The sequence below is a fragment of the Castor canadensis genome, chromosome 14 (genome assembly GCF_047511655.1).
Source record: "Castor canadensis chromosome 14, mCasCan1.hap1v2, whole genome shotgun sequence".
NCBI classification, from domain to species: domain Eukaryota; kingdom Metazoa; phylum Chordata; class Mammalia; order Rodentia; family Castoridae; genus Castor; species Castor canadensis.
The window spans coordinates 76,607,911-76,896,268 of NC_133399.1; the positions used below are offsets into that span (position 1 = coordinate 76,607,911).

Sequence of the window (288,358 nt, forward strand, 5' to 3'; positions counted from 1 at the left end):
GCACACAGACAGAATCATCAGGACAAAAGAATCTGTCCAATAATATGAAAAGACAGAACTAGTCATAGAGCTAGATCTTATAAAACGCACATTTTTCACCTCTGTAAATCATAATTTCAGTGTTTGCAGCATTTTGAGTGCAGACACCACAGGCAGTAATAACTGGCTTAAATGCCTTCACGGTACAGCTGTTTGCAACAATACCTCCATTCATAACTCTCAAAAAATGAAATGACAGCTACAAGTGCCTTGAAAGAATATATGCTCCTCTTTACATTGTCCTGCAGGTTAACTCTCCGGGTGCTCCCACCTCCATAGCAGTAACTGCAAATGAAAGCATTATGCCCAAAATTATTACACAAAGCCATGGTAACTACAAACACCTCATTGTTTTCTCAGTGGGGAATCTATGTTTGAATTAAAGTGTGAAATCGCTCCTTGTGTTCTGGTGAATTTGTCATATTAGCATAAAAAATTTAAGTATCTTATCTAGTTATTGGTGACTATATCTTTAAGTATGGATGCGTCTAGGAGTAAACAACATGCTCAGAGCTGTTTTTCTCTACCCAAGCTTTCAGCTGTGCTTAGCCCACTTGCTATATTACAACACAACCTCTTTCTAAGTTTTTGTGCCACACAGGATGACCTCAACCATCCCCAGATGCACATTTGCCCTGATTAACATTCAGTGGAATTAAACATCCATATTCAATGTTGTATCAGTCTATTGGGAAAGACAATAATTTACTTTTCTTGATTTATATGCATGTTCCTGAATCAATATTTGGCACTCCAATAGCTAGGTTTGGTTATATACTCACCCATGAAGGCTGGGAATACAATGTAGTGGTAGAGTGCTTGCCTAGCATGTGTCAGGCCCTGGGTTCAACCTCCAGCACTACAAAAAAACAACAATAAAATGTTACTCCATGGTCACCCATGAGTTGGGACAAGACACTCAGATTAACATCACCATGTGGACCACTCAGAATGAGGGAGTAGTAAAAGGAGGATGGGAAATGATGCTGAGCAGACAAAAACAACAACTCCCACCAACTATTACAGACCACCTGCTCTTCTAGTAATGAGCATCCCAATAAAGGGAATGGATCTTATGGGTTCTTTATAAGTTTTCACTTATTTGGGGAAACTTCTAACAATTAGTCAGTACAGAAAGATCATTTACACTCCAGCCAACATGTGACTGGCCATTTGTGTATCATGTTTTATATATAGATGGGTAACTTTTGACATTTATTGAAAATTCTGCAGTCCTGTACATAATAAGAAGTCATGAATTTGTAAAAAAGAATACTTAAGTAGAAAAGAAATTAGGTGAATCTTGATACTTTATACCCCAAGCTTAAGAGGGAAAGTCACTTAAATTTTATAATGTGCAACATAAACTACTCGCCAATGAAATTTTCTTACTTGCATGTAAATTCACACTAAAGGATTTCACATTATTTTACTTCATCAATTTAAAAAGTCTTTCCATTTAATAATGGGACTTACAAAACACAACTTTTCAATATTAATAGTCCCTGTATCTCTTATCTTTAATAAACACTTTAGGTTCATAGCTAAATGTCATTCCTATTAGTAAAGGTTGTTGGCTATTCTTTTAGTGTTTAAGCTTTTTTGGATAGAAAATTATTTCTTTATGTGTTTTCCAAATTCATATAAAAATGGACTTTGGGAAACCAGTGTGGAACTGCTGGGACTAATTCAATTCCAACTGAGTGGCAATGATGAAGGAAACGGCTATTCTTCATGCTCATTCTATAAATGCAAACAAAATTATAGATCTAGAATTTACTCACATGTTTGAGCATTCACACTAAATAGTTCTTCTAGCAAAACAGGATTTCTTATTTTTGGGAGGGGAGAAAAAAAAGAAACTTCTGAACTTAAGAATAGTAATTTCTGCTTAGCAAGCAAAGGTTGGAATCAGGGTATTTTGCCTGCCATGTGACCAGTATGTAATTGTGGAGAACTTGCCAAGAGGGGAAAAGCTGGTTAGAAACCAGAAAATAACTATAAAAAACATTTAAAAAACAAAACATTTATTATAAATGTAAGGTTGTTATTATCACACATGCTGTATGAGAGAGAAAACCATAGATGGGCTAAAAAAAAAAAGACAGACTAGAATTTAGTAAGTTTACTGAACCCAAAGGCTCAAAAATAGGTAGGAGCTTTTGCTAAACTCACAATGTGGCCAGAATTATCAGTTTGTTAGGAAAGGCATTTCTTCACTAGGGTCCCAACCAATAAGGCATGGATTATTTCAGTCTTTCAAATTCACTTCATGAGATCCTCATAGCTTCTTTTATTATTTCTGAAAAATACAGAAAACCCTGTCTTAGAATGTTAGTTCTGTTTTCAATGCACAAGATAAAGGGATCCACACAACTGTTTTCAAGCCTTTGTTACTTTACTAAACCCCAACTGAAATTACAAGGCAGTCATTTCTCTTTTGACTAAAGCTTATTCCCCCAACCTCTTATAAATCCTATCTTGGTAATTGGTATTAGCAATTCACTGAACTTTTCTTACTTCACAGCATAAAATTTTTCTTCTCAACTCTCCCAGGTAGAGAAGCTGTAAATAACTGTATTTTAGTGCTATTTTCAGAATACGATTTACCTAGCATTGCCCTATAAACAGGTTTTTAATATATATTTTCACTTAAGTAGAAACAGAAACCTAGAATTCTATTATAGTTAATTTGATATGTCCCCCATAAGCTCGTGTGGTGAATGCTTGATATCCAACAGGTGGCACAATTTGGAGGTGGTAGAAACTTCAGGAGTGAGGCCTCATTGGGGGAGTAGGTCACTTGGCAGCACAGTTTTGAAGGTTATACCTAGTCCCCAGTCCTTTCCTCTCTCTCTGCATCCTGTTCACCATGAAGTAAGTAGCCTCTGACACATGCTCACAGTGCCAGGAAGTTCTGCCTCTCCAGGGGCCCAGAATCAATGGATGAAGAACTATACAATGAAATCTTGGGACGATGGCAACTAGGGTGCAGAAGCAGACAGCGTGAGCTCCATGAATCAAAAATCTTGCTGGGACGCTGGAGCCACACTTGGCAGAAATAAAACACATAGGAGAATCAAAACTTCAACATCCTGAACCCCTAGCCCATAGAAAGCTTCTCCATGCCACGTTACACTGAGAAACAGGAGGGCTTCCACAGACGCCAGACACCAGCTCCAAACCTACTTGGGAGAAATTAGGCATACCAAATAGGTGAGAGCCAAACATCACACGGTATTCCCCCAGCCACCCCTGAGATAAACCAGCACAGCTCCCTGGGCAGACTGACACCTCCCCACCCCCTGCAAAAAAAAAAAAAAAAAAAAAAGAATAGACAACAAACTGAAAACTAGCACACAGCAGAGGGGGCAGGAATGCTGGAAGCACACCAGAGAAGGGAAGAGGAGAAAGGAGCTGATCTCCACATGAACTTTCAGTAAACAAAGGCTGGAAAAGCAGAGGGCCCACAGCAGGCTGGTGATAAGTCACTGCCTGATATAGGGCAGGTAGAGGTCAACAAAGCTCATCTCCTGAGCAAATGAGCAACATCCAAAGTCAAACAGCTCTGCAAAATTGAAAAACAATCAGCAAACCATCACCACATGCTGACAGCAGGGGGCCAGCCAACAGTTCACTGACCTTGCCCCAGAGAAAGGGGGGAGGCAAAGAAACAAGCCCCCAGTAAACCAACACAACAAAAACCCAACTCCAAAGCCAGACAGCTGGTAGGCTACAGAGCAGATCTCCAGAACCTGAGGACAACATACAAACTTAAACTGCCACACCCCACTGAGGGAGGAGCTGACCAAGCAGCTGCCACTGAAAGACAGAAAACAAACAAACAAAAAAAAACCACTACCCTATCATCTGGCAAGACTATGACAGAGTTTCTGCTTAAATACCAACAACACGACTGGATGCTGGAGGAGTAACACCAAAAGTTAAACTTTAAGACTGAAATTCCTGAACCTGGAGGGGTTTTTTTTGGGGGGGTTGTTTATTTGTTTGTTTGTTTCTTTTTTTCTTGTTTGTTTGTGTTTGTTCATCTCTCCCCATTGATTTCTTTGTTTTTGTTTTTGCTTTTTGTTGGTTTTGTTAGTTTTACTATTGTGAGTTAGTTAATACTAAATTACACCCAGACGAGGGACAGAATTAGCACACACACATGAAGCCAAAATTAAACCAAGGGAAAGAAACCACCAACTAGCCTATCAAGAACATAGTTACACAGTACCAAGTAGAGTGAAGGGAAGATGAAAAAGGGATGGAAACCATTGTCTCCCCAAAAATAATTTAATACAGGAATCAAAGGGAAATGAAGAACATGGATACCAAATTCTGGACTCCAACAAAATGATAAATGATGCCAAGAAACCCAACGATGCCCACAAGAACAGCCTCAAAGAAGAAATCCTGCAAGTAATCACTGAGAATTTCATGGAGATGTTACTAGACATGATTAACCAAAATAGAGGGCCGAAATTAATGAAATAGAAACCAAAAAAAATGCAAAGAATCCATGAAAAAAAAAAGCTGGTTCTTTGAAAAAAATAAACAAGATTGACAGACCCCTGACAAACCTGACTAAAATGAGGAGAGAAAAAACCCAAATCAATAAAATCAGAAATGCAAAAGGGGAGATAACAATAAACACCATGGAAATCCCCAGGTAATCATCAGAGACTACTTTGAGAACTTTTATTCTAATAAATTTGAAAATCTTGAAGAAATGGACACATTTCTAGATACTTATGATCATCCAAAATTGAACCAAGAGGATATTAATCACCTGAATAGATCTATTACACAAAATGAAATTGAAGCAGCAATAGTCTCTCAAAAAAAGAAAGTCCAGGACCTGATAGATTCACTGCTGAATTCTATCAGACTTTTAAAGAAGAACTGATACCAACTCTCCTTAAACTGTTCCATGAAATAGAAAGGGAAGGAAAACTGCCTAACTCATTTTATGAAGCCAGTATTATACTCATCCCAAAACCAGACAAAGACACCTCCAAAAGGGAGAACTATAGGCCAATTTCCTTAATGAACATGGATGCAAAAATCTTCAATAAAATAATGGCAAACAGAATCCAACAACATATCAGAAAGATCATTTACCATGACCAAGTTGACTTCATCCCAGGGATGCAGGGGTGGTTCAACATATGCAAATCTATAAATGTAATATAGCACACTAATAGAAGCAAAGACAAAAACAGCTTGATCATCCCAGTAGATGCAGAAAAAGCCTTTGATAAGATTCAACACCACTTCATGATAAAAGCTCTAAGAAAACTAGGAACAGAAGGAATATACCTCAACATTGTAAAGGCTATATATGACAAACCTACAGCCAACATCATACTTAATGGAGAAAAACTTAAGCCATTTCCCTAAGATTGGGAATGAGACAAGGGTACCCACTATCCCCACTCCTATTTGACATAGTACTGGAATTTCTAGCCAGAGCAATTAGGCAAGAAGAAGAACTAAAAGGAATACAAATAGGTAAAGAAACTGTCAAAATATCCCTATTTGCAGATGGTATGATCCTGTACCTTAAAGACCCAAAAAACTCTACTCAAAAACTCCTAGACACCATAAACAGCTTCAGCAAGGTGGCAGGAAACAAAATCAACTTACAAAAATCATTAGCTTTTCTATACACCAACAACAAACAAATTGAGAAAGAATATACAGAAACAATTACATTTACAATAGCCTCAAAAAAAAAAATCAAATACCTAGGAGTAAACTTAACAAAGGATGTGAATGACCTCTACAAGGAGAACAACAAACCCCTGAAGAAAGAGATTGAGGAAGACTACAGAAGGTGAAAATATCTCCCATGCTCATGGATTGGTAGAATCGACATAGTAAAAATGGCTATACTACCAAAAGCAATCTACATGTTTAATGGAATTACCATCAAAATCCCAATGACATTCATTGCAGAGATTGAAAAATCTACCCTAAAGCTCATTTGGAAACACAAGAGACTGCAAATAACCAAGGCAATACTCAGCAAAAAGAGCAATGCTGGAGGTATCACAATACCCAACTTCAAACTGTATTACAAAACAATAGCAATAAAAACAGCACAGTACTGGCACAAAAACAGATATGAAGACCAGTGGAATAGAATAGAGGACCTGGATGTGAATCCACACAGTTATGCCCACCTTATTTTTAACAAAGTTTCCAGAAACATATGATGGATAAAAGACAGCCTCTTCAACAAACATTGCTGGGAAAAGTGGTTATCTGTCTGCAAAAAACTGAAACTAGATCCATGTTTATCACCCTGTACTAGTATCAACTCAAAATGGATCAAGGACCTTAATATCAGATCCGAAACTCTGAAGTTAGTACAGGAAAGAGCAGGGAATACTCTGGAAGTAATAGGTATAGCCAAGGACTTCCTCAGTAGAACTGCAGCAGCTAGTGACTAAGAGAAAGGATGGACAAATGGGACTTCATAAGATTAAAAAGCTTCTGCACAACAAAAAAAAATGGTCTCTAAACTGAAGAGACCACCCACAGAGTGGGTGAAAATATTTGCTAGCTATACATCCATCCAAGCACTGATAACCAGAATATACAGGGAGCTCAAAAAACTAAACTCTCCCAAAATCAATAAACCAATAAAGAAATGGGCACTTGAACTAAACAGAACTTTCTCAAAAGAAGAAATTCAAATGGCCAAAAAACACATAAGAAAATGCTCACCATCTCTGGCCATAAAGGAAATGCAAATCAAAACCACACTAAGATTCCACCTCACCCCTGATAGAATAGCTATCATCAAAAACACCACCAAAAGCAGGTGTTGGTGAGGATGTGGGGAAAAAGGAACCCTTGTACACTGCTGGTGGGAATGCAAGCTAGTGCAACCACTCTGGAAAACAATATGGAGGCTTGTTAAAAAACTAAACATTGATCTAACATTTGATCCAGCAATCCCACTCTTGGGGATATACCCAAAGAAATGTGACACAGGTTACTCCAGAGACACCTGCACACCCATGTTTATTGCAGCACTATTCACAATAGCCAAGTTATGGAAACAACCAAAATGTCCCACTACTGACAAATAGATTAAGAAAATGTGATATTTATACACAATGGAGTTTTACTCAGCCATGAGGAAGTATGAGTAAGTGAGTAGTAAGTGGATGGAACTTACTACTTACATATGAGTAGTAAGTGGATGGAACTGGAGAACATCATCCTGAGTGAGGTTAGCCAGGCTCAGAAGACTAAAAATCATATTTTCTCCCTCATATGTGGACTTTGATCTAGGGCAAATGCAGCAATGTTGTTGGACGTGGGTCACACGCTAAGGGGAGAGCACATACGGGAGGAATGGGGATAGGTAGGAAACCCAAAACTTGAAAGTGTTTGATGTTCCCACTGCAGAGGAGCTAATACAGTAACCTTAAAACGACAGAGGTCAATTGGGAAGGTGACTGGGAAGTAGTAAAGAAGTCAGGTAGAGATGAATCAATTCAGATTGTAATACACTAGTGCATAGAAGCAATGCTAGGAATCTCTCTGTATAGCTATCCTTATCTCAACTAGCAAAAATACTATGTCTTTCTTACTATTGCTTATGTCTTCTCTTTAACAAAATTGGAAAAAAGGGCAGAACAGGTTCTGCCTGGAAGTGGGGGAGTGGGATGAGAGGGAGGGGGCAGGGGGGAGAAATGACACAAACAATGTATGCACATATGAATAAATGAAAAAAAAAATCTCTGAATCTATAAGCAAAATAGATCACTCCTTTTAAATTATGTCAGGCATTCTGTCACAGCAATGAGAAAAATAATAATACAGATTCCATTTGCCATATAATCTAGTCAGTATTCTAGGAAACACATCTTCTAACCAAATTTGATTCAAAACGATTAAATTTTTTATTTAATTAATAGCTGTTAATGTCTTTATTCTTAGAGGTCTCATCTAACCAAGTAAGTATTCTTTCACTTACAAGCTTATTTACCAGCAAAACAAAATTAAACTAAAACAAGATATAAAATTTTATAAGGGCTAGCAATTACCAAAGTTGTTCTTTAACTGCAAAATATTTTGATCTTTGATTTCAACTTATCAAGAGATGTGTTTTTGAAGTCGTTGGACCATGTCATAAAAAAGTATGGTATAAAAGATACTATGACTCAGTTTTACTATATAGTAGTAGACCAATTTTACCTATGTCATTTACAAGCTAATTCTGTGCTGCCTAAGTGAAAAATTATCTTCCATGCCTGAACTGTAAGAGATTCCAATCTGTCTGGGCATGTCTGAGAAACTGAAAAGTCTAGGCCTGAAGATTCCAAAGCCTTTTGGAAAAGCTACATCACTTTGGAGCACATCTGACTAGTATGACCCAAACTGGAAAGAGTAATTTGTCTTCTTGGATTTTTACCTTCAAACACCACCCAGTAAAGATATTGGTTATAAAGCAAAGAGGAGAGGCTGCCTAGACCTATGGTGCTATCCAAGGAATAGAAAAGACTACAGTGCCTCTAGGAATGACTGCTGAGAAAAATCCTAGTCTGGCCTCACTGCCAAAAGCTGCTTTTCTCCAAAGCAACTGAGAATCATTTTTCTTCTGGCCTCTGTGACCATGTAATTGCTTAGATTTGCCTCTTCTCATTGGCTGTTAGAAAACTTCAAGCCAACTTCTGTTTTTGGCGTTATTGTAGAGCAGGTATTCTCAAAAACTCTGCCAATAAAAATGACCAAAATGTTGAATTAAGGAAAAAATAGATCTTTAATTGCATTACGGGGCTGGCACAAAAGAAAGGAATCCACAGAGACCAAAAGTAAAGCGAAACCAGAAACACAGAGGTTTAGTAACTGCCAGTGCCAGCTTTCCCCTCTAAGGCCTTGTGCTAATCTCTGAAGACCCTGATTGTCCACCAGGACAGCTGCAACAGGCATGGAGGACAGGAGATAAATACATGCCTAAGGTCAGAAAGTAAATGGGAAGATTTCCCATATGATTCTAGGACATCAAAGATCTACATATACTTCCCTTTAGGACAAATGAAAATTAAGTCAAACTCACATAAGTAGTGAGCACAAAACTTTTTTCTGTCTCAACTTTGAAGTAAGGTAGAAAAAATCTTGAGACTTTATACCACTAAAGTCCAAATCCACCTACTTATGTAATTTAGAAAATGTAAAGCAGAGAATTTTATTTCAAATGGTCCAGCTAAAGAGTTTGTGTACCTATAATTGAAAGAAACAAATGCAAACTCTTTGGAATAAACATATTGCTTCAATCAAGATGTTGATGAATTTCCATAGTTAAAAAGAATGTAAATTCACACTAAAATAGAAAATAAATTTACACTAAAAATGTCACCAACCATCCAAGGAAACAATGAAACATTAAGACAGAATTTTTAGATGCAGAAAATAACAGAATTATGTTTTCAACCTTAAAGAAATAAAAGAGGGTCTCGAAAATAGGTGTCAGGAACATGACACTATAAAAAAACTGTTTTTTAAAGAATCAAATAGGAGCTTTAGAAATTATAAGCTCAATGAACAGATTAAATAAAATAGATACTGTTAAAGAAATAATTAGTAAGCTAGAAAACAGACACAAAGAAAGTGCCCTGAATTCTGTTAATGGAGTGAAAGAGAAAAATATCAAAAAGAGTTTAAGAAACATGAAAAATATAAATAGGTCTACCATATTTTCAACTAGAACTCCAAAATGTAAGGCCTAGTTGAAGAGTCTGTATTAAAGAGATAATGACAGTCTCTTCTAAATGGTGAGCCCCATGGGCAGAGTGCACTATGACATCTTAGTTCTTGAATCCTTCAGAAAGCACCAGAATGATGAAGGTCCAAACTCCTTAGAACTCGTAATAATTCAGTGACCAGACTGGTCTCAGAGGACCTACCAGGAACCCCAACAGAGCAGCAGGTATGGATGCCATGAGTCAAAAAACTTGAAGTCTAGCAGCTTCAAAGATCACACTTATGACATACAGAAGACTCAGAAAAACCCCTGGGGTAAGTGTGTCCTCAAAAGGGTTATAAGGAGACTGAATGTCTGCAATTTTACTACTAGGAGGTTAGGACTCCAAGCACAAACATAATAATCTAAAATCCTTTGATTATACCTCTCCCAATACACCAGAAAAGTAGAAAGTTGACAGATAACCAACATCCTCTCTTCTTTATTTTCTTTTTGCTATCCCTTGTCCCCAAAACTCTCCTCTGAGTTTTCCCTGATAAATACTCTTTCTCAAGTGACCCTTCCTTCTATTCCCAGAGTACTGCTTGGCCACCACAGTATTACCTTCTATACAGAATTTTAAACTGTTTAATGTACAGTCCCTCCACACACAAAATATGGACCTGATAATTAGTTTCTCTCTCTCCCTCCCTTGTCCCTCTCTCTCTCACACTCTCACATACGAGATAGATACATACATACAAAGGTTCAGCGATAGATAGACAGATACATATTGCTAATTGTTAAAACTTTATGGGCCAAGGCCAAGAGTGAAAGGATCAAGGTTCCAGGCCAACCTGGACAAAAATAAAGTTTGTGAGACCCCATCTCAACAGAAAAAGCTGGGTGGGGTGGTGCATACCTGTCATCCTAGCTATGGAAGGAAGCATAAACAGGAGGATCACAGTCCAGGTCAGCCCAAGGGAAAATGTGAGACACCATCTCAAAACTAACCAAAGCAAATGGGCTGGAGGTGTGGCTCAAGTGGTAAACCACCTGCCTAGTGAGTGCAAGGTCCTGAGTTCAAACCTCAGTATTGCAAAAAAAAAAAAAAAAACCTAATGAGTCAAATTTTGAATCATACACAAAATATGATGAAAACTGTATTCAATTCAAAGTAAAAGTTAGAAAAGGCTAAAGAATAACTTAAAAGACTGAAGCTAAAAGAATTCAGTAAATTTTAACACTTCCTATACTTGTATTCCTATTCTGATTTCAATGATTTCACTAAGAATTCACTTTGCTTCCAAAATTATTTTAGAATGATTAGTACCCTTTTTTTCCCCAGACTGCATGAAACTTATAAAACTTTCTTTTCTTACACTTTTCTCCCCTGGGCCTCCAAGACCTCCACAGCTGGAATCTTCTGCCTGCATGGAATCATCTCATATTAATGCCCCTGTCAGCTGGTGCTTTCATTCAACCCACACATTTTTAGTCAAACGTAACTCTGCACCAGATCCCTCATGAATGATAGCAGGATGTATTAGAAGAGCTGGGGTTCTTATGATACATGATTCGGAACCAAGAATTGCCAGAAAAAAGAAATGAACATAAAGATATAGAGATTATTATGCCTTACAACATTAAGTCCTAAATTATGCCTTAAGAGAAAGACACAAATAATATAATGAAATAAGTGTATACTTACTTATTTTAGTAATTTTATTTTGATATCACAAACTTACAAAAAGTTGCAAAAATATTATGAAATGTAATGTACACCACACAGCTTTATTATTTGTTAACGTTTACCTGCTCTCCATGAGTCTCCCTCTCTCTCTCTTTTTCTCTATGTTTCTCATTCTCTCTCTTTCTAGATATATTGATAGATTTCCAAGTCATGCAAGATGAAATTCCAGGCATCTTACCCTTAGCCTTAAATACTTCAGCTTTTATTTCCTAAGCAGAAGGATGTTATCATGTACAACCATACTGTGTAAGTGCTAAAATCTCTAAATTTAACCTTGACACTATTATTCATATTCAGATTTTGCCAGTTGTCCCAATAATATTGTTTGTAACTTTTTCCCCCAAGTCCAGGATCTAAGCTGAGGTCACACATTGTAGATGATGGTCATGTCTCTTTAACCTGGAATAGTTAGTGGGCCTTTGTGTATCACCTTGTTATTTTTTAAGAATAAAGGCCAGTTATTTTGTAGAATGTTCCTCAAATCTCATTAGTCTGATGTTTCTTCATAATTACATTCAGGTTATGCATTTTGACAGAAATGCTGCAAAAGGGATGCACATCTTCTTGGGTGGTAGCTGATATCAATTTGTCCCATTAACATTGGTGATGTTTAATCAATTTAACCATATCATTAAATCAAGAGGTGAGTAATACAGATAGATTTTTATGAGCTTACAAAACATGAAACACATATGAGAACACTGGCAGGCAGAGAGACACTCATGCAAGCCCCTTTTGACAAATAGCAAGAAAATAAGTGAAACATTAAAAATAGAACAAAAGGGAAAGTTTTCTGGGGAAATTTGGGGAATTGGAACATTAACACACTAAGGAAAAACAAGTTGCTAATGGCTTCAGGGAGTTGATAATAAATCAGGAGTCATCTTTAAAAAAAAACAAATTTGCATTCTCCTAAATTCTCTTTCTAGGACATCACTGGGTAATTATGTTAATAAATCATAACTGGTTTGTGACAATGGGAAATTTGGTCTGTCTCTGGCAAAAAAATAAAAGCAATTTCATTTTAAATTTCTTTTGACTCAATAACGTTTAATTTTAAAAGGGTTTTATGAATATGTCCTTATGACAGCATCTAGTAACAAAATAATAATACATGCAAGAAAACATGAGCATAAAATAACTAGATTTATATGTGTGTTTAATAGTATAAATATACATATTTTTAAAGTGTACACATCTTTAAAAACAGAAAGTGTGTCCCCTTCCAATAATAAAAGTCACCATCCACAAAACATTAACTTTGCTGCCACCTTTGCTTGCCTTTCCATTCACAGAGCTTCCACGTGTAGCAGGCAGCATTTTGGTTTAAGAATGAGACTCTGAAATCTCCTGTGGTAATTTTATTCCATCCCTGCAATTGGATAGAGTACAATGCTATTTAGAGTAAAGTAGAAGGGAATTTCAATGCATTACAATGTGCAAACTATAATTTCAGTCTCATTTTCAGAAATTGTTCCTTTTGAAACAAATAACTTCCCTGGAAGGTTCAGCCCTGTACTATTTTTGTGCAACTCTCTAGGCATGTAAACTTAAAAGACCAGGGTTGCACAGAGAAATGAGTTTCTGTTTTGTTTTGTTAAGGATTCAGTTTCCTTCCACTCAAGGGGAGAATGAAGAGATCCCCTCCTGCCTGTTTGGAGTTGATGCTAGGATGTCAGCTCAGGGAGCTATACTTTCTGCCCTTCATCCCTTCCCATTACCCAGGACTAAGGGTAACTATTAGGTAGGCACCATTTTAAATTACCATCTAGCATTTTAAGAAGGCATCCCATCACTGGAGTTACTTTACAGCTATTTCACAATCATAAGATTTTGAAATATAATAAATACAAATGATTTTTGGATAATGTTGACAATATTATAATAATTTGCAAAAGACTGTGAAGTTAAATGACTTCTCCCTCACAGATATACAAAAAACAGCAGGGTAATTGGATCAAAGGCCTTAATGTGAGACCTGAAATACTATGGGAAAACATTTCAAGATACAGTTTCTGAATAAGTCTCTGATAGCTCAGAAATAATACCAAGACTTGACAAATGGGGTTGTATCAAATTAAAAGGCTTCTGCCTTTTGGTTCTGGTAACCAATTACCAGAACGAAGAGAGAGCCTACAGAACGGGAGAGAAACTTTGCCAGCTATTCATCTGACAAGGAAATAATATCCAGACATGTAAAGAACTCAAAAAATTAAACATCAAAAGAACAAAGTAATTAGTCAATAAATGGGCAAATGAACTGAACAGATAGTTCTCAAAAAAAGAAGTATAAATAAGCAATAACTACATGAAAAAAAGTTCAACATCTTTAAGCCATAAAGGAAATGCAAATCAAAATGACACTGAGATTCCATCTCACCCCAGTCAGAATGGCTATCATCAAGAAAATAAAAAACAACAAATGCTGGTGAGGATATGGGGAAAAGGAATCTCTATACACTGTTGGAGGGAATGTAAATTAGTGCCACCACTATGGAAATCAGCATGGAGGTTCCTCAGAAAACTAAAAATAGAACTGCTATATGATTCGTAAACCCAAAGAAATCAAAGTTAGCATACAATAGAGACACCTGCACACCAATGTTTATAGCAGCACTATTCACAGTAGCCAAAGTATAGAATCAGTCTAGGTGCCCATTTACAGACAAATAGATAAAGAAAATATACTATATATAACACAATAGAGTATTATTCAGCCATAAAGAAGAACTAAATTAGGTTATTTGCAGGAAAATGGATAGAAATGGAGATGATCAGGTTAAGTGAAATAAACCTGACTCAGAAAGACAAATATTGCATATTTTCTCTCATCTGCAGAATCTAAATTTAAAAAGAAAAAGACATAAAAGTAGAAAGGAACTATTTAGGAAGAGAAAGGGAGCCAGGCAGAGGGCAAAGGGAGACAAGAAAGGGTAAACGGGGGTGAATGAGATCAATGTACATGATGTGCATGTATGAAAATGTCACAATGAGCCTATCATTTTGATAATTAGTGTATGCCAACAAAAAAGGAAAATACCCCAGAGTAGTAGAAGAGGGGCTGGGGAAATGTCATTAAAAGGGCATTATGAGTGTCCCTAGACTAATCTTCCCAGACTTTTAATTCTCGAGAAAAAAGAAAATACAGTAGTTCTTTCCTAGACATCTTTGAACAACCTCGCTACCCTTTTAAGCTTCTGCCATGGGATCTAAAGAATGACGTTGTTCAAAGGTAAGGAAACAGTTCATGACAAATGAAGAAAACTTCTAAGGCATTCCTGTTCTTTTCGAATAGGACTTCTTGTGTGAACTTACATTCACTCCACAGCCTACACCATTCGGCACTTTCTCTTTCCGTCATCTTTCAACATTTGACCTTCCAAAGTGTTCCCTTACAAAGGATTTATGGAAGAATAGTTCAAAGTAGATTTGGCTGTGGCCCTGACTTTATAGCTTCTGGCTCCTAAGAAGATAAGAAAATCTTGCCACTTCTCCTTCATGTCAAATAACTATCAGATAGAAGAAATGAGTGAGTTGCTCAAAGGCACTTAGTGAATCATTGGCAGAGGAAGCAATAACTGACTTTTGAACACTCTTGCCCTTCATGTGTGGCCCTTCATTTTACATCCATGAGAGCCCATAGGGAATGCAAAAGCACCAGCAAGTCCAGCCACAGCTCATCCCAATCTACAGAAGGTTCCACGGGAGCCTTTAAAAATAACTCTGTTTATATGGGAGGCCTTGCAAGACAGTTGATCATTTTTACTCTTTTATTTTTATCTCTATGGAAAAAGCAGGAAGTTGTTTGTTTGGGGATTGCTCCTGTTGCCATGGGAGAAATGCAGTGTGGAGTGAGGGAAGAATGTAACACATTAAGGAATAACATGAGGCTTAAATTTATTTGAAAGAACAGAAAATAGATAGTAGTTCTCCCACTTTGCTCTCACGTTTTAATAAAGAAGTGCTCAAATTTCTATAGATGGAAAGGGAGAGTTTTTTAAAGCAATTTTTTTAAGCTTTTCCTCTGGCTATGAACTTTGACCAATTCTCATACAAGTAGCAGAGACTAATTTGAAAGAAAATTAAATTGCATTCTGCTCCAAATTAGATGAAATAGCTAAGTCCAGAGGCTGGGAGTATCGGTCAGTTGTAAAGCACATGCCTAGCAAGTATGAGTCCATCCTCAGCATTTCCTCTCCTCTAAAAATAGATTAAGTCCACATAGTTTGAGAATTAAAATGCATTATTCTGAAAGTCAGTTATGTTCCTACAAACTGGAAATTCTTAGGAAGTGTTCTCTCTGTGAGAGCATGAAATCACATTCACCCTAAAGTACCACATGAGCATCACTATTCAATCCATAGCAAAGAGCATGGTGTGGTTTTGAATCTGATGTGCATCTTATAGCTGATGTATGATATATATTCACCTCACTTTTCCAATCAAAAATGAAAGTAAAACTAGGAAAGTAGTCAAAAATGTCAACTGGCTGAACTTCTGGACTGACCTAACACCAAGGGGGAAAAAAAAGAAAAAACAAAACCCTAGACAATGAGGGATTGATTGGCTTTGAAGTAGTTGTTTCTTTATTAACTGAAGGGCAAGCCTGAATCTCTAGCATATTTTAACTAATCCAGGTTATTACAAAATTTTGGATGTGATTCGGATGTGGCAAACTCCCTAAGCTTAAAATTTCCACAGCTGGCATGATTTGCTGGATGGTGAATTAGACATTAGAAATGTCTGCAGGATAAACTCCACGCTGGTGTGATACAAAAACCAATCACTCTTCTTTTCTCTTCCCACGCTTCTCAGAAAACGGACTTGTAATAAAGAGACTGATTCAACCTCCCATTGTGAATTTAACCTCAAAGTCAGATTTTGACTAAAAGTAAAGCAAGCAAAACTAAAAGTGCGGTGACAGAATCTAGCATTTCCTATCATTTCTCTTTCAGTAACCCCTTCCTTGCTGGTTAGGTTACACCAAGAAAAAGTTAAAGACAATGATATTTCCTGTCTTTGAGAGTTTGTTGCATATGTTATGGAATAATGAGCCAACTGAAAACTATTCAACAGTTAAAGGTAAGTAGGTAAATTATATGTGTCAACAGGAAAAAATAATCAAGACGTATCATTACGACAAACAAGCAAGTTTCAGATTAGTAGGGAAAGAGAGTCCACTTGTGTACAAAATATTGTGGGAAAAAATATTTTTTTTAACTTTTTGGAAGAATATGAAAAACTTAGCGGTTACTCTGGGCCAGGATTCCCCTCCAGAGGCACTGATAACACTTTGGTTCCTTCCTGATGAGGATTGTCCTGGGCACCCATGGACCTTTCCACTAGGTGCCAGTAGCAAGTTTTCCACCCTCACTCGAAATGTCTCTGGACATTGCCTAACATCCCCTGGGAGGCAAAATTGTCCCCATTTCAGACCCACTGCTCTGGTGAGTGAGGCTAGAAGGGGGATTTTACTTTCCATTGCTATTCCTCTGAACCTTTTGATTTATTTTTGTTTCCTTGTTTGATTTTACAATGAATATGTGCTATTTCTATAAGGGGAAAAAAAATTAGTTTGTGGGTTTTTTTTTAAGAAAAGGGAAAAAAAGTTTAGAGATCCACCTCAGAACTCATATATTTCCTGGAGGAAAACGAACTGTAATGAACTGTATAAAACCGCAAAAATTCTCTATAAAGTTGTGCTGCCATTCAGATTGATTTAGTAGCTTCTTGGAGCAAACGTGCTCTGTTTAAAAAATAATAATCAGAAAACACATTCTAAAATTTTTATTGCCAAAAAATGACAGCAATAGAACCAATGGGAAAACTGGCCACCAAACTCAAGCTACTTAATGAATACAATTGGCATCCAACCCAGGGTTCAGAATGTCTTTTCCCCCTGGCAAAATCAACCCTCAGCAGAACCGCAAGGAATGTGAAATACATCTTCAGTCCCCCTCTTCCCTCCTGTCATTGCCCTCATTACCAACCCACTTGTTTATTTGCTCAGCTATGGACCCTGGATTCTTTGGGAATTGAAGAGTACCAACAGCTATGGGATATATTAATTTATGATTCTGTCCTTTCCTGTGACCTGTGCACTTTAACATACTATTCACAGACAGAAGAGCTCTCACAGGGCAACTTCAGAGAAAACTCTCCCGGCATGAGCTACACAGGAACAGGGTTACCCACCATATTACACCACTGAGGCTGCTGTCTGGTGAGATCAGGGACAAAGCCAGGGTACCTCTGAGCCAGGGATGCAGGAGATGACAGCCATGTTTTTTTCACTCAGGAAAAAGAAAACCCAAAATGGGAAATTTAAAACCTTCTTGAAAACGAAAGTGTGTGACAAGCAACACAGAGGAGGAATGAGGGGAGGTGAAGAGGGGAGGGACAAAGGGAGGAGGGAAAGTGGAGAAGAGGAGGGAGAGGAAGAGGGGAGGGGAAAGCAAGACCAAAAGAGAACTGTACAATGAGGAAGAACCTTGGAAAAAGAAGAATTAAATGAAAAGTACCTGCTTGGCAAGGGAGCAGGGGGTAAGAAATTTAGAACACAGACTTGGTAGAGAGAGAAGGAGCTTCAAGGCGAAGGGTTTACTTTAAGCACAGAGCTTAGTGGTGAGTTTTAAGGATGGGTTTGACAAAGGCCAGAGACAAGAATAAGTAGGTTCTACTTTTTTAAGAAAAAGTAGTATTTGTCCTCCTCAAGTCACCATCTTTTAATGTCATGGTGTTTATCCGTGCTCAGTCTCTACTTTCATCTGTCTTCAGCAAGACTTGACTTGGTTTCGGTCTGTGGGTAAGTGAGGAGAATAAGGTTTTTCTATAGCTGGGCCGTGTTTCTTGCACCCCTCCCTTTCTGAAAGCACGAGCTCCCTTGCTTGTTCCATAAAAGATACTGTCATATGTGCATACTCTGTGTGTGGCCCTGGAGCTCCTCCAGCCAGATAATAACAGCAGCAGCCAGAAAAGGCAGAAAATGGATTATAAAGTCAGTGTTAGTGTTAGGACTAGCACTGGCTGCAGCACGGGGCCGTTTCCTTCTGAAGCAAGGACAGAAAGAATGGGTGTTCTAGAATTTATAAGAAATGAGTCATCGTTTGCCGAAACTTTACTTCTTTGAACCACAAATCAGTTGTAGTGCTGACTTTTGAAAATATCATTTTTCTTACATCTGTAAAATCATAAACTCAAGAATTTGCCATTAAAAAGTACACAAGACTCCCCCATTTTTCTAATCTTACGAATGGCAATCTTAAGTGACTGCCCCCAAATTGAAATGTTAAGAATTAGGAGGTTGCAAACTGGAGGCTTTCTGCTTAGAGCATCAGGTCCTAATCTGAAAGAAATGGAGCTCCTTAAGCCATTTTCATGAGTTGCATAGAAATTGGAAATCCACTTTCAATATAGTTACATGGGCTAACTGAAATGTCAAGCCCTTTGATTCTGCCTGGAATTATATTAATGTAATATGGCTACACTAGTTATCTCTTGCTTATCAGGATTTCTATTACAGAGAAAAGGGAAGGGAAAGAATTGAAAGCAGGGAGGAAATGAAGAGGGAACAGAATTTAAATTTAGCTCTAGATTTGAATCAGTCTTCTTAAATGAAACAACTTTTTATCTTAACATGTCTTGGTTTTCTTATCTGTAAATTGGGCACAATGCTGGCTTTATTATGCTCCTATGAGTACTGGAATAGGCTAAGCAAACACTCAGGGTACGTAGTGTGGAATACTGAACATTTCCTGAGTGTTTGCTGTGTCATAGAAAATGTTCTAGGTGCTTTTCATGGATTTATTTTTTAAATTGTCACAATTTTTATTCCCTTGTGTAGGATGAGGAAATCAAGGCACAGAACAGTGACTGTCAAGGCCACAGAGCTGGTGAACTGGGTTCTAATCAGGACAAGCTAGTTAAGATCTCATGACTCTTAATTAATTACAAGTCCATGCCCTTAACCATTCTGCTCTGTTACCTTCACAAGTAATATGAACCTGAGTTGTGATCGCTTCTGCAAATAATTTCATATCATTTTTATTAAAAATGAGAAAAACAAATTGCTACCAAATGTATTTATCGTGTTTACTTAGTAGAAAAACTTTTTCAAACCTTAGGATATGCAACGGTGATAATGTGATTAGTAACTGTTGTTCTGTAATGGAGAATTTCACATTTTATGATTGTTCAATAATGTAGTCATTAGGATGACTCTGCTAGATATGGCCTTTCCATCATTCACTCACTTTTCCAATCACTATTCACCAGGTATATGCCAGGCACTATGCTATATGAGGCTATTTTAACAAATTCCCACGCCATCAACTAAATACTGTATTAGTCTGAGGCCAAGGTACACTTATAAAATATAAAACATATTTTTAGATTCCTATGTAGATGCTCTTCAATTTAACAACTTTCCTACTTTGTAATTACTAATTTTTCATTTATTTATGTTACCAATTTTTCATTTTAGTTACTTATTACCAAAAACGCATTTTCCCAAACATAAAAAAGGTCTCATGTTTCCTCTGATAAGATTTAATCCAAATTGAATGACTGAATGAAATACAATTAAAGGAAAAACTAATCCCCAAATAATTACTATGTAGTATGGATTTCATACCATACATATATATATATGTATATATATATATATATATATATATATATATATATATATACACACACACACACACACACATGCATATATGTAAAATAATACTTTTTCCTTGTGCTAATAGCTAGTTCTATCCTGATGTATCCAAGCTACATGGAAGGCTGAGATGGGAAGAAGCATGGCTACAGGCCAACCTAGGCAAGACCCCATCTCCAAAATAACCAGAGCTAAATAGATTGAATGTGTGGCTCAAATGGTAGAAGGCCTAAGTGCAAAGCCTTGAGTTCAAACCCCAGCATCACCAATAATAATAATAATAGATACTTCTAACAACCATCAATTAGAATGCAGCTAGCTGCAGTGCAGGGGCCATTTGCAATTGCCTAACAGCAAGTTATTCTTCTTATGGACTGAGTATAGTCTGTTCTACCCCTTCTTGTGCTATACTTCCCTGCTTCTCTTCCTTTAGCCTTGTGCCTACTCATTAACACGTGAAGAGAAGAGGCTCATAGACTTTTGAGATAGAATTCTGTGAAGCACATTGGCTCCACATTAATAGTCCTCACGGGGCTTTACTCAGATAAAAGAGAAAGCTCACTGAGTTACTTTAGGTTGTACATGCCAAAATGAAACATTCTCCTTTCAAAAGTTAGGTTGGCTGAATTCGAAATTATTCCAGATGGAAACATTCCTTAGACATCATGACTTCCTACCTGCATATTTAACATATGAAAGAACTGGAGTCCAGACAAGGTAGGTACCTTACTGAAGGTCACCAAGATAGAGCAAGATGCTAATGCCTCAATTGTTCTTTCCACATCTCCATTGACATTTTTATCCAGACACATGATTTTCACATACAGTTTATTTTTTTCTTTCTTTCTTTGGCAGTACCAAGGTTTGAACTTGGCCTCAAGCTTGCTAGGCAGGCACTCTACCACTTGAGCCACCCCACCAGCCTTACTACTGTTTATTTCTTCATTGTGTCATTGTAGTGAAAAATTGAGTGACTTCACATAAAACAATTATAGTAATAATTGTTCAAAAATTAATTCATTTGAACAACAATTTTTATTGTTTTTCCCCATTGGTGGGGTAAACCATTGGACATAAGGCCTTTCCAATGTTCTTAACAAATAATAGAGATCCAACAGAACAGATATCAAGAGTTTGCTATTTTCAAGAGCTCCTATTACACAATCTTTTTTGGAAGGAGGCAGGAGATAGGAATAGGAAGGTAGGGAAAAAAGCATAAGAGAGAAGAAGCAGAGAGATGCTTAATTTTATTATGAGGATTGAATTCTTACTTCAAGGACATAACATTTTCTTAGTATCATCAGGAATTACTTTTATTATTGCTTGTTAGTGATTCTCAGAAACCCTACAATACCTAGTGGGAGGGGGGAGGATATAAGAAAATGGTGTAGGAGGAGAATGTATTGAAAATATTAAGTACTCATATATGAAAATGGAAAAATGAGACCTGTTGAAACTATTCCAGGGATGAGGGGAGGGGAGTTAAAAGAGAATGATTGAGGGGGTGAATTTAACTATGATATATTTGATATATTGCAAGAGCTTTTGTAAATGCCACAGTACACCCCCAATATCACAATAATATAATAATAAATAAATAAAAGGGAAACAAAACCCCACACTATATAACAATGAATTCCTTGTTTAAATTTAATGAAAACTTGTTTGTTAATAAATTACAAAGACTGATAGCCTAAACTGATATGCTTATAACAATTATTTATATGAATCTTCAATTCCAGAACAAAATTAGCTTACCAAAGTCAGGTCATTGATTTATTTCTGCTTTAGGGGGGTAGATATAAATAACTCAATATGAAAATTGCCTGCAAAATTCAAAGAAGATAAATAATTAAGATAATCTAAGGTAGTTTATGTTTAGAATTATATAATTAAATATATACCACATTCATATATTATCTAGAGTTATGCAGTAATATTCATTTAATATATTTTGGTTCATTTGTCTTTGGACTACTTGTATTTGTTCATTTTAAAAGTTTGGTAATTCAATTCTATAATTTCTCTAAAACTGTACATATAAAATCTCTAAATTTGTCTTTGGTTGCCAATTTAATCTACAAACAATGCCTCTGAGAATATGTGGCAATTAACTCTTGCTATATATATTTAAAACATGAATTAAAATTAAAACAAAGATATACTTTATTTCCTATAAGTAATGTTAAATTAATTAAATTTTCTAAAATAATACCTAATAAGAAGCCAATATTTAGTTCCTTTAAAAAAAACCTTTTTTCCATTTGGTATTTTTTATATAATTGCTTTTTTAAGAGATGCAAAATTTTGTTATGCAAATTTGGTTTTCTTCATTTCCTCAGGTACCTTAAAATATGCATGTATTCTTGTCATTTTGAATAAAAAATAAAAAAGGTTTGGGGATGTATCTTAGTGGTAGAATACTTGCCTAGCATGCAAGAGACCCTGGGTTTGATCCCCAACACCTCAAAAAAAAAAAAGAAAGAAAAATGTTTCTTATAAGAGTCTAGTGTGGTGGCACATGACTGTTATCCCAGCACTCTCAAGGCTGAGGTAGAAAGATTCAAAGTTCAAGTCTAGCCTGGTTATACGGCAAGATTGTCTTGAAGAAGAAGGGGGAAGAAAAGGAGGAGGAGGAGGAAGAGGAAGAAGAAGAAGAAGAAAAGGAGGAGGAGGAAGAAGAGGAAGGGAGGAAGGAAAGAAGAGAAAGAGAGAGAGAAGGAAGGAAAAGAAGAAGAAGAAAAGGAGAAAAAATAAGTGGAGGAATGATTATGGTTGCACCATGCTTCTGCTTCTAAAAATGTATTAAGTGCCTAAACATTTGAATTTAGTCTCCGTTGACATGATTTTAAAGTCTAACTATAGACTGCTGACACAATTTTAAAGACACAGTTTATTAAGTTATGTTTCTGGAGACATTTATATTACCACTTATGTGGGAATTGTTTTTCTTGAGTTCATCTGTGATATGTATAAGTGGGGTAGTTTTTTAAAGTAGTTACCATGTCCATCTGCCATTGAGGACTTCTGATGTACTACCTGTTTATTTCCACAATTCTATGAGGCAGCCCTTTGTGTTACCCTCATGTTACAGCAGAAGAAACTGAGGTTTATAACTAAACAACTTGCCCCATAGTTAACACTTAATGAGTGACTGAGCTAGGATTTGAAGGAAGTTCTGGCTCTCAGTTTTTTCTACCGATAATAGTATAGAACCAAAGGGAACTTCTCTTCTCCTTTCTGAAGATTCTGTAATTAACACCACTAAAATAGACCGACAATAAACAGGTTAACTGGAGAAAGGGCACACAAATTTATTGCATGCCCAGGAGTGTCACAGGAGCACAAGCACCAATAACCCAGTGAGATTTAAAAGCTTATAAACCTTCCTCATAAGTGAGGGAGAAGTGGGGTGTAGACAGTTTTGGAGGGATAGTAAATGATTTTTAGGGGAGGGTATAGGTCCGAAGAATGGGTGATAACTTGTCACAAACTCTATTCAGGTTCTAGGTATAATGTCAACTTGAGCCTTCCTTCCTGTGATATGAATCGATCACCTCCCATTAGTGAGACTTTTGGGGAAGGGATTCACAGCAATTGAATATTTTCTGGAGGATCTAACAATCCAGGTATACAGGAGAACTTCAGAGAAATATCCTCCCTACATTTGTTGCTTTCTAAGTGTTTTCAGTCTGAAGTAACCAGACTTCAAAAGCAACATACATTGTGGTATCATTTTCTGAGCCTCAATAATAGATACTGTACTTCAACAATATACACAGGTTTACTTACAGAAAAACTTTATAAAATCAATCTAAAGATCACTATTCTTCAGACTTTGTGTACTCAAGCAAGACAATGGAAATGATCGTTCTCCATCCAGGGTCTGAAGGAAAAACTTTTTTTGCCTAAATTGACTAGATTAGATGATAAGAATTTTCATATTATTAACTTTATTATTATCTTTGCCACATAATCTTTGAAATGAAGAAGTGAATTGGATAATAGGATTTTATAAGCATGATATTAAGATAAATTGGTTAAATTGGTTAATTCAGTGAAGTAATTCTGACTTTTCAAATTAAGTTGAATATTTGAAATTAAATGGTCAAAGAAGAGGGAGACTCAATTACATCAAATGCTAGATATAGGTCAAGTAAGATGGGAACTCAGAATTGAACATTTGGATTTAGCAACATGGAAATCACTGATGATTCTTTTAAGTAAATTTTAAGTATACTGGTGGAGGACCAAGGTCTGATTAGAGTGGGAAGAAAAAACTGCAAAGAAAGGAAGTGGAAACACAAGTACTGAAGTTCTTTCAAGGAGTTTTAGTAGTCAAGGAAAGAAAGCAAAAACCAGAGAACACAGTTTAGAGAGATTTTCCTGCTTATGTGATAATTAGGAACATAAAGGTGTGGTTCCCAGAGTGGTGCTATTGGGAGGTGCTGAAGCCTTTAAGAGGTGGGGCTTAATCTCACACCCGTAATCCTAGCTACTTGGGAGGCAGAGATCAGGAGGATCATGGTTCAAAGTCAACCAGTGCAAATAGTTCTTCAGCCCCTAACTCAAAACTACCCAACACAAAGCGAAGTAGCTCAGGTGGTAGTAAACCTGCCTAGCAAGTGTAAAGGAACAGAGATCAAACCTCACTACTACCAAAAAAAAAAAAAAAAAGGTGGGGCCTAATGAAAGGCTTTTAGGTTATTGAGGGCATGCTCGTAAAGAGGATTATGGGAGCTTGGTCTCTTCCTCTTTTTATTTTTGCTTCCCACCAAAGAGGTAAGTGATTTTCCTCTACCATGTACCGTTGCCTCATGTTCCTGCCATGATATGCTATCTCCTCAAAATCCCAAAGCAATGGAGCCAAGAGATCATGGACTAGGATCTTTAAAACTATGACATAAAATAATCATTTTCTCTTTATAAGTTAATTATCTCAGGTATTTTGTTACAGTGGTAGAAAGCTAACTGAGTTTCAAATGTAGGAAATGATATTATTTTATATGCTAATAAGAATGATCCAGTAGAGAAGGACAGCTGATGATGCAAAAGAAGAGGGGAGAATTAGTAAAGTTCTGCAACCTTGAGTAGATAGCAAATGCTATCTGTATTAGTTTTCTATAGCTAGCATAACAAATTACTACAAGCTTGGGGGTTTAAAATAACACAATTCGATTCTCTCCAGGTTTCTGCAGGTCTATGAGGCTGAAAGGGTTTGGCTGGTTCCTCTGCTCAAGGTGCCACTAAGCCAAAGTCAAGGTGTTGGCCAGTCTGGGCTCTTATCTAAAGGTTCTGGGAAACAAATCACTTCCAATCTCACTCAGACTTTTGGCAGTCTTCGATTTCTTGCAGCTGTAGGACTGGGGTCCCCGCTTCCTTTCTGGCTGACAGCCAAGAGACTCACTCAGCTCCTTATCACGCTGCCCCTTTATGTTAACAAGCAATAGTTCTTCAAGTACTTCGCAGGCACCAAATCTTGCTGATATCTCTTGCATCTCTCTGTCTTCCAGCAGAGCAAGTTCTCTGCTCTAAGGGTTCAAGTGATGAGATTGAGCCCACCTGGATAGTCCAAGATTAGTCTCTATTTTAAAGTCTGTAACCTTAATTACATCTGTCAAAAAAAAAAAACACTTTTTGCCACATAATGTATTCACAGGTTCCAGGGATTTGTCATGCATGCATATATTTTAAGAGGGGCCACTCTGCCTACCACAGGAGCAACTGTATTGGTTTTTAGATAGGAATTATCTAAAATAACCATGCCAGGTTTTAGACAGTGGAATAAGCAGATATAGCACACAGATGATAAATGGAGCAGCATAGGATGGGAGCTAGAGAAGTACTCTTGTTTTCCCAGTGTTGTAGTGTCTTAGTCTATTCTGGTAGCCATAACAAAATAGCATAAATGGGTGACTTATATACAACGGAAATTTATTTATCACAATTCTGGAGGCTGGAAAGTCCAAGATCAAGGAACCAGAAGATTTCGAGTCTGGTGTGAGCTGCTCTCTGCTTCATACATGGCACTTCTGTGCTGTATCCTCACATGTAGAAGGGGAAAAAGAGCTCCCTTGGACCTCTTTTAAAAGTGTACTACACCTATTTATGAGGGCTCTGCTCTTGTAACCTAGTTAATTCCTAAAGACCTCTCTTCATAATACTAGTATGTTGGAGATCAGGTTTTGTATGAAGGGTTTGGGAGAGACACAAACTCTCAGCTATAGCATGTGGGAAGCAAGGCTATCAGATAAATGTAAAACTATGGGAGAGGTGCGGAAGGTTTGAGAGAGGAGAAGATATGAAACAAGAGAGTTGGGAAGTGAGTAAACTAACTGTAGTGTCATACTTAGGCAGGATATGACAGGTTTAACTAATGCTCATAGCCAGGAATTTAAAGAGAAATCAGTTATCCAGGAGATATTAAGCCTGTTAGCAGTAGGAATAGAAAAGAGAGGCCATGATGAGAAGAGATATTACAAGTTTAGTGACTGAAGGGATGTGTAAAGAGAGGAAAAGCAAGAAATCTTGTCTTGGATATGGGTAAAATTAAGGCACATCTCATAGAAATAAAGATGTCGAGGGCAGAGGGGAAATAATTTTGTAGGGCTTGGGGTGGTTCTAAGGTCATGCTGTGTTTGATGGAATGATGGGGCACCTGTCAGCCAAGCAGAAATGTGAGCATAGATATCAGGTGAGCTAACAGGGCCCAGAGATGCAAACTGGGAAGAGTTTGAGATATTGGAAGTGGGAGCTATGGGAAAGAATGCATTTTCTAATCATCTAATAGTATTACCATAAGGATTTTAGATAACAGACCACAGGTACTTGATAATAACCATAGATAATGAACACCATGTGCATGGTACCTTGTATTCAGGAACCATTAACTCTTAGTCATTTTATTATAATTATTAAGTGAAAGTGCTGGAATTCAAACCCTGGTTCTTTCTAACTCCAAATGCTGTTTCTTATCTATGCAACAGTTAGAATAAAGATAAATAAGCCATAAAACATTTCACATTTCTACTATTCCTCTTCTGTATCTATTTAAAAACAAAATTCCCACTGGTAAAGCAATATGATTTCAGAATATTACCAACAAATATCACAGGAGCTTATTGAAATTCTGTGTGCTCAATCAGTAGTAGATAAAATAACATATGAACAAGTTGAAATAATCAACTATCATTATGAACACAAGTGTATTTCATACTCTGATTCCAGATAGTCCTTTTTGGCAGGAAAATAGAAATGTTGATATGACATAATCAAGGCTTCCAGGTCTCTCTTCTACCAGTCATTGAACATTTTCTAGGTAACTAGTAAGGCATATTAATAGGCAAATACATTGGCGGGAGGGCACATAAAATTGTGCTTTCTGTGGCCACCTTAAGAAGCATCACAGGCAGAAAAATGTTTTTTATTTTGAATTCCTCTGTCTGGGCACTAACCACTGAGTGATTATTCATAAAAGGCATGAAATTTGGAATTTGTGATACCCTAGCCAACTGTGAATCATAATTTAAACCATCCTGAGGATGGACAGCTTTAACTCATTCCTCACCAAATGCACCAGCTGGCTTTCATCACACAACCAGCACCCTCCTCCATGATTTCTGGCCATTCCCCTCCCTGGTCCTTCTCTGCTTCTGCAGAGATATCTGCCAGTCAAGACTTTGTAAACAATCTCATCAGCTTCTGTGCTCATGTGTCTTTTGCCCCCAACCCCATCACAGGCAGATACTTGTCTGACATACCTTTTGGTTTAACATAAAGGTATTTTTTCAGACTTGCTAATGTATGGGAAACACATGGAGTTCAATACATTTGCCAAACAGATTATAGCTTGCTTCATTTTGGTGTGTGTGTATATAATTTTTTCAACTACTAACCCACATGCCTTCAATGACTTCCTATGCCTGCCTTAGTTTTTATGATAATCTTATGACTATTTTACTATTCATACACAAGCATGTCAGAGTCCATGAGTGCACACAGTTTTTTCATTGCCAGGTAATGGGCAAAGACCTACCTAGGCTCCTGGAGGAAAAAAAGGCCTCTATAGCACCTCCCTCCATAAGCAAGTCCCAGGAGCCATGGTCACTCCTGTGGACACACTTTAGAAACTTCCTTTACCCTGCAAGATCAAGAATATACACCATTGTTGTAGGAGTCTATCCTATCATTTCTATCTGTGAATAATGAGAAAGAGGAGCACGTAGTAAAAATGAAGAGAACCAGTTTCTAAGTGACCAACCCAAACTAAACATCACATATACTATGAATTTTTTTCCTAAGTGATAAAGTTTTCATTTCTCTAGATGGGGTATGTGTGCTTGTGTGTGTATGTGTGTGTGTGTGTGTGTGTGTGTGTGTGTGTGTGATCCTAAACTCTACTCTTCCAATAGTCTAACATTATTTCCTAATCATAAAACCTAATGTCTGGATAAAACCAATACCATGGGATTAAGGTGAAAATGAAACTTAGAATCCACAGTACCCTACCAAATGCGTGATTGTAGCAAGTACTTACACTGCTTTATGGATTACAAGGCAATAATGTGTATCACCATGCTTATGGCTAATAGTCATCTTCCACTTTTACGATGGACAAAACTGCGGCCCATGAAGTAAAGACACTTGCCCAGCATCACACAGATAGTATGGAATAGAACCATATGTAATTAACACTATCTAATCCTTTTTGAGCTGTAATTACATAGGGTTCAAGTTAATAAGTGATAGCTAGGACCCCAGTCAAGGATCTTCCTCTCATTCTTCCATCCTTGGATTCTTAGTATAAGTAATTTTTAATGCAATACTAAAGACAATGATCATATTGCTGCTATAAAGCAATTAAAATAGTATTTTTGACAACTTCTTACTTGCCTCACCCTTAAAATGAACTTAATTACATAGTTAACTATAACTTAATCTTTACATACTCACCGAGATAAACAGCAAGAAAAAAGGATGTAAAGCAAATATCATAACAGTATATAGGCTTCATAAAGCAGTCGAATTTCTGAGTTTAGGTATGAAGGAAACAGAAATTCCATGTCTCACTCTCCTATAGAAATAGCAGCTAAACCATGAAATCTAAGTCCCTAGAACTATGAGTGGAGTGTTTGTACTGTGTGGGAGAGAAAGGTGTTACTGAGTTGCTAAAACATTGAGTTTACTAATTCCTTTTATGTGGTTCTTCCAGTATTTGCTATTTATACCGTCAGTAGTAAAATAAAAGTTATTTTTACCTAAATTACTAAGATATTCCACTGCTTTATGATTGCATTACTGTAGTTCTTGTTTATTATTATTCATATATCAACTTGGAAAATGGATACACATGCACACTAAAAAAGGGTATAAAAATTTGTAAATGAGGAACATAAATATGGTAATACACACAAAGTATGCTATCAACACAGCCTGGGCTACAGTGATAAAGGTTAAATTCCAACTCAAACTAAATTACCACCATTTCTGGAAGACAATAACAATATATTTTTATAGACACTTCAAGGTAATAGTTTTAATCAAAGTGCCACATCATAGTAACAGACTATATTATTTTACATGAATAAAAAGGACTTATTAATAACTCTTAAATTAAATTGTCAATTGAATAAACAACAAAGAAAAATAAAATTCAATGAAATCCTAAGATTGTTTCTTAATTACCTTGTTAATTTTTAAATTGAAGACAATATTAGAAGATAGCAAGTCTATTCCCACCCTCATTTTCTAAATGAGATAGCACAGCTCACCATTAAAACCTAATCAGGAGGATCTTACCACATCCTCTGAACCAAACTCTTACCTGTTAGCTCTTCGCTGTATCAGCCTCTACTATCACCAAAACTTGCTCCAACTGAGCAGAGTGATAACAAACTGAGAAGTTAGGACTCACTTTTTTCTTCCCTTCTTTGCCCTATGGAGAAAACCTCTGGAAGAAGACTTCTAAAGTTCCCAGTATTATATTGAGAAGTCTAAAACAATCCATGATGAAACACACAAGCTAGCTAATATATTAATATTAATATAGCTCTTATAAATAGATGACTGAGTGTGGGGAGGGAAAATGAAGATAAGATTAAAAAAAAAAAAGACTAAGTTAAAAACAAGAGTCCCTGGAGGTAAAGGAGCAATTAAGCCAACTGTGGACCTGGGCACATCTACTAATTTCAGGTGACTTTGAACTTTGGTTCATGTCTGAATAGGGTCTGAGATTCCTGCATGCAGCCAGTACTCAGGAAGGCTGGAGTATCGATGAAAGGGGGAGTGGTGGACAGAAAGCCTCTTTGCACAGGCAGACTATGGTTCACAGTGGAACAGAAAGAAGGATTATGCTGCAAGAGATTGGCCAGAGAATTCATGTGGATTTAAAACCCAAAGTATTATTAATTTTAAATCCCCAAAGACTACAAGTCAATTTCATTTTTTTACTTTTGAGACAGTACGAAAGTTTGAACCCAGGGCCCTATACTTACTAGGCAGGTACTCTACTTGAGCCACACCCACAGTGTTTTTTGCTTTAGTTTGTTTTTCAAATAAGGTCTCTGTAATTTTCCAGGGCCAGCTTCTAATTGTGATCCTCCTATATATGTCTCCTGAGTAGCTGGGATGACAGATATGCACCAACATGCCCAGTTTATTCTGTTTAACTTTTTGCCCAGGTTGCTCTTGAACCTTGATCCTCCTATCTCCACCTCCCCAGTAACTGGAACTACAAGCATGACCATCACATCTGGTCAATTACATGTTTGGTTAAATAGTGCACACATACAAAGGGGGGGCAACTAATAAATGGGCTGATGGACTTTTACATACTGAACTTACCAGTATCCAAAAACAGCATTAGCAGGAAGTCCCTTTTAACCACTGTACCCCTCAAAGGGAAGCAAATATTATTTTTGCTAGTTTTCAAACTGTGTATCAGCTGGGCACTGGTGGCTGATGCCTATAATCCTAGCTACTTAGGAGGCAGAGATCAGGAGGATCACAGTTCAAAACCAGCCTGGGCAAACAGTTTGCAAAACCCTTTCTCAAAAAACTCATCGCAAAAAAGGGGGCTGGTAGAGTGGGTTCAAGGTATAGACCATGAGTTTAAACCCCAGTACTGAAAAAAAAAACTGTATATCAGTGGAGTCATACAGTATTTACTCTCTTATATATCTGTCTTCTTTCTCTATATTATTTTTATTTAATTCATCCAAATTGCTGTACTTTCGCTCATTGCTTTGCAGTTTTCCTTCGAGTAAATGTACCATCATTTCTCTGGTCATTTTACTGTTGATGGATTTTTCTTAGTTTCCAGATTGGTCTTGTCATGATCAGTGCTGCCATGCTTTTTGTGACTGTATGTGTACCTTTCTCTTCTACCTATAAGAGGAACTGCTGGCTCATACACAGCAAGTGCATAAGTAGCTTTGCAAGTTAGTGGTCATACCAACTTATTCTCACACTACCAAGATCCAATGGGTCTGACTGCTCTACATCCTTACCAACACCAGGTATTTCCCATGTGTTTTATGTTAGCTATTCTGGTAATGAGCTGATATTTTCAATTTAGACTAATCCTGCTTGATTGTGCATCCAGATATCTGGCAGAAGCAAATCAAATACTCCCTGGAGAAACATGCTCTCAACTCAAGCAAATAACCAGAAGAAACCTCAAGGAACTGTTTTAATATCAGATGAAGTATTTCAAAAGGCACAAAGCATTTTCAGAGGGAAAAAAATCCCTGTACTACAGTGGAACTAGTGATGGTTTAGTAAACTGGCACTTTGAGGAGAGAGGGCACAGCCTTGCTTTGTGGCATTTGCCCACTTACATGCTGTAAATATTACCACCATGGTTAATTTTAAGCTGCCTGTGTGAAGTCACTGAACACAGTCCAGCTCTTGAGAACCAATCTAAGATAATTGCACAGCATAGCTGATAGGAACCTCAGTTTATCAGAAGCATTTAGCAATTCCAGTCTTCAAGACACTTAATAGTTTAGCTTGAGAAAAACTACACTAAACTGGCAAATTCGTCATCATATTAGGAGATTTTTAACATACCATTCTCGGTGAGAGTAAAAACAAAGTATCAGTAAGTATACAGATGATATCTAAAGGACATATATGGACTCTTCCATCAAATGACCAAAGAAAACAAATTTATTTCAGACATATTTACAAAATATGGTCCATAAACAAATTACAATCAACCATTACAACCAAACTAAATATAGAGAATATTCTAATCAAGATTCAGAAAGGACAGAAGCCAATAACAATAAGAAAAGATACAAATGGAGAGGGTGAAGGTGTTCAAGGCACACTGTACACATGCACGGGATTCTCACAATGAAATTCCCTAAAATTATTAGTGTATGATAAATCAAAAGCAAATTTTTAAAAAGATTGATATACACAGACATTTAGAAATTGAGAACCAATACAATTTCTTCTTAATGACTCTTCACACTTCATGATAACAAAGTTTACTAAATATCTCATCCAAAAAAATTGGAAGGGGCAGTCCTAGGATATGAATTCAGGGCCTCATGCTCGCTAGGCAGGTGCTCTACACTTAAGCCAATCTGCCAGCCCCAAAAACTTTTTAAATACATTATTATAAACATGATAAATTCTTTTTTTTTACACAACCCAGGGCCTTGTGTATGTTAGGCAAGTGTTCTACCATTGTACAACATCACTGATTTGTCTATAAATCTATAATGAGGGTATAAGTGACCTAAGGAAAATACTGGGTCTTCCTGCAATTTCTGTATGTTTTAATGGTTCTTGATGTGGGGATCAAGTATTTTCCAACACAAAAGACAAATTAACATTTTGAGCTAGGAGCCTTGGCACTGTTTTTAGAAGACGGTAAGAACAAGCATGTAGCATTAAATAAAGGAAGTTATTGTATCTCAATCATACATACTTTCTACCCTACCACCCTTTCCTTTATTGAAATATTCCCCAAGTTCTTCATAAAAGTAGTTCTATTTTCTCTGTGTACTCTATAAATTGCTTTAACACCATAGACTGTCTTGAATACTTACGTAATTAAGTTCATGATCTTCGTCTATAAACACTTTAAAAAACAAAATAGAAGTTTACTATTTTCTCTAAACATACAACCATTTTCTTTTTTTTAATTTCTTTTATTCATTTATTCATATGTGCATACAATGATTGGGTCTTTACTCCCCCCTTCCCCCCACCCCTCCCTTTTTCCCCACCCTCTCCCTCACGCCCCCCACTCCCTTGCTTCCAAGCAGGAACTGCTTCATTTCAGTAGTTATTCAATCACCCCACCCAGCAAGGTCCCTTGTTTTCATTCATTTGTTTACTTCACAAATATTTAAATGATATAAACTATGTGTTGGTGCCTCCAGTCATTAAAGACACAATGGTAAAAAAGACATGCATAATTGTAACTATCACATAGCTTACTTTGTAGCAAAGAAACTATGTGTAAAATGTGCTAAATAAATATTTACCTAATGAACTGAACATGATATATCTGTTCATACAATTAACTTCTTTCCATGAAAAAATATAATATAGAAAAAATGACACAAACATAATATTCAAGCTTATTTAAAATCTGTGTTTACAAAGAACTAACAAATTGCCTTTGTGTGGCAATAACTGATAGCCTTTTGGTTTCATAATATGCAATAACACAGAACAAAGTTGGAAACTTTCACTTGCTTAGCACAAGTGAAGAAAAGGTTTCCTTTAAATAACATACATTACTACAGGCTTTTGAAATACAATCAGCTAACTTTATAACTAAAAATGAAGTGCCCAGAGAAACAAATGATCCATTCTACTCAAAAATGTACTGTGGCCTTGTGACAGCTGTTACATGGTGGTATAATCCCTCTACAGAAAACTATGAGGGTTGCTCTTTCCCCCAAAAGAGAAAAATCAATTTGCACATAGTGGTTATTCAACTATGACCTATTTGTATAGCATAATTCCCAAGACATTCAACTCACAAATGGGGCCACTTGTTGGATCTGCTGGTTGGAGCCAGTCTTTTAAAAGTTGAAGAGGAAAATCCTCTGGGGGTTTATGTAAAAGGGAGAGAGACAGAATCTAATCCTTCATAGCACACTGGCTGCCTGCCAAAGTGCTCTAGAGGAATTCAGAAGCACAGACCCTGGAATGCAGCCCTATCCGGGGAGGCTGTCTGATGATGAGAAAGGATCGGGGGCATTGCTGCTGCCACTCCATCTTAGACTCCCAGTAACACAAGCGTGGGGTGGATGGCAGGTACCACTTCCCCATTTTGACTTTAAGACATCCTGCTTTAGTCACTGGGAGGGAGAGAGAGATGAAAAATGGTGACTCTTTTGCACAGCAACATAAGCAAATGATTTATCTTAATTATTTTTAGATTGCAATATGTTGCCTCATATGTCAAATGTACATTAAAAAGCAATTAGCTAAAATGTCACCATTAAATGATTCACTACTTAGCAACTCAAATGCAGAAGCAAAAAAAGAATGAAAGCTAGTGTCACTGTACACCAATTTGAGAAGTTTTTGCTCTTTTTGCTGCTTCGAATTGGACAATAAGGGTGTCTCAAATCTTGTATAGGAGATAGTAGCACACACACACATTTGCAGGCATAGTCACAGTCATCTCTAAGTTAAGGCCCATGATCCAAATATGACCTGCCACCCGGTTTGTGCATAAAGTTTTATTGGAACACAGCCTAGGTTACTCATTCACACACTGTAAATGCATTCAAGCTGTAGTTGCAAAGTTGAATATTTACAACAAAGTCCATATGGTCTACACAGCCTAAAATAGTTACCCTTTACATAAAAAGTAAAGAGTAGAAAAAGGTTGTGAGCACCTGGTTTATAAACTGTATATCATCCTACAAGGTGCATCATTTGCACAAATGCTCAAGTAATGCACACATGGAGAGATAACTATTGAGATCTGTAGAGAATCTCACTGAAGACTCAGTAAACTGCTGATCAGTGATCAAATTACCCAAGGGAGGGGGACACTAGATCATTATAGAGAATAATGCCAAGCTCTCAGAGAATCAGGAATATTTCCTGTCACTATGAGCCAAACTAGACAGTATCATAAATACAAGATACAGGTTAAAATCCTAGAAGGGTATTGAGTAAGTGGGGGAGAGGAATACACTGAATAGGACCAACTGCAGTCTGGACATCACAGAAGGAAAGATTAGAAAACTTCAAGGCAAAGAAGCACGAACCCTCTTACACTGTTGGTGGGAATGTAAACTAGTACAACCACCCTGGAAAAAAATTTGGAGGCTACTTAAAAAGCTAGACATTGATCTACCATTTGATCCAGCAATACCACTCTTGGGGATATACCTAAAAGACTGTGACACAGGTTACTCCAGAGGCACCTGCACACCCATGTTTATTGCGGCACTATTCACAATAGCCAAGTTACGGAAACTGCCAAGATGCCCCACCACTGACGAATGGATTAAGAAAATGTGGTGTCTATACACAATGGAATTTTATGCAGCCATGAAGAAGAACTAAATGTTATCATTCACTGGTAAATGGATGGAATTGGAGAACATCATTCTGAGTGAGGTTAGCCTGGCCCAAAAGACCAAAAATCGTATGTTCTCCCTCACATGTGGACATTAGATCAAGGGCAAACACAACAATGGGATTGAACTTTGAGCACATGATAAAAGCTAGAGCACACAAGGGAGGGGTGAGGATAGGTAAGACACCTAAAAAACTAGCTAGCACTTGTTGCCCTTAATGCGGAGAAACTAAAGCAGATACCTTAAAAGCAACTGAGGCCAATAGGAAAAGGGGACCAGGAACTAGAGAAAAGGTAAGATCAAAAGGAATTAACCTAGAAGGTAACACACACACACAGGAAATCAATGCAAGTCAACTCCCTGTATAGCTATCCTTATCTCAACCAGCAAAAACCCTTGTTCCTTCCTATTATTGCTTATACTCTCTCTACAACAAAATTAGAAATAAGGGCAAATAGTTTCTGCTGGGTATTGAGGGGGTGGGGGGAGAGGGAGGGGCGGAGTGGGTGGTAAGGGAGGGGGTGGGGGCAGGGGGGAGAAATGACCCAAGCCTTGTATGCACATATGAATAATAAAAGAATAAATAAATAAATAAATACAAGATACAGGTTAAAATCCTAGAAGGGTATTGAGTAAGTGGGGGGAGAGGAATACACTGAATAGGACCAACTGCAGTCTGGACATCACAGAAGGAAAGATTAGAAAACTTCAAGGCAAAGAAGCACGAACTATTGAAATAAAATTCAGAGAGAAACTTTAGGTTAAGTGAAACAGTGTCAATGAACTCTAAGACAGCCTAAAAGGGCCTAATGTATGTTTTACTGAATCCTTGAGGGAAAGGAGAGTGAAGAGAGAAGCAAAGAAAATTGGAGAAATGATGGCCAAAACATTGCCAAATTTAATTAAATTATAAAGCCACAGGTTGGAGAAGCTCAACAACACCAAGTCCAAGAAACATAAGGAAAACTATACCAAAGTTTTCTCACCATTTCTGCTCAACATTGCACCAGAAAGACCAGCCAGAGCAATAATGAAAAGAAAAAAATAATAGCAATAAAATGTATCCAACTTGGAAAGGAAGAAATAAAACCGTCTTTATTCACAGATGACAAAATAGTCTATGTGGAAGAGTCAATGAAATTATCAAAAAGCTGCTGGAAATAAAAAGGTTTTAGCAAGGCACAGGATATAAGATCATTATACCAAAACCAGTTGTGTTTCTATATGCCAATGATGAACAATTTGAAACTGAAATTCAACCAACAATGCTACTAACCATAAAATAACACAAAATACTCAGAGATAAATACCTGTATGCTGAAAATGACAAAACACTACTGACAGAAATCTCAAGACTTTTTAGAAAATACATTGTCAAGGCAGAATGCTATTGGCATCATGATAGATAAGTGAAATAACAGAACAGAATCCAATGCAAAAATGGAACCCATACATAGACAACTAATTTTTGAGAAAAGTGCAAAGGCAATTCAGTGAAGAAAAGATGGTCTTTTTTTTTTCTTTTCTTTTCTTTTTTAAGATGGTTTTTTCAATGAATGGTGCTGGGACCATCAGGATATTTGTATGTAACAAAATAAACCAGTTGAAACATTGCATCATGTATAAAAATTAGCTCAAAATAAAATATAGATGTAAGTGTAAAGCCTAAAACTATAAAAATTCTAGAAGAAACATAAGAGAAAATTTTTTGTGGCTTTAGGCTAGGCAAAAAATTCATAGAAGCAGCACCAGAAAACACACACGCACACACACACACACAAATTGACCAAAGTAACCATATCAAAATGAAAATCTTCTGCTTTTTGACTGATAGCACTAAGAGGATATAAAGACAAGCTGTAAAATAGTAAAAACATTTGAAAGCCTGTATCTGATAGAAAACTCATATCCAGAATATTTAAAGAATTCTCAAAACTCAAAAAGAAACCAAGCAACCAAGTAAAATTTGAGAAAAAAATTTCAACAGACCTTTCACCAAAGATGTACAAATGACAACTGAGCACATATTAGCAATTAGGAAAGTGCATTTTAAAACCACAGTGATATTCCTACACATCAATTAAGAAGATCGACTGTAGTAAAAGATGGTGAGGTTATAGTGGAACTGAAACTCATATATAATTGATGGGAATAAGAAAGTTCAACTGCTTGGGAAGGTACTTTCGCAGCTTCTTAAAAAGTTCAAAAGCTTCTTTAAAAGTTAAATAATCCTGCAAGGCATTGGTGACTCATGCCTGTAATCCTAGCTTCTCAGGAGGCAGAGATCAGGAGATTCCCGGTTTGAAGCCAATCCAGGCAAATAGTTCACGAGGCACTTGAAAAAACTCATCATAAGAAAAGGGCTGGTGGAGTGACTTGAGTCCCTGAGTTCAAACCCTAGTACTACAAAGAAAAAAAAAAAGTTAAAATGATCCAGTCATTTCACAACTGGGTATTTACCCAAAAGAAATAAAAGCATATTTTCGTATAAAGCACCTTTATTTTTAATACCCCAAAATGGAAATAAAGCAAATGTAGACCAAATGGTCAAAAGATAAATGATGGTATTTCTATATAGTGGAATATAACACAGCAATAAAAATGGATGAACTACTGATATACTCCACAAGAATGCACTTCCCCATCATTGTACTAAGTGAAAAACGCTAAAGGAAAAAGAATACATCTGCATAATTTCATTTACACAAAACTCCAGAAAAGGCAAAGATATGGTGAAGATCACACAGCAGTGACTGCCTAGAGAAAAGAGTCAGGAAATAGAGGGGTGACTGACTTTAGGGACAAGAGGACATTTTTTGTGGGTTTTTGATATGTTCACTATCTTTGTGGGTAATAAATATGTACACCATTATGTGGTAATGCTTCTATAACTCTTTATATATGTCACGATGCAGCAAATTGTACACTTTAAGCATGTGCCATTTAAGGATGTCAGTATGTATATAAAAGAAATTATACCTTGATGAGGCTGCTTTAAAAAAGAATGCCTGAAGCTCTACATCATGAAAATGAATTTAATTTGGAGCCAAGTCAACTGTAATATGTATTAATATTGACTGAGCTCAGCTCTGACAGTTTTGTATACCTATCTCATTTGACTGTTATAACATAGAATATGAGGCAGGTATTACTCTCCTCACCTGACAGATGACAAAACAAGGTTTGAGTGTTTGGGCACTTCCTCAGTATCATGCAGTGTGGTAGCATCTTGCTTTTGAATTCAAAATCCCAAGTACACTTTCTCAATGCACTTTGCCTTACCAACATTCTCCCTTTAAGAAACAATTAGTAAGCCAGCTGCCAGTGGCTCATACCTGTAATCCTAACTAGCTGGGAGCCTGAGATGGGGAGGATTGTGGTTCAAGGCCAGTCCAGGAAGGGAGTTCATAAGATTCCCCCACCTCAACCAATAGCTGGGCTCAGTGACACACACCTGTCAGCACAGAGACAGTGGGAAGTGTAAAATAGCAGGATCATGGTCCAGGTTGGCCTGGACAAAAATCGAGATGGTATCTCCAAAACAACCAGAGCACAAAAGCTGGAGACATGACTCAAGTGGTATAGCATCTGCTTCACAACCATGAAGCCCCGAGTTCAAGCCCCAGTACTGCCAAAAAATAATTAGTAATAATTTTTAACTTACTACATATCCTAACATGTCCTTGCCTCTCAACTGATAGAAGGCAAATATAAATTCCATCATTTATAAGTCAACCTACTTCTCAGAAGTAGTTATCATTATATAAAAGTCTTAAGTGTAGCACTTTAAGAAAGGAATGTATTTCTTATAGGCAAAAGTTAGTTTCTTTTCCATTTAATATTAAGTAGTAAAACACAGCTAGATATCCACATGTGAAAGAATGAAGTTAGACTCCTGCCTCATGCCGTATATAAAAATTCATTCCAAATTGACCAAACCTAACTGTAAAAGCCAGACTATAAAACTCTTAGAAGAAAACAGAGGGGCAAATCTTCGTGACCTTAAATTTGGTAATGGATTTTTAGATGTGATACTGGCTTAACCCGAATTTACAGGAATGTTTTTACAACTTGCTACAAGTTCCTACTTGTAGCAAGGTGTTAGAATGGAATTTGTTAATATTGATAGTTAATTAGAAAGAAAAAGAATTGCCGTCTCATAAGGCAACAAATTAGTTTTTTCCCTTTTCAGGTACTTTCCCTGTAAGAAATTGGTTAACAACTCATAATTTTATACTGTATTCTATAATCTTTGAATTACTAGCAATTTCAAACTAGAGTTTGAAATTAAGAACAATCTCTTTCTACTTATTCCTTCTCTATTTTAATCTGTCACATCAGTCATAGAAAAACAAACTAATGAAAATTTAAGTCAAGTGAGTAGTGGCTTCCAAATTAAAAAGAAGTTTATAAGCCACTCCGTGTGCTAGCATATGATTTTATTTAAAGAAATGAGATTTTCTAAAAACTCAGGTAGTCTCTCCTTTATATTTTTCCAAACATTTCATTACTTGAAGATTTTACAAAGGAACAAAAATTGTTTTGTTTCTCTATTTCACAAGAAAATAAGAAATGAAAACAAAACCTTTAATTTCTACTCTTTACTTCTTTTCTTCAGTGTATACAAAATCTCTTGAAAGAAGGCTTCATGTACATTCAACTTTATGTTTACAATGTTCTTCCAGACCTCCAGCAATATTTTACTCACATTACCACAACTTCCTGGAATACAGAGCTTCTGACCACTCTCCACAAAGGTCCAAATGCTAGAAAACATTCCATAGAGCTGTCTTGTCAGCTCACAGATTAAATCAAAGATGTCTAACAGGATATCCAGGATTTTTATTCTTAGTCTATTGCAAAACTTTGTCTTTTAGTTGTTTTTTTCTTTAGTTAATTAATTTGTTTTGCAGTACTGGGGGTTGAAGTCAGGGCCACATGCTTGTTAGGCAGGTGCTCTATTTCTTGAGCTATTCCCCTAGGCTTGTCTTTTAGTTTGACAATCTCATTGATTATGGCAATTATTGTGTTGTGGTCTACTGCTATAACCTCAACAGCATCTAAAATTACTTATAGTAAATAAATACTAATACATACTGAATAATACTAATAAATAATGCTAACAAATTACATTACTCACAATAAACATTATATTAAACAAACACAATTGGACAAACAGGTTTGTATATTTTGTGACACATGGAAATAGACACAGAGCTAAAGTTGTACAGGTCTAGTTTTAAAACAGAGATGAATGAAGAAAGCTAAACACAGCTATGAATACCAATAAGACCCCAGAGATTCTAATCAATATCTACATGTTTCTTAAATCAGAAGGGTATGTGGAGATCTCAAAGTCAACCTTCTGTCAAATGTAAGAAATCCCTCTTCAGTATCCCTAATTAAAATTTCCTTGAGCACTTCTAATATCAGAGCTTAGAGCTTACATTAGTTCAAAATTATCTGTTCCTTTCTGGAACAACTAAAGTTTATAGGAAATTAATCGGTATAGTTAGGTTGAAACCTGTTTCAGGTTTTCTACCCATTGGCCTTAGATCTATCATCTGAAGCAAAATGTCTGTTCTTTTATGGGTGAAGGAAGGAAGGGGCAATCTGGTGGAAAGGAAACTATAAAAACAAGAGCATGTATGCAGTAAAGTAACCAGTGGGTAGAATAATTATTAATAGGTTGTAACTAATTTGAGGAGGTACTTTCAGAGAATAAGGACAAGAAGGATATGCTTCATTAAGCTGGCTGTGCCACATTCTGGAGATCCCATCTATAAAAATATAATGATTTAACTAGTCAAAGGTTGCAAGCTGCAAGCAATGCTTTCAATGAACAAAAGATAAGAGAAAGTATTGGAGCCTGAGTCAAACTGAATACATTCATATTCAACTTAAAAACCATCCTACTGAGAGCCAAACACACACAGCCACACAATCTGGCCCTCAAATTGAGTTTTCTCTCTTGAGCTGGACAACATTTCAACCTGTCAGTTTCCTTCACATAAAACATCTACAAATCGTGGTCTACTGACCCCTCATGTAGTTCCCTAAGCAGCCTACTTTTGGCAACTCACCTGCACTTTTGTTTGTATTCTGAGTCATGGCAAAATCTGTACATTAACCATTGTTTTTGCTTTTATGTACTTCATTTCTCTAGCTTACTTCTTAGGATTTTTCCATCCCATAGAAATTTCATTCTTATCTTAATATAAAAAAAAAAAAAAAACTGGTTTTCCAGGACTATATGGTTCTCACAAGAATGTCAAGAGGACACCATTTGATTCAAAGTCATAAAGCCAAAAGATGACATTCCAGGCATGCCCTAAGACTGCAGCATGGGGTACTATTTAGGGGTAGCATTGCAGTTTTTAGTGCTCTGAGGAGCCCTGTCATGTATGTGGCTTTTCTAAGTTTTTTTATTTACTGTTATCACACTCAAAAACAAAACATACATTTTTTTCTGTTGCTCTCAAGCTTATGATTGATATGTAAATGTCTGACAATTTTTGTCAATTAAAAAATATTTAAAGGCCATGTAGTACGCAGCAAGTAACACCGAACTTGAGGGAATTAAATAATTCAAGGTCCTTCTCTGCACCTGAACAGACCAATCTTTTGTAAGAGACTTAATTATTGGACCCAATATTTCTAATCTAGAAAACTTGACACTCATTGTGCTTAATTCATAGAATTGCTATGAGAACACAAATTGAGATTACATTTACTTTCTAAAATATAAAGTTATATACCACAACATATAATTAAAATTTTATTGACTTAACCTCCACTTCTGAGAGGATGAAGTAGATTGTAAGAGGGCAATGCTTCCACTGCAAAAATAGAAAAAGATAAATGTAAGAATGATATGCTTTTAAAGACATCAGAAAGCTTTAAAAATAACAGAGTAAACCAGCTAAAATTCTAGGGGATCTAGTTGTAGTCAGCCATTTTGTTTCCCTAAGGGCATTTCTTGATGTGACTCAGGCCAAATATAGAGTATGTCCCAATCTGAGATCATTATCATGGCAAAGAGAAACCAGAAAAACATTTAACTATTACACAGAACTAGAGGACAAATTGCAAGCTTGAGAAACCACAAATACACTGCTGTTTCATCTTCTGGGATATTTAAGTTTGTAGGTTATACAGGATGCCATCAAACTAAGCCTAAAAATCAAAGTGAAATCCATTGTAGCTCCATATTGTCTAGGACATGCATATGCCAAGAGAGAGAACTTCTTTAAGCACATGACTGAGACTTTTCTAGTCTTCTTTAAGATTTTTGCTATTTCTTGAAACTGCATAGGAAAGATGCTTTAAAAGCTGGACTGGAAACATTCAAAGCATTGATCTGGGAGCTCTTACATTCTTTAAGAACTGAAAAAAACAAGAATAATTAACAGATTTTCAGTCAAAATACCGTGAGAACCACTGCTGTGGTTTGTATATGAAGTGGTCCCAAAAGGCTCGTGTGTTGAAGGCTAGGTTCACAGTTGGTGGTGCTATTGCCAGGTGATTGGATCATGAGGACACTAACTCATGGATTAATCCACTGATGGGTTCGTAGCTGAACAGGCTATCAGGAGGTGGGAACTGATTGGAAGAAGTGTGTCACTGGCGGCATCCCTTCGAAGAGTATTTCTTGTCTCTAGCACCTTCCTGCTTGTTTCTGTTTCCTGTGGCCATGAAATGAGCAGCCTCCTCTGCCACAAGTTCCCACTGCTATGATGTTTCTCCCTTGCTCAAGTCAGCAACCTCTGAAATTGTGAGTCAAAATAAATCCTTCCTCCCTTAAATTGTTTATCTCAGGTATTTTGTTAACAATGACAAAGACCAATAAATAAATAACACAACCACATTCAAAGATCCAGAACAATGGCTGAGGGCACAGCTCAAGTGTTAAATCACTTGCCCAGCAACATGAGGCCCTGCGTTCAAAGCCCAGGACCATCAAAGAATAGGAAAAAGTAAGATGTAGATTGAATTTTACTAATTGCAACCCAGTTCCATCTTTGATTAAAGTGTTGGTCCCCTTCCTCTGTATCAATCTTCCTGCCCTTTGGTGGAAGATAAGTCACCTGGAACTTCTGTGATTCTTCTGGTCACAATGTACAACATAAAATGAAAACCTACTGAGCACAAAAGAGCCAAGAAAATATGATCAATAATCAAGAGGGGAAAACAGTAAGATGATAGATGTAGTTCCACTGGTAGTTTCAATCCAAGAATTAACAAATACTTTCATAAGAATCATAACAAATGCTTTTTAAAAGGCAGAAATATAATAATAGAAATGTACAGATACACTTACCAAAAAACATGTTACACTTCTCTCTGTTGCATTGCCATTCATAATCATTAAAATTGGAAACTACCCAAGAAATTATAAGAAAGATAAATAAGTTGATATAGTCCCATAACAAAACGCATACAGCAGTGAAAATTAACACTCTAAAGCCATTCCTAATAAAATGAATTTATTAAGCACAATGTGGAGGAAAACAGGCAGATTTAAAGGACTATATTCTCATGAATCAATTTATATAAGATAAAAATTGATCAAAATTCATGTATAATTTGGACTGCAGATGCAGTTCAGGGGTAGAGTTGCTTGCCTAGTATGTGCAAGGCCCTGAATTAAATCCCTAGTTCCACAAAGACAAAAACAATCTATAATCTTGGAATAAGAAAGTAGGTACTATACACTAAGAGTGGCAGAAATGTCTGGAAAGAAACAGATGCAAAGTTTTTCAGATGCTGGTAGCTATGCTTCTTGACGTGGGGCGATGGATAGTACAGTGAAAATTCATCAAGCTACATACATTTAGAATATGTGCCCATTTTCTATGTAATTAGATGAAGAATTTTTAAACTTAAAAAAATAATTTAACCTGATAAACTGTACAAATATTTCCAAACTAACTGTATGTAAGTATGGTGACAGATTAATTAGTCAGAGAATGTACTTACAACCTCAGGATTCTGTGGGAAAATTCATCAGAAACAACTTTCCAAAGGCAACATCAGAGATTTTAATCTAACAAAGCCGGTCAGTCATTTCTCCAAATCTCAGTGTCCTGCCTCCTTCTTAGTTCTTTATTATTTGATAAAAATCGCCCATAGTACTTCCTTTCCCAAAAATGTCTTGTGCCAGAGCATTCCTTCTGTGCAAATCAATACTCCTTTAGAACTCTTACAATTTTAAAAGAAATCCTAACCCATAGCCAAATCTGTTATATAGTATCTAGAAGGAAAATAGCAACACAGAGGTGACTTTTTCTCCAAAGTATTTTAACTTCATAATTTTAGTTGGCTGAATCCTCAACTGTAATCCTCAACTCATAGCCTGTAAGTGAAAGTCATTCATCCGTAATATCATGAAAGGATCCTGCTACCTGTTGTAGCTGGTTGGCTCTGGATCTGCAAGAACTTGTTGACACTGTGTCAGAGATTCCTTCTATGGGGATATATAACCCTTTGCAGGGTCAAAATTTCACTTACTCATTTATATATAACGATATAGTTAAATCAGAAATGTTTGCCCACTGCAGCCATGTTAAAAGATTTTTATACACACACATCACATACACATACACATACTAAAAAAAAAAAAAAAACTACAAAACATAGTAGACAGATTGTATCTTTAATTTAAAATATTAACAGACATACTTCCAGAGAAACAGCACAAGAATATTTTAACAACATGTAACAAGTTAGTTCTCATTACACTGCTTACAAAGTCAAAATTTTAGAGTAAAATAAATATAAAGAAATGTAATACCACATGTATTGTGGAATCTGCATTCTGTTAGCAGAGCCATTACCAGAATTTTTTGTAATTAAAACTATGACCCACCTCTTTTTGTTCCAAAGTTGATGAAGACCATTTACAAGGCCATGAATTTAAAGATCATCAGAATTAAGAGTGTACAAATGAGCAGAGGACAGCCACAAATTCCCCCAAAACAAGTACTGCTGTGCTGAGATCAGAACACAAGTGAGAAAATGGACCTAGACATTTTGCATATTTGTAGTTTCACCATTAAATTTTTTTTTACATCCAAATTGAATTTTGTGCCAAAGTGGTTTAAGGACATCTTTGTGATATGTAAATATAATTAACAAATGCAGTTGTCCATCACTGCGTAATCTATGTTGCTTTTTTTTCCATTGCAAAAGCTGTAGTTCAGGAACCAAATGCCAAAATCAGAGCTTCACTGTGGTTGCTACAGGGATAAATCTGTGGCAAAAACAGTCCTTAATCTGTCTCCCATTAGCGGGATCATTAGCAGATTTTATAAACAACAGTTATAAACTTGTTTACCAATTCCTTCTCTGCCTTCTGTATATAAAAGGATCATTTATCTGTGTAGTCAATCTTAAAGTTTTCAAATGTCAACCTTAAAAAGTCAAACCTCATTTGAAAGAAAAGACACACATTGTAAAATCTTTCCTTACCTTTCAAAAGTTTAATTTTCCCTTGAGCCAGAACAAAATGCCTTGGGACTGTTGTGCTATATTCAACACTTGACACTTGATAGAACTTGGGAAAATGCAAGCTGCTAGGGTTAGATAATTTGTTGAATGTTTGCAAGTTATCTTTGTAACCATAGAAAAACAACTTGGACAACATTCTAGAAAATGTCCTTTGGAAACAAGTCTAAGCTTAAATTTCTTAAGATTAAAGAAATATTTTTGCTGCCCAGTAAAGAAGGCAGTAACTTTACTCTAAAAACTAGAGTTCCTATAAATCTTCCTCAGATAGTCACAACTGATCACAATTTAAAATGCTCTTTCTTCAGGTGTTGGAGAGGATGTGGGGAAAAAGGAACCCTTGTACATTGCTGGTGGGAACGCAAACTAGTGCAATCACTCTGGAAAAAAAATTTGAAGGCTTCTTAAAAATCTAAACATTGATCTGCCATATGATCCAGCATATACCAGAAGGAATGCAACTCAGGTTACTCCAGAGGCACCTGCACACCCACGTTTATTGCAGCACTATTCACAATAGCCAAGTTATGGAAACAGCCAAGATGGCCCATTACTGACGAATGGATCAAGAAAATGTGGTATTTATACACAATGGAATTTTATGCAGCCATGAAGAAGAATGAAATCTTATCATTTTCAAGTGAATGGATGGAACTGGAGAACATCATTCTGAACAGGGTTAGCCAGGCTCAGAAGACCAAAAATCATACATTCTCCCTCATATACAGACTTTAGATCTAGGGCAAATGCAGCAATGTTGTTGGACTCGGGTCACATGACAAAGGAAGAGCACATATGGGAGGTATGGGGATAGGTAGAAAACCCAAAACATGAAAGCGTTTGATGTCCCCACTCCAGAGGAACTAATAAAGAAACCTTAAAGCGACAGAGGTCAACATGAGAAGGGGATCAGGAACCAGTGTAAAGATCAGTTAGAGATGATTCAACATGGGTTGTAACACATTTGTACATGAAAGCAATGCTAGGAACCTCTCAGTATAGCTATCCTTAACTTGACTAGCAAAAACGCTTTGTCTTTTTTATTATGCTTGTGTCTTCTCTTCAACAAAATTAGAGATAAGGGCAGAACAGGATCTGTCTGGAAGCAAAGAGAAGGAGAGAGTGGGGACTTGGGTTTGGGGGCGAAATGGCCCAAACAATGTGTGCACATGTGAATAAATGAGTAAGAAAAAAATTCTCCAGAGTCCCACATAACAGGAAAATAAATAAATAATAAAATGCTCTTCCTTTGTCCACCACTGAGTTTGCATTATATTCTTTTTTTTTTTTTTGTGGTACTAGGGCTTGAACTCAGGGCCTACACCTTGAGCCACTCCACCAGCCCTATTTTTGTGAAGGGTCTTGGGAACTAATTGCTCAGGGCTGGCTTTGAACCCGGATCCACCTGATCTCTGCCTCTGAGTAGCTAGGAGCACAAGCATGAGCCACCAGCGCCAGGTGCATTACACTTCTTTGTAAATTTAAAAGTTCAATAAAAATCCACCTTGATTTAGGAGTCTAATACATCTGGTGACAAAAGTTAATCTTTGAAAATGCAAGACAAATTTTAGGTGTGTGTTTTCTGAAATGTGAGGCTGAGATTATATTTTCTCTTTGGAATACACACATGTGGGTTTATAAATTATATGAAAAGTATAGTATTTAAAAATTCTTAAGATTGTGGGGTCACCTCTGCAAGGAATAAGAATTATTTTATATAATTGAGTAATCTGTGTTATTACAAAAATTAATTGCAAATGAATTTGAGATATATTGAACATATTTTTATTTCAGAAAATGGAATAATTTACACAGCTTCTTCAATGTTAGTGGCTGACTTTAAATGACTTGTGAGTTTTTTGCTGTTGTTATTTGAAGCTACAGGAATATAAAGTTCATGTTTAAGGTTACAATTAATGATTAATTTCTAACCCTGACAAAAATCACTTTCTCTCTCTCTCTCTCTCTTTCTCTTTCTCTTGTATCTCTTTAAAGTGATTGTTTTATAAAACCAAGTAAACATGCACAAGGCCTCATTCAAGCATTAAACTTCCTCCTGGAAGATTTCTTTTGTTCTACATAGAACAATCCATCCTTATCCCACACCCGTTCTAATAAATTCAGACAAGTTGCTGGCTTTCTCAAAGGACTTGCTTTAATATATAACAAAACCTGTGTCTACACATATCAAATGCAGTGGAGAATTAAGCTACCTTCTATTGGACTCAAATTAGTATGAGCTGCCAACACCAATTATTTAGAAGACAGAAAAAAAACTTAGTTTAACAGTCAATAAGATTTGGCTTGAATTATCCAGGTCAGCAAACTATGACTCACAGGCTAAGTCTAGTCCACTGTCTGTTTCTATAAAGTTATATTGGAACACAGTCACACTTATTCACTTACATATTTTCTAAGGCTGCCTTCTTACTATAATATACTTGAGTAGCTATGACAGAGACCAAGTGCCCTACAAAGGCCAAAACAATTACTATGTGGACTTTTACAAAAAATTTGCCAATTCTTCGCTTTATTTTTGCCTCCATAGAAATGACAACATGAAAATTAAAAAATAAAAATAAATCATTAGACAGCTTAAACTGTTTTTCTTATTTTTCTAGTAGTTTTTATTTTAAAGAAGATGCAGAAGCAAAATATTTCAATAGGGACTTATTTTAACATGCAGGTATATGAATCTATTTGACTCCAGTTTTGCTACAGCCTCAAAGGACATAGGAAAATTCCCTCCCTGAAAATTACATCTTACTCAGTTAAAGGGATTTGTTGGTTTGATATGTGTGGCTTTCTCTTTAATTGCTGCAGGGATTTGAATTGCAGGTGAATCAAAATTCAAAATTCTGAGTATTTTGCAAAGTCGTCATTATGCATGCTATAGGCAAGTTAGTAGAGGAGTTAGTTATGCCAATGATTGCAAAAAGATACATTATTGCTGCATTATAATGCATAAACAGGTTTTATGTTCTTCTGCATAATATTAGAAACTCAAATTTATGGAGTCACAGAGCTGTTATCATCATCCAGTTTTTAAATAAGGTAGCACTTGGTGATTTATATCACACATAAACAAGGTTCCTTGTCAAGGTGCTTGCTGATCCATGGCATATAATTTGGATAAGTGATATGAGTCTTTGATGGGGTCATTAGGAATTATTTACATACATGGTTTTTTAAAAAGTGGTTTGTGGTAGTTGTTAATTTCAGTCAACACTCACCTATTCTTCCTCAACAAATTTTGGTTGTTCAGACTATCCATTCAAATAGTTTTTACATCATAACTTTTAATAGTATAGCACATATATGAGGATGTAGACATTGTGCGGCAACAGCTGTTAACTTTATAACAAAACAACACACTAGAGGCTACAAGTATCCTAGTTAACATACCTGCACCTATGAAGAAGTCTTGCTCAAAAAAAATTTTTTTTGAACCTGGAGTTGATCTGATCTGATCTGACCTAATCCCTAGATACAACTACTAAATTATAGGCAATACAGAGAACAAAGTACCGCGTTAAATTACACATCAGAGCTGCAACTTCCCAAATCCAGATTGCTGGAAAGGACCATTCAGTACATAATCACCCCATTACCAAACTTAATGAATTTCAAGTGAAAAAGTAAAGTGGAATTATAGATTTATAAAGACAAACATGTTGGTCAATTATAATGTACCTTACTTGGGTTCAGATTCAAACAAAGAGTTAAAAATGTGTTCATGACATTTAAGAGATAACTAGAAATTTGAGCCTTGGCTAGATATATACTGAAATAATTTTTTTAAATTTGTAAATGCTATAAAGACTAGAGATACACTCTAAGAAATTTTGCAAATTTTTAAGTGTTATATAGGCACCGTGGCTATAAGCATATGGTTGTGGTTATGTTTTGTTTTAAGTAAGTCTTTATCTTTATAGACACATGCCAAAATTTTACGGAAGAAATGATAAGATGCTTAAGTTTTGCTTCAAAATCCTAAAGGAAGCCAGGCATAAGGGTACATGACTGTATTACCAGCTACTCCAGAGGCTAAGGCAGTAGGCGTGCAAGTTTGAGGCCAGCCTAAGCAACACAGTGAGATCCCGTCTCAAAAAAAAAAGGGAGAAAAAATAATTTTAGAATTAAAATTAAAAAATAATAAGGGAAGATAGAATGAAACTAGATGGTCATAAAATAATAAATGTTGAGACTAAATGATGGGTACATTGGAGTTTATTATGTTAAATCTGTTTCTGTGTATTTAAATTTTTCCATAAAAAGAAGTTAAAAATGTAGTACAGGGATATTAGATACCTCTTTATTATTATTAATTTCACAAGTAATTGGTAATAAAAGGAAGAGCTATAAGTAATTTTTAGATATAACATTAACTCTACTTTCTTAAATAAAAATTTTCACTACATGCTTAACATTAACAACAAGGATTTTTTAAAACTATAAGTAACTATATTTAAAGCTCAAGAACTTTTTATCTGTTCATTGCCAGTATGACTTAGTGTTTTGTCCTTAAAACTCAAAATCCAAAAAAATTTAAGCTGTGCTTATTCAGGCTCTCCTATGTGAAAGGCAGGTTAGCTTGAATTCAGGTGGACTGAGCTGCATGTCTTCCTTCTCCAGCTCTTCGGCAGCAGAGGGAAGATGTCTCTGCCAAAGACTCATACCAAAGCCAGCAACAAAGTACACTTAGTGCTCCATCTCCCTCCCTGACATATTTCTTTTCGAGACTATGAAACTTTTATGCTAACCCTTTTTGAGGGTGCTCCTTAACACTTACCTACTATGTAAGCTCATCTCCCTTCATACTTTGCAGGGTGAAATAAATCTGTAATGAACCATACACACACACATCAATAACAAAATATGTAATGCAATTTGTATCCAATAAAGTCACTTAGACTAAAGAGGAAGATTTTCTAGTTTTCTCAGAAAAATTGTATTTCACAGATGGACACATGAAGAGAGGAACAAGAAGCCTTTTCTCCCTGCTCCAAAACTGAATTAGCAAGAATTCAGTTTTATCATACCCTTCTTTTTCCAGTTATGTTTCTACTCCATAACTTTTGGGCTTCTCTACCAATCACTTTTGCCATAACGTTTATTAAGTTGTAAATGTTTTTTAGAAAGAATCTATACAAGTTAATTCAGGTGCAAATCTGAGCAGTGAGCAGCTGGGTGGCCATCTGCTCCCCTCCACCTCCTCTGACACCAGCTGAGTCCCAGCCCTTGTTATCTCCCGGCTGGACTTTTGCAGTGGCTTTCAGAACTCTCATCTTCCCACTCTGTAATCTCTTACCGCTACACCATTTTCCACAGAGCTACTAGAGTGACTGGAACTTTCCCTGTTTAAAACTTGTCATTGTCTCCTGTCACTCACCGTTTTGCCTGGGCCCACAGCTTCTCGGTCTCATGGTTGCTTAAACCCTCTCCTCTACCAGTAGCCATGCTGAGGCAAGCTAGAGTTAGGGAAAGTCTGGGACTTGTAGAAAACATATGACTTAATATTGCATTTCAGATTGACCAGGTCCTGGCTCAGGAGCAGTTCAGACCACCCTCACCTGGTCCAGGGACCACCCATGCCCCTCTCCACTCATTGATTATTGTTTGGGAATCACCACATTCTTCCCTTCCCATAGATGAAGTTTTAAAAGCTCCTGTAGAACAAAAGCACACTCTGTCTGCTTCCAGATTCCACCTGTGCCCACCATGCTTCCCTTTTGTGTTTCCCTTCCCTAACTTTTAATAAACTTCATTTATACCCACACACCCTGCCATGGATTCTTCCATGAAGGACACAAAGAATTTGGAAGTCTTCTGATCACAGACTGCACAGGTGCCATTAACAATTTGTTTCTCAAATCTGTGAAAGCTCAGATCATTCCTCTATGGAGTGCCACACACACATATGCAAATGAACACTTCACACATATGCACACACACATTTCATGTGCAAGCCACCCAACTCTGGAAACTCGTTACCATCATGTCCCACTCTATTGCTACAACACATGACATGATAATTTATTGGCTAAATGTCAGCCTGCTATTTTATGGCCTCCTTAATTCCAGCAGCTGTATTTACCTTTATGTCTCTAGCCCCCCAATCCCAGAACATGGAACACAGTAAACCTTCAGCAGCTGTTTGTTGGCCAAATACATGAATAATTGAACATTGCAGTTTAGTAAATCCCTGGCTAATAGTTTCTGTAAAGGTTCAATCAATTACTTAATAAATGTTTTTGAGCATTCTTTGTAAGACAGCATGAACAAAGTGTTTTAATGTACCCCTGCTTTGAGAGAGAAGATAATATGAACAAGTTACAGTATTCAAAATACAAAGTTCAAAGCCTTATGTGCTCCATAGAAGATGGAAATAGGTGTTTCACAAATTACAGGAGAAACAGAGCAAACTCCATGGAAGGGAGGTCAGACTCTTTAGTCAGATGGAAAGAATTTAACCCAAGGAGTTGCTTTAAAGCTGTTGAACAAAGTCCACGTTTTCAGTGAAACTTCCCCTACTTGTGTTGGTCACCTTTCTCTCACTGTAACAAAATACCTGTGACAATCACAGTTCCAGAGCTTCTAGTCCATTGTCAGTTGGCCCTGTTGCTTTAGGCCTGTGGCAAGGCTGAATATCGGAGCAGGGAGAACCAAAGCCACAGCCAGGAAACAAAATCGAGCCAGGGAGGGGCTGGGTCCCCCATATCCTCTCAAGGGCACAACTCCAACGCCTGAACTTCTTCCCACCAGGCCCACCTCCTAAAGGTCCCAACGTCTCCCAATATTGCCGCAAACTCAGCACCAAACCTTTAACACATGGGCCTTTGGGGGGCCCTTATCCAAACCCTAGCACTACTTTTTACTACTCTTTTAGCTAATGTTCAAACATCTCTTTCTTAGAGCTTAGAAATATAAAGCTGAGAAAATACTAAAGATAGTGTATTCTGACTGCCTTATTTTATAAAGGAAAACTGAAATGGAGCTTAAAACTCTTCTCCAATTCTGTAACTCTTTCCACAATGATATTCCATTTCAGATTTTAAAAGTTAATTCTACATATTGCTATAGGATTTGTGGTAACTTTAGACAGTGACCCTAAAATGTGCACAGAAAAAAAGAAATTGAAAGACAAAATCTCGCCTGGATCTAGGACCACATAGAATTTTTGTAAATTCACTTCAAATCTTGCTATTCCACATTGCTATCTTTTAAGTGTTATTTATTGTTGAAAATCAAAATAAACACCAAACTAGGTATTCCTCAACTGTGACAGCAAAATTACTTCAAAACTACTTGAAGAATGAATAACACATAACATTTTGTTTGTGTCTGTATAGACTTTTAAGCATTTGGCAAATTATAGGTTCATACTGACAGAAAATAGGGTACGATTTTATATAATACAACTTTGTATAAGGTTTGCATTAGTAAATGAAAGTGATACAAACAGAATTTATCCACAGTCATTTGAAGATATTTAAAACCTTCCTTTTATAAAGCACAGTGGTCTATCAACAAAATACTTTTACTACCTACGTGAAAACAAAGATTAGAGAGCAGCATCTGTCTGCCTGGCACAATTAGGAGTTACATTGTATATTTGCAAATAACATTCTTACCTCAGACTATAAATTCACTACTTTTTTCATATCAGAAGAGTCCTCCTCTCTAACTAGCAGTTACAGAGCTATGCATCTTATCTGTCCATTGCACAGCACACTGACTAGCTAGATGGAGCAAAGATCTAATATCACCATAATGAAACATCTTGGACTCAAAATTCCCATTTGTCTTTCTGCAGATAGTTGGATTTATCCAGTGATCTAACGTTGATGAAAACCAGAGAGAAAAATGTATCTTAAACTCGTCATAAACTGCAACTCCACACTAACCCTCCTGATGTAACCCCCACCTCTGATTTATTCCTGTGCAGATGATTATTTAAAACTTGGAAGAGATGTCCTAAACTTCTTTTATGACTGTGGCTGAGTTACTACCAGGCTCAAGCAACATCACTTGTAAGTCACACCTTGAGAAGAGATGAGAGCAACAAGACAAAACAAATCTAACAGCCTTCTTTCTTGGGGTTTGACCCAAGTGGTGACTGTCTTCAGAGTAAAAGTAGGATGCATTACCAGCATACCAAGGGTAAATATTGAATAAAAGATAACAGCCAGGAGGAAAATTGGCAGGTGGTGACTTCTCATCTATTTGAGGTGAAAAATTATCTGTTATATCCTTGAAAACATTTCTAGTCTCTGTTGGTAAATGTGTTCTCTGGAAGTAAATATTACAACTCACTTATAGGTTTTGACTTGAATTTCAAATATCAATAAAATTTTCAGTGCAAAAAGAATTAATGTAGACTCAATGGCCTTTAAATATTTTGTCAATTTCTAAAAAGGAAAAAATCATGATAGCAGCAATCATATTTTTAAAAAGAAAGTTCAAACACCAAGATAAGGAAAGAACAAATACCAGAATAAAGAAAAATCTTTCAAGTTGAAAAAAAATTATTTGAAATCTACCATGTTATCCTAACTTTTCTCACTTCAGGATAGACTGCTGAAGTCTTTAACACATTAAGCAGCTAGGAAGAGAGGAAAGGACAAAAGAATTCAAGGAAAATATAGTAGGATCTGAAAAGGGCAGAGAATATCTTAATTTTTAACAAGCTCATTCCCTAGAACTAAGAATTAGATCTTATGCTGTGCTGTGATTGGAAGCTGGTGAAACCTAACCCTGTATCTCCCTAGCACCAACAGTTCATTACTGGCTAATTGGGCATTTGTAGCCTCTTTATAGACCATAACCACCTCAAATAGTGGGAGTCAAGTGAAGGTGGCTTTGAAGCTCAGCTCCAGCACCGGCCCACTTGTGCCATTCTGGGAAACCTTCTTATCTCCTTTGTGTTTTATTTTCACTGGTGCAAAATGGAAGTATCAAGAGGACACATCACCCTGGCTTTGGTGAGAGAAAACTGCAATGTACTCAGCACAGCCACTTGTACAAAGTAAATGCTTAGTAAATAAGAGATGGTGGCTTTTTTAAAGTGTTAGTTTCTTATTTATACGTCTCTTCATTGATATGAGGATTGATAGCTGGAGCAACCAATTTCTTGAACTCTAATGAGACCCTCATATTAAGCTTAAAATTTTTTAAGAATTGCAGAAATTTATGAGCATTTATTCTAACAAGTTGTTCGTGTTCTTGGAAAATAACAAGACAGGACCTAAGATATTTGGGACTTAATGATGCTATTGCTTTCTTTAAAAGACTCCTAAGAAAGACTTTAAATGGCTTTGCCAAGACATACTGAGAAGAAAACTGTGGACTGTACCTACACCTGACTCGAGAGTATCAGTAATCTTGTCCTCGGATGAAACCAGGTTTATCTAGATGACAATCTTTCAGTATGTACAATGCCACATGAGAAAAAATTGCCAGGTCAATACCAAGACCTGGCACTGCAAGTAGCTTAAAGTCATATCTACACACCAAAATAATAGAGGTTCCGAAGGTTTATTTAAAGCACTAGTATGACTATTCCTTAAAAATGCTACAAAAAAAATCCGAAAAGTATCCTTGGAATCTAAGTTCCAAATCAACTTTAATGTTGGTTATTACTACAATTGTCCTAACCTTATTAGGTAGTAATAACAATAATAGCAAGTGTTGCCCTATATAGAAAACAACATGACAAAAGGAAAAAAGACAGCAAGTTGATGGTACAGTAAGATTTTAAAACATTTGAAAAAAGATAAGGAAAAACAAAGAAAATGTTTAGATAAGAAAGGAAAATATGTTGGAATATGGAGATAAGATTCTTCTTTGAATGCCTCTCTCTCACACAAGGGTAGTACTTAGCAATGCACATATATATAGTCACATATGTGCACGTGTGCATAGCAAATTATATGTACCATTGTCAAAAATTGTGGCTATATAATTCAGTTGATAATTCTTGAATTTTAGAGAACTATCATAATATAAATGTTAAGAATGTGTTAGTGAGAAATCTGCCTTCACTTCAAAGCACTTCAAAGTTAATGACAGCGGTTACTACATTCCATATATACTGTGATTGCCTCAAGAACACATTGGCAGAAATAGCACCATTTAACTTAGCACACTTTTTGTCCTTCACACATCCACTGTTAAGAAATAAATTATTGTTCTCAAGAAAGGAGTTGTTGATATTAAATTAACAGATATAAGCTAAGCCCTTCAGTTAGAAATGCCACCTTTGGAGTTATATGCTTTATAAATTGTTATCAGAAGTTCTGAAAAATCAATTTTAACCGCATACAATACAAAATAATCATGAATTGTATAGAGAGAGAAAGGAACCATAAGCCAAAGAAGAGAAAAATGTAAACTTTACAGGTTGAAAACAATCAATCCTAGCTGCATTGATCCAATTTCCATAATAAATCAGCTTTTGATTTTTTATACTTATGTACTTTTCTACCATTATTAAAATAATACATAACATCCAAGAAGAAGAGCAAAATTTGTGCCTTAAAACTCAATTTTATTAAAAAGAAATAAAATTTTATTATTTTGGAAATGCAGGCAACTATTTGGCTCATTTGAGCATACCATATTTCATTTTTAATGCTAGTAATTCCCTTAGGCTTCAGAGGAGAATTTTGTTGTTTTATAAGAGAAATTGAGGAAGGAGGAAAGGAAGGAAGGGAGGAAGGAAGGAAGGAAGGAAGGAAGGAAGAAAGAAAGAAAGGAAGGAAATGTCCATGGACAGTATTCAGCAGGATCAGGAGGAGTAGCAGCAGTAACAAAAGTTGCAACTTCAAGTACACAAATCAGAACAAGTGGAAGTTCCTGAATTAAATATTTCATGGCACAAGGCATTATAATCTCATTCATCATTCTCACAAGTAGTATGGTATTGCCAATGAGATCAAATACTCTGTGCAGAAAAACATCCTGCAACTCATCCTCATTAGAGATGTTCTTGTTACTAAGATAAGAAAATATGAAGTCTTTTGACAAAGGCTCTTTTCTGTCCAAGCATGACTAGTTGGCTCTTTCAATTGCTATCCTTGGTATTCTTTCCTTACATATGTTAACACCCTCAAAGCAGTGACAGTCTCCTTGTCGCACAAACCCAAAGGTAATTTCCCTGTATCCCTATGATATGAAAGGATTGATTAAGGAGTTATCTAATACATGGATTTTCTAAAGGGCAATCTTTTTCTCTCCACTTCAAATGATGGGGCTCAGAACACACCAACCTGAAAATTGGCCCCTTGGCTTTTGAGAAAACAGCAGGATCAGGAAAGTCTTTCCCACCTTCTCCCCTGAAACAGAACCCAAAAATATTCTCTACCAGGCATGCTTGTTCATACCTATAATCGTTGCACTTGGAAGGCAGAAGCAGGAGGATCATGAGTTCGAGCCCAGTCTGGACTACATAGGGAGAACTTGTCTCAAAAAAGAGAGAAAGACAAAAAAGAATAGAAGAAAAAAAGAAAAAAACAAACAAAAAGGATTTCTCTGACCTTCCTCTAAACAAGGTCATAGCCCCTCATGAGACAGATACTGGAAGAAAGGAATATCCTTATCTCTGCAGACACAGGAACACAAAAAGAATCTGAACAAACATTCCCTCCAGTTTATTATCCAGTCATACCTCTGCACAAAGTCCATTGTTCATCAAAGTTAAGTGAAAAAATATGTTTCCTTGTTTCTTTGGGTCTTCATTTTTAAAGGCTCTGATTTCACATAAAATTTATATTAAATAAATTTGTACAATTTTCTCTTGTTGATCTGTCTTTTCTAATAGGGGCCTCAGCCATGACTCCTGCAATGAGTGAGAATGATATTAGTATTTTTCTCCTACATGCATTTTGAAGGAAACACCACATAAAACACAAAAAACTATCAAACAAGAATATATGCAAAATGCATATTCACGTAGTTGATTTAAATGTCATACGAATGCCAGTTTAAGCCTGAGTTGTGTTGAACCTAGGATTTCACATGTTTGGGCATATGTGGAAGAGGAATTGAGTCAGTTATATACGGTTCTAACTACATGGCAGAGGAGAAGTTTCCTTAAAGCATGTTCATCTCAAGGAAAGACAGACTTAAATGTAGGTTTTTGATTAAAAGATGGCATAGTGGGTTATAGAGATATTCTGAGGACTAGGTCGTTTCTGTCACTCACACGTTCTTCAAGTACAAACCCATGGACCCAGCCTTAAGTCCTAGAGAAAAGAGCTGCAATAAAACAGTGCCCAAAACCCAAAGCGCTGTTTATTACCAATCCATTAAGAACAAAAGCACTTCTAGACAGCACTGCTTTATCATTTCTACAAGAATGTAGCTCAAATTAAGTGCCAGAATTATGGATGCAGTAGACTGAGGGAAGAACCTGGAGGAACACCTGCCAGGAAGTCCGTTAGGCAGGCAGAGCACCTCAGGTAGTGCCACTAGGCAAGGCTCCCTTGTCAGAGTTAATCAGAACAAAGAGAAAGAACCATCCAGAAAAAAATTGAAACCCCTCAAGGGCTTTGCCCATAAAACATCTCTTAAGAGAATCTGAAAGAGTTTGAGCTGGCAGGTATTTCCACAGAGAGCACATGTTAGGGAACCAGTGAAACACTTTTGATTCTGCTGTGATAATCCTAGTTTTTTCTCCAGGCAGTTGTGAAAGAGTCAAATTGGATTAAATTAAGTCATTACTTCAGATACTTTCAGCCACTAAGCTCACCATTTCAAAAATCATTCCCCTATCTTTTATAATAATCGTTAGCCTGGGCCTGGAATGTGGCTCAGTGGAAGCAAACTTGCCCGTCCCATGCAAGGCCCTGGGTTTCATTCCCAGCACTGCAAAAAATACTAATTAATTAATTTTAGGAAATAGAGATGAATCTTCTTATTCTTTGTGTCAGGGAGAAACAGTTTATAGTACAATCAAAATAAAACAAGTTGAAGGATTAGAACACGTTTCATTCTTTCAAATTACTATTCTGCAGATATTATTAAATCAGGAAGTAGTTGTACGGAACATGGTCACTGGAAATAAAATAAAATTTGGTTGGGTTCAAATGCCAACCAAACCTCTTATAGCTGCATAACCCTAAACAAATTCTTTAACTTCCTGAATCACTGGCTTTATTTGTAAATGAAGATAATAAGTGTAGTCACGACGTGGTGATATGAGAATTAAAAGGATTCACACAAAGGTAGGTATAGTGGCTTGTGCTTTGTAATCCCAGCTACTCTGGAGGTGGAGATCTCAGGAGGCTCTGTCTGGTCAGAGGCCCTGGGCAAGCAAAAACTCAAGACTCCTCCTTTCTAAAAAATAACTGCAGGAAAAAAGGGCTGGGGAACATGACTCAATAAGAGAGTACTTGCCTGACAAGCATGAGACTCTGAGTTCAAAGCCCCTTATCACCAAAAAAAAAAAAAAAAAAGTTAATACATTGAATGGACTTAGAACAATGCCAGATATCTACCAAAGTTTAGCCTAGTAAAAGTTTTAAAAAAGATTAACTATATATTTATCCCACAAGTATTTATGGAGTATACTTGTATGATGATAGTAGGGATATGGGAGAGAACAAAACGCAGAAGATTATCTTCTCATGGAATCTATATTCTAAACATTCTTTAAGCCATAATCAATAGCCAATTATTCTTGGGTACATAGCTATATACTTCCTTACTGTTGTGTACTTAGGATTCATAGTTTGTCACTGTTACAAATACCATCATTAGTGATCAAAATTTTTGTCCAGATTTTGAATACATTTTTAGAATGGATATTCAAAAGTTGAAATATTGGATAAAAAGTTTTCAACACTATATTTTAAGGAATACATGCCTGCTTCTTCAAAATCATTTAGTTAACACCTGTGAAATGTAAATATATATAAGTATATTGCAGCATGTACTAAAATAAAGTCTAATGGCTAATTCATTTTGAAAATTAGAGTGATAATGCCTACCATTCCGATTTTGACCAATAATAAATTTAATCTTTTAAAATGTGAATAACCTCAGGTCTAAGCTAATATAATATAGTTTGCCCTCAAAGAACAACTGCACAACACAATCTTGTTTTGGAACATAGATTTCATGTAGAAGTTAAGATGCTTGTTGTGATTACAGAAAATTCTGAGAATTTCCAAAACTCAGATGTACTTCAAAATTTCAAGAAATAATAAATTTCAAAGCATGAATGGCCTGTATTAAGACAATTTTCAGTATCTTACTCAACCACAGACAACTAGATTCATGGCATAGAAGACTGATAGTATAAATCATGCAGAAATTGAGTAACTTAGGCAATCATTTCCCACTAGATGGATATCATCTCAGATTCTTAAAATTTATAAAACAACTTTTAAAAATAGTTTTATTACAAAGCATATTTAGCATCCAATATGAAAAATATTCATTTAAAAATTATTTCTGGGCTGAGGATTTGGCTCAGTGGTAGAGTGCTAGCCTACCATGCATAAAACCCTGGGTTCAAGCCCCAGCACTGCCAAAAAAAAAAAAAACCCAACTTTCTCTGTCTGAAACCCTGAAGTCTGAAAGCACTGTCTTTTATTTCACTTGGCATCTCTCCTAAAGCCCTACAATACATCATCAGGATTTTGCTCTCCACAAGAATTCACATGTTTTCATTTGGGGAAAACAATGAAAACGATAGAACTTTGTGTTTGCTTTGTCAAGAACTTGAAGCTAAATTTAGAATTTAGTTGATATAAAATAAGTCCTATACCACATATCTATTCTTTTCTCTCTCTCTCTCTCTTTTTCTCTCTCTCTCTTTAGCTAAATTCATTTGCTTCTCTTGTTTTCTTTTAAATTATCGTGGTTATTATATATTTGGATGTCCAAAGCAGTATCAAATTCCTCTGGAAGAAACTGAGCTCAGAATTCAGACATAAATAGATCACATTATGGCCAATTAAAATTCTTCACCCAGGGCTGGGGATGTAGCTCAGAGCTAGAGTGCTTGCCTAGTATGCATGAGGCCCTGGGCTTAACCCCCAGTACCAAAAAAACACACATTATTTCCCAAGATCATATAGCTGATGTCTCACCATGGCACCTAGTTCCACTCAACATGGCTGCAGAAAGGCCTGAGAACCATTTGAATCACTGAGTATATAGACTGCAATTTGCTCAACTGCATGGTGGAAGACCTTTGGGGAAGGATTTTATCTCTGTTCTCTGTATAGGTATAAAATGGGAGCTATGTAACAAGTACTAGAATAGTCAAACAAATAGTTCATTCATTAAACAAGTGATTGTTCCCACGGAACTAGTAATTTTAAAAGAAAAGTAGTATCCTGGGTTGGTTAGGTTGTAAGAAGACAGGAATTCTCATATACTTATAGTGAAAGTGTCAAGTAAAACAGCCTTTAAAAAAGGAAGCATAAAATCAAAACCACACTAAGATTCCACCTCACTCCTGTTAGATTCAAGAATGCCACCAACAACAAATGTTAGCGAGGATGCGGGAAAAAAGGAACCCGCATACACTGCTGGTGGGAATGTAAGCTAGTACAACCACTGTGGAAAACAATATGAAGGCTTCTTAAAAAATTAAACATAGATCTGCCACATGATCCAGCAATACCACTCCTAAGGATCTACTGGAAGGAATGTGACTCAGGTTACTACAAAGGCACCTGCACACCCATGTTTATTGCATCACTATTCACAATACCCAAGTTATGGAAACATCCAAAATGCCCCACTACCAACAAATGGATTAAGAAAATGTGGTATTTATACACAATGGAATTTTATTCAGCCACAAAGAAGAATGAAATTTTGTCATTCTCAAGTAATTGGATGGAACTGGAGAACATCATCTTAAGTGACGTTAGCCAGGCTCAGAAGACCAAGAATCGCATGTTCTCCCTCATATGCAGATTACAGACCCAAAACAAGTGCAGTAATATTATTGGACACAGGTCACACCCTAAGGCGAGAATGCCCATGGGAGAAATAAGGAAAGGAAAGGAAACCTAAAACTTGAATGTGGTTGATGTGCTCACAGCAGAGGAGAGAATAAAGTAATCTTAAACTGGCAGAGGCCACTATGGGAAGAAAACCAGAAAGTAGTGAAAAGGTCTGATAGAGATGAACCAATGTGGGTTGTAATACACATCTGCATGGAAGCAATGCTCGGAATCTCTCTGTGTAGCTATCTTTATCTCAAACTAACAAAATGCTATGTCTTTCTTAATATCGCTTATGTTTTCTCTTCAACAAAATGGGAGATTAAGAGGGGGAACAAGTGCTGCCCTGAAGTAGGGGGAAAGGAGGTGCAGCAAGAGGTGGAGGGGGTGTTCCAAACAATGTATACATGTAAGTAAATGTAAAAATGATAAAAGAAAGGAAAAAAATAAAAAAGGAAGCACATTCCAGTGGTTAGCCACAAGGATTTGTCATCAGGAGGTTGACCCCCACTTTTGCTTTTCTCACATATTGGTTGCATATCTTTGGCCAATGTTTCAAGTCCACTGAGCCTCCTTTTGTCATTTTTTAAATGGATATAATGAAAACGCTGTTTGTATTGTTATTAAGAGTCTAGCATACTATAAGCACTTACATGCTTGATTTTTTATGATTATTAACTGGGGTGGGAGGAGTTTTTTGAGACGAGGTCTCACAGTGTAGCTCAAATTCTCAATTCTCCTGCCTCAGCCTCTTGAGTGTTGAGATTACAGATGTATGCCACCACACCAAGCTTGATTATTACTTTTAGTATTATGACTTGCCAATATAAACAAAAGCCCTTAAATTAAACATTAGCTTCTGACCCAGTAATTCCACTTTTAGGAATTCAGCCTAAGGAAATAACTAAGGACCCTCACAACTCTTTAACTGCCAGCACACTGCAGAATTCCAGTGTCATAATTCAGAACATAAGTTGTATGTTTTAACTCCTGGAGCCAGAGCGAGAAGTTGCAAACAGACGTCATAATGTAGCTTCTATCTGCTGTGCCTTGATTGGCCTTTCTCTTATTCTTTCTAACTGAAATGAAGAAGTTAAAGTTTCATGATGAGAATCTGATGATTTTGATTATGAGAATGATACTGTCTGGAATGGTAGAAATATCTGAGATTTAAAAAGAAATATATTTTTTACAATCTTGAATTTGAAAGCTTTACGGAATTTGTAAATTTGAGGGGTTTTTCTCATCTCCAGTGAAGAAATGCTTTGGACTGACACAATGAATTAATAGCAAGATTAGTCCCAGGGCAGTGTTTACTTGGTGTGATTCCCTAAACCCTGTGAATTAAAACTCACTGGTTTGTTTGATAAACACACAGATTCCTATGTCTGTACTGGGCCTGCTAAATCAGAATTCTGGACAGGGGCTTGGAAGACTGCACTTTTCTTAAAGCGCCCAGAGGTCAGGCAGACTGAAACTTGACGTTCATTTTCACAGAGGTGAGAAGCACCAGTCTACCCAAGACAGCATTTACAAGTCTTCTCAAGGCTTCAAAGGTTCAAGATCATGGCTTGTCCTGGCATTATTTGAAAAGAAAAGCAGAGAAATAAATGAGGTTTTTTTTTTTTTAAGGAAAATGGAAAATTAGCTTTTTTAAATGTATTTTTATGTCTTGCAAGGAATATATTGGATCATTTTAAATAGTGCCATTTCTGCTACATCTGTCTCTGTACAAGCACATTTACAGGATTCTATCTGTGGCTTTTTCCTAAAGAGTTTCATCTGTAAAGAATGTACATGTAAGCATTCCATTCTGTTAGGGGCACTTCCTTATAAACTCTTATATCTCTAGCAAAAATAGAACAGCTGTCCAGCCTAGCTCTGGCAAAGGGTCTCATTTTTCTCTCTCTACTCTCTGCGTTGGGAGTAAGCCTTAAATTTGTTCTCATGGATGAAAACAGTTGAAAGACTGGATTTCAACTGACAAATATGGCCCACTCTAGGGCAGCTATTCTATACAGCAGAGAAATCCTTTATACATTCTATCTACATTATCAATTGTTTCTCATTTTAGCTGTTTGAGATGACAATAAAGATTTCATTAATTTACCTTTAACTTTATCAATTTGTCAAGCAATGAAATTTCAAATATAAGGTGAGAGAACAGCATTTTAACCCAGATACCATGATTATGGACCTAGTAACAGGAAGCAACCTTTGCTTTGGTGTGTTCCATAGATAATGCCTTGGAAATCTGGTGCTTAAACATGACGGTGACTCAAGGTAATTGTGGATGGATGGCAAAGAAGGAGACAGCAGTTCTAGCTAATACATAGCTTCTAAATTGGCCAAAGATCTAGATATGTGTGTGATAGGCAATTCACATACATTAATATAGGCATATATCTTTACACAGTAGGATGTGCATATATACATAATTAACATATAGGCTGAGTTCACATTAATGACAAAAATTAATCAAAAATATTCTAATAACCAAAATCTGTACTTTTTATTCATCCTGGTTAATCTGGCACCAATTTTTCTATCTATCCACGCACAAATTCCCCACATGTAAACAGGCAAAGTCTTCTGATGAAATTTCTTAGCAATGGAATTTCCTCTTTCCCCTATAAGTGGTTATATCCAGATGCTCCAAGGCTGAGATTCTTTGCGCTTTATAAAGCACATTAAGTTTCCATCCAGTGTTTACTCCTCTCTCCCCCAATCCAGGCGACAGGCCAGTCTTTTAACCTGGAAGGGTGAGAAATCCTGGCCAGGAGTGGAGAAAGTAGAGGAAAGGGAACAACCCCAGGAGAATATTGAAGGAGCGAGGTGGTCTGGGAGAGGGGAAGATGGAGAGAGCTAGAGTGGAAGAACAAGGATTGGATACATGTAGGTTTGGTTTGAAAACAAAGCTGGCCAGATGTGTCCAAAGCGCTGATCATTAGCCCCTGGCACCTGCTTGCAGAGCGCTTTAGCCAGGTGGGGAGACTAGAAAGGAACATTTACCATGTTCTTTTCCCATCTCTTGAGCAATTTTTGAAAGATATACTGTTTGCAAAGACCTTATTGACCCAGTAACTTGCAGTACTTATTTACAAATTTAAAATAAAATGAATTTTAGTATTCAAGGAGAAATTTAAGAGTTTTTTAAAACTATAAAAAGTAACATTGACATAAACACATTTTCTACAGAGAGTAAATAATTGTAATTAGAGCCTGTCTCATTTTAATTGATAAGAAATTCTGTAGCTAAACATAAAAAGAGCTGAACTAGAAGCACAGAAGGTAAGGAAATAGGAAGGGCAAGCCAAACATGACACAACCTTCACTTGACCAGTTCACAGTTTTAGCAAGGACCTGCCTATCTGGTGGAAACTGAATGTATTAAACACTTTGGGTGTTTAACAGTTTGCATAGCTGAGAATGAAATGTCTTGGCCTGAATTTTGTCCAACAATGCTGAGACATGAGTAATACCTCTACCTTGCTGGGTCTTCATATACAGCAAAACACTCATATCGTTCATTTGGAAACGCTTTCTTACATGTTTGTCCCCCTTTTGTAGCTGTCTTTTCAACTTACCTCTGTTCCTCATCAGTCATAAGAGTTCTGTCCTGGGCTTCTCACTTTACTCACTTTTCCAGGACAATGCCGTTCATTCCCATGCTTCATTTATGATCTTTATATTAAAAAGTCCTAAACTGAATTTCTTGTCACTCTATCTTGAGTTCTAGACCTTAATATTCAACAGTGCACTGCCAACTTCCCTCACTTATCTAGCAGTTGACTCAAATACCAGTGTCAAAGATGAAATCACCACTATTCACCATCCCTCAAAGGCCATGTTCTACAGCTCAGGATATGACAATGCTATCACATGCCCCTGGGTCAGAAACCTGGGTTCACCCTGGACTTTTCATTTTCATTCACATGCTTTTTCTCTTTCCTGAGCACACCCATCAAAATAATCACTTAGTCTTGTCATCCAAAAGGTTTTGTAACTCTCGAGCTCATTGCTTATAGCTTCCTCCAGGCAAAAGTCTTCTCTCTCCTCTAATGAAGCTTCTAACTGGTGTTTCTATGTTCCCTTCTGCCCTCTTTAGATCTTGCCTCCACTGGAAAGATCTAGAATGTTCCTGCTAAAAGTGCAAAACTCACCAAGCCCATACCCCCACTAGAGTATAGTCTTTAAAACAAAAAGACAGGAAATCTCATCTTGCCATTTGCAACAACATGGATAAATGTGGAGGACATTGTGCTAAGTGAAATAAACCAGACACAGAAAGATAAATACTATATGATGTCACAAATATATGATATTTAAAAAAATTAAAATTTATAGAAACAGAAAGTAGAATGGTATTTACCAGGGGTTGAGGAGAAGATGGAAGTGAGGGGGAGTAGGGAGACAGTGATCAAAAAGTACCAAGTTTCAGTTAGAAAGTAGAAATAAGTCCTGGAGATCTGCAAAATGTGGTGTACATAATGTATTGTGTTAATAATACATTGTTAATAATAATGTATTGTGACCTTGAAAATTTCTAAGAGAAAATATTTTAAGTGTTCTTGCCACAAAAAAAAAAAATATGGTGATGGATATAAGCTTAGTTTAACATTTCACTATATATTTGGGAGTTAAAAAATCTCCCCACCACATACCAAGTGCTAGAAACTGAACCCAGGGCCTTGCATACACTGGGCAATTGCTCTACTACTGAGCTAATTCCTAGCCAAAAAAATTTTTGGAGCAGTACTGGTCTTTGAAATCAAGGCCTTGTACTTGCTAGGCAGGTGTTCTACCACCTGAGCTATACCCTCAACCTTTTTTGCTTTGGTGATTTTTAGAATTGGGTCTCACATTTATTCCTGGGCCAGCTTGTACTGCAATCCTCCTATTTATGATTTTCACATAACTGAGACTACCTGCCTGTGCCACTATGTGGATGCTGACCTCCAACCGTGATCCTCCTGATCTGTTTTCTGAGTAGCTAGAATTATAGGCCTGAGTCACCCAAAAAAATGTATTTTTAAGGAAGAACCTCAATTGGCATGTCTTCAGTCCTTTACCTTCTGTTCTTTGTCTCCTGTGTTTGCTTTTTATCTCTGATAGCTCATGAGTGATGTATGGATATATGGTAAAACCAACATTTTGGGACTGTGAGAAAACTCACATTATGAAAGTGGAACTGAACTTGGACCTTGATCTGTTAGGATCCAAAGGTGAAGAACCTCTTACCCTTTAAAGCTTACTATCTTATTCATTACTATGTGCCTCATAGAGTTCTAGACACAAAGTAGAAACAAAAATTATGGGATGGATGGGTAAAGGAAAGAAGGAAAGGAGGAGAGGGAAGGGGAGGAGAGGGAAAAGGTAATATGGCAGACCATAGCAACAATGAAATGAGCATCTTTCAAAGCTAATTTGTTCATTCTTTTCAAGGTTCAAAGTTTTAAGCTGGGTGTGGTGGTGCACACTCTAATCCCAGCTACTTAGAAGGTAGAGGCAGGAGAATTTCGAGTTGTTGGCCACCTGGGCAAAAGGTAGTTAGAACATGTCTCAAAAGTAAAATAAAAATAAAAGGGCTAGGGGTGTAGCTTAGGTTATAGAGTGCTTGCCTAGCAAGTGTGAGGCTCTGGTGCAATATTCAATACTGAAAAAAGAAAGTTTAAAGTTTTAAAGTTTCTGTGCACATGTAAGGATAAATACTAGGATATGAGTATCTACAATTCTCTCATTGATCATTCATCTGATCTGAAGTCGTAAAACTTTGATTAAAAATGCAGTTTTTGCATGAATAAAGGGAACTAATTGACCCATTAATATTAATGCTCAAATTAGTTTACTGGATAATCTATTCATAATGTGCAATTTAGTACCATGGGAGAATAGGACGAAGACTGCAGACAAATGTTCATGGGGAACAGGAAACAAATCGGAAAGAATGGGAAGAGAAGGTGAAGACCATCAAGAAGATATGAAGTGTTCCTGAAGCAATGTCGATGTTGGCATCAACAGTGACACCACCTTAGTCCACACAGGACAGCTGTCTAAGGATCTCAAGGTATAATTTTTGATTTCTTTTACATTTGAAACATTTCCAATACTGGCATAGCCACCAAAAGAACAATATCATTTTTATTAACTGAAAATATAGCTTTATGACTACATTAAAAACTGCTAAGAGACAGTGATTCAGGTTGTGGCTAAAGTGTTGGTGGAAATGGAAGTATTCTTTTTCTACAGCTGTCAGCCTTGGATCTCATTCATGGGAATACAATGACTGACTACCGTGTATCAGCCGCATGTATCACTATACTTACTGTGTACAATGTGTTTCAGTCTGCTTAGGCTGCTATAAAGATTACCATAGACTGGGTGGCTTGTAAACAACAGCAATTTATTTCTCAAATTTCTGGAAGCTGGAGGTCTGAGATCAGGGTGCCTGCATGGTAAGGTTTTGGGAAAATCTAGTTTCTTGGTTCATAGACAGCTGTCATCCCCTCCTCTAGGATCCATACTTGGAATTGAACCCAGGGCCTCATGCTTGCTAGACAATTGCTTTAACACTTGAGCTAGACCTCTTAGCCTGACAGCTGTCTTCTCACTATGTCCTCACATGGTGAAAAAAAGGGGAAAGAGAGCTCTTGAGCTTCTCATCTATGAGAGCTCCACTCTCATGCATGACCTAATAACCTGCCAAATGTTCCACCTCCTAATATCATCACAGGGAGAGAAGGCTAGGATTTAACATATGAACTGGGGGTGTTGGGGAATACATAAACATTTAATCTATAACCATAAGTATGGGGAGGAGGCAAAAATAATAAAACATTGTCTTCTGAGAGATACTACATGTTGCATGAAGGGAAGACCAGAATTAATTGTCATGAAGTTAATCCTGAGTTTCTGAGAAAAGAAACTGGATGCTAATTGAACACATACTCCTGCCTATAATCCCAGAATTCAGGAGTTTGAGGCAGTAAGATCTAGAGTTTGAAGTCAGCTAGGCTACATATCGATTGTCTCAAAAAACCAAACAACAAAAACAAAAAACAAAGACAAGAAAACCAACATGAAACTGGAAAGGTAGATAAATAATAAGGAGAGACAATACAGAGAGAAAAGATATAGGTATAAAATTTTCTAGTCCTTGGATGCTAAGCCTACATTTTTGAAAAATAAAAACATATGAAAGTAAAGAATATCTTGATATAATGGTTAAAAATTACCAATAGGGCAAACAATAAATCAGAAAGTTGACAGCTGACACACTATCACTTTAGGTATCACACATGAGCCTAAGTAAATGAAATATAAATTAATTGGGATTATAAGGTTTTTGAATGCAGTTCTTTAACAAATTAAAAACTTCTCAATTTAAACAACTAAATTAAAAGGTTATGCTGTTTCTTTTCATTTGTTCTTCTTAATGAAAGGAATTCCACTAGCTTTCTTCATTTCCTGAATGGTTGCAGCAGTTATACAATTTTAAATACAGTGACTTGTGACTCAAAAGAGACATGTAGAAACATAAACCTGTCTGTAACAATTGCAAGTACTGTTAATAGGAAAAGGGACAGGTTCAAACGAGACAAGCTAGGGGCGGCATGTCTGTGGATTCTGGAAGAAAATAAACAATTTGGATTGGTTGGGGACCGACATTGAAGATATACTGAAAGACAAATGGAAGACCAAATAAGAATAGATAAACACTGTTCTTTGCAAGGAAAGACAAATTTCACATTTTCCACAAGGAAACACACAGATCAAATCCAGCCCCAACAAGCCACAACAAGGTGTCAGAGATTGCCAAAAGGCAAACTCCTGGAAAACACTTTCCTGTGCTTTGTCCCTGAATGTGCTTGAAGAGAGTGCCTGGCTCCCACATGTGTGGCCATTAGGAGAACTACAGAGAAGACAGTCTTTCTAAAGGTTGGTTGTGAAATGATACTTCTATTTTCCTCTCCTGAACATGCATTGTTTATATTGACTTCAAAGAAGGATTTCTACAGATAAAGATGATACTTACTGATGGAGTCACTCCTGATTTAGCAATTGACAAATTATCTTCATATGCACTGTGATGTCTTAGGTCCAGCGTAAGATTTATCTGGATGGGCACAATATTTTGAAAAGACTAATTCAGGAAACATCACAGTCTAAGAAATGTGGGGTTTCTGTTTAAGAGAAACCCTAAGGAAAGATGGATGATGGATATATTGCCAGCTTCTAATTCTAGCAAGAGCATAAGCCATCCTGTTCTCACAGTCTCCTAAAGATAAGCATTTTGCACATAACGAGGCACTAAAGGAAGTAAAAAGGATTTACCAGACAAAAACATGCTGCCAGGGAGAAAGGTCTCTGTCCATAAGTTCTCTGACACTTACTAGGCAGTGGAAAAATTTTGCTTTTAGTGATTTGCAATCTGAAACAATATATTTAACGGAGAAAAAATTTCAAAATAGAAAATCAAGAACGGTCCGGTCACAGTTTTGTCCCCAAGTATTGGAATATATTAGGCTCAAAGTTAGAAAACAAAGAAACTTGTACTACAAATTTATGGAATACCCCAAGAGCATGCAACACTCCATAAGTTGAAATAAAACAATGTATTTTCATGATTGTCTCCTCTTCTCCACTTCCTCAAACTTCCCCAGCTCTACTCAGCACCTATTGAGCCAGAGGTGTCATCTCCAGTTGCCTCCCCATGCATGAACTTTCCCTTCTGCAGTAAGCATGACACAGAAACAAAAAACTTAGGTGGAGCTGAAGGGGCTGAAGCAATTTCTACTTCACTTCTCCAAGGAAAGCCGCAGGCAATAAAAAGAATAGGTCCTATGGTATTAGATTGGGCATGAATCTGAAACAATGGTGCAAAGTACAGCAGGATCATCATCATAATTATTATGCTCATCTATGAGGCATTTCCTGTTCCTTGAGCCATAGTTGGCCATTCCTTGGTAATTACACCTCAGGATTTTATATCTACTTTTATTGCAACACTTAATGAGTTGAAGTAAAATGATTTATTTACATGTCTGTCTCTTCTCTTTCATGGCCTCTTAAGTTATGATTCCTCCACAGCATAACTAATGTCTTTTAGCTCATGTCTTCCCTCCCCTAACTTAGCAGCTTTGTCTCCAAACCTGTAAATGCCTATCACTTGTCTGGCACTTACTAGGCAATAATGATTTGCAACCTGAACAAAGATATTTAATGGGAAAAAGTTTCCAAATAGAGAATCAAGAATCAAAATCCCAAGTATTGGGATACATTAACCTCACAGTTAGAAAATAAAGGGACTTGTATGAAAACTATATAGACCATTTCGAGGCTATGGGAATGCACGTGTGAGCATTTTCCTTTCAGTACAGTATCATTTGAATCCAAATATGGTTCTGAACAAAATGAAATACTGCATTCATGAAAAAATTTTCCACTGAATATTTGACCAGACAAAAACACTGCAAAATGTGTACGTAAAGAGAGGCCCAGACCAAGAGCAAACACTGAATCTGAGATCCAGGACACAAGCAAGTACTGCCAGACAGCAAGCAAAAGACACACACAAAACAATCACAAAAAAGGCCTGGCCTCAAGGAAGCCTAAAAAGGGAAAGAGAGGCCCAGGAGTTGTTTAAGTCAAATCATACTCCTCCAGAAAGTGAGCTCTGCTCTGTCACTTCACTTGGAACATGGGAGAATTATTCTCAGCATTGCTCCAAAAAAAAATAGGCACCCTCACCTTAGCCTTTCTCACAGTAAGGTAAAACTGCACAGCTTGGGAGTCAGAGTCTAGAGAAACAGAAAGTAAGGTCTCATTGCACAGAGGATAAGGCCAAATCTAGCACCAGGAGCAAGTAAGGAGGGGCCAGCAGAGGGCGGGGTTTGATGTACCCTGGGAGGGGTGGGGTGGCCTATGCTGTAGTATGGGAAAGTAAGCTGATGAGAAGACAACACCCAAATCTACCTTCTGCATTGATTTCAGACTCTTGTTTTCACATTACTTCTTTAACCTCCTTTCATTTTAGTTTTAACAACAGTTTTGTCAACACGTGACCTTAAGAATCTGTTGCAATTGGAGCCTCTTTTGCAACCACTGGGGAAGAGAAGCACCTATCTATTTATCTGCTGTTTCTCAGTTGTGCTTTAGTATTGCTGACCTGAAGAATAAAGCAGAGCACAGCAGAGGAAGATAATGGAGAGGCCTTCCTGATAGCAACAATTCACAGAGAAGATTCTGGATAATTGAAAGCATGGTACAGAAAACCCAAGAAAGCTCATGAGGTAGAGGTGACCCTGCACATGAAGCAACAGTGCTCAGGCCCAAGGAGCACATGGGATTTATAAAATTTATAGTTTGCTGGCAGTATGAAAGAGAGTCCAAACTTGTGCCCATCAGAGAAGAAAGACTGGGATTGCGGGATGGGAGGCTCCATATGGGAGAAATCTTTTCCCATTGCCATTCTAGAATCTTGACTGAATCAGTAGTCATCCTTCTAGCCCAAGCTTCAAGAGTTAACCACAGTTCATTTTGTTAGAAAAATAATCAGATAAAATTCTAAGTTTCTTAATCTATGTACATTGGACAAAAATACACTGCTGTTCATTTTAAGAGATAGGGATCTATAAATTGTTTTGTATGAAATAAACCTACTACTAAAATAATTTTAGATAAAGCACTCAGTCTTTGACAAGATGGTTCTGACATTTAATTCTGAAGCCTCTCAGCAGAGTTCAGAGCCCTTGTTTCTACTAGTTTTTCTAACTCTTATTCATCCCTGGAGAATGCTAATGACTATATTTTTACATGTCAATTTGCCTCCTGCTGAAGATTGCCTTCCAATCCTCTTTAAAAATTCTCTTATTCTAATCAAACTCCAGAGGAATTTATTGTCTGAACAGAGGTGTACTTGTTTTGATTTCTACAAATCACGATGCGACATCAACAAGTGCTTGGCTGATGATCTCACTTGCACAAATTTGCCTGGAAATAATGAATGCCATCCACCTAATGTTCCAAAAGAATTGACATTTTTGTTGTGGCACTTCCACCTGCATTTAATCTTTGTTATTTTTCAAGGATGAGGAAAATCATTTCCTTCTATGTATCAAATATTTTAGGTAGTTTAATACTTGAAAGATAGGATGCTTAGGTCCATTTGTTTTCCTTCTTTCTGCAGACTAAAATGTGTAGTCATTAGGAATATTAAGCAAAATAAAATAACATGCACAATCAAATAAAAAATAAGAGGTTTTGTATAGCACTATTTTATTACAATCAGGTGTTTAGTACCAGGTGGGTAAACCATTTGAATATTTCGCCTTAAGTTTTGATTATCATGCTAATTCTGTTTATTTTTGTTGTTGGTTAACAAATATTTATTAATCAAATTCTATTAACATTCTGTCAGTAATCATTACAGCAAACAGGAAAAAAATAAATACACTATTCTTGCTTCTAAGAAGCTTAAAATATATTAAAAGAAGGTACTAATAATGAATAATAACAAGCAATATTTGTAAAATGCTTAATAATTTACCAAACTCTGCCACATACCTAATTTAATATTATCTTTTCAGAAACACTGAAATGGAATAGATATTATCTCCATTTTATAGATGGGGAAATGAAGCCCCAGTAAGTGAAATAAGCTTTTCATCTAGTCATAGAAACAAGATTAGAGCCAGAGTTAAACTTCAAATGCTGGTTGCTTATCATTGTATAGCAATCAGGATGGTACAATTCTTCAGAAAGATACCATTGGATTCATGGTTAGTAAGAAAGAAAAGAATTTCTGTGTAAGGATGGAGTAGGCAAATAAATCATATAAATTGAAACAGGAAGTTTTCTTTTAAGAATTTTGAGGAAGTTAAAATGAGATAAAAGAGGAGAAAGAGAAGGAAAGGGAAAAATAAGGTGGTGACTGGACATGGAAGTATAACTTCACAGTATATGGGAAAGCTGAAGACATTTCAGGGCAAATAGAAATAGGAAAAGTTGATTTTGTATCCTGTCACCTTACTGTAGCTGTTTATGGTGTCTAAGAGTTTTTAGGTAGAGTTTTTTGGGTCTTTAAGGTATAGGATCATATTGTCTGCAAATAAGGATATTTTGACAGTTTACTCCTAGGTATTTGATTTTTTTGGGGGGGGCTATTGTAAATGGAATTGTTTCCATATATTCTTTCTCAATTTGTTTGTTGTTGGTGTATAGAAAAGCTAATGATTTTTGTAAGTTGATTTTGTATCCTGCCACCTTGCTGAAGATGTTTATTGGTGTCTAGGAGTTTTTGGGTAGAGTTTTTTGGGTCTTTAAGGTATAGGATCATATCGTCTGCAAATAGGGATATTTTGACAGTTTCTTTACCTGTTTGTATTCCTTTTAGTTCTTCTTGCCTAATTGCTCTGGCTAGAAATTCCAGTACTATGTCAAATAGGAGTGGGGATAGTGGGTACCCTTGTCTCATTCCCGATCTTAGGGAAATGGCTTAAGTTTTTCTCCATTAAGTATGATGTTGGCTGTAGGTTTGTCATATATAGCCTTTACAATGTTGAGGTACATTCCTTCTATCCCTAGTTTTCTTAGACCTGCTATCATGAAGTGGTGTTGGATCTTGTCGAAGGCTTTTTCTGCATCTATTAAGATAATCAAGTGTTTTTTGTCTTTGCTTCTATTGATGTACTGTATTACATTTATAGACTTGGGTATGTTGAACCAGGGGATCAGGAACCAAGGTAAAGATCAGTTAGAGTTGAATCAACATGGGTCGTAACACATGGGTACACGAAAGCAATAGTAGGAATTTCTCTGTATAGCTATCCTTAACTCAACTAGCAAAAACGCTTTGTCTTTCTTATTATACTTATGTCTTTTCTTCAACAAAATTAGAGATAAGGGCAGAACAGGACCTTCCTGGAACTGAGGGGGGGAGGGGGGGAAGGATTGGGAAAGAGGACAGGGGGGAGAAATGACCCAAACAATGTATGCACATGTGAATAAATGAACGACAACAACAACAAAAAATATCGTATGCACGTGTAGAAATGTCACAATAAAACCCATTATTTTGTATTTTAAAAAAGGAAAAGAAATAGGAAAAGACCAAGAAAGAGAATATAATATCCAAGAAAGAGGAGGAAAAAAAAAACACAATGGAGCCAGTTGCTGATGCGCCATAAAGGTCTTGAGTGAGAAGAATCTAGAAAGAGAGAATATATTTTGGCAGAAATTTTGAGGTGGAGAGAATTTAAGGATCTTTAAAGAAAGGCCCCAATTTTTATTCTTCTTCCCCCCAACACAATCTTACACTGAACAAAGAGTGTGGTACGTCAGCAAGATCCAATTCTGTAGCCAAATTTCACCTACTTTGCATAAGCAGAATTAGATTGATTAGATGTTATAAAATATATCCAGAATTAGAAAAGAATTAAAACCCCTATTTGATACAATTTAATTTCTTCACCAGTATATTAACAAGCTAAACTACCATGGTAAAGCTCCCAAATATTAAAGAAAAACGTTTATTTCTCCTTTAACTTTATAGTCTGAGGTGAGTCCTCTTTGTCCACAAACTATTTTAGGGGCTCAGGGTGACAACAGTTCCTTCATCTCTAACACATGGCTTTCAAAGTTGTCCTGGGTATCACCTGTGGCCCAGGGCCCCACCATTTCCTCCGAACACCTCCCTGGTGCTCACGTTCCTTTGATGTGCCTTACAGACAGACTTCATGGCTAAGGATTTAAGACTCCAGTCCCTTTCTGGGCCATCACATGCCAGCTACAGTTCCATTTGTAAGGAAAAAGAGGAGAACAGATGTTGGTGGCAAACAAAAATCTTTGCCACAAGCATCTTTAAAAAGAAATGCTTAATTGTGGCATGTGCTCTAGAACACAGTCTCCTAAATTAGATTACAGAAATGGCTTTGCGCTTGAAGAACTCCCTCCAAGAAATGCCAGAGAAGAGATTTAAATGACAAGTCTATTTCTACTGGCTGAACAGTAGATAACTTTCCCCTCCTTGGAAGAACAGATAAAAGCCTAATAGATCATAGATGCTTATTAATTATTTACATAAGTAACACTTACATCCCTCACTTACATGATCTGAATCTTGCCTGGGTGCAATTAATTAGAAATGAGATCAAAGCTACATACTTCTTTTGATGTCCTATTTATGTAACTTATTTCTGTCAGAAGAAAATAATCATAATGTCATGTGCCATATGAATATGAGTTCTTTCAAACATTGTTGTTTTGAATTTCTTAGCTTTTTCTCACAAAGGATATGTTCTGTGATGTGACATCTCGTCTGTTTTCAGTGCATCCTTTTCTATACACACACTTGGTGGTCTCTCTAACTATGTAAGTCTTCTGGCTTATTTTGATTTTATTGACGTCACTTTCTGGGCTTCTCATGGTTCACTTATTGCTCCTGGGCCCAGAGTCTTTTTTTAGGTAAATAGCCCAGTTAAGGATATGTTGGTACTGCTTGCTAATGTGCTTAAATTGTAATTCTAATGATTGTTACTTATATTCACTGCCTCTATCATGCCTTGGAATTTTTATAGGAATGAGGTTACACATTTAAAAACTATTTAGACATATTTTTGGTTATTTGGGAAGCCAGTTATTTCTAATTCAAACAGTTACCAGTTAAAAACATATGAAATGTTCCAAAAATAACCAGTTGTGGGTTGTCAACAAACGTATGCTCTTTTAGTACATTTGCATAAAATTGGTTTTTGGTTTGGCCCTGCTAAAGAAATAATTATTTCATTTGATTCAAGTCTCTTACACTTTCTAGATTTCTGGTACATCCTCCCTAATCAAATCAACATAGCATCTTCCTATGCTAACTTTTCTAGGTATATTAAAAGGCAAAATCATCAGTGTCATTATTTTAATTCCTTAAATGATTTCAATTTACTGATAAACCCAAAGAGCAGCAAGAATTAACAGAATTACAGCAAAAGAATCACACAAATAACCACTGAAAAAATTCTCATATTACTGTAAGGATTAGGAAAATTATATTAAAGATTTTCTTTTTTTTTTTTTAAGGCAGAGAAAAGTACGTTTAAACATTAGTAAGAAATGGGATTTGCCCAGGCACTGGTGGCTTATGCCAAATACTTTGTGAGATTCCCATCTCCAAAATAACCACAGCAAAATGGATTGGAGTTGTGGCTCAAGCAGTAGAGTGCCTGCTTTGCAAGTGGGAAGCCCTGAATTCAAACCCCAGTCCCAAAAAAAGGAAGAAAGAAAAAAGAAATGGGATTTATTGAGGAAAGGTAAAAGACATATTTTCCTAAACTATCACTGATTTGAGTTTGGTCTCCTTTTCATAAAAGTCAAATTGACTTTGAAATGTGATTCTGCATATAGAAGAGGATCTAAGGGTAACATTCATTAATTGGGTTAGTTAAGTACAGAATGGATTGCTGTAACAGAGTCTGAATGCAGTAGTTTAGATGAAATAGATGTTTATTTCTCACACACATAATGGTCCAGAGATGTACCGGCAGTCCAGCCTGACAAGACCAGTGAACTGATTCATGCTTCTTTGATCTTGATGCTCTGGGTGTAGTCTAGTCTCTGCTATAACAAAGTACCTGAGCTTGGGCACTTTAGAAAGCAATCTGTTTGACTCATATTGCAGTGGCCAAAAGATAAAAACACCATGGTGCTGGTGAGGACCCCCTGCCTATATCATAACATGGTGAATAAACAGAAAGAAAGATGGCCACATGCAGAAGGGGTCAAGGGTGTGAGGTGGCCTCACCTCACAATGACCATTCTTAAATGAACTAATGCAGTACCACCAGACTTGACCTACTCCTGAAAGGCAGCATTAATCCATTCATGAGGATAGAGCTCCCATGACCTATTTACCTTCCACTAGACTCCACCTCTTCAACTTTCTACCACCTCACACCACCACAGAAGGGACCAAGTATCCAACACATTAACCTTTAGGGGACAAACCGTATCCAGGCCACAGTGCTCTGTCTTCCCCCTACATATATACCCCATCCAATCCAGGGAAGCAATTCTCTAACTTTTGATCTCAGAATTACATTACACTTTTTTTTTTGTTGTTGACACTGGGGTTTGAACTCAGGGCCTTTACACTTGCTTGGCAGGTTCTCTTACTCCTTGAGTCCCTCTGCAAGCCCTACTTTACACTTTTAAAAATTATAGAGAACTCCAGTGAGCTTTTGTTTATATGTTTAAAACTTGTTTATATGTTTTGAGTGTTTATTACCTTCAAAACAAAAACTGAGAATTTTTAAGTATTTGCTTAATTCTTTAAAAAAAAATCACATTACGTTAATTTCCTTCTTTCTTTTTTCCAGCAGTACTAAGGTTTGAACTCAAGACTTTACACTGGCTAGGGAGCACTCTACAACTTGAGCCACGGCTTCAATCCTTTTTGCTCTGGTTATTTTGGAGATAGTGTTTCTCTTTCTGCTCAGGCCAGCCTGGACTGCAATTCTCTTATTTTTTGGCTTCTAGCCTGCTCTGGGATAGCAGGCATGCATCACCAAGCCCAGCCATTTTCCATTGAGACAGGGTCTAGCAAAATTTTTTTGCCTGGGTTGGCCTGGAACCTTGATCTTTCTGATCTCAGCCACTCACATATCTTGGGATGAGAAGGGTGCACCCCTGTGCCCAGCTATTGGTTGAGATGGGGTCTTGCAAAATGTTTTTGCCCAGGCTGGCCTTAAACCACGATCTGACCCTCCCAATATCAACCTATCAAGTATCTAGAATTATAGGCTTGAGCCACTGGTGCCTGGTTTATTTTCCCATTTTTGATGCAACAAGTTAACACAGCATCAGGGGCTTAAAACAACACAGTGCACACAAGGGAGGGGTGAGGATAGGTAAGACACCTAAAAAACTAGCTAGCATTTGTTGCCCTTAACGCAGAGAAACTAAAGCAGATACCTTAAAGCAACTGAGGCCAATAGGAAAAGGGGACCAGGAACTAGAGAAAAGGTTAGATCAAAAAGAATTAACCTAGAAGGTAACACCCACACACAGGAAATCAATGTGAGTCAATGCCCTGTATAGCTATCCTTATCTCAACCAGCAAAACCCCTTGTTCCTTCCTATTATTGCTTATACTCTCTCTACAACAAAATTAGAGATAAGGGCAAAATAGTTTCTGCTGGGTATTGAGGGGGGGAGCGGGAGGGGGTGGAGTGGGTGGTAAGGGAGGGGGTGGGGGCAGGGGGGAGAAATGAACCAAGCCTTGTATGCACATATGAATAATAAAAGAAAAATGAAAAATAAAATAAAATAAAATAAAATAAAAAAAAAAAAAAAAAAAAAAACAACACAGTGCTGTTTGTTTACACTTCTGAAAATCAGAAGTCTAAAATCAAGGCATTGACATGGCTGTATTCCTTATGAGGACTCCATGGGAGGTCTGTTTCCTTGCTTTTTATAGATTCCAGAGGCCAATCCAATTACTTGGATTCTGACCCCCATCCTCAGTCTTCAAAACTCATCACAGTCTCCCATTCCTTCCTTGCTTTCCCTTTCTCCGCTTCTGACATTCCTGTCTCCCTCTCATGAGAATGTTGTCAATTACATTGGGCCTACCCCAATAACCCAGAATACCTTCCTATCTCATGTCAAAATCCCTTTTGTCAAATAACGTTTCATATTTATAGACTCCAGTGAGTAAAATGTGGACATCCTTACAGCCATTGCTCAGCTTACCGCAAACATTAATGAAACTACTAATATTAACATAAGTAAAACAGTTGTTATGAGAAAATCTATATTTTCTAAAACAGATGCTAAAGTTTAGTGGGAAGAGTGACATTGTTTTATATTCTGCAAATTTTTTTGATGACTGGATTAATAAAAGATAGCTGTATTGTCACACCTGTTTCTGCATTCAATCTGTCATGTTATTTTGTTTGAAGACAATCTGTCTTCATATGGTCACACATTTGTAAAAATAAAAAAGGAAAGGAGTATTTAAAATATTTTTCAGATAGTTGTGGCTATTCTTACTTAATGCTGCCCCAAAATTTGATAAGGGTGGTTACAGTACAGAATATTATCAATGAACTTCTCATATATCAGTCACGTGAAAATTCACTGTCAATGTTATAATTTGAATGTGTGTTTTCCATATGAATGACTTTACAACATCATATGTTCATCACTTGGAAAGTAGTGATTTACCAAATTGTGCATATCTTCCAGATTTTAGAAATTTATTAAACAATATTTTTTAAAATTCATTAATATCACCACCAAGCTCATTAGAAAAATCTTTAGCTATTGGTACACTATTGCGTCCATTGCAGTAGAATCAAGGTTTCTACTTCTAATATTCTTTATAGCACTGGAGTTTTATCTCTGGCAGCAAACTCAGTTGTTTTCCTTAAAGCAACTGGCTTACAACATTTATTTTGAAGAAAATCTCTACAGTGTACCCAGTCTGAATAATCATGGTGTGTCTGTCACTTGTTTTTTTTAAGTAAAAATGGTGTTACATTTAAAAACTAAGTGAATGTTTCCATTCTCAGCTTAGATAGCTTCTCAAGTGCTTCTCTTTGAGACAATTGTTATAGTTCTGCAAGCAGTATCTTATATAGACTTATTTCTTTATGTACATTATCAAAAAGCCATGTACTCGAAGTTCCAGATTTAGTAATACTGGTCATTGCTAAAGTTTCTTCAAGAACAATGCAAAGTGATCCTGGCGTTTTCCTTCGAGTGTAGCAGTGAAGACTGCAGGGATAACTTGGTGCTATCACCTTGACTTACACTGAGGCACCAGCATTGTTACTCACTGTTGCTTTGGTTTTAGCAGTCAGGATGTGAACTCGGAAAAAAAGTGAATAATATCTTAATATTGTTATTGATAAAACAAGTAGTACTTGAACTAGTTTCGACAATTTAGAGCCACAGGCACTGTCTCAGGCATCCTTAAAGGTCCCAGGACATAAATAGAGAACTGCTGCCTTTGAACATCACCTTTGCCCTCTGAATCAATGCCACATCCATGGTCCCACTTTCAGGAAGGAAGGAAAATAGGGAATGGAAGGCAAGCAATTTCCTTTAGACAAGTGATGGAGCAGTTATGCCCATTACTTCCCCATATTCCCTTAGAGAGAACTAGTCACGTGACCAAACCTAGCTGCTGGGGATGAGGGCAGTGTGGCCTTTGGCCACTGAAGATGCTGGAAATGTGTCAGATTGTTGCAGTTAGCTGGGCAGGCCTGTATTTTGCTAAGACTGGATTACAGACTATGAACAAAAGGGAGCACATACATTTAGGAACTCAGGAATTTTCTGCTACATTGATTCCATCAAATTCTGTTGTTTAAGCTGCCACATAATTAGTTTCTGACATTGTTTTAGCACATGTACATCTTTAAAGGGACCATAGGTTATCTATGTAATTCATTTTAAGAGTTGAATTCCACTGACAAATATCCATTAAAACAGTGTAAATATGAGATTGCAAGTAGGAATATTAATAAAGTGGAGACATCCTTATAGCTAAGACCAGTTCTGAGCAGGAATTCTGGCATATAAAGAAGAGAATGTGGGCAGAAAATCACATTGTTTAATAGATGAAACCAAACTAACCTGAACATATGGGTTGTTTTAAAGAAAAAATAAAGTCACAATGTATTTTTGCCTTATTCTCTTCCCTCATTCAAGACAAGAGCCTAATATATTCAAAGGAATGTACATCAGCACACAGTAGAAACACCTACCAAAGTATGGAATCAGCCCAGGTGATGATTAAGCAATGAATGGATACAGGAAACATGGTATATATACACCATGGAGTATTATTCAGTCATAAAGAAGAATGAAATTGTGTTAATTGCAGGAAAATGGATGGAAATGGAGATCATCATGTTAAGTGAAAAAGCCAGTCTCAGAAAAACAGATACATGTTTTCTCTAATATACAGAATCCAGACCTGAAAAAAACATATATGACATGAGTGTAAAAAGGTGGCTGTTTGGGGGAGGAAACAAGTGGGAGGGGAGGTGGGTAGGAGGAAAGGAAAAGGTGATTGTGAATATGGTCAAAGTACATTACATGAAGTACTATGAAACCCCTTTGTACAATTAATACACACTAATAAAAAAAGACAAGAGTCTTCACAGTAGTGGAAGGAACAAACAGAATGTTGTCGTCATCACTGTTTAGCACATGTTAATTGTACAAAGTTCTAGGCTTCATTGTGACATTCTCATACATTCATATAACATACCTGGATAGTAGTCCCCTCCCCTTACCCTCAATTACACCACCCTGGTCCCCTTCCTTCCCCTGGTAGTGCTTCTTCTACTCTCATGTTGTCTTTTTTTTTTCCCTAGGTTTCATATATAAGAGAAAAAACATGGAACTTGTCTTTCTGTGTCTGGCTTACTTTTAACATGATGATCTCCAGTTCCCATCCATTCTCCTGTACATAAGAGAAGGTTAAACTCTTTCTCCATGTTTCTCATTTGCAAATGGTGATAAATAAGATCCACCCTATAACAGTATTATGGTAGATTAACTTAAACAACCTGTGTGATATGCTTACCACAGGCTACTTGACAAAAATATCAAAACTGATGCAAATGACTAGGCAAACAAGTGAGTTTGCTGGTTAGGAACCAAAGCAAAAGCTAATGAATTATGTCTGTTTTTTTTATTTCGAACACTCAGTGATTAAGTCGGTGCACAATAAGAATTAGCTTTTCAAATATCCCTAAATAATTAAATGAACAACAGAGGACTTCCCAAGACCAAAATATCCTGTACCATAGAGTAGGCAGACCTCATCAGCCATTTGTCTGAATTTCTGCACCTTTGTAGACATATAGATTGGTCTCTCCCCACCTAGGTACATAGATCCCTTTTATATCATATCAATTAACTGGCCCAGCAACCTCTCCCCATTGGGTGAGGGATGATAATCAAGACAGTGGCAGTTGAGAAAAACAAAGAAGATGGAATTGTGCCAAGAGCTCCCTAATATGATCTGGTCTCAGAAGGTAAATGTTAGTGTCCCCAAAACATTTGCCTATCAGAGGTCTGTCTGATTGTCAGCTTCTCTGGCTGCCAGCAAGGTGGTCTGGGGCAGCCTTACTTAACAGATCCTTATCAACCCCTTTTGTTAGTGTAAACAGAGAAATTATCTATCACCTGTCCAACAACTCCAAACACTGGAAACCTTGGGGACAAAGATGATTTTCTCCTCAATTGCTTGGTAAATCTCTGGATTAATCAATGACACACTGAACGCTTTGATGAAGTAAGAGGAAAGAGGCTTTTAATGAACCTGGATGCAAGGGTTTGAGGCCATTTGCCCTGTGGACTCCTGGCAGGGGCAGAGTGCAAGGGCACGCAGAGGGCGCCAATGAAAGCCTGTCATTCTGCTGCTTGCAGGGAGAATACAAGAAAGGCACAACCAATCCTGGAGCCTCACAGCATGCCAGACATATACCCTAGCACATCAAAAAGAAGACAGAACTCGAAGGAGACAAAGGGCCAACCAGGCCACTGTGATGACACTGCAGAAAACAAACACGGTCAGACCAGTTCAGAATAAATAAACAGCCCATGGAGTTTTGACAATTCATACTGATGATTAAAAACAGGAAAAATTACTGCTTCTGATGGATTGCATAAAAAAAAATGTGCACCAGCTACACAAAAGCACAAAAATATTTGTTCTTTCTAAAAAGAAAACAAACTTGCAAGAGTAGAAAATGGCTGTTCCTCCTGATTTACATGGGATGAGTTCAAATGTACCACAAACTACATAAAAATGCTAACATCCACTGCATTTTTTTTTTTCAGTCTCCCTTCCTGGATGCTCTGGCCCCGTTTGTGTGCATGATTAAAGGTTTGAGGCAGAGCTGGGGCCAGACCAACCACACACATATTAAGGAAGTTTGCAGATGCAGCTACTGCTACCAGCCACTGCAAAGAACTGCTTAGGAACCCACATGTGCTGGCAGCTGGGCACACTCAGCATTGCTGAAGTGCTAGGGAATAACAAGACATTAAACACTTAATGTCTGTATCCACTGAGCCTTTTTCCCCTTTCTTAAAAATGTTGAAGTATGCCAACAATAACCAAACGATAGCTTATTATAGTATGTCACTTGTGCAATAATATTTAGTCATTATTCCATAATTCAGTAAATAAAAACAAACAGGTTGTAAAATTAAATCAAAGTTTACAAATGCAGAAATGGAAAGTCAGAGCACATTAGAAAGTATAAATAATTTAGGAGTGTTTACTACTTCTTGTATTTTTCTGCATAGTTTTAAGGGAGAGTCATATTTCATAATAATTACAGATCTCAAGATTGATTTCTCTTTTTCTAATATCACCTTTTCTCCTTCTATTTTATTTAGAGAATGCATTTAACTTGTTTTTAAATATTGCAACCAAATGAAGAACCCTTGCCCTCTACTTGGGTTAAAAAATATGCAAACGTTTCTCTTTTTTCCATTATTTGCTTCAAAAAGAAAACTCAACCAAATCATAAGCTAAAGACAAGATTTAAAAATAATTTTGAGTCTACCAGACAAACATTGACTTGCAGTTATTATCTTTGATTTTTTTACCCCTACACAGTAACATTCTCTGGGAATGTGAATCCTACCTTTCTTTCCATTCTCCTGCTCGCAGGTGTTCATTTCTTTGATTAGATATCAGAATACTTATTTTGTTCAGCTCATTTCTGTCAAATTATTGGTATGCAGAAGCTTATAATTCACAGCTCATGCAGAGAGAGTGAGGAAAGTACTTCATTTTTATCATACCTAAAATGGAAACCACAGTTCAAATGAAATTTTCATCAAGATTACTCATTAAGTCAACATGTAATTATTTTGGATTTCAAAACTTTTTCTTTTCTTTTGAAACCCTTTACAGTCTATAACTATCCTATGAAAATTTGTGAAGCAATTGAAATTACAGACAACCTGCTTCTCATTGACAAGCTAGGAGTCAACTGACTCCATATTATTTTCTGATCTTCCACACTTAGAGGAAGTCTCCACCAAGGCCAGGTCCACAGACTTTGCCACTGCTACACCCCTACCTGGAACACAGTAAGCACCCTATTAATGCCAGTCATTACTATTATGATCATGATTATTAGAATTAAAATATTGACTCTGTCCCATTTCTTCAAGGCCCAAAGGTAGGATGTTTGCTTAACTAATAGTCAAAACCCAGTCTAACATGTCATTGGATTATATCAAGATAAGAACTTCATACCATAGTGCTATTCTTTCTTTCTTTCTTTCTTTCTTTCTTCCTTCCTTCCTTTCTTCTTTCCTTCCTTCCTTTCTTTCCTTCCTTCCTTCCTTTCTTTCTTTGTGGGACTGAGGTTTGAACTCAAAGCATTTTGCTTGCAAAGCAGGAGTTCTACCACCATGTTCCTGGGCTAGCCTCAAACTGCCATCATCCTGATCTCAGCTCCCAAGTAGCTAGAATTACAGGCGTAAGCCACCAGCACCCAACTTATATTGCTATTCTTAAGTAGACCCTGTTATCTCTATAATAAAACAGTGGGAATTTCAAGTTCACCCACAAGTAGAAATTGTACCTTGCCAAATGCTCCAAATATCAGGAAGTAATCAAAAAGGGAATATATTAGTAATCCACTGATCTTTTGGTTTCAGGCAACATTTGGTAGCCCTCTGTTTGATAGAGATGTGCAAACACCTATCTCAAAGCATTGCTCAGTTCATAAGAAACAAAGCATACATTCCTTTTGTTTTCATGGACTAGAACATATGACTTCTATGTGTTTCATATTCTCTGCATGATGAAAAATTTTGCCTCAGGATAATATTTGTCTGCTAGGCAGAATACATCAAACATTTTTAACCTCTCTCTTTGACATACACCATATACTTCGTGAATAATTAAGTAATGATTCAGAATTGGCCGGTTTTTCTTCAATCCTTTTTGCTTCACTGACTTCAAAGGACTGTTGTATAGGTAGAAGGTGAGGCTGATAGTAGAGATCAATCATAATTATCTTATCACTTGATATCTGTTTTGGGGAAGGGGAAATTCATTCTTCAGCCATGATGAGAAAAAAACAAATTTTTAGCTTCAAAGTCTTTATCAAATCCTTGTCACTTCAGCGCATAATTCTGAATTCCACCTGTACCTGCTCACTCAGCTGAGGCTGAGCTGTGTGCAGTCACTTAAATCCATATCCTTCACTGGCAACATTGCCTCCTCCTACTGAGCAATGTTGTACAAGCAGGTATCAGGATTGCCCAAGGGGAAAACACATAGCTCATCCAATAGCAGCACAGTGTACAAGTGTGTGCCAAAATTGAGTCGATTTGGCTTTTACAATAAAATCTGTAGTACATGCTCTTTACTAAATATTTTGTTGGATGACTTGGTTTACTATAGCAAAAAAAAAAAAAAGAAAAGAAGGGAAAATGATCATTAGAACAAGTCCTGGGCACATCCATTCCCTTCTTTTTTCATATTTTTATTAGCCCATGTTAATTGTACGAGGGGGTTTTCATTCTGATATTTACATTCATACGTATCATAAATTTTGATCATCTTCACTCCATCTATTACTCTTTCTTATTCCCCTTCCCCCGCCCTCTGTGCCCTTCTTATTTAAAAAATGTTAAGCAAAGTACTGACTTGAATCAACTACAGTGGATACTAAAATGAAGCATGCTTTAAAAAAGTGTTGCAGATATTTGTTTAGTATTAATTATGACATACTTAGCCTTTAACAGTCATGCTCAGTCTTTATGTTATGAAGCTTATGGATCTGATTTAATTTCCTTTGCTTTCTTACTTTAATCTATTGTTCTTAAAAAAAAGAACAGATGTCTTTGGCTTCCATGAACAGGATTAAATGAGGTTTCCTGTAAATCTATTCTGGCCTCTGGCCCCTGGGTCACACTTTGGTAAGGGTTCCTGTAGGGACAGACATTGGCACTTGGTTTCCAGAACATTGACACTTTTCTTGGTCTAGAGCAAAGCTCCAGCACATATTCTGGCTTCAGGGCATGTGCTTTTGAGTAGACTATTAGTACCTTCCATCTAGGCTTGTCCTGCAGATTAAATGCTGCTGGAACTCAGAAAGTAACACCCTAAAATGTAACATTTTCATGCTGAGTACTTTTAACTAAAGGAGATTGGAAGACTTCAGAAGCAACGTCTTTCTCTGATCTTATCCTGCCCTTCTATCTCCCATCTTTCTTTCTCCCTTAAAGTGAGTCACAGAAACCAGAATTCCTCTTCCCCAAGGCAAGTCCTAGACACCAGAATCCTTCCCCAAAGCAGGCCATAAAACCAAGAAGGGTCACTCTATCCCCCTTTTTCTTCTCCTAGAAGACTCTCATTCCAAAGGGGTCTTGCTCCATACTTAGGAGGAAGGAATGCTTCACAGAGGCAAGAAGACTACGAACAGACAAACTTTCTGGATTTCCCCCTTAGTTTGCCCAATTGCTTTCTTCATCTAGTCAAAGCATAAATATGGATATAGTAGTCCACTGGCTTCTGGATCATTGTCTTAGATATGTGCCAACAGAAATTCCAACACAGGAATCCAAATCAAACAAAACGAAACTTTATTGACTTGCACAAATCAAGAACCTGAACTGGACTGAAAGTGTCAAGTTCTCCAAGAGAAAAAAAGATTGTTGGCTTCTATGGTGACTTGAGTTGGGGTGGGGGAGTGCCCTGACAACTCCCGAGGGTACAAATAAGAGACATGCCATGGGTATCGTGTATTTGTGTGGTTTAGGAAACACATGTCCCTTGTTCTGCTGGAAGTAGAGATTTTGGTATTATTATTTTCAGGGTGTGCCGAACATCTGAAGTCATTGATCTTTTTGCTGTACTGCACATGCTCTTTATTCTGGTTTCAACTTGATATGGGCCTATAATCAGTGCCCTTTGTTTTAATGTCCTATTGAACCTATGTTTGCTAGGGTAAGCAAACTAATCCCACTGTAAGAGGTTAGTGAAGTGAGAATTACAAGATTACGAGAACTAGATGTGCTGACCTTAAGTTGTTGGGGTTCCTCCACCCCTCTGAACAGTTTTTCCTGGGTCTTTGGGTCTTCATATCTGAAGGCTCCTGTGTTAGATAAATCTTTGATTAAATAAATTTGTTATTTGTCTTTTAATATGTCTTTTGTTATAGGTGCATGAGCCATGACCCTTACTATGGTTAAGGAAAGGTATCACATGTTTTCTGATTCTGCAATGCCATTCAAATTAAATGAGTTCACTCATATTAAAGTACCTAGGAAAGTGTCTGGGAAGCATTTAACAAATGAAAGCTATTATTTGGTTAATGTCGTTATTGCCTCAGTTTATGAAAGGCCAATTCCAGAAGTAAATCTCTATATATCCTTGGCACTTGCTGAAACTAAGGCCTTGTATGGCATGGGCATACCCAAGGGAAATAAATTTAAATACAATAGTTGATATTTTTACAGAAATCACATGTTCAGATCTCAAAGAAATTATTTTCATTCTTTTCTTTTTGGTGTACTGCTGTTTGAACTCAAGGCCTCACACTTGCTGGGCAGGCCCTTTACCACTTGAGCCACACCCAGCCCAAAAGTCTTTTCTTATAACATATAGTATGTGATGGATATTATGTATTGGATAGATGACTAAAGACAGTACATATAAAGAAACTGTAAGAAATTCAAAGTGGACTTTTTTCTTTACAACCAAGAAAAAGCATTTCAGTCCTGGTGTTATTTCTGTTCAGATAAACATGTAGTCAAAGCTGTTGGAATAGGCAGTTATAGAGAAAGAAAGATGGGGGAAAAGAAAACTGATGCCAATTTAGGGAGAAATGATCTGATAATCTGCAGCAGCATCATTTGGAATGATGATAGGACAAAACTGAGTGTATCATATTTCAGCACCGTTCTTTTCGCACTTTCCAAGAAAGTCAATCCTAAATTCTAAATTTGATTCTGCTGCCCTCTCTTAACAATTCAGTTCATCAGACCATGCTTTCTAATGTTTGCTAAATCTGTGTTCAGTCATTTCATTAGTCCTGTGATCCAATTTTCCCACCACTCTTGTCCATCACCCCAGTATGAAATATGTCTTCATGCCAGCTTACTAGCACCTAACACTCTATCGACAGATACACGACCCCTCCATTTCACAACAGTCCCACATATGTACTAATTGAGTCCCCCTGGTCCTCTTTGACTTTAATTTTCAAATTGAATTTTAAATCGTTGAATTGAGAGTATTTCTAGGAGCCAGTGTTTAATAGAAATGGAAAGCCCAGACCTACTGGTGCTAAGAGTGATGCAGTGGGAGTAATGTATTACAAAAAATAATAATAATGTGTTAAAAAAACAATAATAAAGGATAGGGAGACAAAGACCAGTTTGTAGCCTTCAAATTTGTTCAAGTATTAGACCTAGACAAGAGTGTTGGTTAAACAGGAATGAAGTGTTGAGGTATAAAACTAGGTGACCATTATTTTTATAAAGCTTAGTTTTTATTAAGTATAGAATTTTAATTAGTAGTCTATCCTCTAGGGACACAAGGGATCGAAAAGGCATCAGATCTATTAACTCTCTACTGGTACTATGCAGTTTTGTACCAATTGCAGATCTTGCTGGTAATCGGTCCACAAGAGCCAACAGAAATGAAGGATTTCATTCCATTACCTTAAAGTAGGCTCCTGAGCCAATCCAAAAGCTTCTCCTCCATGGGCAACTAATGAACAAGAGGGAAGTGATTCTCTTCCTAGACAAGGATAGACTCAGGCTTTGAAAGACCAGGTAGGATTTGCTGCAGCTTGCTCTTCTCTATTTGGTTAGTAAGAACAAAGTCTTTACTTAAATGTTTTTTTCCCCTGTACTGTACTAAATTCCTCATTAACTAAAGCAAAATGCATTTAGCAACTCATGAAGGTTGGAATCACTCAGCAGATAATCCAACATTAGTATACTACTCCATGAAGTGCTTCTTTGGTCATGTTTTAAAGTTCCAATTAGGATCAATGTAATGTTCAATTAATACTTTGGTATTATTCCCAAGACTGTCTTTGATTTGTAGTATCTTTGGGTTTTCTTCATAGCTAGTTTTTTCACTCCCATAAAAAATTTGGTATCAGTGTTAGGCAAGGAGATTTTATCTACATGTAAGTAAATGAAATTTAAATCTTAGTTGTTGGTATGTCACTTCCTTCAAAAAAGAAAATAAAAATAATGATATACATCTAAACTACCCATACAACAAGTAATAATTACCCCCACCCCAACACATACCCTAAAGAATCAGAGCTGAAACAGAACTGGAAAACCAATGCCACTCCAATGAAGTCCCAGGAAAGAGGAAGTGAAGTAAGTGACCTATTAAGTCCTAAGGCCAAAATGCAGGGCCTACAAAACAGAAAAAAATTGAATCAATATCACATAGAGGTATCAGTTACCAAGCAATAATACCTTACACTCAAATTTCTATTCTCGGCTCTGTAGTTATATATATATAAGTACACAGGCTCAAGAGAAGAAGTACTTTACCCAAAGTCACAAGGCTATTAAGTACAGAAAACAGATTTGAACTTCAGTATGCCTGGTTGAAAAGTTATGCTTGTTCCACATACCATGTTACTGAAGATTGTATAGTGGTTTCTCTGATGGCTATGAGACAAATGAGAGGAACCACCTCTCCCTGGGATGTTGAGCTGGATTAAGATTATTAATGAACTGTTAATTACTGTTAAAGCACTATTAATGATAATAAGCTTTTATTGTAAGCACCTCTTTCAATGTTAATTTTTCCTTTAAATAAGCTAAAATGTTGGGGGTTAGAGCTATTTGACTCCCTGATGACAGCTGTTAGACCCTTCCCTGGTATTTCAGCTGCCTTGAATGAAGGACTTTCAGCCAAATATCCAGTCAGACTGCCCTGATGGCAGTCATGGCTGCTTTGAACACTCCACAGACACTTTAAGAAAGCTACATGGCAACCACAGCTGCTTGCTGCCAGAGCACAACTCCAGCTCCTGATGGCACTGTCCCAGACACAATTGTTTCAAACAGCTTGTGCTGGACTTTCCGCCATCAGCAAATTCTAGATCACCCTGCAGCCATTTCCACACAGGCCAGAGGAAAGGCATAACAGAAAGGCCTATGATTAGTGTAAACACAGTATGAAGGAATTCTGGGATTGGTGCAAGCACAGTACTTCATTTGCATGAGGGATTGTACCATGATTGGTACAAATGCAATCTTTTGTTTGCATGAAGATCTGTCATGATTGGTGTAGACACTCTTGCCATACCCTGTTTCTGGCTATATAAACAGGATCTTCAGCTTACCTGTGCTGCTCCCTGGTGTTACAATATTGGGCCCAATAAAAGGCTTCTCTTAAATTGCCTTTTCTTACCTACTTTTTATTTTTAATATTAGTGCTGCAGGCTGAGCTAGCAACATGAAGAGAGGATGTCAGAAGTGGCAACAGAGCCATAGCAGTAAGGGTGGTTGCAGAGATAGCAGCAACCTCCACCCTGACAATAGTAACAGTGGTAGTATCCATGAGAGGGCGGTTGAAGAATTCCAGAGAACAGCCAGGGCAGAAACAACAGGGAGCAGAGGTGAGAGAGACAACAAAGGCTATGAAGAGCTGAAAACAAAAACCTTTGGGCCCTGATTACTTGAAAAGTTCTAGAGAACTGACAAACCTTGATTCAAGGTCTCAAACACCCTAGGCTCAAGAGCTGTAACTATAGTTATTGTCAAGGGCTAAGGATCCCAACACCCTAGGCCTGACAGCTATAACTCTTGTCCTTATAGGGCTGACAATCCCAGAAACCAAGGCCTAACAAGAGCTGTAACACTAGAAAGTGCCACCTGCTGATGTCTGCTGCTGGAAGCTAAGGATTGCAAAAGTTGCCAAGTGTTGGAACCACTGGTGATTAAAGCTCAGAGCAAAAATACTCTAATCTGAAGACTGAGAACCTAAGTCTCTGGCTTCTATACCTGGAGCAGGATTTGGGACTGCAAGCCTCTGGGTTTGCCAGTTGGCCCCTAGGCCATAGGCATTTAAGGGGCTGGGACTGCCAGCATTGGAAGTTACTTCTCACCTACTCATGATTTCTATCAGTGTAGAGCAAAAGGAACCCAGCCAGCTGACTGGTAACAACTAAACTCAGCTTTTTGGGTCACAGATATTACATTCAGATGCTCATCAGCCCAAATTTGCCTACATTCATCGAACTTAGTAAAAAATTGCACAGGGATGGAGAAAAAATGTTTCTTTTAAGAGATTGTAAATAAAATGGGTCTGTACTGCTTATCTTATTGTTTGTTGACAGACTATAGGTAGATGATCATTGATTTGCAGGTTTGATGCCATGCTCAAGAAGCAACATGAAAATAAGATAGTTCTTTAGTTTTACAAACTTTTGTCTTCATCCCTTTTTCTAAGTATTCTCCCAGTACACATCAAGTGAGAGTTAAAATCATGATAGTAAGCCAAGCAGAGGGATGTTTTCCATGACAAATGAATTTAGTTGTGACTTCTTAACACTCCTCCCAGTGGCTCCAAGAACAGAACTAGGCTGGGATAGGAAGAACAGGAAAGGCCCACTAGGTTTTTCAAACAAAGAAGACACAAGACTACTTTACATAGAGAGCTTCCAGGGGCCCAGGGACTTCTTTCTTTCTCTCTTTCTTTTTTTTCTTTTTTATTTTTTAATAGTATGCCCATCTGTTGGCCTTATGCACAGGCAGCTGCACTTGGGTCTGAATATCAACATTCTTAATGTCAGGGGGTTGTGAAATTTTGCTTTTGTGACAAGAAGTCTTCAGGGCCATAATTACCAGAGTAGGGAATTTCAACCCAAATATTATAACTTCTTTCAAACTATGCCCATCTGTTAGCCTTATGTCCTCAATTGAGCTGAGTCCTGAAAGCAGCAGGAGAAAAGAAAATCACAAAACTTAATTTTTATTTCAGTACATTTTGGGGAGGAGGAGGAAATGTTAGCAAGGGTAGTAAGGAAGGAGGATGGGCATTTATAGAGGAAGCGGAACTATTAAGATTGAAATTCCTTTCTGCTTTTTAAAAATTTTTGTCAGAAGAAATAGGGTTATAAATTTGGAGAGCTCAGGTTTAAGGTTATACAATCAGGTTATACAATTATAAAGGTTATACTTTTTGTTGTCCCTTTCTCCCCTTCCAGACTTCCCCCAAATTTAAAAACCAACTTTATTTTGCTCAGGTAACATGGTAGCATGGAAAGTCTCACACTGATTCTTTTTGAGGCCAAAGTAGGAGGAAACATCAATAAAATGTCAGAAGCATAGACTTACCCAAGTTTTTTTATATCTGTATATCTAATTTTTTCCAGAATTGAGATTACACTAGAAGCATTTATTGATCACCTAAGCCAGGGACTAAGGCTGTAAAGATGAATAGAGCATAGTTTTGCCCTAGTGACAAACCACACAATGGTTAAACAGATCATTTCAATTCACAGTAGAATGCTAAAATTAGGGAGGACCTAGAGTAACAAAAGCAAAGGGCTGGTGAACTCAGGATGAGCAAGGCAGACACTTCCTGGAAGAGGTGTCCCCTGAACTGAAGGATGAGGACAAGCCCATCCCATGGGAGCAGAATAGTAATAGCTGTTCAGAACTGTTAGATTATGGAATTCCAATTTTGATTTTCCAAGGTTGAACAGAGGACAAGTGAGGGAGGACCTAGAAAACTGTTGTACAGACTTAGATTTTATCCTTTAGAAAACTGAAACATTTTAACAGGCATTAAGTTGCCACTTATATAGATGATTCTGGAAGAAGCAGAAGTCTGGATTTGACAGAGAATAAATACAGCACTGTTTGGAGGACCAGGTATCAGGCTAGAATTGGTCCAGTGAAGCAGAAAATGCAGAGGAAGGATGAAATCCAAACTATTTAGTGGTTAAGTTAACTGGACTTTGAGACTCTTGGTCACATTAGGAGTTGCAGGAGAAAAAGTTACCTACTTTACCACCATGAACCAGGTGATAACAACCAATTCATTTAGATGTGAAAGGAAGTGGAGCTTGTTCTGTTGCAGTGAGATGAGGCAAAAGCCTCCTCAGTTCTCCAGATTTTGTATTTATGGTGTATTACACACATGATCAGTAGAGATGCAACTGAAGTTCAGAGATTGAGGGAAAGAGATGCAAATATACAGTTATTTGCATCTAAGTAAAAACCACGAGAGTGAATAAAATGAACCAAACATCATATTCCAAGTGTGAAGACTTGCCAGAAATGAATTTAGGCTTCATGCTCCAACTGTCCACTGTGTCTAACACTGTAGTAAACACATGGAAGGGCCTTAAACCCCTGGTGTGAGGTCAAGATTATGAATCCCCTGGGAGTCTCCTTGCTGCTCTCAGCTTCTCTCTCCACCTATCCCCTTCCATCTTCTCAATATCCATCAACTACAGAGTCAATGGCCTCCCCAAATGAGGCCTGTAGGACTCTGTTCAGCTTTAGGACTGATGTCAGTTCTGATTGGTTGGTGTGCCAGCCTTATCAGTTGTTAAATTTTTGAAATATTTTATAAATATTTATAAAATATGGTTATCTTTTCAGTGAGTTGATCTGAATCATCTCAATGATGACTTTGACTGAAATTATTTCCTTTAAGAAAGATAAAACCTTCCACTATGTAATACACATCACCCTAAAAATGAAGATTTGATACATCAAGCTCTTTGTAAAGAGTTGAAAAAATATAAATCAGTAATAAATAATAATACATGACAAAGATAATAACTTGATTATTGCTAACATAAAGGAAAGTCTGGAAGAACTCTGAGAAGTTTTAAAAAATGATATGGACTTACTTTATTCAAAAGTATATTAAAGTTTACAGACTGAAACAATTCTCAAAACGATATTTTTAATATAGCAGGTGACAATAGTAAAATAACTTTCCTTAAACAGTTGTTTAGCCAATAATTTTCCACCCTTAAACTTTTATACACATCTTATAAAATGTGAGGTACTAATACCACTTGGTTAAGCTGTATAGTATTTTTAAAACTTTAATATAAACACTTGTAAAAATGAAATATTCCAAGAAATTATATAGCAAAGGAAGTCTGCTTTGAATATGTTGTTTCATTCAGAACATCTTCACATATTGGCATGGTTAGTTACTAAAGATAAACATAAAATATTAATCAGCCACCTACAGTGTTGCTTTCTGTTCCATGCTACTGGGAATTATACAGCTGAATTATGCTTCTTAAAATGCACCGTCAATTAGAAAAACGGTTTTGTAAAAGCTTATAATTTTCATGGTCAAACATGTCTTTTAATTTAACAGGCTTCAAAGTTCCCCTTCATTTCACCAGAACATGCAGACCTAAATAGGTAGCATTAGTAGAAAAGAAGTTTTCCCAAAGGGTGTCTTTTTAACTAACAATGTTATTATTAAAACCATAGACTCTAGAAAAAGTGGAAAACTGAGTTCTGCCTCCAAAATATGTTTTTATTTCTTTTCTTATTTGTAAAAGCAAACATGTTTGGCAGACAGACATTATCACAAAAGGGCTTGTTTCCATCTTTCAAATAATGTTTAAGCCAGTGTTGATATGAAAATGAAATGAGTTAACAAAATCAAAGTGCTTAAAAAAGTATAAAATGAGGGTAGCTTAGTGGTAGAGTTCTTGCATAGGATGTGTGAGGTCCAACACTGCAAAAAAGAAAAAGAAAAAATATAAAAGGAAAACAAGTACTGTTACTCTGGTTGTCTCTGAGGAAGCTGGGCCTTATAAAAGCAGCAGTCGGGTTGGGCACAGGGGGAACCACAAGGAACCATACATTTTTGCCCTTATAAGATTAGTAAGATTTTTACCACTTGAAATCTCACCTGCTGAAATGGCCTTAAACTTGTCTACTTTTTCCCAAAGGAGCATATTTTCATGTTAACTTTAACTCAAAATTTACTCACTAAATACCTGTATTGTATGTAAGATTTGGTATCATACCCCATACATAGTTTGTCACTTTAAATTTCCTCATGGATGCCTGGATGTTGATTACAAGGCCCAAATGAATTCTGTGTGTTCTAGCGGGGCCATGGTCTTAGATCACTTAGGAATAGGCTCTGTCCAGGGCTTCTAAATGAGAATAGACCCTATCCCATTTAGCTAGTTCTTGAACTGCACTAAAGATTAAAATTCACTTGGGTCAACGAGATCTACATTGGATGCTCACTAAATATTTGTTGGATGAATCAACTTTACCTTTTAAAATGTATAAATCTTACATTTATTTTGCTTGTTATACTTAAGATATGATATTTTTTATAGAATTCCCTTAAAATTTTAGGAAAGTGACTTTTATATACACACATGCATATCTACACACACACACAAACCTAGTTGCAAAGGATCCATTTTTCAGAAATACTCATATTCTATAAAAGATGGCAATATTAAGATGCAAACTTCCTAGTGTTTAGTGAAACCAAACTTCTAATGTTTCGGAGTTTCAATAGACTTCAAACATCTAAATGCTTTGAGCCCTAATGACTATGACAGCACACATGAAAAGTCATGGTGGAAAGTGGGCATCACCTAAGCTCCTTGTTCAACATCTATTGAGAATCTCCATCCAATCACTCATTCACTCTGATTCTCCATTTCTGCTTCTATCAATATGAGAAATTAAATTACTTGTGTCACAAGGTTGTTGTTAGACATAAATTATAAACTGCACACAAAGGAGTAAGCATACTTTCATTCACAGGTGGAATATTAAAGTTGGAAGAATCTCAGAAATCTAATTTCTCTTCTGTTTAAAAATGGGAAGATTAAGCCCCAGAGAAGGTAATTTACAGAAAGTCTCACAGCTTGTCCATGGCAGATCCCAAACCAAAACCTGGGTCTCAGGACATCCAGTTCAGTGCTATATCCATAGTGACTTACAAGGGTACAAGCCAAACTAACTTTGAAATAATTAACAGTAAATTTTTGTCATAAAATATACCACAAAGTTCCATCCTCAAGCTAGCAACTCATCAAAACAAAAAAAAAAAAATCTTATTTTGGACTCTAATGCAAACCCTCAACAGTGACTAACTTGATTAATTTTCTGGATTAGAATAGATGCTTTAAAAATGTTTTTCCACAGGCTTTCTCATAGAAACAGAGACTAAATATTAATACTCATTAATCTTTTTCTTATATCTAAAGAGGAATTTTAATAGAATTACAGGCTGTAATATCAATCTGGTTTGTCCTCTGTCCTGAATTATTCTACAAGGTCAGTTGACTACTGAGACTATGAGCCCTTGAGAATGACCTGAAAGTAATAAGGCAACTCCAGGAGAGAGAAAGCAATGACAGCAGTGGGGATTGAAATTCAGGGCAGAGGATAGTCCCAGCATCTCTACACTTGCCTCTCCTTCATTCCACAGGCACTTCTACCTTGATGATTGCACCGCAAAGCTTATTTGTTCATGTATTTTAGTTTTCAACCTTTGTATTAGTCAGCTTTTCAGCACTTTAATGAAATACCTTGGGCAATTAACTTATCAAGAGAAAAGGTTTATTTTGGCTTATGGTAGTGGACGCTCTAGTTCAAAATTGAGCGGCTCCATTCTTTGTGTTTCTAGCAATAGTAGCCCAGCATGGAGGAAGTTTGTGGCAGAGCTAATGCATCCTTAATTCATGAGTCAGGAAAAAATGGAGAAAATAGGACGAGACCAGGGTCCTACAGTTCCCTTCATGGGTATACCCCTTGGTGGTCTGACACCTAAAGGTCTGCAGCACCTCCCAAAGATTTAAATTTTGGGAGCTATTCAACATCAAACTACCATGCCTTTTATTATGGAAATGTTCAAACATCACAAAAAGTGGAGAGTACAGTACAACAAAAGGCCTATCTTCCCACCCAAAACAATCAGCACTTTTTCCTTATTTTCTAGTCCATTCCTCCCCATTTTTTTTCCCCCCTTTTCAGGGTTATTCTTGATGGTACTGGCACTTGAACTCAGGGCCTTGTGCTTGTTAGGCAGGTGCTCTAGCCCTCAGCCCTCCTGTCCTGGATTTTTAAAAGTAAATCTCAGTAATCATATCATTTTGTCCATAAATTCTTCAGTATGCATATCTAACAGACAAAGGCTTAAAAAGCATAATTATAATGTAATTGTCACACTTGACAAAATGAGCAACAAATGCTTAATATCAGCCAATCTGTGTTTAGTTTTCCTAGATTTTCTTTAAACAGTTTGCCTTTTGAAGTGGTAACAGGAATCAAAGCCTGGGCCTACTACATGCTAAGCTAGTGCTCTGTCACTCAGCCCAACCCCAGCCCCAGCCCTTAATGTGTATTTTTAAATTGGTTTGTTTGCATCAATACCCAAACTGTGTTTGGTTGATATTTTCTGAGTATCTTTAAATAACTTCTTCCCTGTATCTATTTTCATTTTTTCCCTATGCAGTCCACTTGTTGAAAACTGAGTTATTTTTTTCTTTCAGGATTTTCTTTACTTGGCACATTACATCGTCAGTACATAATTAATATGTTCCTCTGTCACTCATATTTCCAATAAACTGGTAGATCAAAGTGCTTAATTAAGCCAGGCACTGGTGTAATTCTTGGTACTTGGGAGGCTGAGATCAGGAAGATTGTGATTCGAAACAAGCCAGGGGAAATAAATGGCAACACCTTGTCTCAAAAGTACTCAACACAAAAAAGGGCTGGTGTAGTAGCTCAAGTGGTAGAGTGCCTACCTAGTATGCATGAGGCCCTGAGTTCAAATCCCAGTGCTGCCAAGAAAAAAAGAGATAAAAAGATGCTTAATTAGATTCAGAATCAATTTTCAAACACTTGTACTTAACAGGAAGTATTTAATATCTGACTCTCTACCCCACTTTAGTGATAAGATTAATCAGTGAGTTCAAGTTACCAGACTTCTATTCTTTATGAAGATTTCCCTTAATCTTTTACCATACAGTCTTAAGAGACTTTGATTATCCATCCATTACTTTACTGAAGCTTGCAAAAATGAACACCCTCCAATTCTATCATTTCTTCTGCCTTCATAAACTGGAGTACTGCTAAAAGAAAGGGACTGAGGTGTGGCTCGAGCAATTGAGCACCTGCCCAACAAGCACAAGGCTCTGAGTTCAAACACTAGTACTATCAAACAATATTTCAAAATGTAATAAATGAGAGAATTCTGCTATCAATTGAGAGAAAGTCAATACAGAAAAGAGAAGATAGACACTACACAAAGTTCCATTTTCAATTAAGTTTTAGAGTATCACTGTAAACCTATGAGTTTTTATTTTATATATTTGATCTGTAACAATCCTCTGCACTCATGCTTTTTGTTCCTAAAAACATGCCTATCTGGTCAGCAAGAGTTCTTGAGTTAGCATTGTGTGCTCTTGGCAAGATCTGAGATTAGCAGTCTTCTTATTTTTTGGCACAAGAAGATGACCCAGGATCATGTCATGTATGCTGTACACTGCAGGCTTGGTGTATCAGACCCAGTTTTCATGCTTCCCTGGATTTGCTTGGCCAGTTTTTTGCCCAGTGCTATTGAAGACCCATCAAGAAGGCCAACTGGCACCAATCACAGCCACAGAGAACTTTGGTTAAGAGAAGCTCATTAAGTTTCATCACCACCTTAGAGATGGAGGCCAACTGTTTGTGGTACACATTCCTACTTGGCCGGCCAGGCTCATGGGAGCAGCTGCTTCCATTTGTCTATGTTGACCCCACCCACAGTACCTCAACTGTCCGCCTCTCTCCTTCCTCCTGCAGTTTTCAAGTCATTACTAAATTGCACCTGCTCACCTAGCTGCCTCCAGGCCAAAGCTACAAGGAAGGGTGCCATAACTTGCACCTGCTCACCAAGTTTTCATGCTCGGTGTGGCTCTATTACTCATACTGCCTGAAGCACCTCAGGAAAAGAACCAGGAAGTGAGGCCAACTGTGACCGATGAGAGAAGGGAGAAGAGTGAATTCTTTACCTTTCCCTCCTTTGACATTGTTTCAAAATAGAATACACTGCAATGCATTGTTCCTCTCAGATAGGATCTTTCGTGAGCAGGAAGCCAGCTATGTTTCCTAGAACTGCAGTTAGTTGGTGATACACTAACTTGTAGTTCTTTCCTTCCTTCCTGCCTCTTTGATCCTCATTCTTTCTTCGCTAGAGTTGCATCACACATAGGTACATACACACCAATAAAAGGTTAGTATATAGGTTTTAATGAGAAAAGTATATTAATAGTGCAAAAACATTTTGATTGTCAATTAAGATCAATAGAGGAATTAGGGGAATAGCTCAGTGGTAGAGGTTCTGAGCTGACCTTGAACAATGATTCTCTGACCTCTACCTCTTGAGTAGTTGGGATTACAAGCATGCACCACCACACCCAGTCCCTAGCACACAGATACCTTTAAAGGAAATCTATTAAAAAAAAAATTGAAGAACATCAGCTGACAAAATGCTCTCTTAGGCTTTACATTCCCATATCCTATACCTTGCTAGAAGAGTTATGGACACACCTTTGATGGAAGGCTTACACACCCAGGAACACAGGAACTCTTAAAGTAGCAATAAGGAAATCTTTTTCATATGCCAACTTATAAATGAAATTCAAAATCAAAGGCTCATAAGGTAACTCTATAATTGGGCTTCTCACCTTTAAAAGAATCATATAAGTTTAGAACACTTGCATTAATCAACGTATAGGTAATGGAATTGCTTTTAGTATTTCTTGGCTTGCCTTGTTTTTAATATCTCCTTACAGTATTACATAGCAGATGAAAAGGAAAATAGGTGCAGGGGGTGGCAAATTAAGGAGAGCACTCCCAGTTGGTGGGGATTTGGGGACTTGTTATCCCTTGGAGTTAACAGCAAATGCAGGAACTCTCTAAAATTAAGATTTTTCTTCTTCCTATTTGGGAAATTCAGTTTTAGTAGGATCTGAGGTGGAGCCTGCAACATCCTACTTTTCTAAAACTATCTAGATTATTCTGATGTATGTCAGATTTCAGAATCAATGCTTGATATCCTGTTCTTCCTGAAGATAAAGGAAGTGGATGAAGTTTTGAAATAATCAGCATTCTCTTTCAAACACTAGCTGTCATGTGGAAGTTCTCAAAACATATTCAAGCATTTTTACAAAACCAAATCAAATTTCCCAATCAAGTAAGTAAATCAAGAAAAAGGACATAATGGGTTCTGAATGCTTATTATCACCACACAACTTGTTTTTTGTGTCCACATTTGACACAGGGATAAGGCTGATCTGCAATTTTTTTTTAGGCTCTTATTGCTATTTTTTCGATGGTGTTAGAGTTTGAACTAAGGGCCTTATAGTTGCTAGGCAAGTGCTCCACCATTTGAGCCACTTCTGCAGCCTTTTTTGCTTTAGGTTATTTTTCAGATAGTGTCTTGGGGTTTTTGTCTTTTTTTTTTTTTTAAACTGAGATGGTCTTGGACAACAATCACCCTACCTTTGCATCCTGCATAGCTGGGGTTACAGTTGTGTTTTTTGAAGTGGGGTGCCACTAACTTTTTGCCAGGGCCTCACCATATCTGCCTCCCCAGTAGCTTGGATTACAGACATGAGCCATCACAACCAGTTTATTGTTTTGTGTTTTTAACATGTGAGACTCAAAATGCCAGGCTCATTCCTCTGACCACACCTAAAGCTGCTGCATTTACCAAGTTGTCAGTTGTCAGGAAGCATGACTAAAGGAAGCTCTTTCTTTTCAAAGGCACTTTTTGTTTTGGTTTGGTTTTTTTGCTGGGGCTTGAACTCAGGGTCTACACCTTGAGCCACTGCACCAGCCATTTTTGTGAAGGGTTTTTTGAGATAGGGTCTTGCGGAACTATTTGCCTGTGCTGGCTTCAAACCATGATCCTCCTGATCTCTGCCTCCTGAGTAAGCCACCAGTGCCCAACTCAAAGGTACATTTCTTCATGCTATGAATTACCCCATCCCTATGACAGGTACACACAGTAGCCCACACTCATGAACCCACTAACCAGCTGCCACATCTCGACATCTCTTCCACATGTTAAGATACAAAACTTTATAGATACAGGAGAGGCTGTTACCCACTCCTCAGCATTGTTTTTGAAATTTATAAGTTGATTTATATATTTTATACATAAAAATATACATATACTTATATACATAGAGAGAGAGAGAGAGAGAGAGAGAGCCTTTGCTCTTTAATTTAACCACTTCCTTTTATTCCTCTGTCTGAACTTTTCACAATGTATGTATTCATTCTTTTTCATAGATATTTAGGTCATTTCCAAATGTCACTATTTAAGCAGTTCTGTCATCAACTGTGTGTATTAGTTAGTTATATCTCAGAGGCTTACAATGAAAACATTTATTTTTCTCTCAGTATGATAGTGGTTTGGTGACAGCTCTACCCTGAGACAGGGGGGTGGAAGGGAGGAGGAAACAATGAAAAAGAAGAGAAAAATAACAGGAGAATTCATGCCTTTTTATTTTCTTTCAGCGCTGGGGTTTGAACTCAGAACCTCCTTTGGGCTGGGCAAATGCTGTACCACCGAGCTATACCCTCAACCCTACGCATTCCTTTTTTACTCCACAAGTCAGAACTAGAGTGCTGTCCTAGAGTCTCTCTGTGCTCTTACTTCTGGGTTGGCCAGGATAGCAGAGGAAGAAAGAAAAAAAAAAAAGGAGAGAGAGGGAGAGGTAAGGTAAACTCATAACAGCTCAATGTTACTTGAAATCTGGTCTTCTGTGGTCTGCCTGGTACCTCAGTATTTACATTTCGAAGTCCTCATATAGCTGCTCCACGCATTTTGTCTTGGTTTTATAACTCTGTTGGTGGGAGAGAGTGGGTAGAATGTACCTGTTCCACCTTGGTTGGTACTAGAGCCTCTTTTATAAATTTTAAAAACATCTTGTTAATTAGCACTTTCTAAAGAAAATAATCAATGGATTATTAATAGTTATATTTTTTGAGTCTTATTTTGTGACCTAGTTTACTTCAGTTATTATGAATGTTTGTGTGTTGAAGAATATGTTTATTTCACCTCTTCCTCTCATTTGCTTTTTTAGCACCACACCTCCAACCAGTGTGTGCTAAACTAGCCACTACCAGCTGATCAGAGCTAACTACACCCAACTCTTCCCAACTCCCTGTTCAGTGATGGCATGTTGAGAGTTTGAAATCAGCCATGGTGGGAGGATTTGCACCATGGATGTTGCAGCTCTCTTTGTCCCTGAACCAACTCCAGAAAAGCTGGTCTATAGCAATGCCCAGCACACCATCCTTCCTCCACAAACACTTTTTCTTCCATCTCAACTAAGACATGGCAATTTGCCAATGATTATGTACTAGTCAGGGTTCTCCAGGGACAGAACTAATAGGATATGTGGTATAAAAATATGACAGGAGATTTATTAGAGGAATAACCCACATGATTATGAAGACTGAGAAGTCCCATGACATTTTCTCTGTCTGCAATCAGAGAAAGCAAAAGTTTGGCTCAGGCCAAGGTGGAAGACCTGGGGACAAAGGGAGCCTGAGAGTACCAAGAGGCCACTGGTATAAGTCCCAGAATGGTTTTCAATACCACTCAAATAGTGGTTTTCTCTGAAAAGAGAAGTTTAGCTTCTGCACCAGCAGCATCAATGTCACTTGGGAACATGTTTGAAATGCGAATTTTCAGGCCTCATCCCCACTCCTAATGCAGAAACTCTGATGGAAGAGGATCTAGTGCTCATGTTTCTAAAGCAGTTAGGAGGTTCTAGTTCTGATAATGTTTGATAACCACCAACATAAAAGAATAAAGGATTAAGTTATTAACTTCCTAAGATAAGTAAATGAAGACATAAGTGCTCTTTAATTTCTTTCAGATAGGTAAATGGATAGATATTAAACAGTAAGATTCTTTCTACATTGCAACGGGTTTTATTATAAGGTATCTGCAAATTGTATAAACTACTAAACATGAAAAAACCAAGAGATACTATTTATTGATGTATTCATAAATAACTCTTATTGATGTAATAACTGGGTACATTGCTACTGATTTATAGAAAGATCCTACTTTGATTTATGTTTTTGTTTTATTACTAATGACCTTTGCGTGATCTTATTTTGTGAGGAGGTTCTTTGGCTTACAGTACTACAATATTGGTCTCTAAATGAGCCCTTCTATTGGAGTTCATTTTCTGCCTAATTTGCATCTAAATGGCTCTATCTGAAACACTGATAACAGGACTAAAGATAGTTTAAAGACCCACATCTATGGAAGAAAGCTTATTAGAGTTCAGCTTGAGAAGTTGTATTATGCCAGAAGATCAAATTTCCTATATAACAATTTTCTAATCTATGCCTTTCAAAAATATAAAACAGACTTTTAGGTTATTGCTCAAATAAGTAGAATTTGAATCTATCTTATAATAGCTCATAGGTAAATATATAAAGAAGGGAGAAAGTTAAAGCATTTATTTGACTACTTGCTAAAATATTTTGGTCTTTGGGAGGTGCCTACACATGTTATTTCAATAACCTATTAGGTAAAAATTATTCTATACATTCTTTGATAAGAAAACTAAGCCTCAGAACTGTTAATTCATTTGCCTCAAATCATAAGTTGCAGCCTAACCTAGGTCTGACCAACTACAAAGCCCCTGTTCTTGTCACTCTCACTTGTATACTGTACTTCAGAAAAACAATCTTTCCATAGTTTCTACAATTAAAAGAGAATCTCAGCACATAGAAAATGCAACATAAACTTGCCCAAGTGAGGGTCAGCTCTGTGTCTAAAGTAATGTTAATTGGTAGGCATTTTCTTAAAATGCATAAAAATATTTGCCATAGATTATTGAGACTTTTTAAAGTCAGTATTTTAGATTAGCTTCCTACATTTGGCTATCTAATCTTGTCCAAAAATGAATTTGTGCAGCGTGTCAACATAATGGTCACAGTGTCACAATTAGTTATGAAAATGCTGCTCCATGAATGTAGAAGATAGTCATGGCCACTCTCTTGCACCCCAGGTTTGCCTTGTTCCTTCCCAAGAAACATTAGAATCAGAGTCACCATGTCCTGTGTACTGCAGTATTATAGGATAAATGTTTAAAATAAAGTGCAATACCAAATAGATGTTGCTCATAGAGTGGGAATTCAAAAGCTATTTCAAAAGAATATTAAACTTAATGAAGACTAGTACATCCTGCATATGTTCAGAAATGGTTTTACTTGAATTGGCAGACTAAAGTCTACCAAAAAGGTATCCCTCTTAGCAGAATCATGTACTCTACTTAAAACACACACTAAAAAAAAACCACTATTCAAAAATAACTATTCTACAGGAAATATTTGAACCTAAAGGGAATCTAGAATGTTCCCCCAGCTAAACCTGTTCAAAACTCATATATACACTTTAAATGAATATTATATGGTTTTTTACTTAAATAGAACATCTCCAGACTAGAATATTTCTAGGAAAAATGGGTACCCTTTAAAAAATCTCTCTACCTTTGTCTATCTGTCTATCTAATCTTTATTTCACTTTCTAAAAGAGACTTACTTAGAGCATGACCTCATCATTTCCTTGTCACATTGAAAATAAATAGACACAGGTGACAAATATATAAGTTCAAAAAAGAAAAATAAAAAAATGGCAGCTATAAGTCAGTTAAGGTTTCTGCAAAGTACTCAATTCACTTCCAGAACTTTCATTTCATATACAAGCATTATGATATGAGGAAATCAGTGTCAAATGAAGCCCATATGAGCACATCTTATGACTGACTATTAATCAAAATGTGCTTTAGCTTAGAGAGTCTTTAAGAGACATGATTAAGAAGACTTTCCAAAAAAAAAAATCAAGTCATGCTAAAAGTGAATAAACAGTAACTAAAGATTGAGCAATAGAAAGGCAAACAAACAAAAAAGTCCCAAAAAGAAGATTAAAAAAAGAAGAAAAGAAAAAACCCACAAAAACCACTACCACCAACAAAAAGATTGAACAATCAGATCTTGATAGGTGATCTGCACAGGTGCTATGCCCATGCAGTACACATGTAAAAAAAATGAGCCCTAAGAAGGCCTTTATTCTGGAAACTGGCCAGGGGTAGTGATGACCATCTGGGAATGTTATGCTCTAAATAATTTAGAGGTCCTGACAAAACTGTATGTTGTCATAGGATCATTTTCAGCCATTGTCTGATATGTAGAGGACTTCAGAGAACTGTACTAGAGTTCTTATTACATCTCCCAAGCAATGATGTCACTTGCTGACCCTGTTGGCTTACCACTTCTCTACAAGGCCCTGAAAAGCAGTAGGAGTAGCTGAGATACCCAAGGCATCTCCTTAAGTGGTAAATCCTAGCAGAAGATAAAAGCATTCCCCTTCTTATTGCCACAGTTTTTAAGTAGTAGGCAATAACCCATCCACAAAATTAACATCTTGAACTCTTCTCTCCTCCATGCACCATCAGTCTTTCTAGAATTGAGCTACTAGTCCTTGGCATTTTGCTCTGTTGCTTTCTCTTGAGTAATTATCACAAGCTGAGCTTGTTTTAGTTATTTTTTGTTTTTTTTTTCCTCCTCATTACCAAATTTGAGGAGGGTATGGACTACGGAGTTAGGTGATGATTCCATTAACACAACTCTCTTCAAAAGAATCTTTCAGTTCATTACTCTCCAATAAAGTAATCTATTTAGGATATTGTTGAAATAGCCTTGAGTCACTTAACTTGATGGCATAATGATCTCCTGAGACTCACCCCATCTTAAATTTGTGTAGAGGAAACTTTTTTCCCCTGGCCTTTAGGCTTCCCTCCTAATTTCTTCCACTTCTACAGTATTGGAGAATTCCATAGATCTCAGTTATCTGTTTCAGATGGTACAATTTCTAACACGATGTCAGAAAATGGACCAAGTGGGCTGGGGATGTGGTTCAAGTGGTAGAGCACCTCCTTAGCAAGTGCTCTGGTTTCAAACCTGCCTGCCTCTAGGACCCTCAGTTCACATTCAACTTTCAATTTTTGCGGTGAGTGTTGCTAACTAAAAGACACAGAATGGCAGGTATCTAATAGTTCTCACTTCCTTTTCTACCTTCTACCTTTCTGTACTCTGCTCTGTTCTTCACAGATTGAGCTGCATGGACTGTATAAATGGGCTTCCTTAGCTTAAATGGAGACCCTAGATGGGAAATGGGGAGGGAGGTGGAGGTGGATTCCTTCCCTGTGAAGATACATAGCACTGGCTGACTGACTATATCCTACAGTGGCATATGCTGTCTCAAGGTGGTTGAATCTGACTCTTTTTTTCTCCTTGGTTTTAGGAACCCCTCCCTTCACTCCTCCCTTCAGGCTGTGTTTAGCTGCTATTAGCAATAAGATGCTGATGGCATCACCCCCATGCTTCACATATACTAATGCTTCTCAGGTTCTAACACTTATCAGAGTCACTGGAAAAGCTTATTATAACAAGTTGCTGGCCTCTACTCCCAAAGTCTCAGTAGGTCTTGGGTGGAGTTTGCACATCTGCATTTCTAACAAGTTCTCAGGAAATGCTGATGATGTTGGTCTGAGTTGCATTTGAGAATCCATTTGAGAATCACTGCTCTAAGCAGATACCTTTGTTTACAAGGAATATAGTCAAACAGTGGATGGCTACCACTGCCAGGAAACCACTCCCACAATTGCCAACAGCTGGTTTGAAAGAGATAATTAATAGGCCTGCTTGTATCAGTTAGGGTCCCAGCTGGAAACAGATGGCACACTTCAAATAGCTTAAGTCCCCACAGCCAATCAGTGAATGTGCAAACCTCCATAAGCCCTGGGTTTTGTACAAAGACGTAAGCACATAGGTAAGAAATTGAATTCCACCCATCTCCATGTGTACTCACTTAAAATGAGGGACAGATTGTAAGGTTACTTCCAACTGGACACTAAAAGACCCAAGTAGGAATCCTTAGCTGACACTCTGCAACTTTTGGTTTTTCTCCCCAAGAAGACTTGGTGGCCTTGCCTTCTCCATCACAATAATTCATCTTTACTTAAAGCATGACTCTCATGAGTTTAAGTATCTAGGAAAGCTTTTTTGTGATGGATCAGACTTTTATCTTAGCAGCCCTATTTTCTTCCTCTGATCTATGGTCCATTTCTGAAGACCTGCTATAACAGGTATTTTCATTTCAACACAAGTGCAGTGTTTTTCCTTCCCATTTCTATATGTGAGGTTATATCCATTGTTGTATATTACATTTCTTCAAGTCCTTGTTTCACACATTGATAGTTATCAGGTTACAGATTATACATACATATATATATATATACACACACATATCCACACATTTACATATACATGAACTTGTTTAATTATCAACATTCTTTTTCTTAGTTTTTCCTTCGCTTGGTGATAGTAACATATTATGGTGAACATAGAAAATATTTTAAGTTGATAAGCCCAAAGAGAATACAATCCACTAGGAATCCATTTTCTATATCAGGACTGGAATGAGTCGTCCTCATTCTATGCACCCATGAGTAATCACTGGACTTTTTAAAGAGGAATATCCTAAACCATATGCATATTTTCTTAAATGACATATTATTTAGTTTTGCTGGTTTTGAGCAAATTCTCCGCCATTAGTATTTCTTACCCATATTATATTACTAAGAACCATTCATATTGTTTTGCATACATTCATGGTATAAGTTTCACAGTGTGAAAATGGTATAATTTATGTTCTCACTCTGTTGCTGGACATTTGTGTGTTTTGCTATGAATTTCCTTAGAGCTGTTTCTTGGCATACATGTTAGAGTTCCTCCCAGGTACACTAAATCTAGCAGTCACATTGTAGATTATAGGATATGTGCTGATTTGTCTTTACATGCTAATATTCAATTGTCTTCCAAAGTAGTTGTGCCAACTTCCATTCCCACCAGCACTGTATAAGAGTTTCTGCTGATCCATGTCTTCACTGCCTCTGGTATATTCAGCATCTTAATTTTGGCTAATACTGTTGTGTAAAAGGATATTATATTAATGTTTTAACTTTCATTTCTCTGATGTCTAATGAAATTTCCTCATATATACTGTATTAGTTTCATAACAAATTACCTAGACTAGGGTGCCTTAAAAACAATGAGAAATGTATTTTCTCAAAGAAAATCCAAAATCAAAGTGCTGGAAAGGCTGTGCTCCCTCTGAAGGTCTCAGGAAGCCTCCTTCCTTGCATCTTCCTTGCAGCTTTTTGTGGCTCCATAATTCAATGTCTGCCTTGCCCTCACGTGGCCTCTCCCTCCATTCAGTGTTCTTATGAGGACACATGACACAAGATTTAAGACTCACTTAGAGAGGGGAGAGGGAGGGGGTGGAGTGGGTGGTAAGGGAGGGGGTGGGGGCAGGGGGGAGAAATGACCCAAGCCTTGTATGCACATATGAATAATAAAAAAAAAAACAACCCAGGGCTTCACCTATGCTGGGCAAGTACTCCTCCACTGAGCTACATCTCCAGCCCCCCTACCAATTTCTTCTTTGTTATGAGTTATTAAGAAGTATGTTGTTCATTTTCCAAATATTTGGAGGGTTTTTCTAGGTATCTTATTGTTGTTGATTACCAATTTAATTCCATTGTGACCAGGAAACATACTCTGTAAGATTTTAATCTTTGAAATTTACTGAGATTTACATTATGACCCCAAATATGGTTTATTTTGATGGACTTTCCATGTGTACTTGAAAATATATGTATTTTGAAGATGTACAATGAGATGTTCAAAAATGTCAATTAGATCAAGATTATTGATAGTGTTGTTCAAATCTTTTATATCCTTAATTGTTGTTTGTTTCCTTGTATAAATTACTGAGATGGAGGTGTTAAAAAAAAAAAAAAGACTCACTTAGATAATCCAGGACAGCTTTAATTATATCTGCAAATACTCTTATTCCAAAAAGGTGGCATCCATTAGAGATTAGGACACGGACATATACTTTGGGGGAATCACCAAATATTTGTCATCACTATTCGTATTTTCCCTTCTTGAAATATGGGTTCATCATTTTCCTCATTTCTCTATTGAAGCTTATTTTTCTACTTAGACTTTTCAAAATTTATTTTAAGACTTCTTATGTTAAATATGTCATTTTAAATCAATTATATTTATGGATATTTCCCAGTCTGTGTAATTTTGTTTTTAACATGGTTTCATTTGCTAAATGGAGAGGTTCATTATTTTCATGTAACTGAACTTGTCAATCTTTTCTTTCATGTTTAGAACACTTTATGTCATACATAGCAAATTCATAGTCCCAAATAAATTATTTTCTTACATTCTGTTCTAAATAGTTTAACAACTGGACTTGTAGCTTTACCTTTTAATCCATTAAGAGAAAAATTTGGGGTATAGTTTGGGGAAAGAGTGTAATTTTCCTTTCTTCCTTTCATCCTGCCTTGATCAATGTCTGGAGCAGCTGCAATTATTTTGTAAAAAGGTGACTGCAAGTTTGAGGATGAAAGGCATGATTTGACCTGACAAAGGGACTTAGAGATCAAGTCAACATTTACTTGACAATTACCTTTATTACAGATCATAATTCAACATATATCATTTAGAATGAAAAAGAAAATCCAGATTAGCCTCCCTACTCTACTAACAGCCTGAAATACATGATATACTACAAGTCCTAACATACAATTTTATGTACAGCACACTAAAGTCTATCTTTAGGCAGGTTTAACTCTAACTACACTAGCTGAGTGCAATTCAGGTTGCATTTTGAGTTGCCTGCTCACCACATGACATTATTGAAGAAAGTGGTGCCAAGAAACACAGATTTTTAACTCTCTCTTATGCACCAGGTAGATGAATCAGCATTGTGTGGTTAAGGAAACCATGGATATAATTGGTTCACTTCCTGCCTCTTCAATCAATTATGCAAATTAGCCCTTTGTGTGAGATAGTCAGTTGAATCTACAGTTTCACATTTGATAAACTGCACATGTAGACCCTAAAAGAAATCTATCTGAGGTCTCAGAAAACCTATTTTGCAAAATGCATTGTTCTTTATTACACAAGAATAGAAAAAATTTCTTAATTCATCATTTCTGGACCTCATAAATAATGCAAGTCTTCCTTTAGAAGAGTAATGATTGGAATCCAGGCAGGGTGGCAAACACCTGTAATCCCACTACTTGGGAAGATGGAGGCAAGTGGAGTTTGAGTTGAGGGCAGTCCACCAAAGTTAGGGAGACCCTATCTCAAAACTAAAAGGGCTTGGGAAGTTGCTTAGTGATAGAGTGCTTAAGCACAATGCACAGGGTTCAATTTGCAGAACTGCCAAAAATAAATAAATAAATAGTCACATGCCCATATTTTTATGTACTCTACTGTCTTCGACTTGCTTTTGGAATGGCCATTTGTTCATTCAGAAAGTCTCTAGAACTGCATTGTCCAAAATGTTAGCCATTAGCCACATGTAACTATTTAAATTTAAATGAATTAAAATAAATAAAAAATTTGACTTGTCATTTTGCATCAGCCACGTGTCAGATCCTGAATGTCAACATACAGGACAGCAGAGACAGAACATCTCCACTGACACAGATGGAGCATTTAATCATCAAGTTCTTCTGGATGGTGTTAGTCTAGGTATTTCCTTCCCATCGATTTACATGTTAACTCATGCTGTTCTTTATGACTTACCAAATATTTTCTCATCCATGCTTTTCCAATTCCTTATAACAATATTTTCGTAGAAAGTCTTTATCCTAACTCTCTTTATTGATTGCTGAGTAACAAATCCCCCCAAATTTGGCAACTTAAAACAAAAAATATTTGTTAGCTCCCAGAGTTTCTGAAGGTCAGGAGTTTGGGAGCAGCTTAGCTGGATGCTCTAGCCCAGGGTCTCTCATGAGGTCGCAGTTAAGGTGTCTGCTAGGATTTCTCTTCTCTCACATTGCCACATAATATGGTAAGGAACTTGCCATGCTGCAAAGCCATGAACTGTCAGCAGCAGGACTCCAACCTAAACCCTCTGACTTTGCACTCCTTTCACCTACAGCATTTTCTCTTCATTCATCTAGCTACTGCCCCAGACTTTTTAACTAAAACGACCTTCTTATAAACCAGTGACACAAGCGAACAATGTTAACTTGCAAATATTTCAGCTAAAATTCAAAGGGTCTCAGAAGCTTGGTTAATAACAGTTAATGACAAATGTTCCTCTTCTTTTCTTTGGCTTTTCAGAAAAGAATAGTTAAGGAGAATAGAAAGAATAGAAGGAACTAGCTGCTGACAATGTTTCTCTCCTTGATTAAGCTCTAATCAGGTTCCTCTAAGCCCTGTAGAGACCTTGGTATCTGCCCTTGTCAGATCTACATTGCCCAATTGTAGCAATAATCCTGTCAAATTTGTTTAGCTAGAATCTCCCATCCTCAATATCTGATCAAATTTCCTACTGTCTCCCCAACCATCCCCCAGATAATGTTGGATCATCCTGGTCTGCCTTCAGCAAGAATCCTGTACATGGGTATAGCTAGGATCCTCTCTCATTCTTAACTTTAATAATTTCCCATTCTCTCACCCCTACCCTGCTCCTTGGCTATAAGTCCTGTTTTCCTTGTTTTATCTGCAAGTTGATAAAACAAGTTCAATCTCTCTTCTCTACTGCAAAAACCCATTGGAGTAGTTTGCACAGCTATCTCAAAGGTCCAGAATAAAGTCTGCCTTGCCATTTCAACAAGTGTTGAATCATTTTTCCTTTAAGTCTACTCTCAAGCAAACATCAAGCAGAGAGGAAAAATAAGGGAAAGATGACTTGTTCTTTGTTTTTCAGACACCTGCCCAGAAAGGAGAAGACACTTTTACAAAGTGATGCATAGAAAAAGGGTAAGCAGGGGTTCTGTTCTGTTTCCTTCCTAAACATACAAAACCACAGAGCCCACTTACAGAGAGTCCTATCTTCAACCACAGCACAAGTCTTAACTTTTAAAATAAATGATTCTGTTTCAAATGAAGAGCAAAGTGTGGACAAAGTAAACCATAGTGAACATAAGCTGCTTTCACTTTTTGGATTGGCATTTGGTATTGGCAATTGGAGGTGCAAATAAATTCAAATTCCAAATGTCATGGATTTTCCTGATAGTGGGTGCTTCTTGATCAGTTTATCCTCTGGTAATTATTGGATATCCAGGTTTGGTTAACATTCCCCAAAACTACTTTTGAGAGATCCTTAAAAAAAAATTGAAAAATATGTTGGGGAGTATCTGGAAACTTGAAAGAACAGTAGGAGTAGAAAAATATTTCTGTTTGAACCAATGAAATTTCATGGTCTTATTTTTATTTACTATTATGGTAGAAAAAGAGATAGCAATACTGAATCATTTTGTATCTAAAACCTTTTGTTATGAGTGGAATTGTGCCACCCTCCCTCATCATAAGTTGAAATCTTAGTGCCCAAAGATAGGATAGAGATAGGGCCCTTAAAAGGGCTGGAGGTGTAAATTAAGTACACTTGCCTGCAAATGCAAAGCTGCAAAGCTCTGAATTCGACATCCTAGTCCCACCCCCCCAAAAAAAAAAAAAAGTGAATCAAATGAGTACATAAGGATAGGACACTAATCCAATAGGACTGATGTCTTTATAAGAAGAACAAGGGAAGAAATTCATGAGAAGACAAAGCAAGGACATGCCCTCTGCAAACCAGGAAGATAGGCCTTATAGGAAAGAACACTGGCACCTTGCTCTTGGACTTCTGGCTTTCAGAGTGTGAGAAAAGAAATTTCTGCTGTTTAAGTCATCCAGTCTAGGGTATTATGTTAGGGGACCCAAGCAGAATAATGTACTCACTTGCTAATCCTTCAATTTTATCATTACAATTGGTACCAATTGCTATTGACCAATCAGTAGAAGAAGTATATTAATTTATTTTTTATTTTAAATAATTCAAAGTGCACTGAAAAGGGATTACTTGGTTGCAATGGCTCATGCCAGCTGCAAATCCTATCACAACCCAGCTTAAATAATACAGAAACTTATGCTCTCCCATAAGAAGTCTTGACTTGGGGGAGAGTTGATTCAATTCATCCACACCCTCATCTACCTTCTCTGGTTTAGGCCTCATCTTTAGAAAGCAAGGTGACTCTTGCATGATATCTTGACCTGACAATGTACTTGACCTGACAAGTAATGTCTTGTATATCTTTATTAGGAGGAGGGATAATTTTTTTTTTTCAGGAGCCTCTTGCATACTTCCTCTAGCATCTCATTGTCTATAAAAGATCCACATGCCCATGACAAGGGGTATAGAACTATGATGGGTTTAGAGATACAGTCTATTAGAGAACAGCTGTTGGGGGACCATCACAATACCTAATTTCTCAAATGGGAGCCTCTGGGTTTCTATTTGAGATTGGCTTTTGAGACAACAAAATGCTATGAGGAAGAAAGTACAGCTGAAAGGAATTTTCCAATGGTAAAACTACTTGCCATACATTTGTAAAGGCGTAAATGAAGGTGCAAAAGGAGAATTAGAGGGAAAAATACCAATGGTTCCAGATCTGGAAAGGGAAAAAGCAAGGTTTAAATTGAAATGCTGATCATGAAATCCTGTGAGATAGTCTTTGTCAGAATTCATTGAGAATCATTGGTGTGTATTTTTTTGCTGTTCAGCCTAAATAAGTTAAAAGCCAAACTCTGATTTTGAATTCAAAAGAAATGTGCTTAAGTATATTTATATCTACCTAGGAAAATAAGTAATTCAAACAAATAATAGATGTACTACATATATATTGCTAAACGCAATCAGTGATGCTTGCATTCTGTGATTAAAGGAACTAGTTTTAAAGAATTATTTATCCACATTCAATGTAGCTGCTAGAAAGGCGCATTTCCCTCTGGCCATCACTTGATAGCTTTTTGCTGTCTTCCTAGGCCAATTCTTAAACCACAATACTGCCGATCTTTAATGTAAAACAGCCATGATTTATAAAGAGTGCAGATGAGGTACAAGCTATTAGGAGCTAGGATATTATAGTAGACAAGAATGTTGGCTTTGCAGCTGCTACGGGTTGTAGCCCAAAAGGTGGCCCAGTGTGAGTTATTTACCTTAAACCTGCTTCTCATTGATAAAATGGGGGTAGGGAATTAATTGTTAATACTTCTTAGGATTTTATAAGAATCAATGAGATAATACATATAAAGAACTTGGAACACAGTGGAACTGAACTTGCTCTGGAGTAAATAAATGGTACTTAACACCTTTGTTCTACAAAGCTTCATACCTGATATGGGAGTGGCAGAGTGACAGAGAGTGGGTAAACTTCAGGAGAATGATGATATTGTCACAGTCATCGTTCTCTACTCATATCTCTCATAATCAATCAGATTGATCATCATTGTTCATTTTCGATATCCATCTTTACAGGGGAAAGTGAGATTCCCAAATTTCTGTAAAGTCATGTAAATTTCGATTTTATTTGTCAAAGACAAAATTCAAACCAGGTCTTCTGACTTCAGGTCAGATGCTATCTCTACTACTTTTACTAAGAAAGAATTTTAACAGTTTCTGGATGATTCCTTGCTCACTGTTTAAAAAGGAAGTCTTGTAATCCTTCAATCATTGAGCTGGGAAAATGTTACAAGAATTATAATTATCTTGCAAAGATCTGTTCCCAAACCATTTGGAGAACATGAGAAAATATATTTGTAGGGAAAATCTACTACTACCCTATTCTGCTATGTACTTATCCCTAAAATGAAGGTATGCTTGGTACTGTTTTCATTTGTTGGTTTGTTTGTTTTTTAATGGCTAGCCATCAGTACATGATTTGTAATGCCTCCAAATATTTTCCTGAATGAAATTTGGGGATTTCACCATTACAATACAATTTTATCATTAAGGCATAGTTTTAAGGAAGTCCTTATTTTACTGACTGGGAAGAGAGGAGGAATATCAACATATTCACAGGCATAGTAAACCTCTACCCATTCTAACAGACTAAGTTTTCTGTCCTAATGACCCCCTTGCAGAGCACAAGCAAAGGAGAGCTGAATTACAATGCAAAGGGTAAAATAATTCCAGAGTTTGGGGAAGTACAGAGAGCTGAAACTTCCTTCTTCCTTCCACTTCCAGGAAGTGTAGGCAGCAGGGAGAATATAGCAGATGAGAAAGGAACAGAGGGTGGGATGTCAGAAGTCAGTCAAGACTTCTTTGAATTATTTAGATGCAGAACTATTCCTAAAAATGACTTAGGATTTTTGTTTTAAATTATGATTTTCCCTGGTTTTTGTGCTCAGCAAAGATATGAGGCCATGTTAGTATTTCATAATCACTAAACACACCTAGCTCATTAAAATTTGAATCCTACATAATTTCACCTAATATCGCTAGTACTTGACAAATATTTGCTGAGTGAGTAAATCCTTCCATGATTCTGTCCTCCCATACTTTAGAAGTGACTCAGTGTTGGAGACATCACAATTTTAATATTTGATGCAGCATTTTAAGACACAGTAGCAAAGCAGGTACGGTGGTATACACGTGTAATCTCAGGAACTTGGAAGGCAGAGACAAGAGGATAGTGATTGGATGCCAGCCCATTTAGCTTAAGATGCTAACTGAAGAAAGAAGAGATGTCTCCCCTCTTCAAAATCAAAGTTTTTAAAAGTCTATAGCAAGGTTTTCCAACAGAACTCAGTCATGATGACTCAAATAGTACTAGAAACCAAATATGGATATTGAATATGTGAAAGATAGTTAGACTAAAGACTGCATCTTAATGTAATTTCATTTCTTTCCTTTTTTTTTGGTGGCAACACTAGTGTTTGAACTCAGGGCCTACAGACTTGCTAGGCAGGCGCTCTTACCCTTGAGCCACTCTACCAGTCCTTTTTTATAATAGCTTTTTTTGAGATGGCTCCTGAATTATTTGCCAAGAGCTGGCTTCGAACAGATCTTCCTAATCTCTGCCTCCTGAGTAGTTAGCATTACAGGCCTGAGCCATGGGCACCTAGCCTCTAATTTCATTTTAATGAAAGTAGCTGCTCGTGGCTAGTCGCTACAGCGATCAGCACAGTTAAAGGTTTGGTTAAAAGTAATCTGCCCTCTTACTTTTAAGATTAGTTATCTAATTAATACCATCAATAGTTGTACATAAGTTCTCTTGTTTGTGTTCTTTTTTAAAAGTAGAAATAACTCGGTTTATTTGGAAGACTAGTATAGCAAACCAAATTGAGTTGCAAAGCAGCATCTCTAGAATTAATGTGTATCATTTTGAGGACCTGTAATATAATTTCTAATTTCAACTCTTTTATATCAACGCTTGACATAAAAGGAGTGAGCCTGTACAGTTGAATTCCTGAAGCCTGAGAAACTGGCTGAGCACCGACAGGCAGGCCTTTGAGCCCGGCTTCCTTTAGATAGCCTCCTCCCTCCTCAGGAATGTGGCGCCTTCCGGCTGCCTCCTGGGTCTGCTGGGGCCTCTAAGGTCCTTTCCCATCTCCTAGTTTTCTAGAGCCCTCCCCTCCCCAAAAAACCAAGACACACTCTGTGTGTGTGTGTGTGTGTGTGCGCTCGCGCGCGCAAGTGAACTAAGATTAAGTACCTACTGTGTGCTTGCTTGCACGTTCTATGATATTCAGTAAAAGTGTATTGCTTGCACGAATGAACGTTATCTCCCTGGGAAATGGGTTCAATAATTTTTTTAATGAATAAATACATTTCACCATGGGTAGCAGACATTTTTCCCCTTATCACAGATGAGAACGCTGAAACTTTGAGCAGTTACATGACTTCCTCTCAACCTAACTACACAAATACTCCAGGTATTTACTGCTTTCTCCCCCTACCGTTTTAACCCCTTGCCTGGTTGCCTGTGTCCTCGGGGGTTGTTCAGAACGCACGACCAGCGAAACCGACCAATAGAGTTACACAGACGGATGCAAATACGTGGATAGAACCCGCCTTTAACCCTCCCCCTTTTCCAGGACTCTTCACATTTTAATGTCAGTTTTTTGGTGACAGTGTCGATTTACAGAAATGGCTCCCTCAGAATTTCATGCTGTTTAGGGAATACATTTTGGTACTTTACTGGCATTAAAAATATTCCACAGCAGGTATTTTCCCGGAGCCTAGACGCTTTACATAAAAGCGACGCATTCATTTATAAATTAAACTTCGACAGGGTTTGTATTTATGTAAATCTGATTTGTGTATTAGTCACTACGACTAGGGATCACTGTAAGACCCATTAAAAATCGGCTCCTCCCCTACTCTTCCTCTCACCCCTCAGATCCTTCGTGCTTCAGACTAGGTCTAAAAACGTAGGAGCATTTTAAAAGGATTTGAAAATTAAAACCCGGCACAGTGATTTTCAACACAAAGACCACAAACAGCGCTAGAGCACAAGAACTATTTTAAACCTATCACATCCAGAAGTTGGAGCACTACAAAGTACAAGTCGTCCAGTCCAGTCTGCAGAGACGGTTCACGCTTCCGCTCTGCGAAAATCCGGCAGGCGACACGTCGCGACGAGTTTCAGCTGCAGAAGAGGAAGAGCATCACCTGCAGTCCGAGGCGTGGGAAACGCTGCCCGAGGGGGTTGGGAAACCCGAGAGGTGCGCGCAGCCGGCCCCTGGGCCGCTCGGGTACTGGGTGCGAGAAAGGCCAGCGCTTGGCTGAACCCCGAAGACTCGGCAGGGAGGAGAACAGCCCTGGGGACGCTGCGGCCATCTACACCGCAGCCGTAGGGGGGCCTGCGGCAGCCTTGGCGTCTGCAGCCGCAACTGCCCGGGAGGCCGACCCACTGGAGAACCCCGTCTGCGCCGGGGAGCCGGGGGCGAGGCGGGGCACTGACGTCACCTCCCCTCCCCCAGCTGCTCCCAAGAGGGCAGGAGTGGGGAAAAGAGGCAGCGATCCGCCGCAGCTCCCGGCCGCAACTCCTCAACTCGGCTGCTAGCTGCCTGGACATGTCCTGACAAACTTGGCTTCTCACCGGCCCTCTCTCTCTCGCCCTTGCGCGCTCTTTTCTTCCTCTTTTGGTGCTCAACTTTCCCCCGGTCGGAAGCCTCTGGAGATGCGGCCACCTGGGTCCCGGCAGTGCCGACTGATCGCACTCTGGTTGGGGATATGCTGAAGATCGGAGGGACACAAAGTTGGCACTTCAAACACTGCTCTTAACAAATATCCAAGCCGCGTGGGGATTTCCGAACTACTGGGGACTGTGCAGAGGAGCACCGAGGGCCAGGCTACCGTGGTGAGTTCTTTTGTTAGTGCATGCCTTTTTGTATTTAAGTTGGAACGTAAATGAATAGCGTGGTGTGTTTGGTTCTTAGCGAGTGCTGGGTGCGTGTGCATCTTACAGGCTCTGCGCTCAGGGAACCGCACACCACCCCTCTGGCTGTGTACGGCTCGGGAATGAAAGATCTGTATGCCTAACCTTTATAATTCATAAAATACCTGCCGGGCACGGTTCAAAAGAACTTCAGATACCGTTTGTGCGTTATTTGGAATGTAACTTATTATAGAAATGGTGCCCAGGAAGGGCGCATTGGGGACCGCGTGATCTGCAGGGGCGCAGCGCCCTCTAGTCCGGGCCTCCGGCAAGGCGCGCTGCTTGCCGGATTCCGCTCGGACCGCGAACTTGGACCTGCGGGGCGTTCCAGGGACGTGGACGCCAACTTGGTCGCTATCACCCCAGGCTTCATTTACCCACCCGGATGATACGTTACACGACTTCTATAAAACAGCTTGGCTGGACTGGATGCAGAAGCGGTCTTGTGGAAAGCGATTTTGTTTTGGGAACCGTCTCCCTTCCACCTAATTTCCATGAGCCTCTGGGGACAGGGTTAGGGAAGGCTGACTATTTAAAGGACATATGTGGAGCTTGAGCCACATTTCTCTCCTTTATGTGAAGCAAGTCCTCTCCATTTCATTCGGTTGGGGCCACAGGATCGTGGCAGCACCGTAGTCTACATTTTTGGCTCTCAGCGGTTCCTGTGGTGACAAAGTGCAACTTCTTCCAGGCAACTAGGTTTCTCAGTGAGACGGGAAAATCGGGATTCTCAAACAGATGTTTTTGTACGTGGTAATATTTATTAATAATAGTAATTTTCTCCAGGAATTGTTTTGTGCCATTTAGAAAATTCTGTGATTTTTATGTTACGAAGTGGCATCTTTGTACTTTTAAAAATTGTTTTTCCTTTCCCCTTTTAGCACTACCCCAAGTCTTCTGTTTCCCCACCCCCCAACAGCTGCGTGGTTCTTGAGTGGTTGTGTTTTGCCAAGAGTTAAAATTCAGCAAGGGGCGCCAAACGGGCTGAACTTGGAGATCAGGTCAACCACTTTCGACGTGTTCCACGTATGAAATTGACCTGTAACTCCAGGAGCATTTGGCGTTAATGGTAGCCGTGATCAAATAAGTCTTTGAATGATGTATTTACATTTGCTGAGTGTGGGCATTTGTGTGTATTCTGAATTGTGAGCAGGGAATACAGTATAGTGCTACGTACGAATCAGCACACTCTGCGGGCCTGACTTTTTCTTCCCAGTCATAATCTGCTAGACACCATTATATTTTTCAATCACCTTCTTTAAGATGGCTTAAAAAAATGACTACTTTAACACTGAACCAAGGAACTACACGCTTTGCCTCTCTCGCCCCCCTGTGCCTTGCTGTTTCTCCTGCAGCCTCCTCCCCTGGTCCCAGGGAAATCAGATCTCTTAGTCCTCGCGGTGTTAAAATGTTTGAGCTCCACAAACTTTACGAGGTCATGCCCGCCCAGTTCTCCGGGCTGCATCCCAATTCTCCGAAGCACTCTGGGCTTCGGCTGAGTCTCAACTGCGCTAAGCCAGGTCTGGAGCTTTGCCCGCGCTTGCGATGGGTTCTCAGTCCCGGGATGCGCAGACTGGGCGCTCGGGAGTGGGGCTTCTGATCGTAGGAGAAACTTGAAGTTGTTAGACTGGGTTCACAGTATGTGGGCTTGTTGGGGAGGAATATAGGGCTGAGAACGTACACGAGGCGGCTCGCCTGCCTTTTGTCCCTCAGACCCCGGAGCTGGGGGTACCCGCAGGGGAGCAGCCGGCGTTGGGGCTCGCTATCTGGTGGGCCGGGAGGTTCTGGGTTCTGACTATGTCTGCACAAAGAGGTCGCCGAGGAAACATTTGCCTATTCCCGGACTTAGTGTTGATTTCTGGAGGAAGTAGATTCCGATCTAACTGCATTCCTTTGCAGCCTTCAGTAGTATTTTACGCCACCAAACAGTTGCAGGCCCAGAAAAGAGACATTCAAATGCAAATTGAGGGATTTCCTGGAGGTTGTAAAACTCTAAAGGGATTCCCGGGGAGCTTTTTCCTTTGGCCCTCGCTGTTTTTTTTTTTTTTTTTTTTTTTTTTGAGTTCGCGGTTTCCCCTTTCCTAGCAGAGACAGAACATTCCTTGTTAATTCCTTCCACCACTATCCGTGCGCTGGCCATAACTAAAAAGCCCCAAATCGTTCCTGCCTTATCGCAATATCACCCAATATGGGCAAAATGGGCGCTTGCTGTTCTCTCCACACGTAGTTAGCCTTTGTGGAGACGGGAGCTTTTTTGACCCCGTGCGGGGCGTGGCCGCCCGGGACCCGCGGGCACTCAGTCCCCGAGCCTCGGAGACTCGGAGACTCGGCCGGAGTTTCCGCGCTGGAGAAACGAGCGCCGGCGCAAGCGGGCGTGGCCGCGGGCGGAGGAATCTCCAACGTGCCGGGAGCGAGCGGCGCCGGGGCCAAGCCGACGCCGGGGACCGGGCACTCCGGCGGCACGGGGCGGCTCGGGGCCGCTCGGAGAGGGGCGAGCGAGTGGCGGGGCGGCCACCAGCACCATGCGGACGTGCGGGCCCAGTGAGGTCCCCGGCAGACCGGTGCCCAGCTCGGGGGCGCGCTAAGGCGACAAGGTGCCCGCCGCCGCCACCTCTAATCAACTTTGCAGTAAGTTTGATGGCAGTGAAGTTGGGGCTCGAAGGGAAAAGGGCTAGGGCGCGGCGCCGCGGCTGCTGTCTGTGCTGTCCAGCTCAGAACTCGGTATTCCCGAGGAAAGAGAAGAGCGAGCCCCCTGGAAGGTGGTGGGAACTCAAGTCCTCCTTCCCCCTTGGAGAGCCCGGGGAGGATGCGATGCGCAGGGAGGGGGATAATTGGCGACGTGAAGGGAATGGTAATTACCGAGAGGAGCGGGCCCCGGAGCCATTGCTGGGAGCCACAGCGGCGCCGCGCGGGGCTCCCGGTGGCCGTGGCCCGGGGCGCGCGGAAACGTCCCGCGCGCGCCCCGCCTGCGCCCCGCAGCCCTCCGGCCAGCTCCTAGTGACCTACTCTGCCGGTTTCACCAGCGTTTTCCTTGCAGGTGAGATGAAAAGAAAGCCGGTCCTTGAGAGCGGGTCTTTGAAATGGAGTCGCAGACTTCTGTAGATGTTTTTGTGCCCGAGGTTTTAACGCTGCTGGCTGAGTGCGGCGACTTTGCGGGGCTAAATGTTCAGTGCTTTCCATGTTCTCTGGGAGACAAACTCCTATTTAAACCTTTATTAAAGAAACAGATTCTGGTTTTTCTGTGCCTTAGTTTACTCAGCGCGCTCTGTGCTCTTTTCTTTTAGGAAGCTAACTTTCTCTTGTCTGCAACACGCCCCCCCCCACCACCATGTGAATTGCAGGCCTTTGGAAACAAGGACGCAATTGTATGTGTTAGGAAAGTAAACTCATAAATATTTTCTGTGCAGTTAATTTTTTTTGCGTATGTCTGAACTATGGTTTTATTAAGTGGGTTTTGTTTAGGAACTCCCTGGTGCCTGGTAGAGGAGATGCTTGTTTTTTATACTGAATCTTTACAGTGACTCTTAAAACAGGAAAAGATTTAAAAGGCACATAACCTGCAATTGCTTATTTAACTTTTTCAAAAGCAGATTCGTAAGGCTCATATTCAGTGTCTTAACAGTCTTAGAAGATATTTGCTTGTGTTAAAACTAGGCATTAGTAGTGTTTTTCATTGAGACTCTTACAGAGTCAATTTTGTGTTCCCAACACATCTACTTTTTCAGGTACTCATGAAAAGGTTTCCATTTATATTGGTTATTTCTGGTATTCGTCTTAGAAGGACAGCTCTGATCTCAAAATTAGAACTATCCATCCTGTTTTGTATTTAAATTTTAAGATGTACAAAATACTTAAAACATAATTTTGTAAGTTACAATTGACATAAACTCAAACCTGGCATTTAACAAAGCTCAGTCAGTGTAAGTTTTGATTATAAGTTTGCATTTGTGCATCCATTGCTTGAAAAATTATCATCTTAAATAAGCCAATTTTTTTTGTCACTGTGAAAGGAAGAAAGGTTGTTAGAGAGCATCATAAAATCATTTGGGCCAGCTGTACATATTCCTTTATATCTTAATTAGTTTCTAGAAATATCTTTTGGGCTCTCATCATCCTCATGCATTATTTAAGTTGAGTTAAAAATGTGTGTGCAAACTAATACCGTCTTCATTTTCTTGACTCCCTGTCTCTGTAGCGTCTGTGGTTACGTAGCTGTTGGGCCACCTCTGAAGTAGTCATTTCTTTAAATGTTAGAAGTAGGAGGGATCTTGGCGGTGATGTTTTAGCTCTTGTCAAGTCTACTGTTGGCCATTGTGGTGCAGTACTTGAAGCTAAAGCAGGAGGCCAGCCTGGGCTACATAGTAAGAACCTGTCTCAAAAAAAAAAAAAAAAAGCCTATTATTACCTGATTTCCACCCAAGTTTGGCTGATTTTACATAAACTCAATAAACCACATCAGATGAAAACACTGTTGTTGCATTAAATGTGTCTCTGGCTACTTTGTGGCCTGAAGAACCTGATGAGGAGAGGAAGCCATAGGGCTTTGGGTGCATTTTATATTTATGAGTGGGAATTTACAGTAGGAAAATGTGATTTTTTTTCTTTGAGCAGTTATATATAGATGGTGAAACCAAGGTCTATCTCTTGATCTCACTTGGTTGTTCAGTTTGCAGTGTCACTTTATCCTTAGACTCTGGAAAGGAATTTTTAAAATAGGTGATGTGTCACTTAAGATCTGAAAATTGCCATTTTCTCCTCTCATACTGAGAGGAACATTTTACTTAACAAATATGTTCAGCCAGATTAGGAGATTAGGAATCTGTATATTGCACAATTGAAAATTAAAAAAAATTTTTTTTAAACTCATCTTTTCTGAAAAGCTCCAGCTTTAAATATTGCCTGAATTCTTGCTTAATCCCCAGGGTTCATTGTACATGTGGAGATAAGTGTATGAATTACTTAAGTGTCTTCTGTAAGCCATTTAAGAAATTTAGTCATTATTTAATCTTTATCCTTCATAGACTATTAAAGTATAGAGCTTTGTGACCAGGTCTGCAGGACAGACACAGACCTGGCTTCACCCAGAGCCAGATTTGAAGCATTTTGAAGTGGCTGGTGACCTTGTTTTGGGTCTTCTGGAAACTAAGAGCTGTTTAGGGCTGCCATTTGTAGTGTTGTCACTGGCCTGGAGGTTGTGCCTGCTTTCTGCTAAATTGAGAGGGATGGAAGTATTAATTTTCTTACATTATTCCTCCATTGAATCTCCCTGCCCATAGTCAGTCTTGCCTCTCATTCTCCATTCTTAATTCTTCATCTATCTGTCCACTCACCCATCCAACAACTGTGAATCCCACCTGTGCCAAACATTGGGTTTAACACATTAATATACAGAGGTGAATAAACTGGGTTTCATATCTTTAAGGAGCTTACAGTCCAGTGTGTAATAAGGGACTCTTACGAGGGTCAAGATAGTCCATCATGGCACCTGAGCTAGCTAGGGGTCTAGATGGCAGGTCTGAGAGGAGAGAGGATCAGGAAGGAATAACTTAAGGGGAGGAAATAATGTGCCAACCAGGTTGTTGGTAGCCTAGTGTGCTGTGAGGTTTGGTGAATGAGAGAAAAGAAACTGGGGGCCAAAGTGTATCATGTCATCTGTGGGAAGAAGTTTAGATAGTTTATCTTCAATGCTTCTTTAGTTCTATTTTCACTTGAGTTATGAGTCAATCTTTTTTCCTTTGTCAAGTTAAAACACAGAAAAATATGTGATAGTGACTCAAGTTGGCTAAAAAGACATGCTGGATAATTTTTATGGGGCAGGGTTTAAGAACAGGACAAGAAGGAGATGTTGAAAGATAAAGATAACTGAGTTGTATAGGAGAAGTGGAGGACAGGAAAAATAAAATAGTTATGTTTACATTGCCTTTCAGAAGGGAAGAAGTGTAGGTACTGAATTAGATGGCAGTCCCAGCCAGCAGTGGTGTCATTAGCTCAAGGCAGTTGGTTGCTTGATTAGGCACCAAGTCCATGGGAAGTATACCTTTTTGGTATGAAACAGGAAGTAATAGTGGGATTAGATTAGAAAAATAGAGGTCAGATTATCAGAATCCTTTAATACAAGGCTAAGAGGAATACACTTAGTCAGCAGGCCAAGAGGAAATGAAATTTTCAAACTTGGTAGTAGTATCACAAAGAAGTTTGACTAGATTGCATGGGGGCCGGAAAACAGGAATACCAAATGACTGAAACACTGTGTCTGTGAGCTGGGTAGTAGCACCCGAGATGAAAAGGAACAGTTTTGAGAAAATGAGAAAGAAAAAAATGTCAAGTCCAGATAACTTTTTAGAAATGGAAGTTTGGCAGGTAGGAATAAAAGGTAATAGCAACCCTGAAATTGAGGGAAGAGGGAAAGTATAAAAGTTTTAGTCCCGCTTGTGGTTTCTCAGATGGGAGCCACAGGACACAGTAACTTGAGTTCACAGGGTTGATTAGCTAGGGCTGGATACCAAGTTGTAGGTCTTCCAATCCCTTCCTTTCTGTTTAATTTCTTAGGTTGCAAACATGGGGGAATTAGTTAAAGTGGAAGAGCTGTTATTCTGCCGTGGGGAATGATCAAAAGACTATAAATTTGGTCTGTAGGTATTTCACCAAGAGTTCCAAGGCACCAGAGAGTTTGGGGCTTGAGTGTGGGATTCAGTGGTAATCTTTTATGATTGGAGTGGAGTGGATCAGATAGCTCTTCAGTGGTGGAGACATAGGTATGTAGAGCAAGCATGGGAAGCCAGAAACTTTCAGGTGAAAGAGGTAGCATAAAGATGAGCATTGGAGAGAATCAGGAAAGGGTGGCACCTTTTGTTTTTTTTTACCTGTTATAGATCGCCTCTTTGTTTCAGGCAGTCTGACAGTATGGAGGACACCAGGGTGTTGGGGAGAAGGGTAAGTAACATTAGATGTGACATCTGATCAGGGAAGATGAGCACTGAAGAAAGGTCATTTGATTTTTGACATTTGTTTTTGATGCCACAAGAAGCTGCTGCTGTTGCCAGGATGGATTTGAAGGGTTTTGCAGATAATGGTAATGTTTTTAGGGGAGAAGGAGTGTGAAGGAAGTCAAGGTGGTGCTGAGAATTTTTGTTTGTTTTTTGAGATCTTTGTCAGAAGAAGAAGTAAAGGTGTGAATTTAAAGGAAGTGCCGGTTTGAGAGAAATTTGAGTTTTTTGGTGGTACTGGGGCTTGAACTCAGGGCTTCTAGCTCTACCACTTGAGCCATACCCCAGTCCTTTTTTGCTTTAGTTATTTTTCAGATTAGGGTCTTGTTTTTACCTGAGCCTTCTACATAGAGTCTGCCTTGTGCCACCATGCCTGACTTATTTGTTAAGATGGGAGTGTCACTGCCTTTTTTCCTAGCCCCGGTCTTCACCTCTGAAGTAGCTGAGTGAGTCACCAGAACAGTAGAAGTTATTTTAAAGCAGGGAAGAATCTGTGTTTGTAGGCTCAGCAAAAGGTTGCTGTGGTGAAGGAATTGTTACTGCTTGAGTTCCATAGATAATTTAGGGGAAGAAGAGTTGCAGGAGAGGCAGAATTGTCTGGCATCGGGATGTCGTTCTACAGGCAGGGTGGGGCCCATCTCTTCTGAGGGGTGAGCAGAAGGGAGAATGGGCCAAGAAAATATTTTAAGGAGTGGAAGGAAGGTAAAGGACTTTCTCTGGATGACTTCCACTTTCTTACTATACATAGGGCATTTGTTGAATGCCTATATGTGTACCTAAGTACGCAGGGAACATAATTTGACCCATAATTAAACCTTACTAATCTGGGAGTGGAAGAAGTAGCCAGTGTGAACAACTGGCTACCCTACCACAACGTGATGTAAATGATTTCTGTTTGCAGAGAAAAATATGTGAGGTGAGATGATCTTAAATCATCTGTTTAATGAGCCTCTGTGGATGAAGCTTGTCCTGGAAGGAGGATGCAGTAGTTGGGGGTGAATAATGCACACTGGTCGTGTTTGCGACTGAGAGAAAGACTGCTTCCCTCAGCCAAAAATGTACCTGTCTTGACTTTATGTCACAATGGCATAGAACAACTAGGAACAGAGTCGCGTTTGTACTACTAATAGACATGTTCTCTAGATTCATGTAATAGTAGGTGGATTAGACTTCTACAGAGGCTCCTGAAAAACGTGTTTTCCTTCCGTGGGGTGAGAGCACCTTTAACATTTTATTTTGGCTTGATTATGTTGTGTAAATGCTGAAGTTATACATCCTGCGGGAGATTTGTGGTTCTGCATTGTTGGGTCAGTAGTTTGAAGACTACTCTCAGTTAAATTGGAATAAGTTTATTATTTAGAGGTACTATTTGAATTAAGACTTGCAGGAGTAGTTAGACTTATTGTAGCTCTAATCAAAACTGAAACATACATGTGGAGTTACCAAAATACTACAACCAAGCGTAAAGCTGCTTCTCAGTCTAGGTTCATAGCTCTCTCATCTTTACTGAAAATTCTGTTAAGATGGATTAAAACAAATTAGGGGCCAGGTGCACCTTACCTCCAGCTATTTGGGAGGTGGAGAGTAGGAGGACCTGGCTTCTAGGCATCCTAGGCAAAAAAGTTATCTCAAAAAACAAGCCAGATGTGGTGATGTACATCTGTAATTCCAGCTGATTCTTGGGAAAAAGCTGGAGACCTTACCTGAAAAGTTTAACTAAATCAGAAAGCCCTGGACACATGGCTCAAGTGCACTTGCCTACTAATTATGAGGTCCTGAGTTCAGTCCTAGTGCTGTCAAAAAAAACATGCACCCAGAAAATAAGCAGATCTACTCACTAGTTTTTAAGTATAAGAATGAAAGCTCTTAAAAGTATTGTATGGCTATTATAATTTATTAGAAAAATGGAGGGTTCCCCCCTTGTTATGTTTCTGGAAGCTGTGAATTGATTATAGCAGAGTAACTGGCTTTTTTTCATAAGATACTAATTTTTAACTTCTATTAAATGATTTTAGAAATTATCTTTTTAATATATGGTATTTTTAAACAAGACTCATTTTTATTTTGTATTGTCTTTTGAACAGCTTTGTGATATTGCTTTGAAAATGTGTTTAGCTTCCTTGTACCTCTGAGGGCTTTAGGAAAGACTTTGCTGGGCGCTGGCAGTTCACATCTGTAATCCTAGATACTTGGGAGGCTGAGATGGGGAGGAGCACAGTTTGAGGCCAGTCTGAGCAAATAGTTCAAGAGACTCCATCTCCAAAATAACCAGAACAACATGGACTGGAGGCATGGTTCAAGTGGTAGAGCTCCTGCTTTGCAAGGGGAAAGCCCTGAGTTCCTCTGCGGGGGGGGGGGGGGGGGGGTGGGGTGTAAGCTCAGTGGTATAGCATTTGCTTAGCATGTGCACGGCCTTTGGTTCAATTTCTCGCACCCCCTGCCCCCAAACAAGTGACCCTAAAATAAGCATTAAGGTAAAGTTCAGGAACGAGTTGCAGAGATGCTCTGTCGATTCAGAATGAGGTCATGGGAGGAGGCAGTGAGGGAGAACATAACATCTTTGTGTATTTTGTTTTATGTGGAATGAAAAGTTTAATGGTATTTTCCTAATGTGTGGAGGACTGAGACTGTGTATATAAGAATGGCAACCTCTCTATAGGTATACTAACGATTAACAGAATTTGTGCATTGTGTATTACCATCTGGTCCCTGTGCCTACGAAGCACTTCTAAATCTTAAGCGTTAGCTCTAGATATGTGAATAGGTGCAGTTAATATTCTCAGCACAGAGGCTGGGCTCTGTTCTGTGGAGAATGTGCGTTCGCTCTAATAGATTGGAGCATTTTACATGAACGTCTCCCTAATAAAGAATTATGAGGATATTAATATCATATTTTTACCAGAAAAATTACTTTTCTTCCTGGATTTATGGATTTTCAGAAATCTATACTAAAGATATTTAAGCTTTAAACCCAAGGCTCTTTTCCCTAAAGTCTGAACTAAGTAAACATTCTTTGTTTTCACTTTGGAAAATGTATTTTATTGTAAGTTCAAGTCATGTGATCACCTTCTAAATATCAAAGTGTAGCCCTGGGCTTCAGTGGTTTTTTGGAGTTTAATTTTCATAAGCATGCTATCTAGGTAATAACATTCTTTTCAGGTGAAATAGTGTTAAGTATCTTTTTTTTTCCTCTTAGCTTTACCGTTAGTTTTGCGTGGAGCAACACCATAGTTTGATCATGGCATTTTATAGTAAAACCCAAGTTTACAGTTCTTATTTACATTACCATAGGGTTAATTATATCTCCTGAAAAGTAGATTTCTTTTTGATCAAAGGATTACATTTAATAACTTATTCTCATCAGTGGCATTCTGTTAGTCAAAAGTGCATATGGTCCATAAAGTTACTGCAGCTGTTCTGTGTCCTGCAAGAACTGTGGTGGGCAGGTTGTGGAAGGTGATGGGGGGTTTGGGGTGCTGTTGGGAGATGGCAGGGGTAGTGATTAGACTGAGTGGGAACACAGGGAGACATGACAGCTGCTGCAATTTTGTATGTTGGGCATTTTCCTTATGACTTTGGGGGCTTGGGGGGAAGGTCCAGTGCCTTTAAGCAGTGGTGGTGAGGACAGTGTAGCATCAGGGAGTATTTATGAGTCATTTCCAAGTTACGGTGTTAGGCTTCAAATGCTCTAAAAGGTTTATAAGCTATTGTTTCTTGACACATCACTCTTCCTTTTTCTTTTTTTGGTTTCCTTACCTATCTTAGTGGCTACTGTCTGTTCTCTCTGCTGTTTCTTCCTCCTTCTCTGCTGCTCCAGTCTTGGGGAGCATCATGGCTCCATCCTTGGTTTCTTCTTTTTCCTTCTGTCTGTGTTCTCTTCAGTTTATAATCTCTGTCAGTTTTATGGTTTTAAGTGCCATCTTCTACATTATGACACTCAAAGTCTTTACCTCCAGGCCTAGCCTCTCTACATACCTGTCTGTCCATTAGAAGTTTTTACTTGGTAACCAGTAGGCTGTCTTGTGTTATTCAGATTTCTGTTGCTGTGACCAAATACCTGAGATAATCAATTTAGATGGAGGAAAGGTTTATTTTGGTTCACAGTTTCAGAGGTTCCTATCTGTGGTCACTTGGTCCTGTTGTTTTGGGCCTGTGGCAGCATAGTACATCATTGTGTGAGCTCATGACGGAGGAGGTCTGTTCACCTCATGGTGGCAGGGGAAATAAAGAGAGGAAGGGACTGGGGTCCCCTATCACCTTCAAGGACACACCTCCAGTGACCTAACTTCCTTCCACTAGGCCCTGCCTTTTAAAGGTTCTGCCATCTCCCAGTACACCACAGGCTGGCAACCAGTCCTTCAGGCACTAGCCTTTGGAGGCCACTTCCAAACTATAGAAACTTCTAACATCTTGTCCAAAACTGAACTCCCTAAAACTTACTCATTCTTCAGTCTTCCCTTTCTTTTTCTTTCTCTTCTCCCTTTTCCCCTCTAGTTCGTCAGCAAATCCTGAAGTTGGTCCAGAATTTGGCTACGTTTCCTCACTTTTGTCACTACCGTTTTGGGGCAAGCCACCCTGGTCTCTCACCTCCTTCCAGCCTTTTCCCCTTGTCCTGTATTTCTCAACACAAATACCACTGAAACCTGTTTTTACTTTCAGTTCCATGATGCACTTCCCTCTGGTGGTTTCTCATTGTATTTGTAGTAAAATCTGAAGTCCTAAAAAATGATTGAATAAATATACATATATAGGGTGGAATAGACAGACAGACTTTATAGATGAGTTCTAAGTAATTTGGATAGCATAATTCTGTACAGCTTGCTTGAGTGTGACTTCCTTCCAAAGAATACAATACAAGAAGTGGGGCGGGAGGAGGAGGAATATCTTGACTATGGAGAAACCTGGCAGACAGCATCTCAGTCAAAGGAGGTCAGTGTCAACGTTGCTAAGTCATGTTGATATGATGTGAGGAAAATGACTTGACACTTCCTGTGATCCTCTCCACAACCAAGCCCAGTCTAATTATGGGAGAAACATCAGACAAATTCCAGTTGAGGGACGTTTTGCCTGAGGAATCCTTCCTTCCTTCTTAGGTACTTGGGTTTGAACTCAGAGCCTTGCACTTGCTAGGCAGGTCCTCTGCCACATCCCTTACCCCCCTTTTTTTTTATTTTCAGGTAGGGTCTCCCCTTTTTTTCCTTTGGGACCATCAGACTGTGATCCTCCTGCCCGTGGCTCCTGCTTAGCTGGGTTAATTGGTAGAGATGGGGTCTTGCTAACTTTTGGCCCTGGCTGTCTTTAGCCACAATCCTCTCCATCTCTGCTTCCCTGTCTCCTCAGTAGCTGTAATAACAGACATAAGTGAGCCACCATGCCTGGACTGCCTGAGAAACTTTCTGCAAAATGCCTGAGTACTTCTCAAAACTGTCAAGGTTGTTAGAAACAAGGAAAGTGAGAAACCTGCAGTCCAGAGAAGTCCAAAGAGACATGGCAACCAAATGTGCTGTGGTGTTTTGTATGGGATCCTGGACTGGAGAAAGGACAGTAGGTACAATCTAAGGAAATCTGAATTAAGTAGGGACTTTAGGTAATATAAAGATAATGATGTAGCAATATTGGTTTATTAGTTCTGACAAATATGCTGACATGAGATGTCAAAGGGAAACTATCTTTGCTTTCTGTGAATCTAAAAAAAAGAAAGTTAATAAAACTGTCTCCACCTCCATGATCTGTTCTCCCCCTGCCCCTCCCTCAGTGCCCTCAGCCACGGTGGTTCTTGGTGGTGTTTTTAAACTGCTGTTCTATTAGGGGTGAGTGAGTGCCTGAGGACATTTGGCAAGGTGCAGAGATAACTGCTAGTTGTCACAACTAGGGACAAATGCCAAGGGTTTTTTTTCTGGGGGGAGATGAGCAGTAATGCTTACCATCGCACAGTGTCACAGAGGATCTGGCATTATCTGCTATGTGTCAAAAGTACCAAGGCCCTTTTGAATTTAGGGTTTTCTCTTTTCTTTCGGGTTCCTGGCCAGATGTCTTTTGCCCTGTTTTGTTTCCTCCATAGCCCCCTCATCATCTGATGTACTCTTGCTTGTCTAGTCTTCCCCCCAGGAAATGTATCTTCCATCAGGTCTTGGTCATTTGGTTCACTTTTAAATCCCTAGCATCAAGAGCTATACATGACTCATTAAATATTTGCTCATTATAAATATTAGTTGAAGGAATTCAATAATTAAAGGAGTGAACAGTTGGTAAAGATGTAAGCATATGCTAAAAGATAGTGAAAGGATAGTAGACAGAGCACACATTCCTCTGTCTATTCCTTCTTCCTATCCCCAGAAGTTAAGGTTTTTTTTGTCTAGAATTTTCCTCCATTTTCAAACACACACATGAATATGTGCATGTGCACACACACTTTATCTGCCTTTCTTATTTTTTTAAAAAAACAAGCATAACTGTGTTCAGCTTAATTTTTCCAGTTAATGAATCTTAATATCTTTACATATCAGTGTATGAAATTCTATCTTAATGCTTTTTGACGGCTGCATAATATTTTATTTGTAAAGTTAAGCAAAAAATATTTGCAGTGCTTACAATAGAATCCCGGTGTAATACTTCGTTGTAAAAGTGGATAAGAGCAATAATGTCTCCTAAAGTATAATGTGCTTCCTCAAACAAACAAGAATGCTTATTTAATATCATGCTCTTCAATGCAGTTTCTTATGTTTTACTCCATGTAAAACATGAGCGTGGTGGTATCTGTAGTAACACCTGTAGATTCTATTAGTTTCATTGGCATTACAGGATTACTTCCCAAGTATTTGAATCACTGACCTGATTGAGATATTTATAGAGCCAGTTTGGGGAGAAACTTTGTTACTTTCTTTATATAGTAATTGCTCTCTAAGGTCAAAGATCTATCTAATTTCCCCGGCTCTTATCTGCTGAGTAGAGGCGTGATAGCTAAAGAACAAGTTATGGTGTTCAACTTGACTGTGATTCAGGATCAATTAAACTTTTAATTGCTTCCAGCATACCAGGTTTTTCCTTCTCCCAGTGAAATGACTAATGGGGCAAAGTTGGCAGTAGCTGAGTGAAGATGCTGTAAATTAATGTTGCCATACTAATTTCAAGCTGGCTGACAAAACCCAGCCCTCCAGTCTGCTATTTCTTTCACCTTGGTTGCATTCACAGTTTGTGAATATTAACTTCAGAGTTAGGTTGCAAGGGAACAGTGCTGTCCTCTGCTGACAGTGCTGGGCATTTTGTGAAACTACATTGATTTACAAGATGAATTGTCATCATAAAGAACAGTTGGTCTAAAATAACTGTCCTGCTCCTCTGACCAGACCTCAGCCCAGTGGACTTGACCTATCTTCCCACTTATTAAAAGTGACCAGCCCTTTGTTCAGTTTCCCTCTTTCCTCCTGGAGTCTCTCTCTGACCCTCTTGCAGTTCTGCCACTTTGAGACACTGGTTTCATCCTTTACTTATATTAGTTTTGATGACTTACTTTTGTGTGTGTGTATCTTACCCATCAATGGAGTCCTCCTGGGTAACAGGTTATTCAGAGTCTCAGATAGTAGATACTCTATGAAAACTGCTTATTGACAGCAGTGGTGATAAACATTGATACTGTTGGTGAGATTTGCTTCACTGACTTAGACAGGAAAAACAATTTGATGTCAAGCAAGTGAATTTTGGTTTTCATATTGTAAACTGATCTTTTTTTCTGTTTCAACAATACTTGAGTATCAAGTATTTATATAATATGTAGTTACATAGCTTGAAATGAGATTATAAGCTTGTATGACCTTATACAAGATCATATAAAATCACGGTTGAGGATTTTTTTCCCAAATTAATTATTAGAAGTTTTGCATTCTCACAATATTGTGGTAGCGTTAAGTTTACAAGCTTTTGGAGCATTTACTTTATGTAACTAAATATATGCTGCTTTTGTTATCTACCTTTCCAATAACTGCTTATGTTTACCAGAAAAAAATTTAGTTGTTACAGTTGGCAGTTTTTAATGTTTATAATGATTTTTGAGTTATAAAATACGAAATATTAAAAAATCACTTTCAAATTTAGTAATTATAGAATTCCTGGAAGAGTGTTAATATTTATATTGGAAAAAAAAGGGAAAAAAACCCCAAATGGTGGTATTCATTCATATTCTAACAGGTGGAAAATACTTTTTAAAAATGCAAGCTTTAAAATAATGTATACTTGTTTGGCTTATTTTATTTCTTCAGAGTAATGATTCTTATTTCTTCTGTTTCAGGTTCCTGAGAGTTAAACAATGGGGAGAGATTTGGCCTTGATTCTGCTCCTCCTCTTCCAACATTATGGAGACAGCGATGGAAGCCAAAGACTTGAACATACTCCGTCTATACAGTTTACACATTTCCAGTACAATGTCACTGTGCATGAGAACTCTGCAGCTAAAACCTATGTTGGGCATCCTGTAAAGATGGGTATTTACATTACAAATCCTGTGTGGGATTTAAGGTACAAAATTGTCTCAGGAGACAATGAAAATCTGTTCAAAGCTGAAGAGTACATTCTTGGGGACTTTTGCTTTCTAAGAATAAGGACCAAAGGAGGAAATACAGCTATTCTCAATAGAGAAGTGAAAGACCACTACACATTGATAGTCAAAGCAGTTGAAAAAAACAGTAATGCTGAAGCACGAACAGAGGTCAGGGTGCAAGTGCTGGACACAAATGACTTACGACCACTGTTCTCACCCACCTCATACAGCGTTTCCTTACCCGAAAACACAGCTGTAAGGACCAGTATTGCAAGAGTTAGTGCCACAGATGCAGATATAGGAACCAATGGAGAGTTTTATTACAGTTTTAAAGACCGAACAGACATGTTTGCTATTCACCCAACCAGCGGTGTGGTAGTTTTAACTGGTAGACTTGATTACATAGAGACCCAGCTCTATGAGCTGGAAATCCTTGCTGTGGACCGTGGAATGAAATTGTATGGTAGCAGTGGTATCAGCAGTATGGCCAAGCTAACAGTTCATGTGGAACAGGCCAATGAATGTGCTCCTGTGATAACAGCAGTGACATTATCACCATCAGAACTGGACAAGGACCCAACATTCGCAATTGTCACCGTAGATGACTGTGATCAGGGTGCCAATGGGGAAATAGCTTCTTTAACTATTGTAGCAGGTGACCTTCTTCAACAGTTTAGAACAGTTAGGTCCTTTCCAGGGAGTAAAGAATACAAACTCAAAGCCATTAGTGGTATTGATTGGGACAGTCATCCTTTTGGCTACAATCTGACACTACAGGCTAAAGATAAAGGAACTCCTCCCCAGTTCTCTCCAGTAAAAGTAATTCGTGTGATTTCTCCCCAGTTCAAAGCTGGGCCTGTCAAGTTTGAAAAGGATGTTTACAGAGTAGAAATAAGCGAATTTGCTCCTCCCAACACACCTGTGGTCATGGTAAAAGCCACTCCTAGTTATTCCCATTTGAGGTATGTTTTTAAAAGTACACCTGGAAAAGCCAAGTTCAGTTTAAATCACAACACTGGTCTCATTTCCATTTTAGAACCAATTAAAAGACAGCAGGCATCTCATTTTGAACTTGAAGTGACAACAAATGACAGAAAAGCCTCCACTAAAGTCTTGGTTAAAATCTTAGGTACAAATAGCAATCCACCTGAATTTATTCAGACAGCATACAAAGCATCCTTTGATGAGAATGTGCCCATTGGTACTACAGTCATGACAGTGAGTGCTATAGATCCTGACGAGGGTGAGAATGGATATGTGACCTACAGTATTGCAAATTTAAATCATGTTCCATTTGTGATCGACCATTTCAGTGGTGCTGTGAGTACTTCAGAAAACTTGGACTATGAACTGATGCCTCGGGTTTACACTGTAAGGATTCGGGCATCAGACTGGGGCTTGCCATACCGCCGGGAAGTTGAAGCTCTTCATACAATTACTCTCAATAACTTAAATGACAACACACCCTTATTTGAGAAAGTAAACTGTGAAGGAACAGTTCCCAGAGATCTAGGTGTGGGGGAGCAAATAACTACTGTTTCTGCTATTGATGCCGATGAGCTTCAGTTGGTGCGATATCAGATTGAAGCTGGAAATGAACTAGATTTATTTACCTTAAACCCCAATTCTGGGGTATTGTCATTAAAGCAGTCTCTAATGGATGGCTTGGGTGCAAAGGTATCTTTTCACAGTCTGAGAATCACAGCTACCGATGGAGAAAATTTTGCCACTCCAATATACATCAACATAACTGTGGCTGCCAGCCGCAAGCCAGTAAATTTACAGTGTGAAGAAACTGGTGTTGCCAAAATGCTGGCAGAAAAACTCTTGCAGGCAAATAAGTTACACAGTCAGGATGAGGTCAAGGACATTTTCTTTGATTCTCACTCTGTCAATGCTCATGCCCCACAGTTTAGGAGTACTCTTCCAGTTGGTATTGAGGTAAAGGAAAACCATCCTGTGGGTTCTAGTATGATTTTCATGAATGCTACTGATCTTGACTCTGGCTTCAATGGAAAACTGGTCTATGCTATTTCTGGAGGAAATGAGGATAGTTGCTTCATTATTGACATAGAAACAGGAATGCTAAAAATTTTATCTCCACTTGACCGTGAAACAGCGGACAGATATACCCTAAATATTACTGTGTATGACCTTGGCATACCACAGAAGGCAGCATGGCGTCTTCTAGATATCACAGTTCTGGATACCAATGATAACCCACCTGAGTTTTTACAGGAGCACTATTTTGTTGAAGTGAGTGAAGACAAGGATATCAATAGTGAAATCATCCAGGTTGAAGCCACTGATAAAGATCTAGGTTCCAATGGACATGTGACATACTCTATTCTTACAGACACAGATAAGTTTGCAATTGACAGCATGACTGGTGTTGTTAAAATTGTGCAACCTCTGGATCGTGAATTACAGCCTGTGCATTACCTCAAGATTGAAGCCAGGGACCAAGCCAAAGAAGAACCCCAGTTGTTTTCCACTGTACTTTTGAAAATATCACTAGAAGATGTTAATGACAACCCACCTAGGTTTGTTCCACCTAATTACCGTGTGAAAGTTCGAGAGGATCTGCCAGAAGGAACCATAATCATGTGGTTAGAAGCCTATGATCCTGATTTAGGTCAGTCTAGTCAAGTGAGATACAGTCTTATGGACCATGGAGAAGGAAACTTTGACGTGGATAAACTCAGTGGAGCAGTTAGGATTGTACACCAGTTGGACTTTGAGAAGAAGCAAATATATAATCTTACAGTGAGGGCCAAAGACAAAGGGAAGCCAGTTTCTCTGTCTTCCACTTGCTATGTGGAAGTTGAGGTAATTGATGTGAATGAGAACTTACATGCACCAGTGTTTGCTAGCTTTGTGGAAAAAGGTATAGTGAAAGAAGATGTTCCAATTGGTTCATCAGTAATGACAGTGTCAGCTCATGATGAAGACACTGGAAGAGACGGGGAGATCCGATATTCCATTAGAGATGGATCTGGTGTTGGTGTTTTTAGGATAGATGAAGAAACAGGTAAGCATGTTTTATTGCTTGTTTGATATTCCCTATCTCTATTGTTTTCACTCTGACTTATAGGAGGGACTTCCTTCAAAAGTGAGTACCAGTTGATCTGTGTTAGGGCTCAGTATAGAAGTGCATGTGTATGTGTTTTTTGTCCTATTGCTGTTATGTAAATATGCTTATGCATAGTAAGTCATGAAGATGGAACCATAGGAGCCCAAATGATTAAGTGGGCATAAGATTAGTGAAAGAAAATTGAAATTGTTACTGATATTGATCTCTAAGTTTATACTCTATTATCAAAAACTTCACAGTGGTTTTATTAACTTTCAGAACCCCTCTGAAGTGTTTCAAGCTAGTAAGCTTGCAGGCTCATACTTAGATCAGCCAGCACCATTTGGCATGCCATCCAGAAGTTACTGCACACCTGCAAAATTATACAGTGCACCCAGAGAAGATGATGTGCTAAAACTTCTATAATATGCTCTGCTTCACCTATATTACAGGTTTTGTTTGAGAGGCTGAGGTAGGGTTGAGGAATTTTGACCTGGAAAAGCTTCACTGGCTCAGAACCCTGCTTCTTTCAGTTGTTAACTTAGGGTCTTGGACAAGTGAAACACTTCTTGAAACTAACTGTTTTCATCTACAAGAAGGAGACACTCAAAATTACTACAAGATTTATGTGAGGATATGGAGAAGTAACACGGGAACTCTCCTAGCATGTGTAAGATTTATTGCTGTGTGTTTGCAAATGGTAGCAATGCTTTATTATGATACTCTTTTTACCTGGAATAAGTTTCTAAAACTGAAATTTCCAAGATAGTCAATTCTTGTGAGTGTGTAGTGTTGTGTACTTTCTGTATCCCTTACTCTAGCTGCACAGGTGTTTTACTTGTATGTCAGTCTCCCTAATGGGGTGTGATCACCCTTAAATGCAGACTTTTAGGTAATGCATTTTCTATCTTCAGCATGCAGCAAAAAGAGCCTGAAACATCAAAGCTGGCTCAGTAATACAACAACAAAAAAATTCTTTAGTCACATCCACCTAGTTCCTACATCTGTTGGTTTAGATGTTTATAAAAATACATAACACATGAAAAGTTATATTTTTAACTTGTCTTAGAAACAGTTATTTGGAGGCTATAGGTTTTTGTGGTGTGTTTATTAATTTAAGAAACTCCTTTTTAAATTATATGCTATTATATCTATATGTTAGATAGAATATATTCTTATTCACTTAATTCAGGAGAAAATAGCATAATCAATAGCATTTGGTTATCACTCATCTGAAGAGTAGAATATCTTTGGTCATATTGTCCAATATAAATTAGAATTTGCAGTATCAACATAGAAAAATTCCAAAAAGCTAAAGCTGAAACTATGATGTGTTATTGTAACATTCCTAAGAACAGTTATCTTCTCAAAGTACGTTTCAAAGCCTATAAAGACTGTTATGTTAAAATTGAGTCAGAAAATAGAATCTGAATCTTAATTTATATTCTTTTTGTGACTTAAATTATATGAACCCTGCCATTAACTTTTTTCCTTTCAAGTGAAAAGAATATTTTTATTGTTGCTTTTTAAAGAATCATTTAGAAACTAGTATTTTTCACCTGTAAATGTAAGGAATTGGGTTACTCTTATTACAAAGAAAAAAAAACCAGAACAAAAAAGGAAACCAGCAGGCAAGCCAGGCGACCTCCTGGAATAGATCTACAGTAGCTTTGAGAGTTGAAAGGCTATGCCAGACGTTTCCAGTGGTGATTCAGTGGGAGGGTGGAGGAGGTGTTGAGATTTTGGGTACTGTGGTTGGTAAGTTATAAGAGGCTTTACGCATTTGTATAAATAGTGATTATTAAAGCTGAGAGAGAAGCTGGAAATTTCCAGATCATTTTTTCTGTGGCCTTTGCTTTACAGAGCAAAATGCTGAGTATATAATACATTTAGGTTTATATATATGCTTTTTAAAAGTGAATAAGTGATAAAATACTTACATTCTAGACTGATATGCATTACAAATGTGTTTTCGGCAGGACAATTGGTATCATAGAATTTCTTTAGGAAAAATCAGTATTAGTTTTATGCATATAAATGCTAAAACTAGGCAAGCTATAATTTTTAGGGCAGTGTGGAAATGTGGAGCAAGAACTGTCCAATGAAGAAAAGTAGGGTGTTTTGGGAATGCCAGTGGAAACTAATTGCACAAAAGGCAGCACTAAAAACTTAACATGATTTGGCATTGGCCTAGCATTAGCACTTTCTTGGAACTTACCTTTCTGCTTGTTGCCCATTTCCACTGGGGTCTTACTTTCTCTAATGGTGATTCATTTAATGGGCTAACTCATTTGGGCCTCTGCAGCACCACTTTGGCCCTAGAGACCAAGAACCCATCCACGGAACTACTTGCTTCTTGCCTTTGGCTTTAAGCTACTTGTGTTGTTGTGGTGGTATAACTTTCAGCATCTTCAAATACATGTATTTTTTTATGTACTTTTCACAGACCAGAGAACATATTTTTAAGATTCTTCCTCCTCTTCTATTTAAATTGGCTTAAATTTGAAACATTACCAAAAGTAGTTTTTTTTGTTTTTTTTTTTAATTCTGTGAATTATCTAAAATTTGTCACCAAATGTAAAGTCCTATTAGCCCTGGATTTTATACTTATTTTGGTGATTGACTCTGCAGGGAGGTATGATGTAATTGTATTGTGGGGATCACCATTATTTGCTCATCTGACAATCTCTCGCTGCCGTGCTTTTTGGGAAAGTTTTCTGGGTATTAGTGAACTTCTGTGAGAAATCCACGCCTACATTATGGCTCATCCATTTGAGGTTTGGGAGCTCATGGTATTATGTGAAAAATTATTTGGAAAGTCAGTCTTGTTTGAGTACCAAACTCCAGAGCTCTAATTAAGCTTCCTTAAATTTCTCTTCTTAAATTCTACGGTGAGGATTCTAAAGTAGATTTAACAGCAGTGTTGAGTGGAGTATCTTTGAAGCACGTATCACATTTAAGTTTTGGCTGGCTGGTACTATACTTCTTAGCATACTTTGTTTTTTACTGAAGTATGTTCTTGGTAGCTTCATTGTAAGCCTCAAAAGTAAGCAGGAAAGAATATTGAGCATCCCTTCTATACATTTGTAGAATAAGTTCTGTCTGGTCTTCCTGGCTGATGGGTGCCCATCACAACTTGAGGACCAAGAATTTGCTTCTTTTTGTTAGTTTTAAAAACTAAGGTAGCATCTGGAAAAATATTTAGTTGAAAGATTGTTTTTCTGATTGTTAATGGACACTTGTGTTGAAGCGCTATTTAGTTGAGTCTCTTCCCCCGTGTGTGGTAATGGCATGACCATAGGTATGTTTTCCCTCAATCTGAAGTAGTTTGGTTCAGTGTTCGTTAGTTTAATTCAACCCAGTGAGACATTTCCCTCTGACCCTTACTACTTGGGGAGGCCATGTTTTTCATTAAGATAAGAGCAAATTTTAAAACTTATTAATGCTTTATTACTCTTAGAAACCAAGTTATTGTTTCAGGATTTGAATTTACCTACTGTATGTTTCCCTGGAAAGATGTAGAACGAGTTGTCATGGAAGTACTGCTGTTGTGACCAGATAAATCACCATTCATGGAGGGAAAATGAGGACTGCATTTTTCTTAACAGATAATGGCTGCATTCTTTTTATGGGGATGATTTAGTGGCCTTTCTTAGGTGGATGCTGAGTGAGTGTATTTGTGTAGTGGAAACAGAAGGGAATTAATTCCAGTCCAAACAGCTTCAGTCTGCAGAATGCTGAATATTTTAATATTTTTTTAGTTATTCATTTGAGTTTTAACAACTGTACTTTCCTAACTTAAAGTAGGATATTCTGCATACATTCTAAGACTTATGTTTTTTTTCCTACAGCCTGTTCCCTCATGACAGGAAATAGAATGTAGAGGGTAGTAATGGGCCATGTTTCATCACTGTAGCTCTTAGGACTGTGGCCACCGTGGTGGGAGCAGTTCCCTCTATTGGAACTGGGTCTAGAATTCCTGGCAGCCTGAACTTAGATACTGGTGGGAGGCCTGTCAGGGAGTTGAGAAATTTGCTGGTGAAAGGGCTTTTGTACGGCTGTCTCCTCCCTTAAGTGGCAGCAGCTGCTGTCCTCCTCTCTTTTTGTTCTTCGAGGAAAGTTTGCGAGAAAAGAAACTCACTTCCTACCCACAGTGAGATTGAAAGTCAGGCTCTGGCAGAAATGATTTTACGAAACTGTGCTGTTGCTGTGTTGGGGAGCAAAAGTCCACTCTTGGTGTATGTGATTGTGAGTCAGGCAGGGCATGGCAATGATGTGTGCCAGGGAAAGGATCCTTCACTGAAGCAGGAGGAGTTTTAAGGTGAAAGTAGAATCTAGTTAGAAATCCTAAGGGAATTCCATTTTGTTTTGAAAGAAAACAAGATCATCTTTTCTTTAGTTATTTACATGGTATTTTGCTTTAAAGTTGATGCTTTAATTACTGAGTGAATATAAATGTTTTCTGGAGTGGGGTTGGAGTATAAAACTGAGTTGTTACTCAAGACCATATTATGTTGGAAAGCAGAACACTGGTGGTGTTGTGAAGTGCTCTTCCATAATTCCAAATGTGTAGGAGCCAGGTCTTGGAGGGTAGGGTAGAATCAGTTAAGTTAAAACAGGGTCCTTGGCCCATGCTTTTGGTAGTAAAGACAATAATGATGGTGAGCAGCAGTACAACAGTAAACTCCAGACACTTGAGATATCGCCATCAGGGACTGTTGAATTATATACTGCATCAACTTACTTTAGTTATCACAGCTTCCAGATAAATACTGTTATTTTTGTTTCATACAAGGAAACTTAAATTTTATTACTAAGTAGTAGAACTACTTTTTATTGCCTCTCACTCTTTCACGAATAATGTAGAGATGCTCTAAGAAAGCCCTTTTGAAAACTCCTAGATGAGTGGGACTCTGGGTTAGGCTGGTTGGATGCTTGAATTGTGTATTTAAGGCTTGGTCCTAAAGGAGTCTTGAACCTAAGAACTGTCTTTTGACATTTTATCTTAGTAGGGCATAGTGTTATTTTAGGAGAACAGGACGTTAGAATTCATAGTGGTGGTATTAAACAATTCAGGATTATTCCAGTGAAGTGATTAGTAATGGCTTCCCTGTGTTTTAGCTGAGAGTATCATCATCAGTAAAATGCCTCTCTGAATGCATAGGATATTAACTGTCTGGAGCCTTTTCTTCTCAAAAGAATGTTTTAGGTGGTTGTTAGGGTCCCAACTAATCTTCAAAACTGTTTAATCCCTGATAAGGAAGCTAAGCTAATTTCTACTTCCCTTTTGAATTGAGTTAACTTGTAGTCAATTGTTCTCTTGTATTGTCTTCCTTGATACCTTGGCTTCTGCAGCTGTCCCATCCAGCCATCTGGCACATGTGAGAAAGCCAGAGTGAATACAGATCTCATTCTCATCCTTCTTGGCAGGAAACCATTTTTATGTTCTAAGAATGCTTAAGGATTGGATGTTCATAATTTGATGAGTGGCCTGTGTGTGTAAAAATTTAATAATATTCAGTTAATATCTGGTCTATTCTCTCCATATTGCCTACCTTGCACAATTATGAAAGTTGGCTAGGTTTTAAAACTTCAGGTGTTTGTTTGTGTTGCATTTATTCTTCACCATTTAGTTGCTATTGTTCTGACTGGATTATTTCAGGTCACGAGTCTGGGTTTGTCAAGGTTGTATTCCTTATTAGTTTATATTTTCTGTGTTATAGTTTGCAGTTACCTTATAGCATTCAAAAAAAATAAACCGTGTTGGTTATAAATATTACCTGCTCACCATATCTGACTTAGTGTCTCGAGGCACAGTCTGTCATGCCTTTGTTATGAGGTTTGAATGGACTTGGGAAGAGTGCTATTCAAGGGCACATGCCTGTGCTTGTTGAGTTGGCAGTTCTCCAGTTCAACAGCAGTGATAGAAAGTCTAGGAAACTGTTCATATCAGTACTTCAAGGGCCAGTCTTATCAACTAGCTTGCCTTCCTGGTTAAAGGATACCTTATCTCCTTGGAGTATCTGATCCTGCGTTGAACCAGTTTCATTGCTAGGTCTCCACATGGCTGAGTGGACTAACCTGATGAATGGGATTCTTTAGAATTGTATATTTTATGCAGGGGAGAATCTGCTAAATACAGTCTTTTTAGTTATAGACTAATGGATTTTTTAAAATATAAAAGCAACCTGGTTAATACAGTAGTATCTTAAAACTTCTTTTTAGTTTGTGATAATTTACCCATATTCTTATCTCTGATAATCTTTTCTTCCCCTTAATCATCATCACCAGTTTGCTATTATAGTAAATATTTATTGAATACTTACTGGGTGCCACCCCTGTAAAAAGCTTTTCGGATAGGCTGTGTCTGATGGCCACAGTAATTCATGAGTCAAATTGGATGGTATTAGTACTTTGTTCATGTTATACAGGTCTATATTAAATGGCAAAGATACGACAAGTAGTGGGGGTTATGATGCACACTGACTTAAGCTACTGGGTATAAAAATACTCTGTTCTTTAAAAATTAAGTAGGGTAATAGATGAAATCTGTGTGGTTTAAAGGGTGATACATTTGAGGTATTCGTGTAATAGACAATTCTTGAATAATTCGAGAGATGTTCCAGTATTTATGGAATCCTCCTTCAACCTTCTCAGGTCTCCTGTTGCATAAAGTCCATGCTTGTAATACCTGATAAACTTGCCTCCCAAATTACTCTGCCATCATTGGCTTCCATTTTCTCCCTTTGCTTTAGCTCTGTGGAGCCAGCCCCTGGCCTGTGCAGCCCTCAGTCCTCTATCCCATTGTTTCCCCACCTTTCTGTACACTTCCTACACTCCATCAGCTCTTATTATCCGTCATGATTCTGCTTAATAAAGCTTTTTTGACAAGCCTTTTTCTTCACATGGAGCTAATTGTGCTTTTTATGTACCCCCTCCTCCCCCTATAGATTGTCAGCTCATTGTGGGTACATTCTAAATCTTTCCTGCTGGATTCATACAATAGTAATTTGTTAGGTTGCCCTGCTAAGCCATTGTTGCTTCTACTGAGAAATCTTTCCTTAGAACCAATTTGGCTCTGCTTCTTTTTGTTCTAGGAGATAGTGTATGACTCAGGGTTATCTGGCTCTTCCATGCCTGTCTCCCTGAAACTCAAGGACAGAGTCCAGCCTTAATTATGTTTCTCCTGTCTTCTAAGCTCAGTGGCTAACACAGAAGCACACAGTCATTTGTTCAGCTAGCAAACCAATTGTAGCATCTCATAATTGTAGTTGTAAAGTTTGAGCAAAGCTTCTGCTCCGCCATCATGATACTATTTTTGGACCTCCAAAACAGTGGTTCTTAATGTTTTTAGTGTCATAGAAACTTGAGAATCTGTTGAAAGCTATATATTCATTCTTCAGAGCCATGCCAGTTTGGTTACCACATACCATAGGTGCACCGTGGGCTCTTTAGTGTCCTTGGATCCCTGGTTTTAAATCCCTCTGTTCTAGAGGTTCTAAACTTGCCAGTCCTGACAGGTTCTCCCAGAAGGTAAGGATAATGGTGATGGTAATGATGACAATGATAAACATTTATCATTTATCCTGGAAGCCTTATAGCCTGCATGTATTTGTCCATATAATATTAGTATGCTTTTAATACAATAGCTTTTAGTTTTACTTTATAAATGAGCTAGATAAACCTTTACAATGGAAAAAATCACTTCTTTGTATAAGTTCTGTATGTGTGTCTAGAATTATTCAACAGAAATTCATTCAGGGCTATCTCAAGTAAAATAGTAAGGTACAGTTCTTTAGACAACTGTTTTATCAGACTGCCATGTCTCCCCATAGAGATGTAGGAGAATGCACAGTTGCAATAAAATAAATGTTACAAATAATTTATTTTTATTTTAAGTTAATAAACAACTCTCTGGGCCAGGATTTGATTTTTTAGTTTGTGCACCTTTCCATGGATATCCTCTGTTGCTCCATGAATTTATATTCCTTTATTTATTAGTGTTACTAATCTGCCAGAAAACTCAGACTTCCAACAATTTTCTTGACAAACTAAAGTTAAATGGACTTAAAAATCAAGGTACTTAGGATTTAGTGAACCATGTTGGGTTTATGAATATCTCCCGTATTCAGTACAAAAGAAAAAAAATTGAATAAATAATGCATTTATTTTGAAAGCCGGTTCATTACAGGAGGAACTACCTTGTCTAACAATCTTAGGAGAGAAGGGTGAAGTTTGTGTGTGTGGAAAACATTCTAATCTGTGGGTTAGAGGCATCGGTGCTCATGCCACTTCCTGGCGATAATGTGTTTTGACCCCTGTGGAAAAATAACTTCCCCATAAGTTCTTAGTTAAAAGGTTCTCCAAAGTCTGTTTTTGACTGCAGGTTTACTTTTAGTTCTCTCTTAATTTTTTTCTTTTTTGAGACAGTCTGCTGTGTTGCCGATGCTGATCTCTGCCTCCTGAGTGCTCAACCAGTTTTTCCACTTGCCTTTTTTAGTCCTAAAGCTGCGTAACATTAGGCTGCCTCAAACATCTGCACTTCTCTTATCATGGTCCTTGGCACATAGTTTGTGTTCAATAAATATTTAGTGATGATCATCTTTTTGATAAACCCAGTAAATGTTTGTTACATGATGTATTTTTTTTTCTCAGATTTGCTGCCCAACTGAAGGTCTTTACATATTTAAAGGAAAACAAAAAGACAAATTTGCCATGTAAATGCTGAGTTAGTTTGTTGTTTTAGTCAACAGAGTGGAAATGAATTGTTTTTAAAGAACCTAAAAACTCTTTAAAAGAAGTGTTTCTTCTCAATAGTGTGATAACTTCCTAAAGAAGAAGGGAGCTGATTTGGAAAGCATGAACATGAAGAATCTCCATGCTTGGTTTTAATTAGCTGATTGTTGTTGGCATCAGAAAGTCAAACCACGCATATCTACAGATACTGTTATCATTCAAGGCTGGTGGTTTTTAAAATATGTTTTACTTACAGCACATAATCAAGAATTATTATTTTTTGATTTTTTTCCTTTATTGTTGTGTTGGGTAGGGGTACACTGCAGCATTTACAAAGATTCTTACAATGTATCAAATATATGTACTTGAATTTGAATTCACCCTCTCCACCACTCCCTTTTATACCCCCTCCCCCAATTCATGGAGCAGTTTCAGCAGGTACCATTTTTGCATTTACATACACCTATACACATTTTTTGCACTGTATTCACCCTCCTACCCCTTTCCCGACCAATCCCTTCTACTGGTGCCAGCCCTCTCCCCTGGGTAGGACCTGTTTAGCCCTCCTGTTCTCCGATTTTGCAGAAAAGAAAAGATAAAAAGAATGCATGACATTTTTGTTTGTTTGAGATTAAAGGAAGCTGTACAGGGAGTTTCCTGTGGTATTTCCATGTAAGAATTTAACATATTTTTAAAATTTGCCTTTGTCCTTTTACTTCAAGAAGATTCGTGAGGACAGAGATTGTTCTGTGCATCTCTGTATCACTTGCTTAGAGCCATGCCTGGCAGAAGGCACCCAGCAAACACATGATCAATGTGTAACAATTTGAAATAGAAATAGGTTATTATAAAATACTAAAGGAAAGCACCTATCTAAGTAATTATGACTAGGAAAGACCTATTAAGTTTGTTTTGTAGGTTTGTATGTTCTTTTAATATAGTTACAATTTTTCTTTTACTTAAAATAGTTTCTTTCACAGATGCTCCAAAATAGCAAGAATTAGCACAACAAATGTAGTTTGGTAGCAATCCCTATTCCTTTTTGTTTATATTTTTCCCTTTTCTAGAAACAGCTTAATTTGTCAGACTGAGTTCTGAAGCCTAGAATTAGGAATCTTAAATTCTGAGGCTCCCAGGTGATGAATATACCTGAATTAGGCATTAAGTGGTGACCATCTTATACTTCTGGATTAAATAATATTTTTTCTGTTTTCCACATAAAAAGTATCCATTTCCATTGTAAATTTGAGTTCTTAACAGACTCAGATTAGTAGAGTCTGTTTTTATTTGCTTATTATTATTAATTCTTAAAACTTAAATAATTCTAAAGTTGACAGTGTATTTTTGAAACTGTTTGCTAGGTTAAATTGAGCACATTTGTGTTTTAAATCTCTTGGTTATTTCTGTTGATGGGTGCTATTAACTTGTTAACCCCCCTTCTTTTAAACAGTGATTGTCCCCTTCTTGAGCAATGATAGGAAATTTAGTGATCAGACTATTTTAAGGAGAATAATACATGTGAAACTAAAAACATTTCCTTCATTTCTGTGTTCCATGTAAATAAACATTTTTTTAAAACAAATTTGTTCTTTGTCTACTTTTTTTTCTGCTTAGGGCCTCCAATTCCAAATCTTTCACTCCTATGAAAAAAAAATTAGAGCCATACCCTTCGTATGGTTAAAGGAAGGACAAAAGACCTTTGTGTAAGCTTTGCTCTGTGTTCAGGAATCAGTTCAGAAAAGACAAGCTTAGGGTTTGATAAAGGTTGGAAAGTAGAGATGCTGAGTACCTTAAGGCAGGTTAGAAGAGAGGTTAGAGGATTTAAGTGGAATAAGTGTAGTCAAGTCCAAAGCCAAATTAAAATGCTTATTGGCACACACACTTATTCTTTGATTGGGGAACAAACCATCCTAAAACTTAGTGTCTTAAAACAACCTCTATTTATATCTATATCTAATTCTATATCTATATCTATATCTATCTCCATATATATATAATATATATGGTTCTGTCCTGCACAGTTTGGGCTGAATCTGCCTGGTGTTTGCTTGTTTCGGCCGGGCTCCCTTGAACGTTTGATCAGTTGCTATTTAGCTTTGGTGGCTCTGTGTCTGGAGATGACTGGATATTGCTGTGACCAGGGGTATCACCAGTCAGGCTGTCATCCGGGCAGCAGCATATCCTGGACTTAATCATGGGATGAACTCAGATGGTCAAGAAAAGAGGCAGACTTTCTTTTGAGGCTAGCCTCAGGACTCAACACTGTCATGTTTCTTGCTTTGTGTTGGCTTAGTAAGTTGATTCAGAAACAGGTAGCAAAAAATAGACTACCTCTTGGTGGGAGAAGTTGGAAGATTTCGTGTTCATTTTTCAGTCATCCGTAGGCACTTATTTCTTCTAGGAAGTGTAATGTGCTTAAGAAGTTACAGGCTTTTGAGAATGTTCTGTGAAAGTAACTGGTATCTTAAAAGCTTTCTACCTTATATAGCTTACTTCAGGTTTTTAATACCATTAAACCATATGACAGCATTAAAGTATATCTTCAAGTTATTTTAATACATTTCCATTTAAGCCAGAACCTAATGCATGCTTTTGGTATCTGCTTAAGTTTCAGCCTCAGTAGAAATGTATTAAAAATAACTTGAAGATGTATTTTAATACATATTGGTATTATAATGAAGAATTTAGTTTGTCCTAGAGTTGTTATGAAACATACTAGGCAACAGGAAATAGGAAGAGTGCTCTGTGGTGATTTGAAACAGAACTCTCAGAATATCAAACAGAAGCATCACTAAGCTTCCTGATATTATTTCTTTCTGGATATTTTGGGAGTGGGTATCTTTGAGTACAATGACTTGGCAAAGGAAACTTGTGACCATCGTGAACAGAGTGTTTTAGAGACGTTGATTGAACTCTGGTTGCTATTCTTCCCTTCAAAGAGATGAGGAAAAATCCCAGTAAAAAATAATCATTAGAGATAAAAAATAATGACTGAACAAAGCCTAAATGTTTATTCATTGTTTATTGCTTGATGAAAAGTTCAGTAGTCATTAAATATCAAAATAAATACTGTTTCTAATTCTTTCATAGGGTGAAATTTTTTCTGTAACAGAAATTTAGTAGATAGACTTTATAAGAAATCTAGTCTAGAAGTGCTGACCTTAAATTTTGTGTTTTCATAAATAATGAATATTGAATGTATTACTATACATAAGATCATTTTACCTGAGAGAATAACAATTTTAAATTCTCCTTTGGGATTGCAAGATGATCATAGGTTTTCTAGCATTACAAGCTCCCAATCAGTATAAACTGAAACAGATTCATGTTTCAGGTACCCATACAAAACAAGTGAACTGTTTGTCACAATTTATATTAACAATTATATAAAATCAAAGTAGTTTAATAAGTTAAGGCAGTACTCTTCAGTAGTACTGAACAATACATTATTTGAAATATTTTAAGAGTCACAATAAAAAGGAATATAGCCAGGTACTGGTGGCTCACATCTGTAATCCTAGCTATTTGGTAGGCTGAGATGGGGAGGATCGAAATTTGAGGCCACCCCAGGCAAATAGTTTGCAAAAACCCCATGGCCAAAATAACCAGAGTAAAATAGATTGGAGGTGTGGCTTAAGTGGTAGAATGCCTGCTTTGCAAGTTCAAAGCCCACCAAAAGAAAAAAGAAAGAACAAGTGAAATTAACTTAATATTATTTTAGCATGTAATCAAATTGGTATAGTTCTGTTTCAAATGCCCGTTAAGCTATAGCACAGTTTCACACATCTTCCTAAAATTCAGTTATCTTAAAGATGGGCATTTTAAGTTTGAGTTGTACTTTACTGGATTTTCTTAGGAATACCATTCATGAAATATTTGACCTAGAGCTACATCTTGACCAAGTCCTTCCCTTAAGTTAATCCAGCAAATAACCTTTGCTGAATTCTTTTGGGGTGAGGGAGGTGATTTGATTTTTGGTTATTTATACTGTGATTGCCTTAAAGTTGCTAGCATTCTAAAGAATAGTAATAGAGAAGTGACTAGTTACATAACTACTGAGAATAATTTATTTCTGTAGTCTCAGGTATTTGTCCTCCTTTTAAAAAATTGCTTTTTAGAGAAAAGAAATAGGCTTTGAATGCTCTTTTTATTGCTACTGTTTGTTTTGATTTTGAGATGGAGGTCTCACTGTGTTGCCCAGGCTTGTCCTCAGCTCCTGGGCTTGAGTGATCCTCCTGCCACAGCCTTCTAGGAGCTGGAACTGCATGTATGTGCTACTGTACCTGGTTTATCATCTGTAGTATGACCAGTGTTTCTTCTTATATATAATCTCCATCCTGTAGATTAACAGAGTTTTCCCTTTGAGAAAATTCTTTTTGGATGTTAAATGTGCTAATATAGTAATTTCTATCCTAGAGAGTAAGGAGAAATACAACTAAATCTGAAAAAGTAACTGGCAAGGAAAACTGCTCTTTCCCTTCATTTTCTGTGGGAGGTGCTAGAGGGCTCCAGATGAGACCTTCTAATGAAAGAAAGTTAGGTGCTGTTTTAGTTTTCTTGTAATTTCCTATGGACATTAAGAAATGGCCACCAGCAAAGCAACCCAGTCACTCTATGATTGGTTGGCACATCTTTAGGGCAGGAAGGAGTAGAGTTTGGATAGAAAGAGGATAGCCTTGTATGGGTGCCAGGTACCTTTTCTCATGGCATTTGGGAGGAGATTAAAAGCCCATTGTGCTGGTGTTGCAGAAAATTTGTCAAAATGCTGATGGCTTGGGTCCTGGTATGGCTTTAAAAATATTACAATGAAGTAATTCTTGTGGTAAACTAGTGCCAAAGCTAGGTGGAAACTCATTTTATAATTACTTGACTTGTGCTCTCTTGCTTTGTATTGGTGGATGTGGGAAACAACTCAGCAGTTAATTTCAAATCTGAACTTTGTTTTTAATTAAAAACCATCTAGTGATAGCTTTTTAAAAATTCTGAGTAAGTCAGGATGATTTATCAGGATAAACATCAGTTATTTTATTTAAGTTGTTCCATTCAAATGGCTCTTTGGGCGTATTTGGGGTTGGTGGTGTAATTCTAATTTTAATTGACCTATGAGACATAAATATTCCTTATGTGAAAGCATGTAATGGCTTAAAAGAATATTTTATAGAATAATTTTCCAAAAGATTTATTTAGGCCAGGGCCACCATTTTAAAATGAAGCAAAACCTTAAGTAATTAGCTAACAAGGTCCTGTATGGCTACTTTGTATAATTAATTAAAACCCCACATTTTTAAAATACTTCTTTTGGAAATAAGAGTCATTAATGAATAAAAAGTAGTTCCTGTTGTATAAAGTCAATCTTCATGTTATAATGGTCTGTTTATTTTCAGAGTTGTTATAAAAGCTACATTTTTCAGGTTTATAGAATATTGTGGGTACATTTTGGGATGTGCACACTAGGATGACTTTTCTATTGCATTTATTCTTTTCATGATGCTTTTGCTGTCAGTGGGTTTAAATGAACACAGAGAATTAAAACCTGCTATGCCATACTGTCACTGCTACCCTTGTGTCTCACATCTACTTATTTCTAGTTGGGCTTCAGTTTCACATCAAAAGTTGTGAATGAAGTTTAAGTAAATATATTTATTTTGTGCTGGCTGCTGACCAGGAAATCTGCAGAAGCAGAAAGTTTTTTTTGTTATTTTTTTTAAAGCTCCTGCTGGGCAAACCATCACTGTGACAGGTAAATAGCTTTCCTCAATAAAGCTTGAACTCTCTCCCACTTCATTTCTTTGGCGGCTGGTGAATGTGGGGATTGTCTTTCTGGGAACCCTATTGATTAGGTCACTGCCTGGTCTGCTGCAAACAGAACTGCCCAGGGGCATGTCACTGCAGGGGATTTGCCAAAGTCCTTGTGAAAGGACCCCATGGGGGTCTTACAATTACCCTATGAACAGGAATCAGCTCAGGCAGCAGAGTAAATATTAAGGATCTATTAACTTCTACAGGCTTCTCTTTGAGTTGAAAAGCTCTTGGGAGCAAAGGAATAATAAAAGGAAATTATTGCCAAAGCCACTGAAGGTGCATCTTGCCTTATCTCTGTGGGTGCATCTGTTGAACTGCAAATGTATTTTCTTCTGGGGCCTCTGCCTGGCTTTAGAAGTCCCTTTTAAAGGTCTTAAAAGGGTAGTTTGAAAATGATTATATAATGTTGATTCCTTTCCTGAAGAGTTAATTCTCTATAGATGGGACAAAGTTAGCAAAGCACCATCCATAGTTTTTAAATGACCCTTATTTTCTAAAAGAAGGAAGGAAGGAAAACAAAAAGTAAGTAATGGCCATTGGAGAAGTCTGGGAAAAGAGAGTATTACATAAAAATTTAAAAACTCCCTGCTTAGAGCAGTGGATTTCCTAACTCGTGTACAGGCTCATGCATAAACATCTCTCCAGCACTGTGTTAGATTTTTAAAAAGTGAAGACATACCACACACTTGTCTACTGTCTCTTTAATGCGTACAAGTCTTTTCTGATTGGTAAGTATTCTTACAGAATGTGATGTTGGGTAATATGGTGTGCCATCTTAGAGGTAACCTATAACATGTATAATGTGATTTTTGTGCACTTAAGCTGTTTTCTTGTTTGTGTATATCTGTCTTGCCTTAGCATAAAGTATGGGAAGCTAAATTACTGGTAAATGAGTGTAAACATTTAAAAAACATTTATTACAAATTGCTACACTTCTGACAAGAAATAGAAGTCCCATTGGCAATTTACTGATTTCTCTGCATTCTTGCTGCCACTGAGTGTTTGGATTTAAAAAGCCAAAAATGGTGCCAATTTTGTAGGTGAAAAATGCTCCCTCAGTTACGAAACTGTCATAATTAAGACGGTGCTTGTTAATTTTGTGGCTGTGGTTTTGGTTGTGTGTTTGAAAAATCGGATTTTTATAAATCTTTGGGGTACTAACTGATTAGCTTTTCTTTTTCAGATTTTTGCCTCAGTGCCATCTGAGGGCTTATTTCTTTATATTAGTTAATTATTACCATCGTTTTTTAAAAGTCAGTGTTTCCCATGTACCAGATGAAGGGGTGTGTGTGTGTGTGTGTGTGTATAAAGTTTTACTTTTCATTAACTACTACTTATGCTATAAAATCACCTTTAAGACTGATTTACAGTTTTAACTGCTATGAGGCTTTTCAAATAAAAAAATGTGACTTTTGAAAAAAGAATAAAAGTTCTATCTTCTTTTCCTTGTAAATTAATTCACTGTCCTATGTCTGCAGTTAATATGCACTCCGCAGTATAGTGATTGAACAGAACAAATTATCTCCTTCATGGAATGATTGGAGAACAAATTTCAGACAATATGCAAATCCTTGGCAGCTGTTAACTCATATTAAGAGTTTAGAAAACAACATGAAGCACGTAATAGACACAGGGTTCTGTTTAAAACATAATTGTGTAAAGAACCACTGTTGAAAAAACCCCAAAGAACAAAGCGATAGACACGTTTTAAGTTGGTGATATAATTTACACAATAGGTTGAAGAATTAAATATTAATATAATATTTGTAATTGACACAGTGATGCCATTTGGGCAAATCAGGCCCAGATGTTATGAGGTTACTAGAATAGACTTAAATGAGTCCTTACAAAAGAAGAACACTCATTGAGAAATTCACAAATATTTCATTCTTCCTTAGCTTCATATTACATTTTTATGTAATTCTGTTAACTAGTAAAAACTTCATTATGTAGTCTAATTTACCAATAAAATGTTAAAAGGTGGGAGGAAGTATTCAGGAAAGAAAAGATCCCTACATGTTTTCTTCAGAATTTGGATGGAGAAGAAAATTCACAAGTAATTATGGTACACAGACTTTGTGCCTTCCTGCTTCATGGGGGACCCGTTCAGAAGCCACAGGACTCAATAGATGCATCTTTAATCATCTGGAAGTAAGAAATCCATTATTTTTTTAAAGCCAGACAGTGGTTTTAAATGGAACAGTTGTCTGTTTTAATGGAACAGTTGGTTGATTAGAGGTCTTCAGGGCTTTATTTCCAAATGCTTACTTCCATAGATATTTGAGTTCTAGCTTTAGAGATGGTCCTAAGTGAGTCAGAGTCAAAAAATTTGGAGTAGGACTCTGAGGTTGATGACTCTATGGTGTTAGCATTTTTTTTTTTTTGGTAACATTACAATCAGTTTAACTATAGACAAATAGATTTCCTTACAGCAAATTCCCATAACCTGATACTTAAGAAATTTTGGATGCTTAGAAACTGACCCTTCCCTACAGAAGCATAGGTAAATCTTTGCTGTGTTATGGTGTAACCTAACAAATACAACTCAGAGTTCGTGATCTGCCAGCATTTCTTTCTTCAGTTGAGAGAACAGTGGTGCTTACCTCAGTGGAGGGGAATGGTCTCCCAGGGAAGTTAACAAAAAGTCTTAGAGTAACTATGTCAGCTTAATAGAAATCAGTTAGATTTTAATTCCATAATCCCATGTGTAGGAAGGAGTCCCAAGGCACAACTAACTGTTCATTATATAATCCACTGTGATTTTAAGAAATTCTTACTAAAGGTTTTTATTTGAAGTAGGTATTTTTAGTCCTTCATGTATTTTATGAATCTCGCTTAAATTCCTCTCTCCCTGTAGTGGTCATTTAATGTTCTCTGATTGTAGTTCCAACACTGTCAGGTATTTGAAATTTTATTTAAGGACACAGGCAAAAATGCTTCATTTCAGTTTATTTACTCATGAAATTTAGGACTTGTTCTCTCTTCCCTGTGAGAAGGGCTTCCTTTGCCCTTTTGGAATGCTTTGATTGATCTGAGTATAGTGTCCTTGGAGTGCGCTTCCTGTAATAAAAGAAAGGTGAGGTGAATCAAAGGCATACCTGATAAGAATGTTCTTAGGTAACCTCTATCACTTTGGCTCTGAGACTGTAGCTGTATACTTCACCTTTCCAGCAGGAGAGGGATTTAGGAAGGGCACGGAATGACTTTTTTTCTTTTAGATTTAGTGTTTCATGCACAAATGGGACTTGCCTGTATAATCCTGAATACATGATTTGATTTTGGACTTAAAAGTTATTGCCAGAGTGATAAGAAATTGACCTTTCCAGTTAGTCAAAGTGAACACAAAACATTGAATGAAAACCACACCTTCTTTGTTTCATGTGACCTTATAATGAGGTCACTATTTCATGCAAAGTTGTTAAATTTTTGTTTCATTTTGTTTATTTACCTAAAAGTGACTCATTGAGCTGCTGTTAATACTGGTGGGTCCTCTCCTCCCCCAACTTTACCTCAAAGTTAATGATTAACATATGGACACTTAAGGGAGGAATGTTGATTGCTTTGGAAAATACTTTGTAATTATTTAAAGTTTCCTAAAGAAGTTTGGTAGCTGTTTCTGCTGAAAACCAGCCAAATGTCAATTCTATTATTGTGCTTTGAATGTTCAGGTGTGGAAGGTAAGGTCCATTTTTCTAGGGTGGAAGCACAGTTCACAGTAGCTTGTGAGTCTTGTGTGAGAGCCAACAGGAAATTCCGAAAAAGCACTTTTCTCCCTCTCATGGCTGCAGCTTTGGCCCTTCTCCACCATGGTGTCAAGCATGGGAGCACTCATAAGTACTGTCCGATGTAGTTTCATTTGGAAAGGAGGTTCAGTTTAGGTTACACAGTTAATAATAATAAAAAAAGACAATGCAGCTTATTATTACCAAATGACACAATTGAATGGATAGGAAAGGTTCCTACGTAGTAAGTTTCAGATAGATTAAATACATTCTTTCATATAATAAACTTGACAAATTCTGGTTTATTTCCTTAAGGAAGTAAGCATATGTTTATAGTTACATCCAGGCTATTAATTTGTTTGTTCAGTTATTTGCATAAGTGAATTATGGAATGTCCACATGTGTTGGCTCAGGGGAATTAATGAAGTAGCAGTCTTACTGTGTTGTAACTCTTAAGCAACTAGAAAACTCGGTTTTATTTATACTTTGTGATTTTCTTTTCCAGAGAAGATTTTGAGAGTGTTATTGAGGGAATTACACCATTTTCAGAGTTTTCATGATGACTTCTGATCCACAAAAATATTAATAACTTCAGAGTGTAAGTAGAAAGAGTGAAGAACCAAGCTATAAAGGCTGATGGATGGGAGACCTTAAGAAGGACCCTCTCCATCTACTGAGTTAGCCCAGAGCTCTGGGAGGAAGTTGTGGGTGACTGACATTGGGGAGAAGAAAGAGGTAGGAAGTAGAAGTGCTCACAGGGGCTGCACATCTACAGTTCCACTCTGGGTCCCTGAAGAAAGAGAAATCTCCAGGGGTCTTTAAAAGTGAAGAGCTGGGAGAATTTCAAAGGGGCAAGAATTTGTATGAAAGAAGGCTTGACCCGCCTGCTTTCGTTGGAGGAGTAATTAGCATTTATTGACTGCCTCCTCTGTCAGAACCTGTTCTGGGTGCTCAGGATTTTAGTACAGTGCCATGGTCTCCATGCATGAAGGCTTGCTTTCTGGAGAGAGGAGACAGCTAATAAGCAGGTAGATCTCTCTCTTTCACACACACACACACACACACACACACTCAGCTTAGAGTCACAGAGAAAAGAAACACAGGAATGTGGTAGTGGTTTTTGCAGAGTATCTGGCTCCCTTTTTGATTGGTCAGGAAAGGACTTGTGGGGAGGAAATATGAACTGGACTTGGATGAATGATCTCAATAAAGAGCCAATCATTGAAGGCAGCTTTTAACCAGAGGAAATAGTAGCTCCACAATACAAGCAAGTTTGTATGGCTGGAAGTCTGGCATGGGGGGTACACAGCTAGGTCATGAGGCTACGATCTGAGACTAAAGCTGAGCAGTAGGAATACCATGGCAGTCCTTGTCAGGGTAGAGAGGCCCCCTATGTGGGGTAGTTCTGCCTTTCCAGAGTCAAGATACCCCACTATCAACAAATGGATTAAGAAAGTTGTGGTCTTTATACACAGTGAAATTTTCACAGCCACATAGAAGAATGAAATTTTGTCATTCGCAGGTAAATGGATGGAACTAGAGAACGTCATCTCAAGCCAAGTTAATCAGGCTCAGAAGGCCAAAGGCCACATGTTCTCCCTCACGCAGATTATAGACCTAAAAAATTCAGCAATATTATGGGTCACACTAAGGGGAAGCCATGCATGGGAGGGATAGGGCAAGGGAAGAAAACTAAAAACTTGAATGTGGTTGATAGGATCTCTGTACAGTAATTAATATAAAAATCTTAAAACTGGCTGAGGCCACTATGGGAAGGGGTAGTAGTGAAGAGGACTGGTAGAAATGAACCAGTTGGAGTTGTAATATATATATATGTATGGAAACAACAAAAGGAATCTCCCTGTATAGCTATCTTTATCTCAAACTAGCAAAACCGTCATGTTTCTCGTATCTTCTATGTTTTTCTTCTACAAAATCGGAGAACAGGAGGGTGGACAGGTTCCGTGGGAAGTTTGGGGGTGTTTGGCACCAGTGGGAAGGGGGAGGTGGTGGAGGAAGGGATAGGAAGATGAATACAGTGCAAATAATGTGTATACGTGTATGTAAATGCAAAAATGACACCTGCTGAAACTGTTCCAGGAATTATGGGAGGGGGGATGAAAGAGCAGTGGATGGGGTGAATTCAAGAATGATATATTTGATACATTGTAAGAACCTTTGTAAATGGCACAGCATACCCCAACCCCGCACAACAGTAAAGGAAAAAAAGTCTTTCTAAATCTTAATTTTGCTGAAAATAGACTTAGAAGTAGTTATCTTTATTTTTATACTGATTGCTTAATCATTTTTGATTCACCGTTCTGTGCCTAAGAAAACGGAGGCATAGAGAGGGGAATGGATTAGCAAAGTCCCACATTTATTAAAATGCAGAATTGAGACAGTTAATAGGCCTGCTGTAAGAATGATTGATTATATTGCATGAAGACTAGGATTTTTAAGTAGTTGACGTGGAGAACAAAACTAACATTTTCTCATTGTTTCCTGCTCCAGTTCTGAAATAATTGAATTTTTAGTTAGTTTTGATTATCATTTCATATTTTGAATGTCGTAGAAAACAGCTTTGCTTTTTATTAAGGGTTAGGAAGAGTGTTTATGACATATTTTAGCAGTTTTGTTGTCAATTGAAGTAACTTTTTATTCTGAGTTGGAGTATGTGATTATGTCAGTTATTGACACCATGAGAAGGTAGTACCAGGAAGATTTTTTAAGGTTTCTTAGAATTTGGTTGGCAAGTCATTCACTCTGAGATTGTGTCACTGATTCTTGCTTTTCTTGATACCAGTCATTTCCCTCAGAAATCAGAAATACCATGTTTCACTCCTACTAGAATTTGGGTCAGTGCAGCTGGTCCTTCTCTACCCAGTGCCACACTTGGACCTTACATAGGTTGGGGTTTCAAGGTACTTGAGTTCCAGGTCAAACTATGCAAACTAATGTAAACTATTAACTACTCATTTACCCTTTGGATTTTTGTCACCTCATCTTTAAGATTTAGAGAATTGGACTCCATGGTTTTTATTGCTCTTAGACCTTTTCTTTTTATTTTGTTCTCCTGCTGCTTTGGTTTGGTCATTTAAGATAGCCAGATGTCATGCTTTAGAACTTATCTTGGACTTGGAAGTAGTGTTCACAAGGAGGTCATGTGCCTACGTGTGCATCTGTCAAGGTGTCTGGGAGAGTGGGTCCTCTTGTGTTTTCTTCTAGAGGGGCACGGAGGAGGGGTGGTTAAGGAGGAGGAGGTTACAGAAATTGTTACATGTAGTGGAACCCTACTCAGTGTTTGCATGGTGTTAACAACTGTAAATGTAAATGCAGTCATACTGATATTTTCATGGTTATGTTACTATTTGTTTTATACTATTTGAGTATTAGAATTCACTATTACTTTGTTAGAGCACACCAGTTCTATTAAAAATACCTAGCCTTTGCTAGGTATTATGAGTTACCTGTCTGCACATTTCTTTTGAACAGATTAGCTTAGTCTGTCAAATTGTATTTCCTTTGTATGCATGCCAGCATTATTTTAAAATAGCCTTATAAAGTGGAGGTCTTTAAAGTTCCTTCTATATTTGGTTAAATTAATTGATGCTACAGATTTACAATCACAGTGTTTTCTCATTTTGTACTGGGATTATTTGGGAAGTATTTTTGTACTCCACATACAATATTTGTATATTGTATTTTACTGGTTTTTGAGAATTTTCTGAATAACAGTTACCTTTTAAGTGGTACCCTTTTTAAAATTAAATAATTTTTGGCAGTACGGGGGGCCATGCTGGTAGGCAGACACTTTACCACTTGAGCCTTGTCACCAGCAGTACCCTGGTAACAAAAAAAAAAAGTCAAATTTTTGAATTTCAGATTTTTAATAAACAGCTTGTTAGAGCAAACCAACTGAAGTGCTAGAATTGAAAAAAAAATGCATGGTTGCTTTAGCACCTCTTTCTTTAATAAATGATTGAGTGGAAAGTCAAGTCCATCCAGGACTTTAGAATTAAGTCAGTTTTTAGAAACTTTTTTTGAAATAATAGACTTGATAACAAATCATTTGTAAATCTGGTATATGCTTATGTGCTAGAAATATCTGAGCGTCCCTGGAAATGCAAACAGTGCTTTGTTAAAGTATCATGCTGTTTGTTGTAGTGAACTCTTGTGCACTTTTGAATGTTTCTTCTAGTGATTATAACTTGATTTTACACTCTTACTATCTGATGGCCTTGTGATGTTTACTTTCATATTCTTTATTATCACTTTACTAATGGTTATGAGTATTAAGGAAGAAAAGATGTCACATCTTAGTTAAAGAACAATTTTATTAAACACCTTTGTCTCAATAGCAGGAATTATAAACAAGGTAATAATATGTTATTTTGTATTTTCAGTTCTTTTCAAATATCAGTTCTCTTACTTTTTGACATGTGACAGTTATTTGAGACTTATCAGTCTGTTCTTTCATTATCTCTTCATTCTTCATGTCTTAAGTAAAAACTGTCTTCAGTGTCTAAACATGTTGAGTCAGCAACAATCTGCCTCCATCTACTTTTTAGCTCAGTGTTTCAAATTACAATAAGCCTGTCTTGTTCATAGATTTATTACAAATGGTTTTGACCAAGCTTGGTCAAAAAATACTAGATTAAAACAAAAAAAGAAATTTCAACACCGCCCCCCCCCAAGTTTTAAATTCCTTCCTGTGCTCAGTGGACATACAGAAGCTCTCAGTCAGTCCTGAGCTATCATCAGATGTATTTAAATCCTGTGATCTGCTGAGTGTTTCTCTGCCCTTTGTTTTGTGAAAATGCAGTATGCCTCCTTAAAAGCAAATGGTACCCACAAGCAAGGTAAAAATTATGGTAATCCTCCGAAGCCCCAAAGGGCAGGTAATGTGCTTAATTAAAGTGATAGAGTGCAAGTTTGTGATTTACTGAAAGGTAGGTTGCATGTCTTTGGCGCAAGATGGGTGGCAGTATGGGAAACATGAATCAAGCACCTGCAGTTTTGAAAATAAAGAGTATGAAATACAACCTAGTTTTTGGTGGGCAGTGTCGATGTGACAGCAATGTAGCCTCCTCCATGTGGTTTCAAGTTTTCGATCGAAAACCTTGTGAAGATACAGTATTGGTGAATGTGAGTAGTTTTATAGCACTGATCTCTATATCCTAAGCATTTTTGTTTTTTCCTAATGGCAGTCTCTGTGGAACCAGACACCTGTGATACCAAGGGTCTGCTTCCTGTACTTCATGAGCTTTCTTTCCTGTTTATTTAAAATAATGTAGATTAGGTAATTTATGTCTGTGCATCATAGTTGCCACTGAAAAATCTTGGCGTGATTGTCAAGTGTGTAAGTGCATACTGAATATTGTTAGAGATTTGTTAACTCTCGATTGTTTATTTTTTAATTTTAGAATACACTGGTAGGTGCTGTTTTATGATTTCAAAGTTTATCAGATTTGAAATCCTCAGCCATACAAATATGTCATACTTTCCTTCATAAGAATATCTCAAATTAGAAAACAAATAAATTAGGAGGTTGTATATATTTACAAATTGATAATTTTCTTTACCAGAGATTCTTACTAAGGTCTATATAATCAAATCTTGGAATGCATTTAGATCAGTATTTAGGGCTGTTTGATTTAATTTGCAGTGTGTGTTAGCATAAAAAGCAATACGTGAAGTTTCTGCTAAGTTATCAGTGTCCATGAGACAAGTCATCATCACTGTTAGCTTGACCTGAATTGAGTTTCTGAGCTCTTACAGATTGGGGATGTGGCAGCAAACTAAATAGTAAAAGTAGGTGAATATTGCCTATAAATTATTTTTCAGTCAGCAGAATATTTTGTTTTTTAAACATTGCTTTGTGGCCCAAGTATAATTTAATTGAAACACAAGGTTTTTAAAAAAATGTTTTTTTAAAAACATTAAAAATACAGGCTCAAGTAAAGGAAAATGCCATTTGGGACTGGATGGGAAAGTGGGGAGTTGATATTAGTATTACCACAGGCGCCAAGAGTAAATAGGACTTCTATTTGCTTCAGTTGGTGTTCAGTTCATGGAGAACACACCTTCCTTTTGCATAACTGAAGAGCATATCTTAGACTTTATTTTTAGGAAAAGCAGTAATTGCATTTTCTGCAATTTAAAATTTGTTTCATAGTTGCTGAATCCAACCTGAGAAAACGGAAAGCCTGCTCCTCCTCCGGCCTGTGCGTTCCAGGGCTCTGAAAACAACCAGCTCCTTGGGAAAGAGCTCTGTGTTCACTGCCCTGGGCAATGCTTGGGGTGGCAGGAGGAGGCTCATTCCATTCCTTCTTTAGAAGGGAGTTCTTACAGAGGTTGGTACAGGCTTAGTTACTTCAGCTGACATTTTCATCACTGAATGCTGCCTTGTCTTCATACTTTAATGGTACAAATGCTTTAAGCAGTTGGTACTCAGCTTATGAAAACCTGTAAGTCACTTGTAACTTTTAAAGGTTGCTTTTACATTGCTGATATTGCTGAAAGTTCTGTTGATCACACTTTCAATTAACCCTTTATAAATATTGTTTTTAAAATATTTTATAAAATTCACATATATATTTAGGTATTTCTTCTGGAAAAAAGTTAGAAAATATTAACAGAAGAAAATTAAATTAACTCATTTCTGTAACTCACCAGTTCTAGTGCATTTTCTCATCTCTTTTACGAAATGGAATTGTGTTGTGATTTATTAAAACCATGCTGTAAGTGCTGCATCATGACATTGAGGAAGGAACTTATAACCTCAGAAAAGATTAGTTGACTTTTTACATGAAATGTTTAAAAATAAATACAAGATAACTAGAGTACCATGTTGTACTTTTCAACAAATGCCTCTTTTTTTCAACCCTTCTGTTCTGCTGAATAAATGAACTCTTCTTTAATTATCTTCCCCACAAAACCCTGTTTTCTGTTCTTGGTTTCTTGAGTACTTTGTACCATACCTGGCACATGGTAGCAACTTTTGTGTTTGTTGAGTGAATTAAAGCAGGTATAAATCAATAATGCCAGACTCCAGGTTGTTTCTAGCAAGAAGACACCATAAGCAGCATTAAATCCTTGTTGATGAAGAAAATATCATAGGGTACAGTTTTTAAAAATCTGTTATGTTGGTGTTGAGGGCTAGGTTTTAAAAAATCAGATCTTTTCCTAAAGAGGGGATCTCCTTAAAACAGTTGTTTTGACCTGCCACAAAACTTTTACAACTGAGTTAGGATTTAGAGCTCTGGATCTGACACGGGCCACTTAGAATTTTAAAGTTAATTAGCAATAACTTGGTCCACAACTTGGTTTTGGTCTTCCCACAGTGATACTCAGTGTTAGTAGTATAGTGCCTTATGTTTCATTTACTATAAATTTAGTCTGTGCCTTATAAAGAGACAATGTAATAGATACAATAACCTTCTAAATATGGAACAGTATTGAAATCTTTTTTGAATATTGTTATTTTTTTTCCTTTGTATCGTAAGTGGACTTAGTCACATGGATTCTTTAATTCATGGAGATAATTTTGTTATCTGTTGGCTTTATAATTTCAGTTACGACACTCCTCCTACAGTAGTCAGGTGCAGGCAAGGTTTGGTTGATGGATTGGTGAAGATCTCCTACACAGGCTTGTGGGAAGGAGCTGGTCTTGAGAACGAGCAGCTTTGCCCCACATGGGAACATCTCCCCCCTGTTGGTGATAAGCCTGTGCTCTGGAGCTAGTCAGCCAGGACTCAGATTCCTATGTTTGGTTAACACAAGACAACTCAACTGACTTTTGAGGTTTGAGTAAGTTACTAGCTAAAAAGTGTTTAGATGACTTAGTTAAATTTATAGTTAAATTTATTGCTGCAGCCCCAGGTCTCTGCTTCTAACTTTGAAAAATGGGGAAAGGCCATCAAGGTTACAGAATAATTGTTAATAAACAGTATGGCATATACAGAGTGTTAAGTGTGAGAAAAAATATATAAGTGAATATAGGGTGAGAAAAAATATTCATCATTGAAACTGTTGATCTTCTAAAATTTAAAACTTATAGAAACATTGCTATTAGTTTGTAAAATATGTTCTTTGTGTTTCAGTGCCTCTAAAGGCTGATTAATGTGTGTAGTTAACCAATTAATAGATATTCAGATGATAACTTTTAATTCTCAAGGATGATCCTCTTTAAAAAGAGAGCTTATCCATCAAAGCCCTTGTTAACAGTATTAATGATTCTAACATGGAAGTCAGACCTTGGAATCATTTCTCAACAACGCATGAAAACATGGTTTAGCAGTGCTTACCCTGGGAGTGTCTGCAAAGCTAAAGAAATCCCTGGGCTTAAAACATGATACTTAAAAGCAGATTATGAACTTAATTAATACAAGTTTTAGTCAGTTTATAAGTCAAAAAGCTTCCTCAGCTAATTTTAAAAACTTACTGCAACAGTTTTCGTTGAAAGACTGGATAGATACATACTTTTTAATCAAAATGATTTAGAAATCAATCTAAATAATGAAAAAATAGATTGATAGTTGCTACCTAAAAAACTATCCCCTTAGTCATTAACTTAAGACCTACCTGTGGGCAGTATAATTGTGGAATTTCTCTTGTTAGAAGTTTCACATATAAGCACTTCAGTGTTGAAGCTGTTGGAATATATCATGGTTGACATGCACTCAGATGAAATGAAAGAAATAAGTGGAAGGGCTGTTTATGTTCCTTTTCCTATATTAGAATAGGTAATAAAATTGTATTGTTTTGAAGATTCATATGATTAGATTTTAGCTGCTTTTGCTATGAAAACAACAAAAAAATTGAGACTACAGATAATTTTACTTCACTATAGTTCCCTTTATACTATATATGCATCCTGTAATGACATTTTGTATGCTTTAATATACACAATAAAATACATTTTAAATAAGGTAGAGGGAAAAATAAGACAAGAATATTCTACTAACAAAACTTTTAAGGGACTGCTAGTTACTTAGGTTTTATTTATCTTTTAATTGTACATTTTCAATACAATTTTTAAGTCATAGAAATTAACAGATTTTCAAAAATTACCTTATTATTGTAGACCTTTTCTCTCTGCACATAACATTTTGTGTGTGATTTTTAAAAAAAAGTTCTGAACATAACTAAGCAGATCTAAAATAACTTATGCACTTACAGGCAGGTTTATACTTTCCATTCAGTTTGGGTATACTGACATGCTTGAGCCCCCTTTTCTACAGCTGTATGATTTGCATTGTCACATACTAAACTAGCCCCCTTTTTCTCATGATGATAGGGAATATGCTGCTTTACCCAAATTCCCAAGTGTTGGAAGGACAGCAAAACCAATTTACCACCCCTTCCCCCCCAAAAAAAATTTCTGGCCATTATGGTTTTGCAGTCCACTGACAGCAGAAATTCTCTGGTTGAAATTTGCAGGCTGTGTTCAGTTGCCTCTTAAGTGTCCTCCCAGTAAAAGTCTGCCAGAGACTTGCAGACATTTAGCAGAATTATCTACAGTTACAATTTTTGACATTGAATCCCATTTCCACCACTGAAGACCTGTGTGACTTTGGGCAAGTTCACACCATCTCAGTTTCCTCATCTGTGAAATAGGAGTGATCATAGTACCTACCTCTGAGGGTTGTCATAGGAGTAAATAAGTTGCTATATCAAGAGCTGTAAAATAGCATATAGGACCTCAGGGTACTGTAGATGTATATGCTATTGCATCAATATCATCACCATCCACCATTGTTGGTTTTCTGAGTTTGCTCTGTTCCACAGATATAAATGGCTTCTCACAAAATGACACCTCTGGCAAGATACTGGCTTCAAAAGATTGAGTGATGGTAATCAGTAATATATCTTCAGTTAAATTGGAGAGGTTAAAATTATATATGTTGACTGTTTTTAACTACAAGAGGACAGAGATTTCTTCAGCATAGTAGTGTGCCTAGCAGTTTGATTGGCCCATAACAAATGTTCTTAGTTGACTTATTATCTTTTACTTATTTTGACTTTATTTTTAATGACCAAAAGCCTATGATGTTTACCTTATTCATGTAGTCTCAAGAAATTAAAAATTTAATTATTCATGTTTCTAGACATTTATAGAACATTCTATTTTTAAAATCAGAATTTATTTTTGTTCTTTCTCAGTAAAATAAACCATTAAACATCAATCTCTACATTTTCCTCATTGTTTTGTGATTACCATGCCAATGGAGTCCATAGTTGTACCAAACATATTTCAGGTGAAAGTATAGTTTTTATTTTAATACTGAAAGTATTTGTCCTGTATCATTCCCTGACAGTGTAGACTGAATGGCCATTTTAGAGTCTTAAGTGCCTTTAACTTATAAGATGCTTGCCATTTCATTTCTTCCTTCTTTTGATCACAAGCAACACAGCGTTGCCAACTAATGAAAGAAACAGGCAAGAACATTAAATGTATATCCACATAGACAGATAGACACACAGACACATATACTGTACTGTTCTAAAAGGATTCAAGGGCTTTGACATACTGGATAATATTGTGTGTGAAATTAGAGTCAAATTTCAGAAATTCTGCTTTTTGTATCAAACTAATTTAATACTTTTTTTTTTTTGCAAATTATTATTATCAAGGCAAATAACTATTCTTTTCTTCATTGACAGTATATTCACAAGTGAAAATGAAGACAGATGTATACTTTTTGAATTAGATTATTTAAATATTTAGCCCCAACATATGAAGTTTCTTATGTACACATTAGCTGCTGTTAAGATTTCAAGATGTGGAAATATTAACAACATTATCAGTTTAAACCTACTATTTAATGAAAGTGAGTTAAAAGCAAATAAGATCAAAGAAGTTTTTTCTGTTAAGGAAGGAAGGAAAGCAATGTACATATTATAAGTTCTGATATACATCTTTTTTGTGTGTGTCACTCTGGGGTTTGAACACAGCCTGTGCTTGCTAGGCAGGTGATCTACCACTTACACTATGCTCCCATCCCTTTTTATTTTCAGGTTATTTTTCAGGTAAGGTCTTGCTTTTTGCCTGGAGCTGGCCTTAGACAGGATCTTCCTACCTATAACTTCTTGCATAGCAGGGATGACAGACCCAAGCCACCACACCTGGCTTGTTGAGATGGGGGTTTTGCTAACTCTTTTGCCTGGGCACTCTTCCCAAGTAACAGGAATTACAGGCATGAGTCACCCTGAGAGATGAGTTACCACTGTGCCTGGCACATCTTTTTTTCTTTTTTATTAATTGTGCTGGGTGGGGACACATTGTGGCAATTATAAAAGTTCTTATATCAAATATATCACAATTGAATTTACCCCCTTCACCATTCTTCTTCATCCCCTCCCTTTTAAAATAAACTTAACAAAAAATTGAGCAGAAAGTAGAGTTCCCATAGGTTATCACCACCTCTCACCAATACAATGTCCAGTTTCTCCTCTTGTTCACATCTTACATATACGACACATTTGTTGCTACTAAAGAATCAATATTGAATAAATTTTATTAACTGAAATCTGTAGTTTATTCAGATTTCCTTTGTTTTTACCTAATGTACCTTCTGGTTTAGGGTACACATAATGTTTAGTCATTGTATCACCTTAGACTCCCTTGGCTGTGACAATTTCTCAGTTTTCTTGTTTTTAACAAAAATCCTTTTTCATTATTAAGTACTTACACTTTATAAGGGCTTGAACAAAACAGGGAGCATCTTTGCCCCAAAAGAGTTTGCATTCACATAGGGAGCTTAGAGTAGACTTTATAATTCAGTTTTAAGGAAAAATGATGTTTTTTCGCAGACTAATATTTAATATGACAATCCTGGGACTAATGATTTTTCCATAATTGGCAGAAAAAATTGGGTAACCATTTATAGATCAATTATACAAACACAGATATTGTATCTGTAACATGTCGATGTAGCGTCTCTTTTCAAGGGACTATTGCCCTTTATATTTGACAAAACACTTATTTTCTGAAGTTACTCTGCTTATGATGATTTGGAGGAAAGAGTAGTCCATTGTTGCCTGTAGAAAAACTATCAAAACTTATGTTTTGCCTTTAATTTTGTTTTGTGTTTGGGATTGACATAAGTAGATTTCAGTACAATTGCTGCTCTGAGCTTGGTTCCAGAATGCTGTGGTTTGGATGTGTCTCCTATGGGCCATGTACTAAAGGCTTAATCACCAGCTTGTGTGTACTATTGGGAGCTGGTGGAACGTTGTGGGAGGAAGTTAGGTCCTTGGAGATGTCCCTTTGAAGGGGATAATGGGACCCGAACCCTCCCCTTCTTTTTTGTTGTCTGGCCACCATTAGGTGAGCAGCCTATTCCACTACAAACCCCCACCATGATTTCCGCGTATACGGACAATAATAAATCTTTTCAAAGGAAACCAAGCTTTTTCAGAAATTACATGTTGTTTTTTCTTTCTTCAGTATGTTTAGCTGTATGCATATTTAAAATCAACCGTGGACTGTAACCTATAAAACTGTAATCCAAGATAAACTTTTCCTTTTTTTTTTTTGGTGGTACTATTGAACTCAGACTTCCCAGTTGCCAAACATGCCTCCAGCCCCTTTTGCTATGATTATTTTGGAGATAAGTTTGCCCAGGCTGACCTGGAACTTACATCCCTCTGATCTCAGCTTCCCACGGAGGCACACCATTGTACCCAGCTATTGGTTGACGTGGGGTCTCACTAACTTTTTGCGTAGGCTGGCCTCAAACCACAGTCTTCCCAGTCTCAGCTTCCCACGTAGCTGAGATTACATGAGCCACTTTTTAAAAGTTGATTATCTCAGGTATTTTGTTACAGTAATAAAGCTGGCTAATGCAATTTTGGGGAGGGAGGGGGCTTCTGGGGTTAGAATCCAGGGTCTTGTGCATACTAGACAAGCACTCTACCACAGGGCTTCATTCCCAGGCCCCCCGCCCCGCCCCCCAATTAAAAAGCGTGTGGCATGGTAATATCAGAAAAAAAACCGTAAGGTTAATAGTCCCAGAAATTACCAGGGTTTGCAAATTTATGTTTTTAGATTGTTGCCAACTACAAGTTATTTTGAGTTGAATTAGTTGAAGAATGAGAAATAACAAGGTTTTATCCAAAGCTTTTGCATTCGGGCTTGTTAGGGTCCAAGGTTTGTTAAATAAGTGGACAAGTTGCAGGAAGAAAGGTATTCTGTGGCCATGGAAATTTGAGTCAGTTAAATTACTTTTGGTAGGTAGAGTGGCTAATCTACCTTTATCTTTGCTTTTAAAATTACTGTGTTGAAGGCATCTTGCTCCTCCTGTGTCAGTTGCTGAAAATGCTGGCCGCCTCACCCAGGGACAATACATGAATTCATAGTGTCAGCCATCGGTGGTGGGTAATAGAAATTAGTTATTCGTGGAAACTTTTATTTACTTTTTGGCCATTTACTTGAGCAACTGGTAATGTACTTATAAACTTTGAATAATCAGGCTATGGGAAGGCAGCCTCAACACCCATTTAGTTAAATAGATGGACATTAATGAATCCTTTGAAAGGAAACTTTGCTGTGAGCTTTATTTTAACTTCATTGGTCAAGGCTTTTTAGAAATTACATGTGGGTTGTTTTTTTTTTTTTTCCCTGTCTTCATTAAGGTTATTTTGCTGTATGTGTATTTAAAATCAGTTTCCATGGTGACATCTGGTGGTGGTTTTGAAATCCTAGAGACTATGTTAGGAATGATAAGTATTTTTACTTAGTAGTTCCAGATTTCTGGCTACTTTCAAATTTTTCAGCTTATTAACAACTTTTTTGAAAATGCCCTCATTGGGTTCTTGAAGTTAGAAAGGCAGACATTATTACTTCTGCAGTGCTTCCTGATAACACTGCATATAACAAGTGTGTATGAACTTGTCTTCTGTGCGCAAAATGTACCTCATAGCATCTCTTCCTACTCTCACTGCCTGTGTACTACTCGCCTTGTGAGAGGAATGGTGTTCCTGCTGTCCTTCCCCTTGACTTTGATCCCCTTTGCATCCTTTTTGAATTCTGTGGAAGGCCTTACTCATCCTCAGGCTGCATATGATTATTGCTATCAGAAGGAAAAAGAGCAAAGAGAGGAGAGGAGCAGAGGCAGCTGAGAAAGAAGAAAGTGGAATGGAGAGATACTTGAAGACAGGAGGGAAACTCTAGGAGAGAGTTCATAGGTGGATGTTTTTATATGTGCCTCAAAAGATGAAGTATTGTTTTGAGTATGTGTTTAAGAAAAAAATACCTGTAAAGACTGTAGTTATTATTCCTTACTTTTTTCCAGGAAGAGAGAGTTCAAAAAAGTAATTATTGAAAGTTGGTTGGGAAATTGATGTCTGATTGGTAGACAATTAAAGGAAATACAGAAGTAGTTTTGAGAATGAACACAGCTATCTATTTCACACCCAGTGATGGCTAGGAGACTTCAGTTTAACTTCTGTTTTTATTTTTCCCTGGGTCAAAGGTTCTAATTAGAAGTCTTCATAATGGAAACTTGACAGTTTGTTTCTCTGTTGAATTAAAATTACTGCTGAAGTTAGAGAAGAAATCCATCTAGGGTATATATATGCTATTTGTGGTTTTAGGAAGGACTGGTAAAACGAGGAAAAGTGTAGGAATGGGGACTTACCGTGACTTACAGAATAAACAACTGCTTCTAGTCAGACTTCTGGATGGCTGGCATGTGGATCATCTCAGAAACCAGGACTCCTGAAAAGAGTGTTTGGACTCTGATGAGCCCCTGATTGAAGAGGCACACCAGTCTGGATTCCATGCACAGTCCGTGCGTTCACCAAACAGGAATAATTAACTCTGAGTTGCTAGTCGCTGTGATCCTGCTTTCCTCCCGTATTTGAGTAGAACCACTTTGTTGTCTCATTTTTAACCTTCAGAGATTAAAGGTTAAAAGAGATTACCTGGGACTCTTGTGTGCCTTTCTGGACTCGGCTAGGGAATCATATGCAAAAGAAGGTGGCTGCTGGCCCAGTTGCCCAGTTGATTGGGAGGCAGTGCCCAGCAGAAGGCTTCTACAGTATGGACACTCGGAGACCAGATTAGAACTAGAGCACAATGGAAAATAAATACCTGCTTTTATCTGTTATTGTAAACCTCCTAATAGAATTGCATCGTGTATGTCTTGTTTTTGCTGGTGAGGAAGTCACAGACGTGTAGTATATAAACGTGAGCTGTGGCACTCTGTGACCCTGGGAAAGTTCCTCGTCTCTGATTTTCATAATGAAATGGAGATACTAGCTCCATGTGTAGGCAGGTCAGAAACAGATTAATAAGGTGGTGCGTGTAAGAACCTTAGCCAGCACGCCTGGCCTGTGGTAAACATTGAGTGACTTGTTGCTAGTTATTGTTTTTAAATGTCCTTAACCACATGTAGAGGAACACAATTTTAAGAAATGGGAGCAGTACGAAGTATTTGAGGATTAGAACTAAAAAGCAGTGAGTAAAGTCACCATGTGTGAAATTTTCTAACACCTCACTTGTCAAAGGAATTGAATTGCATTTTAATGAAGAGGCAGAACACACGAGGACCGCGTGTGCGTGCGCGCGTGCGTGTGTGCGTGCGTCTGTGTGTGTGTACGTGTCCGTGTGCGTGCGCGCGTGTGTGCGTGCGTCTGTGTGTGTGTACGTGTCCGTGTGCGTGCGCGCGTGTGTGCGTGCGTCTGTGTGTGTGTCCGTGCGTGTGCGTGCGTGCGTCTGTGTGTGTGTGTGTGCGCGCATGTGCGTGTGTACACGCATTCCTTTTGTTAATATATAATCCTAGTAGCAAGAACATCCTGACTTTGTTTGTGACAGCTGATGGGCATGATGAACAAGAGAAATTAGGAAAGATGATTTTTTTCAGACTACAAACATTGTTTCATTAATTCAGAGAACTGATTAAGTATTCCGAGATTGTGTTTAGGTCAGAGAAAAATGGGAAACATTTGAGTTAATTTTAGATGCTTACCAACTAGATGAGCTAGCTTCTTTTTCTTTATTTCTGAGTCTTCATTCCATTCTTTTGCAAGTGTCAGATCCTTTTTGAGGGTTCAGTGAGACTAATCGAACAGTAATAAACAATTACTGTGCTTCAAGTGTCATAAACACTCAGCTTATTGTAGTTTATGTCACATTTAGTTATTTAGTTATATTTCTGCATTCACTATGATGAGTTTTTCTGATATTAACCTTAAATAAGCAAATACTTTAATAATCATAAATACAAGTATAACATACTGACTATAGCTAATAACTGTGTACTCTTGAAATTTGCTGACATTGGTTATTAAATGTCACCATGAAAAATGTGAGGTAATACATACAACAGTTAGCTTGACTGAGCTGTTCTACACGTATACATATATCAAAATGTGTGCAATTTTAATAAATTCAAAATACAGGGTTTTTTTTTTTTGTAAGACTGGGGTTTGAACTCAGGGGTTTGCACTTGCAAAGCATGCAGTCTATGCACACCTCTAGTCCATTTTTCCTCTTGTTATTTTGGAGACGAGAGTCTCATGAACTATTTACCCAGGCTGACCTCAAACTGTTATCTTCCCAATCTCAGCCTCCCAAGTGGCTGGGATTATAGGTGTGAACCATCAGTGCCTGGCCAAAATACAGGTTCTTTTTTTTTATTGAGATCAGTGCTGTTTAATAGCTAAACACAGACAAAATTAATATTTGTTATTTTTCTGGTAGTATTTGTATTGAATAGGAAAAGTTAGTGATTCTAGACTTGGGGTTTCTAAAGTCCAACCTAGACTATGGTGTTGAGCACTAAAAATATCATTAGTTCAGAATAAGAAAAAAAATGCAGTGATATATTTTGTGAGCCAAAGGGTAAGATTACACCATTGAACAAAAAAGTGGGATTTGCCTGTGAGAAATTGATAGTTCTATTTTTAATCATTTTGTGAGGAGTTTAACTCTGGGATTACAGTAAGGTGTTTTTTGTTTGTTTTGGTGGTACTGATGTTTGAACTCATGACCTCACCTCACACTTGCTAAGCAGGAGCTTTGTCACTTGAGCCACTCTTCCAGCCCCCTAAAGTAAGGTTTGATGGGCTTCAATGACTGAGCCAAAATGAGGTAGACACTCTAACCCTCTTCCTAGTAATCTCTTTCTTTTGGAGAAGGTGGTACTGGGACTTGAATTCAGTGATGGCTAGGCAGTTGCTCTACTACCTGAGCCATGTCCCTCCAGCTCTGACTCCATCTCTTACTAGGTGACTCAGTAAGAAATGGGTCCTACTTTGGGTCTCAGTTGAGGACTTCATATAGCAACTCCACTTAAAATATGTATGCATTAAAAAAAATTCATTGAATAAAGTGATTAAAACACATGTAAGAAATTCAGTTCTCAGGACCTGAGCAATCCCTTATTCTGGACTTTGCGAGTTTATATTTTGTTTTCTTAGCCACTTAAAAAAAAGCATAACCAAACTAAGATGTCTAGAGGGGCATTGCTCTCAGCCTCTTTCCTTGGACAGTGCCAGTGGTCAAATGAATGTAGTGTGGGGATCAGGAAACACTAGACTGTGGGGCCATGGATCTGAGCCATGGCTCTGGTTTTATTTCCGGCTTCCTGATGAACCTCCAAGATAGTCAGCACATCTCAACCAACCATAAATTTCATCTTTGGAGAAGACCATTTCGGGGGCATTGTTTTGAGACTTCGTATTTTTTGAAGTGCTCATTATAGTGCCTGACCTAATTCTAATAATAAATACACATTTATGGTATGCATTATGTGCCACAAATTGCTTAAATTGTTATGCATTAGTTCACTTAATCAGCCTATAGGAAGATACTACCGTCATTCTATAGAAAAGGAAACTGAGGCATAGGCTAGATAACTTACTCAAGAACATGCAACTAGGAAGTGGCACATAATCCCTCAGTGGGTGAATTAGTTACCGTTAGGTTGACATGTTCTGAAAGCGAGACTTTGTTATTGTTGACGTGATACTTTATGTTTTTCTTCTTTCTCTCTAGGTATTATAGAGACTTCAGATCGACTGGACCGTGAATCAACCCCCCATTACTGGCTAACAGTCTATGCAACAGATCAGGGTGTCGTGCCTCTTTCATCATACATAGAGATCTACATAGAGGTTGAGGATGTCAATGACAATGCACCACAGACATCAGAACCCGTTTATTATCCAGAAGTAATGGAAAACTCACCCAAGGAGGTGTCTGTGGTTCAAATTGAGGCATTTGATCCAGATTCTAGCTCTAATGATAAGCTCACATTCAAAATTACAAGCGGAAATCCACAAGGATTCTTTTCAATACATCCTAAAACAGGTATGTGTTAATACTATTATATGGGGAAAAATAAAAATTAGCATTTCTCTGTTGTTTAATTGTCTTTGGTTTTGGTGAATCATTTTCCTTTTCAGTTGTTCAGTAAGCCTTCAGTACAAACGTGGTTTCCTTTTTTTTGAGTTTGCTTTTGTAAAGCTATTTTATGGTTTTCCTTTCAATAAAGTTTCACTTTCAGGTTAAAAAGCAAATATTGTTATATCAGTAGTAGCTCTTAAATGAGCAATAAGTTTTAAAATTACAGCAAATTCTGCTACTAAGTATTTGAATTTTTATAACTTTTTTTGTAATGAATACTAGAAGTGCTTATTTTACAATTCACTACATTTTAAATATTGTTTTAAGTTAATCCCCATAGAGTAATGCTATAAGTCTGTAAGCATAAGAGGGTCAGGATTAAGCAGCTTTTCAAATTGGAAGTGGTTAATGTCTTGAATGGATATCCCAAGCCTTTTCCTTCCTTTTTCCCTCTCATCTGTAACACCCTACTTCTCAGAAAATAGATCCAGGGCCGACCCCAAATCCTTTTCCAGAATCCTTATACCCTTGACAATGTATCTTATTTTTCTTACTTCTTAGGTACCTTTTGTGCTGTTTCACAAAAGGATGTTTAAAGGTAGATTTGGGTAGTAAAAACTTAGTTCTCATTTGTGCAGGGAAACTTCACATGGGCAGTGCAGAGCATTTGGTTTTATTAATCAGTTAAAATAATAACCACTATATGAGGTTGAGAGGACAGTTTATTTCTAGGAAAATAAATCTGCTAATCCCATTGATTACTGTCCTTAAAGACATTGTGCTGTTAGGCAACACTTGCTGGTAGTCTAGTTAACAGAAGATTCTGAAGCATGAGATTTATTTAGTAATTCATATACCTTTATGTTGTCTTTGCTTCTTATGTTTTTCCTTATTCTTGGGTAATTAACCTTTTCAGTTACTGTGTTGTATGTTTGATAGCTTAGGGAAATAGTACACAAAAATCCTGTGCTTCCTAGCTGTTCTTTGTTATCACGTTTTTAAAATCCCATTCCTATTTCCTAATTTCTTCTATTGAAGTTAAAAGGAAGCAATTCCTAAGGTAGAAAGAAGCCCAAGTTCTATTTAGAGAATGCCCATAGAAAGATCCGATACCTCATAGAGATCATGGAAGAATATTTTGTCTTTTAAGAAATACATTTAAGGACTGGGGATATGACTCAATGAGAGCATTTGCCTAGTAGGTGTGAGGCCATGGGTTCAATCCCTAGCTCTGCCTAAAAAATAAAATAAAATAAATAAATAAATAAATACCTTAAAAGTATATTTACAATGTTAATTTGTAAAGCTCTTGTCAGCATATTTCAAGTTGGCATTTAAAAAGACTAATTTCTTGGTTGTTGAAAGTAAAGGTAAGTTCAAGATTTATTTTGAATGCTTTCTCATATACTTTTTACTTTCAGACAGTTATACTTTAGCCCTTTGGGCACATTCTAATGTTTCACTGACAGAGTTTGAATTCTTTGAAAACTAGTAATTAAAACTAATTGATCCTTACAAAAATTTAATTATATAGGAGAGAAATTTACAAGGTCTAAGAGTTTTCAAGACCATTATGGATAGAGTGGAAAGGACTCTAAGCCCATGAGAAAGGGCTGGAGTCAAGATAAGAATATGTTAAACTTGGAACAGGCTCTACAAATGATTAATAAAAGGCTTGGTTTAGTGGTGTGGTCATATACTGTTTTTACTGCACAGGTGGTAATTAAGGTCTACCTTCTTTTTTGTGGAATATGGTGAAAGAGATCTGAGAGCCAGAAATGAGAAGGCATTGTCATAGAAAAGAAGAAATTTAGAAGTTTATAAGAATTTTGGAATCAGATAACATGCCTGAGAAGGAGGAGGGGTGGTCATAGCCTTGAGAGGGAGGAAAAAAAGTCTAGAAGTAAAAGCCTTGAGGTGGTAATTCAAGAATGTGCAACTAACTGTATTTTAAATTGGTCAACGAATTAGACTTAAAAACTGTTTCCATCTTTCTTATGTCTTCAGTCTTTAGATTAAGTACCCCGTGTGTCTTTCTTTCTGTCTGTCTGAGCAAATACTGTGCATAATTTATAGAGAAAGAAGCTTAAGGAAATTATGTGGATTAGCACTCTGAAATAGTGATATCACTACCATGGTGTTGTATCTTAAGAGAATTCTGATTGATAAGGCATTGCCATTCCCTTTTAAATCTCTCCATTTTGACAAGCTTAAGAAACATGTCTATGGAGACTTCCATACGCTTTCTTTTCTTCTGCAAGAATAAATCTCCTCCAGGAGTTCACAGTCAGCTCCCATCCCCTGGGTGAGAAGCACATGCATCCCGCTGGGAGGATAGCAGGAGAAAATACATCAGTTTGCTTTTTTATTACTTGAAGGCAAATAATAGTGGAAAATAACTACAGTTAGTACACAGGAGTATTTGTCGTGAAGTACATTACAAACTATAGTTTATAGTTGGTAAGGAGCATTCCATAAATCATCTAGTTTATAAAGATCAAAAATAACCATTATCTTAGCAAAGGCTTTATTAAAGAATATAGTAAATATGGCCTCATGAGGTTTTTCCCTAGATGATTCCATACCCCACACCTCGGCATAAAATGTAAGTGTGATCTCCTGGGTCTGACGTGTAGATGGTCATCTTCCTATTTTTAGTAGGTAGTCAGTAAGATGGCAGTTAGGTGATGGGAGCTGATGAAAGATAGTCTGGTAGAAGGAAGTTCTTGTGATTTACTGGCCCATAACACCACCTGGAAACCCTTAATCATCTTACTTAATAATTAAAGATTGAGCGAGAAAGTCAGTGGGCTGGAAACCAAGAGATCTGGGCGGAAGCTAGGCTTTCCCTCTGGGGTCTTGGAGGAAACAGGCCACCTGATCCTTACATTTTGTGATGAGTGATGAATGTTGTATATTCCTGCTAAGGGTTGTGGTTGTGGAAAAGGTACCCAGCCCCTTCCTCTTGCATATGTTACAGTTGTTCTTTTGAAATATTTGTGATGAAATATTTGTCTGTACATTGATAGATTTCTGCATTTCCTTTGGGTAAGCAAATTTGATAAAATAAAATGTATCCACTTCTTAATGTTAAAGATAAATTTGGGACCTTAGTGATTATGATATTCATATATCAGTAGACTAGAGAAAATCTAAATTCCTCATTGTCATTCAAAGCATTTGTTTGCACATCAAGTGTTTACTGATCTTCTGTTGCAAATACAGTACCTTGAGAGATGCTTTGAAAGTGAAGGAGCAAAAGAAATGGGTGGGTGCATGGTAGTGTGGCACCAGCTGCCATGACATGTTTGGTAAAAGTAGGAACAGATTGACCCATGGGGAATATTAGGAAAATGAGGCTCCCTGTTAAATAGCTTTTAGCTATTGGGCTAATTTTGAAAGTTTGGAAAGGTAGATTGATGGAGAGGAGCTAGAGAGTGTTTGTCATGTGGGGGAAATTTGAAGGAGTGTTAAGTATTAGAGAGCAAGAGATAAAGTTAGATGAGTGTATGGGCGTATGGCTATACTTAAATACCAGAATAAGGGCTAAAGATAGTATTTACGTTACTTTTATGAATAACAACTTATTTTTAAGAGTCCATGGGCAGACTCTTCAAATGCTTTGTTTAAATTTAAATGATCTCATTAAAAGTTACTTTGGAAAGGAGGAAGGACATCTCAGTCTTTTTATCATTTGTAATATGTGACAAAACTTTTTTATGAATTGTGTTCAATAATTTGCTGAATTCTATCAGTGATAAGCTTGAAATTTCTAATTTTTTTTTTAAATCTATAGTCAAAGTTTTTGTGCTTCATTTGTGCCTGGTGCTGCCCTTCTACATCTCAGACAGTTCTTACTATGTTGTTTGGAAAGTAGGGTGATAATGGGTTTTCTTTTTTAGAAAATATAGGTAAAAAACTGAATCCATTTTCCTTTTCAGATTCCTATCTGTTGACAATGTAAGTTTATATAACATTTTTCTGTTTGGTCATGTCCTGTACCAGTTGGTAAATTTGCTTCTTTTAACATAAATTGTGCTTTTGATCAAGGCAGGAGAGAGACAAGAGCATAGATGTTACATTGTTTGGAGCCTGACTGCCCCAGCTCCTGCAATCAAAAGCAGCACAGCTTTGTGGTATGTCAAGGACAGAGAAGAAAGGGAGTTCCAAACAAAAGGGACTAGTGTGAGCTTTGCCGGTTTCATGATCCACAAGTGACCTCAGGAAACTGACACCACCTTTGCAAAGTGTCTTTCTAGTTAAAGTTATCAGTCCACACTTTGAGGAGTGATATGCAACTTACAATTGCCAGATAATTCTGAAGGTTACTTTTTATACATGTACATGCTTCACAGAGGACCACAGTCTTACTCTCTTATGGCTGTATTTGATATTTTCCAAGTTTTTGATACAAAAAACCTTCTTTTTAAAAAGTTCTGAGTGTAACTGATAAAATAAATTGCATATATTTAAAGTCTGCAATTTAATAAATGTTGACATTTGTCTACACTGGGAAATGATCACCACAATCAAGCAGTGAACATATGCATCACTCCAAAAAAGCGACCTCATGCTTCTTTGTATTTCCTCCCTCCCTGCCCCTATCTCTAGGCAACCATGATCTGCCTTCTCTCCATTAGTTGTATATTACTTCACATTCCCTAGAGTTTTATATGCACGGATTGATAGAGTACATACCTTTTTTTCTGTACGGTTTCTCACATTTATCGTATTTATTTTGAGGTTTATGCATGGTATCGTGTACATATCAGCATTACATCCCAGAGCCAGGTTTTAGATACTAAGGATAGTCTCAGCATCCCAAGCTTGTTGAAATTATCCACATTAGTCAATTCTAAACCTTTTATGCTACCTTGTGCTGTCTTTTGTATGGAAACCACAGTAAAGGCTCTTGCCTATGCTTTCCCTCATTCTTTCTACCTCTTGACTTACCCTGAGCTTCCCCTTGTGACCCTGCAAGTAGCAAACTGACAATAGGATCGTGAGCAAAGTACCTTTTCAGTGACAGTGGTCTCTTGATCTGATGGGCTGCCATACCTGAATAAGAATACAGCATATTTTGAGAGATAGGTTTCTAATGTTTGCATTTTCTTTCACTCATATACAAGCAAGTAAGAATATGTGTTATTTTTTTTCTCATCTTTTTGTACAGGTGATAGCATCCTGTACCCACTGATAGGTGTCTTTGGTTTTTCTGTTAACAGTGTTAGGTTATTAGGTGCTATTCCTTAGAAATTACCTTTGTTGTCATTACTGATGGGCTTGGTGAATTATTACAGGACCATATGTATTTATCCATCTACCTTGTACTATCCATCTCCCTAGTCTACTGACTAAACTTATCTAGTAAATGTGTTGCTTTTTTTCTTCTCGTTTATTCACATCCCCCTTCCTGTTTGGAAGCAAATGAATTGAGAGAGAGTTTTATTTTATGAGTAAAACTAAATTATTGGAAATCTATAGTAAATAAAAAGTAGGGGCATTTTTTTGAATATTTGTGCGTTGTCTGCATGTACATCTTAGAAGGGTTTGCTCTCTTTGACTGCTGCTGCATCTGTTTTTGTCCACTTGAGATTTTAAGTGGTTTAAAAATTATTTTGAATTTGTTTCAGCTTAATGACTTTGTAACCTTGCCTTTAAAATTTCTGTGTTTTGGATTGTGATCATTACTCTAAGTCTTTTCTCGTTCGTTATTGGATCTAGAACTCAGTACACATTTAGGCTGTTGTAAGTCTTGCTTATTTTCTCTTTTTGGACTGGTTTCTATCAGATAGTCTCATGTTGTCTGTGGGAGTCGAGTTTATCGGAGACGGCCAGAGAGACCAGCAAATACTGGTTTTCCTTGTTGCTACCTTTCTGTCTGTCCACCTAGCTTTCTTGTACTTCTCTTCCATCCTTCTATCATCCCTTGGCCTCACTTTAAACTTTCCTTGGAGTCAGGGGCACTGACAAGTTCATCTTATGTATGCTTTGTACTTTTTTTTTACAAGCAACTTTCACATATTTAATCTTTATAAGAACCCCATGAGAAGGGTAGAGTCTACAGGTACTAGGAGTATCTTGTATCATTATTTGTGTCCGTGATCCCTCCCCCCTCCCCCGCCATTTTACAAATACTTACGTGACTTTAGAGAACTTAAGGCCACCCAGAGACCCAAGGCAGACAGACCTGCCCAAGTGCCCCTTCCTGGTAGACAGTGCTTTGATGTGTGAGTGTGGTTTTGGAGCTAGTTTTTCTGCATCTCATTGCTAAGCAATGCTGTATCATATAATAGCTGCTTTTAGGCTAAAGTATCTATATGGAACTCTCAGACCAACACTATCATTAACCTTGAACTTCAGGAGCCACTGAACTTTTCCTGTAAAAGGCCACATAGTATTTTCAGCTCTGCAGGCATCTGGTGCCTCACAAGTATTCAGCTCTGTCCTTGCAGCAAGCGTGCTGCCATACAGAAACGAATGAGCACATTCAACAAAACTTTACTTGGATACACTGATATCGGAATTTTGTATATTTTTCAAGTGTTACGAAATTGCATTTAAGAATGTAAAGCCCTTCTTAGTTTGCTGGCTGATATGTTAATTTACTAGAGGAACTAGTTAAATTACTGATTTTTTTTTCTTTGTGATGGGTAGTTACTTGAAGTAAACTATTTTTGAAATAAAAATTGAATTTCCCCCCCATTGCTGTAAATAAGAATGCATAGAAAAGATGACCTGAGTTTGCTCCTACAGGTTGTTAAATTTCTTCCTTTGAAGAACAGTAATTAGGATAGTCATTACCAAGATTAAAATCTCAAGTTTAACAAGCTGATGATAGGCTCTTGGAAGTTGATGGTTAGACTACTGGTCAGATTGCTTCTACTTTAAGAAATAATTATTTCTCATTAAAAGATAAAATATTCCTAAATTTTGAGACTTTCGCACCTGTTTTTGATGCTGTTGTGCCTTGTTAAAAATAATTCAGAGCTACAAATACCATTTCCTATGTTCTGTAGAAGACAGCAATATACAGTTGACTGTTTTTCATTTGTCTACATATAAGATCATGTATTTCCTATTGAATAGGAACTGTGATTGCTCAATATAAGAAATGTGATGATTCCAGATAGGTCTGTTAAAAATACATGGTTTACATGTGGTAATCTATCAAGTATTGCAAAATCACAAAATGCAATGAAAGACAGGACTGTAAAACAGGTACAGTGTATGTGGGGGGGGGATACTTGTGAGAGAGAAGGAGATTAGGGTGAGTATATGGTTGATGGTCTTCATATACTTATATGAAATAGAACAAAGAAGCCTCTTGAGATTGCTTTAAGTAGGGTGGGAAGGAGGTTGAGAGGGAGAGACTATTGGGTGATCTAACCAGTCAGTGTACAATATAAGTCTACTTAGAAGTGTCACAATGAATCCCCCCTGTACAACGAATATATCCTAATAAAAGTTAATGAAAAAAATCACAAAATGCTGTAATAACTAGTAGATATACTGGGTACTCATCCACGTCCAGGTTCTAGTGCTGTATTACTTTACAGCTGTTTTTTCTGAACCATAGTGAGTGATGTTTTATTGTGGCTGGAAGAGAGGCTGAATGAAGTGCAATAGGAAGTAGCTACAGCTGTAAATGACTTCCGATGGTTTCCGGTAACATTTGATAGCTGCAAAGAAAGGAAATGAAAGGCCAGTCACACCCCAGTGGCAGGAATTCATGTGAAAGAAAAAAAGTTTACCTATTTCTAGCTGTTACCAAGATACATGTTTAAAGAAAGTATCTTTAGATTTTTTTCTTACCTCATGCTAATTTTTTTATGGTGAAGTGTAATATTCCTGATGTTTAAAAGAAGTCAGATTTTTTTCTGTGCATTTTCTCTGTACAGGATGCTGACATGTTTTTCCTCTTAAAATCTGTGTTCGGTGAATCTTTGGGATAAATTACATAGAGAAAAGATTTTGTATTTAAGTGCCTATGTGCGATTTTATATCAGCATGATGTTAGCCTTTTAATGAGTTGGGTACCTTCCCCTCTCTTTCCCTTGTATAGGTGGCATTTATAGGAATGCTGAAGGCAGTTTCCTGTAAATCAAGTTTGGCTTTTGATCTTGTATTTTAGTACCATCAATTTTCAACAAGAAAACAGTAGTAAAACAGAATACAAACCAGAAGAGAAGCCAGAGATACTAGTGTGCAGGCCCCTTCTCAGCCACTCCCTGTGTGACTTTCGACTGGCTGTTTGATTAATTTTATTAGTGTTTTCTATGGGGCTGGGAAAGTTTGAACTAAATGAATTCTGAGCTGGTTGCCAGCCCTGACAGTCTATGAATAGAATTCCATTTCTGGCTCCTAGCCTAATCCCGCCGGCACCAGTACTGCAGTGACAAACAATAGCTGCTCAGATGACTGCAGCTGCCAAAAGAGCTCTCCGCAGGCTGCAGTTAAATGTGGCCTTAGAGCACCACCTAAATAAGGACAGTGGGGAGCCATGCAGGATGTCTGCGCACACAGAGCCATGTCCGTAGAAGTTGAACCTCCACTCATGGCCTACCTAGAAGGCAACGTGTATTTTTAGAGTGGGGAGTGGGGAGAAGTGACATCCTGCCTCCTGTCAGTCGTCTCAAGTCAGCTCTGACTTCTCAGTGTTGGTTCTAATCTTGCCTGTGTTCCTTGAGGATGGGATCCTGGCTCAAGTCTAGAAGGGCCAGGACCTTTCCTTACTTGTTTATCATATCCCCTAGAGCCAAGCGTAATACTTATTTTCCAGATGACTGGTAAAAGATTCCAAAAATCAACAAACTCCAATGATTTTCCTTTCCACCTGTTGAAAGAGTTAAAAGTTTGGGCAGATAAACACTGTCCTTGGTTTAGCTTCTGTTCATCTCTGTCTGTGATGTCCTCTACCGACCGTACCTGCTCAGGATGCCAGCTGTGCTCTCCATAGTTTGCAGCAAACGGCTTTATTGTGAGGCTATTTTCATTTTACTAAAACTGATGAGTTACAGATCTGCATGTGAGAAAGTTCCACAGAAAATATGTTTATGAATGGTCATGTCCTACCTTGGGATTCTGTAGTTGTTTCCTGTGTGTCTGTGTCTTATAGTACTTTGTTTTACTTAAGGACATCCTTTTAAATTTAATTACTAAGTCTTTTGTCTGCTTTATTTTCCTCTGTGTTTGGATAGTCCCTGTTCTTTAATAGCTTAACTAATTCAGAGCAGGCTGTATTTAAATACTACACTTCAGAAATTTAAAGACAAATCAGGAGCCCACAGCTTACAGTGCATTTCACATAAGGTTCAAAAGCACTTTCATTTAAATTCTTAACTGCTATATTTATTTTAGTAATTGATACTAATTTTTTCTAGTAATAGGCATTTTACTGCTGTTTCTGAGTTTCTGTATAGGAGGAGCAAGAGATGACTAAAACAGAAAGGATATTTTTTGCAAATGTGAGGTGAGCACACTAAAGAATATTTCACTGGGTAAATTATTTTTGGAAACAATTGATTAATCTCATTGTACTCTGCATGTTGCTTGTTAAGTGAATTCCTTTGGGAACAGAGAGAAATTATTTTGATTTATTCAGGGTAAAAAGATCTTTTCTGTCTTGGTACTTAGTTGAAGCAACTTTATAATTGAGACTTTTATTTTACAGACATTTAGCTGGTAGTTGGAATTACTGTTAATAGGGTTACTGAAAAATATTTAGGCAATTCTTTATTAAGGAGGAAAGAATACAAGAACTAATATATTCAAAGACAGAACTGATAAACAATTTATGGCATTCTTTATATAATAGTTTAAAAACTCATTCAATTTGACAAATTCAGACTCATAAAATTGAATACATTAAGTGTGTTGTAGTTTTCTGTATATCAGTTATACCTCAATATAAAACTTTTTTTTTCTTTAAAGTATTTTTAGTTTCCTAAGGCTACTATAACAAATTATCACAAACTGGGTGAAGTCTAAAATTAAGCAGGGCCATTCTCCTTAAGTCCAAACTCCAGGTGTCCCATGATTTGTGGCATGTCACTCCAGTCTGAGGTTCTGTCTTTGCATGACCTTTTTCTCTGTGCCCCTCAGTCTCAAATCTCTTTCCTTTCTCCTAAAAGGACACTTGCCATTGGGTTTTAGAGCCCACTGAAGATGAGGTTCTTAACTTGGTTACATCTTCCAAGATTCTTGTTCCATAGAAGGTCACATTAACATGTTCCAGGTTGAACACATCTTTGGTTTGGGGTTACCATTCAACCCACAACAAAAGGTAGTTCCAAAATGATGGAAAATAGGCTGTTAAATGGAAATTTATGTGGCCATTTAGATTATTGCTTTTTACATTGGGAAGACTACATTTCTAGCCATTTTAAAGCATTTCTTAATTACGATTCTTAAGTACTATTTATCTTTCACATATCTGTGTTCCTGCTAAATCTTTCTGTATTTTGAATGACGAGAACACCAGGAAACCTTTATGAGATTGTATAAACTGAGCCTCATGCATGCATATTGTGATTTGTGGGTTCTGATGATATCCCATGATTCTGATGCACACTTCTAGATGAAAAGTACTAGAATAAAGAGACTTCTGAACACTTTTCTTGTAAGAGCTCAACTCTGTTTACCGCTCTACTGCTAACTGTGACCCTCAAGAATTAATTTAACTTCCCTGGACCTCATTTCCTCTGTTTTAACATCCAAGATTTGGGCTAGAGGATTTTAAAAGACCCTCTGGCTCTAGTAACCTATATTTTTATAGTAAAAGGATACATTCGAATATATGATACATTTTATTAAAAGTTTGTTTCAAAAGTTATAAAAGATATACCACTGTAATATTTGTAAGTTTTAATTTTTATATACATGGCCATATGTTTTACAATTAAAAATCATTTATTTGAAACTTTTCAGCCTAAGACTGGTTTTCACCCAATGAATAGTACTTCTATATCTTTTTACTCTTAGCTTTAAAATATTTTAATGCTTAAATTTCTTTAAGTAATATACTCATAAAAAATTAAAGATTACTGCCAGGCACCAGTGGTTCACACCTGTAATCTGAGCTATTTGGAAGCCTGTGCAGGATCAAGGCCAGTCTGAAAAGAGTTCGTGAGATCCCATCTCCAAAATAACGATCCAGAAGTGTGCATCAGATTAGAGGTGTAATTCAAGAGGTAGAGTATCTGCTTTACAAGCACAAAGCCCTGAGTTCAAACGCCAGTACCCCGCTCCCACACACAAAAATAAAGATTACAACCATAAAGAGGTGTATAAAGTAAAAATTGAAGTGCATTCTCCTCTTCCCGTTCTTTCTTCCCCTTGGCCAGTTCTTCCCTTTCCCAGGTAATAATTGGGAGTCTAGCCTGTCAAAACTTCTGTACACACTTTGTGTATACACATTGTGTACATGTGTACATATGTATATACGAGTAACTCACACCAACACCTTGTCTTTTTAGTTTTTGTAGTTCTCCTTGTTTAAAAGTTCAGGCATTATAAATTGCATAGTCTACTTAATGGCTTATTACAGGTGATTTGTTTGTAATTTTCTTAATGTTCTTGGTTCTTAAAGTGCGTGGTGCAGAGCTACTTTCTTAGAAGCACACAATTAGTGTGCTGAAAAGTGCACTGTGAAGCCAGATGTTTTGGCACACATTTGTGATCCCATCACTCAAAACGCTGAGGCAGGAGGATGGTTCAAGACCAGCCTAGGTTATATAGGGAGACTGACACAAAACCAACAATACTAAGAAAGTTGACTATGAGATAATAGTTTAATACTACTTACAGCTCCCTTTTAGGTTTTATTAGTTTTTCTTTAAGTAAATTCTGTATCTTTCTCAAAAATAGCTTGCTGGCTGGGGTTTTTTTTGCTCCACCCAGATAGAAATTGTGGATAGGGAAAGTGTCAGCTCTCAGTGTTGGTGGAATTGAGTTCCAGAGGCGAACAGGCTGTCCATCCAAACCCAGGTTTCTCAGCTCTTAAGTCCTGAGAACCAGAGGCTTGTGGCTCCATGCTTTCAATGCTTAAATTTATTGCTGCAGGCACTCAGTCTCAAGCTTTTTGCCGAGTCCTTAGGGGATGTGCTCTTCTTCCTGGCTTGAGACTGCTGTTAGAGACCTCTTGAGCAGTTAGGGGTGAGCAGCTTCAAGCCAGGCCTTCTGGAGATCACCAAGGCTCCTTTATCTGGGAGTGAAGTGTAGTCTTCAAAAGCAGTACTGGTTGCCTGGAGGTGTTGTGACTAGAGCAAGGCCTCCTGGAACACATGTTTGTGGCTTCAGCAGCACTGTGGTTGTGGTGCTCTTGCAATTTCCTTAGGTGTCTGCACAGATGAGATGCCGTGATGGCACTCCTGCATATTGCCCAAAGGGGCTGCTTGGTTTGCAGCTGTCTGCTTAAGGCAGCCAGGCTCATGGGAGGGGTCTGACAGCTGTCCATGGAAGGGTCAAATCAGACTTCAGTCCTTCACAGCTTAGCTCATTTGAAGGAGAGTAAATGTTAAAGGCTGCTTACTGTGAAGACTGCATGAGCATTCCTAACATTTAACTGCCTTAATGCCTAGCCAGATACCCTAGGGAGAGTGGAGTCCCCTGATCTGTCCGTCGTAGCTTTTATGTTGCTTTCGGTGATAGATTTGGGAAAGACATTTTGGAAAATAAGTAACAATACAGACTGAATGAACAAGTGGGTGACTTTCAGTTGGTAAATATTAGGGCAACATCAATGCTGTTTCTGAACGCATGTTTAATTTATTAATGTTTAGTCCTTAGCAGAAGACCATCAGAGCAAGAAAATATATAAATTGATAGAATAATGACTTCAGAAGTCATGGCTCTTAGGTGTTAGATGAAGCTGTAAAGTAGTAACACCATGTTTCTTCGTCTCTGGCTGAGCACGGTGGGTGGACCCTAGTGAAGCAAGGGGGAATGTGAGGGCTGGAGCCCGCAGAGCAACATCAGCACATCATGGTTTTGGAAGACTTTTTACCATTTAGGATTAAGACATGTTATAGAATTTGAAGTTTGATAACAAATATATTTTCTATTGAATTGTTCCTTTAAATTTTAGCCACTTAAAAAGATACTAGATTATTATAGATGTTAAAAATCCTCAGCTGTGACCTGTACAGTTTGAAATCAGAGATACTCTAAAGGCACAGAAATGATTAAGGCCTGTTTAAACTGAATAAAAATCCAGTTCTTCAGTTATTCTAGTTATGTTTCAGTTGCTTACTGGCCACATGTGGCTGAGTGTTACATTTTGGGCAGTGCTAACTACAGGGCATTTCAATCATAGGGAAGTTTCTTTTGGGCTGTGCTTTTCTAGGATGCAGATTACTGTTTATGCATTATTGTAAAGTAAAAGGGTAGAAAAGTTGAAGTGGTTGTAGAGGGCTAGGGAAAATAATGAGAGTAATAGCAAATAAATTAGGGTGAGTAAAATTTTTTTCTTGATTTTTTTTTTTTCCCTGCCTCTTTCCCCTGCTTATTTGCAAATAGAGTAGGAAAATAATTCAAAGTAAATTTCCTGGGAAGCAAGGTAAACACTTTTACACTTTTGTTTCTTAAATTACTACTTGTACTGATCACCAGTACTTTCTCACTGCAGTTGGACCTTTGTTGTGCTCAGGAATTTTTTTTCTTCTCTAGCCGCTCTCCTGTTGTATCTGCAGTGCTGTTCAAACCATTTTTTACAAAACCTTCAGTTCCTCCTTGGTTCCTCTCACTTTCACTATGGACTTCAGACCCTGATGGTTTGGGTTTATTGAATCCAAACTTGCTAAGTGATTCTGAGTAAGGGAGTTGCCTTGTAGACTAGTGAGACCGTGTATTTAAAGATTAAGAACAATACCAAGCCATTTACTAAGGCCAGTAGCAATTAAAATGAGGTTACTTGATATATTAGTTAGTGTTGCTTTATAGCAAACAGTCCCAAAACCTGAGTGGCTTAAAACAACAACTGTGATTTACTTTAGGATTCATCTAGGCAAGTCTGGCTTTATTCAGGCTTGGCTGACCTCATACAGTGGTGGCTGGTTGGCCCGGGGTTGGCTGACCCTGGTAGCCTCATGTTCTGTTGGTTGGTTGTCTGTAGAAGCAACAGGAATGACTAGGGTACATCTGTCTCATCATTCAGCTAAGTTCAGTTGTTGTTGGAATTTAAGGCCCTCAGCAAGAGCCTCTGTTTTCTTCTCCCTGTTTTTAATGTTTTCACTTTCAGTGTTTCTTAAACGTAGTCTGCCAAATTCTAGCCTTCATCCTTGAATTTTGAAAACAAGACAGTGTCTTAGTCATTTCTACATTCTCAGTGGATAGTCTAAATAGTTAAATAAACGCATAAGAACAGCTCTACCTATGTGGACTCTCACATTATTACCCTCACCTTCTAGTCCTTTAGTACGTACTTCCGTGTGCTGTCTACTTTATGAAGTCATTTTATATTGAAGCATTGTTGCTAATTTAACATTCTCTGTCTTAAATAGATTGTCTAGATGTCTAAAAGTAGCATGAAGGCTATTGTGTTCATCAGTTGCAGTAAAGTTTGGTCCCTTAGTTTTAAATACAGTTTTTTAGGCAAATTTGTAACCGCTAGTTAGACGATACTGTATCTGCTGTCTCAGCCTGCCCAAATTTATAATAGGATATAAAGAATTCCATGTTTTTCTGGACCTAGGAGAGAGAAGTTTCTAGTTTTTGTCCTTTGTTTCTATTTTTAATTTAAAAGTGCTTGCAGAAAATGAAAACAAAACAGTTACAAAAGGAAACACTTACATATGCATTTTTCTGCTTTGGCTATTTTCTAACTTGCTTTTGGGGTCTATTAAAATGAACAGTCATTGCTGTTTTTCTTTTTCCTTTAGTTTTGTGAAAGTCACAGTTTAGAGTTTTTGGAGAGTTAAAATACCATTATGCAGTTTGGTGTGATGGGGAGGAAGAAAAGACTCATGTCTCAGGAGAACTAAATTCTAATCTTGTCTTTGTTAATGACTTACTGGTGACTTTGGGAAAATTTAACTTCACTTTCACTGAACTTGATCACTCAAATTCTCTGCTGTTTCTATTATGTGTATATCTTTGGAATTCAGCAATAACTATTACAGTTAAGCATAAATGTTTAAAATGAAAGAAATGGATAATACTATTAATACCTCCAGGGTTATAATAGCATGCAGTGAGTATATGGAGTAGGAATATTTTGAATTCATTTTTTAAGTAGGTATTCGTGAAGTGGACAAAGAATTGATGGAAGATTAGCAGGAATGAGATGTGTAAAGCACAGAGGTGAGAATGAGTGTAAACATAAATCCTACAGGCCAGAGTGTTAAGGTTTCAGTGTGGTTGCCTTCTATAAGGAAAACCATACCTCAAAAAACCCCCATTTCCCCCATATTTCCCTGTTTGTTTATTCATTTACTTACTGTGGTGCTGGGGATGGAACCCAGGGCCTTCCTTGTCAGGGCAAGCTACTGCTGAACCACATCCACAGCCCTAACAATTTTATTTCAGAGGGTTTTTTGTATGAAAATTCCATCAGAAGCACTGATTTTACCTCTTCTCTCAGAGGGGCACCCACCTCATGCTGCCCCATAAGACAGCATAGCCTCTTCCTAGTGATGCTATTAGGGAAAAGCACTAGGACACATTTGATAGGGCACCTTTGTGTGTGTTTGGGTTTTTTAGTCATCAGAAATATCTTACATGTCCCTCCCTAAAAGTAAAGCAAACTTGCAGGGTTTCTTCTGGGACTTTGATTTGTGGATTGTATTCTCTGTCTGGATCAGTGCTTTTCAGCAGAGTGTCCTGACATCATGGGAATTTCCCACGTCTGTTTGTTCCATTGAAAAGAACCTCAGAGAAATGAGGCTAATGCAATTGAGAAATCAAGTTTTAAATTTTATTTAATTACAGCTATTTTAAATTATAAGTGCCATACGATGCTAGTGACTACTATAATTAATATTGATTAGTTCTAGGCTAGAACTTTATCTTTTCTTGTTTCTAGTTGCTTATTACATACGAGGTCCTGTTGCCTTAGACTCCAAAGTATTGGGATTATAGGTGTGTGCCACCAAGCCTGAACCCATACATTCTATCTTAACAATCTGAATGGACTCCCCTTCACAAAAAAATTATCTTCTCCGGAAATACCTTCCTGTTTCACTTTCTCTTTTCATCCAAGTTCGCTGAGATACACAGAAAAGGTACTTCCTCCTGAAATTTCTCTGCCTTTGGCTTCTGGAGCACCAGGTTCTCTTGTGGCACATGATTTGCTCACCAATCCCCCATTTGTGTGTGTGTGTGTGTGTGTGTGTGTGTGTGCGCGCGTGTGCAAGTGCGTGGCAGTCATTCTTTTGCTCATAGTATGGTCCGTATCTGCCTTTCTGCCTCCTACACTTCATATCTGTGCTTCATGTCTCTCTGGGGCTAGCAGAGTGGCTCAAATGGTAGAGCACCTGCCTAGCAAGCATGAGGCCCTGAGTTCAAACCCCAGTATTGTCAAAAAAAAAAAAAAAAAGAAAGGTGCCATGTCTCTCTGGATACCACCAGCATCTGGATCACCTAGTGTAGTACCTGTCACATCTTGCCTGTAAAAAATGTTAGTCCCTTTGTAAACTATAAATTTGTATCATTTCCAGGTTTGGAGATCTCTGTTACATATTTTAATTCTGTTCTTTGTTTTAATGTTAGTTTCTTGATATTTTAAGGAAAAGTGTTCATACTTTTTTTCAAGGATGCATCATACTGATTAAGCAAGCTAATCAAGAAACAGTCTGTGTCTTCAAGTGCTTAGCAGCACAGAAAAGAAGATACTTAAATGAGTGACTGTAGTACCATGGTTGATGTTATTTATGACAGAGAGATGAAAGGGCTTGAAGAACTCAGACTCAGGTGAAGGAGTGAGTCGGAGCAGTCAGGCTAAAATGAGTAAGAAAAGAACATTACAGTTCAGTACGTTTGAACCCAGCAAATGTTCCACCTGGACTATGGATGGGACTTAGTATGAAACATCTAGAACATGCAAATAACTCTAAACCTACAAAGTTGGTGCTCAGGTTACTTTTTGATTATGTATTGAATTGGTAATATGGATAGATGTAAATCCGTTGTCAGCAGTCAGTGTGCTATAAGTAAATTGTAAAATGGGAAAATTAGTTTACTAATGGCTACTGGACAGAAGAAGAATAACTCATTTTGTTGTGAACATGCCAGACTGTTGCTTCGTGTGATCTTAACATAGGTAATGAGGCTCTGGTGTATATATTAGGACTATTAGGTGCGACTAATTGAAGTGATTTCTTGCCATTTTGGAACTGCTTAAACACACAGCGAGGAGGGGTGCTAAACTAGTGATAAGAGAAGAAGGGTTTAATAAAAGGTTTTGACTAATGAAAACCAAGCCAGTACTACAGTGAGCAACATCTTAATGCTATTACAGTATAAAGTATTTCTTTGAGCCCCATTTAATCTGTAAGCATGGTTTGGGAAAAATCCCAAACCATGAATGTATCGAGATACAAAGCATTCTTTTGTTCTGGTGGAAAACAGTACCGCTTCACTGAATTTTGGGGAAAATGATGTTGATTTAGATTATTAGTAACTAAGGAGAAACACTGAGTTAAACGAAAGCACAATTCTCTTATTTATAAATTTATAGAAACATTTTGAATAGTCTTTAATTACTAGTTCAGTGAAACTACTTAGGATTATAGGAGAAAATAAATTAGGACAAAGCCAGTTCTTAAGTATGAATTACATGAAGTGGTTCCTGCCGGAATGCTGGGGGAAGCCCAAGCCTCCCTGACCTTCAGGTCTGGTGCACTTGCTCTTCACAGGCACCTGTGGGGATCAGCACACCATAGGGATGTCACAGCCGAAGGATGTGTCAGTGGCCAGGGGTTTTGTGCATACTGTTGGTGAACCACACAAGTACCTTCAAACAGTTTGAACAATCTTCTAGGTTCCACCATGTGTTGACAGTTTAGCAGACAGTAACTGTAAAATTGAAGTTCCGCAGAGAGGTTGAAACTTAGATATTCTAATTTAGTGGAATAATCAAAGAAATAAAGAGTACAGAATTAATCTTTCAGAGTTGTTTACTTTTGTCTTGTGTTTGAAATTGAATGAGTGTTGATTGAGCAACATTACCAGAAAAATTACTGTTTATAACAGTTCTTCGTTTTTGAGGGTAGATGATCCAAAATAAGTTATAGTAACATTATGTTTTCTAATGGTTGTTTCTTTTCTTTTTTTTTTTTTTAAATACTGGGGTTTGAACTCAGAGTACCCGAGGCCCTACCACTTGAACCACCCCCAGTCCTTTTTTACTTTATTTATTTTTCTGATAGGGTCTCAGTCCCCACCTCCTGTGTAGATGGAATTCTAATGGTCCTTTTAAATGCAGTTGTAGAAGTTATTTCTCTCAGTTCTGCTGTCTCTGGGGCAGGTGCAGATGAAGATGAAATCTCAGGTAACTTCATTTCACTTTTGGAAAATCTTTTCTGATAAAATGTCGGTGTAGCTATCAAAAATTGGAAAACGTCACCAACTTGTTTTTCTTTTTTTTCAAGACTTTTGCCATTTGCCTTTCGTGTCCAAGAATCATTAAAGTAAGAAACTGTAGAATGCTTGTTGTTCATAAGTAAAACACTCATAACTGGAACTTAGATTTCGTTAGTGATCTCCTCTTTTAGTTGTCCTTGAGATGTTAGAGATTTGCTCAGACTCTTAAAGAGTGTGGTTTCAATTACAGTATTTTGTAACTGACCTTATTTTGTGAGGACTAATCAACTCTTAACCATTTTTCAGGTCTCATCACAACCACGTCAAGGAAGCTAGACCGGGAACAGCAAGATGAACACATACTAGAAGTGAGCATTTCCAAACACATCCTATTCTGAAGTGGTCTCTTCTCAGAAGGCTTCTTATTCTCTGGTTATTTGCTAATGCCTTCTCCCTTCTTGTCAGCCTGGTCGTAGCTGCAGTCAGCAGGTCGCAGAGAGAGGGCTGGCGAAAGGTGGAGGAGGGAAGTAGAGTGCAGTGTGGCCAGAGCCTCCTGGTACTGCCTGCAAACCAGGGAGGAGCCCTGAAAGGGGCAGCCCTCTGCAGAGGGGAAAGCGGCAGAACAGCTTCTGCTGACACTTCTCTGTTATGTGTTGAAAGGCTAGTATTGGTTATTGGAGCCAGACCTGGAAAAGCCACATGCTTTTACTTAATTGTGAATTAACTTGTGCAACTTGTCCATTTGGACAGTGTGAATAATACATAATTCCAAATGATGATTTTTTTTAATAATGTTGTTTATAATGGTCCTACTAAATTTCATTTTATCCTTGGTTGAAATTTCCTGTCAATAAAATACTTAGTTTTAATAGCTATGTAGTGTGTGTGCGCATGTGTGTGTGCGTGAGTTGTAAACGTCCTGCCTGGAAAAGGTTTCACAGTTACAGTGTGTTCCCATTAGTAAGGGTCATACATTAGCTATAGTTTTAGTTCATAGGTTGTGTAGCTCCCTTGAATTGATTTTCTTCATTATAGAGCAGTTTTGAATTTTCATTCAGTTGCTGCAAGAACTGACAAAAAAGAGAATATGGATACAGAAGAAAATAAACAAAAGACAAAGCATTGAGAATAGCAGGTTATAATTGACATCTCCTCAGCCTCGTTATACCTGAGAGTTTTATGGTGATTGGGTGTATGCCTCACTCCAGAACCCTTTTTTTTCCTCAGCAAATGTCAAAGGCAAGGTGGAAGCAAATGTAGGGCATTTAAGTCTTTGAAAATAAAATATTAAGGTGTTAGTGGAAAATAAGATTTGTAGTGTTTGTTTACAACTCATGTTTGTCCCCCTATAGTTTCTTTCTGGTCATAAATTCAAGGGCCAGTGCTGGTACTGATCGGTCTCTCTGAAAAAAGAGAGTGTTTTTCCATCAAAATGTTAGAAAAGCTACTAGCTATTGACTCTAAACTTAGGAGCAGCTGGGTGTGGTGGTCCATGCCTGCAATCTTAGCACTCAGGAAGCTGAGGCACAGGATCATGAGTCTGAGGCCAGTCTGTTTTATATAGCAAGACTATCTCAACATAAAACAAAAAACTTAGGAGCAATTTGGTGATGAATACCAAAAAGCATTGTTCTTGGTTGTATTTCTCTTTTGTGTTTTTTTCCAAAGGTCATATGATAACTGATCAAAAGGAAATGTTTTGAGGTTAAAATTAAAAGAATAATTTTTATTTTGTTCAATAAAGCTTGGAAAGATAAACTCTGTAGTTTAGCATGGGAAAACAACTGCTGTTACTTAAGTACTCTTGACAAGTCCATAAGGACATATTCATCCTTTTACATACCTATAGATAAGATTTATAATTACCAAGTTCCAAAAAGAACAGTTACCTGGAAAACTACTTCAGTGTTTTAAATATTTTAGTAATTAATTTGGAAGAAGGGTGGGTGAGTGGAGAATAATTATTACCAAGGTCTTCGCTTTCAATGTTTATATAGCTCTAGGTGCAAGCTTTGTGGGTGAGACTGACTTTTATACACATACAGTCCCAGCACAGTCCCCGGACCCTGATCTTCACTCTTTATCTCAGTCCAGGGACAGTTTAGTTAAAATGGAAGTTATTTTGCATTGCTTTTACTGAAAATCTTACTTAATATATTGGTCTTAAATTTAAATGCTTGTCTAGTATTGATAAGCATGTAAAACTTGGGTACAAGAGAGAGCCAAACAAAATAACAGTCACTGGTATTTAAATCTGTAATACTTAACACATATTTTAAAGTGATGATATAGCACATTATTGATGAAGGTTAAAAATGATAAATGCAAATACACAGAGAGTTTATGTGTAAGTGTACAAAATGTATTTTTTTAAAGGATTGTCTAGATATTTAAAGCAGAATCTTTATGTATGCCTTCCATGACTAAGACTCTTTTAAGTTTCTGGTAACTTAACATTTTGGCAAAGTTCACTTTACAGTTACAACAGTGCACAGAGGAGAGACCCCCGGTGAGGGAGGAGCGAGGGTGTCACTTGTTCCCCAGTCACTGCCCCGCTCCCTGCATCCCTGCCTGTAAGCCTCGGAGAGGTTGTTAGCTGCGTACAGGGTCATTGTCAGAATGAGCACAATGATATGGACTGTAAGCTATGTGAGCTGTACAATGTGTGCAAATGCTGATTTTCTTCAGGAAAAAGACGTTAGCTTTCTATACATTTCAGAAGCATTTATTAATCTATTGCCTTTTAAAAACAGGTTACTGTGACAGACAATGGTATGCCCCCCAAGTCAACCACTGCAAGGGTAATTGTGAAAATCCTTGATGAAAATGATAACAAACCTCAGTTCCTGCAGAAGTTCTACAAAATCAGACTCCCAGAGCGGGAAAAAACAGAACGAGACAGAAATGCCAAACGAGAGCCTCTGTATCGTGTTATTGCTACAGATAAAGATGAAGGTCCCAATGCAGAAATCTCCTACAGCATCGAGGATGGAAATGAGCATGGCAAATTTTTTATTGAACCAAAAACTGGAGTGGTTTCATCCAAAAAGTCATCTGCAGCTGGAGAATATGATATTCTTTCAGTGAGTTATGATTACCATGTTTGAGTTTCTTAATATGCATTGACTATGAACCTAGTCTTGTATCTTTCATAACTTTGTCTCTATTCAGTTAAATGGCTTTAGTGTTTGCTATGTAACAATTAGGCAGTGCCTAATTGAGCAGTGTGGGTTTGTTTATTCTTTTCAACTCTCCAGTTACTTGTTATTTATGTGGAGTGTGGTCATGAAGTAGTTGTTCCTTTCATCAAGCATTAGACATAGTCAACACAGATCTAGATATTAAGTGTTTGAAATTGACTTGAATGAATCTGTACTTCAATGTGGGATATAGTTCCTGATTTGTTGGTTTTATCCCTTCTGTTAATTTTTTACAGATTAAGGCAGTTGATAATGGTCGTCCTCAAAAGTCATCAACCACTAGACTCCATATTGAATGGATCTCTAAACCCAGACCATCCCTGGAGCCAATTTCATTTGAAGAATCATTTTTTAGCTTTACTGTAATGGAAAGTGATCCAGTTGCTCACATGATTGGTGTGATCTCCGTTGAGCCTTCCGGCACACCTCTTTGGTTTGACATCATTGGTAAGTGTTGCTTGTAGTTCTCATTGTCCTTGTACAAGTTACACTGAGAAGGAACCTGTATATGCTTTTCTGATTATTGTGCACATCTCAGATTTAAAATTGGGAGTAAGAACTATAGGTGGAAAATTTCCTTTAGGCTGTAATATTTTTATGACAAAATTTTTCATAATATACAGTAACATACAATAAACTTATTTAAAATAGGTACTCCATAGCCACCAAGTAATTAATATTTTTAAAAAGTAGATCAAGCAGTTTTCAGAGAAATCTAAATGCTTTATTCCAGTTTTAATACATATAACACATGGTACATTTTTTTTAAAGTGAATATTTAAAGTAGCTATGCATCTGTGACTGTCACGTGTCAGTATTTAGTAGACAATGAGCTTATAAACTTTGATTTGTATGACTTAAACAATTATAGTGTCAACTATAGCTTTTGAGTTTTATTTACCTCATTTTAGTAGGAAGCACATTTCATTAGACTATTCACTCTTATAAAATTAGCATGCTCAAGTCACTTTTTCCTTTTTGTCATTCAATGAGCTCATACATAGAATATAATACCCCATTTAACATAATTTTTAAAAATTTACATTAGACTACTGGATGAGATAGAGCACACCCGTAACCCCAGATACTTGGGAGGCAGTGATCACAAGGATCATGGTTCAAAACCAGCCTGGGAAAAAAATTAGCAAGACCCTGTTTCAACAAATTATCTGGGGTCAGTGGTACACATCTGTGATCCCAGCTAAGCAGGAGGCATAGTTAGGAAGCATTTAGAAGGGTCATGGTCTGAGGCTAGTCCCAGGCATATGTGGAAGAACCTATCTGAGAAATGAGTTAAAGCATGAAGGGGATGGTTCAAGTGCTAGAGCACCTGCCTAATACCATTAAAAAAAAAAAAATTACATTAGCCTTTGACATCTTAGATACCCTCACCTTTTTATGAGACAGGGTTTTGCTAAGTTGCCCAGGCTGGACTTGAACTTGCAACACCCCTGCTTCAGCCTTTTGAGTACCTGGGATTATAGGAGTGTACCACTCTGCCTGACCATAAATCCTTTATTTTCACAGTATTTTAATTACAGTGGTACTTAGAATCAAAAGTGTGTGTGCGAGTCACTCTAGTTGGAACGTCAGATCACTTTTCTCTGATACCCCTTGGCCGTGTTGCAAGCAAATGCTTTTTCACATTGGAGGTGGACAGGCTTTCCCTCTAAGCTTTCACATGAGGCGGTTGTGCTGCTTTCTTCAGTTTTGGTCACTGTATGAAATGGTGTTGACAGCACCTCTGAAACCATCACAGTTTCTTTTAGGGGAATGTGGTTTTCATAGTTAACTGTAATAAGGAGATTTGGTCTGCTTTCTCCTAACCATATCCTGTTTCCAGATTCACAGGCTCTGTGTGCAGTATCTGACTTCGTGTCTCACTGTGTTTGGAACTGGTTTGATTGACTGTTCTTCTTCTGTGCTTGCTTTCCATGCTTGCTTGCTTCTTTTGGCTGTGCCAGGAGATACACTTGCTAGAGAAGTTTTTTACATCTTTCAGATGACTTGTGACCTGAGCTGTACAGCAGGAGGTATCTGCTGAGATCACATAATTTGCCTCAGATTATGAGATCTAAAACAAAAGCATCAAGTTTTCATAAAACTTTTTTTATTTTCAGTGACTCTTTTGTTGTTGTTTTTCTTTCATAGTGTGCACATGGTCACCCATTCCAATTGCAAACATGTTATTTTTTTAAAATGTTATTTACTAATTTTGCAAAATGATGAGTTTCATTATGACACCTTCATAGTTGCATACTATGTATTTTGATTATATCCACCCCCATCACCTTCTGCTGTCGCCCCTCACTCCTCTCCAAGTCCTCCCTGCCAATGAGTTCCCCCTTTTTTTTTTTTTTTTAATCTAGAACTCTTAATCATCCCTACATCCATAATTTTAAGTTTGACTGAAGTCCTTCCATGTGTGTCTGTTTTGCTTTTTGGTTAGATTTAATAGTGGAGCTTCATTATGACATTCAGTCTTTGTTTTCATTCCATTTCATTTCATTGTTATAACTATCTCAAGTGAATTTGAAGAATTTTATTTAAAATATCCTGGGGACACATTTAGATAGTATCAGTAGAAGTTTTTCCTTCATTAATTCCGCTGTTTAACAGTGATGGTGAGAGTGTTTTCAAGTAGTGGACAATAGCTAAGAGTGATTAGAGTTAACTACAACTTTTTTTCCAGAGTTAGCATTTATTTTCATAGGCTCAAAGTTTCTCAAAAATTTTTAAAAATAGTTATACTTTTATATGGCCAGTGGTATTTTCATACTGACATATATTAAGTATTCAGAATGTCCAAACAAGCAAATTGAAAGTAATTTATTGGCAACATTAACGGTGCTTTTCTGTTTTCAGAGTTGCTTTCTTGCTTGCTCTCAATTCCTGGCTTCCTTGATAATTAGTGTTCAGTATTGCCCCCAAAAAAACATTGTCTTCCTGATTGGCTACTCTTCTTGCTTTTTAAAATGATGGCTTCTTGGAGTTACTTTGATCATTCTACTAGAAGTATATTTTCACTTTCATTAGAAAGTGAATAAAATAAATGAAATGATAGAAAGCTATAAAATAAATGACAGATTTTCACCCTGTGACCTGCTTTAGCTTTTCTGTTTGTCCTAATTTAAACTAGGTGGAAACTATGACAGTCACTTTGATGTGGACAAGGGCACCGGAACCATCATCATTGCCAAACCCCTGGATGCAGAACAGAAATCAAACTACAACCTCACAGTTGAGGCTACAGATGGAACCACCATAATCCTTACTCAGGTAAGTGAGCTGTGGATGGTGTGTGTCAGAGGAAGATGGAGAAAAACATTGTGATTTCAGGTCCACAGACAACATGAGCAGTTGACTTTACCCTTGGGGTTCTAAAACATGTTGTAGTTTACACACATACAGATAAAAATTTTTACGTAGAGAAGGGAAATTAAATTCCAGTTTGGCTTTCATGTGATTAAGCAGTTACAGAAATTTTAACAGAAGACTTAAAATCAAACCATATTGCTATTATTTTGCCATCTGAATCCTCTTATTCTATACTCATAATGGAGAGCATATCATTGTTAAGGATGAATTATACTAGTCGTTTTCATGAGAGATGATTGAAGTGTTTAATTAATCATTTAAGTCACTGTTTTGGATTTTTCCCCCTTGACTAACTTAACTGGGGCTGTGTAAAAATGACTCATAGAATTGTTCTAACAATTCCTTTAATACCTTTATTCTTATCTGGTGATTAAGATGGCCAGATTGTGGGCTTTCAACGTTGATAAAACCCTATAAATTTTCTTATTAATTCTTCTTGATTGTTGGAGATGAACATTCTTAGATGAATAATCATTGTGTGGTTTCAGGAGAAGGCAGAAAGTCTATTTTTCATTTAACAAATACTTGTTGAGCGCCTCTTGTGTGCCAGGTATGATTTTAGATGCCAAATAGTGGGTAACAATAGGCAAAGATCCTGCCTTGGACTTCACATTAGGATGGGAGAAGCTAAAGGCTTCTGTATGATTTATGTGTCCTTAAAAGAAGAAGTTTTAACAGTTAGAAAATAAAATGCTTCTGAATACTAGTTTTCTATCTTTAGATTATACTCTTTCAAACCTTGAATGAGACAAATCACCTGCTAAATCACTTAGTTGCATTAAAGTATAGAGATAGAGTATGAGGTGTATTTTCAGTTAGTAAATGAATAAATAATTTAAATATTGTGAAAATATCTTACTCCTTTCTGCAAAACCTTGTGATTTTAATGTATGTAAAATTGATAATGTGTTCAGTACAGTGGCTTTTCTTGGGTTCCTTTTGAGGTGTTTTGTAAAGGGTATAGTGCAGTATTGAAATTCCACGTCATTGATGACTACTTCATTGTAGTGACAAGCAGAATCAATTGATTTCCTTTTTCTTTAAAAGTAAGCCCTATAGGTTGAACTTCAGAACATTACAGTGAGAATAAAAACATCAGAAATTTTTATGTGGCAAGGTAATTCTGAGAGAAAGGTGCATGGTCAAGTTCACATGATTGACTAAGCAGAGATCTCATGACACAGACTTAGTCAACAGTGGAAATGACTCTCAGTGTCACACATTCTAGTTACTAACAAGCATATACCCACTTACAGCCCCTGCTGATCAGTGAATAATTAACAATGTACAGTTAAAAGCTTAGTATGAAATATAGTGTCCATTGGCTCATTTCTACAAAATATATTCTAGTTTCCTTTTCTCTTAAATTTCAGTGCTTCCTTTGTACTTTTGTAATTTGTTTTGAGTCATTTTCACAAGTTCTTGGTAATACCCTAATGAATTACTAGCAGGGAAAAGTAGTGAGAAGGTAAGAGAATGGTTACAGAGCTTGGGTTGACCTGTAATGGTGTAGAATAAAGGGAACTATCAGTAATTAAGTTTCGGTTTCTAGTCTGGACTGAGAAAGGAGAGATACACATCTAGGAGAGAGCAGAGCTACAGACAGCCCACGAAGAGGAACACAGAAATCCAAACTGTGTTGATAAGGCACCAAGTACAGCAAGGTAGATTTAGGTTTGTAGGTGACACTCAGGGACCAACACAGCAGGTTTTGTGCATCCAGGTCAGTGGCTGCAGATGCCAGATTTGAGAATGTTTAGATGTTGTCAGTCACACAGCGTGCATCCTTAACAGTAGGAGTGGGATGCGGCCATGTGAATGCCAGTGCTATGCCGATACAGCCCCTCTTTCATGGCTTTCCATCCCACCCTTGTCTGCTTAGGACGCTAACCAGCATTAATTTGAGCCACTTTGCTTTATCTTCCTTGTACAACCAGGTAACTTACCATATCCAAATAACATTTTCTTTTCTTGCTTGGAAACATCTTTGCTTTCATGTTTTCTTTCACTTTCTCTGGAGCATTAACATTGCATACTTTGGTGGAGGGAACTTGGTGTGAATCTCATCTGCACCTCTTGGTCTTGTCCAGGGCAAGCTGTAACCAGTCTGCTTCCATGGTTTCATCTGGAGAATGGGGTAGTGAGAACTATCCATAGAGTACATATGTGTACATGTATTGTACATGTAAGTGCATATTGATATATTTAAAAACTTAACAGGAATTTGGAGTCTTGGAGATTAGAAGAAAGGTTACATAGCACTTGCCTCGATAATTATTAATTACAGATTCAAATCTAGTGTAGGAAATGAGTTGTCTGTAATCTTAGCAAATTTAATTTCTGTTTTCTTCCCTTGATCTACTAAGGTCTTATGTGGAGACCTTTCTGCCTCCCAAAACGAAATGTTAAGTGTGAACAGTTGTATGCCTCCAGAGTTTAGTTTAAGAGTTTAGAAAGGTCTTCAGTATCTTATTCACATTTTAGATGAATTATATACCACTGAGAAGTCTTTGAAGTTTTTGTTGCTTCTGTTTCTCATATTTGTATTTAATTTTATCACTTTTTTCCACATACATGAGATTTTTTTCTTGATTCTTTTAATATTAAAACAGTGTAATTAGGAATGTTACTAGATGAGTCATTTTGTCATTCACACAGGTATTCATCAAAGTGATAGATACAAATGATCATCGTCCTCAGTTTTCTTCATCAAAATATGAAGTTGTTATTCCAGAAGATACGGTTCCAGAAACAGAAATTTTGCAAATCACCGCTATGGATAAGGATGAGAAAAACAAGCTCATCTACACTCTGCAGAGCAGTATAGACCCATTGAGTCTCAAGAAATTCCGTCTTGATCCTGCAACTGGCTCTCTCTGTACTTCTGAAAAACTTGATCATGAAACTGCACACCAGCATGTGCTTACAGTTATGGTGCGTATGCCGTTGCTTGTGCTTCTGCCTCCATGTGATTCCTGAAGGCTCTCATGTCTTTGAGAGTAAATAGTGTTTTTAATCCACAAGAAAGAAACAACCCCAACAGGATTTGTAACGTGTTGATTGTTCTAGGTCCGGGATCAGGATGTACCTGTAAAACGCAACTTTGCAAGAATTGTCATTAATGTCAGTGACACGAATGACCATGCACCATGGTTCACCAGTTCCTCCTATGAAGGGCGGGTGTACGAATCAGCTGCTGTCGGCTCGGTTGTGTTGCAGGTTACAGCTCTGGACAAAGACAAAGGGCAAAATGCTGAAGTGCTGTATTCCATTGAGTCAGGTATTTTTTGGAACATTCAGTAGAGTTAGCATTTCATAAAGTATTCTTTTCTAAAATTAGCTGTAGGTGTTGAAGGGTTTCTGTGTAATCACTGCAAAAGTTTCTTAAATTGATCTTTAGCTACCATTTTACATGTTAGGAAAAAAAAGAGGATTTCTTTTTTTTTTTAATTTTAATCCACTGGAGAGCAAAGATAGAATCCACTAAGTTTGGCTATCCGTTCTTAGTGCTGCACAATATTGACATAACTCAAGACTGATAAATCCTGTGGGGGAAAAAGTTTATTTGACCAGTTACTCTAATCACATTATCATTTTCCTCAAAATATTGCTTAACTGTGAAACACACACAAGAAAATGCTGGCTTAGTAATTTAAGATTTTATTTTTACTCAAGAGTATTTTCTGTTGGGTAGAGCAGGAAATTCCATGACAGAGTGCTAACTTGTTCAGTTCTTCATGGACCAGTCCTCAGAAAATGAGTGTCCTCCTCTGCTTACCCCGAAAAGGCTTTTAGTTTTCCACCTTCCTCAGTGCCATTGTTAGTAAGTGAAACAGTCTCTTTCATTCTTCTGTCTTTGCAATGATTTTAGAAAAGTGAGTGATCTTCCATTTTACTGGACTTTTTTCTTTAAGGCCAGAGCTCTACATATTTAGAAGTGTTCTTAAAGGAATTAGAATCCATAGAAGTGTAGATTATCTGCAGATCATATAATCAAGATCTGAGTAAATAGAGGGTAATTTTAGCAAAAATACCTATTGGTATGCTTAATGTGGTTAAACTATTTTTATTTCTTTACATACTTGAAATTTCATTTGTTTCCATTAAAATGTCCAAATGGAGTTAATTATTCACAAATACAATTTTATATGCTGCCTGTGATGGAGTTGTTAAAATGTATTGTAGTGTAGTCACTGCCATGAATACAGATAAAGTGTTTTTCCACTGCTTCAAAAACTCAGCAGTTAAAACACAGTGCATTCCATTTGTGCATGTCTGAGCATTTCAGTAAAGTAATTTTGTCATCACAAACTGACTGGATTTATGTAGGAGAAAATGTTAAACTTTCCCTTAGCTTTCACATAATTTTCAACAACTGGGTGGTTAAAATATGATTGTTGGTGTTGGAGTGAAGGCATGTGCATTCTTTGAATACTTGCAATGACTGATGGGATTAGTAACTTGGTGTTCTAAGAATGGAACTCTACCTATCCTCACAGAGTAGATAGCAGCATTGGACCATTCCAGTGTGGAATTGGGACTTTGAAGATGCTTTTATAGTTTTGGTAATGTAAAATTAAGCTAAACAGTTACTTTATAGGAAACCACTACCATTAAAATGTAGTAGAACTGAATGTGTGGATGCACAACTGCTGGAATAATATGAACTGTAAATGTTCATACTGCCTTTCATTTAACAGTTTATTCATAATCAGCTGCTTCTAATTTGTGTCAGATTACATTTTAAAAAGTTCAAAAGACTGGTTATAAATTCCATCCATAACGCCGCATGTTTAATTAGCAGCAATTTATTGAGCAAAAGGTTTAGTCCGAATAGAAGTCTTTAGGGAAAAGGAATTTAATTAAAAGATATTTTCAGTAACAATTGACTTATGCACAAGAGACACATCAGTGCTGTACACTGGGCTGTATGGTGTTTTCTTCTCTTTATGTCATTTTAAAAAGTAGATTATTAGAGCACTATTTCACTGTTATAATGCCTGGAAACAGAAGACACTTGGTAAATATATTTGTTGATTAGAATTGGCTTTCTTTCCCAAATTCAGATTAAATATAATGTGATTAAAACTTGTTAGGTTACCACACTGTCAAGCCCTTACTGAACATGGACAGTGTGTCAACCATGGAAAGAAACCAACCCCCCAATCTCTCTTTTACTTGACCTGTGGGGACATAGTTGTAGCTTAAGAGCAGATACTGACTTGTTTGTCCAGTTAGTTTCCCTGTTTAAATACAGAGAATAATTTAAGGTTCCATTTCAGCTAAAGTAAATGAATAAATTCCCAACCTGGTACAAACTTCTACCACTCACTGCTTTATTAATTTGTTCACAAATACCCTACACATATTTCAGTGTTTGGTGAATGTATTTACTAGCTGGGATCACTTTTCATGCCAGTGAGCAGCCATCATTGTTTTTCCCCAAACTTTGGCATTGCTTTCTCCTTTGTAAGTCTGATGCTTTCTTCCTTGGTATATGTGTGTGTGGGACCCATGTATTACATCACTAGCTGTCTAACCTGCTTGATATCATTGACTAGCTCAGAGCCTTTGTTATCAGAGCCAGGATATGCCAGATGATAAAGACATTCTTGAATTTCATGGGACTGATAAACAGCAAGATTGTCCTACATGCTGTAAAGAAAAAGCAGGCTAGGGCTGAATAGGGAGGTCAGTCATTACATGCTCCATCATTACACTCTTAAGCAGGGGCATTCATGTCTTACCTGAATTAATGAGGGGAGAAGACTGAGAATAGGTGGGGGAGAATAGGTTCGAGCAGAGGGCATAGCAAATGCTGAGGCCCTGATATGAGATAAGAGTTAGGTGTTAGAAGACCAGAGAGGATCCTAGTGTGGCTAGAGGCTGGGAACAAGTTGTACAGAGAGTAGTGCATTCTGACACAGGCTGCTTCAGTACTGAGAACACCAGTTCTCTGTCCTTCTGAGGATTGTGTGTATGAAGCCTTCCTGAGAAAATAAGATTTTACTCTAGAAAATAAGGCAGAAACACACTTAGATGACTGAATATAAATTTTGTCAGGTCAGTTGCCTTTAAGTACAGATACAAGCAGCTATCTAAGTATAAAGCCTGAAGGGTAAGAATAGATAACTGCCTAAGGTTACTATGGTCTCCCGTGTCAGGCCAGGCAATCTGTCAGAGTTTTGGAAGATAGGGATGTTGTTTAGGTAGAATGAGAAAAGGATGCCTGATGAGTGCTTAAAACACAGTGAGAGAGAACCAGACATCATTGCTTCTCCTAAATACCAACAGACAGGAAATTAGGCAGAGGCAATAGGAACCCATTACTGGGCCAGAGCTTCAGGGCCTGGAGAATTCTGAGCCTCCATCCTATGGCAGATCGAGGCACTGCCTTCGGGCTTGGACATACAGCCCAGAAGACTAATGAAAACCAGACTGGGTCTGGCCTCAGAAAAATTATCGTGCATTTTTGAAAAACGTATTAAAAGAAGGAAACAAAGATTATAAGAGGAAGTGTTTACTGTTAATGATCTGGAGAAAGAAGTGCTGGATTAATTCCCTGCAGATCACACATAAGTAGTTCTGGTCTGTGAAATGCTGTATCAATTGCAAACCTAAAAGAACTTGAGGAAGCAGCTAAGTGCCAAGTGAACTTTGTTATGGGATTTGGGGAGAATAAATTCAGTACAGTGGATGGACCTACCATAAGTACCCTCACACTGCCTTGATCCATCAAAAAGGCTGCAGAGAACTGCTAGTTTCTTCAGAAGATACAAAACTGTAGGATACTATGGGGTTGAGGTTGCAGTTAAACATTAGCATAGCCTGAAAAGGCCCAAAGAAAAGCAAATGAAACTATCCGTCCTAGAAACTTGTTCTCAGCTCCAGTACTATTAACATTTTGAGCCTAGTGACTTCCTGTTGTGGAGGGCAGTCCTGTGCATTAAAAGATACTTAGCGGTATCCCTGGCCTCTGCCCACTAAATGCAAGAAGCACTCCCCATGACTGATGTTCTGACAACCAGACATTGTCAGGAGTCTCCTGGGAAGCAAAATCTCTCCTAGCTGAGAACACTGGAAGAGAAATTAGTTTGAAACAGGTTAAAAAGGAATATTGTTGAAATATTTCAATTTCTTGGTGAATTGAAATCTTCCCTTGCATAATAATAATCTTAAGAATTTGCAAATGATAAATGCTGAAGGGACTGTTGGAAAATTATTAACTCAGGTGCTTAATGGAAGGAAAACCATTTCTGTTTACAACATATTTCCAGTTCAGTCAATAGAGAGTGAATTTTGGGTCTAGGTATACAGTAATATTTCTTTTGCTTTTCATAATTTATGGTCAGATTTTTGAGAAGCCTCATTTCAGGTGGGTAAAAATGAGACAGGTTGAAGGTTCTATTCACATGTTGCTATTGCTTGCAATTCTGCTTGATTTAAAATTAAAACTTTTAAGAATATCTGTTTCTTCAGCAACTATTCCTGTTGCTCTTTTCGCTTTTCTCTAACATGTATTTTTTTCCTCCCCTTCCAGGAAATATCGGAAATTCTTTTACAATTGATCCTATCTTGGGCTGTGTAAAAACTGCCAAAGAATTAGATCGAAGTAACCAAATACAATATGATTTGATGGTAAAAGCTACGGATAAAGGCAATCCACCAATGAGTGAAATGACTTCTGTACATATTATTGTTACAGTGGCTGACAATGCCTCCCCTAAGTTTACATCAAAAGAATACTCTATTGAAATTAGTGAAGCTGTCAGCATTGGAAGTTTTGTTGGAATGGTTACAGCCCATAGTCAGTCATCAGTGGTATATGAAATAAAAGATGGAAATACAGGTGATGCTTTTGATATTAATCCACATTCTGGAAGTATCGTCACTCAGAAAGCCCTGGATTTTGAAACTTTGCCCATTTATACATTGACTATACAAGGAACCAACATGGCTGGTTTGTCTACCAATACAACTGTTCTGGTGCATTTACAGGATGAGAATGACAACTTACCAGTTTTTATGCAGGCAGAATATTCAGGACTCATTAGCGAATCAGCTTCAATCAATAGCGTGATCCTAACAGACAAGAATGTTCCACTAGTGATTCGAGCAGCTGATGCTGATAAAGAATCAAATGCTTTGCTTGTTTATCACATTGTTGAGCCATCTGTACACAAATATTTTGCTATTGATTCTAGCACTGGTGCCATTCATACAGTACTAAGTTTGGACTATGAAGAGACAAGTGTTTTTCACTTTACTGTACAAGTGCATGACATGGGAACACCACGTTTATTTGCTGAGTATGCAGCTAATGTGACTATACATGTAATTGACATCAATGATTGCCCTCCTGTGTTCTCCAGATCATTATATGAAACATCTCTTTTGTTGCCAACCTACAAAGGCGTAAAAGTAATCACAGTAAAGGCTACAGATGCTGATTCCAGTGCATTCTCACAGTTAATATACTCCATCACTGAAGGTAACATTGGGGAGAAGTTTTTTATGGACTACAAGACTGGCAGTATAACCGTTCAAAACACAACTCAGTTAAGAAGCCGCTATGAGTTAACCATTCGAGCTTCTGATGGCAGATTTGCCAGCTTTACCTCTGTGAAAATTAACGTGAAAGAAAGCAAAGAAAGTCAACTTAAGTTTACCCAGGATTTCTACTCTGCAGTAGTGAAAGAGAACTCCACAGAAGCCAAGACACTAGCTGTCATTACTGCTATTGGGAATCCAATCAATGAGCCTTTGTTTTATCACATCCTCAACCCAGATCCCAGATTTAAAATCAGCCACACTTCAGGAGTGCTGTCAACCACTGGTATCCTGTTTGATCGTGAGCATCAGGAAGCGTTTGATGTGGTTGTTGAAGTGACACAAGAACATAAACCTTCAGCAGTGGCCCATGTTGTTGTGAAAGTCACTGTCGAAGACCAAAATGACAATGCACCAGTGTTTGTTAATCTTCCTTACTATGCTGTTGTTAAGGTGGATACCGAGGTGGGTCATGTCATTCGCTCCGTTACTGCTGTCGACAGAGACAGTGGCAGAAATGGCGAAGTACACTACCACCTTAAGGAACATCATGACCACTTTCAAATTGGACCAACTGGTGAAATTTCACTGAAAAAGCAATTTGAACTTGATACCTTAAATAAAGAATATCTTGTCACAGTGGTTGCAAAAGATGGAGGAAACCCAGCTTTCTCAGCTGAAGTTATAGTTCCAATCACTGTTGTGAATAAAGCCATGCCGGTGTTTGAAAAACCTTTTTACAGTGCAGAGATTCCAGAGAATATCCAGGTGCATAGCCCAGTTGTCCACATACAAGCCAGTAGTCCAGAAGGGTTGAAGGTGTTCTATAGCATCACAGATGGAGATCCTTTCGGCCAGTTTACCATCAACTTCAATACTGGAGTTATAAACGTCATAGCTCCTCTGGATTTTGAGTCCCACCCAGCATATAAACTGAGCATACGAGCAACTGACTCCTTGACTGGTGCTCATGCTGAAGTCTTTGTTGACATAATAGTAGAAGACATCAACGATAACCCTCCTATGTTTGTGCAGCAGTCTTATGCTGCAACCCTGTCTGAGGCATCTGTAATTGGAACATCTGTTGTTCAAGTTAGAGCAACGGATTCTGATTCAGAACCAAACAGAGGAATTTCATACCAGATGTTTGGAAATCATAGCAAGAGTCATGACCATTTTCACATAGATAGCAGCACTGGTCTCATTTCACTAGTCAGAACTTTGGATCATGAACAGTTCCAGCAGCACAAGATTTTTGTAAGGGCTGTTGATGGTGGCATGCCCCCACTGAGCAGCGATGTGACTGTCACTGTGGATGTCACTGACCTCAATGATAATCCACCACTCTTTGATCAACAGATTTATGAAGCCAAAATTAGTGAGCATGCCATGCATGGGCATTTTGTGATGTGTGTAAAAGCCTATGATGCAGACAGTTCAGACACAGACAAGTTGGAATACTCTATTCTATCTGGCAATGATCATAAAAATTTTGTCATTGACCATGAAACAGGGATTATCACACTCTCAAACCTAAGGCGGCACACCTTGAAGCCGTTCTACAGTCTTAACATTTCTGTTTCTGATGGAGTTTTTAGAAGTTCAGCTCAGGTTCGTGTTACTGTAATTGGAGGTAATTTGCACAGTCCTGTTTTTCTTCAGAATGAATATGAAGTAGAATTAGCTGAAAATGCTCCCTTACATACTCTGGTGATTGAGGTTAAGGCAACTGATAGGGACCCTGGTGTTTATGGTCACATTACTTACCATATTGTAAATGACTTTGCCAAAGACAGGTTTTACACAGATGACAGAGGGCAGATATTTACTTTAGAAAAATTTGATCGAGAGACTCCAGCAGAGAAAGTAATTGCAATTCGCTTGATGGCTAAGGATGCTGGAGGAAAAGTTGCTTTCTGCACCATTAATGTCATCCTTACAGATGACAATGATAATGCACCACAGTTTCGAGCAACCAAATATGAAGTGAACATCGGATCCAATGCTGCCAAAGGGACGTCAGTCATTAAAGTTTTTGCAAGTGATGCTGATGAGGGATCCAATGCTGATGTCACTTACACCATTGAAGCAGATTCTGAAAGTGTTAAGGAGAATTTGGAAATTAACAAACTGTCTGGTGTAATTACCACAAAGGAAAGTTTAATTGGCTTAGAAAATGAGTTCTTCACTTTCTTTGTTAGAGCTGTAGATAATGGGTCTCCGCCAAAAGAATCAGTCGTTCCTGTCTATGTTAAAGTAGTTCCACCAGAAATTCAGCTTCCAAAATTTTCAGAACCATTTTATACCTACACAGTTTCAGAAGACATGCCAATTGGAACGGAAATAGATCTCATCCGAGCAGAACATAGTGGAACTGTTCTTTACAGCCTAATCAAAGGGAATACTCCTGAAAGTAATAGAGATGACTTCTTTGTGATTGACAGACAGAATGGGAGACTGAAATTGGAGAAGAGTCTTGATCATGAGACAACAAAGTGGTATCAGTTTTCTGTCCTTGCCAGGTGCACTCGTGATGATTATGAAGTGGTGGCTTCTGTAGACATTAGTATCCAAGTGAAAGATGCAAATGATAATAGCCCAGTATTGGAGTCCAGTCCATATGAGGCATTTATTGTGGAAAACCTGCCAGGGGGAAGTCGAGTTATTCAGGTCAGGGCATCTGACCTAGATTCTGGAACTAATAGCCAAATCATGTATAGTCTAGATCAGTCACAAAGTACAGACATCATGGAATCTTTTGCCATTAACATGGAAACAGGCTGGATTACAACTCTGAAGGAACTTGACCATGAAAAGAAAGACAATTATCAGATTAAAGTGGTTGCATCAGATCATGGTGAAAAGGTTCAGCTGTCCTCCACAACCCTTGTGGATGTTACTGTCACTGATGTTAATGATAATCCACCACGGTTCACAGCAGAGATTTACAAAGGAACTGTGAGTGAAGATGATCCTCCAGGTGGTGTCATTGCCATCTTAAGTACTACAGATGCTGATTCTGAAGAGATTAATAGACAAGTCACGTACTTCATAACAGGTAAAGAATTCAAACCTAATGGTTTAAATTTTAGAAGCATGTTAAATAGGTTTTTTATGGAAATTGGGAGTGAAAGGGATGGTTTTAGTTAAGAATATCTAAGATAAATAGAAAACTGTTAAGTTTCATTTCAACTTCCTTACCTGAGCAAAGCTAACAGTTTCATTAGACTGAGTTTTGTGACTCATTCTGTTGAACTGTATACTTAGTGTATAATAAATACAATCAATAAGAAATAATTGTAACTTCATCATAGGCTAAATTTATTTAATTTGGTTTAATACTGTGTCTAAATACACATTGTATTGCTTTTTCGTAAATAGGAAAGCTAATATATACTGAATTTAATTATTTTTAAGAAATTTTTAATCATTTTAAACTACAGTATTATACATCTGTTGTATAGTTGTCCCTGACAATTACTTTAGTTCAGATTTGACTGTCATCTTCGTCCATTGATTTAATAGGTGGGGATTCTTTGGGACAGTTTGCAGTTGAGAATATACAGAATGAATGGAAGGTCTATGTAAAGAAACCTCTAGATAGGGAAAAAAGAGACAATTACCTTCTGACAATCACAGCGACTGATGGGACCTTTTCATCAAAAGCCATAGTTGAAGTGAAAGTTCTTGATGCAAATGACAACACTCCAGTTTGTGAAAAGGTAGGTTGCACTTTCCTCAAGTTCGTACACTATGAATTTAAATTTTCTTAATCATTTTCATAGGCCTTACATTTTTGCTGTATTGTAACTCAGAGGTGAGTGTTAAATGGGGCAAGACTTGGAAAAGCTTCAGAACTATTAGGGAATGCTAAATAAGTCAGAAACAGTGGTCTGATTTGTGGACAGTATTGCAGTGTGTCTTAACTGAAATGCTCTGAACTTGACATGAAAGAGGTCGTAACTTAGGGATAAGGTGATTTTGAAGAAACATAGCCAGCAGATCTTCCTGCATCTGTTTGGCTTTAACAGACCGTTTGGGGACATTTGCTCTTCCACACGGCACAGAAACAGAGCAGTTAACAGTGGCCTCTGGGCCTGTGAAGCTCATCATTTAACGTGAGGACAAAATACAGGCAAAGAGGAGCTGCTCTTTCCAGGGTTAGGATGGAACCATGGGACGCAGGCCTTGGAGCTGGAGGATAAGAAAACACTGTTCAGAGGCAGGGCTTGGGTTCAGCCTTTTGGAAGTTGTGCTTTGGTGATTAGGAGAAGTGGAAAGGCATTGAACTGTAGTGACTCTTTAAGCAGTTAAGAGTAAAGAAGTACAGGGGAGAACGAGGTAAACTAGATTTTAAAGGGATATGAAGATTTTTTCCCAGAGAATTTGACCTCTATCCTAGAGAAACTAGGGAGGGACTCTGAATCCTTTTATATTTGAAAGATAGCAATGTCATAAACTGAGAGTTCTTTAAGATTGATTTGGTAGTGTTGTGACAGTTACCTGCATGAGGGAGTATGAAATCAAGGAGGTAAGAGAACAGGCAGAGGTGGCAGAAGACTGGCAGGAACAAAGAACAAAGATGCTACGTAGGAAAATGTGGAAGTATTCAACCCCTGCCTGGACCTGGCAGCGTGGCACAAGTGTTAAGTCAAGCCTGAAATGTTCATTGAGGAACTGTTTGGAGAAAGACCAAGACAGTGACAAAGACAACCCTGGGATGGGAATTGGTTTTAGTGGAAGCATGTTAAGTTCCAGTTCAATTTGTTAAATTTCAGGTAATGGGATGTATAGTTAAATGTGTTCTTTAGACATTCAGAGATGGTGAGATTGGGAAAAGATAGGTTGTAAACTTTGCACTAGCTGTGGAGAACTGATAATTAAATTCATCCGTGAAGATAACAAAAAGGATATTTATGAAGGAAGAAGGAAGCAGTGTGGTGCTTTCGAGGGTGGGAAAGAATTTTTAAGAGGTAGGGCGGCTAGCAGAGGCATATCATAGAAACAGTGATCAAGACTGACATGGAGACAGTCTCAGGGTCGTGATGTGAGTGAATGCCTGATTGCAGATCACACAATATAACATGCGCGAATGAAGAAATCAATTCAGCCAGTGGAGAAGGTTTAGAATAAAGGAAGGAAGGAGACTAGTAGAGAGGGAAGTGATTTTGAAGCGGACCAGGACGTTTGGAGAGTGTTGCAAACTCCTAAGTATGGGCGTTATGCTGTGGAAAGTAACAGAGCAGTTCTCAGGAGTGGACAGCTGGAAATTCATCCACAGGGGAAGTGGGACTCCTGAGGGATGAGAGGTTTATTCCAACCCATGTTTGTACTTTTTGGTAAGAGGATTTGGTGTTAGTGGAGAGGCTATTATGTATGGGTCCCCTCTTTTTAGAGACTAAAAACTAATAACTGGAACTGGAAACACCTTTTCATTGTGTTTGAAGATTAGGGCAGAAGTGCAGAGAGAGGGGATCAGGTAGGGAAGTAAAAGGCCCAAGTCTTACCTGTTCCCTCTGTGCCTTTGAGCACAAGGGTCACTTCGCTCCCAGTTGCGTTGCTTATGTATTATGAACCGTTACACACATTAAACTGCTGTACTTGAGGACAAGCAGATACAGCGTAGCAGGTACTTATTCTCTAATTTTTAGATAAATGTGGAGGACTACTGACATTTTCTTTGAAGAATTTAAATATGAAACATGCAGCATTTGGTTTAAGTGTCAAGTCAGACTCGGATATGGAGTAGGTAACCATTTCATGGCTTCTCCTTATTTTACAGGAAAAATGATTTTTAAGGCTCTTTAAATATTAACTTCAGTTATTTCCTATGTTTTCTGTGGCCAAAACTAAATGCTTTCTGTTATTCCCCTGCAGTCACTGCTGACTTTAATGCTTTATTCTAACAATGCTATTTAAATCTTTGTAGACTTTATATTCAGACACCATTCCTGAAGACACCCTTCCTGGGAAACTGATCATGCAGGTCTCTGCTACCGATGCAGATATCCGTTCCAATGCTGAAATTACTTACACATTATTTGGTTCAGGTTCTGAAAAATTCACACTAAATCCAAACACAGGTAATTATGGACTTTGGGGCAAATGTAATTGTGTATTTCCAATATAATCATGTATGTGGTTAACTTCAGATCACATAAGAAATTTAAAGTTACATTTTGTTGTTTTCAAATTGCTCTGCAATTGACATCTTTCAGAAATCTCAGCAATTTAATGTATAAAATTTGGGGTGAGGAAAAAGAACCAATAACAGTATTACACTTGAGCTAATGCTTTAAAGTTAAAATTGTACAGTTTTTTAATTTATTTATTTTATTTGATTATATCTAATAATGTTTTTTGAGTTTGTGACCATAAATTTATACTTTCTCACTTTCCATAATTAAAATGATTCAAGATAATTTATTCATCTTTAATAAAGTTAGGTAGCTATTTTACTTTTGCAATATTGTAAGAGACTCTGACCTCAGATCTTTATGACTTTATTAAAAAAAAAAGACAGGAAAATGCATAATTGCAGTTCACATCATAAGTTTCAAGCAAGCCCATTTGTCCCTGTTTGTAGGTGAACTGAAAACATTGGCCTCCCTTGACCGTGAGGAACAAGCAGTTTATAACCTTCTAGTCAAGGCCACAGATGGAGGTGGAAGATTCTGTGAAGCTAATATTGTGCTCACACTAGAAGATGTGAATGATAATGCCCCTGAATTCACTGTTGATCCGTACACCATCACTGTGTTTGAAAACACAGAACCTGGGACACTGTTGACGAGAGTGCAGGCCACAGATCCAGACGCAGGTACCCTCTAGTAGATGGTCCTCCTTTACACTGCATGTGGAGGGCTCAGGAGCCTCTGGTATAGAACATATCACCAGTGCAGCACGCCTGATCACCTTTCCTCACGCGTGGTGGAATGAAGCCTTCAGAATAACTAATTCATTTTTAATATATATCTGAAGTCTTAAAATTGTACCCAGTGAACTTACTGCTATAAAGTATCTGTGGTATTGTTAAAGTTTTGGTAGTGGCGTCATTAACTGATCTTATATCATTGAATTAATAGAGTATTATTTTGTGAAGAAATCATTAGTACCATAAAGAAGTTATAGTGTCATTGAAATGTAACAGAAGCAAGTGCTGTCTTGTTACAGTTTTACAACTGTAAATTTCAGAAATTTTTGTGGTGAAAATAAGACCATAAGGTATGTATTCATACCATTTTGACAGTAGAAATAAAATAACTTCTTGAGTTGTATTAATATTGAAGAATTGTAAACATAGCAAAAATGTTGCTTTTAAATAATTCTTTGCCACTGAGGCTGAATAAGTAGATTTTGTCTTGAAAGGTCTGTTTCTATGGCATAGGCTTCTGTATAAAATAGACTAAACAGCCAGATATCTATAAAATTATATCTATTTTAACTCAGTAAGCTGGTAATTCTGAGTTTACTTTTCCTAGATATTCATAAGAATTTTGAAATAATGTCATTTAGCATTTTACCTTTTTAAAAGTATGTAGGCATGTTTCTTTTTAATGTAAATTTCTTGATATGCAATTCTAATTACATGATTTTCTATCCTAACAGGATTGAATCGAAAGATTTCCTACTCACTGATTGATTCTGCTGATGGGCAGTTCTCCATTAATGAATTATCTGGAATTATTCAATTAGAAAAGCCTTTGGATAGAGAACTACAGGCAGTATATACCCTGACTTTGAAAGCTGTAGACCATGGTTTGCCAAGGAGGTTGACAGCTACTGGTACTGTTGTGGTGTCAGTTTTGGATATAAATGACAACCCGCCTGTGTTTGAGTACCGTGAATATGGTGCCACAGTGTCTGAGGACATTCTCATTGGGACAGAAGTTCTTCAAGTCTATGCAGCAAGTCGGGATATTGAAGCAAATGCAGAGATCACCTACTCCATAATAAGTGGAAATGAACATGGAAAGTTCAGCATAGATTCTAAAACAGGTAACCTGTGATGGAAATGTCCTTTTTTCTACCAAAAGGACAGATTTGTCTGGCATTTTGCCTTATGCAAAGTGACAGGTCACATATCAGGAGATGCTCTAAAAAGATAACACTTTTTTTTTTTTTCTGTTGTTTAAAATGGGATTGAAAGTGATTCTTAGTAAAATAGATGCCTGGCATATCCATTATAAAGTATAAGCAGATTATCTTTAAAAACTAAAACATCACATTCTAATGGGTTAGGGATGTTGTACAGTGTCCCAAAATAGTAAAGATAAGAATGCCTGATAGTAGGTGACTGTGAGTGATTACTTCTTTTGTCCTCAGTGTCATAGGAAGTAGCTTCCTAAGTAAAAGCATCCTTTTCACCTCTTAGATCACGTAGTGAGCATCTGATAATTCACGAAGTTGTCTTCTTTATCATGCTACTTACATATACCAGTCAAAGTGTATTGAATCACACTGAAAGATTGCCATTCAGGTAAAAAATTAGAGACACTGTTGATTCCTGCATAAATATTGATGCAGTTGTGTTAACCTGTGGTCTAAAATATCTATTAAGTCTTAGGACATTGTGAAATGTTACCCTCTCAGCTATCTACAATTAACAACAGATGTACGATGATACTATTTTAAAATGCATTTTTACTACATACCGTAAAATTGTTATTTTTATGGCCCTTTTGCCCCATTCTCTTTTTAAGAAGGGGATGGACTATAGTGAATTGACATGAAAAGATATTATGGGACTTGTTAAATCAAAAAGGGATTTTTAATGATAAGGTGAAGTAGAAGATTATTTTACAGATTTTTTTTTAAAGGCTGTGCTGTCTATAAAAACAATGAAAAGAAAACTAGAAAGCATAGAATTGCATTTTTAAAAATTTATTTTAGTAAACTAAAGTTTGTAATGACACATGACATTACAAATAAATAAGAGATATAGTCATTAGGAAGGGTGTAGGTAGTAGTTACTGGAAAAACAATTTTTTTTTTTCTTGCAAACACCATCCCATCTTTATTTCAGAGCTCTGAGCCAAAATTGTAAGTTGGGGGCTACAGGTGATACAGTAAGAACTTGATTAGTAAGTCAGGCTGAGCAGTTTTAATCAAGGTAGAGAGTTCTATCTCTTGTGTGGCTGAGCTATGTCTTCTGTTGAAAAAACAATTTAAATCTCATAAGGAATATCAGGGAAATAAGGTTAATTCATAATTTTTAACTGTTGGATTCAGAAATCAGAAAACACTCATAAATGGTAAGTAAACTTTTGAAGTACAAACTAATTTTGTTTAAAAGTATTATCTGTTGAAAATTAGAAAAAATGGTGGAATTCTAAAGTCCAGGAAGTAATTTTGCTTCTCCGCACAGGTGCCATATTCATCATTGAGAATCTGGATTATGAAAGGTCCCATGAGTATTACCTGACAGTTGAAGCCACTGATGGAGGCACACCTTCATTGAGTGATATGGCAACTGTGAACATTAATGTCACAGACATCAATGATAACACCCCAGTGTTCAGCCAAGACACTTATACAACAGTGATCAGTGAAGATGCAGTTCTTGAGCAGTCTGTCATTACGGTGTGTGATTTTTTTTTTCCCCCCTACAATTTTCTTCTTCTGAATCTCTGCCAGAGTTTGTGGTAAAATCAATCTAGTTTTTATACTGGTTTTATTTTGAAAATATTTTAGAGCTCAGTGGTAGAATGTTTACCTAGTATACACTGGGCCCTGGATTCAATCTCCAGTACTGCAAAAATTTAAAAAGTTCTTTGTTAGGTCAATTAGTTGCTGACTTTAAACAACTATCTTAAAATAGCTAGCTATTACTATCAAGACTTTGTAGATGTCTCTCCTTTCTTTGCCTTCTAGACAATAGTGTATTTATTTTCTAGGTTATGGCTGACGATGCTGATGGACCTTCAAATAGCCACATCCACTACTCAATTATAGAAGGCAATCAGGGAAGTCCATTTACAATTGACCCTGTGAAGGGAGAAGTGAAAGTAACCAAACTTCTAGACCGTGAAACAGTAAGTTGAAAAGCTTGATTTTTAAAGTGTTTACAAATTACCAGTCAGTAAACAGAAGTGCCTGTTGGGTGTAATGGGAAGAACCAGTGTTTTTCTGAAGAACTAGTAAGTGAAGATTATCTAAATACTTGAAAAGCAATTAAAGTCTCAACTCTTTAATTTTTTTCTGACCTATTATTTATTTAATTTTTCATATAATTTTATTTAGTAGAAGAAAAGCAAGTGCCATAGATTTTAACTGACAAAAGGATGCCTATGATATGGTTTTAACACTATGGTATGGCAATTTTTAAAGCATTTTTATTACCATATAATAGTTTTACAGGGATGTTTGTTGTGACATTTCCATCTGTGTGTACAGTGTACCCACGTTTGCCCCTCCTCCCCGTGAGCGAGGTTAGCCAGGTCCAAAAATCGTATGTTCTCCCTCATATGCGGACTTTAGATCAAGGGCAAACACAACAAGGGGATTGGACTATGAGCACATGATAAAAGCGAGAGCACACAAGGGAGGTGTGAGGATAGGCAAGAAACCCGAAAAAAAGCAAGATAGCATTTGATGTCCTCAGTGCAAAGGAACTAATGCAGAAACTTTAATGCAACAGAGGCCAATAGGAGAAGGGGCCAGGAACTGGAGAAAAGGTTAGTTCAAGAAGAATTAATTTAGAATGTAACACATACATACAGGAAAGCATGCGAGTCAACTCCCTGTATAGCTATCCTTATCTCAACTGGCAAAAACCTTTGGTCCTTCCTATTATTGTTTATCCTCTCTCTTCAACAAAATTAGAGATGAGGGCAAAATAGTTTCTGCCTGGTAGCAAGGGGGTGGGGGGGAGAGGGAAGGAGTGGGGGGGGAGTGGGAAAGGGGGGAGAAATGACCCAAACATTGTATGCACATGTGAATAAAAGAAATAAAAAAAAATAGAAGGACTTCAATAGGTTTCAGTGTTCATATTCACATGTGTATAGAAAAATACCTCTACCATGTTCACTCTCCTTTACTCTCTTCATTTATTCTCCCCCTCCCACTGTGCCCTTCCCTTCACATGACCTGTTTTATATTCCTGACCTTCATTGTTTGTATGTGTTCATTGTTCAGTGGGATTTTGTCTAGGTATTGTAGTTTTAACAGTCTGACCCCCTCTATTACTCTTCCATACCCTTTTCTACCTACCCCATATTGTTCAACAGTTTTCAGTGCATTTTGTTGTGTATTGTTCCTACACAGATTTGATGTATTTCAATATTATTCACGCTCTATCATTCTCTTTTTCCTTCCCTTCTCCCCATGTCTCCTCTAACAGTCCCACTATTGGAAACATGTTCTCTGTATACATGAATATATGATAATGCTTGTGTTTGCTTTTTAATTTTTTTATTATCATATTGTTGTACTGGGAGTATAGTGTGACATTTACAAAAGTACTTACAACATATCTTAATTAAATTCACCCCCCTCCATCATTCTCCTTTATGCCCCCTCCCCCAGTTCTTAGAATAGTTTCAACAGGTTTCATTATTACATTTTTATACATGAATAAATAATATTTTCATCATATTCACCCTCCTGCACCCTTTCCTTATATCCTTCCCTTTTCCACTGGTACCAGCTATAGACAGGACCTGTTTTACATTCTTCTTTAAGGTTGAGTAATACCCATTTTATACACACACAGAGACCACATTTTCTTAATCCATTCATCAGTTGTAGGGCATCTGAGCTGTTTCCATAACTTGGCTACTGTTGAATAATGGTACAGTAAACATGGGTGTACAAGTGTCTTAACTGTGTCCTGATTTACATTCCTTCAGATATATGCCAGATCATATGGTAGTTCTATTTTTAATTTTTTGAGGAATCTCAATACTGCTTCCCATAAATTTGCATTCCCACCAACAGTGCATGAGGGTTCCTTTTCCCACATCCTTACCGACATTTGTTGTTTGTGTTCTTGATGGTAGCCGTTCTAATAGGAGTGAGGAGGAATCTTAACACGGTTTTGATTTGCACTTCCTTCATGGCCAAGGATGGTGAGCATGTCTTCATGTGTTTTTAGGTAATTTGTTTTTCTTCCCTTTGAAAAATTTCTGTTCAGTTCATCTGCCCATTTCTTCATTGGGTCATTGATTCTTTAGGAGTTTAGGTTTTTGAGCTCCCTATGCCTGTTAATTCCTTGTCAGATGTATAGCTGGAAAAGATTTTCTCCCATTCTGTGGGCAACCTCTTCAATTTAGAAACCATTTCCTCTTCTGTGTAGAAGCTTTTCAGTTTCATGTCATCCATAACACATGTCAGTCCTCTCTCTTAATTGCTGAGCCATTGGAGTTCTATTTAGGAAGTTATTCCCTATTGCTGTATGTTCCAGTGTATTCCCTGTTCTTTCCTGCAGTCATTTCAAAGTTTTAGTCCTTACAGTAAGGTCTTGATCTACTTTGAATTGATATTTGTACAGGGTGATGAAAGACAGAGATCTAGGTTTAGGATTCTACATGTAGACATCCAGTTATCCCAGTAACATTTGTCAAAGAGGCTGTCTTCTCCATCGTATGTTTTGGGCTCATTTATGAAAAATTAGGTGGCTGTAGCTGCGTGGATTTATGTGTGGGTCTATTGTTCGGTTCCATTGGTCTTCATGTCTGTTTTTTTTTTTTGACAGTACCATGCTGTTTTTATTGGTATGGCTTTGCAGTATAGTTTGAAGTCATGACCTGTTATTACAGTAGGAGTTTTACAAAACGTTAGACAGTATAACTGTTAGGCATGGGGTTGCTTATGCTGGGCAGAGTAAAATTTAGTTTTTGTTTTATTTTGCTTACTTGCTTGTTTGTTTGATACAGTCTTACTGTGAAGCTTAGGCTGTCCTTCAACTCAAGATCCTCCTGCCTCAGCCTCCTTAGTACTGGGATTATAGGCATAACCTGCCATGCCTAGTTAAAATTTAGCAATTTTTGACTAAAGAACCCAGGTCCTTTAATATATGTGCGTCGTTGTGAGTTAGCAGAGGAAGTAGCCTGTGGTGTTTCCCAAGCTAATTTGACCTCACAACCCTTTTTCATTGGAACATCTTCCTGGACTAATGTTCAACAGAGTAGTACTCTGGGATTTAGCCAGCTTCTGGCTACTTCCATCACTCCTTATAGAAAAGATATCTTAGCAGGGAGCTGCCTGAACAAGAAGTTTGATTTCTCTTGTAGAAGGTCACAGAGGTTATCATGAGGGATTTAGACAACTAAGTACAGGCCATGTGTGAAACTGAGAAGGAGGGTGCTTTGGCATATCCTGGGATGTTGGAAATGAGTCAGCACTCAAGGGCGAGAGACCATGCGTGTCTGTTTCCTTCTGCTGAGAGCAAGATTTGGGCCTCAGGGAAGGTTGCCTTCTATCAAGGCAAAAGCATTTCAGAGATATTAACAATTTTCTCTACTCATTTGTGTTACTTGTCTGTCTTATTTTTGTTAATAGAACTGTAAATTTTTAAAGACAAAACATCTTAGTAAGATATTTTTGAGAGGCATTGGAGAATCATCATTATTGGTAACTTTTTCTGTTGAGAAAATACATACTATTTGCAGTGCACTGAGTTGTAGCTTAGGGAATTACATAGACAGGGGGTTTAGTAAGTGGCAGTTAATCCCAATTCAGCATTATGAAAATGAGCATGTCTTCTGTCTTTTCCCTGAAAAGATTTCAGGCTACACGCTCACGGTTCAAGCTTCCGACAATGGCCGTCCACCCAGAGTCAACACAACCACTGTGAACATCGATGTGTCTGATGTCAATGACAATGCTCCCATCTTCTCCAAGGGCAACCACAGTATAATCATCCAGGTGAGCTTGGTGTGCTGAACGGTTCGTGGGCTTCTCTCGAAATGAGGTCATTCGTTGGCCTCAGTAGCTCGTTTGAAATATCTTTCTTTTCTAAAGTGCTTTAGAAAACTAGAAAAAATAAAGTTAGAGGAGTCTACATCAGTCTGAAAAGGTGAACATTCTCAAGATGCAGTCAAGTTTTATCTCTTTTTGTGCTTATTTCTAAGATATTCTCACTGTTCTAAGATAAGAGGTTTTCATAATTATATCTTCTGCTGCTGTTTTTTTCCTTCTCACCCCTTGATCTTCCTCTTCCCTCCCACTTCTCCTACCACCCGCAGTTGTTCTACTCTGCCCTTTTCCACCCATCCCTCCTTACCCTCCTGTTAACTGCTCCTCATCCTTCTGCCAACCCTCCCCCATCCCTTCCCATCCACCTCCCTTACTCCTCCACCTCTCTTTTCTGCCTTCCTTTCAGATGGGTTTGTTTTCTGTATATTTTATATTATTTTTAAAAGCTTATATGTGTCCTTTAACATAAAGATTTGGTTGTGTTCAAAGACTTTTGTTCTGATGTTTTAAATTTGTGCAGGAAAACAAGCCAGTGGGTTTCAGTGTCCTGCAGCTAGTAGTGACAGACAAGGATTCTTCTCACAATGGCCCACCCTTCTTCTTTACTATTGTGAGTGGAAATGACGACAAAGCGTTTGAAGTGAACCAGCAAGGAGTTCTCCTGACGGCGGCTGTGATAAAGAGGAAAGTAAAGGACCATTACTTCCTGCATGTTAAGGTATTGAAGTCTGTCTTTATGGTTTTATTGTGGAGTCAAAGAGAACAGCTGCTTGGTAATTAGGTGAAGATCTTACTTTTCCTGAGAAAACAAAAATTTATGCAATTACGGCCTTTGTTTTTGTGACACTTTAATTTTTGCTCCCCTGCACCTTGAGGGAGCTCATTTATTCATTTGTTACATCATTATAGACCATGAATTAGTGAAAGACCTGTGAGGGAGCACTTTGTCATTTTCCTTGCTAGGTTTATCACGTGGCAAAATAGTATCTAATAGTTGAATAAATGTATTTTTATAAAGATGTTGCAAACAATGAAGACAAAGGTGACTTTCCTTTTCTTGTAGGTGGCAGATAATGGAAAACCTCAGCTGTCATCTTTGACATACATTGACATTAGGGTTGTTGAGGAAAGTGTCCATCCGCCTGCCATTTTGCCACTAGAGATTTTCATTACTGCATTTGGAGAGGAGTACTCAGGTGGTGTCATTGGGAAGATCCATGCAACAGACCAAGATGTGTATGACACTTTAACCTACAGTCTCGATCCCCAGATGGACAAGCTGTTTTCTATTTCCAGCACAGGGGGTAAGCTGATCGCACACAAAAAGCTAGATATAGGGCAGTACCTTCTTAATGTCAGCGTGACAGATGGAAAATTTACAACAGTGGCTGACATCACAGTGCAGATCAGACAGATAACACAGGAGATGTTGAATCATACCATTGCTATTCGCTTTGCCAATCTCACTCCAGAAGAATTTGTCGGCGACTACTGGCGCAACTTCCAGCGAGCTCTACGGAACATCCTGGGCACAAGGAGGAATGACATACAGGTTGTTAGTTTGCAGCCCTCTGAACCTCATCCGCATCTGGATGTCTTACTTTTTGTAGAGAAATCAGGTAGTGCTCAGGTTTCAACAAATCAACTTCTGCACAAAATTAATTCTTCTGTGACTGATATCGAGGAAATCATTGGTGTTAGGATACTGGATGTGTTCCACAAGCTCTGTGCAGGACTGGATTGCCCTTGGAAATTCTGTGACGAAAAGTTATCTGTGGATGAAAATGTTATGTCAACACATAGCACAGCCAGACTGAGTTTTGTGACTCCCCGCCACCATAGAACTGCTGTGTGTCTCTGCAAAGGTAATATACACAAGTATATGAAGATGGGTATTAAAAGAGTATTTCATGTGTGGATTTTAATGGCTACATACTAAAGAACATTTTCTTAAAATTCCTTATTTCTCTTCCCTCTTTTTATAGAGGGGAACTGCCCACCTGTTCACCATGGGTGTGAAGAGAATTCTTGCCCAGTGGGATCAGAATGTGTTGCTGATCCCAGAGAGGAAAAGTATACTTGTGTGTGTCCTGGTGGCAGGCCTGGTCAGTGCCCAGGTGAGAGTTCAATGATTAATCATAGTTTTATTGTGAAGAATCAACTTTTTTAAGTCAAAATGATGTATAGTACGTTTATATAGCAAGCCAAATGTAGAAATGAGTAAAGACTGACAGTAGTGACTTTTCCTTCCTCTTTCATAACAGCATACCTTTGAGTTCAGTGTGGTGCTCCCCCTTCTGTATCATCAGTGCTTATATAAGCGTTAGAGATTTAGTTTTTCTTTTTCTGTCTCGTTGTTCTTTAAAAACAAACTCAACAGTGCTAGGTGTCATACAGTTCCAATTCTTGCTTTTTTCCCCCCTCCACTTAATAGTATATTAAGGACATGTTTCCAGCCTAGTACATGTAAACCTAGTTCTTTTAAATAGCTGCACATGGCTATACCATGCTACATTTTCCTTATGTATAGAGATTCTAATTGTTACATAGTTTCTGTTAAAAAGAATTCTTATATGCAACCTTACCTGTTGGTGCTTTCATTTCTATTTCAGTGGATTCTGAAAAGAGGATCTACTATGTCAGTGATTAAGTATATCTTATATTTTTAAAGATACCATTATGTTAGTTTCACAAAAACTAGTTAATTGGTAGTTTAACCAATTCCTATTTCTTCCAGTCATGTGTGAAGGTCTCAATTCTCATTCTTAGTGCCAGTCCTGAAGATCTTCACTTAATATGGCATGAAATGAGATCTGTTATTTTAATTTTCTCTTCTTTTTTTTTTTTTCTTTTTTGTCCATTTTATTGTTTTTACATTTACTCATATGTTTTGGGCTACTCCCCCTTAATTTTCACTTTTATTTATAAAAGTTACCTTTTCTTAAGTTTATCACTTACTAACATTTCCTTTTGGGTGACTAGCCTGTTAAAATTGTTACTTGATTTTCTGGGCCATTTGTTTTTTTCTCTTAATGTGTATAGCTCTCTGGGTATTAAGAGTATTTTTCTCTTATTTTATTAACATATATTAATTGTACAAAAGGTGTTTCACTGTGATATTTCCATACATGCATGTGATGTACTTTGATCAAATTCATCCCTTCTATTACTCTTTCTTATCCTCAGGTATTAAGAAGTTTTAACATTCTTTTTGTTTCAACTCTCCCTTTCTGTGTATTACTGATCTTTTGAGATGTTAAATGTATCTTTAGTCATTTTGAAATTTATGCTTTAGTTGTTCAATTCTATAAAACTACTCCAGCAACAGATACCATTTTCATCTTCTTTGAGGAATGGGGATTGTTTTATATTTTGCTTGAGAAGGTTTGCCAAGCAACCTTGAGGCTATGTAGCTATTTGCTGAAACTATCTTTTAATAACTTACACAGAACATTTTAGAATTTTGATCTGTCATAATTTCAGAATTCATTTCTCTGTGATGTAGCAGTCTTATTTCTCTTTGAAATGGAGAGCCATTTATGCTCTGCTATTGATTAAAGCAAATAGACATTTTCTCGTGGAACTTAATTTAACAATGTTATAATCTTAAACTTAAAAACCAGTCTCTGGGAGAAAAATCATACTCTAAAAATATGCTTAAATTTTGTTCTGATACAATTTTTCTTTTCTTCTTTGTGATTCATAGGGAGTTCATCTATAACATTTACTGGAAACAGCTTTGTAAAATACCGTCTCATGGAAAATGAAAACAAACTAGAAATGAAACTGTCAATGAGACTCAGAACCTACTCTACCCATGCAGTCGTAGTGTATGCTCGTGGAACTGACTACAGTATCTTGGAGGTATGCATTTATACATTTTTGTGCCTCAGATTGTAGCAGATTTTAAAAATAGAAATTCTGTTTCACATTCTGATAGTTCCGTTTTAAAAAAACAAAATAAGCAAGATGAGTAAGTTCCACATTTCAAAGAATTAATTGATACCGGTACAAGGTTTACACTTTATGGGTTGAAAAATTCTTTTTGTTCTGCAGTAACATAGACATTTACTTGTGTTTTTTTACAAAATATTTTAGACATGTGTGATAGCACTCCAGCTGTAGTTATTACATCTTATTAATGCTACAATAAGTTTACTGAGAAATCCTACATATATTTGGAGTGATAGGTATCATGCCCACTTTTAATTTTTATGACATTATTAAGTTTTGACTTTGATGCTTTGTGTGTATGTGTAGGTAGTATTCGTAAGCATGTTTGTGGCATGCACTTAATTAACAGTTACTAGTCATTTCATTGATGTCTTTAAAGTTAAAATTTAATCCCTAAAAGATCCATTATTGTACATACAGTGAACAAATGCATGCATGCTCTCTAGTATTTCAATGCAAAGCCTTATTCTACTTACCTTCATTTGCCAAACATCTCTTCTGTAGACTTTTGGTCATTGACTATAATAGAAGGTTCTCAGAGTTGTGTGAGCAGTAATTGTTTCTTATCATAGATTCATAATGGAAGACTGCAGTACAAATTTGACTGTGGAAGTGGCCCTGGAATTGTCTCTGTTCAGAGCATTCAAGTCAATGATGGGCAGTGGCATGCAGTGACTCTTGAAGTGAATGGAAATTATGCCAGATTGGTTCTAGACCAAGTTCACACTGCATCAGGCACAGCCCCAGGGACTCTGAAAACCCTGAACCTGGATAACTATGTGTTTTTTGGTGGCCATATCCGCCAGCAAGGAACAAGGCATGGAAGAAGCCCCCAAGTCGGTAATGGTTTCAGAGGATGTATGGACTCCATTTATTTGAATGGACAGGAGTTGCCTTTAAATAGCAAACCAAGAAGTTACGCACACATGGAAGAGTCAGTGGATATATCTCCTGGGTGTTTATTAACAGCTACAGAGGACTGTTCAAGTAACCCTTGTCAGAATGGAGGCACTTGCAATCCATCACCTACTGGAGGTAGGCTTCATAATGTTACAATCTTTAAAAGTTACATGTGCATCTATTTAAGGGGAAGTTCCCAATATGTTTTTGCTTTTTTTCCCTTTAATCCAAATAATACTGTCAGATGTTGCCGTCAGTACAGATAGCACAGTCAGAATTGAGTAGCATGTCTTAAAGCAGAGCAGAATTTAGAATACTTCCCACCAACTAGATTGAAGACAGTAGTTTCTCTGGCTGCCGAGCTTCCTCAGTAATATTTCAGGTACTTGAGCAGGATGTATTTCTGTACATGTCTTCTCCTGAACCAGTAAGTACGGACAAACCACATGTAACTCTGAGCTTATCCGCCATCATAAAGATGCCTACTCAGGTAATTTATAATTAGTATCTCTTGAGTTCTTCTTAGTTTGTTGTACCACCTTTCATCTGATGGCTCAGCACAGAGGGCCTGCTGAGTCTTGCTGGCAATACAAGATTGGAATATGATTTTTCTAGTATGCCTTGAGCCCATCCTGAAGTGTTGCCACATATGTCTTACAGCCTCGCATAGTGGTATACGCAGAAGCTTCTGTGTCCTGAACTCCTATGGGGCCACATAGAAATGATAGAATACAATTAGGAAAAATGACAAGTCATCATGACTAATATTTAGAGCTTGGTTAATTAATAGAAAAATTAGAAAGTAATATTTTAGGTAAGTGGGATTTCAAAAAATTTGGTTTTCTGCTGTTTCCTTGGAAAGTGTATATGTACTGTGAAGTTAATAGCCTGGGCCAAGTTATCCCCACAAAGCACTTTGAAAATCTCAGGGGTATAACATAACAAAGATTATATTGTGCTCAAATTAATTAACTATCCAAATCAGGGCAGCAAGGAGGCTGTCCCAGCTGTTCTCATTTTGTGCCACCCAGGGATGAGACAGATGAGAGTGCACTGGCTCCTCAAACTCCTAGCCCAAAGTGCCACATTCCTTGGATCAAAGAAAGACACATAGTTGTGATCAGCTTTTGAGGAGGCAAAGAAGTAGCATCCTGCTATGGTCCCTGAAGGCAGATAGTTGGAAATAGTCTGCCATACTACCTAAGTGGACATTGTTTGTGCTCACTTGAACAAATTTAATGCTCTTCTTTTAAACATTGGAGTGGTAACTTGGGGTCGTTAACGTTCTTTTCACGTTCATTATTTTTTACTCAATCCTTCCATGCTGGTGGGCTGGAACTAAGTTGATGTAATCAAGTAGTGTTGTCTATGTACAGTTACTCATTGCACTGTTTTTTTCCTGCTCTATTCTGTTGGTCCAGTAATCTCACATCAAGTATGATGAGTTAAAACTAGTTACAAATTCTTTCTTCAGTTTCTACAATTCTTTCTTTAAGTATTTTGGTTTTGGTTCTATGGGTTGATCATACCCAATCTGAAAATTCAAAACCTGAAATGCTTTTAAGATCCAAAACTCTTGGAGTGCCAATGTGATATTCACATTTTCTGATTTTGGAACATTTGGGATTTCCAAATTTCTAGTTTAGGGATATTTAACTAGTAAAGTCTGTGCAAATAATCAATATCCCAAAACTCCAAAATATGAAACATGGAACTGCATAACCTGTAGCAGAAATAGAAGGTTTTTCCATATGGAAAACAGTTTATCCAGAAGATAAATTTATAGATCTTAGGGAATTATATCTTCACTTAAAGGTAAAAAACAATATAGTAGGACATTTTTTGATCATTGAATGATTGGACGTTTTTGTTCCTTTCTGCTAATGTGTAGGTTATTACTGCAAGTGCAGTGCTTTATTCATAGGGACATTCTGTGAAGTGAGCATCAACCCGTGTTCCTCCAACCCCTGCCTCTATGGTGGTACCTGCGTGGTAGACAATGGAGACTTTGTTTGCCAATGTAGAGGATTATATACCGGTCAGAGGTATGTGTATTTTTCTTAACCTTGCTAATGAATTACAGCATTACATTTTTTAAACGTGTAATTCTGCACATGAAAAGTCTACACTTTTCACTTGTTAATGTCTTCTGTTTTGCTGTAGGAGGTTCATGCATATTTTATTTTCTTACTCTTCAGATGCCAGCTTAGTCCATACTGCAAAGATGAACCCTGTAAAAATGGTGGAACATGTTTTGACAGTTTGGACGGTGCTGTTTGTCAATGTGATTCAGGTTTTCGGGGAGAAAGGTAAATGGTTTCTTTTAAGATTTATGTCTGTACCTTTCTATAATGTCATATTCATTAGCAAAAACAACAGAGCTTCATTAATTCATACTATGTTGCTTCAGAATTTGATAATTCTCATTGCATTTTTATGATTTATCTTTTTCCTCTTTAAGATAAAAGAAAACATCAGGAAAATTAATATACATTATTCTCGAAAAACCCCACTTCTATACTTTAGAAGTATTATTTGTAGACAAAGAATGTGTGGGTTTGTGGCAGGCAGCAAATGCTTGTTAAGTGAGAGAGTTTAATACATGTTTTAGAGCAGACTGCTGTAAAGCTATACCCATCCATCTTTAAGAGCAATGATGATGATTTTTTTGTTTTGTTTTAGTTTTGGTGGTACTGGGGTTTGAACTCAGGGCCTACACTTCGAGCAATTTCACCAGCTCTTTTTTGTGAAGGGTTTTTTGTTTTGTTTGTTTGTTTGCTTTGCTTTGTTTAAAAAATTTTTTTTTATTCATATGTGCATACAATGTTTGGGTTATTTCTCCCTCCCCCCCACCCACTCGCTACCCTGCAGAAACTATTTTGCGCTTGTCTCTAATTTTGTTGTAGAGAGAGTATATAAGCTATAATAGGAAGGACCAAGGGTTTTTGTTAGTTGAGATAAGGATAGCTCTACAGGGAGTTTGACTCTCATTGATTTCCTGTGCATGTGTGTTACCTTGTGAAGGGTTTTTTTAAGATAGGGTCTTGTGAACTATACCCAGGCTGATTTTGAACTGCGATCCTCCTGATCTCTGCCTTCTGAGTAGCTAGGATTACAAGTGTGAGCCACTGGCGCCCAGTGATGATTTTTTATAATATGCTATAACTAACATTTTCATACAACACGTAGAAACCTTTTTGAACTCTCATTATCTTTAATAATTGTTACCGTAATCCTAAGACGTGGTTTTTTTGGGTGACAGAAATGAGGCACAGAAGTGCCTGTTGTATACCTTAAAAAAGTGAATAAACGATTGTAGTTTTAGATATCATTTTTTGTTAGACTGATCATTTACTTAGAAAATCACTTAAAAAAATTACTCAGTGCGTGGTATGTGCTAGTGCCTGCCTAGCATCGCACATTTAGATAGCCCTTCACTATCAGTCTTAAAATTAGACTGACCTGCTTGCAGGGATTCCTCTAGTTTTGCTCTTGCAGTGGTCATAATCCAAAATACTGTCACTCAATACATGGCTATAGTTCATTAGTTGACTTTCCTAATTCTAGTCAGTGAATAATCTTAAGATATTTGACAAAAATATGTCAGCAATCGAATTATTATGCAGGTGAGTGTGAAGGACAGTAAGTAGATAAATTTTACTAAAGAAGGGACAGTTTCAGAAGTGGCAGGTGGATCTGCACAGATATGCCATATGCCCCCATTTAGAAAGGCTGAAGGGACTTGCGATATATTCTGTAAGTGTGAGTCACCTGGAAAGGTTTTCAATAGGAAATAACATTTTAAAATGGAAAATATTAGTTTTCCATCCTTTCACATGTGTTGTGGAAGTGTCATTTTCCCAAACAGGAACATATTCTTATAAATGTAACCTATCAGAAGCGTTTACAGCACAGCATTTACCTGGCTGTTACAACAGGAAACAAACTGATGTTTAGCCTATGGGGTTTGCTTAGTAATCTGTTGCATCCTAGAAAAATGGTAGTTACATATTGGCTTGGTATGCTTGTCTCCCAAATATATATTCAGGGCATATAACTAAGTGATTCAGTATTCTGCAAAAGAGTTTTTTGTTGCACTTACTGTTGTTGATACATTTTCTAGTTGTTTCATATTTGGTTTTGTTTGGCATGTCTTATCAAGGAGGGATTCTAATTTCGTTTTTCATCTCTGAAGGATTATATAGGTATGGCATAGTCTGACAAACATTGCAACGACCTCTCCTCTTTCTTGACCTTCTTGGCAGGTGTCAGAGTGACATTGATGAATGTGCTGGAAACCCCTGCCATAATGGGGCCCTTTGTGAGAACACACACGGCTCCTATCACTGTAACTGCAGCCACGAGTACAGAGGAAAGCACTGCGAGGATGCAACTCCCAACCTATACGTATCCACCCCATGGAATATTGGCTTGGCTGAAGGAATAGGAATTATTGTTTTTATAGCAGGAATATTTTTACTGGTGGTGGTGTTTGTCCTCTGCCGAAAGATGATTAGTAGAAAGAAGAAACACCAGGCTGAACCTGAAGACAAGCACTTGGGACCAACCACAGCTTTCTTGCAAAGACCTTATTTTGATTCAAAGCTAAATAAGAACATTTACTCAGACATACCACCCCAGGTGCCTGTCCGTCCTATTTCCTACACTCCGAGCATTCCAAGTGACTCTAGAAACAATCTTGACCGGAACTCCTTTGAAGGATCTACTATCCCAGAGCACCCAGAATTCAGTACTTTTAACCCAGAGTCTATGCATGGACACCGAAAAGCAGTGGCCGTTTGCAGTGTGGCCCCAAACTTGCCTCCCCCTCCTCCTTCCAACTCTCCTTCTGATAGTGACTCAATACAGAAGCCTAACTGGGACTTCGACTATGACAGTAAGAACAACTTTCCTCTCACTAAAAAAGTTACTTGGTTAAAAAAGGAGATTACAGGTTCTGCCACAGCCACTGAGGTTCAAGTAGAAATGAGGAGACATTGTTAAAGATAAATATTCTCAAAATCTGAGAGTTGAAAAACTGTAAGATACCATGAGTTCTGGTTGGTGGTGTGGCTATGGTGTTGTGTTAATGAAGGGGTTGAGTCTAGTCATGTTCCTGTTAATATTTTGGAAAGATTATTTCACTTTTTTTGATATAGGTTCTCAACTATGACTTTTTGGTGGACTTATTAAGAAAAATTGGGGAGCGTTTCCATGCTAGAAATTTTTTTTTAAAAATGGCCAGAGGAAGTAGCAGGGTTTATATTAGTGACCTAACATAATTGATGCTTAAGGAAAAAAGCCATATGTGCCATTCTAAGACAAAATTTCTTTACTGCCTAATGACATACATAGGCCTGTATATGGAAGAATTTTAGTCTATGACTTTCCAAGAGCTTTTGTAGGCCTTTATGTTGTTTTGTATTTAAGGTGCTTCACTTTTTTTTCTTTCAGCTGTTCATTTGTTACATGAGTCTCAAGTAGTCTTTGGTAAAGTACAGCAACGAGTGAAATAGAGTCCTGACCCACATGGGACTTACTGGTTGTCTGTTGTCTCTTCCTCTTAGCTAAAGTGGTAGATCTTGATCCCTGTCTTTCCAAGAAGCCACTGGAGGAGAAGCCTTCCCAGCCATACAGTGCCCGGGAGAGCCTGTCTGAAGTGCAGTCCCTAAGCTCCTTCCAGTCTGAGTCATGTGATGACAATGGTGAGTACTGGGATGTCCAAGTGCTGTGGCTGCTTGCGTGTGCATAGTGTGTTCTCATTGTGTTATAGAATAACATAGAAGGACTAGAGCCTCTAAGTCTTGGAACATTTCCAGATTTCACTTGGACCTCTTTTAAACAATGCCTTGTAAATACTTGCATGAAATCTGCTGGGGAAGATATTTTAAATATACCTGAATGGTAGACCACTCGTGTAGCATGCACAACGCCCTTGGTTCAGTCCCTAGCACTGAAAAAAAAAAATCTCAACAAATAGGTATTTTAACTGTTATATTGTGTCAGTAATAGGGTAGAATTAATTGAAAGATAATTTTTATCTGATTGGCTAATCTTGTATAACTCATTTGCATAATAGTAAATGTTACGGAAAGTTTGTGGGTTTTCTAAAAACCCTTGTAACAACTTTTCTGACCATCCAACACACACACACACACACACACAGGCTCTAAGAAGAGCTGTATAGTCTGAAATGTTCAATTTCAGTCACACCTTTGGTATTACAAGGTTTTATTTGTCTCTTCTCCCAACCACACTGCGGCCCCAGCTCCCATGTGGATCAGAGCGTACTGACTGAGAGCGCAGTTTAAGAGATTGCTAGTAAGTTTGATTATATTTCTAATGAAGAAAGTTTGGCAGTGGGATCTATGACACCAGTTAGGTTTAATCTGATTTCCCTAGGGTAATGTGCACTGATAGCCAGCTTTGCCTTATTAATACATACAGTACAGAAAATTGTCAATATTCAGTAACATGGTAAAGTACATTTTTGTGGAAATGCTTAAATCTCAAAATTTGCAGGCTTAATTGGATTTTTTTTTCTACATAAAGATCTAATGTATTTACATCTGAATATCATTTGGTGGAAAGAAGTAATCGGCTAATTATTATCTCATCCAAAGCAATATAGCCCATAATCTAGAGTAATGCAGCTCATAATAGATTCATGTACATGGACCATAAATCCACATAGCACAGAAAGCATTGCAGAGCCTTTTCCAAACTAACAATGGCCATGGGTATGTTTTATTCAGCTCTGATTTCAAGCATGTTACATAAGATATTCTGTAGAATATTTACATAGTTATACATAGGATACAAAGTATATCTTTGTGTATTTGTAATGGAGTAGATGGATATATCTTTTGTTATTAAATCAACAAAAACAAAGTAGGATTATTTGTTTCATAAGTTTCAAAACTATTGTCAGTTTAATACATTTCAGAATTTTGTCAGTGTATTTCTTTTTCTGGTTTTTATTGCTATTTGATTCTTAATAATACTCCCAAATACCTTTAGTAAATTGTGGTCAAATTAGTTATGAAAATTAATTGCCAGATAAAAATACAGGGAAAAGACATATACAGAAATGTTTATATTTTAATTGTTGCACAATTTAATCATTATTAGTTATAAAATTATACTCCATACTTAACATTTTATTTATTATTTTCTAGGCCTTTTGAGAAAGTTTACCACAAACCTAGGGGCTTAAAAGTACCACAGACAATTTCTGTACAGTTCTGTAGGTTAGAAGTCCACTGGGCTAAAGTCAAGGTGTCAGTGGGACTGCATTTGTCTCTGGAAACTCTAAGGAAGAATCCACTTCCTTTTTCCAGTTTCTAGAGGTCACTTACATTCTTTGACAAGAGACTTCATCGTCTTTCAAAGACAGCAAAGCAACATTGCATTTTACTAACCATCTGTGGGCTTAGTGCCACGCTCCATCCACAGCTGACAGAGATTGTTCTCTTTCAAGGACTTTTGTCAGTTCATCCAGTAAACCTAGTAGATCAGGCAAATCTTTCCGTCTCCCCATCATGAGGCTTTAATCATGTCAGAATCCTTTTGCTGTGTATGGCAATAGACTAACAGGTTCCCAGCATTTGGATGCAGGCATCTTTGAGGGCCATCCTTCTACCCAGCACGTGTATACACATTTGTCTTGGCATAGGTATTTTCAAATATACACAGATAAAAAAGGAATTTACACAGGAAATAAGCAGTCAAATAGTCTGTACTTCACTGCTGGTGTGTTAGCTCACCGGCTGTTATTAGTATATCTGCTGAAGACAGGTCTGGGATGGGAGCAAATGGACAAAAACATTTTTGTATTTATATTTCATATGTGTTGCCTTAAATTTTCTTACTCTGGGGTGATATACAACTTCTTTGAATGTGAAGTCTTTTATCCATGAGATGTTAAAATAAGAATTGTTTTACCCTGACACAACCTGTGTTTATAACTGAAAAGTTTTGTAGCTAATTTTTACCTTAAATTTCAATAAACATATTATTCATTTGATTAATAATAGAAACATAACAGAGTGTAAGGGTCATGTATAATTAAATAATATGTTGTGTTAAAGCAGTCATTTGACAATTTTAAATTATAGGGCAGAAATCATGTAATAGTAAGAAATTTTATTTCATGCACTGTTTTCTAAGTAACTTCAGGTTTTCCTAATTGCCTCCTTTTGTACCTTTTTCCAAGCTTCCATAGTGACTGTAATACACCTTGTCAATGCTGTAGTTGACACGGTGACTAAAGAAGGTATAGTCATAGTCATAATGCTTGTGCTGTGTGTTTGTGTTTTACAGTGACTGTGTCACTGGAGTGCTGTGCTTTTGCCTATTATGAAAAGTAGATTGTGGTTTGGAAAGGTTTACTTTTTTAAATTGCAAAGTTGTATTTATTCAACATACAGTCCCATTGCAAAAACATGTTTCTATGTATGTTATGTCTTTCTGTTACTTTTTACCACCCATAGTGACTTACACTGACATCAGAAGTAACTCATAGAATCTCAAAGACTTACCTTCATGTAGTACAATGCTAAGAATTTCAGAAGTAAATTTTAACTATCCAAAGTTTTTAATAGAACAAAATCCTCTTCATATGAACTCCACTAAGACTGAATGCTAAAAGCTTTTATAGTTTCCTAAAACTGACTCAACTTAGTTTTTCCTTGAGTATGATCAAAGAAAATGGTAGAACATGGCAGAAAGTATATTTTCAAATTTGACTTCATAGAAATCATTTAATGTCAAGCTTATCTTTTCAGAATTATAAGAAAGAACACTTACACATTTCAAATCAAATTAGCCCTTTAGTAGTTCACTGAAATTGGAGTGATCACATGTGAAAGGCACAGGCTACTAGTTTTCAGACCAGTGTAAATCAGGTCATTGTAGGACTTATTAAAAGCTTGACTTGCTGGTTCCCATCAGCAAAGCTCCTGATAAAGTACATCCAAGGTAGGCCTTGAGGATTTGCATGTTTGTCAAATTTCCAGTTAATTCTGGTGTTCCTGGTCTAAGGATCAAAGTTGGAGAACTACCTGTACAGGCTCTCGATAATACGCAAACGTCACCATAGAGTTTAAGGGACATGTGTGCTGAGATTGAGGTGGGAATGATGGTTTCCTGCTGGATTTGATAGGAGAAGCAGGGCTGGGGTGTCCCAACTATTAGAGACTTAATGCCCATTTTCCTAAGAAGTGCTGCTGTTTGTACATGGTGGATCAGAAGTTTAGTGATATTTTGTCTAGTGAATCTTAGTTTCCACATGATGACCTTATAACATTTAAAATATTGATACTGTTTAAAGAAATGGAATTTAAACAGTTCCTTCAGTGAATTTTTTTCTTTTGTTTATCTAAAAAGTATAAAATGAATTTAAAATTGAAAGCTAGCTTAAATTTTCTGGATTATCAAGTACTTATTCAGTAATAAAAGTTGTCAATTCTCATTTTTTAAAGGAATTTACTACATTTTTAGTAGACGTCAAAAAATTTTATAGATACATGGTTCCTAAATAGTAGCTTATTCATATGTTTTTAGAAACATCGGTCTTTACAGTTTTTTATTTAAATTCCTAGAAGAGACAGCAATCAAATATTTGCAAAGTTGATTTATTACTTGGATTTTCAAGAACATTATAGAATGCATAGAGGATTAGCCTTGCTTAAAAATTACCATGGGGACCATGTTTCTGCCGTGATTACTGCCTTCACAGTGTTTGACAATACCTGTCAACTAGTGCTTGATCTACATTATCTTTTTAGTCTTTTTAACAGTCTAAGGGGTTTTTCACCCCAGTTTCAGAGAGCCAAAGATTGGCCAGGGCATGTGTCCTGTGACCTGGGGATACACATGCACTTCCTCAGACTCAGTGCTAGTGTTCCGTGCATAAATCAGAACGCTGAAAAAATGAGCATAAGTACAGATTTGAGGGGAGGAGACTGAGGAATAAGTGTAGCTAATTAATGACCTCTCCAGGGAATGGTTAACAGTGCAGCTGTAAATCATATTCACACAGGATAAAGTTTGGAGAGATTTTTCAGTTTTAGATATATCTGTAAGTATCTTAAATTTGTTCAGGAATTTCTCTGAACTTAATTTACTTTTGAAGGTTATAATGTCCTGTAAAGTATGTGTATATTATGTAGCTTTAGGTGTATTTAGATTAATAACCGATTGTAGAGGCTGTGGATTTTACTTAAAATATTCCTAAGTAAAGTTTATGTTTTCAGGTTTCAGTCATCAGGAACAAGGAAAGTAAAATAATGCTTTAGTTTCCTAGCAGAGACTCTCATTCATCATCATTCATCGTCTTTTCTTTTTTCTTATTTCCATATCCTGTTTTATTTGTGCTACATAAATTTCTCAGCCACTGGAATTTCTGTAGATGATGGGGTAAGGACATAGTATGTGGCTGACTGGCCTTCATAAACAGTTCACATTGTTCTGTGTACTTGTCTTTATTGCCTTTTCAGCCACCTGTCTGTTTTAATTACCAGTGTTCTCTTTTCTTTCTACTCTGCCACCAAAAGAATCTTTGGCTGCTCCTGACCTCAGCAAATCAAGAGGTGACTTATGCATGCCAGTTGTTCATTGGTAGTCACTAAGAGAAGTTAATGAAGATTTGTCTCAGTGCTGACTTGCTTTCACTTGGCTGCTTGGTGTTTGCAGGAGTAACTAATAAGCCCATGGCTGTTGTGCGTTGCATTTTAAGCATGGATCGCCTAACCTTTTCCTAGCTATCAGGATTTTTAAAATTCCAAGAAAAAAAATGAAAATAAGTAGCTATCCCTAAACTGAGAGTTGTTTTTGATTTTTTAAATGATACTTTTTATATAGTCCAAAATTATCCTTAGTGTTTTTAAACATAACAAAGATTGTTGTAACCTATTAAAAACTGTGTTATGCTTTTCAACTTGTTTGACTAAATTTTGTTTGATTTAGAGGTATGGTTTGATACATATATGTATTAAGGTATTTCTTTGATTTAATTAGGGCTGATGAAAAATACTACAGAGTTTTGTATTACGTGTACTACATTTTTATAAGGGAAGGTTTTTTTTTCTAAATTTTAACATGCTAAAGATTTATTAAAAGTTTGCCTTATTTGATATTTTTTAATGACAAGTAGTGCAGATTAAGTGTGCTATTTTATATTTTACTCAATAGAGACTATCTCTTTCTGAAAGGAAAACACTTTTTACCTAATGTCCGAAGGCAGTAATAATACCTTCCTTCATCTAGAGCAATGAGCTCTTAATTACAGAAAGAAAGTTGAAGGTGAATGTAACTGTTTATAGAAATCTGCATGTATTTTAAGTGCTACCTACTGCTTCTGTTGCAAGTCTTTTCATTTCCTTGAATGTTGGATATGTACTAAAATTGAAAGTTCACAGTTTAGAGTAGACCCTAGTTCATGGGGATCTTCAAATCTGTATTGGGGGGGGGGGTTAGTGACAAAGGGTTTCCAAAGTAATGAGCTTTGTGGTGAGCTTTGCAACTTTGTGTCTTTGATACCCTGAGTTCTTTTGAGAGAGCAAGAAACCATGGGAGAAAACATATTGAAATCTCTTGCTTTCTTTTCTACCAAGGGTACCACTGGGATACATCAGATTGGATGCCAACTGTTCCTCTGCCAGATATACAGGAGTTCCCCAATTACGAGGTTATTGATGAGCACACACCGCTCTACTCAGCAGATCCCAATGCCATTGATACTGACTATTATCCTGGGGGTTACGACATTGAAAGTGATTTTCCACCACCACCGGAAGACTTCCCTGCGCCTGACGAACTGCCACCATTGCCTCCAGAATTCAGTGATCAGTTTGAATCCATACACCCACCCAGAGACGTGCCCGCTGCAGGTAGCTTGGGTTCTTCATCCAGAAATCTGCAGAGGTTCAACTTAAATCAGTACCTGCCCAATTTCTATCCCGTCGATATGTCCAAACCTCAAAAACAAGGCACTGGTGAGAATAGTACTTGTAGAGAACCGTATGCCCCCTACCCTCCAGGGTATCAAAGAAACTTTGAAGCCCCCACTATCGAAAACATGCCCATGTCTATGTACGCTTCCACAGCTTCCTGCTCTGATGTGTCAGCGTGCTGTGAAGTGGAGTCTGAGGTCATGATGAGTGACTATGAAAGTGGAGATGACAGCCATTTTGAAGAGGTAACAATTCCTCCACTGGATGCCCAGCAACATACGGAAGTCTGACGCTCAGACTCCTCCCCAAAGTGCCTGGACTTTAAAGAAACCTAGCGATGATATCTGTAATCCTCTGCATTGTTCTCTGAGAGCAGCAGTGCTTTCGCGCTTCTTTTCGGTGAGCTCCGATGGGCATGGCTGCACTGAATCCCGCGCCTCTCCATGTTAGCCATCTCCAGCATCCTAACCTACTGTAACCGGCCAAGATGGCCGTTGGCTGTGCCATTCCTGAGCATCTTTTTGTACTTACATTACATTTGTCTGTGTTTAAATATGGAATGAAAATCAGTCCTACCACCTTGTTAGCATGATTCATGTATTTATGTAGATTTGATTATTTTAATTTTCCTGTCTCCTCTTCTGTAAATTTTATGTACAGATTTGATTTTTTTTCATAGTTCTAACTAGATTGTCAAGAATCTTTGTGCATTTGTTTTCAGCTGAATGTTGGTGGTGTTAGTCATTAACTAGCACCCTGATCATTTTTTTTTTTAATATGGTCAGGGTTTCACTATATGTTCCTTTCCACTACAGTATGACATTTCACTAACTCATTTCAATATAATCTTTTATTTCTAGCTGTACATAGAGGATGAGGAAGAACACATGGACATGTCTTAAATGGGTTGCTGTATTTTAGGATTATAAACATTTTTCGTTATTGGAAAGTGTAATGGGGACCTTCTGCATAACTGTTTAGAACCAAAACCACCATGACACAGTTTTTATAGTGTCTGTATATTTGTGATGCAATAGTCTTGTAAAGGTTTTTACTAAAAACTATCATTAGCCAGTCTTTCTTACTGACAATAAATTATTAATAAAATACTTTAGCTTTATTGCCTGTTTTCCTTCTGTATTTATATTCTCGTTCAGAATTCAGTTGATGAATTGAAATGGAAGAATGAATATTTAGATGTCTTTTGTGGGTTACATGTGAAATGCCACACTTTCCATTGTCAAAGACAGGCTGTACTTAACAGATGTAGCCACTAGGTGGCAGAGTATGGATTGTAAAATTTTTTTTTTTTTAAATTTTTGAAGACAGTCTCACTGTGTAGTGCAGGCTGAACGGAACTCAAGATTCTTCTGCCTCCCTCCCAAGTGCTTAGATTATAGGCATGCACCACTGTACTCAGCCATATAACTTTTTTATAATGAATATTTTCTAAGTAAAACTTGAAGACCATTTTCCTTTATACATTTTAAAAATTATTAATGCTTATTGGCCCCAATTTTAAAGCATCTGTTATTTCTTGAGTCACTAAATTTAGAAATTCCCTGTTGACTCTTGAGATTGGAGGAAGGCTGTATTAGTCATTGCTGTTGTTATCTTTACATTAGTTTACAGTATGAATTCTGGGTGAATCCATGTGTAGTGGAATAGCTTTGGTTATGTATTTCCTGCTGAATTAACTAGTATATGATATTTCCATTTATTTTGCAACTTCCTCTTAAATAGTTGCCCTAATTATAATTACACAGTGCTTTTTCCCTTTGTTGTCATCTGTCACCCTGAACTCCTTGCCTTTCTCTTGGGTTAACTCTAGTTTGAAGGAGCATTTCTCAGTTAATTTCGGAGACAATGCATAGGGGTAATTTTTTTGTGTGCTACTTTATATTTCTGGAAAAGTCTTTATTGTACTTTCATACTTGATTAATAGATTGGGGTACAAATTTTTGATTGGCAAGTGAATTCCATTCAGTTTAAAGTCATTGGGCCACTGTATTCACTGTTACCATTGAATGGACCATTTCTGCTCAGTTTATTATTTGTGACAATATTACTCTCACAAACCTTTGGTATACTCATTCTGGGAAATTGGGTTTTCTTCTCCATGTATTCTGGTGTGGGTCTTTTCTCTTCCATTGTATTGGCACTTAGCTTTCACTGTGGAATCACACAGTTTAGGGAATGTTCTTGCATTATTTCTTTGACAATTCTTTGCCTCTGTTTTCTCATTTCTCTTTCTGAGACACATATGGGTTCTTTGAAGCTCATTACGTTGGTCCTCTGATTTTTAATTGAGTTCTTCTTCCTAGAAGATCCATTCCACTTTTATCTTCCATTTGTTCTGTTAAAATTTACATTTCGGCTATCATATTTTTAACTCCTAAGAGGTTGATCTTAAGGGCCGGGGGTATAACTCAGTAGCAGAAACTAGCACCAAAAAAGGGTGTTTTTTTAAAACCCAAAACAATTTGCTAGGTGTGGTGATGCACACTTGTGATTTCAGCACTTAGGAGGCAAAGGCAGGAGGATTTAGAGTTTGAGGCCAGCCCAGGTTACCTACTGAGATACTGAACCAAAAAGAAAAGAAAAAGTTTGATTTTATTTTGATTGTTTCCAGCAGGCATTTGTTCCCATTACTTGGATCCCTCTTTAAAAACTAATCTTTCTCTTTGTTACACTTCTCCTCTGAGCCTCTGTTTAATATTTCTTTTGCTTGGCCTTAAACTTTACATTAATTAGGCCTTCCAGCTGATTGAAATTTCCACTGTTGGGCCAGGCAGCTTGCTTTGTCTCTGTTCTGTGGGTTTTTTTCTTTGAGGAGTCTCAGTTTCTCTAAAGAAGGGACCTTCTGAGAAATCCTGGTGGCTTTGGGGGTTAGCCTGCTAAAGGGACTAAGGATTTGATCACTCTTTTAGTCACAGGAGCATTCCTGCTTCCCTCTGTTTGCCTGAATTCTTTCTATATCTGCCCAGGAGAGAGCTGAGAATCTGGGGTGTAGCAACTTGAGCACTAAAACAGACTAACACCCTATTCACCCTATTTTTCACCCACTTTACATTGTACATAGCAAACTGACTTGTTACCATTGCCCTCTCCAGGCTGGTGGCCTTCTCTGATGAGATACCATTTCTCCCTCCTCTCTTTGCAGTCCATCTTTCTATGCTCGGCTATAGTTTGGAGTTAACAGTACCTTTTGGCTTCATTGAGAATGGCATTGCTTTTTTGTCCCCTTTTCCTGGTTTAAATTTTTGTTTACCATGTATTGTTTATTTTTTGAAACTTTTTCATTGGATTGACTTTCAAGAAAAGAAAGGCAGAAATGTAATACTCTGCCATCTTAAACATAACGCCTGGGGTATGCTACGAACCAGTGGTTCCCAGTGTCTAGAAGAGCGTTGGTGTGTGAGTTTTCTATTACTCCATAGCACTTGACTATAGATTGAGAGGCTTAAAATAACCTTCATTTGCAGCTCTAGTTCTGTAGATTGGAAGCTCAGGCACAGCATAGCTAGGTTCTCTGCTTAATCTCACTAGGCTGAAATCAAGACACCAGCTGGGCAGTAGTCTCATCTGACACTCAGGGTTCTCATCCATGGTTGTTGGCAGAAGACCCCACCCCTATTTTCCTGATAACTCTGGGACTGAGATTGTCTCTTTCACGGCAGTTGTCCCCGTTTTCTTGAGAGCTACTTGGCCCTCTCACAATGTGGATGCTCACATCTTCAAAGCCATCAGAAGAATTGTGCTTCCAGTCTCTGACTTCTGAAAGGGCCCAATCCCTTATATAAGATTTCAGCTGATGATGTCAGGTAGCTCACCAAATAGATCAAAACTCTCCCTAGTAACTAAGTGTGTGACCTAGTCATGGGAATTCCCATCACACAAGCCACATCTACACTTGTCCAGGGAGTTATGTCATGTCTCCAAGGGCCGTCTTAGAATCGCACTATCACAGTTGGCAATATTTTTGTTTCATATTTGTGAGTTTGCAGGTCTTGTTATGATATTGGACAAACTAAAATATACAGATAATATTCTAAGCTGAAGACTTTGCATTGTAATTTAGTTTTTTTAAAAATATAGCATTATTTGAGCTAGTTGGAAATGACAAAACAATTTACATGAGATCTGAAAGACTGTCTTAAAGCCATCACTGTGACTGTGAATTAGCACAGAGCACTTTTAATATGGAAGAGTCCAAGAAACCATATAGACTTAGTACATGTACCTCAGGTTTTGTTTTGTGCCCCCCCCCCCAAAAAAAAAGCCTTCTGGCATGGTCTGTCAATGTCCCTACTAAGATTTCACTTTTACTTTGCTTAGTGTCTACTTGAAATTCCCTGAGAAAACCCAGGTGCTTTAGAAAATTCCAGGGCTGCTTCAGTGTCTTTGGACAATGCTTAATGCCATTTTTCACTTGGATTTTATGAGATAAGCACACGTGCTTTGGAATGTAACTTGTAATTTGTCCCAGTCTATCTGCTATCCTTGGAAATGACAGTTCATCTTAAGAGATTTACAGGTTAAAAAATGCTAGTAAACCTTTGGACTCTTAATCCTACCTCCTAAAATTTTTAATTAGGTGATTTTTTTTTTTCAGTCTGATGGGAAGAATAAACTTTAGCTTTGGTCTTGTCATATTCATTTTCATCACATGGCAATGTGGAGCCCCCATACTCACCTCAAAGGTGAATGAGATATTTTCCTAGAACCCAAAGACACCGGGTGCATCTTCAGAAGCTGTTAGATTTGGGGGACTGCTGTTCATATGGAAAAGCAGGAAATTGGACATCACTTAAGTTTTAATGTATCTTCCCAAAGAAACTAAGTATTCACTTGGTAAATGGGAAATTAATTCCAAAAGGTAGTAACTGAAGAAGTTGGTGTCCAGGACACCCTGGTGGGTACTAAGAAAGTCAAAAGCTTTTGTTTACTTTTTGAAATGGATTAAGTTACATGAAATCAGTGTTTGGAATTGCCAAAATGTACTGTCATAGAATTTCGCTCTCTTTAACACTTATTCATTGGTGACTAAAACTTCAAATTATAGCCAAAGTATCAATAGGGATTAGAAGAAACTAAATAACTTGAGTTCTTTCCTTTGTGACAGGTGAGAGTATAGGAACGCATAGCAAATGAGCCATGGTGTAGAATGCCAACTCACATGTAACTACTTAGCTTTAGGATGCTCCTGGTATAATGCCAAAATGCAGTCAAGTTTCAAGATGGAATATGGGGAAATTAGCCCTGCTATCTCTGCTAAAAAGAGAAGGACAAATATGGTGGTAGCAGGAAGATGCAGCAAGGTGGAGGAAGGGTAGGAGTGCTCTGTCCCTGGGAAAGAGAAGGGCAGGTGGGAGAGGTGAGCGTCAGGTGCCATGTGAGGGCACCTCAAGCTTCCAATTTCAAGGGAGCTTTCAAGAGCTGGACATGGGGAACTGGAAGACTGTGATAACTTCATCACTGGGAAGCATAGCTGCTTGTTGAAGTTAGTAGAAAATTAAGAATCTTGCTGAAAGAGAATGACTTCTTTCATGTAGTCTATTGTCTTGCATTAAATGAGAGAATTGATTGATGTGTTCTCTCATGCATGCATCCAGCAAATATTCACTGAACCTTACTGTGTGCTGGATGTACCAGGATGTTGCAGAGTTAGCTCAAATAGTGGACCATCCAAAATGGCACATGGATTGAAGATAGTGTCCTTTTTTTAAGCTTCCAAGATGACATTCTTGGTTGTACAGTTTATTTCTGTTCAAATCGTCAAAAGGCAGCATTGGAACAGGCAGTTTTTCACTTCTTTGTCATTTTCCTACCCTATAAGAAAGTCCTTTGTAATGATAGATAGACGATATAGATAATATATAGTTTTTTATAAAAAAGCATTTGTATTTGTGAATGTAATTTACAGTTCTAAAGAATAGAAACCAAATGATAACTTCATTCACAATTTCCTAAGATTTCTAGAGTGCAATCAAGTCAATATTTTAAAACTGCCATTGTATAAACGATCGTGTTTTTGGGTTTAAAAAGTTAAATTTTGGAAGAACCACAGAATTATAATCCCATCACTCAGAAAAAAATATAATTGTGTGTGCATGATCTGATTTTATCTTCCGAGCGTACTACCTAAGTGTGGTTTACAAAGTTGATGTCTTGTACCTACCTTTGCACTCTGCTTTTATGACTTGTATGAAGCCATGTTAAAAAGCTGCATAATACTTCTTAGTAGGAACATATCAAAACTTATTTGTCTATTATGCTAAATTTTAATGTGTCTTCAATTTTCACAGCTTTTTCAGCATTGATACCTTTGTATATTCGTTTTGCTCCTCTTCAAGACAGATTTCTGATATATGGATTATTCCAGAGTGTTGCCTATAGTAGAACAAAATTATAGAACTCCAATAATATAAAAGGCAGAACTTTGATGAGTACTGCGCTGAGATTTCTTTGACATTGAGGTAGTTCTCTGCTGTGATATTGCTCTAACAATGTTTTTTTCCTCCCCTTTGTGTTCTAAACACCCCCACTCCATCTTCCCTGAGAGACACCAAGGCACCATCTCTGTGCAAGGATGTTCTGCTATAGGGAACTCTCTATAATCCTTCTCTCCTTCCTTTTTCTGTGATGTTTTTTCAATGAAAAAGAAGGAGTTTAGACAAGAGCTGGGTCATCTTTATGAAATTAGCTTTCATTTTGATTCAATTTTCAGGGATTTGTATACATGGAAGGTTAAGGTCAGCTATCTACCGACCTCATGGGGAGCTGCCCAGCCTCCACCCCCTCCTTTTTTAGCTGAGATTCCTCTTGAATTGCAGTCTTCATCTTTGACCATGTGAAAGTGGAGGTAAGTGTGCTAAATTCAGCCTACTGAATCAGTAACTTTTTGAAGGTCAATGCAGGCTGCTCTTTCTCTTTTGCAAATGCATTCTGTGATTGCTCTTTATCAGAGGCATTAGGTTCAAGTTCAATTAGTGCATCAGCTGAGAGGAGAGCTGTTTGTCAGAATTTAATTTCCTCACTAGCAGTTTACTGCCTCTACTGCAAACAGAATGAGCCACTTGAAAAGAATGGCAAGTATTTTTTTTTATCCAAGAAAACCTTGGCTTGTGTGAACACTTAGGTAATTAATGCACTTGTCACTGTGCTATTACAGAGTGCGGACGTGAACTAGGCTGTATTTCCAAATGATGCTAGACGCAAGGAGAAAGAAAATGTCTGACACATTTGAATGAAAATGTCATCAGACCAAATATATCTTGTAAAGAGCTCATAGCACACGGTCTGTGTGGAAGAGGTAATAAATATGAGCTCAGTTTTTCTAAATCTCAGCCATTATCCAATTATCTCAAGGGGTAAAATGAAATTCTCAAAATGTCTAATGACGACAATTACTTCAATTCATTTTCATGTTTGTGGGTACTGCCCAGGAGAATATAGGAAAGAAATAGTGTGCTAGGAAGATATGTTAGCCTTTCAGGCTGCCAAAGATTTAGAACTAGGATGCAAAAACTTTTTAAATGATGCTCTTATTTTGTGATTGGTGTTTTAAAATTTCTTGCCTTAAAATTAGTCTTTTTCTTTCTCTTAAGTAGGAGACTACTTTTAAAAAGCTGTGTATGTCTAAGATGTACATGATGTTTTGTTATACATAGTAAAATAATTAATTACTACAGTCAAGCACATTAACATGCCTATCATCTCACATAGGTAACGTGTGTGGCCGGGGTGTAGTAAATGTCCAGCATACAATACAACACTGTTAACTATTATCTTCATGCTGTACCTCAGACCTCTAGGCTTACTCATCTGACATACCAGAACTGTGTACCCTTTAACCGTCATCTCCCATTGTCCCTCATATACCCACCCATGGTAACTAATTTTCTCCTCTCAATTTCTATGTTTCTATTTTGTTTGTTTGTTTAGATTCCACATGTAAGTGAGTTCATGCACTATTGTTCCTTTCTGGGTCTGCCTGTTCCCTTCACAATGTCCTCCAGGTCCATCTGTATTGCAAAAAATGGCAGAATCTCTTTTTCTAAGGTGGCATAATAGGATAATATTCCTCTGTGTGTGTGTGTGCATGCATGTGCCAGTTGTTTTTTTGTCCATTCATCCAGGTTTATTTCTGTATCTTTCCTATTATGAATAACGTGGCAATGAACATGGAGGTCATTATTGAGAGAGGAAGGGTAAAAGAAGGAAGTTAACAATGGAAAGTAGGGTTGATATACTTTCTATGTAAGAATGAATATAGAATTTTTAAACCTGTTGAAATCACCATCAGAAGGGGACTAAGATGGAAAGGAGAAAAATGGAGGGATGAGCCAATTCTGTTATAACATGTACAATTCAGTTTTCTTAACTGCTAGTGCTTGTCATTGGATCAACCATGGACTCTAGTCCAGAAGTACTCGGTAATTTGAGTCCTTGTTATTGTCTACCAATTTGTGCATTACACACTGAAGACTGTGTGATGTAGGGTGCAATCGTTGGCTATTCATTTATTCAAACCTATGTTAGAGACTCTACTGTAGTTCGTGAACACCAGAAGGATTATTCTTGCCATTAGGGAGAGGAAGGAGATCATCTCTGCTCTTTAGGACTAAGGCAAGAGGATGCAGGGTCAAATCCACAGCTGCTCCACCTGTGACCTCTTGTTCTCTCACTCTGCTTTACTTACAGTTATGATCATCCACTCCATTTCATCTTGGCTCAAAGCACTGTTGCTGACAAGGCTCAGACTCGCTTCCTCACTCTGCTCCCCGCCTCATTTATTCAATCTTTTCTTCCCTCAGTTCCGTTTATCCTGTGGCCACGTTAACAAATATTTGTTTAAACTCTACCCTTTCTACATCCTGTGTACATAACAACTAACAAAACGTGCTTATACACAGTCATGGCCTTTGACTGAGAAACAGTTTTATGGTCAAAGAGTTATGTGTGATGAAGAAATCCTACTCCTAAAAGCAGAAATATGATGTTTAGGGTTTTTTTTTTTTTCCTCCCAAACTCCTAACAAGCTCTTGTGCATAATGCTGAAGTAACAGTTACACGTTTAGAGCAACAGGCAGAAGATCGAAGTTAGAAATTCTTCCTAATCACTTCATGAGTCTTTTGTGTTTTGGGCCACACTGGGGTTTGAACTCAGGGCCTTACACTTGCAGGGCAGTCGCTCTTACCACTTGAGCCAGTCCATCAGCCCATGAGTTTTCTGTATTTTCATTCAAAATGAAAGAACCAGGTGGGGGCACAGCTCCACGGTAGGGAATTTACCTAGGAGGCCCTGGGTTTCAATTCCAGCACTGCAAAAAGCAAAACAAAACCTAAAGTGCTGGTGGTTCTGACCCAGTCTTGCATTTCTGTAAAGCAGAGTTGATAGTAACAACATTATCTGGGTACAAGTGGAAAATTTGTGAATAAATTGGTAGTTAAAGGAGTAACAGCAGCACAACTTCCAGTCTGGTGGATTACTGATGCTTTCATGCCTTCACAAGAAGGAAGTATGAACAGAGTGAGACCTGTTATCCTTCAGTCAACATGCACATAGAGGCGAGGATGATGGGCCCTGGACCCTTCGGCTTGCAGTGTTCATGCCTCTTCATGGGGCGGGGAAGAGAAACGATTCAAGGAGGGGGCAAGCTCCACCTGTGTTACTGGTTGGTTGACAAGTATTTGTACCTGGTCTGCTCCATTTATCAAGCCTCCTTTCCCAGCACACTACACAGAGGGCCACCTCCCATGCTTTTTTGTGGTACACACCCTTATTTGCACAATTGTACTTCACAGGTTATTAACGTTAGTCTGACTTACTGAATTTCTCAGAAATGCTCAGTGGATGCTTAGTATGAAATCGCTCATGGAATACAGCTCTGCTTCCTACTCCCAGCCTGTGGAGGCCCCTCTGGAAAATTCTAATTCCTATTGAGCTCAAAGGGACTGAAGTTCCTCAGTAGGGGACTCATGGCTTATATTCAACATTGTGCTGAAACAAAGCTAAGCTGATCAAATCTTGGACAAGTCTCTGTTGCTTTAGCATTAGGCAAATTTTGAAGGACTACAGGCTATGGAGATCTCTCTCTCTCTCTCTCTCTCTCTCTCTCTTTCTCTCTGTGTTTATATTTTATCTTCCTTTATTTAGCCACAGCAAGCAGTATTGTGTTGTACTGATTACCCTAAGGATTACAAAATCCATCCTTAACTTTTTGCAGTCCACTATAATTATTAATATAAGCTATAAACAGGAGAAATTAGCAACCTTATATGCCCTTTCTCACGTGCATTATGGTTATTTCATTTAATGATTCTGCATATATTATGAACCCTACAAGTCGACATTATGATTTTAGTCTTTAAACACTATATAGTTTTCAAAGAACTTTGCAAGTATACTTGGTATCTACTGTTTCTGATACTCTTTGTTAGTTTCTCAGAGCCTGAGTTTCTAATTGCTACCATTTCTTTTAGCCTTAGGAATTTTCCTTAGCATTCCTTATACTGCAGATCTGCTGGTGACAAATTCTCTTAGAGTTCTTTTATCTGAATAGATCTTTATTTTGTCACTCTTCTTGAGTGGTCTTTTCCCTGAATATAGAATTCTGACTCGATGTTTATTCTTTTGCCACTTTAAAGATTATGTTCGAATTTTCTTTTCTCCTTCATGACTTCCATTAGAATAACAACTCCCTGAATATGCTCATGGCCTGACCTTTTGAACCTGTGAAAATGTTAAATTAAATGACATTTTGGTTAAGGAAGGAGCGGATATACAAGAGTAGTCCCATAAGATTATGTCACCTACAGACCTCGTAGCATCTTAGTGTGTATATCTGCACTCTGTTTTACATAGAGATGAAATCACCTAAAGATAAATTGCGAATAACATATCCCCAACGTTAGGTCATGCACGACTCTACCAAAAAGAGTCCTGTGAGGAGCAACTATGTGTCTTTACTATTTACACACTTGTTCACGGAGTTAGTAAAGCCATGGGGTAGAGTGTATGCACAATTTTAAGACTTTTATGTGCAGTGTGCAAGAATGCTTTTTCCCACATTCTTAAAATGGTATTACCATTTTTAATGTTTTCAAAAGTAATGGTTAGAATGATAACTTATTGTCATTAATTTTTTTCCTAAAGAGAGGTTGTGTGTAAATTTTAGGGTGTGTTTTGATTGGGGGAAGGGTCTCAGGGGCTAAACTCAGAGTCTAATGCATGTTAAGCATATAGAGTTATACTGCTAGGTCCCACCTTTTACTTACTAATTGTTTAATTATGACCTTTAAGTATATTTCTATTGCCTTTTTCTTTATTTGAAAAGGTTCTTTATATAATTAAAATCACCAATGCTTTGTCTTTTAGCCCATCACTGCTGAGCAACACTGTCACTTAGTAATGAGTTTCATAGCTTTTGAGGCAGAGAGAACAAAGTTCAAGTCCTGCCTCCACCCATTACTGGCTGCTTGACTTTGGCACATAAGTTAACCAGGCCTACAGATTTTTCATCCACAAAATCGCCTTAGCAGTGCTAAAGCTTGTAAGATTAACATTGTGAAAGACAGTGAGCATAAAACACTTGTGCCTGCTTAGTCCAGGGCCTGGAAATAGTAAATGCTTGCTCTATGCTTGCTATGATTGTGGTTATTTTTTGTCCTGTCTTCTTTTCCATGCTGAGAGAGTTCTTCTCCACCCCAAGGTTATGTAACTATTTATCTACATTGTCTTTAGGAATTTTTTTTTGGTGGTACTGGGGTTTGAACTCAGGCCTTCATGCTTGCTTAGTAGGCACTCAACCACTTGAGCCCCTCAGCCAGCCCTATTTTGTGTTGGATATTTGTAAGATAGAGTCTCATGAACTATTTGCCCAGGCTGGCATCCAACTGTCATCCTCCTGTTCTCTGCTTCCGGAGCAGCTAGGATTACAGGCAGTGAGCCACCCGTGCCTGGCTGGGGCAGTACTGAGTTTTGAACTCAGGGCCTTGTACCTACTAGGCAGGTGCTCTTCCACTTGAGCCAGGCTCCCAGCTTCAAATTCAGTATGTAAGACTGGCCTGGAGCTAATAATCCTGCTTCTGAGGGCTGGGATTACAGGTGTGACCACATGCCTGGTTTATTATATTTTTTAATGTACATTTTAATACTCTACATCACACTTCTATCTTACTCATCCTATTCTAACCCTTCGTCCTATACTTTCTTTTTCTCTTCTAGACAAATTTAAATGTCAGTTGGTATTTTTATTGGGCTGGTATAGAATGTCAGTCCAAGAAAACACGAAAATTTCAAGCTTTCAATTTGAGAACATGGTATGTATCTTCATTTATTTAAACTTTCTTTCATGATTCTCAGAAAGTTTTGAGGTTTTTTAATTCTGTCTGCTACTGGTTGATCCATTTCTTTTAGTGATTTTACACTGACTTCAGTTATATAGCAACTCTGATTATGTGTTGTTTTACCTCATTTTCACTGGTTTTTTTAGAAAGTAAATATGTTCTAAGATTTAATATGTAGTGCATAGGAATATATCTGCAGATATTGATTTTCGCATTTTTCTTTTATAATCTCATTTCATTATGGGAAACATCCAGCATAAATATTGAACTGTTCAATTCCAGACTGAAAAGATTCCCCCCCCCCACTCTCTGTAAAGTTGATAGATACTATTTCACTCCCATTTTGCAGATTAGGAAACTGGGGTACACAGGAGCTAAGTAATTTGCTTCAGTCGGCGTTAGGGTTCAAGCCCACGCAGTGTGGCCCTGCCGGGTGAAATGACCAGTTGCGGAGACAAAACAATGAACCAGAGCGCCATGGTCCCTGCTAATCTCCCCGGTGTCACCCAGACACCACCGGCTCCACCCCGAATTCCCGCTCGGAGGCGCTGTTGTCATGCGCTGCAGAGCCGCGGAGTCCAAGTTGCTTGGCGGCGTCACCAGGTGTCCCCAGGCTGTGGCAGCCAAGTGCACAGTGGGTGTCCGGCCGGGGGGAGGGGGGAGCGGGCAGCGCGGCGGCGAAGGAGCAGTCGGGATGCGGAGGGGGCGCGGGAGGGCCGTGCGGGGACATAAAAAGTGGAGCGGGCTGGCGCTGCCCGCGGGCGGCCGGGGCGGTGGCCGGGCGGCGGTGACGCGCCCCGGGGACCATGAGGGGCAATGGTAGCGCGCTGCTCAACGCCTCGCAGCAGGCGCCGGGCGGCGGGGAGGGCGGCCGGCCTCGACCCTCGTGGCTGGCCTCCACGCTCGCCTTCATCCTCATCTTCACCATCGTGGTGGACATCCTGGGCAACCTCCTGGTCATCCTGTCGGTGTATCGGAACAAGAAGCTGAGGAACGCAGGTAGGGGGGGTCCCGGGACCCATGGGCTGCGGGGCCGCCCCGATGTCACCCAGTGCGATGTCACCCAGCGCCAGGCCCCTGTGCGACACCCTGCAGAACGCAGGTCCCACAGCCCCGAGGAAAGTTCACAGAAGTCTTTTCCATAAAATCTAGGGACTTCAGATCATTTTTCCTCAGGGCTGTCGGTTCACTTTTTCTTTAGCCTGCCCATCCTTTTAAAATGCCTTTTCACAAAACAATCAGAAGTCCCTAACAGTTAGAAGAAAACTTGCCCAGAGAGCCTCTCTTTACTTTGGGGACTTCTCTTTACTCTAGTTTTCTATTTCTGGAACTTATTAGGGGGAGAGACATTGCCTGCAGGTTTAGAAAGCTCCTCAGGACATCCTTTCAAATCCCATCTAGAAACTCATCTGTTGCTTGGTTTTACATATAAATTAGTTTTCCAACTTTGCTAAAATAGGAGAAAATACATAAGCTGGCAAGGTGAGAGTGTAACTGTTAGTTTTGTTGTTTCTCACTTACAAGCTTACAATTGGGAAAAAACAATAACATACCTCCTAAACATGCTTTGGAAAGCCCTTTTACCCCTGCAAGTCAACAAGTTTGTGTTTTAAAAACAGACGGTGTAGTAAAGAATACAGTTACATCTCGTGTAGGACCAGAGCTAATTTTGTGCCTGAGTTAAACTTCCTTTATCCTTGAGCAGGATTGAAGTAGTGGATAGTTTCTCCCCTAGCCCATGATGTTCACACTTCTAACTGGTGTTCAGATGCCTGATTTCCTGTCCTTTATTTGGAGACAAACTTTTGGGAGAACAAGTGGAATAGGGAAGATGCTGTGCACTTAAATACTCACACAGAGTGGTGTTTTTGTTGTAAACCAGACCATTTATAAAAGCTCCAATTTTGTTCAGCTCCTTTTGGGGAGATCTCCCCTTCTAGTTTTTGCTTTCTATAATGCTTGGGGCAGGACATAGTTTAAGAATTACTTAATAAGCCCCTAATAATAAAAATTCAATTTAAATTAGTAAATTGAATAACCTCAAATCACAGTTGATTGAAGGTAGGGCAATTCTGCCTCCAAAATGGGGCTAAGACCAGGGTGTAGCTCAGTGGTAGAGTGTTTGTCAGCATGCTGTCTAGAATCCCAGAGGCCGGGGTTTGATCTCCAGCACAGGAAAAAAAAAGTGTGTGGGGATGGGGCTCATTCCTTCCTAGACATAAAAGCAGCTCTCAGCTCTCCCTGGGCCAGATGTGGTTGTGAGCACTAACAGAGTGAATCTTTGGGCCAGCCCAATGATGAGGTGCCATTGTTACCCACCTTACAGAGGAGGACCCCACTGTAGGGCACATGGGTCTTTCAGACTACATGCTGGGCAGGCTTTGGGAACTTTGAATCCTGTAGCATCCTTCATCTGAAAAATCCACACTCATGGGATAATTCTGCTTCTGGTGCTTGATGAAAAGTTCTCCTGCCCACTGCATTGCTTACTTGCTAGGTATTACATTGCTACAGGAGACTGGGAGGTCCTCAGTGAGTTCTAATCTGCAAGTTTTAATCATTGGGACTTTTTGTTCAAATGGAGCCCTGTTGGAGTTTAAACTATTTGAGGCTTTCTAAAAGAGATGGCAATTTGGAACAGTGACAGATACAGCTGATTCAAATAGAAGTTTGGGGATGCTTATTAAAAGTTCTGATGATTTGTTCAGTCCTTCTATTTCAGTTACATTTATTTTCATTATTAAATGAAAAGATGGAAAAAGAGAATGGAAAGGATTCTAAGGCATCTAAACTTTGAAATAGTTCTTTCTTTTGGAAGAACTGGTATGATTTTAGAGTTATTTCTCCCCTCAAGGGAGTATGTTGGTCTTTGACTTCCTAGGGAAGAAATTTACACTGTTGAACCATCTGTAGGCTGAGACACTGACCGATCAGAGCAGACACGGCTCTGTCAATCACGAGGCTCTTAAGTGTTGGCAGAATATTTGCTCTGCTTCTGTCCACATTTTGATAACTAGAGCCAATACTACCACATATGTCTTCAGAGTAAATTTCGTACATAATGAAGTGGAACTCTAGGGTTTTATCCTTGCTCTCTGCCTTCTGATTTGAGAAATCACTCGTGATCCAAGCCTCATTTTCCACCATTTGTCCGAGAGAGATAATATCTGATTGTTTTAGCCATATACAATGTCGAATTGTAATTGTTGCAATTACTTAATGAAATGATGCATATGAACATACTTTGGAAAAGATGATAATGTATGTTTGGGTTTTGTTGTTGTTTATCACCAGGAGGTTGAGGGGGAGAAGTGAGAGGGTGATCTAACCAATGTACAATATAAACCTAATTGGAATTCACTATGAATCTCTCCCTGTGTAACAAATATATCCTAATTTTAAAAAATTTATAATAAAAATAAATCAGTGCGGTGCAGACTTAGGATTTGTGCAATTTTCTACATGTACATTATACTTAAATGAAGCAACTTTTTGCTAAAGAAAATATAAAGCAAGAATACAGTGTTACTGGCTTCTGCTCAGTGATCTGGCAACCTAACTTGTGTAGGATATAGACAAAAAAAAAGGGAAAATTAGCAAAAGTGACAGACCCATAGTCAGTTTGTTCTAACATAGTATTCCATACTTTATATTGGGGTCTAGCTCCCAATATAATTTACTATTAGCAGTAAATTAGGAAAAAGATTGGCACACTTAAAGAAATAGCACATGGTGGCAAAGGGCATCATTAAAAAAGACTCGTATCTTTATCCCAAGCTAGCAAAAACACTGTGTCTTTCTTATTATCTCTTATGTTTTCTCTTCAACAAAATCGGAGAAGAAGAGGGCAAAACAGGTTCTGCCTGGAAGCAGGGGTTTGTGGGGGTGGGGAGTGGGGGGAGGTGACACAAACAATGTGTACGCATGTAAGTAAATGTAAAAACAATAAATAAAAGGAGAAAGAAAAAGACTCTTTAAAGGCAGGTCTGAAAAACTGAACAAGAATCACGTTTTGTGGGTGTTCCATGAAGAAGCAGAAGAACCTGCTCACCTTTGGGCTCTTCTCAAACCCTACAGCACAATGAGCTATTTATTAATTACGACCCTGGCCAATCCTGCACACAGTTCTGCTTTAGAAGATAGGGCCATAAGGCATTTTTAGAAAGATAACCATGTAAAGAAATTTATTATTGTTATTTAGTCTGGGTACAGGGCAAGATAAATAAAACATCAAAAATTGTAAAAAAATTGTCCCCAGAATGATTCTGTAACCAGATGGTTGACACTGTGCTATGGCACTCTTACACTTGCTTCTTTTGGTTCTACAGGGACTATGGTCTATATCTGCCCTGCATTATCTCTCATAAACAAGGGAGAGAAATTGAACCTTGGTTTAAGAGCTCTGTATTCAACTTTGAATGCACCAAGGCTATTTTAAGATATTTATAGACTCTAGGTATGCCTATTAAAAAGTCTTTATTTTTAAACTGAATCATAATTTACACATACTAAATTACATACAATTTAAGTATACAGCTTAATGTATTCTTACATATGTATGTACGCATGTGGCCAGCATCTTTCAGAGAAACTTGGAAACGGGTGTGGAGAGATGACGGTGCTACTATTTGCTACTTGACAGAACTTACGCCTACCCTAGGGACTGAAAACTAATCCTTTTGACTCTTCCCATCCAGGAGCAAATTGTTTCCTGAGGTGGGTTTGACTTTTAGCTTGTATCCGTTGCTCAGGAAAATGTGGGCTGAGACTCACTGCCTTCTCGAGTAACTTTAACCCAAATACACCTTTAGCTTGTCACCATTCCAGCCTCTGTCCCACTGAGATACCTTGATTGAGCCCTTAGCCATTCTGTGTGCCCTACCTGGCTTTCCTGTCTCTTGTCACCTTTCCTTCCCATTTGTTCCTTTCTCTTCCCTTATTTTTCTTTCCTTCTCACTCATCTGTTTCTTAAGCCTTCATCTCATACTTTATTCACCTTAATTGGATTCTATCTAGGTAGAAACACTTGTATCTCTGTTACCTAATGAATTTATATGCATATTATATTCTACAAGTTCATCTACAAATTTCTTAAAATAATACTTTATGTGATGTTTTGGCTCTTACATGAGTCCATGAAACTGGGTAGACTAACAGTGTGGCCAAAATAGTACACAGGGTTGCTGAGTCACCTGGGACCCGTGAGCCCCCGGAAGCAACCTACCTCAATCTGAATTCTGGGCCCCTTGGTGTTCTGTGAGAAAAGGACAGAGTTAGCTGGGCCTGTAATCTTAACTACTCAGGAGAAAGAGATCAGGAGGATCACGGTTCGAAGCCAGCCCAGCAAATAATTTGAGAGCCCTTATCTCAAAAAACCCCATCACAAAATAGGGCTGGTGGCATGGTTCAAGGTGTAGGCCCTGAGTTCAGGCCCCAGTACTGAAGGAAAAAAAAAAAAAAAAAGAAAACGGCAGAGTGGTATCAGAGCCAGGGGAATGCTTCACTTACTGTCTCAGAAATATCAGGAGAGGGCTCAGAAAAAAGACAAATGATGAAAGATGGATTTTATGCAAAGATGGGGTAAAACAAGGCTAGTTAGCCCTACACATCCTAGGACTCTGTATCCACTGATTCAACCAAAATCAGAAACATTTGAAAAAACTTCATACACATTGAATACATTTAGACTTTTTTGGTCACTAGTCCTTAAACAGTAACCATTTACATTGGTTCTTGTTTTTATTTTTTGACAAGGGTCTTGAATTGGTGGGCTCAAGTGATCTCCCACCTCAGCCTTCGAGGAGTAGCTAGGACTACAGATATGTACCACCATGCCTGGCTTACCATTTCTATTTTATTAGGTATTATAAGTAATCCAGAGATGATTTCAAACATGCAGAAGAATGTGGGTAGTTTTTATACGAATACCATGCATTTGATATAAGGGACTTGCACATCTTTGTATTTGTGTATTCACAGGGGTTCTGGAACCAATCAGGTACTGATACCAAGAGATGACTGTTTTAGTACAGTTATGCAGCTGCTCATAAATCAATGACTCCTGAGTTGGGGACAAGCACATCAGATAATATAGGGGAGTGCGAGGACTTGGTCAGGGAATGTTTCCAGAATCTGTGCTCCGAGGCTCTTTAGTGTGATTGTAAATGTCTCCTTATCTCTTGGCTGTTTTTCAGATCAGCACATTGATGGGGCTGTGTAAGACCTGTAGGTTTCTTTCCAGTTCTAATATCCTTTGAATCTCATGATTATTAAATGAACTTACATTAGAATTAAATGTAATTAATTCTAATTACATTAGAATGTAAGTTAGAACTTACATTGCTAAGAAGCTGACTAGCGATGAGGAGGATCGTGGATACAATGTCATATACATGTATAACAACAGGCAACATAGATCTAGGAAAGTGTGTCCTTAGCAGAGTGCCGTGCTTGTCCTAAACTAGCTGGTTTACTTCTCACCTATCTCTCTATTAGAGAAAATGATCTCTTAATAACATCTGCTTTCTCTGCTTTACTTCCCAAGGGACATTTACAAGATTTTTAAATTTCCCGTGTAATTTTCCTACTCGGCGAAGAATGAACTAATGAACCACAAAGAGTGGGTGGAACTCTTTCTGATAAAGAACTATGGATTGGGACATATGCAGGCCTTCATGAGTTTGCTAGGATGAACTGGGGACTTTCATGATGAGCTAATGGTGTGTGCCAGGAGCAGTTCTCCAGACTGAGCTAACTTTCATGCCTTTGGCTGGGCCAAGGTGAGAGTTTAGAACTGTAGTGACCCCATCAGGAGCATTCACTTAGGAGGAACAGCCTGAATAGGTGGCCAGCATGACCATTCAGTTACAACAATACTTGTGTAGAGAACAGCAAGCGTTAGGTTCACAGGGGTGAGCAAATACTCTGAGTAGGTGTTCAAAGGAGGATGGAAGATAAGCACTTCATCCTGTGATGAACATTTCTAAAATAAAGACTCAGACACTCTCCTGCAGCATTAATCCAAGATGCCTGCATTGAGGTCATAAAAGGCTCTTGTCACATGGCTTACTGATGATTTGAAGATCAGTGCTCTGCGGAATCTTAAAAAAGCAAAACCAGAAAGCAAAATAAAATATCCGACATGGGCAATTGTCCAAATCCCAGAAGAATTTTTTATTGTTGTGCTAGGTGGGGGTACACTGTGGCATTTACAGAAGTTCTTACAATGTATCAAATAGATCATACATGAATTCACCCCCTCCACCACTCTACTTTATCCTCCCTTCTCCCATTTCCTGGAACAGTTTCAACAGGTATCATTTTGCATTTACATGCATGTGTACATATTATTTACACCTCATTCACCCTCCTACCCCTTTCCCTGCCAGCTTCCCCCCTCCCACTGGTACCCCCCAAACATTCCACCCTCCTATTATGTAGAAGAAAAAAGAAAAAAAATGAGAAAGAAATGACATTTTTGCTTGTTTAAAATAAAGATAACTACATAGGGAGTTTTCTTGTGCATTTCCATGTATATATGTATTATAATGCCATTGGTTTATCTCCTCTATTTTTCTTCATTCTACCTTAGTCCCTTTCTTATGGTGCTTTCAACCAGTTTAAAAATTCTATATACATTCTGGTATAGAGAGTACACCATCAATATTCACCTTCTTAATTTCCTTCTTTTACCCTTCCCCTATCATGTGTGACCTTCCCTTAATGTGACCTGTTTTTCATAATAATTGCTTCATTTATATTAGGTCTATATTCTACATATGAGAGAGAACATGTGGCTTGTGCCTTCTGAATCTGGCTAACTTCACTTAAGAGATGATGTTCTCCAGTTCCATCCATTTATCTGCGAATGACAAAATTTCATTCTTCTTTGTGGCTGAATAAAATTCCATTGTGTATAGATATCACATTTTCTTAATCCATTCATCAGTAGCGGGACATCTTGGCTGTTTCCATAACTTGGCTATTGTGAATAGTGCTGCAATAAACATGGGTGTGCAGGTGCTTTTGTTGTAACCTGACTCTCAAAAAGAATTCTTAAAAAACACGTATTTTTGTACAACACCTTTAAAACATTTCACCGTTTCAGGATTTTTCCATAAAGACCCATTTTGTTTCTTGTACTGTCTCACTGTACATGATATGATGGACATCAGATATAAGGTAAATAAAATATTAATAAAAGTCTAACTTCTGTAGCTGAATAATTGTGCAACAAATCTTAACAAGCTGATCTAGTGTCTTAACAAGGTACTGTAAATCAAAATCTCTTGTGATAAAACTTCAGTCTCATCTCCACTGTTCTGGTGCATAATGGATTTTGTGAAAACTGCTGGTCATCTTGGGGTGACTGTTTTCACTTAAAAAACAAGTGGTGTATGGTACCCATATAGAACCAAATCCAATGAGTATGTGAGTTAGGCTTTTACCCTACTGTTTTGTTTTTTAAAATTTATACATGAATTTGTGTTTGAAGTTTTTTTAAGCTTGAGAAAATAAAGGTAAGAAACTGGTAGAATTGTACTCTCTATTCCCAGATAGCTGATTTGATCTGATTTCTGTCTTTTATGAAGTAGGAAAATAGCTTGCTTGTGTAGGATGTCTAATTTCTTGTGTTCAGTGGTTTGAATTATGCACCCAGAGCAATTTTCAGTTTTCAGAGCACTTGTCCACAATTTGTTCTATTTGTTCAAGCAACAACTTCTTTAGGCAAATAAGACATCTGAAACATGAGATTTATAGATAAATTATCCAGTATTTCTTATTCCAGAACACAGCCAACCCAGTGTGGTACAGTGCAAGGAGTACAGGAATTAAAGTCAGAAGAGCCAAATTGAGTCATATCTGCAGTCATTATCTGTAGCATGTTTAGGGTCCAATTACTCAATCTCTGTAAGCCTCAGTTTCTCCATCTTTTCAATAGGGTTAATACTGTTATCTAACATGATAAGCTAGGAAGATAAACTTAGAGTCTGCTCAACAATCTACCTACCTGTCGACCTATTTATCCATCACCCATCTGTCCTTTCATCCATCCATCTTTCTGTCCACTCATCCACCCATCCATTTGTCCATCCACCCATCCATCCATTCATCCATCCATTCATCCATCCATCCATCCATTCATCCATCCATCATCTATCCATCCATCCACCCATCCATCCATCTACCTACCCACCAGCCTATCATTTTGAAGTTATAAAGCACTAAACAAACAATGGTATTACATTCTTTTTATCATGCATTCTATTCTAAATAGAATTAGTTCTATTTAGGTTATTTTTTTCAGTTCATTTACGTGTGTTTTAAAAAAAACAAGTGTACGATGTGAACTGGTAGAAAGTGAAATCAACCAGAAATGAAAGTCAGGAGTCTAATGGATCTTATGCTCATTTGTGACATTGTGCAAATACCAACAAATTCCCTGGTGCTCAGTTTTCCCTTTTGTAATAACCATTATCTTCCACAGCAAATAGGTATGAGATTCAGAGACTAGTTGTAGTCTTATCTATACTGTTCTCTAATTTTAAATGAATCAGTTCTTGAAGCTACAATAACATTCTGGGACAATTGTGCCACCAGTCAAAAATTTATGGTCTTACCTGTATTGTGCAGACTTGGACAGTGATTTCAAGCTAACAAGGCTTATGCTTTACACAGTCTCCAAGCTGATGGATTTCTTGTTAGCACTGATGTAATTTTTCTCCAAAGCTTTGTACAATATTTGAAATAATTGATTCGAGACAAGTTTTTACTTTTAAAGACATTTTGTTGATTATCTTCTATTATGAGCTTAGCTGCTGTTTAAATTTTATGACTTTTTGTTTAGATGGAGTCCTATATTGCCCAGGCTGGTCTCCAACTCATAGGCTCAAATGATTCTCCCACCTAAGCCACCGAGTACTGGAATTACAGATGTACACCACCACATCTGGCATGACACACACACCCCCATTTATTTCATACATTGTTATGGAACTGTAAGTTTTTACAAATTTGCTAAGGTAATTCCCAGGATTCCCTAACAGCTGTAGAACAATGGCTTCAGATTCTCTAATACACGACTGAATTTGGGGCTGATCTTTGGTTTCTCCAGCTATTCATCTTATAAGAAAGTATTCTTAGTAGCAACTTTCAGTTTTGAATTAATCATGGATAAAATAGAACTCTTTTATTTTTGTGGTGGTGGGATTTGAACTGAGAGACTTGAGTTTGCTAGGCAAGTGCTCTACCATTTGAGCCACATGTCCAGAACTCTCCCTTTCTTTTTTTGAGATAAGAGTCTTACATTACCTTTCTCCTGGGGCAGGCCTTTGGATGATGATCTTCCTGCCTCTGCCTCCTGAGTAGCTGGGATTTTAGGCTTGTACCACCATATCCAGCTCTGAAATAGAACTCTTTGCTAGTTTTGTGCATTCTTTTCTCTTGGCAATTTTGAAAGTTGAGGATAAAATAGTCCTAAACTAAACCTTCTGCTATTAGTTTTTACTAACACTTATTTGTTTTTTCTGTTTCTTAAAATACCTGTTTTGAAAGCTTTTTGCTTTGGAAAACATTTTAAATTACCACAGATTCCCTGGAGTTTCTTCTGCTCATTAAAAAAAAAAAAAGCCTAGAATATTTGAGGTGAATAGTAAGATATTTACAAGGTGTCTTGAGTTTTCCCCCTTTTCCTAACTATTTTTAAGTTACCCAGCTGGCTGGCAGAGATACCCTGTCTTTAAAAGAAAAGCACATAGGGTTTTCTTGGCTACCAAAGAGGCAATTGGTGGATATTTTTAAAAGACATTCAAAATTCTGCTTGGTATCACCACATCGTCCACTCCTCTTTATAAAGATGATTCTTAATCTGCTCCCCAATTTTCTCACCTCTCTCATAGGTTGGCCAATCAACTTGACCTGACGCTAGAGGTGGGCTATCTCAGAAACTTACAGTGAAGTTTAATAATGCTGCAGATGAGAATTGAACTTTTTGTTGTTGTTGTTGTTGTTGAGGGGCTCAAAGACTTACCCTTCCACAGAGCTGTGCACCTTTGTCAATCACAGTGAAGGAATTAATCTCAGCAGAAGGGACAAGGAATACAATATATCAACTCGGCACTGAATGTTTTCAGGTTATTGCATGTAATTTGAGCAGCTGTGCTTATGACTTAAGAATGCTTGTCTGCTTTGCTATTAAACACTTTTGATGCTGATTGAATTGAATATTCATTTGAATAAAATATTCACTATATTTCTACATTATAGGGCAGAATATGATTCGTCAGTAAATTCTTGATGACTTGTCAGAATGAAAGACATTGTGCTAAACTTGTATAAAACATGATTCCTACTTTTAAAGATTTCTATCTATTGAGGTACTTTAAAATTTCTGTTCTTTTTTATTTTAAAATAAAAGTAAGATTTAAATTGGAATTGAAGCCCATTATATTGAGTGAAACGAGCCAGGCACAGAATGACAAGTACTGCATGATCTCACTCATCTGTGGAATCTGCAGAAGTGGATGTCTTAGAGGTTAAGAGTAGAATGGTAGCTACCAGAATTTGGGAATGGATGGGGGAAGGAGGAGGAAAAGATGATCAATGGGTATTGAACTGCAGTTAGGAATAAGAAGTGCTGGTGTGCTATCACACAATAGGGTGATTGCAGACAACAATTGTGTGTTGTACATCTCCAACAGCTAGAAGGAGTTTGAAAGTTTTCACCACAGACCAATTATATACATCTTTGGGGAGAAAGACATGGTTCACCTATTTAAACATTACACATTGTATGTATGTGTTAAAATATCACATACCAGTTCACTAATATATACAATTTTTGTTTTTATTGGTTAAGTTAATAAGTTTAAGTAAATAAAAAATAAAACATAAAGTACAAATTAGAAAAACAGAAACGTAGGAATATAACCAAAAGGCTTCTCAAGGGAAATGGTAGCTGGGATGTAAAGCAGTCGTGAGAATTTTAAAGACTGTTACCTTGGGATGAGAGAACAATAAATATAACTAGAGCAATGTGGAAACCAGGCCACCTAAGAAGCAACTTTAGATTAGACAGAATTAATGAGAGACTTCTGAGAAATTAATCAATGATGATGACAAAGCATAGCTATTTGTGCTTGATACATTGGCTCCATCTCTTTTTAGGAAAAATGATACAGCCTGAAAGACATCTCTCAGAGGATAATTTCAGAGCTATCCTGTTAACTTAAATTTGTATTTATTTTTTCATATAGCTATTAAATGGTACATGCTAAAATTTATAATCAGTAATTTGTATTTACTCTTAGGACTTCCTTCACGTGTTTAAGAATACAAAACTCCTCTTTTGTGATCCCAAAAGGTATAATTTGCTGTTATCTTTCATGCCCTTGTTCCTTTCTCCTTATTTAAATACCTGTTGGGTGTCTCCTATGTGCCAGGTGGTATAGGATCAAGCATTGGGGACATACCTCTGTGTCAAGACACTGTTCTAGTTAATTTATTTCTCTTTTAAAATTTGCCTTGAATTTAATGTTTACTTTTAAGAGCTTGTCCATTAGTTTTAATTTTAATTTTATTTCTACTTTTCATTACTTTTTTGGGGGAGTGATATTGTTTTTGCAGCACTAGCATTTGAACTTTTGAACCACTTGAGCCATTCTACCAGCCCTGTTTTGTGTTGGGTATTTTCTTTTCTGAAGTTTTTTTTGTTATCATATTATCATACTGGGGGAACATTGTGACATTTACAAAAATGCTTACATATCTTAGTTAAATTCACCCCCTTCATCATCCTCTTCTACCCCATCTCCTTCATGCTTAGAATAGTTTCAGCAGGTCTCACTGTTCGATTTTCATACATGAGTACATGAGATTTCCACCATATTCACCCTCGTAAATCCTTTCCTTACATACCCCTTCCCATTGGTACCATACCACAGACAGGACCTGATTTATGTTCCTGTCCTCTGCTTCTGAAAAAAAGACATTTTTGCTTTTTAAGATATCTATACAGAGTTTCATTATGACATCTCCATGTATATGTATTGTGTCCCAAATTGATTAATCCCCTTAACTTTTCTACCTTTTTACCTTGATCCTCTTCTTAGGGTGAGTTCAACAGTTTAAAAAATTCTGTATTCATTCTTCTGTAAAAAATACATCACCCATATTCATCTTTTTAACTTCCTTCTTCGACCTTCTCTCTCCCTTTACTGCCTTTCCCTTCACGTGATCTGTTTTTCACTCTTGTCCTTCATTGTTTAGGTGTCTGTTCTTTGCTCAGTGGGATTTTTGCTTGTACGCGTATTGTGCTTAAGTTAATGTGGCCCCCTTAACTGCACTTCCTTGCCCTTTTCCCTCATCCTGCGTTGTTTAATAGTTTTCATGTTTCCTTTTGTCTTATTCCAACACAAATGTGATATATTTCATTATTATTCACAATCTTTCTTTTTCTTTTCTTCCTCCCTTGGTCTCCTCTGTCAGTTCCACTTTCATATACATACTCTGTATATATTTCCATGTATATATATAATTGCTTGTACTTGTATCTATGAGAAAGATTAACAAATGGGACTACATGAAACTAAAAAGCTTCTGTACAACAAAAAAAATGGTCACCAGATTGAAGATGCAGCCCATGGAATGGGAGAAAATCTTTGCCAGCTATCCATCTGACAGAGGATTAATAACTAGAATATACAGGGAACTCGAAAAACTAAACTCCCAAAACATCAATGACCCAACGAAGAAATGTGTTGGGTATTTTCAAGACAGGGTCTCGAGAACTATTTGCTTGGGCTGGCTTTGAACCATGATCCTCCTGATCTCTGCCTCCTGAGTGGCTAGAATTACAGGTGTGAGCCTCTGGTGCCTACCTTCATTACTTTTTTTTTTTTTAAAGTTTATCATTAATTGTTCTCTGTACTTTAATTTGGAATACTTTCAGCTATTGTCATTTTTGTGTTTAGCTTATTATATTATTTACTAAATGCATTTTAAAAAGATGATTATTTTTATATATTATTTAAAGCAAACATTCCTTATATATGGAAAATTAGTTCTGTTAGACTCATTTAAAAAATATATTTTCTGTGGCTGAGTGCAGTGGCTCCCAACTGAGATTGGGAATATCATGGTTCAAGGCCACCTTAGGCAAAAAGTTCATGAAACCCCCATCTAAACTGAAAACACTGGTATAGTGGTCCATGCCTGTCATCCCAGCTATGATGGGAAGCATAAATAGGAGGATAGAAGTCCATGCCAGCCTGTGCAAAAAGTGAGGCTCTCCAAAATAGCCAGAGCAAAAAAGGGCTGGAGACCTAGCTTAGAGTACCTGCCTGGCAAGCACAAAGCTCTAAGTTCAAACCTCAGTACTCCCTATGAGGAATGTAGCCTCTGGAGCCAGGTAGCCTGGAGTAGAACTCTGACAAAGCCATCTGATGTGTGATTCTGGGCAATTTGCTGAGCTTGTACATTTTCCTCACTTATTAGTTTGAAACTATACTGTTTCAAGAGTGAAGTGGATGACTATACTTCAAGTTAGTTATCAGTTAAGTATAACATTTCCAGTTAGCAGAATAAATCATTTTGTATTATTGGTATAGAGTTATGACAAATTAGTATATTTTAATTTTAAGGCAGAATATAGTAGTTAACCCTTCAAGGTATGTAAATGCTCTAAACACATCAGAAAATAAAGTCAAATTTTGAATTTTTATAGTGAATGTGAGAGTAAAGTTTATTAGGAAAAGAATATCCAGATTTTGAACTTTTAAAAATTATTTTTACAAGAATTTTATTTCATACCATGCCAGTGTTAACTTTTCTCTTTTTCTTATTGAGTTATTCTTAATATATAAATAGGGCAGTATTATGATTTACTATATCTAATAATGATATTAATTCTTTTAGCAATTTAGAACCATCATTTAGTGCAATAATTTGTTTTTTCAAGCTAGGATTTTCATTGAGTCTTTCAAGGTTGGGAAAATTGCCTAAGGAAATAAAGACTATTATTCTAAACAGAGTTAACATAGCTTTTTTGATTGCCTATTAATATGGATGAAATATTACACTTTTATTTTTGAAGTTTCATTCTGAATTCTCTGAGGTGGAAAACAGTCCAGATATCAGTAATTTGTCACCAGCTTAAAGAGGAAAGGTTGGATCAATTTGGTTGTAACATGAATGTTTTACATACTAAAAATGTCTCCCTAAACCACCTTTTCTGAGAAAAGAATAACCAAACCTAGAAAATGAGAATTCCTCTTGGGATTTTTTACTTGCAAAACTGAACAAGATCTAGAACAAGAGGGTTATGTGTATCACTTTATATTAAACTACTTGACCAATCTTAGTCTAAAGAGATCAAAGTGGGGTCAAGAAGACAAAAGAGAGGAAATTCTCCATGTATTGTGTTAGATGAACAGGGAATGATGCAGCCAGTGTATATGAGTGGTACTCTATGAAGAGGGTGTGATGTGGACACTGTTACATGAACAGCGTGTTATATGAGTAAGTGTGATGTGGACATGGTATATATATATGAACAGAGTATGATATGGTCAGTGTGTTATATAAACAGAATATTATATTTCAGAGACTTTAAGGAAGAGATTGAGAAGAGGTACTGGAGAGAAGTTTGCACAAGGTGGTATGAGTAGAATACAGATATTATAGAAAGGTAGATTTAAAATGAAAGGGGAGGAAATAAAAGATTTACTGTAGACAGAATTGTTGAACAGTTTAGGGGAGAGAAAGAAGCTGACACCTAGAGAGGGCAGAAGGCTAAAAGACAGCTTATTTGCCCTGGAGAGAGCCCTGCTATTGTAGGAATGGCAGGAGGGCCTCCTCGGCCAAGGCTTGCTGACTATGGGAAGAACCTTCTTTGAAGCACAACATGTGAGATTCATCACAGGGGAATAGAAATAAGAAGTGAGCATTCATCTAGAGCCAACTATGTGCTGCTTATACTCTCAAATCAAATAAATCAAATAAACTTGATTTATTATGCAGTAAGAGACAGGCTTTGAGACCTATGACTTTCCCAAAAGCATTTTAGCAAGTGGCATATGCTAGATTTGAATCCAGGTGTAAAGTTTTATGGTGCACACTGCCTCTAATAATCTGAAAGGTAAGTTTCTAAAACATAATCCTTTAAAGCTCAAGAATGTCAAGACATTGCCTGAGTGCTTTAATATTCCAAAATAAAGCTTTTCACAACGCTCACATGGCTAAAAAATATTCCTGAGATGCCTCCAGCATCTCAGTTTTCCTTTGTCATGTCATTAACATTTATTCTCATGGAGTTTTGTTTTATGCAAATCAGTTTTATAACAGATTCTTCATTAAACCAAACTCCTTAGATTTGAATTCATGAATTTTCTGTGTAAAACAAATGAAAAGTGTTTCCAAGAATGTCTAAAGTCCATTTTTTTCCTTGTCTAAACTAGCATTTACTACTTTGATGCTAAAGTTCAGACAGTAGTTTCTTTTTTTAAAATCTGTATGAACAATAATTCAGTGAGTCTCTACTCTTGTTTTCCACATAGTTAAGTAGCTGAAATGATTTTGGACCTACTGAGAAAAATCAACATTCTGCTAGTTAAGAGCAAAAGAGCAACTAATTTCTTCTTCTGAATGGATATCACTTGGAGACTCAGAGTGCATTAATTCATCCACAAACCCTGTTGAGCACACACCATATACTGAGTTTCGTGCTCACAGTGAGAATTTAAAGATTCATACCTATAGTCAATGGCTCTTACACTCTTAGAGGAGGCTGACTTGTATGCAAAAGGGTGCAGTTTTTTGTTGCTTTGATACTGGAAACATGTCCATGCACAGTGAGGATGAAAGGATGGAAGAGCAATTCCAGAAAGTATTTAGAGCCCATACCTTCCACCCATAAGCTTTGTTTGTTTCTGTAAGAAAAACAGAGGTAGTTCTTCTTTTTCTACCAAGAAACTAGTGACATCCTTAGAAAATCTCCCAATCTTATCATGGAACTGAAGATCTCTCTTAGATTTTCTAGAAAGAGAATCAGAGACAAAATTGAGCATGCATGCTCTGCTGATGGGTCCTCTAAGGAGGCACTTGTAAACAGACAAGGAAAGCAGACTAGGGCAAGGATGGAATCTCAGGTAATGCTTAGGCTTGGCCTGATCTAAGGTCTTGGGACCTTAGGGCATAAATCAATCCACAGTGTTGCCATTACTTGAGTTTCCGGTGCCCGTGATTGGTCACTGAGGGCAATCTCTGTAATAGGATGCAGCTGTACGCCTGGTGGAAACACCCAACCCTCAGAAATTTGGGAATATAAAGCACAAACCACATCCTGGACAACAGGCCATAGGCTCACCCAGTTGCTGCTGAAACTGAAGCAAAGTACTTCTTTGACGGTTGAAGGGGTTTTGTGTCAACCTACCATGAGTGACTGGTTGATTTTCCTGGAGAGTAGTGCTGGTCTCACTGTTGGCAGCACTCTGTTTTCATGAGTGTGATCTATGTTGTTGAGTCCTGGAAGAACTTCCATCCTTGCTGTTGTGACAACTTTATGATCCCATTGATCAAGGACAGTCATGAGTGAGGAAAGATAAATAGTCCACAGGTTGCATGGTCAAGCTTTTCTTTTGTTGAGGTTGGTTTTTGGAGAGCACTCATATGAGAGAAATATCTTCATAATAATGACCACACTGAGAGATCTTTGTGCTCACATCGTCTCCAGACCCCCTGGCCACTGGCTTTCTAATCATTTTTCTTCCAAATCTTTGACCATCAAGCTGGGCCACTAGTGTCACCCATGGATCAGTGTTGCTCTGTGTCGTGGCCATCTCTACTTCTGGGGAAAATGAGCAACTAGTTTGAAGATCTGTTTGAAGTGCTCAAAGTTCTGTTCATGGGGAGAGTTTTCCTTCACCCTGGTCCTCAGGACCACTCTGGATTGTGACTGCAGTGCAGTTCTACAGCTGTCCAATTTCAGATAGTGCCAACATATTGTGAAGAACCAACCATAAACCAAGCCAGAACTTCTTTCCTATTCATCTGGTCAAAGGGAGCTCCCTATGAGGCCATAGGTGCATACTGAGAGAATAGGATGTGGGTCATGGATATCTGTGCAACCTACTTGGGCCTTAAGGACTTGCTTGAGCACATCTTGGACATACCATTTCTATTGGATACTGTGCATGCCAAACCTTATGATTTGGTGGGTCAGACAACACCTACTCCCTTTGGGACCTTTCAGATCACATGGTCATTTGGTGGTACATGGTCAAGATTCTACCTAGCTGAGTAGCAAGTCAATTCCTTCTCAAATGAGGCATTCTCATCTGCAGAGGATAGTACAGATTTGCTGCCAAGTCCCAAGGATCTGTATTAAAAGTCACCCACTTTAAAAAAAAAAGTGTCTCGATACACTTTTGCTGTAATAAAATACCTGGGTAATTATCAATAACAGAAATTTATTTCTCATGGTTCTGGAGGTTAGAAAGTCCAAGGTGAAGAAACAGGGCTATTTTCTGCTTCCATGATTGTGGAACATCATTTAGAAAGGATGAATGTTGTAGGAGGAATGGAAAGGGTAGACGGGATGAACAGCCCATTCATACTTGTTTTATAAGGTCACTAAGTTTGTGAATGAGAACTCTACCATCATGGCTTAATAACTTACTGCAGACCTCACCTCAATACTCTAATGTTGATGATGAAGTTTCCACATGTGAATTTGTGTGTGTGTGTGTGTGTACATCCACCTTTAGACAATAGCAATTGAATCAGATGGGTTGAATGACTGGGTAATTTCAGAAACTTTTCTTTTTCTGGGCTCCAATAAAAACTGACAACCTTTTGTGGTTACTCAGTAAATTATGTTGGTGTAGTATGTTAAAAGGAGGTATGTTTTTATTCTTAGTGGTGAGAGGGGTAAAGTAACAACTTTTTCTTTACCTTGGAAGGTGGTACTCATGACAATTTCAGTAACTTTTGGCACTGCATGTCATGAAATACATGTGTCCCCTTTGACACTAGAAATAGGGGATTTAACACTTTACATCTGGTCCTATTTCAGAGCAATTGCAGGTAACCCAGTACTAATATGGAGAGACTATCCTTATAGTTCTTCTTGGTCCACTCCTATTACCAAATTCTGAGCCAGTCAGGGTTCCGCGAATCCCAGAAATGAAATCTCTACAAAAATTGTGGGAGCTGATGAAAGAGTTGACCGAGGCTATTTCTTTTGTGTCTGTGCTGAAGCCTAAAGTCCACAGAGAAGGAAATGGATGCAAGGAACACTAGCATGTGTGAGGAAGGACTGGAACCTAGGAGGATGAACAGAACTCCCCTCAGCAGGGTGGGTCATTCTCCCACTTTCTCCAAGGCCAGCAGAGTTCAGCAGGAGCTGGAGTTGCTGTGAGCATGCTGCTGACCCATCACCACTGCAGACCAGAAGACGAGACTCAAAGTTCCTAGACCTGCAATGTTGCTTGCTGGTCTTCACAGGTCTTTCGGTATGACTGTTGGTTAACATACATCTTTCAAATCGCGTGTAGGGAGAGTTAACCTGGAGATATGAAATGAAATGTCTTTTCAGGCCAGTTAAGTTGACACAATGAAAACTCACCATACATTTTAACTCCATGCCAAGTACTGCTCATAGTGGTGATGGTCTGAGACAAGCACTGCCCTCATGAAGTTGATTCCTTGGGCTGTCAGGGGATGGTAAAAAGTAGAGATATGCTTATAATCCACTGTGTATTTTATAGTTTATGTCTGTAATCACAGACGCTGTTATGTGTTTCTTCTTATCGCTACTTTTGTGCCCTCTACATGGTCTCCCTCCTCCTCTCCCATCATCTCTATAATTTTCTAGTTCTAATGTACTTTTGTAGAATGATGCCTGAAGAGGCTCTAAGCCAGAGCCTGGCTAAGGAACTCCATTGCAGACCCTCCTGTCTGTGGAGGAGCACAGGGAAATACATTGGGCAATACCAAAGAATAAACAATACTGTACATTCTTGACTCTTCACTAGCTAGTTTTATGACTTCATCCAATTTAACCCCATGTTTCTATCTTTTCCTTGTTTGCTGCATGGGGAACAGGAAATGTTTCTCCTTTTTCCCCCCACTTCTCCTCACCTTTATCCTGTTATGTTAAATTCCTTTCCTAGTAAATTTGCTATTACTTTTACTATAAAAAAATAAGAATTATACAAGATGTTCACTAATAGTGTACCTCTTCATCTTAACCTTGCATAATTCTATGATTTCCTCCACAGTAAAGACTGCAAGTAAATCTGATAGAGAAGAAATTATTAGATTTTGACAAACATTTTACATTGCAGAATACACTATCATTCTGGGTCCACGGAGTCTTTTGTATCTGCGAAAATGGATAGATTGCTAATTTATCTGAAATAGTACAGATTTGAGAATAGAATATTATACTTATGTATAATTATGATTAAATTATTTAATTTCCCTTACATGGTAGAGTTCTTAAATGAAAAAATTCCTCTTCCCCTTCCCCCCGTACATACACAGGAGCTATGAAGAAGCTTCAAGCTGAGCTACCCAATAGCCACTTCTGCACAGTGTCTGCGACTTTATTTTTTTTCTCCAAACATCTGCAAAATGAGATTAATTCAAAGAAAATTAAACTGAAGATTTAATTAGTGTACTTAGTTGAACAGTAATGAAGTATAAGTCCTATAAAACAAATGAAACATAGGATTAAAGCCATGAAAAAAATGACATCATTTGCGATTTTAATTTTAAACTCTTTAAAAATAAATCTATAATAAGCCAGTTTGTCAGGATGACATTCTGTGTAAAAATGTTCTGTTTCAATGACATTTTAATTTGTTGCTGAATTCAATACTACACATATTTTTAAATATTTTGAATTAAAATTTTGGTTAAACTATGCTGATTTAGGAATTTAAATACTTCACTGGCAATTGAAATTTATCTGTGAGAAAAATTAATTTGTCATTCTAACAAATTAACTTGAATAATATAAGAAATTTTTAAGGACTACTTTTATAGCAATTTATCTGAAATTCTTAAATGCCATAAAGTTTGCTTTTCTTACATCATGACTACTATTTTGCTTCATTTTTTAGAGTAATTTTCCTAGAGGAATAAAATTAATGAAATAGGAATTTTCAATACAAAACCTATCTTATTTCAATGTTGGAAGGTGACAATTTAATTTATATCATCAGACATGAGCAAAAGTCATTGTACTGTGTACTGTTCAAAATGCAAATAGGAGAAAGACATAGTCTCAGCAGATGCAGTTTAAAAATGTAGGAAAGCCAAGTTTATAAATAAATATGTGAGGGGGGGAAGGGGGGAAAATGACCCAAACATTGTATGCACATATGAATAAAAGAAATAATAAATAAATAAATATGTAAGTACTTGCTTTGTCAAAGGCAAAATATATTTTCACTGCTCCTGGAATGCCCCTCCTACTTCTATCTAGCTACTTCATTCTTCATTTTTTCTTACTGTGTACATTCTCTTGTACTTCTTACTGTATTGCAATTTTATTTGTTTTGCTGAGTTTTCCTGTCTATTCATTTCCATAAATACAAATACATATGTGCATTTAATGAGTTTTTATCGAGTAAAATTTATTATAATTTAATCTAAATTGAAAATGGTATAAACAAAGTGATTTAGGTACCCTTGAAGGAAGAAATGTTTATCTCTGGCAAGGCAAATAAGCAAAGGCTCTGGGCATCTTCATTTAGGATGGACATGGAAAAATACGTAGAGGTTAAGAAGTTGGAGTGAGGAATCACTCAAGGCAGAAGGAGTAGTAAGAAACAAAGATTAAAAAGCCACAAAATAAAGGAGCATACTTGTAAAACATCTTATGAAATTTGACTAGAGTTCTTCTATACATTAAGAATGTGTTCAGTTATTATATTCATATACAAAATTATCACTCATGATATTTAGGGATTAATTTTTAAACCTTAATTTCTTTATAAGATTGAAGGGAATTTCTTTTTCTTTTGATGTGAAGTGAGAGAGTCGTAGAACATGAACAACTTTTGCATAGAAATAGTGCACAGTGCTTGACATAGACTGCCTCATTTATTGCTCACTACAACCTTGTGAGAAAGATGCTGTCATTATCCCCATCTTACAGAAGAGGAAACTGAAGCTTGGGAAGGTGAAATAACTTTCCTCAGTCACGTAGCTAGTAGGGGATGAAGCCAGTGTTTTAATCCAGACAGCTGACGACAGAGCCCTTTTTCTCTTAATGCTTGTGATATGGACAAGGATCCATTGCCCTTCAACAACGAAATCTAAATAGAGGCCCATTTGATAACTGCTGAAGAACTAGACTAGACAGTACAGAAAACCTGGAGTTTCAGGAAGTCACGGCTGGCTTGAGAAATAACTTGATATGAGATTTCTCAGGTAATGTTGAAGATTCTAAAACAAAAGATACCATACAAGTAAAATGAACCCAAGACTTAAAAAAAAAAAGCTAGTTTGAAAGTGAACAGCTTTGGATATGGACTCTACCTTATTCTAGAGATGCAGAAGTGCATAGAGAGTAGACTAGATTAGACAAGGACAACAATGGGCTTACTTCCTGCTGAAAATCGCATTCACTTAATTTACAATATGGCAGTATCTATGATATCTGGTCACACAAGTTATGGAAACAGCTCTTTAATAATTGTGGAAAACAATGCAATCCATGCAGTGCTGAATACTAACCTGTGTTGTATAAATCTTTTTCTTTCAGGAAACATATTTGTGGTGAGCCTGGCAGTTGCAGATCTGGTGGTGGCCATCTACCCATACCCTTTGGTGCTGACATCAATATTTAACAATGGTTGGAACATGGGATATCTGCACTGTCAAGTTAGTGGTTTTCTGATGGGCTTGAGTGTCATTGGCTCGATATTCAGTATCACTGGGATTGCCATTAACCGCTACTGCTACATCTGCCACAGTCTCAAGTACGACAGGCTGTACACTAACAAAAATTCCTTCTGTTATGTATTCCTGATATGGATGTTGACAGTTGTGGCAATTATGCCCAACTTGCGAACTGGAACACTCCAGTACGACCCCAGGATCTACTCCTGTACATTCGCCCAGTCTGTCAGTTCAGTGTACACAATAGCTGTGGTGGTTTTCCATTTCATCGTTCCTATGATCATAGTCATCTTCTGCTACCTAAGAATATGGATCCTGGTTCTTCGGGTCAGACGGAGGGTGAAACCTGACAACAAACCCAAACTGAAACCACAGGACTTCAGGAATTTTGTCACCATGTTTGTGGTTTTTGTACTTTTTGCCATTTGCTGGGCTCCTCTAAACTTCATTGGTCTTATTGTAGCCTTGGATCCTGCCAGCATGGTCCCCAGGATCCCGGAGTGGCTGTTTGTGGCTAGTTACTATATGGCATATTTCAACAGCTGTCTCAATGCAATTATATATGGACTACTGAACCAAAATTTCAGAAACGAATATAGAAGAATTATAGTCTCACTGTGTACAGCCAAGCTGTTCTTTGTGGATAGCTCTAATGATGTAGCAAATAGGATTAAACGCAAACCATCTCCATTAATAACCAACAACAATCTAATAAAGGTGGACTCTGTTTAAAAAAAGCAAAGCATTTCTGACAAGGTATCCACACTGCTCAAAGTCTTACTCCTTTCTTGATAGATATCTAGAAAACAGTAGTTGAGAAACTTGAAGCTCTAACAGGGTTGCCTTTGTAGTTTCGGAGCTGGTGTGTAGCCACCTTTGTGAATAAGTGTCTATGCTTATCAAGAGAAATACAGAGTATGTAGAGAGTCATATGCTAATTGAAAAATATGTTCAGGGGTAGGAGTGTAAAATAAAATGATGAATGAATTCAGGTGAAGGCAGTGTGAAAACTTTTATGACAAATGTGTGCCATAAAAGCAGGACTCTTTATCTGTGAGTTCCCTGTCCTTGGATTCAACCAACAACAATTGCAAATATTTCGGGAAAAATTACATTTGTCTTGAACATGTACAGATTTTTTTCTTACCATATTCCCTAAACAATACTATATCATAGCAATTATTATGCAATAGGTTTATTAGTAATCTAGAGATGATTTAAAGTACTGTGTGTGAGGATATGAGTAGGTTGCTTGCCAGTACTTCGGTTTTATACAAGGGATTTGAAATCTGCAGATTTTTATAACCTTTGGGGGATCCTGGAACTAGTCCTCCATAGACAATGAGGGATAATTGTAATTGCCTTTCTTCCATCATTTGAAAGATTTCTAGTTGGGAAATGAATAGAACATTTTATTTATAAATGAGTAAATGGAACAAAAAGAAAAAGTCAAATGAGAGACTTTTATTACAGAATAAAAAGCTGAAAATAAATCAATGAATGATGCAACACTACAACCACCATGAGTTGGCAACACTGGCCATAAGTGTTTGGCTCTATTGCATGTTCAGCCAGATAAAGAATTAAGTCTATGACAGAACTCTTACTCAGATGTCAATTACTGTAGCATTTCAAAGCAGTAGTTGCACATGAAATTTTATTCAGTTTTATTAGACAGTTGGCTTATTATTATTTTGTGTCACTGGCTAATCTGAATTGCTCCATTGATATCTGTATATCTAGAAAGTCAGAATTTCCTGGGAAGGTCTGGGATTAATTATTTTAAAAAAGAACTCCTTCAGTGGTTCTTTTCATTGATCATATCTTACAGACATCAAATTATGGTTGAGGTACTTATTGTTGAGGTAGGTATGTGTAAATCTTTTCTTTAAAACTTTGCCCAAGTCATGTAGGTTAAAAGTTCTACTTCTTATCCAAATTAAATTTAAATGGTAGATATTTAAATAATATTTAAGCAAATGTACCAAATTTGGTGTCTCTTGCCTATTTTACATGATGTAAGCTTCTTTATCACATAAAATATGATTATTATTGGTTTAAAACTAAAGAGTTAATGGATACTATAGATTTAGAGAAGGAATAAAATTTTAGTTTTCTCACTTGCATGTTTCATTACCAAAATATTCATGTGTACAGGTAAATAATTTACACGTATTGGCATGAATTTTTCCAACAAAGCAAGACATTAATTTTAAATATTCTCGGAGTTAATTTGATATAACCAATGCTGAATATTAAATTCATTCAACACCTTCAATCTGAATGTTATGTGATAAACAACAATTTTTTACCATATTTTGGTCTACCTCTGATGCATCATCAAATATTTCACTGTAAATAAGCAAATGTATTTGGAATATAATAGTTAAATTTTAAGCCCATTTAAATGGCCAAACTATCATATTTGAGAATTTCCTGAGCATATAAGCATCTTCATGAATAGCTATTTCTTTTTAAAATTTTTTCAAAATTTCTTATTGTAGCTTTTCTTTTTACTTTTCTTTACTCTTATGCTTGAGAATAAAAATATTGTGTTCAGTTAAATTATTATATTGTCAAAGCAATGGATTTGCTGTATTGATTACAGGATTTTGGGAATCTATGACTGTGCGTTGGTAAAAATTTAGAGAATAAATGAAAGTGATTTTAGTTATATTCAATATTTATGTTGCTGATAAATGAATATTTATTTTACCAAAGGTGTCTTAGAAGATGGAAGACTGAATGCAAACAAAAATTTTAAATATAGGAAAAGGCCAAAAGGGACAGACATTTAACCAAAGTCTTATACGTGTAATGTGGCAATAACAAGTGGGGTGAAAATTCAATAATAAACTAAAGAGAACTAAAAAGAACTGGCCATCGTGTTCTTGAAGTTCTGGGATAAGTCCTAGCAGATTCAGTTTATGGTTGTCTCTAACCAGATGGATAATGGAGTCCAGCTGCACAATCACCTCGTTTCCAAGTGCTAAGCCAAAAATGTAAGTATGGAATGGCAATCATAAATGAATATAAGGTGCTAATGATTTTAGAACCATGAACCTTAAGCATGTACTTTTGCACATCCCATCTCTGTGACATTTTAAATTAATGAAAACAATTTAGTCATTTTTTTTCCTGTTACAGAGTTTGACATGAGAGAGAGTATTTGTGTATGGTTGTGTCTATTCATATCAGGTGTAAGCTGTTAGCTGCTTTTTGTTTCATTTTTAATGGTGATTTTAGGGAGATGAACAGCTTCTAGAGCTTTGGAGGGGCAAAAGCTGTTTTGATGTTGTGCTATGTTGTTAGTAATGATAAATTAGTGCTGTATTCCTAGGAAATGTTGCCTGTATTGTAAGGATATATTCTAATTGCAGGAGGTCTATGACATGCCCATTTAAAAATCAATTGATTATGGTTACTTTTAGTCTTGTCAGTAAACTGGTGCTCTGATTTCTAAAAGAACTCTTACATTGCAGTATGTGACACGAGCATATCTAGCTTATTAACATAAAGTGTAGAAAATTGTTTTGTTTGGAATAAAATAAAATGAATGGTACCTTTCATTTCTATGATGATGTTCATTCAACAAACCTCTAAGAATTCTTAAGATTTGGCACACAAAGGAGCTCATCATTATCCACTGAACACCATACTAAAACATACTAGATGAGTCTTGATGCTTAAAATGTGAGAATAAGAATCAATTTAATTCTTTGGTCTGCATATTAGGAAATAACTGCTAGAATATTTTCCTCTAAAGCTACAATGTCTTCATTAAATCTGTTGCCACTCAGCCACAAAATAAATGTTTGATTAGACAATGTTTAGATAATTGAAGATAATTAAATATAAAATGATTAATGTGAGTCTTAACATTGCTTTATACTTGTCACTCTTTTCCTGTGGTCTGGATATAAAATTTGAATAAAATCCTAGAAAATTTGTTTTTCCAAAAATTGGTTTAATTTTATATTTTTGAAACTATAGTCATGATATAACATGCTTGCATGATTTTACTTCTTTTTATCCATGTATGTATCTTGTTATTGCCAAGGATGAACTTTAATAGGATCTTTGCTTGTATGTATTTGTTTTGATACAAGTTATATATGTATATATGTATCACTATAAAGATGAATATTGTTTATGGTTTTTTTCAAGTTGTTCACTTTGTTTTTCTGTTATTCAGGTATAGGACTTTAAAAGTTGCTTAAGAATAGAGGTTGAAAATAGCCCCCTTCCTCCCAAAACAAGAATGGAGAGTGCTTTGATAATAACTTAAGATTTTATGAACAATAGGCCTCTTTTTCTGGTTCTGATTTTCTGGTTTTTCTTAGGAGAATTTAATTATGCACTTATTCATATACTTTCATCAATCACACACACACACACACACACACACATACACACACACACATATATATATACCTATATATTCATATATTCTCATCCATCAAGGAAGGGAACTAAATTTAATTAAATGTTGTTTGCTCCATCTTGATACATGCAACCAACAAGCTTTATTTTATTCCAAACACAGATTTGTTGCACTATTTAACAACTGTGTTTCTTTTTCTCCAGAAAACAAAATTTCTTGATCAGTGTACATTCCCCCATGAAATCCTTTATTTCTTCTTGTTCTTTTTTTTCTTTTTCTGTATTAGGGATTGAGCTCAGGGTTTACCACTCTACCATTTTAGTCATATTCCCAGCCCTTCCAGCATGCTGTAATCCCAGTACTTCAGAGGCAGAGGCAAGTTTGTGATCAGCCTGGGCTACATAGTAAAAACCTGTCACAAAAAAACCCTATCATAATTAAGTGATAATAATAGTTAAAGAAACAGTGAAATTCATTAAAACAAAATCTGTAGGAAGGGTTGGGCAGAAATGAAAATTGAAATTCTTGTCATTTTTTTAACACGGCTGGGCAAGTCACAGTATCTGACAAGACACAAGGGGACAGACCATGCTCCTGATCTGAGTTTTGAGGGGATGATCTTTGTAGGAAAGATATAACAACTTCATCAGGAGGACAGATTTGAACACCACATATGCAGTTTTTAGAATTCCCAGGAGTTATCTTTGGGAAGTGCCCTAACAGTGAAATGTTCTGCCAGTTGCTTACAAAACTGGTATTTCAGTTGTTGCTACTTAGATCTTAAGGAGAAATATCATCCCTGAAAACTGGATTATGGATGCATGTAGAGAAACAAAAACACTACCGATCTCCACTGGTTATTATGAGAACTAAACTACATAGTACTTAAAGAACTTGTAGCAGCCAGGAGTGGGGTTCCATGCTTGTAAACCCAGCATTTGGGGAGGCTGAGGCAGAAAGATTGCAAATTTGAGGCCAGCCTTGGTTACATAGCAGGACCCTGTCTCAAAAGAAAAACAAAATAAACAAAAACTGGAGAAAATGGTTAGAAGTGTAGTTGTCACAATTTCAGTAGTCAATATTATAATCTCTTAATTATAATATTATAGAGATTTTTCTTTTTGCATGATCTCTAATTCACGTAAAGTGTATTATTATGCCTGGAGAAGAGCATGATAAAAATGAATAAAGAGTAGGGAAGGAAAACGCTAGTAACAAGGCATGGCAACACTAGCTGAGTTACTGGAATAACAATAACTTCAGTATTTACCCAAATGCTGACTTGTGTCCTCTGATTTGTGTTCATGATTTAATTTTAAAAAGTGATATTTACGAGGATTTATTTTTTAAGTCATACAACTTCTCTTTTTTTAATATTAGGTTATTTATGATCAATTTACTTTTTTTCAAAGAAGTCCCAGGAGGCTGTCTCTTAACATTGTATATACAGGATATATCTCTGGGTGTTATGATAAACTCTGGGTGTTATGATAAAGTGCTTACCTTGAAAGCAACTGGGAAAATAGACCATACTTATTATTATGCGAAAATGGACCATTTTATGTCAGTCCCTGAGAAGGGCAAGGACGTGAGTGCACTGTGCTGTGGAGAATGATATGATGACCGTAGGAAAAGAGAAAGTATGTAGCTATGTGTTGAAGTGTTTTTGAGAAAGGCATGTAGGCCTCTATCAGCCTTTAACCCTCAAGCCCAGTACTTCTGGACTCTTCCAGGTTTTGTGATCAATCCTTCCCTTCCTAGCCCATCTTTCCATTCCTGTCTCTGCAAGTCTGGCTCACTCTTCAAGGTCTACTCAAAGGCCTGCCTCTTACTTGAGCTTCCTTTCAAGCCCCTCAGGTTGCAATCTTCTCTTTTCTAACACAAGAGCACTTCTTGATGGAACACCTGTTTGAAGCTTGTCTTAGCTAGCTAGGACTGCCCCAGCACAAATCTCAGATTGAGTGGTTTACACAAGACAGCTTCCTGTCCACAGTTCAGGAGGCTGCAGTCCAAGATCGTGCTGTTCGAGGGGTTGATCTCTTCTGAGGCTCTCACTGTGGTTTGTAGATGGCTGTCTCCTCCCTGAGGGGGTTAGACTGACTAAAGTACAATATATTTACAGGTAAAATTCCAAGGAAAAACCCCATTGGACAATGGACAGACACTTAAACAATGGAGGACAGGAATGTAACACAGGTCGTATTGAGGGGAGGGTACTTGTGTGGGAGGGAGAGGGTAAATGAAGACGGTAAAGGAATATTTTCTATATACTTTCTATTTAGGTATCAATATGGAACATTGAAACCTGTGAAAGTCATTTTGAGAAGGGAAGTAGGGGAAGAGGGAGAATAATGGAGGGGATGAACCAAACCAGGGTATAATATATGTATATATGTCAATGTTACAGTGAAATCCCCTGTACAACTATCATATACTAATAAAAACATTTTAAAAAGAAGTAGCTCTTCTTATCACTGTCCATTGCACCCAGTACGTTGTTATTTATTCTTCAGCAACCCATAGGCTTTAGTTCAGATCTCTGTGAACTGTAGATAATTTAAAATCCTAGCTGAAATAAATTTTTTTTTCAGGAGAAATACATTTCTCCTGAAATAGCCAGGCACAGAATGACAAATAGTACATGTTCTCAGTCATATGTGGAAGCCAAATAAGTTGATCTAGGAGTGGAGAGTAGAATAGTGCCAGAGTTTGAGAAGTGGAATGATGGGGGACATAGAGAGATGGATTATTGGGTATAAAAATTATTAGATAAGGAAATAAAATCTAGTGTTCTACAGTACAGTAGGGTGGCCATAGTTATCAATAACTTGTTGCATATTTCAAGGTAGCTAGAAGAAAGGATTTTTTAAATGTGACAAAAATTTATTTTTAATTGAGCACAGTGAAATGATAGGAACTTGCAAGGGCTCAATGAACATTAAAATGATAAACAATTTATTGAACATACCATAACCCATATTGTGCAGCAGAGTTACCTCTGCTTTCACTTTAAAATTTCATCCTTTAAAATATTTTCTCTGACTAGAAAAACTGATATAACATCTCCTAGCAGAAAAACAAAACAATGCTTCAATACTTTTAGTCTAGCAGAAAGAAAACATCATGATTTAATAGTTTTTAAAAATAGCAATGCCCCTGTACATTTAACACTTTGTAGTTTAAAAATGCTTTTTCATACTTTATCTGAATTAACGCCTTGCACAATCCTTATACAGGTAAGGCAGCTATTACACTTGACATTTTGTTGATGAGAAAACTCGAGTTTAGGTTCCCACAAAATTATATCCCAGGGCCTCTGACTCTTGATCCAGTGTTTTTTCCAGTAAATCTTACTGCAAGTGAGAAAAAGAATTGGAGCAAGATAAATAGTTTTAGCAAAACCATTGTTCCCTTCAAAGGTGAAAATCCAAGAAGTCAATATCTAAGTACCGCCTCAATGGCTCAAGCAAAAATAGGAGCTCTTTAGAAACTTTTGAAAAAATGTCTTCTGTAAGAAACTTTCCTCCCAACACCTTGAAGACACATGACCTTTCACACATCAGAAGCATTTGTCCTACTTCAGAATTATTTGTGGAAAGTATGAGGTCATTAAGAGTGTTATCAATGGTTGGTAAGGTTACAAAGAAGCCCTAATGAGCTGCTGTGTATTTTAGGAGTCTTTTCTATTAACATTCATTATCTTTATCTACCATTTTCAGATAGTGAAAGAATTTAAAAATCACGTGTGTTTACATTGGTGGAATAAAAATGGATGAATAAACGAATAATACAAGATAAGAAAAATTTTCCTTTCTAAGAATTATTGGTAATAAACATGTCAAAAAGCATCTTCACTTTTAAATAAAAAATACAAAAAGGTATTATTGTGATGTGATTTAGAAAAAGAAAAATTTATCTTTTGAAAGCTTCATTTTTGTGGTTAGTTGATAGAGTATCTTTGAATCTTTTCGGAGCTATATGTGCTTGGGCCTTTTATATCACCTAACATTTTTAAGCTAACTTTAAAGTATTAATGTAATAACTGTTAGATTTAAAACTACAAGTTTATAAAAATATTAAGAAATATGAGTAGTTTGAGCTAGATGGTACAAGCATAAAAGCAAATAAAACATTCCATTTCTCTTCTAGGAATATATAATCTAGTGAAATGACAAACTATTTTGTTTCTTACTAAAGTTGCAAATTTGTTACAATACAAAGGTTATAGGATACCAAGGAAATTGATTAATCCATTCACTAGGGCAGTCATGGTCTAATCACCTCCCACAAGGCCCCGCATCTTAAAAACCTGACCACCATTCAATAACGCCACACTGGGACAAAGCTTCAGCACAAGTTTTGGTTGTGGAAAACCTGAAACAAACCACAAGAATCCCTTTCCTTACCTCATGGTCTCTTAACCTAAGGAGCCTAAAGGGGCCAGTGACAGCCGTATATTAGTTCCATCTTATCTGCTGGGAATATTTTCCAAGGCTCCCAGTAGATGCCTGAATCCTCAGCACTGAATCCTATACATACTGTATTTTTTTCCTATGTATACATACAGTACAGCACACATATGCTAAAACACGGGATGATTCACTGTCCAGGCAGGATAGAACAGGACAGTGAGAGATTCCATCACGCAACTAAGAATGGCATACAATTTAAAACTTATAAATTGTTTATTTCTGCAATTTCTCATTTAATATTTTCAGGCTTTAATTGACTATGGGTAATTGGAATTAATTTTGCTGGAAGCAAAACAGCAGATAAGGAGGGATTATTATGGATAGTGCTGCACTATTCACAATAGCGAAGCTATGGAAACAGCCAAGATGCCCCACTACTGATGAATTGATAAAGAAAATGTGGTATCTATACACAATGGAATTTCACTCAGACACAAAAAAGAATGAAATTTTGTCATTCGCAGGTAAATGGATGGAACCGGAGAACATCTTCTTAAGTGACGTTAGCCAGGCTCAGAAGGCCACAAGCCACATGTTCTCTCTCATATGTGGAATATAGACCTAAAACAAATGCAGCAATATTATGAAACACTGGTGACACTAAGGGGAGGTCACACATAAGAGGAGTAGGAAACTAAGAAGTTGAATATGTTTGATATAGTCTCCATACAAGGATGAATATAGAAATCTTAAACCGGCTGAAACCACCATAAGAAAGGGACTAAAGTAGAATGAAGATAATTAGAGAAGATAGACGGATTTGTGGTAAACACATACATACATAGAAATACCACAAGGAAGCTCCCTGTGTAGCTACCTTTATCTGAAACAAACAAAAACATCATGTTTTTCTTTTTATCTTTTCTCTTCTGCAAACTCAGAGAACAGGAGGGCAGAACAGGTCCTGCCCAGGATGGAAGGTTGGCACCTGTGGGAGAGGAAGGGATGGTGGGGAAAGGGAGTAGGAGGTAGGAGGGTGAATACAGTGCAAAAATGTGTACACATGCATGTAAATGCAAAAATGTGTACACATGCATGTAAATGCAAAAATGTGTTGTAACTATTCCATGAATTGGGGGAGAGGTAACTAAGAGGAGAGGTGGAGGGAGTGAATACAAGTATGATATAGCTGATACATTGTAAGAACCTTTCTAAATGCCACAATGTACCCCCACCCAGCACAGCAATAAAGGGGGAAAAAAAGGAGGGAATATTAATATATGTCTGCCAGGTTTGTATGTTCCTACTAGTAGGACCATTTTTACTAGAGCCTGAACCTGCCACAGAACTCTTTCCTGCTCTATTCACCACATAAAGCTGGCAGGTTTTTAAATTTTTAAGCAACCAGTGTACGGGTTAGAATAGTGTTGGTATAAAGTGAGCTGTTCTTAGAACCTAGAGAAGTCTGCCAGGCATTGTTTCCTTATTAGTGGTGAAAACTTCAAGGTATTAATGTATTCTTTATTTACATGGATATCCTAACATATCTCCGACCACCAAACAACTAAAATCTTCACCACTAGGTGCTCCATAGTGCATACATATTGATACCAAATCTTCCAATGTACTTACCACTTCTTGCTTATCTAGTCCAATTGCTTAATGCTGCCAATATGTCTTCAAATATTTAGTGGCAATTGAGATTTCCTCATTTGTGAAATGACTGTTCAATTGCCTCATTTTTCTATTGGGTCACCAGCGTTTTCTTATTGATTTGTTGGAGTTGTTTATGGATGAGTCCTTTATCAGTTTTGTTTGTGGCAAATATCTTCTCTTTATCTTTGTGCTTTGTCCTTATGCTGGTAAATTTATGTATGGTAAATTAATTTTTTCCTTTTAAGGTTAGTGACTTTGGTACCTTGTAAAAAAGGTTTCCCTACCATGAGATTATAAAGATAATCTTCTATGTTATTTTTATTTAACAGCTTGATTATTTATATAGCCTATTTAAGTACACAATCCATCTGAGATTGCTTTTGTATGAAGGGCCCAATTTCATTTTTTATTCAATTGCCATAGCATTACTTATTCAAAGGACTGCCCTTCCTCCTTTCCAGTATGGCAAATCAAGAGTCCACAGGGTGTATCTATACACAATGGAATTCTATGCAGCCATGAAGAAGAACGAAATGTTATCATTCGCTGGTAAATGGATGGAATTGGAGAACATCATTCTGAGTGAGGTTAGCCTGGCCCAAAAGACCAAAAATCGTATGTTCTCCCTCATATGTGGACATTAGATCAAGGGCAAACACAACAAAGGGATTGGACTATGAGCACATGATAAAAGCGAGAGCACACAAGGGAGGGGTGAGGATAGATAAGACACCTAAAAAACTAGCTAGCATTTGTTGCCCTTAATGCAGAGAAACTAAAGCAGATACCTTAAAGCAACTGAGGCCAATAGGAAAAGGGGAACAGGTACTAGAGAAAAGGTTAGATCAAAAAGAATTAACCTAGAAGGTAACACCCACACACACAGGAAATCAATGTGAGTCAATGTCCTGTATAGCTATCCTTATCTCAACCAGCAAAAACCCTTGTTCCTTCCTATTATTGCTTATACTCTCTCTACAACAAAATTAGAAATAAGGGCAAAATAGTTTCTGCTGGGTATTGAGGGGGGGAGAGGGAGGGGGCGGAGTGGGTGGTAAGGGAGGGGGTGGGGGCAGGGGGGAGAAATGACCCAAGCCTTGTATGCACATATGAATAATAAAAGAAAAATGAAAAAAAAAAGTCCACAGGGTGTCTGAGTTAGACTATGACAGGCATCTCAATCTTGTTCTAGTCTTGTGTTAATTCCACACTATTTTAATTATTGTTAATAATAGATCATGATAGCTAATAGAAATATTTTTCTTTCTCCTCCTCCTGCTTCTTCTTCTTTGATTGTGTTTTTTGTCCTGGTAAATACACTTGGTGAATACACTTGTCAAGTCTTTCCCACTCCACTCCAACAATACTGAGATTTTAAATAAATTCTTATAAAGTGTACATATAATTTTAAACATCTTTGAGTCTTTAAGTTCATGAAAAAAAATCTGTGTGTGTGTGTGTGTGTGTGTGTGTGTGTGTGACTGGAGTTTGAATTCAGGGCTCACACCTACAAATCAGATGCTCTACCACTTGAACCACACCTCCAGCCCATTTTTCTCTAGTTATTTTGGAGGTAACACACTATATAATTCCATTTATATGAAATGTCTAGAATGGACAAATCTATAAAGACAATAAGTAGAGTAGCAGTTGTCAGGTGCTGGGGTGGGGTGAATGGGGATCAACTGCTAAATGAGTACAAAGTTTGTTTTGAAGGTAATGAAAACATTCTGAAATTCATTGTGATAGATTGAGAACATTGTGAATACATTCAAAAACATAGTTGACTTGGTGAATTTATGTTTTATCTTTTGATAGAATGTTCTCAGATCTTGCTGAAAGTTTTCTTTTTAATTACTTTCAAGACTGCTGATATTAAAATTCTTTGTACTTGAGTCAATTTGATAATCTGTCTACTGAGAAAATTGTCCGACCAATGCTTAGTTCCTTCATCTTGTTTGAAACATGAATCTTTTGGCAGTTTTATATTCCCTTCCATGTGACAATGGATTTGTAGGTATGATTTCTTGGGTTCTGTAAATTTAATCTGTAGTTTTGGTCAAAATTAACATTATTTCTCAAATCTTGCACCTTATTTAAAAATGTAGTATTTACTATTTGCTTTATTACTTGTTATAATTATTTGAATCAACATATATTTTCTAGATTTAGTGCTTAATAACTACCCTTTTTGTACAACAGCTTGCCCTTGTTTCATATAGTTTCTGCTCTTAAATTGTTGAATTTATATTTTAGGGGATGTATTAATGTTAGATTTCTTAGTTCTTATATATCTTCATCTTCAATCTTTACACAGAAGACAGCTAGATATGAACTTATTAGATTACCAATCTTTCTCCTCTAAATTTCTATAAAAATATTCTCTCATACCTTGCCATTTACTGCTATAGCAAGAGGAATTTGAGACCAGCTTCATTAACTCACTAAAATAAATTCCTTTTTATCTGCCCTCCTTTCTTAGGGTACTATTTTATCATTATCATGCAAGTTTTTATCAGAATGTATGTCTGTCTTTACACTTTTTTGCATGTAATGGTCCATGCCATTTTATAGTGTATCATCATATATGGAAAATTATATTGTAATGTATAAAGTATACACATTACATATGTATTTTATAGATATATAACATATAAGTCTATAAATATAGATATTTATATATAGGTATATACAAATATATGTATGTTATGTAACAAACATGCTGTATATAATAAATACACAAAGTTTGCTTACTACTTCTGCTCCACTTGCTCTTGGCTTTATTAGGGAAAGACAGTTTTGTCTCACATTAGCTGTCTTCTCTGTACAGCATTTATCATGTTCTCATTTGCTTTCATCTTTTAAGTCATTTCATATGCATTCTTGGCAATTTTAAGTTTATTTTTCACATCTCTGGTTTTATTTTTGCAGCATCAACACTTTTCTTTACTGCTTCAATTTTTGTGTTTGTTTGCTTGTATAACTTCTTTATCTAATGTTGCCAAGTTTTCATTAAGTTGTCTCTCTGCTCATGATTTTTCTGATCCTTCATAGTAATGCCAAAAGCTAGCATGGTCCCCATTATCTTGTATTTACATTCTTGTATAACCTTTTCTTCTTGAGCTTAGATAGGAAATGTGGCTGCTTATGTCCAATGGGATAAGACAAAAATGATGGACTGGTTAGGTAAGGTTCTGGCTAGCAAGCTGACTCATCTTAGAAACTCTTTGCTGACTTGAAGAAATAAGTGGCCCATGTGGCACACATGTGGGCAGCATATAGAACTGTGAGGCAGGTACAACTAGTTGCCTACTGTGAGGAGTGAGGATTTGCTATCCTCTACAATCTCTTGAGTTAATTCCTTAAAATAGATCTCTTTCTCTTTCCTTCTGGGTGTGGTAGTACATGCCTAAAATCTCAGCACTTGGGAGGCTGAGGCAGGAAGATTGAGAGTTCAAGACAGCGTGGACCTCATAGTGAGACCTCTTTCAATAAAAAAATTCTCT

General features: G+C 37.5%; 2 protein-coding genes, 1 long non-coding RNA gene and 1 pseudogene across 9 annotated transcripts; 3 read left to right on the forward strand and 1 right to left on the reverse strand.

Annotated features, from left to right (window-relative positions):
• Positions 1–203: 203 nt before the first annotated feature.
• On the reverse strand, positions 204–46,260 carry LOC141416444 (uncharacterized). Its single transcript, XR_012441167.1, has 4 exons — positions 46,194–46,260; positions 2,215–2,341; positions 822–898; positions 204–324 (listed from the first exon to the last, which is right to left on the reverse strand). It is a non-coding gene; the product is annotated as an uncharacterized lncRNA (long non-coding RNA).
• A 73,083-nt stretch (positions 46,261–119,343) lies between these two features.
• Fat1 (FAT atypical cadherin 1) lies at positions 119,344–240,258 on the forward strand. 7 transcript variants are annotated; one of them, XM_074054780.1, is made up of 29 exons: positions 119,344–119,481; positions 134,830–138,109; positions 174,416–174,730; positions 193,592–193,653; positions 196,039–196,368; positions 196,722–196,932; positions 199,625–199,764; positions 202,522–202,797; positions 202,933–203,143; positions 207,404–211,471; positions 211,939–212,135; positions 214,343–214,496; positions 215,000–215,233; positions 216,022–216,411; positions 217,781–217,995; positions 218,310–218,447; positions 222,136–222,279; positions 222,851–223,048; positions 223,394–224,195; positions 224,316–224,447; positions 226,037–226,194; positions 226,857–227,319; positions 229,076–229,229; positions 229,383–229,493; positions 231,450–232,081; positions 232,752–232,889; positions 235,400–235,459; positions 237,741–237,776; positions 238,800–240,258. In XM_074054780.1, exons 2-29 carry the CDS (start codon positions 134,848–134,850, stop codon positions 239,426–239,428), a joined length of 13,860 nt encoding a protein of 4,619 aa, XP_073910881.1. In that variant the 5' UTR covers positions 119,344–119,481; positions 134,830–134,847; the 3' UTR covers positions 239,429–240,258. The 7 variants fall into 7 exon arrangements, with proteins under 7 accessions (XP_073910881.1, XP_073910884.1, XP_020020991.2 ...); XM_074054782.1 differs by lacking the exon at positions 119,344–119,481 and adding an exon at positions 119,813–120,305; XM_074054781.1 differs by lacking the exon at positions 119,344–119,481 and adding an exon at positions 122,015–122,187.
• Positions 240,259–252,298: 12,040 nt separating this feature from the next.
• Positions 252,299–276,277, forward strand: Mtnr1a (melatonin receptor 1A). The gene is made up of 2 exons (XM_020165401.2): positions 252,299–252,491; positions 274,264–276,277. Exons 1-2 carry the CDS (start codon positions 252,299–252,301, stop codon positions 275,130–275,132), a joined length of 1,062 nt encoding a protein of 353 aa, XP_020020990.1. The 3' UTR covers positions 275,133–276,277.
• A 4,056-nt stretch (positions 276,278–280,333) lies between these two features.
• Positions 280,334–288,358, forward strand: part of LOC141416280 (TLE family member 5 pseudogene) — a 12,537-nt pseudogene continuing 4,512 nt past the window's right edge.

What these genes read in the sequence shown, in the direction of transcription:
- Fat1 (XM_074054780.1), top strand. Translation starts at nt 134,848, where the DNA reads ATGGGGAGAGATTTGGCCTTGATTCTGCTCCTCCTCTTCCAACATTAT. An exon ending in GGCCACAGATCCAGACGCAG is followed by an intron (nt 215,234 to 216,021) that starts GTACCCTCTAGT and finishes CTATCCTAACAG; the next exon opens with GATTGAATCGAAAGATTTCC. An exon ending in AACTTCTAGACCGTGAAACA is followed by an intron (nt 218,448 to 222,135) that starts GTAAGTTGAAAA and finishes TTCCCTGAAAAG; the next exon opens with ATTTCAGGCTACACGCTCAC.
- Mtnr1a (XM_020165401.2), top strand. Translation starts at nt 252,299, where the DNA reads ATGAGGGGCAATGGTAGCGCGCTGCTCAACGCCTCGCAGCAGGCGCCG. An exon ending in CAAGAAGCTGAGGAACGCAG is followed by an intron (nt 252,492 to 274,263) that starts GTAGGGGGGGTC and finishes TTTTTCTTTCAG; the next exon opens with GAAACATATTTGTGGTGAGC.